The sequence below is a fragment of the Pleurodeles waltl genome, chromosome 3_1 (genome assembly GCF_031143425.1).
Source record: "Pleurodeles waltl isolate 20211129_DDA chromosome 3_1, aPleWal1.hap1.20221129, whole genome shotgun sequence".
NCBI classification, from domain to species: Eukaryota; Metazoa; Chordata; class Amphibia; order Caudata; family Salamandridae; genus Pleurodeles; species Pleurodeles waltl.
Genome location: NC_090440.1, coordinates 1,443,019,930 through 1,443,308,287, shown reverse-complemented (window position 1 = coordinate 1,443,308,287; position 288,358 = coordinate 1,443,019,930). Strand labels below are relative to the sequence as shown.

At 45.5% G+C, this 288,358-nt stretch overlaps 2 protein-coding genes across 3 annotated transcripts; one reads left to right on the top strand and one right to left on the bottom strand.

Moving 5' to 3' along the window:
* Positions 1-132,509: 132,509 nt before the first annotated feature.
* CFAP68 (cilia and flagella associated protein 68) lies at positions 132,510-189,102 on the bottom strand. The gene is made up of 4 exons (XM_069225010.1): positions 188,963-189,102; positions 171,616-171,841; positions 165,903-165,972; positions 132,510-132,816 (listed from the first exon to the last, which is right to left on the bottom strand). Exons 1-4 carry the CDS (start codon positions 189,085-189,087, stop codon positions 132,635-132,637), a joined length of 603 nt encoding a protein of 200 aa, XP_069081111.1. The 5' UTR covers positions 189,088-189,102; the 3' UTR covers positions 132,510-132,634.
* Positions 189,103-189,175: 73 nt separating this feature from the next.
* On the top strand, positions 189,176-281,868 carry FDXACB1 (ferredoxin-fold anticodon binding domain containing 1). Of its 2 annotated transcripts, XM_069225008.1 has the most exons (8): positions 189,176-189,423; positions 237,248-237,411; positions 244,627-244,880; positions 248,512-248,697; positions 258,105-258,261; positions 263,772-263,975; positions 279,118-279,276; positions 280,398-281,868. In XM_069225008.1, exons 4-8 carry the CDS (start codon positions 248,523-248,525, stop codon positions 281,605-281,607), a joined length of 1,905 nt encoding a protein of 634 aa, XP_069081109.1. In that variant the 5' UTR covers positions 189,176-189,423; positions 237,248-237,411; positions 244,627-244,880; positions 248,512-248,522; the 3' UTR covers positions 281,608-281,868. The 2 variants fall into 2 exon arrangements, with proteins under 2 accessions (XP_069081109.1, XP_069081110.1); XM_069225009.1 differs by lacking the exon at positions 237,248-237,411.
* Positions 281,869-288,358: the final 6,490 nt, after the last annotated feature.

The window sequence follows — 288,358 nt, the reverse complement described above, 5'->3', positions numbered from 1 at the left end:
TGATATAAGTCCAATTCTTTTTCAATAGGGTCCACATATTCCAGTAATATTTACGTGGAGGTCCACCGAAGTCAAAAGGTTATGAACCACTGATCCAGGACACTTACCTACATTCTTTCAGATCTCTGTCCAATGCTCTGTTCAATGATACTCTGAGTTAATCAAGTCCCAGTCTGTGCCATTGCACGTCTAATATCAACAGTCATTTTAACTTAATCATCACAAAATATATTCAAATCAACTGTTGTTACCATTTTAAAAATCTAACTTCAGTAAGGAAGGGTTCTAATTATACATACATAATGGGAGATATGGGACATCTATGTCTTGTGCCCCTATTAAGCATAAAATAAGAAAAGAGGTACTGTAAGTTAACTTTTGTGAAAACATATATTGAAGAGAAAAGTATATTTAAACATTTGGAGCACAAGCTATTCCAGTTCAACGACCTTTTCACAAAGTTCCAACCCAGTGATGAAGGTAGTTATCACATGTATAGGATCTCCACAAAACTTTCCAAAAGGTGTTAATTTCTGACTAGTTTGTGCATTGAAAGTTTTGGGGAGATCCGTCAACCAGACAGAAAAAAGGGGATTCTAAAGTGTGAAATCCCCATGCATTTTCCATAGACTTCTTTAGACAGGGCTACAAAAACTGCTGAACGGAATTACACTAAATCTGGAAGGAAGCTTGATCTTGATACGCAGATTGTGTTTTTCTGTGATTGAGTGTAAATCCATTCAGTAGTTTTGGCAAAATTAAGGTTAAAAAATATAGATATCTGGATGTTTGGGTCCGAAGGAGTTTCTTGCGGGGGCGCAAATTAAAAAATAGAGCGTTCTGATTGGCCCAAGGAGCTTTACTTCCCTTGGTCCATCGTACTTCCATGGGGGAGTCAAACTCCTGCGGGAGCAAGCTCTGATTGGCTGCCAGCAACCTGATAAAAATAATGCTGGCAGCCATTACAAGATTCGGGGACTTAGTCCCTGGTCCTGAATATGTAAAAAAAAATACCAATACAAGAGGGCAGGGTAAGGATACCCTGCCCCCATTGGTCCCAAGGGAGGACCCAGACGACCCCCATCACCCCAGGCCAAAATAATAAACAAATGCCAGTTTCTGCTATGATCCCCCAGGACTCCTATGAGATTGAAAAAAATAAAAACAAAATGGTGGCTGGATGAGCTTTCTTTTATGATGGGAGGGCGGCTCACAGTCCCACTACCCAAGCCATTATAGACCCCGTGGAGCCCACCTCAGGGCTGAAATTATTCAATATGGGAGGGGACTGCGTGGCTTCTATCCCCGAGCTATCACAGGCCCCTGGGAGGCCATCCCTGGTGCTGAAATTATTCAATATGGGGAGTGGGCTGTGGGATGTCCCTTCCACAAGCCATCACAGGCCTTGGGGAGCCTACTGCTGAGGCCAAACTTTTGCAAAAAGGGAAAGCGGCTTGTGGGATCCCCCTTCCCTGAGCTACCCTCTGAGCCACTTTACAGGGCTGCTAACTTTCTGAGAAGGGCCCTGAGGAGCCCATCGCTTGGGGCCAGCTCACTAGCTTTGTCCGTGGCAGCCGACCCCAGGACACAGCGGTTTCTCTGCCCACATCAGCGTGGGCAGCGAAACCTGTGTTTTCTCCTACCTGGTAGGAGCATTTTTAAATCTCCTGCGCAGTGGGAGCAAACACAAAGGCTCTTTTTAAGATTTTGGCGGGCGGCAGAGGCCACCCGCCAAACTCTTTAGGTCAGAAATCCACCACTCCGGCAGACTTTTGATCTGTTTCCCCACCCACACTGATACTGGCAGTGAAACAGATTAAGATATTGCTCCTGCACGGAGGGAGCAGTTTAAATAGCTGCTGTGCCCGGGTGGGAACCATACCAGGTTTGGGGTCCCTGGGGCCTATAATGGCGTGGGGAGGGGGGCTGTGTGGCCCACCTCCTCTTATTTGGTGAATTTCAGTCCCTGGGGCTGATTTGTCGAGGCCTATAATGGCTCGGGAAGTGAGGCCATGCATCCCCTCCTCATTGAATGCTTGCAGAGGGCGGTACACAGCCCCCTACCCTTATGCAGTGCGGCCCCAGGTGTGAGCTTCCTGGGGATTATTATAGCTCAGGGAGGTGGGCCATGTGGCCCTCTCCCATTTTCAGAAGGATTTCAGCCCCAGAGGTGTGCTATATAGCCCTGCAGGATGGGGTACTCAGGGCAATAATAGGCTCAGAGAGGGGGCCACATTGAACCCTTCCCCTTTAAAGTAACAAAATGGCCTTGGGGCAATGGGGCGATGGGGCCCCAAGGGCCATAATATGCTCAGTGATGGGGCTACGTGGACCCCACCCCATTAATTTAAAAAAAGGCCATGGGGGATGGGGCCTAATAATGCTAGTGGAGGTGCCCCCCTTTAAAATACATAAGGCCCTGGGGGATGGGGTCCCTAGGGCCTAATGAGGCTTGAGGAGAGGGGGGGCAACACAGTCCTCTCCTTTTGTTTATTGGTATTGCCCCAGAGTCTGAAACCCGCGGGGCCTAATAAGGATCGGGAAGGGGGCCACACAGCCCCCACCCCCTTTTTCTTTTCTTTGGCCCTGGATGGGGTTCTTAGGGCCCACACGGCAAAGGCCTTGCACAGCATGGGGTTGGCTGCCTGCTGGGGTTTTGGCCACAGAGCCTCGCTGCAGGCCAGGCAATGCAGCCACTCCCTGCCATGCATGGCTGATGGCAGGGGAGTTGGCTTTGCATGTGGTAATAAAGTATTGCTTCAAATGAAAAAAAAAACAAGAAATTCACTGAATAAATCAAAAGTTAAAATATTATTATAGTTAGACATGATAAAATGATCTGTTTTTGTTTTTAAAAAGCCTTAGAAATTCACTGAAGTAACGTTATAGGTAGGTGAATATGTCAGTGACAACATTAGCATTATGAACAAAATAAAAAAACTGAATTCAACAGGTATGGTATGAATTGCACCCCACCATGCATTGCTTATGACCTCATATATTACATCACTCATAACATGTTCTATGACATCATTTATAACATCATTGATGATATCTCAAATGACATCACTGGTGACATCATCTAGGCTTCTTTTACACACATTGCTCTATAAATTAGTATGGCATTAGAGGCCTGAAAGTAAGTTCAAAATAACTCAGAATAATATGAAGCATCACTAATGCCATCACAGATACAACTTTCGTGGGCAGGGTCTTCCAACTGGGGAGTGGTCCCCCTAGGGGTGCCTCAAGAGTGACAGGGCGCGCCAGGCTCTGGCCAAAAGAAGTATTTTGCAGATAACAGTGCTTTGTTTTAATCAGAAAAAACATTTATTACATTTTTAAAAAGGTAACAGAACTTAACTGCAATGTTTAAACAAGTCGAGACATATTTAAACACTGGCAACTTTAAAGAATAATTGTGAAAAATTCTGAGGGGGGGGCGATTATTGTTTTTGCCCAGTGGGGGGCTTTGGCATTAAAAAGTTTGAAAACCACTGCTCTTGGGTGTAGCAAACATGGGTTACGGGCATCATTTACCCTATACCATACACTTCATGAGTAGCCTGAACCACATATACATGGGAAACCCTTATTGTACACGGTGTTTAATCTGTATACAAATGTACAGAGAAAGACAAGTTTATCAGATTCTCAATATCTCTTACAAAATTAATCATCTACTACGGAAAGCCTTTATCTGTATCAAATGCCTCACAGTCACCAAACCTGCATTAAGAAATGAATTTGATATGAGTAGAAAAGTGGGTACTTTAAACAATGTTTACCCTTTACCACATTCTTTGCAAACAGTGAAATTCACATGGGAACTACACCAAAGAGTATTAAAAAATATCTACTTAGAGCAGTATACACCCTATGCAAAACCTGTCCAAAGAGACACTATTTGCTTAAAATAACCAAGGTCTGAAGGTGCTAAAGATTATACTACTTGCAGCCCTCATATTGTGCTGAAAACTTTACAGATATGCCATCTTCTAAAGCTAAACACTCACAGATAGTACTTGGTGCACACAGTCTTCTATGTTATATAGAAATTGTCATGCTGAGATGATTTTATCTAATAACTCAAGGCTGCTTACAATACTTAGTATTTACTACGTAGAATCTTTGCTGTGTTATAAACTATTTTCTGCAGAGCCAAAAAACTTGATTGGAACACACTGGACAGAACTCGTCAACTGTCATCTTCACACAGAGTTACTCTTCAATACTGACATTTAAAACGTGTTTAATGTCTCTACTCATCAATGATGCATTCAAAGCATATTGTTTTGTAAATACTTACTCCCAGTACCTGGATACAAGCTGTACAAAATTAGGTAGAAAAGTAATATGGTAGCTACACGCCACTATGTAAACTATAAAACAAACTATCACACTTATTGGATGATATATAAAGTTCCAACACAACAAAATCAAATTAGACCTTCCTAGATTAGATTGGATCTTACTTTGCTTAAAACATTGAAAAAAGTCCTGCTTTTGTACATAGACGGTGAATGGGATTCTCAAAGCATAGCCTATTCCTTTGCAGATAACCTTCAGAGTATAAAGAGAAAGTGGCCTATTATGTTACACATCTTAGGACTGTATGTACAAAAGCATTTTTACGGTCAGAAATGGCCCGATTTACAGAATCAGGCCGTTATTGTCCACAAAAATGCTTTTCCATACGTGCAGAGCAAAATTGCAATTTGGTAACATGCTATTGAATCACAGTTTGTGTTCAGTGATTCAGTATTTGGAAAGGGCATGTTTAAGGCATCCCATCCTAATACCGAATCGCAGTGGTATGTATGCATGTTTTGCAACCAAATAACAGTCACAAGACATTTATTTTTTTCCAGCACTTCAAAGGTGGTGGTAACCATTTGCAAATGGGAAGGAGGTCCCAGAGGACCCCGTCCCCTTTGTGAATGTCAAAATAAATATTTTTTAAGAGCAGACAAGGGTCCAAAGGACCACTGCCTGTTATTAAAAATAAAACTTATATTTTTTCTTTTTTAAAGGCATCCCCCTTTCTTTTAAGGGAAACGGGATGCATTTAAAAAAACAAAAAAGATTGATTTATTGAAAAGCAGACAAAGATACTGTGGATTTTCCTTTTTAAACTCATATACAGCTTTGGTAACTGAATCTAAATTGATATTGTATTTCAAATGAGACAACTCACACATTTGTGGATGATCCTTATTAAATGATGACAAATATTCATTTATATCTTCATGACAAGGAATATTATCCATTGAACATAAGTATTCATAACATTTTACAAAGATCTCAGTTTGTAAACATATTTATGACTTTATTATCCCGTAAGAATTCAGTTTGAGTGGATTCCTTCTTGACTTTCTGATCATTTAAAAGTAATTTAATTGTCCCATTCTTACATCCACAACAACTTGCATTTATTTTAAGAAGTGAATCACAAGAACATTTTTGTAATGTTACAAAACCGTGTCTCAGATTTCCCTATATCTTCTTATTACAGTTTAGGGTCAAGGCTGTAGTAAATTTGATTTTCTGGATTTTCTGTTTCCCTTGAAACAAAATTAATTATAAAATCCATAGCTGTTGGTTTGAGTGAAACCCAAATTTTTTGTAAAAATAGTAAATCTGGTAGTACTGAACATAAGAAATGATTCTGAACATTTTCCAAATGCAGCAAAAAAATCAGTATATTTCAATTGTAAATTATTATCTCTCCATATGCTGGAATCAACTTTAATAAAATTCCTATGACAGGTTATATATTCAACATATACAGTGAACTCATAACTACCATAACTGGTAGTAATATATTTACAAATATAGCTGCAGCATTTATAGCTCTTTACATTTAAACCTACCTCAGCAAATAGGACAAAACAACACAAAAATCAAGGAATGAACGTATTGCTTTACGAAGCTGCGGACTCATACAATGTTAATATGTATTTCTCCAAACTCTTATGTTGATGTACTTCACAACATTTGTGATAATTTTATATTTTATACTGTTCTGCTATTGTTGGTATTCTAAACGTGAAATCACATTTAGAACCCTATGCACTATGAATACATTTAGAAACAGTGGTAAACGTTTACTAATGCATTGGTATTTTGTGAACCGACCTATTTATTAATAGGTCGGTTCTCAAAACACCAAGGGCCAGATGTAGGAAAGGAATTGCAACTCGCAAACGGCAAAAACTGCCGTTTGCGAGTTGCAAATCACATTTTCCTATGCAGAAATGCATTCTGCGAGTCGGACCGACTCGCAAAATGCATTTCAGAATCGCAAATAGGAAGGGGTGTTCCCTTCCTATTTGCGATTCCTAGTGGTATGCAATACCATTTGCGACCGCATATGCGGTCGCAAATGGTGTCGCAGTTACCATCCACTTCAAGTGGATGGTAACCCACTCGCAAATTGGAAGGGGTCCCCATGGGACCCCTTCCAGTTTGTGACTGGACCCAAAAACATTTTTTCAGGGCAGGGAGTGGTCCAAGGGACCACTCCCTGCCCTGAAAAAATACCGAAACTAAAGGTTTCGGTTTTCTTTTTAAGTGCAGCTCGTTTTCCTTTAAGGAAAACGGGCTACACTTAAAAAAAAAAAAACTGCTTTATTTAAAGCAGTCACGAACACGGAGGTCTGCTGACTACAGCAGGCCTCCATGTTTGCGAGTGCCCATAGTCGGTATGGGGCCGCAATTTGCGACCCACCTCATGAATATTCATGAGGTGGGTCATTGCGACCCCATACCGACTTGCAGACGGTGTCTGAGACACCGTTCTGCATAACATTTTGCGACTTGCAAACAGCGAGTCGCAATGACTCGCTATTTGCAAGTCGCAAAATGTTATTTTGCTACATCTGGCCCCAAATTGCTATGGGTTGCAATTCGACCTATCTGATGCATGAAATCAAAGTAAAGCATTTTATAATTGTTAGGACTCTGCCTTGGTTAGCACATTTAAAACACACACAATTCACTGACAGTAAATACCTGTACTTTTTAAGAGTAATGGTTTGGAGTTAATAGTATAGTAAGGGTGAGGAATGTCGATGGGTCAAAGGCACATATGCATCTCAGTAGTAGCCTCTAGGCCTGCTAATCAGCCATTAAACACATTTATATGTTTTGTTCTTTCCCAGAAAGGCACCCTGTCAAAATTGCATCCAGACTAGGATGAATGGTTTTGGTGCTCCTTAGCTCCTGTTGCCACTTTGTAAATGCCTAGTTGTACCAGGTTGTGGTGCCAAAGGACAAATGTTAAGTGTGCAGACCTTTTTCTGCGCCTGTGGGTTGGACTTATCGGACCCATGAGGCCAGTGAAGGTTGAGAGAGATTACACAAGGGCTGGTTTAGGGCATGTGAGAGAAAAAGCTACCACCAGTTCTGTACATATGCCTGTGATGCAGCAGGAATTTGTTCTCACCCTTGCTAATGTCCCTGTAGAGTGCACGATCTGAGAATTGTACCATCCATAGTAACAATTTCCAGGAAATAGGTGAGACTCAAAGTTGTAGCGCAAATAAAGGTTTCTTTAATGATAAACATCTGGTAGTGGTATCCGAGACAAACAGGCTTCCTGAATGTTCCTGCCTCCTTGTATATATTTGCCATCAAATCATATCCCTCTAATTTTGACAAGAGATGAACTAATCATGCAGATGCTTTGCCCAAACCATTTCCACTCAAAAGATACACCAGAGGCTTATGGTCTGTGTAAATATCAGAAGTGGCACCCCAAATGTAGGTCTTGCATTTCTGCAGAGCTTAGAGAGAGGATGTGGTATAATGGCCAGACCTGCTGACATCAGAGCTGGGGATCCAGGTTCAAGTCTTGCTGTCGGCTCAACGTCCTGTGATTCTTGGCAAATCACTTAATCTCCCTGTGCCTATGGACAGCGCCTGGATACCCTCACGTGCCAGAGCCTCCCTTTCAATCATATTGTAATTGCTTTCAGCATAAGTAAGTGTTCTAGATACAAATTAAACCGTGTTTTCCCACCCATTACCCATTATCCAAAAACAGTTCTCAGACCTTTAAGACTGGCGTCAATTGTGATAACTGATTTTCCTCAGGGGATGAACGATTGCAACATTGTAGCAGTAAGTACTAAACCTTTGATATTCTCAAATACCGTATTAACTTGACTATTCCATTCAAACTTGTTACATTTCTTGAACAGTGTTCTCAAGGGTTGCACGGTCAAAGCATATACTGGTACAATTCTAGCAAAGTACACACAGCCCAAGAAACGAACACAAGGCATCTTTGTCAGAAGGCAGAGGAGCATTTTTAATAGCTTCCAAATTACACAGTTTTGATTTTATACCTTGCTTAGAAATTGTGTGGTCCAAGTACTCGCCTCTTGCACTAAATGTTTACACTTATTAGGTTACACTGTCATACTTCTGGATTATAAAACTTGCAACACCCTTTCCAATGTTTGCTTAAGTTCCTCCTTAGTTTCTTTGAAAACCAAAATTTCATTCTGGAAGGCTTGAACATGGAGCATATCACTGAATAGAGAATCCATTAATTTTTCAAAAACACTTGCCGCGGACGTTAGTCCAAACAGTAGGTGCAAATACTTGAATGCACCATATGGCATCACAAATGTGGTGAGAAATACAGAGGCCCTCATTCTGACCCTGGCGGTCTTTGACCGCCAGGGCGGAGGACCGCGGGAGCACCGCCGACAAGCCGGCGGTGCTCCAATGGGGATTCCGACCGCGGCGGTAAAGCCGCGGTCGGACCGGCACCACTGGCGGGGTCCCGCCAGTGTACCGCGGCCCCATTGAATCCTCCGCGGCGGCGCAGCTTGCTGCACCGCCGCGGGGATTCTGACCCCCCCTACCGCCATCCAGATCCCGGCGGTCGGACCGCCGAGATCCGGATGGCGGTAGGGGGGGTCGCGGGGCCCCTGGGGGCCCCTGCAGTGCCCATGCCACTGGCATGGGCATTGCAGGGGCCCCCGTAAGAGGGCCCCTACATGTATTTCACTGTCTGCTGCGCAGACAGTGAAATACGCGACGGGTGCAACTGCACCCGTCGCACAGCTTCCACTCCGCCGGCTCGATTCCGAGCCGGCTTCATCGTGGAAGCCTCTTTCCCGCTGGGCTGGCTGGCGGTCTGAAGGAGACCGCCCGCCAGCCCAGCGGGAAAGTCAGAATTACCGCCGCGGTCTTTCGACCGCGGAACGGTAACCTGACGGCGGGACTTTGGCGGGCGGCCTCCGCCGCCCGCCAAGGTCAGAATGAGGGCCAGAATCTTTTCCTAATGGAATTTGATAAGCTGTGTGCAAATCGATCATTGAGAAATATTTTGATCGCTCAACATTAGCAACCATCTCCTGTATGTGAGGAGGGGAATGGCAATCCACCAAAATATTTAGATTGGGTGACCTCAAATCTACACAAAGGGGGTTATTCTAACTTTGGAGGAGGTGTTAATCCGTCCCAAAAGTGACGGAAAAGTGACGGATTTACCACCAGCCGTATTACGAGTCCATTATATCCTATGGAACTCGTAATACGGCTGGTGGTATATCCGTCACTTTACCGTCACTTTTGGGACGGATTAACACTCCTCCAAAGTTAGAATAACCCCCAAAGTCTTAGATCTCTGGTCCTTCTTTTAGTAATAAGGACCAGAGAAACCCATTCCGAAGGAGCATTAATCCCTTCAGCCTCCAATTTGCCCAACAAATCCTTCAATCCCTGTCTTACACACAAAGGCACTAACCTGACGTTGTGCATCACTGGTAAAGCTTGTTTCTTTAATTTGATACAATGCTCAAACCCTTTTACTGTGCCTACTTTATATTTAAAAACAATGGGAAATTGTTTGATCATTTGATTAATCACTTCATTTTTTACAACCATGGACATGACTGGCTCACTAACATTCATATCAGGCAAATCACCTAATACTACAGGCACATCATGACCAGGACGCAAGATAATGCTTAATTTAGCCATGTCCTTTCAACCCACAATGTCTCTCCCATTTATTGCAACATATACCTTACTAACTGTGGATCCCCCCCGAGGACTCCAAGGAAGACCAGAAAAACCCAGCACAGGAGATCAATATCCTGGTCACCAAATGCCTTTGGACTGATGTCTGGGTGAATCAAGGTCAACAATTTGGGCCATAACTTGTGGTCTGTATAGTCAGCTAACATAGTAACAGGAGCCCCTGAATCAGCCATAATAGTAAGATGTTTACCATTTATAATTGCTTCACAAAACGTTTCCTTTATACACCTTGTATTATTTTGACACTTCGCTTTTGGCATATCCGCAGTTAGTAACACATTTGAAAATCTATTGCACATTCAGGACACCCAAATCACCAGCATATACATTGTTATCTTCACTTTTGTGTTACTACTACCAGAATTGAAAGCACTCTTACACACCCCTTGGAAATTTAATTTTTTTTTACAGCGATTCCACCTTTTACCAACGGCTGGGCAAGAAGGATTGTTCCCAATGTAGTTCTGAGAACCACAACGATAACAGCTTGTTACCCTTGCAGTCCTCTTTCCCTTTTAAAAGACTTCTTATTTACAGCACAAACAAGTTCCTCCTCAACTAGCCAACTCACAGGTGATTGACTCGCATGACTAGAGAAAACTTTAGATGTAACAATCGAACTTTCAATACTCTTAGCAACATCAATAGTTTCCACTAAGGTTGGATTTCGACAAGTTAACAATCGCTCTTGTATTTTCTTTGAAAAACAATAAAAGACAAATTGATCTTGAATATAAATGTGTACATTGTTCCCAAAATCACATTTAGAGGCTAACATGTAAATTGGCAATATATTCTTCGGCTGTCTCATCAGAAGTTTGTTTCCACATAGCAAAAGTGAATCCTTCTAAAAGAACACCCAAGTCATCTGAATTTTGTTTTTTAATTCTCCCCTTCCAAGTAGACATTCCTAGGTGTATCCTCATCCTGTGGCACGGGGATGGGAGGTAAATTGTCAAAGACACGTTGACCAGCAACTCCCAAACGATTAAACAGAAGCGCCAGTTTTCTAATTGGTTCAAATCTATTAGCATCTATTGCCCTTGATAGTTCTCAAAAATACGCATCCAGTCACATTACTTTATTTCAGGCTTTCCAGATTTCTGAAGTAAAGGTGGTGGTTGAACAATCCCTTGATTCATTGCGTGGCCAATATACAAATATAGGCAGAACAGAGTAACAAAATATTGTGTCTGCACTGTTTTCTTAAAACCTATCACAAGTGCAGTGGAATGTCATCACGACTAACAAAAAGGAAGAATAGTGCAGTTACCTTTAGATCAAATCTTTTCAAATGGTCTGATACACACAAATAAATCTTCCAATGAGGAGCGCTAGCTTAGTGCTCTCAAATGTTTCTCTGAAGCAAAGAATACAAATATACTCAAGCGAAGACTCAACAGGTTACCCAGAGTCAAATGCTTGAATCACGCTTGTAAATACTTCACTGATGTGCCGGACCCTGAATGTGCAACAGAATATCCAAAATGGCTGCCTTACATGCAACACAAATGATCTCACATGTCGGACGTACCAAACATTTTGACGATGCACCGGATCTTGAATGATCCTTAATACGGATTCCAAAATGTCTGCCTGAAACGTGAATATTACGTGTCGGATGTGGATGCGTTGAATGTAAAAGAAACATGGAGATCCTCGTCGAACCCACACCATTTCCTGACACTAAGCCTCATGTCGCAGAGCAGATTGAAAGCGGTGTCGTTACTGCCGCTGCTCAGGTAACATGCAACCTCTGCTCCTAAGAACTTTTAAATGAAGAGTAGTATTGTGAAGGTTCTCAAAAATAAAAATGAAATCCTTTGACTCGAATAGCCAGGCCAGATAAAAATCTCCAAACACCATCACACTCATTTTTTTTTAATAAAAGGATATCCGCCAAAATAAAATATCTCACAGCATTGTCGTGGGTCCTTGATGTGGAATACAAAACCCCTCTTCTGGTACCAGAATGTAGAATGCACTATCTGAGATTTGTACCATCCATTGGAATAATTTCCAGGAAATAGGCGAGAATCAAAGTTGTAGACCAAATAAAGATGTATTTTAATGGTAAGGTCCCACAACCGCATCAACCACCCATTTCCAAGAACAAGCAACTGACACCAGCCTGAAGTTCCAGAACCAACTCAGCACTTGATGTCTTTGTAGATTCAATAAAGAACACTCACGACATAACAGGCATGAACATAAAAGAAAACAATATAATATGTATAACTGAAGCAGAACAAATTATCATTATGCAAATGCTGCTGTGGTGTACTATTGATACAGTGGGCTGTAGAAGAAGCAAGGAATGAATAGAAGGCGGTGGGGGAGATGGAACATAGTTGTTCATCTGAGGGACAACAGAAAGGAGCAATGTTTCAAGTGTGTCTTTTTTAAATTTAGGGATTGCCAGCGAGAAGGGCGTAGTTAGAAAGAAGTCCCAGATACTCTGAAGTATTTGTCAGCGGTCAAAGAATAAATTTACAGGGAATTTCCTCAAATGTATCAAGAGTGAGTATTTATAAAGACACTATCTCCTGATTCCACATTTGGAGACCACATTTGTGTTTCAGGTTTCATCGTTAATAAGTAAAGCAATATTATTTTAAAGATTCAATGCAGTTGTGTGCTCTCTACCCCTTGGTGTAAACAGCATGCTGTGGTGTGGATAGCATTGCTGTCACACACATCAGTTTTTAAAGAGAATTGTTGAGCAACAAAAACATCTCTTTGTGACATATGGATTAAATAGAACAAAATGATGCACATCCCGTAATTTAACCCTAACCCACGTATGTAGGGACCCCAAAATAGTTAAGCCACAAAAGAGCTCGGATAATCTACTCAAAAGACTGTGGGGAGAAGAGGTATCTATTCTTTCGTGCTATGATCTTAAAGAGATACTTCAGTCTACAGGTGAGCTCTGTAGCACATATAAGCTATTATTAGAGCACACAGAACAGCCCAATAGTGTAAAATGATGAAAAGCATGAGAAACAAAGCTAAGCTTTAGTTAAAGAGTAACTCAAAGCATCTTCAGATTTTCTTTAATGCTAGGGTCAGTATTTGACAATGACTGTTGGCAAAAGGCAGCACCATATACAGAGGTGAGTCAGAGCCCGAAAGGTCGCGGGAGGGCAAGGCCAAAGGAAACAAGAAGTGTACTATTGGCATTCCTGGCCTCCTCAGGGGCACCATGTACCAACCACAGAGGCAGGCGCACAACTACCATTGGGCTAAGAGGACTTTATCCCCCCCCACCCAATCAGAGTTTGCACTTTTATCCTGCCTGCTGTCCCTGTATTGTTATTTTAGGGAATGTACCATAGCTAAGGTTGGGGGAGAATGAATCGACTCTTCAATTGAAGAATACGGTATGTATTTGGTTATGAATTAGCACAAATTTTATGTTAGCAAATTACAGTGACATCCAGTTTGTTAGGAAGGTGGGCTTGGTGGGGCCGATGATAAACATCTCTCAGGGGACAGCATAGTGATAAATTGCAGGTCCCCTAACTTGGCAAAATGATTGTTAGGTGACTTCAATACAGTGCACCCAAATAGAGTGGGCATTAGGATCTTGCCAGTTGGTTATTTCTGTCATTACCTGAAGCCCCACCCTAGTGCTGTAGAGATAGGGAAATCTGCTGCCCCAACTCAATTTGCAGTAGCCACCACCAATAGGCTTCCCCCTTGGGGGTTTAGATCAAAATGACTGACTTCAATCTTTTGGCCCAGCTGGGGTTGGGGGAATTGTTGAGCCCTGTAAGCTAAACTTTATTCTGAATGAACAGCAGGTGCTCCCACTGAATTATGGTTTTGGGATATCTTCTAGTATTAATGAGGGTGGTGTTGATGGTATTTCCCCTGTAGGATGCCTTTCTGTTGACAAACCATTTAGCCCCAAAGTTTAATCGCTTGGGAGTTGTGGTCATACTTGGGCAGCTACTTCTATTGATGCTAAAAGCACTGGGTTAAAGATTATAAATTGAAATGTCGCAAGATTAAGTTCCAAGATTATTTTCCCAGTTTGTCAAAAGTTCATATGATTGCACAATATTATTATGCTACAAGAAACAGGGAAATCAACTCGACTGAGTTTGACGGATATGCATTTTTCAGTCTTCCTGCTGTACCTTCTCGTGCCGGCAGGGCATCAGGTGGGTTATCAATTTGGGTTAATTTGCTTGCAGGGGTGCGGGTAGAGGAAGTAAAGGTCCTGAGTTCTGATTTTCAGGTTTTTACTTTCAGGGGTGTTTTACGTTAATTTGTAATCATTTTTTTAATAATGATTTCCTGAGTGTGCCAAATCTTAATTTTTCTAGTCTTTTCTCCTACATCTCCGCTCTGGTGGACAAAAAATCTCAGCTAGGGCAACAACTCTATCTCTGCCTGGGGGGTGATTTCAATGCTAGTCTCACAAATTTAGGAGCTGAGGGGGATGCATGTGATTCCAGCAGGCATTTTTAAAGTGGTAAGGAGCTACTAGCTCTGGTTTCCACTATAAATTTGTGTAATGTCATGGAGAAGGTGGGGCCGTACAGGCAGGTGTTGTCCACGTATAGAGGTAGGGATTGCTCCTCAATTATAGATTATATTCTTATTTCTCAAAACTTGAGAGGGCTTCGAAGTCGATTTCCTTGGATTTCCACCAGCTTTCCTTTCAAGGGCCCAGGAACTGGATAGTGTAGGAGGCTGGACTGGCTTGTAGTGAGTACCAAGGGGTACTTGCACCTTGCACCAGGCCCAGTTATCCCTTATTAGTGTATAGGGTGTCTAGCAGCTTAGGCTGATAGATAATGGTAGCTTTGCAGAGCATCTTAGGCTGAACTAGGAGACGTGTGAAGCTACTACAGTACCACTTAGTGTCATATGCACAATATCATAAAAAAACACAATACACAGTTATACTAAAAATAAAGGTACTTTATTTTTATGACAATATGCCAAAGTATCTCAGAGTGTACCCTCAGTGAGAGGATAGGAAATATACACAAGATATATATACACAATAGCAAAAATATGCAGTATAGTCTTAGAAAACAGTGCAAACAATGTATAGTTACAATAGGATGCAATGGAGACACATAGGGATAGGGGCAACACAAACCATATACTCCAGAAGTGGAATGGGAACCACGAATGGACCTCAAACCTATGTGACCTTGTAGAGGGTCGCTGGGACTATTAGAAAATAGTGAGAGTTAGAAAAATAGCCCACCCCAAGACCCTGAAAAGTGAGTGCAAAGTGCACTAAAGTTCCCCAAAGGACAAAGAAGTCGTGATAGGGGAATAAGGCAGGAAAGACACAAACCAACAATGCAACAACGCTGGATTTCCAATCTGGGGTACCTGTGGAACAAGGGGACCAAGTCCAAAAGTCACAAGCAAGTCGGAGATGGGCAGATGCCCAGGAAATGCCAGCTGCGGGTGCAAAGAAGCTTCTACTGGACAGAAGAAGCTGCGGTTTCTGCAGGAACGCAAAGGGCTAGAGACTTCCCCTTTGGAGGACGGATCCCTCTCGCCTTGAAGAGTCGTGCAGAAGTGTTTTCCCGCCGAAAGAACGCCAACAAGCCTTGCTAGCTGCAAATCGTGCGGTAAGCGTTTTTGGATGCTGCTGTGGCCCGGGAGGGACCAGGAGGTCGTAAATTGGACCAGGAGGTAGAGGGGACGTCGAGCAAGACAAGGAGCCCTGTTAGCAGCAGGTAGCACCCGGAGAAGTGCCAGAAACAGGCACTACAAGGATGCGTGAAACGGTGCTCACCCGAAGTTACACAAAGGAGTCCCACGTCGCCGGAGACCAACTTAGAAAGTCGTGCAATGCAGGTTAGAGTGCCGTGGACCCAGGCTTGGCTGTGCACAAAGGATTTCCGCCGGAAGTGCACAGGGGCCGGAGTAGCTGCAAAAGTCGCGGTTCCCAGCAATGCAGTCTAGCGAGGTGAGGCAAGGACTTACCTCCACCAAACTTGGACTGAAGAGTCACTGGACTGTGGGAGTCACTTGGACAGAGTTGCTGGATTCGAGGGACCTCGCTCGTCGTGCTGAGAGGAGACCCAAGGGACCGGTAATGCAGCTTTTTGGTGCCTGCGGTTGCAGGGGGAAGATTCCGTCGACCCACGGGAGATTTCTTCGGAGCTTCTAGTGCAGAGAGGAGGCAGACTACCCCCACAGCATGCACCACCAGGAAAACAGTCGAGAAGGCGGCAGGATCAGCGTTACAGAGTTGCAGTAGTCGTCTTTGCTACTTTGTTGCAGTGTTGCAGGCTTCCAGCGCGGTCAGCAGTCGATTCCTTGGCAGAAGGTGAAGAGAGAGATGCAGAGGAACTCTGATGAGCTCTTGCATTCGTTATCTGAGGAATCCCAAGAGACAGAGACCCTAAATAGCCAGAAAAGAGGGTTTGGCTACCTAGGAGAGAGGATAGGATAGCAACACCTGAAGGAGCCTATCACAAGGAGTCTCTGACGTCACCTGGTGGCACTGGCCACTCAGAGCAGTCCAGTGTGCCAGCAGCACCTCTGTTTCCAAGATGGCAGAGGTCTGGAGCACACTGGAGGAGCTCTGGGCACCTCCCAGGGGAGGTACAGGTCAGGGGAGTGGTCACTCCCCTTTCCTTTGTCCAGTTTCGCGCCAGAGCAGGGCTAAGGGGTCCCCTGAACCGGTGTAGACTGGCTTATGCAGAATTGGGCACATCTGTGCCCAAGAAAGCATTTCCAGAGGCTGGGGGAGGCTACTCCTCCCCTGCCTTCACACCATTTTCCAAAGGGAGAGGGTGTAACACCCTCTCTCAGAGGAAGTTCTTTGTTCTGCCTCCTGAGCCAGGCCTGGCTGGACCCCAGGAGGGCAGATGCCTGTCTGAGGGGTTGGCAGCAGCTGCAGTGAAACCCCGGGAAAGGCAGTTTGGCAGTACCAGGGTCTGTGCTACAGACCACTGGGATCATGGGATTGTGCCAACTATGCCAGGATGGTATAGAGGGGGCAATTCCATGATCATAGACATATTACATGGCCATATTCTGAGTTACCATTGTGAAGCTACATATAGGTAGTGACCTATATGTAGTGCACGCGTGTAATGGTGTCCCCGCACTCACAAAGTCCGGGGAATTGGCCCTGAACAATGTGGGGGTACCTTGGCTAGTGCCAGGGTGCCCTCACACTAAGTAACTTAGCACCCAACCTTTACCAGGTAAAGGTTAGACATATAGGTGACTTATAAGTTACTTAAGTGCAGTGTAAAATGGCTGTGAAATAACGTGGACGTTATTTCACTCAGGCTGCAGTGGCAGGCCTGTGTAAGAATTGTCAGAGCTCCCTATGGGTGGCAAAAGAAATGCTGGAACCCCAATACCCTGGGTACCTCAGTACCATATACTAGGGAATTATAAGGGTGTTCCAGTAAGCCAATGTAAATTGGTAAAATTGGTCACTAGCCTGTTAGTGACAATTTGAAAGAAATGAGAGAGCATAACCACTGAGGTTCTGATTAGCAGAGCCTCAGTGAGACAGTTAGTCACTACACAGGTAACACATTCAGGCACACTTATGAGCACTGGGGCCCTGGTGAACAGGGTCCCAGTGACACATACAACTAAAACAACATATATACAGTGAAAAATGGGGGTAACATGCCAGGCAAGATGGTACTTTCCTACACAACCCCCCCCCCCCAAACGAAGGACAATAAGACTAGCCATGACCTGATGAGTCTTCATTGTCTAAGTGGAAATATCTGGAGAGTCCATCTGCATTGGAGTGGCTACTCCCAGGTCTATGTTCCACTGTATAGTCCATTCCCTGTAGGGATATGGACCACCTCAATAATTTAGGATTTTCACCTTTCATTTGTTTTAGCCAAAGTAGAGGTTTGTGGTCTGTCTGAACAATGAAGTGAGTGCCAAACAGGTATGGCCTCAACTTCTTCAGAGCCCAGACCACAGCAAAGGCCTCCCTCTCAATGGCAGACCAACGCTTTTCTCTAGGGGTCAACCTACTACTAATAAAAGCAACAGGTTGATCCAGGCCCTCAGAATTAAGTTGTGATAGGACTGCCCCTACTCCTAATTCAGATGCATCAGTTTGGACATAGAATTTTTTAGAGTAACAAGGGCTTTTCAGGACAGGTGCAGAGCACATGGCCTGCTTCAGCTCCTCAAAAGCTTTCTGACAGCTAGCTGTCCACAATACCTTTTTAGGCATCTTTTTGGATGTGAGGTCATTAAGAGGGGCTGCAATGGAGCCATAGTTCTTAATGAACCTCCTGTAATACCCAGTGAGGCCTAGGAAGGCTCTCACCTGAGTCTGAGTGGTAGGGGGAACCCAATCTATAATAGTTTGGATTTTCCCCTGTAGTGGTGCAATCTGTTCCCCACCAACAAGGTGTCCCAGATAAACCACCTTCCCCTGCCCTATCTGGCACTTTGAAGCCTTGATAGTGAGGCCTGCCTTTTGCAGCACCTCCAAAACTTTCCATAGGTGGACCAGGTGATCATCCCAACTGGAGCTAAAAACAGCTATATCGTCCAAATATGCTGCACTAAAAGCTTCCAGCCCTTGCAGGACTGTGTTCACCAACCTCTGAAAAGTGGCAAGTGCATTTTTCAATCCAAAAGGCATTACAGTGAACTGGTAATGTCCTCCAATGGTTGAAAATGCAGTTTTAGGTTTAGCATCTTCTGATAATTTGATCTGCCAATACCCTGCAGTCAAATCAAAAGTGCTTAGATACTTGGCAGATGCAAGTGTATCTATGAGCTCATCTGCCCTGGGTATAGGGTGAGCATCAGTTTTGGTTACCAAGTTGAGACCTCTATAGTCTACACAAAACCGCATTTCCTTCTTTCCATCTTTGGAATGGGGTTTTGGTACAAGTACCACAGGAGAAGCCCATGGACTTTCAGAGTGCTCAACCACTCCTAGTTCTAACATTTTCTGTACTTCTTGCTTTATGCAGTCCCTGATATGGTCAGGCTGCCTATAGATCTTACTTTTGACAGGCAAGCTGTCTCCAGTATCTATAGTGTGCTCACACCAAGAAGTGGTACCTGGCACAGTAGAGAAGAGTTCAGAGAATTGATCTAGGAGATTTATGCAATGGTCTTTCTGCTCAGCAGTAAGACAATCAGCCAAAACTACACCTTCCACAAGAGCATCTTGTTCTGTGGAAGAGAAGAGATCAGGTAGAGGATCACTGTCTTCTTCCTGTCCCTCATCAGTTGCCATGAGCAGGGTGACATCAGCCCTGTCATAGTAGGGTTTTAGGCGGTTTACATGGAGTACCCTAAGGGGACTTCTTGCAGTGCCTAAGTCAACTAAATAGGTGACTTCACCCTTTTTCTCAACAATTGTGTGGGGTCCACTCCATTTATCTTGGAGTGCTCTTGGGGCCACAGGCTCCAAGACCCACACTTTCTGCCCTGGTTTGTACTGAACCAAAGCAGCCTTCTGATCATGCCATTGCTTCTGGAGCTCTTGGCTGGCCTGAAGGTTTTTACTGGCCTTTTTCATATACTCAGCCATCCTTGATCTGAGGCCAAGTACATAATCCACAATATCTTGCTTAGGAGCTTTTAAAGGTTGTTCCCAACCCTCCTTTACAAGTGTGAGTGGACCCCTAACAGGGTGTCCAAAAAGAAGTTCAAAGGGGCTGAAGCCCACTCCTTTCTGGGGTACCTCCCTGTAGGCAAAAAGGAGGCATGGTAACAGGATATCCCATCTCTTGCGGAGTTTTTCAGGGAGACCCATAATCATGCCTTTGAGAGTTTTATTAAATCTCTCCACCAGTCCATTTGTTTGTGGATGATAGGGTGTAGTGAACTTGTAAGTTACACCACACTCCTTCCACATGGCCTTTAAGTATGCAGACATGAAATTGCTTCCTCTGTCTGATACTACTTCCTTTGGGAAGCCCACCCTGGAAAATATTCCCAGGAGGGCCTTTGCCACTGCAGGTGCTGTAGTGGTCCTTAAAGGAATTGCTTCAGGATATCTTGTGGCATGGTCCACTACCACCAAGATAAACCTATTGCCTGAAGCAGTAGGAGGGTCAAGGGGGCCAACTATGTCAACCCCTACCCTTTCAAAGGGAACCACAACCACAGGCAGTGGAATAAGGGGTGCCTTTGGAGTGCCACCTGTTTTGCCACTGGCTTGACAGGTTTCACAGGACTTACAAAAATCTTTTGTGTCCTCAGACATTCTAGGCCAATGAAACAAGGGAACCAGTCTGTCCCAAGTTTTCATTTGTCCCAGATGCCCAGCTAGGGGAATGTCGTGTGCAAGAGTTAGGAGGAACTTTCTGTACTCCTGAGGAATCACTAATCTCCTGGCAGTTCCAGGTTTAGGATCCCTTGCCTCAGTGTACAAGAGGTTGTCCTCCCAGTAAACTCTGTGAGAGTCACTGACATCCCCATTAGCCTGTTTGACAGCTTGCTGTCTTAGACCCTCTAATGTGGGACAGGTTTGCTGTGCCACACTCAGCTCCTCCCTGGCAGGCCCCCCTTCACCCAAAAGCTCAACAGTGTCTGCTTGAAGCTCCTCTGGTGTAGGTTCTGCACAGGGAGGGAATTCTTCTTCCTCAGAAGTAGAATCCACTGTAGAGGGAGGGATAGTAGGAAGTGGTTTGCTTCTACTAGCCCTAGCTTTAGGGAGCACTTGGTCCATTGTTCCAGGATCCAAGCTTCCCTGTCCTTTTTGCTTTTTGGCCTGAGCCCTTGTCAAAGCAAAAATATGCCCTGGGATGGCCAGCATTGCTGCATGGGCCTCCAACTCCACATCTGACCAAGCTGATGTCTCCAAATCATTCCCTAATAGACAGTCTACAGGTAAATCTGAAGCTACCACAACTTTCTTTGGACCAGTAACCCCCCCCCAGTTGAGATTTACAACAGCCATGGGGTGGCTAAGTGTGTTGTTGTGAGCATCGGTTACTTGGTACTGGTGACCAAGTAGGTGTTGTTCAGGGTGGACCAGTTTCTCTATGACCATAGTCACACTGGCTCCAGTGTCCCTGTAGGCCTGAACCTCAACACCATTTATTAGGGGTAGCTGCTTGTACTTATCCATATTAAGGGGACAAGCAACTAAGGTGGCTAAATCAATAGCCCCCTCAGAGACTAACACAGCCTCTGTGGTCTCCCTAACAAGACCAACCCCAACTAAGTTACCAATAGTGAGCTCAGCTACTCCCTTGGATTGGCTATTAGTAGGTTTGCTCCCACCACCACTGCTATTAGTAGGGACACTAGGTGTAGCAGTAGGGGTTGTAGTGGTAGGAGGCTTGGTGCTTTTCTTTGGACAACTGGGATCTGTTGTCCAATGGCCTTTTATTTTACATAAATAGCACCATGGTTTCTTTTCCTTGTTTTGATTAGAAGAGGATTTGGGCCCACCACCCCCACCAGAGTGTTTTTGTGGGCCTGATGAAGACTCATTTTTAGATTTGTCCCCACCCTTGTCAGAAGACTTACCATCCTTCTTCTTGTTGCCATCTTTGTCACCCCCTGTATGAACTTTTCTGTTCACCCTTGTTCTGACCCATTTGTCTGCCTTCTTTCCCAATTCTTGGGGAGAGGTCAGATCAGAGTCCACCAAGTACTGGTGCAACAAATCAGACACACAATTATTAAGAATATGCTCTCTCAGGATCAAGTTATACAGGCTGTCATAATCAGTAACTTTACTGCCATGTAACCACCCCTCCAAGGCCTTCACTGAATGGTCAATGAAATCAACCCAGTCTTGTGAAGACTCCTTTTTGGTCTCTCTGAACTTTATCCTGTATTGTTCAGTGGTTAAGCCATAACCATCCAGGAGTGCATTCTTAAGAACTTTGTAATCATTAGCTTCATTTTCTTTTACAGTAAGGAGCCTATCCCTACATTTTCCACTAAATGATAGCCATAGGATAGCAGCCCACTGCCTTTGAGGGACATCCTGTACAACACAGGCCCTCTCAAGTGCAGCAAACCACTTGTTAATGTCATCCCCCTCCTTATAAGGGGGAACTATCTTATGCAGATTCCTGGAATCATGCTCTTTTGCAGGATGACTATGGGAAATACTGCTGCTGCCACCATGGGTTTCTAAACCCAGTTTCTGTCTCTCCTTCTCTACTTCTAAAGTCTGTCTATCCAAATCCAGCTGTTGCTTCTTGAGCTTCAGTCTGGTTTGTTCCACTCTCAATCTATTGAGCTCCCTTTCTAACAATCTGTCATCAGGGTGGGTGGGAGGGACATGCCTTGAAACAGAAGTATGGTGAGAATGGACAGAAGGAGACCTGTCCCTTACAGAGGGCACCCTAACAGCTTGGCTAACAGAAACATCAGTACCACTGTGGTGAGAATAAATGCTTTTGCTATGATGTGAGACAACACTATTTGTGTGGTGTGGCTCTCCATCATTACCAACTATGCTAGACTGTCTAGTAATGGGCAGGCTAGGAAGTTTCTTTCCTGAATCTTTTCCTGGGGGAGTCCCTGGATCAGATTGGGAACCATTAGCTACTTTTTCTACAGATGGGGCACTTCTAGCCTTATCCTGTTCTCTAAGCATGTTAAGTAACAGTTCCAAGGAAGGATTCTTCCCTACACTCAAACCTCTCTCTATGCAGAGACTCCTTGCTCCTTTCCAGCTAAGGTGATCATATGCAAGTTTGGACAGATCAACATTTTGGCCTGTGCCAGACATTTTTAGAGAGAGTTAAAGTGATAGAAAAAGAAAAAAGTTTGTCAGAGCTTTTAGAAAGACTGGAAAAAAAACTTTTAAAACTTTTTAGAACTTTTTAGAAAGTTTAGAAGTACTTTTCAGCACTTAGAAAAGAGTGAAAAGAGAAAATGCAAAACTTTTTGGCTATGTGTATATACACTGAACTTGTTTTGTATATTTTTCTCTTATGAAAAGTACAATGACAAGAGTGGTAAGTAGTCTCAAAGCACTTATCCCACCGCTGCACAACCAATGTAGGAGGCTGGACTGGCTTGTAGTGAGTACCAAGGGGTACTTGCACCTTGCACCAGGCCCAGTTATCCCTTATTAGTGTATAGGGTGTCTAGCAGCTTAGGCTGATAGATAATGGTAGCTTAGCAGAGCACCTTAGGCTGAACTAGGAGACGTGTGAAGCTACTACAGTACCACTTAGTGTCATATGCACAATATCATAAGAAAACACAATACACAGTTATACTAAAAATAAAGGTACTTTATTTTTATGAAAATATGCCAAAGTATCTCAGAGTGTACCCTCAGTGAGAGGATAGGAAATATACACAAGATATATATACACAATAGCAAAAATATGCAGTATAGTCTTAGAAAACAGTGTAAACAATGTATAGTTACAATAGGATGCAATGGAGACACATAGGGATAGGGGCAACAAAAACCATATACTCCAGAAGTGGAATGCGAGCCACGAATGGACCCCAAACCTATGTGACCTTGTAGAGGGTCGCTGGGACTATTAGAAAATAGTGAGGGTTAGAAAAATAGCCCTCCCCAAGACCCTGAAAAGTGAGTGCAAAGTGCACTAAAGTTCCCCAAAGGACAAAGAAGTCGTGATAGGGGAATAAGGCAGGAAAGACACAAACCAACAATGCAACAACGCTGGATTTCCAATCTGGGGTACCTGTGGAACAAGGGGACCAAGTCCAAAAGTCACAAGCAAGTCGGAGATGGGCAGATGCCCAGGAAATGCCAGCTGCGGGTGCAAAGAAGCTTCTACTGGACAGAAGAAGCTGTGGTTTCTGCAGGAATTCAAAGGGCTAGAGACTTCCCCTTTGGAGGACGGATCCCTCTCGCCTTGTAGAGTCGTGCAGAAGTGTTTTCCCGCCGAAAGAACGCCAACAAGCCTTGCTAGCTGCAAATCGTGCTGTAAGCGTTTTTGGATGCTGCTGTGGCCCGGGAGGGACCAGGAGGTCGCAAATTGGACCAGGAGGTAGAGGGGACGTCGAGCAAGACAAGGAGCCCTCTTAGCAGCAGGTAGCACCCGGAGAAGTGCCAGAAACAGGCACTACGAGGATGCATGAAACGGTGCTCACCCGAAGTTACACAAAGGAGTCCCACATCGCCGGAGACCAACTTAGAAAGTCGTGCAATGCAGGTTAGAGTGCCGTGGACCCAAGCTTGGCTGTGCACAAAGGATTTCCGCCGGAAGTGCACAGGGGCCGGAGTAGCTGCAAAAGTCGCGGTTCCCAGCAATGCAGTCTAGCGAGGTGAGGCAAGGACTTACCTCCACCAAACTTGGACTGAAGAGTCACTGGACTGTGGGAGTCACTTGGACAGAGTTGCTGGATTCGAGGGACCTCGCTCGTCGTGCTGAGAGGAGACCCAAGGGACCGGTTATGCAGCTTTTTGGTGCCTGCGGTTGCAGGGGGAAGATTCCGTCGACCCACGGGAGATTTCTTCGGAGCTTCTAGTGCAGAGAGGAGGCAGACTACCCCCACAGCATGCACCACCAGGAAAACAGTCGAGAAGGTGGCAGGATCAGCGTTACAGAGTTGCAGTAGTCGTCTTTGCTACTTTGTTGCAGTGTTGCAGGCTTCCAGCGCGGTCAGCAGTCGATTCCTTGGCAGAAGGTGAAGAGAGAGATGCAGAGGAACTCTGATGAGCTCTTGCATTCGTTATCTGAGGAATCCCAAGAGACAGAGACCCTAAATAGCCAGAAAAGAGGGTTTGGCTACCTAGGAGAGAGGATAGGCTAGCAACACCTGAAGGAGCCTATCACAAGGAGTCTCTGACGTCACCTGGTGGCACTGGCCACTCAGAGCAGTCCAGTGTGCCAGCAGCACCTCTGTTTCCAAGATGGCAGAGGTCTGGAGCACACTGGAGGAGCTCTGGGCACCTCCCAGGGGAGGTACAGGTCAGGGGAGTGGTCACTCCCCTTTCCTTTGTCCAGTGTCGCACCAGAGCAGGGCTAAGGGGTCCCCTGAACTGGTGTAGACTGGCTTATGCAGAATTGGGCACATCTGTGCCCAAGAAAGCATTTCCAGAGGCTGGCGGAGGCTACTCCTCCCCTGCCTTCACACCATTTTCCAAAGGGAGAGGGTGTAACACCCTCTCTCAGAGGAAGTTCTTTGTTCTGCCATCCTGGGCCAGGCCTGGCTGGACCCCAGGAGGGCAGATGCCTGTCTGAGGGGTTGGCAGCAGCAGCAGCTGCAGTGAAACCCAGGGAAAGGCTGTTTGGCAGTTCCAGGGTCTGTGCTACAGACCACTGGGATCATGGGATTGTGCCAACTATGCCAGGATGGTATAGAGGGGGCAATTCCATGATCATAGACATATTACATGGCCATATTCGGAGTTACCATTGTGAAGCTACATATAGGTAGTGACCTATATGTAGTGCACGCGTGTAATGGTGTCCCCGCACTCACAAAGTCCGGGGAATTGGCCCTGAACAATGTGGGGGTACCTTGGCTAGTGCCAGGGTGCCCTCACACTAAGTAACTTAGCACCCAACCTTTACCAGGTAAAGGTTAGACATATAGGTGACTTATAAGTTACTTAAGTGCAGTGTAAAATGGCTGTGAAATAACGTGGACGTTATTTCACTCAGGCTGCAGTGGCAGGCCTGTGTAAGAATTGTCAGAGCTCCCTATGGGTGGCAAAAGAAATGCTGCAACCCATAGGGATCTCCTGGAACCCCAATACCCTGGGTACCTCAGTACCATATACTAGGGAATTATAAGGGTGTTCCAGTAAGCCAATGTAAATTGGTAAAATTGGTCACTAGCCTGTTAGTGACAATTTGAAAGAAATGAGAGAGCATAACCACTGAGGTTCTGATTAGCAGAGCCTCAGTGAGACAGTAAGTCACTACACAGGTAACACATTCAGGCACACTTATGAGCACTGGGGCCCTGGTGAACAGGGTCCCAGTGACACATACAACTAAAACAACATATATACAGTGAAAAATGGGGGTAACATGCCAGGCAAGATGGTACTTTCCTACAGATAGGGCACCACTTGTCAGAGCAGGAGTCTCTCCAGAGACTCCAGGTGCTGGCAGAGAGAAGTCTTTGCTGTCCCTGAGACTTCAAACAACAGGAGGCAAGCTCTAAATCAAGCCCTTGGAGATTTCTTCACAAGATGGAAGGCACACAAAGTCCAATCCTTGCCCTCTTGCTGTGGCAGAAGCAGCAACTGCAGGATAGCTCCACAGAGCACAGTCACAGGCAGGACAGCTCTTCTTCCTCAGCTCTTCAGCTCTTGTCCAGGCAGAGGTTCCTCTTGTTTCCAGAAGTGTTCTAAAGTCTGTGGTTTTGGGTGCCCTTCTTATACCCAATTTCCCCTTTGAAGTAGGCCTACTTCAAAGTAAAGTCTCTTTTGAATGTGAAATCCTGCCTTGCCCAGGCCAGGCCCCAGACACTCACCAGGGGGTCGGAGACTGCATTGTGTGAGGACAGGCACAGTCCTTTCAGGTGTAAGCGACCACTCCTCCCCTCCCTCCTAGCACAGATGGCTCATCAGGGAATGCAGACTACACCCCAGCTCCTTTTGTGTCACTGTCTAGTGTGAGGTGCAACCAGCCCAACTATAAAACTGACCCAGACAAGGAATCCACAAACAGGCAGAGTCACAGAAATGGTATAAGCAAGAAAATGCTCACTTTCTAAAAGTGGCATTTTCAAACACACAATCTTAAAATCAACTTTACTAAAAGATGTATTTTTAAATTGTGAGCTCAGAGACCCCAAACTCCATGTCCATCCGCTCCCAAAAGGAATCTACACTTTAATCAGATTTAAAGGTAGCCCCCACGTTCACCTATGAGAGGGACAGGCCTTGCAACAGTGAAAAACGAATTTAGCAATATTTCACTGTCAGGACATATAAAACACATTACTATGGGGGTCATGCCTACCCTGGCGGTCCGAGACCGCCAGGGTAGGGGACGGAGGAAGCACCGCCAACAGGCTGGCGGTGCTTCCGGGGCTATTCTGACCGTGGCGGTAAAGCCGCGGTCAGAAAAGGGAAGCCGCCGGTTTCCCGCCGGTTTCCCGCTGCCCCTGTGAATCCTCCACGGCGGCGCTGCAAGCAGCGCCGCCATGGGGATTCCGACCCCCTTCCCGCCAGCCTGGTTCAGGCTGGCGGGAACGGGTGTCGTGGGGCCCCTGGGGGCCCCTGCAGTGCCCATGCCACTGGCACTGGCACATGGCATGGGCACTGCAGGGGCCCCCTAACAGGGCCCCACATTGATTTTCAGTGTCTGCTTGGCAGACACTGAAAATCGCGACGGTTGCAACTGCACCCGTCGCACACCAGCAACTCCGCCGGCTCCATTCGGAGCCGGCATCCTCGTTGCTGGTGCTTTCCCGCTGGGCGGGCGGGCGGCCTTTTGGCGGTCACCCGCCAGCCCAGCGGGAAAGCCAGAATGACCGCCGCAGTCTTTTGACCGCGGTGCGGTCTTCTGGCGGGGGAACTTTGGCGGGCGGCGGTTGGAATGACCCCCTATATGTCCTACCTTAACCATACACTGCACTCTGCCCTTGGGGCTACCTAGGGCCTACCTTAGGGGTGCCTTACATGTAAGAAAAGGGAAGGTTTAGGCCTGGCAAGTGGGTACACTTGCCATGTCGAATTTACAGTTACAACTGCACACACAGACACTGCAGTGGCAGGTCTAAGACATGATTACAGAGCTACTTATGTGGGTGGCACAACCAGTGCTGCAGGCCCACTAGTAACATTTGATTTACAGGCCCTGGCACCTCTAGTGCACCTTACTCGGGACTTACTAGTAAATCAAATATGCCAATCATGAATAAACCAATCAACATTACAATTTACACAGAGAGCATATGCACTTTACCACTGTTTAGCAGTGGTAAAGTGCTCAGAGTTCAAAAGCCAACAGCAACAGGTCAGAAAAAATAGGAGGCAGGAGGCAAAAAGATTGGGGATGACCCTGCATAAGCAAAAAAGTCCAACAGGATGTTATTGAATAGTGCCATTGTTGAGACTGATTATGGAGATCACAATCTAATTGTAATAATTCTGAAAATAATGAATGAAGAACCCCATCAAATAGTCGCAAACCTTGTTAATATGTCCACATCCACTGATAAACTTAGGTTATGCTGGAAATTATGTGACACCCTTAAGTTTATTACTGTTTTTTTCTCGGAAAATTTAAATTTGGTGAAGCAGTGTATATGTAGGGGTTTTTGGGGTTGTCTTCCATCTTACCACTTTATACTGGCATTGTCAAATGAGAAAACATGTGTTTTTATTTCTTCAGGCTGCTGTTCGCTCAAAGAAATCGATGTTTTAGAATAAGTTGCATGCTATATTAGCTGTCACTTGTGATTTTTATGCTATGGCATTTTACTGTATTTTAGTCATGCGGTTTTATCTGTTTCTTTGTGTGTGCTATTTGCTTTTATGGCTGTTTTCAGCTGAATAGAAATGCTTTGATGATGATGAAAACATTAAGTTAAATTCCACGGACTAAGATTTCATTTGTAGGATTTTTTCAGCATGGACTCTTGCTGTATATTTCTAGAAAGTATTATTATTATCTCATTTGTATGATTAAAGGCACCATTGATAATCATACTTTATGCTCAGATTCTGCACTCCATGTACTGCTAACACCAAATTATTTCCAAATAAAAGATGCATTTTCAGGCAATGGCACCTGTCAAGTGTATCAAAACAAACGACACTTGATGATAGATTGAAATCAAGATCAAAATGCACTACTACTGAATATAAATTCACTATTTTATAAGTTACAGTTCCTGGGCATGAAGCATCCTTCTAAGGGACAGCAAGAGAGTTGTAGCTTCTAATAGACTTGTGTTCTAACATAAACATTCTGTGTGCTGCGAAATACACCTAGAACAGAACAGTGACAAAACAAATGTGTTTAAACTGCGCAATTTGCCACAAAGTTTTAAAATCTTCTATGTGGAACTATGCCTAAATATTTTGTTTTTTTAAAGTCCCCGTAGTTAGGACCACTTCAACTGGTCCAGTGTATTTGGAATGCACTTTTTAATGTTTATTTTTCCTGAAATTACACATCCTACTTGGTCTACTGGACAAACATGCATTTAAATGTAGCTTTCGCTGTTCAGTCTGCTAAAATCACTTGACGAAGATCCCTTAAACCCCACTAAAGGATATTAAACTGAGACCAATGTCATTTGCCAAGTATGCTTTAAAATGCACCAATAGCTGCATATTGTCCAGAGAATGCTCCCCGTATCTATCAGCATTCAACAACAAAGAGAGCTCCTACAAGACTTGTTGATCCAGATTCTTAATATGGCCTCCTGCCCCATTGTTCACAGTGCTAGCCTTCCCCGAAGTTTGAGCCTAGTTGAGCCCCTACACAAAACCTACATCTACAGAGCACAAGGGACGAATTGAGGCAGTTTGGAACGTGGCGCAAGGTTCAAACTACAGGTCTTCAGAAGTGAGACTTGATTCAAATGTACTGGTTTAAATAATCACACTTTTTAAGATCTTTTATATCTATTGTTTCTAAAATCTGGACTTCATTTATATTTGCGCTTCTTGAAAAAGGTGAGAGGGAGAACGGGACATTACAAGAGGAAGAGCAAAAAGATGTGGACGTGGCCCAATTGACAATTGTTTAATATATAAATCGAAGCGTGCCGATAGGCTGCGAGGATTGGAATTGCATTGAATATTTCACTTATTTTGAACAACAAATGAGAAGAAACATAACACTCTAGAAATTCATATGAAAGCGTCTGTGGCTTGACGGTAGCACCCGAAGCAGAATGCTGGGACTGGAACATGAATGATATCACAGGCACTGCAGCGTGATGTCACGAGCTCTCGTGAACATGCAGAGGGGGGGGTCTCCACTGCAGCAGAGGGCGAAAAGAGCAACCGCTGTTGGGGAAGTATGTCGGGCAGTTTGGGGTCTCCTTTTTTAAGGTCAAGGCTGGTTCATTTTTAGTGACAATAGAGGAATTATGTCAAGTCACCTGTCTATGCCTTGCCCTGCCCCCACCCCCTTCACCCAATAAATGTGGTATCACCCACAATGGTGTTGTTTGATAACATGTAGAAAATGTGCCATTGTGACGTTGTCTTTGGTATAAAAGTCTGATAACCTGGGCGCTGCAGCATTGGACAAAAGGACACCGGACAACGAAAACAACCGCCAGTGACTGGAGCAGGGTTTACCGAGAAGACGAAAACTGCAGGGTCCGAGGAGGCTCTAAAACGGAAGGTTGGAGAGACTGATGGAGGTTGGGAACGAATAAACAAGGTGGGTTAATAAACCAAATTAAATATGAACTGAAAATCAAACTGAACTAGAAATCAAACTGAAAACGGACTTGCAACTGACTTGAATACACCATTTACCTTAATTCTTAACTTCCTCATCCCAACGCTTTCCACTCACAGCCTGTTCAATCCCTTTCTTTACCTACTCAACGTAATCATCCTCTTCCTCAATCCACTGTCTTCTTGTCTCTCCGTCACCCTTTTCCTACCCTTCCCCACGCCCCCAACTTTTTCCCTTCTTTCCCCACACCCTACCCACCTCCTTTCCACACCATACATTCCTTTAAGCCCCACTCTAATTCTTTCTCCCATTTATTTCGCTTTCCCTCCCTCTTTCCTTCATTTCAAATTCATTTCATTCACTTCACTGCTCGACCCATTCCATCACTTGAAGTTCCTTCACTTCTTAATCCGAATGTATGATATTACAACAAATACCTTTACCACGAGGTCTTTACATGCCTTTACCACGCAGCCTTTACTACAAATGCCTTTACCACTCATATATGTTAATTCACTACAAAATTATTTTTTTCCTTTACCACTACCCACCCTAAGCTTTTGATTAAACATTTAATTTATTTATTTTCTGTTTGGGAGGTGAACCCCCACAAACCCAAACTTTTGTTAATGTACTCCTAACTTTCCTCTGCCCAGCTCTAAATCTAAAATTACACCTACCTCAGTGTACCACTGCCCATGCCTAAACCCTACATGTACCACTACCTCCATCTACCCGACGCTAAACCCTAAAATTACCCATACCTTTTATTACCTCTACCCAACCATTAATTTACCCTTATCACCATCCTTTACCTCTACCCACCCTAAACACCAAAATACCCCTACTTGCCTTTAATACTGCCCTACCCTAAACACTAAATTACTCTTTCCTTGCTTTACCACTACCCACAATTAAACCCGAAATTTAGCCTCACTGTTATTTGAAATCTATACATACTTACTTTACCTACCATGTGTGGTAAAGGCACAAATATCTACCTTTGAGGTAAAGGGATGCACAGTAAAATGTTGTGACAAAGGCATTCTTGTAAAGGCTGTTTTTCCTCATTCCACTTCACCTTTCATTCCACTTCCTTCTTCTCCTCTCTGCTCCTCTCCTCTGTTCTCTTCTCCTTCCCTCTCCTCTCAAATTCGCCCTTCATTTCTATACCAAACCATGTCCACTCTTCTCCTCTTCCCTCCCGTCTCCTAATTTTTAATTTACTATGTGCTCCCTTCCCAACTCTTTTCCTTTCCTTTCCCTCCTTTTCTCTTCCCCTCATGTGCCATTCCGTCACCATCCCTCGTCCTCGCTCTCCTTCTCCCTCCTCCCATCCCCTCCTCACCTCCTCTTCTTTCCTCGCCTCTCCCCTCTACTCTCTCTAATGCACTCCACTTCTCAGCAAATCCCTTCCCAATCCCATCCCATTTCTTCCCTTCTTTTTTATACCACACGTTTTCCTCTCCTCTTCTCTCCTTTCCTCTCACTTCTCCCATCCTACTCCTTTCCTTCTCCCTTTCCCATTGTCTTTCCTTTTCATTTTTCCTTTCACTTTATTTTCTTTTTCCTTTATTTTCCTTCCCGTTCCTACCACACACATTCATTTGCACCTCACTCCAACTCATTCTCCAATTTCCTTTCCTTTCTTTTCCTTTCCTTTCCCCTTCTTCCCTTTCTCCTTTCCCTTCTGTTTTATGTTCACCTTCCATTCACTCCCCTTTCTCTTCACTTCTCCTCCTCATCTCGTTTTATTTTTCTTTCCATTTGTCTTCTTCTCCTCCTTTTCTCCCCTACTCCCTTGCCATTCCTATCCATATCCCTTCACTTGCCCTGCCTTTCCAAAACCATTCCTTCCCTTGCCTTCCATTGCCCTTCCTCCTCCCATTTACTTTCTATTCACTTCCCTTCCTCCTCCCCTTTACCTTCCATTCACCTCACTTCCCTTCCAAAGCTGTTCTCTCCCATTCTCGCCCTTCGTTTATATACCAAACCATATCTCCTCTTCTCCTCCCCTCTTCTCTCCTCTCCTCTCCTCTCCCCTACCCTCTCCTCGTACTCGCCCTTCATTTCTATACCAAACCATATCTCTCCCCTCCCCTTCTCTCCCTTCCCATTCCTTTCTATACCAAATCCTCTCCTCTCCCATCCAAATCCTTTCCTTCCCTTTCCACTTTCCCTTTTCCCCTTCACCTTCCTTTCCCTCTCCTATCCCCTCCCCTCTCAGCCCCACCCCTCATCTCCTCCCCCTCTCCTTTCCCTTCCTCTCCTCCCGTCCTCTCATCTTTTTTGCTCACCTCCCCCATTCCGCCACACGCTTTCCCTCACCCTTTCCTTTTACTTTGCTTTTCCTATTTTCCTCTTCTTCCCCCCACTCTTCCCCTCACCTTACCTCCTCTCCACTCTTCTGCCCTCCCTTTGCCTGTCCTACACTCCTCTCCTCTCCTCTCTCCACTCCACTCCTCAGCGTATCCCTTCCCATTCCCTCCCTTCTTTTTATGACAAACCTTTTTCTCGCCTCTTCAATACTATCATTTCACTTTCCTTCTCTTATTTCTTTCCAACCCCCTTCATTTCACCTGCCCTTCCTTTCTAACCTATTTCAATTCCCTTTATTTTCCATTATCCTTTTCATTCGCATTTTCCCATCCTTACTGTCACCTCTCCTCTACTCCCCCCTCCCCTATCCCATTCCTTTCCTATCCCTTTCCTTTCCTTTTCCTTTTTCAATTCTCTCTTCAGCCTGCTCCTTACCAATCCTTTACCATTCTCTTTCTTTCTTTCTACACCCAAGTTTCCCCTCTCATCTCTGCTCCTCTCTCATCCCACCCTTTCCTATCCTCTTCCTCTGTCAGAATCTCACCTTGTTTTTCACAGGAGCAAGAGGAGGACACGATGCTGGCTCCCAACTTCACCCTCGACCAGGGTAGCCCAACACAAGTAAAAGCCAACCAAAGTAGACAGGGAATAGAAGAGAAAAAGAACAAGAGTCCCACATAGTCTGTACTGTAGTGCAAGTATCTACTTCAGGCTATCCAAGACTCCGCCTAATAGAAAAATTGAGACAAAGAGGGAGTCAGTGATTTCGCCTTTTTGGTGAGTGTCAATGTACGTATATGTTTTTATGTGTAACTAAATACCTACACAATTCCCCTGTTCCGGTTATCAGTAGAAAACAAAAATGGTAGTTAAATGATGGTTTTTGTGTATCTAAGGGAAAAGAGAGAGAGTACATGTATATATGGTAAGGAGCTACAGGATTAGAACATGTACTTCCTATAGTAAAGCATACCTCAGGTTTTACTGTTCCTTTTTGTAAGAAGGCTCAGAAATACTGACTAGAAATTTAGACAAAAGAAAGAAATGAAGAAAATGAGAGAACAAACATTCCTACATGTATTTAATTTCCAGGCATAAATAAAAATAAAAATGAAGAGTTTTAAAAAAGTGCACAAATATGAAAACAATGTCTAACTTATTTCAGTCCTTAGAAACAATCATATTCTTAGTATCTTTGTCCTTTTAGGTAAGCCATCAGAGCCTAGAGTTCATGATACAGAATCCACAGACAAGATGCAAGTTCAGATAATTATTGTTCCGATATCACTTTTTAAACGTGTGAGTAGCACTTTTTCCCTTCCCCTTTCACTTTGCATTCCATTTACCTCCTCTCCTCTCCTCTCCTCTCCCTTCACTGCACTGTACCACACCAAACTACTCTCCACTCCTCAGCTTATCACTTCCCATTCCCTCCATTATGTGTTTTATACCAAACCTTATCCTCTCCTCTTCTCTCCTACCCTCTCCGTTCTCCCATGCCACTCCTTTCCTTTATTTCCCTTTTTGCTTTTCTTTTCCCTTTCTTTTCCTCTTCTCTTCGTTTTCCCTTTCCTTTATTTTACTTTCCTTTTCACTTTTACTTTACCTTTTTTCTTCCCTTCGCCACACATTCCTTACGCCCAACTCCAACTCATTCTCCCATTTCTGTTCTTTTCCTTTCCCCCACTTCCCTTTCCCCTTCACCTTCTGGTTCCTCTTTCCCTTCCTGTTTGTCTTCCATTTACTTCCTTTCCTTATCTCTTCTCTCCCTCTTTCTGTTTCTTTTCCTCCTCCCACTCCTGTCTTCTCCTTTGCTTGTCCTATCCATATCCTTTCCCCTGCCCCGCCTTCTCAAAACGTAACCTATCCATTGCATTCCACTGCACTCTTCCCTTTGCCCTTCCCCTACTCCTCCCCTTTACCTTCCATACCCCAATCCTCTCCACTACTCTGCTCTCCTCTTCTCTTTTTCTGCCTGCCCCTATCCCAATCCCTGTCCCTTCCGATCCCTTCCTTTTTATACAACACCCTTTCCAGATTTTAGGAAAGATAAATGCAGTAGTTCTGAAACTGGAATTATTCAATGCAATGAAGAGAAATTGCGAGTCTTTGAGTTCCATCTCTAAAGGCCTCTAGTTTGACACCTGTTACATGTTGATAGCTGCCTCAAGTCACCCCTTGTTCTTTTGGAGATGTAGCTGCTTTGTTTGGTATGTGGCAGTCCTGAAGAGGTCTGGCCAGTGGTGCTGGGACAATCTCTGGGGTGGTGGTGCTGCCATTAATGTTACATCGCTGAAATCATAAAGATTGTGCAAAAATCTCCATGCTTCACACAAAGAATAATTGTAGCAAATGAGCCACGAACATTCAACAGGAGAGTGGTGAGATATCTGGTGATCCAGTTCCGCTTGGCAGGTCTGGTTCAGGTATTCTTCACCATCAGGTTTCTTGTCCAGAAGTGTCTGTGAGACAGAATGTCTACCCCAACAAGTGTCTAAAATCTGTGGTTTTGGGTCCTCTTCTTATACCCATTTTGGCATTTGAAGTAGTCTTACTTCAAAGGAAAGTCTCGTTTGTGAAATCTTGCCTTGCCCAGGCAAGGCCTCAGATGCACACCAGGGGGTTGGAGACTGCATTGTGTGAGGGCAGTGTAGGAAGGTAGTCTCTTTCTAGCCTTGTTACCCCCACTTTTGGCCTGTTTGTGAGCATATGTCAGGGTGTTTTTACTGTCTCACTGGGATCCTGCTAGCCAGGGCCCAGTGCTCATAGCAAAAACCCTATGTTGTCAGTGTGTTTGATATGTGTCACTGGGATCCTACTAGCCAGGACCCCAGTGCTCATAAGTTTGTGGCCTATATGTGTTCCCTGGGTGGTGCCTAACTGTATCACTGAGGCTCTGCTAACCAGAACCTCAGTGTTTATGCTCCCTCTGCTTTTAAAATTGTCACTGCAGGCTAGTGACTAATTTTACCAATTCTGATTGGCACACTGGAACACCCTTATAATTCCCTTGTATATGGTACCTAGGTACCCAGGGTATTGGGGTTCCAGGAGATCCCTATGGGCTGCAGCATTTCTTTTGCCACCCGTAGGGAGCTCAGGCAATTCTTACACAGGACTGCCACTGTAGCCTGAGTGAAATAACGTCCACGTTATTTCACAGCCATTTTTCACTACACATAAGTAACTTATAAGTCACCTATATGTCTAACCCTCACTTGGTGAAGGTTAGGTGCAAAGTTACTTAGTGTGTGGGCACCCTGGCACTAGCAAAGGTGGCCCCACATTGTTCAGGGCAATTTCCCTGGACTTTGTGAGTGTGGGGACACCATTACACGCGTGTACTACATATAGGTCAATACCTATATGTAGGGTCACCATGGTAACTCCGAACATGGTCATGTAACATGTCTAGGATCATGGAATTGTCACCCCAATACCATTCTGGTATGGGGGGGCAATTCCATGCATCCCCGGGTCTCTAGCACAGAACCCGGGCACTGCCAAACTTGCTTTCTGGGGTCTCCACTGCAGCTTCTGCTGCTGCCAACCCCTCAGACAGGTGTATGCCCCCCTGGGGCCTGGGCAGCCTGGTCCCAGGAAGGCAGAACAAAGAATTTCCTCTGAGAGAGGGTGTTACACCCTCTCCCTTTGGAAATAGGTGTGAAGGGCTGGGGCGGAGTAGCCTCCCCCAGCCTCTGGAAATGCTTTGATGGGCACAGATGGTGCCCTCTCTGCATAAGCCAGTCTACACCGGTTCAGGGATCCCCCAGCCCTGCTCTGGCGCGAAACTGGACAAAGGAAAGGGGAGTGACCACTCCCCTGACAAGCACCTCCCAGGGGAGGTGCCCAGAGCTCCTCCAGTGTATCCCAGACCTCTGCCATCTTTGATGCAGAGGTATTGGGGCACAATGGACAGCTCTGAGTAGCCAGTGCCAACAACAGGTGACGTCAGAGACCCCTCCTGATAGATGCTTACTTTCCTCAGTAGCCAATCCTCCTCTGAGGGCTATTTAGGGTCTCTCCTCTGGGCTATTCCTCAGATAACGAATGCAAGAGCTCACCAGAGTTCCTCTGCACTTCCTTCTTCGACTTCTGCCAAGGATCGACCGCTGACTGCTCCAGGACGCCTGCAAAACCACAACAAAGTAGCAAGACGACTACCAGCAACATTGTAGCGCCTCATCCTGCCGGCTTTCTCAACTGTTTCCTCATGGTGCATACTCTGAGGGCTGTCTGCCTTCACCCTGCACTGGAAGCCAAGAAGAAATCTCCTGTGGGCTGACGGAATCTTCCCCCTGCTAATGCAGGCACCAAACTTCTGCATCACCGGTCCTCTGGGTCCCCTCTCATCCTGACGAGCATGGTCCCTGGAACACAGGAGCTGGGTCCAAGTGTCTCCCACAGTCCAGTGGCCCTTCTGTCCAAATTTGGTGGAGGTAAGTCCTTGCCTCCCCACGCCAGACAGCAAACCTGTGTTCTGCTGATCTGCAGTTACTCTGGCTTCTGTGCACTTTTCCAGGACTTCCTTTGTGCACAGCCTAGCCTGGGTCCCCAGCACTCCGTCCTGCATTGCCCATCTCGCTGAGTTGGACTCCGATGTCGTGGGACCCTCCTTTGTGACTCTGAGTCGACCGCTGTCCTCAGGTCTTCCAACTGCCTGTTCCGGTACTTCTGCGGGTGCTGCCTGCTTCTGCAGGGACACTGAGTTGCTGAGCGCCCCCTCTGTCTCCTCCAAGGGGCGACATCCTGGTCCTTCCTGGTCCCCAGCAGCACCCAAAATCCTCAACCGCGACTCTTGCAGCTAGCAAGGCTTGTTTGTGTTATTTCTGTGTGGAAACACTTCTTCACCCTCCAGCACGCCGTGGGACATCTTCTGACCAAAGGAGAAGTTCCTGGCACCTTCCGTTGTTGCAGAATCTTCGGCTTCTTCCAACCGGAGGGAGCCATTTTGCACCTTCATCTGGCGTTTAGTGGGCTCCTGCCCCCCCGGACACTTGTGTGACTCTTGGACTTGGTCCCCTTCTTTTACAGGTCCTCAGGTCCAGGAATCAGTCTTCAGTGCTTTGGTAGCAGTTGTGGTTCTTGCAGAGTCCCCTATCTCGACTATACTGTCTTTCTGGGGTAGTAGGGTAACTTTACTCCTACTTTTCAGGGTCTTGGGGTGGGGTATTATGGACACCCTTACTGTTTTCTCACAGTTCCAGCAACCCTCTACAACCTCCCATAGGCCTAGGGTCCATTCGTGATTCGCATTCCACTTTTGGAGTATATGGTTTGTGTTGCCCCTAGGCCTATGTCTACCTATTGCATTCTATTGTGATTCTACATTGTTTGCAATACTTTTCTTACTGTTACTTACCTGTTTTGGGTTTGTGTACATATAATTTGTGTATATTACTTACCTCCTAAGTGAGGGTATCCTCTGAGATACTTTTGGCATATTGTCACTAAAATAAAGTACCTTTATTTTTAGTAACTCTGAGTATTGTGTTTTCTTATAATATTGTGCTATGTGATATACGTGGTATAGTAGGAGCTTTGCATGTCTCCTAGTTCAGCCTAAGCTGCTTTGCCGTAGCTACCTCTATCAGCCAAAGCTGCTAGAAACACCTCTATTCTACTAATAAGGGATAACTGGACCTGGCACAATCTGTAAGTACCACAAGGTACCCACTATAAGCCAGGCCAGCCTCCTACAGGCAGGCACAGCCCTTTCAGGTGCGAGTGACCACTCCTCCCCTCCCTCCTAGCACAGATGGCTCATCAGAATATGCAGGCTACACCCCAGCCCCCTTTGTGTCACTGTCTGGCGAGAGGTGCAAACAACCCAACTGTCAAACTAACCCAGACAGGGAATCCACAAGCAGGCAGAGTCACAAAAATGGTTTAAGCAAGAAAATGCCCACTTTCTAAAAGTGGCATTTTCAAATACACATTCTCAAAATCCACTTTACTAAAAGATGTATTTCTAAATTGTGAGTTCAGAGGTCCCAAACTCCACATGTCTATCTGCTCCCAAAGGGAATTTACGCTTTAATCATGTTTAAAGGCAGCCCCTAGGTTAACCTATGAGAGGGATAGGCCTTGCAACAGTGAAAACTGAATTTGGCAGTATTTCACTGTCAGGACAAATAAAACACATTAGTATATGTCCTACCTTAACCATACACTGCACCCTGCCCATGGGGCTACCTAGGGCCTACCTTAGGGGTGTCTTATATGTAGGAAAGGGGAATGGTTAGGCCTGGTAAGTGGGGACACTTGCCAAGTCGAATTTACAGTTTAAAAACTGCACACACAGACACTGCAGTGGCAGGTCTGAGACATGATTACATGGCTACTTATGTGGGTGTCACAACCAGTGCTGCAGGCCCACTAGTAGCATTTGGTTTACAGGCCCTCAGCACCTCTAGTGCACTTTACTAGGGACTTACTAGTAAATCAAATATGCCAATCATGGATAAACCAATCAACAGTACAATTTACACAGAGAGCATATGCACTTTAGCACTGGTTAGCAGTGGTAAAGTGCTCAGAGTTCTAAAACCAACAAAAAGAGGTAAGGAAAAATAGGAGGAAGGAGGCAAACATTTTTTGGATGATCCTGCAAAAAGTGCCAGGTCCAACAATACCCAACTATTGCCCTTTCAAGTAGCTCTTATAGGTGTGTGTGTGTGTAACCCATTTATAGTAGAACCCCATCCCCTCATTAATTATTGAAAACTGTTTTTTAGGTCTTAGGAGATAAAGTTCTCACACATCTAGTAACTTCCCATAATTCCAACATATATCAAGTAGCAGAGGCAGTCTCCAACCTAGATATCTCATATAATATTATACAAGGATATTTGCATTTGTCAATGTTTACATAGACAAAGGAAAGATAGAAGACATCCATTCATGATATGGAAAGAATTAATTCTCTGCTCTTTAACTGATGTGAGAACAGCCAACACATGTTTTGCCCATTAGCCACGTGCAGGCCTGGGGCCTTCTCAAGGCTGAAAAATGTCATGGGCATAAAGGTACATCAGAATCAATATAATAGTATTCGTGAAATACCTCCAAGTAAACAAAAATTCTATCACCATTCTATACATACAGTAGCCCCGCTGTGCATCACGTGAGCAGAAATCTTAAGGTGAGCTTGATAGGTATGATAGTAAATGCCAAGATTCTGTGAAGAAAAATAAAATGTACTATTCACCAGGCAATAATAAATTGATAATGATAAACCAGAGGCAGAGTTATATAAAGCAGTCAGAAAAATATGGTTGTACTCATTACCTTGCCAGTAAATTAGTCAGGATCAATAGTCTAGTCCGTCTAACAGTCCCAATGGTAGGACTGTTAAAATAAATAAAAACAAATGCTAAGTAATCAACTCATAGTGTAAGAGGAGTAGTGGGAGATGTGTTGGGTGAGTAATAATTACCTGGCAAACCTGTCAATGGGAGCTTTTCGCGTCATGTACAGTTCCTAGGAATACAAAGCGAAGATAGGTTAAATAGCTGTGGTGACTGTAACTTAACAAGTTTGAAATGCCTGAATAAAAGATAAGTCACATAATTTTACCTTGAATGGTCTTGAAAAATATGTGGTATTGTCTCTACTCAGGTCTGTCTCGTGAAAAGTAAGTCTTGTCTCTTGCAGTCTGGGATGCTGTAGTCAAAGGACTACTTAAACTTAGAAGGGCTATATCTAAAAAAAAAAAAACGGAAGAAAAAACATCATAATTTACGCAGTCCATGGCCATCTTAAATAAGTTCTAATTTAACTAACAAAAAACTCAATCTTTCCAAAAAGCCACCAAATGTATTGAGAGTCATAGGTGTCAGTTCACCGTAAACAATATTGACTTGTGGGGAGCAGTCTTATTCTATTTAGATTCAGTATAAGGGGGCGATATACCTTCATAGCATATGGTCACCCAGTTCATAATTGTAAATACGATATAAGAACTGCTGCCATCTTGAAGTGGTGGATAAAGGCTAATGAGACAAGAGAAGTACAATTAACAGGTCATAAATGTTGTGGGCCTTGACAAGGTTAATGTAATTGACCTCCCATTACACTAAGGAAATCATGATTGATATTGACTTGAGTAAACCTGTCCATTCATTTGATTCAGTCCGTATAAGGAAAGAGTTCTGTTTTGCCTAGGAGGCAAAATTAACTCTTGGTTCTTGCATGTAAGTTTAATAAGACAAGCATGACCAAATTTGCAGGTAAAAGCCTAGGGCATTTGAAAAGTGCAGTTTGAGAGTCAAAATTCCATGTATCCAGAGTAAGGGCCTCATTATGACTTTGGCAGTCAGACCACCATAGTGGCGGGCGCTAAAAGACCACCATGTTGGCAGTCATACAGACCACTGTATTACGAGTTACACAGGCAGGACGGACAAAACCCAGTAAAAAAAAAACACACCGCCAGTATGTTGGAGGGCTGGAAATAGAGACTCCGACCACCAGCACCGACAGCCCGTCGACCAAACATATTACAAGTTCAAAATTCCAGTGGCGTTCATGCTGTGGCACTCCCCTAATGGTGATCCGAAGCACTACGGTTCACAGCCGCCACAGTAATCCACAACACCACATTGGATGATTTTAAAAACAAAACAGCTGATGCACATTCCCACCCCCAACACACCTACAAACCCCTCTGCAAAACACACCCCTTTACACTCCACAATCTTTTGTAACTCCCACGCAAAACACACCATCTAGAGCGCCCAAAGAAATAAAATTCCCAATTTATTTGACACTTCTCATCTCTCACTGAGCAAATATCCCACACCCTCAACACACCCACATCACACCCATTTGCATCCCTCCACTCCATCTACTACCCATCACCTTCTTGATTCCTAGCACCTATCTTTATAATTGATTATTGCATTTCACCACCATGTCATCCCAGAAAAATCTCTGATTCACCAAAGATTTGAGTCATGGTGGATGAAACCATTAGAGTACAGCCACATCTATTTGGAGCTCATGTCCAGCACACTACTATAGCAAGGAAAATGGAACTATGGCAAAGAATAGTCAACAGAGTGAATTCTGTAGGCCCTACCTCCTGCACAAGGAACTACATCAGGAAGAGATGGAATGACCTCAGAGGAATGGTCCATTCCATGGCATCCAGGCATCAGCTGCATGTCCAGAAGACTGGCGTGGGCCACCACCACCCTCCTTACAACTCACATCCTGGGAGGATAAGGTCTTGGCCATCGTACATCCTGAGGACTTGACAGGAATAGCTGGGGGAAGTGGAGTCGGGTAAGTCACAACAATAAAAATGGCCCCAAAATATAGTGCCATGCATTCTCACTGCTCTCCTTTTGTCATTCTTACTGTCACCCCACTCAACAGTCCAGTGTCCACCTGTCCACAGACCCCTGCTGGCCTCCAACATGTGAACTAGACTCACCTGGGGGAACTACACCTCTAAATAGTGGGTATAGTACAGGGATTGACAGCACTACAAATCCCAGCAGGCACTATTCCAACATTACTGAAACCAGACCAGTGTAGCCTACTCTGATTTAACATTTAATACAAACTCCACATTGGAGTGTACTCACCTGAGAGGATGGCATCTGTATAGTTTGTGTGTAGGACTGGCTCTGACAACACTGCTAAGGCTATGGGCACAGATACTCTCACTCTACTCAGCCACAACACTGTCCTCTGTCACTATGACCTCTCTCCCTGTACTCAACCATTAAACTGTACTCACCTGAGAGGATTGCATCTGTATAGTCTGTGTGTGGGACAGGCACTGACAGCAATACTAAGGCCAGAAGGCACAGGTACTCCACTCTACTCAGCCACAGCACTGTCCTCTGCCACTTTGACCCTTCTCCCTCTACTCAACCATTAAACTGTACTCACCTGAGAGGATGGCATGTGTATAGTCTGTATGTAGGACAGGCACTTACAGCAATGCTAAGGCCAGGAGGCCCTACTACTCTTACTCTACACAGCCACAACACTGTCCTCCGCCATTATGGCCCTACTCCTTCTACTCATCCATTAAGCTATACTCACCTGAGAGGATGGCATCTGTATGGACTGTGGGTAAGACAGACACTGACAGCAATGCTACTGCTACTCTCACTACCCAGCCACAACACTGTCCTCTGCCACTATGGCTCTTCTCCCTCTACTCAGCAATTAACCTGTACTCACCTGAGACAATGGCATCTGTATAGTCTGTGTAGGACAGGCTGTGACAGCAATGTTAAGACCAGGAGGCACTGTATACCCAATGCCAAACATCAGCCCACTGTGCATCTGTTCAAGTATCCCTGTACATGAACCTGCAGTGGAACTCTAGTCACCTGAGAGGATGACCCATGTATATTGTGTGTACATCTTGAAGTAACACTATAAGGAGGGCCTGTCCCTGTAACTTCAAAAACCTGGCCAGTATCCATATTACAATGTGCATCTGCCTGTGAACTCACAGACGAAGTTTACCCATCTAGGAGTGACCAAGATACAGATCATGGTACACTCTGTGATGTGGCTAATCACCTAGATCCATCTTGAGCAGTTATGCCAAGATGCCAAAAATGGGGACAGGAAGGACAGCTCAAACTGTGTGCCAAAAAACATTAAAGACAGATCAAATGCACCAAAATGTGCATCATCTGAATGGCATTGGCAGCAGACATATTCCCAAAGTACTGATCACATGATGACAACTATCACATATATGACAAGGTTCTGGATCTGCCTGCATGACACTTTTAAGTTGACCTAATTCACATCCTGCCCAGCCTCTGTTTTCACTGCACTGCTGGCAAGATATAAGTCTATGATCATCCCTCCAAGTGCTAAATAAATTCAGACATCCTGAAGCTAGTTGACTGAGATGTAATTGGTATGTTACCAAAATGTCAGGTCGACACAGTTGATAGCATGTGAGCCTGTCACATAAGTCAAATAGGCAAATCCAATGTGTACATGGCCTTAGTTAAATGTTACTATTAACTATTGGAGGTAGATGTTACAACAGAAACTGAAACATTCTGTCTCTCACATCAAAAGGTCTACTTGCCACTTGGAACAAAGATACCACTCAAGGGACTGCCACTACCCCCATGGATGAAGCCCTCAGTGAGGACAACACTCCTGGATGTGTGGACGTTGAGGAAGGATCTTGCCCATCTGGGCAACCTGGTCAGACGACACCTGTTAGCCTCATTGTAACCACATCAACTCCTCCCAGCCCGGTTACATCAACATCTCAGGCAATCAGTCACCCCAAACTTGTGTCCCAAGGACAGTGACAACAATCTTGTGCCCCCAGTCAAGGATCCTGAGTCACAGCAAGACACTTCTGACAATGATTGTCCTGGAACCAGTAGTAGGGAGCAAGCTGCACCAAGGGCACAGGCACGTGGGTGTAGAGTGCGTGGGAGGGATGATGTGGGCCAGTGGCATGTGGCTGCTGGGAATGGTTCTGGCCATCACATGATCACCCAAGTCTTGGGAGCATACCAACATCCCCAAGGCCTGATGGGCCAGGTACTTGCCGAACTCGGGGAGATCAAGAAGCTACAGAGGGTCTTCCGTCAGGAAATTTGTGAACAGTGGGAGGCCCACAATAGCAACATGGTCTCCCTAACAGGGGTGCTTAGGGACATCAACACCACCCTGAGCAGGGATCATGAACAACACCAGACCCCTTCTATTGGCCAGTCTTTTAAAGCCCCTTCTACATCTCTAGCAGCCACTGGAAGGAAGGTCCTGCCAGGGGAAGGACCTGCCTCAGACACCCCTGCCTCTGTAGCTGAAGAACACCCTGCCAGAGGGGAGGTCCACCCAAGCATCCAGGAGGTATGGATGGCAAGACACAACCCACTACCAGGAAGCAACCCCTTTCTGATGAAACTCCTTTGTGTGTCCCTGATTCACTCTGTTGAATGTTCTCCAACTCCTTTCCATTTTCCATGCTAGTAGGACACTGGACTTTGGGCTTCAAATCTTGTGGCATCTACCATATTGATTACATCCATCATGACTGATTCCTTCAGTGTCAATTTATTTTTTAGAGTTTTACCTTTATTTCATGTGCATATGTAAATAAACACACCTAACATTAAAACAATGCATACGAGTAATTTGTCATCATTGTGAGAATTTGAATGTTAAAGCCATGTGATGTCTATGATAAATACATAAGATGATAATGAAAGGAGGGATATGTCACACGTAGTGGGATGCAGAGGATTACTACTAACACAATGGCATAAGTGACTAGTCACACCAAAAATTTGATTGCACTGTGCAGCACATAGGCTGCCAAAATGCCTGGACTGTCATAGGCAGGAATGGCAGAACTATGTTGAGTCAGGCTAGATATCTCAAGGTACTGTCCCCCAGACCACAGAAGAAAGGGCTATGTCAGACCTTGTCCAGTAGAATAGGCTAGCATATTAGTGGGTGTTGTTACCAACCTGAGCCTTATCACATACCAAAACCAGGTCTAACTTGACATACGCCATAACACAGACAGAGAGCAGTACAACAGTCCCTAATCATAGGCCCATCCTATTACAATGAACAAGCATCTGATGCTGCGGTACACACCTATGTCAGTGTTGTGGCACAGGCACTGTGGCCTGCAATGAGGAAACACTGTGACAGCTACATACAGGTCATACAGGATCATTGTCAACATAATGTGAAGGGAAAATGCACAGATTCCACTGAATAACAAAATGTATCAGGGCCATACGATCACACACATGAGAAAATTGGATCAACACACCACATCAAACAAGTGCATTGTGCATTGTGCACTTCAGAATTCCACCCACCCACTGTCCTAGCTGCATTTGGTAAAGGACTTATACACCTCAAATCTGTGACAACATTACCTGGATCAATCCATGTCCACTTCATATGTCAGGACAGCAACAGTTACCTGCCAGTGTCACAATTCTGAAATGCCCACATGAGACCGGAATGAAACACAATGCATGGTGAAGATACCTGAATGAAACACAATGCAAGGAGTTTGAGGCAGGAAAAATACATAAATATGACCATAAACTCATAATAGACCAGTAGATCTAGTCACATTTTTATTAGACTGACACAAAGAAAGACGATAATGATGGTCTTAGCTTATTTTCAGTCTGAATTTGCAATCACACCTTGGCTGTAGACTTCCTGTCCTTTGTGAAAAATATGCCATAGTCAACACATCCGGTTTACCACACTTACACTCAAGTAAAGAATTGATTGATGAGATCTACCCGCAAGTGTTCACCTTCCTCCTCATCACTGTCATACTCACTTGGAATTTCAGGATTCTCACATAGTGGCACTGAGCAAGGATCATGAACAACACCAGACCCCTTCTGAAAAACCAGGTCTAACTTGACATACGCCATAACACAGACAGAGGGGCAGTCCAACAGTCCCTAATCATAGGCCCATCCTATTACAATGAACAAGCATCTGATGCTGCAGTACACACCTATGTCAGTGTTGTGGAACAGGCACTGTGGCCTGCAATGAGGAAACACTGTGACAGCTACATACAGGTCATACAGGATCATTGTCAACATAATGTGAAGGGAAAATGCACAGATTCCACTGAATAACAAAATGTATCAGGGCCATACGATCACACACATGAGAAAATTGGATCAACACACCACATCAAACAAGTGTATTGTGCATTGTGCACTTCAGAATTCCACCCACCCACTGTCCTAGCTGCATTTGGCAAAGGACTTATACACCCCAAATCTGTGACAACATTACCTGGATCAATCCATGTCCACTTCATATGTCAGGACAGCAACAGTTACCTACCAGTGTCAAAATTCTGAAATGCCCACATGAGACCGGAATGAAACACAATGCATGGTGAAGATACCTGAATAAAACACAATGCAAGCAGTTTGAGGCAGGAAAAATACATAAATATGACCATAAACTCATAATAGGCCAGTAGATCTAGTCACATTTTAATTAGACTGACACAAAGAAAGACGATAATGATGGTCTTAGCTTATTTTCAGTCTGAATTTGCAATCACACCTTGGCTGTACACTTCATGGCATGTGATCCCCTGTCCTTTGTGAAAAATATCCCATAGTCAACACATCCGGTTTACCACACTTACACTCAAGTAAAGAATTGATTGATGAGATCTGCCCGCAAGTGTTCACCTTCCTCCTCAACACTGTCATACTCACTTGGCATTTCAGGATTCTCACCTAGTGGCACTGCTAGCTCCCCCTAATCTGGTACATATGGGATGTTCCTCCTCAGGGCAATGTTGTGGAGCATGCAGCAGGCCACTTAGATCATACATACTTTTTTGGATGAGTAGAGGAGGGCTCCACCAGTCTTGTCTATGCTCCTAAATCTGGCTTTCAGGAGCCCAAAAGCCCACTCCACAACACACTGCGTTCTTCCATGGACATCGTTGAAGCGGACTTCCCCTGGCATAGTTGGGTTCCATGGATGGTTTGGGTATGCAGAGTACCCTGTAATGGGATGGCACATATGTGCAACAATTAGTCCCTCTCATCGTTTCTTCAGCAGCACGCATTTGATACAAACGCACATGACATATGACATGGCTGGTTGGACTTACCAACCAGCCAGGCCCTCTCTGGGTACAGGTGTGACATCAGCTGTGGTACTGCGCTGTTCCGCATGAAGAAGGCATCATGGACTGTGTCAGGGGGTAACAGGCGCCTACCTGGCCGATCGGGATTTTGTAGTCCTTAGGGACTACATATCCCATGACGCTTCGCGCGGGATGACCGCATAACACCGGCACTTCCCGGAAGCGGTTGCGCGTTATTCTTTCCTCATTCCCCGTCGGAGGCACAACGAGGGCAGGGTGGACGGCGTTCCCATGGGGGAAGTCACCACGTCCACAACGACGAACTGAAGGCATCCGGAACCCTCACGGAGATCAGCATTTCAAGGCAGCTGGAGATACGAGCTGCCTCCCTTCGAGAATTGGAACCGGTGGTAAGAGGCGAGCCGGTTTCTTGCCGGAGGCTTTCGCCTTCCGGTATGGTTTTGGATCTAGTGATCCGACATTTGGTGTACTTCAGAGATGGTGCACAAAAATTAGAGATCCTCGTGAAACATGAATGGTGGTAGTTCAGGACAGAACCTTTGTTTTCTTCGTGGCAACTCAGGATCAAGACGTACTGTTTGCAGAAGTCAAACAGCCGGGAACATTTGTCCGTTTATCTTATTCTATGAATTAGGAAGGGGTGACTTCTTCAAGTGCGTGACATTACTTAGAGGCTCAATGTTTTAATTGAATCAAAAGAAGAAGTGCGGGACAAGTTCTTTTCCTTATTATATATTTTTTTTTCTCTTTTTTGTTGCAACCTAGCTACAGGATTAATTTGCATAAACATCAGGTTTTGAAAAACCCTTAAAGTGACTAGTGGTGTTCGTAGTCGGCCTGGGCATCCATCGATGATTTAGGTGGAGAATAGACAGGCGTTGGACTAGTTCTGCCCACCTGAGTTATGGGCAGGGACGGTCGTGGGTATTTTAGTGAGACTTTATGAGAATAGATAGGCAATGTGATAATTAACACTGTGTATTTTTTCTTTACAGTTATCCCGTCCCTGCTGTTCCTTCCCCTTCCTTCCCTCACCTGATGACTCCAATACACCGTGGTTTTTATCGGTGACTTGGTGGTGTCGGGAGGTGGACCTTATTTGCATCACACCGAGTCTGAGGAGTACCTACAACGTGACAGAATAACGCGCCCACGAATAATACTCCTCCCGCTCGGTGTAATGCAAAATGGCATCTATGGATGACGTATTGCAGGCGTTGGTGGTGGTGCAACAAGAGTTAGCTAATTCTAGGGCCGAGACGGCGACCCTAAGGGAAAAAGTAGAAAGGCTTACTAGGAATCCCTTCGATGCCTCAACATCTACACCGCAGATAACCGTGAACGTCTCCCCTCCAATCCCTTTGGCCAGTCCGGAACGGTTTTCAGGGGACCCCAGGAGAGTTCAGGCCTTTTTAACCCAGTTGTCTCTTCAATTCTCTTGTAAGCCTGCGTCTTTTCCCTCTAACCTTTCCCGGGTAATGTTCGCTATTTCTTATCTCTCGGGAGACGCAGCTAACTGGGCAGTGCCGTTAGTCAGAAACGATGACCCCTTATTAGCGGATTGGAATGCCTTTCGGGCGGCCTTCGAGAGGGTGTTTGATCATAGAACAACCACCTTTAGCGCTGATAGGGAATTATTGGAGCTGAGACAGGGGAGATCTGACCTGGTCACTTATCTTACGACCTTCAATAGACTGGTGGCGGAATCAGGGTGGCCAGAGGAGAAGCGAATGTCTCTCTATTATCAAGGCTTACGAGACGACATGAAAGACATACTAGCTCAAATAGATCCGCAGCCTTCCACTTGTACGGATCTTGTGAATCTTACTCTAAGATTGAATCACAGAATAGCAGAACGAAGAGTTGAGCGTAGAGCAGGTGATCGGCGACCTGTCATTCCAGAAAAGGAGGGGCAACCAGTTCCTAATCCCAATGATTTGAGTGTGGAACCTATGGAAGTGGGAGCCGTTAGGGCACCCCTGTCAAAGACCGAGAAGGAGACCAGGAGGGTACAGGGGTTGTGCATGTACTGTGGCAGGAAGGGTCATTATGTGAGAGAGTGTCCCCAAAAACCAAAAAAAAGGTTATCCTACTTCCCCACTCAAAAGGCAGCGGTTACTTCAGGGAAGACTTCAGAGAAAGAGGATTTGTCTCTTATAGATTTCCAACCGGGGTTACGGTTAACTTCTTTAACCCTTGCTCCACAAGAGGAAAAGGCGTCACATCTCTTGTTAGCAGTAGAGCTGGGGTCCCGAGATCGAAACTATCCAGTAAGGGCAATGATAGACTCCGGAGCCACGGGAAATTTCATAGATGCAGGTTTGGTTAAGAGACTGGGACTTCCTAGCATTCCCAGGAAGGAACCCGAAATAGTACTGGCAGTTGATGGTACACCACTGAAATCTGGACCCCTTACAGAACAAACTGAGGACGTTGAATTGGTTTTTAAAGGGGTATCTCCTGCCCATAAAGAAAGGATCAGGCTAGATATAATAGAGGCTCCTCAGTATGAAATAATTTTGGGGATGCCTTGGTTAAGAATACACAATCCTGTTATCAATTGGCAAACCAAGACGGTTAGTTTTCAGTCCTTGAGGTGTGAGAGCGTCTGTTTCTTGTGCGACAATCCCCCCACGTTAGCATTGGCTCAAGGGCTACAGTTGGCCACAGTGGTGGAGAAAGCAGTGATATTACCCTCTGTGTATGCCGAGTTCAAGGATTTGTTTGACGAAGGTCAGGCTGAGACGTTGCCACCCCATCGTATATATGACTGCAAGATAGATCTGATTCCTGGAGCACTCCTTCCTTCTTGTAGGGTATATGCTCTATCCAACCCAGAAACCAAGCATTTGAGAAATTATTTGGACCACTTCCTGGAAATCGGGTTCATTAGACCCTCTTGTTCTCCGGCAGCCTCCCCACTCTTTTTCATAGCTAAGGCTAATAAAGAGTTGAGAACCTGCATCGATTATCGAATGTTGAACAAGAACACGATAAGGAATAGATACCCTCTTCCCCTCATTCCTGTGCTATTGGAACAGGTGAAAGAGGCAGTAATATATACAAGGTTGGACCTGAAGGGAGCTTACCATCTGGTCAGAATCCGCGAAGGGGATGAGTGGAAGACAGCGTTCAAAACTCGCTATGGCCTGTTTGAGTACTTGGTAATGCCGTTCGGGTTGTGTAACGCCCAGGCGGCTTTCCAGTATTTTCTGAACGATGTTCTCAAAGAATACATAGACCATTTCGTGATCGTTTATATAGATGACATTCTGGTGTATTCTACATCCTTGGAGCGCCACCTTGAACATGTTTCCTTAGTACTTCAAGCATTGCGACATCACAGTCTTTATTGCAAACTGAGCAAATGCGAGTTCCATGTCCAGAAGGTTGAGTTCTTGGGAGTGGATTTAAGCCCTGAAGGGTTCGGTATGTCGACAAGAAAAATACAGGCCGTTCAAGGGTGGCCAGTACCCACTAGTGTGAGAGACGTGCAGTGCTTCCTTGGGTTCTCCAATTATTACAGGAGATTCATTTGTCGTTTTTCCCACATTGTGTCACCTATAACAAGGTTGCTAAGAAAGGGGGTGTCTTTTGTTTGGTCAGAGGAGGCAGAGAAGGCCTTTTGCTTTTTAAAACAGGCCTTTTGCTCAGCACCTATACTTCAACATCCACAGCCAGACGTACCTTTTATAGTCGAAGCAGATGCCTCGGACATAGCGATTGGGGCTGTGTTATCCCAAAGAAACAAAACCACCGGACAGCTTCATCCTGTTGCATTTCTATCTAGGAAGCTATCCGCTGCGGAACTCAACTATACGGTAGCAGAAAAGGAACTGCTAGCCATAAAAAAGGCTTTTCAGGAATGGCGACACTATCTGTGGGGGGCCCAACACCCGGTCACGGTATATACTGATCACCGAAACCTTCAGTATATGAAGGAGGCTAGGCAGCTTACCCAGCGACAAATGAGGTGGATGCTGTTTTTTTCAGAATATGAGTTTGTAGTCACCTTCCGTCCTGGGGTTGATAATCGCAAGGCAGATTCACTGTCTCGACAAGAGGATGTGAAAGAAATCGCTTCAAGACCTGATGAAGCAATCATCCAACCTGAAAGAGTGATTTGTGCCCTTCATGTCTCCCATTTCCTAGAAAAGGTTTCGAAGCATAAGTCTGCTGCTCAATGGAAGAAATGGGCCGAAGTAAGTCAGGACCGTACCCTTAAGCATGGAATACCGTTGCAAGGTAATCGTTTATATTTACCAACACATGAACTCCGAGTACAAGCCCTCAAGTGGTGTCATGATGCAGTAACGGCTGGTCATCCAGGATACACCAAAACCGCGCAAATAGTTCAATGACATTTCCGGTGGGAAGGTTGGGCTAAAGACGTTGCGACATGGGTGGCTCGGTGTGAGATATGTGCTCGAGCCAAGGGAGAAAACGCAAAAAGCCAGGGCAAGTTGATGCCTTTGCCCACTCCGGAGAAACCCTGGCAAACCATCAGCGTGGATTTTGTGGTGGGATTACCAATGGATCAAGGGTACAACGCTATCATGGTGGTAATCGATAGTCTTACCAAGATGGGTCACTTTCTCCCTTGCAGAAACCTACCTACAGCAAGCCAAACCGCCCATCTAATTCTGTCGCAAGTGGTGCGGTTACATGGCCTACCAAGAACCATTATTTCGGACAGAGGCCCCCAGTTCGTCGCTAGGTTTTGGCGCATGTGGTGCAAGGTTCTGCGCATTGAATCCGCCCTATCCACCAGTTTCCACCCACAAACCGATGGCCAGACGGAGCGCCTCAACCAAACCCTGAAGAAATATCTGAGATGCTATGCAAAGGACGCCCAGGAATCTTGGGTAGCGTTGCTGTGGCTGGCCGAACTATCATACAACAATGCTTGGCATAGCTCGATAAAGGAGTCTCCTTTCCGTGCTAACACGGGATTCCACGCGGAGATGTTACCTTTAATCATACCTAGGAATGTCACGGATCAACCTACGGTCCATGCTATGATTAAGAACCTCCAATCCATGCACAAAAAGATACGATTCAATCTGGAGAAGGCCAAGGAACAGTATAAGAAATGGGGTGATGAGCACCGGCGTGAGGCGCCGGTGTATCAACCAGGGGATCGAGTGTGGCTTTCCACCAAGTATATACGCTTCAAGATACGTAGCGTCTTTCATCCTCGTTACATTGGTCCCTATGTGGTATCACGCCAGGTAAACCCTGTGGCTTACCGTCTTAACTTACCTGCTTCCTTAAGGATCCATCCGGTGTTTCACTGCAGCCTTTTGAAACCAGCTCTTTCAACGGCCCAACGGGCGGTACCTCCGGTGGTTAGAGATGGGCAGCTGGAGTATGAAGTGCGCAGTGTGTTAGATTCCAAGCGGAGAGGGGGTAAGTTATGGTACTTGGTTTCATGGAAAGGGTACACTGCCGAGGAGGATTCATGGGAGCCGGAGGGCAATATCCATGCCCCTAGGGCGGTGCAACGGTTTCATGCTCGCCATCCCACTAAACCTGGCCCTAGGAGGCGCGTTGGAGGGGGGCGTACTGTCAGGGGGTAACAGGCGCCTACCTGGCCGATCGGGATTTTGTAGTCCTTAGGGACTACATATCCCATGACGCTTCGCGCGGGATGACCGCATAACACCGGCACTTCCCGGAAGCGGTTGCGCGTTATTCTTTCCTCATTCCCCGTCGGAGGCACAACGAGGGCAGGGTGGACGGCGTTCCCATGGGGGAAGTCACCACGTCCACAACGACGAACTGAAGGCATCCGGAACCCTCACGGAGATCAGCATTTCAAGGCAGCTGGAGATACGAGCTGCCTCCCTTCGAGAATTGGAACCGGTGGTAAGAGGCGAGCCGGTTTCTTGCCGGAGGCTTTCGCCTTCCGGTATGGTTTTGGATCTAGTGATCCGACATTTGGTGTACTTCAGAGATGGTGCACAAAAATTAGAGATCCTCGTGAAACATGAATGGTGGTAGTTCAGGACAGAACCTTTGTTTTCTTCGTGGCAACTCAGGATCAAGACGTACTGTTTGCAGAAGTCAAACAGCCGGGAACATTTGTCCGTTTATCTTATTCTATGAATTAGGAAGGGGTGACTTCTTCAAGTGCGTGACATTACTTAGAGGCTCAATGTTTTAATTGAATCAAAAGAAGAAGTGCGGGACAAGTTCTTTTCCTTATTATATATTTTTTTTTCTCTTTTTTGTTGCAACCTAGCTACAGGATTAATTTGCATAAACATCAGGTTTTGAAAAACCCTTAAAGTGACTAGTGGTGTTCGTAGTCGGCCTGGGCATCCATCGATGATTTAGGTGGAGAATAGACAGGCGTTGGACTAGTTCTGCCCACCTGAGTTATGGGCAGGGACGGTTGTGGGTATTTTAGTGAGACTTTATGAGAATAGATAGGCAATGTGATAATTAACACTGTGTATTTTTTCTTTACAGTTATCCCGTCCCTGCTGTTCCTTCCCCTTCCTTCCCTCACCTGATGACTCCAATACACCGTGGTTTTTATCGGTGACTTGGTGGTGTCGGGAGGTGGACCTTATTTGCATCACACCGAGTCTGAGGAGTACCTACAACGTGACAGACTGAACCTGGATAACGGACACACACCTGTGAAATATAGAGGTCCTCCAAACAAACAACTTGTACATTGATGAAACAGACGTTCTTTCTGTTCCAGTAGACTTGTTCATTACCATGCGGTGGAACCAAGGCAACGTGTACCATCAATGGCTCCCACCATATGTGGGATGTGTGCCAAATCATAGAAGTCAACCTTCACATGTGCAAAATCCTCACGTTGAGGAAATCTGATATAGCTGTCCAGGTGTTTCACATTGCTGAGAGTACATCCTTCAATACAAGGCTGAACATAGGCTGAGACATCCCAGCACACAGGGCCACTGTATTTTGGAACAACCCTGTGGCCAGGAAGGGCAACACTGCCATTACATGTAAAATGGGTGGTGTGCTATTTGGATGAGAAGTGGCAGGCAGTAGATCTGGCTCCAACTGACGACAGAGTTCCACAATTGTTTGCCTATTCAGACAGTAAGTCTGGATGGTGTGTCTGTCTTCCATGGCCTAAAGGTTTGGTAGTGGACGGTAGACAGGAGCATGTCTGATCCTTCCCCTCCCTGGCTACGTATGTGGGACAAGAAATGAGTATTGCCTTCACCAAGCTTTTTTCTTGCAACATACACAATGCATGTTATTGACATACAGTGACAAGGCATGCCATGAATTGATGACACGATACTCCGTACATATTACCAATGTCAATTCCACAGAAGTAACATGTTTCCCCATTGCTTTACCACAAATGTCTATACATCATCTACCTGGACACCAACACATTTTTCCATGAAACATGCAACTCCGAATGTGACATAAGTTCTCAAATTTGAAATGACCGAAGGGAGGTGTCTGTTAATCTTTCCATATGTGTCTGGCAATGTAGAAAAATGCTGTTAAAGTAAAATAAAATACATTACAGAACAAGACTAGCCCTTATCAATTGTTTAGACCATTATTCGGAGTTGTGACGCATTTATTATTAGCCAAATACTACATAAAATACTTTTAAAATGGCGGGTGCCTGACCTACTCCACTGGACACTAGGAACCGCCCGCATTCGCCGGCGGAAGTCGTCATGGCAGTAGGCGGTTGCAACTGCAGCAGACATAGCCATAGGCTAACGTTGCCAGTGGCGGTCTTGGGCCAATGGATGTGTCCGCCAGCGGTGAAGGCCACATACGTGGTGAGCCTTACCACCATGTCCTGAATAATCCCTCACTTGACTCCTGACACTGCTGCCAGCAAGACCTCCACCACCTGAGCTGCTGTGTACCGCCTCTGGGATCAATCAAGCCACGTCCAACTGGTGGTAGGGCCCCTGCCATCTCCCCGGAAAAACTGGTTGCGGAGGTCCTACCTCTGTATGGACAGCTCTATGGTGCACCAGAGGAGCGGGTAGGTGCTTCATGTCCACTTTTTTCCCTGTACTTCAACAGGAAGCCACAGAGTTGTGCTGTGTCCCATACTTTTTGTAATCTCTGTCAGAATGCCAGGGCATATCCCACAAGATGTCAGTTGACCAACCTAGGTAGTGGAGGGTCTGAGCAGGATGGTGGTTTAGTCTGCAAATTGGGAAATGTTTGGAGTCTTGTCAATGTACTCAGTGGCTGGTATGTGCCCCACTAGGGCATTTAGGTTTAAACAGATTGTTCATTGCAATGTATACTGACATGTATGTGACTCTGCCATTTTGTATGTAATCCGGGGACATCATTTCCGATCTTGTGTTTGTGTATCCATGCAGGTCAACGCCCATCAAAAGAAAGGGATTTGTAGAGCGATCAACAAGAAGGTGTCCACAGCCAGCGGAGCGCTACTGCAGAAAAAAGTGGAAGGACCTGAAAGGCTGGGCCTGGAACATCACAGAGGAGCAGGTGGGGCTGTCCTCCCAACATGAACAGGGTACCCGTCAGACCATGACCCCCCTAATGGCCCGCATTCTGGCGGTGGCCTACTCAGAGCTGGATGGGGGTTTGAGGGCAGCACAGCAGTTGCAAGGGGGTGAATACACAGAGAATTCCTGCTTGTCCCATTGCTGGGTAATTTTGTGGGCTACTGACTGCTCCCCCTGACAATTAGGGATGAGCCATGTGTCACACAGTTTTTGGGAGATTGTTTCTATTGACCTGTCATGCATATCTAACTGGTATACCTTGCCTTCTGAACCTGGGACCTAGTACAAACCTTGGGGGAATTCACAGACCACTTACTCTGCAGGGTCCACAAATGACTTGGTCCACTAATCATTCATATGCTATTTGCTGTTGTAGTAGGTGTTATTGTTGACCCAATAATCACTTCCCCTGAATGTCATAGACGAAAGGTAATTGTATTATGGATCACTGTCCTCTGCCATGTGTCTGGGCATATGTGTATGTAGATGTCTAACACCCAAAAGCAAGTTATCCTCAGTATATGATGAGTACTGGTTCCTCACTGCAGTCCGTGCTGCGTTGGTACCTATCATATATGTAACATGGCTTATGTGAATAATTGTTTGCAGATGTAGCAAACCATTTTCCCTTTGTAAGTGGGAATGTCCACTGACATGAATCATGCCCCATGACTGTTGCCAACATTCAATGTGCCTACATGTCAGCATGTGTCCTTTTCCCTTTAGGAAACATTCATTATTTGAAATTTCAGGAATGTTCTAGCCATATTGATGGTATGATGTCTGTATCCCCTCACATACATATGCTAGGAAAACTGTTAGTCACACACAGGAGTCACAGACAGGAGTGTGTTGGTATTGTGTATTGTCTGACAGATACCTTCAAGCGTCGTAGTATTAATATGAAATGTAGAACTGCTGTTGCAAAGAGGGGATGTGACATGTGGCCCAGGATTGTGGGACCAATCTGTGTTTATCTATGCCCTTGATGTGGCATCAAAATGAAGAATTTACTGCACATGCGTGTTGATTAAGTATTGTCCCCTGACTGTTGTCATACATCATGAAGTGTCTTGCATTGATGTTGACATATGTTTGGATTCATGCATTCATACACAGATAGCTACCACGTTTGGCATGTCCAAGATGTGGGTAGTGATGTTGCTTCTCATTAGACATCAGGTTGGAGCTATTTGTGACTGTGAGTTCTGTGTCTCTACAACATTCAAGGGACAGATGTGTACTACTGACACATTCAGATGTTGTCATTGTCATGAGTGTCAGACATTAGTGGTGACCCTCCGGGGGCTTAGTGATTCTTTGTTGTGTGTATCCTTGAGACATTACTTTCTAACATTTTGCACCTGACATCAATGGTGCTCCTTTCATTGACACATGTAAGGGCCTCTCTGTGTTACTCTGACAGTACCTCCTCGACTCTATTGTGGCAGGTGTCACTTGTAGATCTGTACACTGTTGACATGTGTCTATTAGGACATAGGTATTTCCATTTCAAATGCTCTAGGAGATGGCACTTTTGTTTCAGAGCAAGCTGGGTGTCATTGTCTTCATACCAAATTGTTGGTACATCATGAAAGTGAAAAATAGATGTGTGCACAGACTTGCGTGTTACAAATGGGTGTGTACTTTACAATGGGATGGGATACTTTTGTTGGCTACAAGTTAACTGGAGTCTGCTGCATGTGGCACAACATTGGGGATATAGAGGTCACCTAGTTGTAGTATAGTTGTTGGATTTGACAGACTTCATCCATGCAATTGTAGTAATCCGTCATACTGATTTTCTTGTGGGTGATTTTGGGAAATCCAGATGGTATGCAAGCATATGTTATGGCACATGTGTGGGCCACTTAGGTGTATGTTTTTGCTGATGCCTACTTGACCTGATGGTACTTGCAGAGTTGTAGTTGAAGTGTTATCAGGTACATGTTGTGACCCTATTTCTCTTTATTTTTTCAGCATCAACACCGGCAAGCGAAGGAGACCAGGCACAGCCGAGTGGGAAGGCATCTGACCACAGTACCTCGGGTCAAGATACCACCGACTCAGAAGGGCCCAATGGCCTGGAATGCGAGAGGAGTGCCACGGGGAGACAGAACATTCTTCATCATCATCAGATTCCTCCTCAAGTGGCCACTCCCAAGTGGTGGCGGACCATCAGGGACCCCCCAATACATCCTTGCTCACCACCCTCCCTGTTCTATTACCGCCCTCCCTGTTGCTCCCCACCCAGTTGGCGTGCCCCCTCACCTAAGAGGTTGGGCATCTCCTTTGCCACAAGCACCTCTGCCCCAGCACCTATTATCCCTGCTGCCCTCGGTGACCGATTGAGAAGTATCTCTGTGGTTCAGTCCACCATTGTGAATGCCATCCAGGGATTGGCATGTCAACTCCAACAGACCAATGTATTCCTGGAATGCATTCATGGTGCAATGGCTGCCCTACAGAGATCTTTTCAGGATCTGGCCTCCACACTGATGGCAGCCAGTCACCCTCCACCTTCTGTCCCCCTCTCCATGAACATGTATATAGACAAATTTAGATATTGTTCAACAAAGTTCTTTATGGGAGGACAACGTCATGGTCAGCCCCTAAGTAGATGAGTTATATTATACAAATATTGTTGGCCCCGGCAATAAATACACAGGGGCACAATTGTTTCAAACAGTAATGTAATTCTGCATCCTTATTGAGATTATTACGACCTGTACCGAGTAGGTATATGTATCTACTCCCTTTTTGTCTCATTCTCAGCTCTCTGTTACTAGCCCTTGTAGATTTAAGCATATTTTCAATTCCAAAAATGTAAACTTGTGGTCATGTCAATGAAATTGAGGACATTTTATGTTAAGGGAAGTGTGGTATCAGTTTTATGTATGTTGCAATAGTGCTCCTTACGTCTTACCTTAAGTGTGTGGATTGTGCTCCCTAAATATATTGTAAAGCATGGACACACAAAGATATATACCAGAAAAATACTGTTATAATTCATCCACTGTTTGATTGTTATTCATATCGTTGTATCTGAAGAGAAGATTTCTCATTTGTTTCTGCAAACTTTGCACATTGAGCAGTCATGACATGTATAGAATCTTGGTTGCTGAGCCTCTGTGAGGCAGTGTTAATCTTTCGTCCATCTCTAAATTCAGAATGGCAGAGTATTTATTCGCGGTTTGTAGCCTGCCGAAAGCCCATTTGAAGGTGTTATGATATTGAATTTTTCAAAGAGGAATTGTTGGTCAGGAGATGTCAATGTTTTTTCAATATTCTCTGAATATGATAGTGAACACTGTGGAAATGTGTTATGAATATCGAAGTTTCTGTTTTGATTACGGTATTCTTTGGTGTCTTTTCAAGTAATAATGGGTTTCTGAAAGTTTACTAGATGGTCTTAACTGTTTGATCTAAGTGATGTTTTCGTAGCCACGTTATGATAGTCTTCTAATAAGTTCTTCACTTTTTAGCTTGAATTCGGCCTCCTGTGAACAATTTCTACAAACTCAGAGTAACTCCTTTGGGGATATTCCTTATGGTCGAAGGAAGGCGACAACTATCTGCTTTTAAGATGGAATTTGCATCTGTTTCCTTTTGGGATAGTGTAGTGTGTATTTGGTTCTTCTCAATATAGATAGTAATAACTAGAAAATTAATCCTGGGAGTTGCAAAATCTGATGTCTCCCTGATGTTCCATTTATTGTGATTAGTGGGCACATGGTTCAGGGAACAGAGGCCCAGGAAAACAGGGGAACTGGGAGGGCTGCTGTGCGACAGTGGGAGAACAGGCCCAGGGAACCCACTCTCCACGAGGCCCTCTCCAACATCATGGGAGCCTACCACCATTCCCAGGAGACGATGGCAGCGGTACTGGCCAGGTTTCAGGAGACCAGCGGCTGCAGGAGGAACAGTATTTGGGGTTCAGGGAGGAACTCAAATCCATCAGTTCCACCCTGGGCACCATTGTAGGGGTGCTGAAGGAACTCGTCAACACCAGGAGGGACACTGTGGCACAACAAGGGGCCCTTGACACTAGCCTGGACGATGAACTGCCCACCACCTCCGCCGGCACTAACTAGTGGACAGGAGGCACCGCCACAGGACCACAACACCAGCACCCCACGCCCTGCAGATGGAGAACCACCCCGCAAGCGGTCCCTGAGATCCAGGACAAAGACAGAGAACAATGCCAAGACCCCACCAAGAAATGAGACCACCCTGATTGTCATCCTTCTGTCCCACTTTGTCACCCTGTCCATACTTAAACTGCAATGGCTCCACTTCCTATGCCCCTTTGGACAATGCACCTGTGAGACTAATAGACTGGACTCTGCCATGGACATTCCTCCACCATCACCCCTGACAATTTTACAACCCCCCTTCACTATTTGGCACTTAAATAATCACCCTTAAACCACAAAACAATCTGGAGTCAGTCTGTGCTTTCAGAAATGTGTATTTGCAATAACTGTGGGAAAATGCTATATCCAATGTAATGTCAACATACCTATGTCACACAGCTCTAGTCCATGCGGAAACAAGGCAGAGGTCACACAGTGGGACCCACATCTGTGAAATCGAAAGGGAAAGTGACAACTCAGTGTCCATATACTGGGTGAAAATGACAGACAGATGAGAGGTAGAAGAATTAAATCAGATGTAGCAGGCAGTGTTGTCTTCTTACCTTTGTCTCACTGGAAGTATTGTTGGATCACCGTGTTCCTGTTGTCTATGTCCTCTTCTTCTGCTTCCTCGTCTTCACTGTCCAGAGGCTCCACAGCTGCCACAACACCTCCATCTGGACCATCCTCCTGCAGAAAAGGCACGTGTCGTACCAAAGCCAAGTTGTGAAGCATACAGCAGGCCACGATGATCTGGCACACCTTCTTTGGTGAGTAGAATAGGGAACCACCTGTCATATGAAGGCACCAGAACGTGGCCTTCAGGGGGCCGAAGGTCCTCTCTATAATCCTCCTAGATCGCCCATGGACCTCATTGTAGCGTTCCTCTGCCCTTGTCCTGGGATTCCTCACTGGGGTCAGTAGCCATGACAGGTTGGGGTAACCAGAGTCACCTGCAAATGTCGAGAGACAACTGTTAGACACACACTAACTCTTAGGGACATCCCCAGACACCTAGTCACACTGTACTGGGTCCATGTCCTCACCTAATAGCCACACACGTTGCCTCTGGAGTTGCCCCATCACATAAGGGATGCTGCTATTCCGCAGAATGTAAGCGTCATGCACTGAGCCAGAAAACTTGGCATTTACATGGGAGATGTACTGGTCGGCCAAACACACCATCTGCACATTTATAGAATGGTAACTCTTCCGGTTTCTGTACACCTGTTCACTCCTGCGTGGGGGGACCAAGGCCACATGTGTCCCATCAATGGCACCTATGATGTTGGGGATATGTCCCAGGGCATAGAAGTCACCTTTCACTGTAGGCAAATCCTCCACCTGAGGGAAAACGATGTAGCTGCGCATGTGTTTCAGCAGGGCAGACAACACTCTGGACAACACGTTGGAGAACATAGGCTGGGACATCCCTGATGCAATGGCCACTGTTGTCTGAAAACACCCACTTGCTAGGAAATGGAGTACTGACAGCACCAGCACTAGAGGGGGGATTCCTGTGGGATGGCGGATAGCTGACATCAGGTCTGGCTCCAACTGGGCATACAGTTCCAGGATTGTGGTATGATCAAGTCTGTAGGTGACAATTACATGTCGCTCCTCCATTGTTGACAGGTCCACCAGCGGTCTGTACACCGGAGGATGCCGCCATCTCCTCACCTGCCCCAGCGGACGTGCTCTATGGAGGAGAACAGCGATCAGAGGGTCAGCCAACACTGAGGTCCGTAAACACAACTTAATAGGAACATTTTTGAAAATCGACATATGGCTGTATTAGTGTTTAAGCAAGGCCTAGATATGTGGGACGCAGTCAAAATTAAAGCCATGTGGCCCCCTGAAATGGCGGCTGCCTGACCTGTAATGTGGGACAAGGGGATATGAGGTAACTGCGCTGGCGTTGTACTCCGTCGCGGTAGGCGGTCGAAGACCGCAGCGCAATCCTGCATTGGTTAACATTGGACCCTAAGGGTCCCAGGAGCCAATGACGATGTACGCCAGCGGTGACGGTACGCACCGCAGCGGACGTCACCGCCATTTTCTGTCTGTTCAATCACTTGATACCTGATCTTTGACAGGAGAGGACCTAGACTGCAAGTGCTGCTGTGACCTCAGTCTGGAAGAGACAATGGCTTGTGTGTTTAGCGAAAGGGCCCCTGCCTTCAGCAAGGAGGAGTTGGAGAAACTAGTGGATGGGGTCCTCTCCCCCAGTACACACTACTCTACGGTCCTCCAGACAAACAGGTGAGTACACTGTGAGCATGCTGTATGGGCAATGCCTGTTTGGAGTGGTGTTAATGAAAGATGGGGGGGGGAGAATGCTGCATGCATGATACGACGGTGAGTGCATGTGTGTCATAGCAAGGGTAGGGATGCGGGCCAATGACTGTGACGGTGCAACAGTTATATATTCTCCTATTCCCCTGTACTATTCCTGTAGGTCAACGCCGACCAGAAGATGGATATTTGGCGTGCCATCGCCAAGGAAGTCCGGACCCTGGGGGTCCACCACAGACGGAGCACCCACTGCCGGAAAAGATGGGAGGACATTCGCCGCTGGAGCAAGAAGATGGCGGTGGCCCAGCTGGAGATGGCCTCCCAAAGTGGGAGGGGTGCCCGTCGCACCATGACCCCCCTGATGTTCCGGATCCTGGTGGTGGCGTATCCGGAGTTGGATGGGCGCTCAAGGGCATCACAGCAGCCACAAGGGGGTGAGTACACTCTCATTCTGCTGATTCAGCACGCATTGTAGGTGTCTGGGTGGGGGAGGTGGGCTGTGGGTTCCCCTAGGCCATGGCGAGTTTAGTAGACAAGGTCCCTTCTTAAGGCAGGCCCTGTGGCACCCCACCTGTGTTCAGAGCCAACTACACCTAGTCAGGCTCCTGTGACTTCCATGTGTGCAGCAATCGGGCATAGGCCTTGTAACCCATGTCCCTGTGATTAATTAGGGAACTCTAAGTGCACGGCGTAGTGCAGGGGGCTTCTGTGTCTGTAGTGTCCACCAACGGCAGCGGTATTGGATGCACTCAACATGTCTTTCTTCTGTCTCCCCCCCCTTTTTGTGGTCTCCCTGTTCTTGTGTGCATTAGCATCATCAGGCGGAGGAGCAGTGCCACCGGAGCAGGAGGGAGCTGCATCCCACATGGCCCTGAAGGGCAACACAACGGAGTCAGAAGCCACCAGTGGGACAGAGGGCGAGGGGAGCTCCACAGCGGGGACAGGAGCTGAATCCAGCAAGACTGACTCCTCCTCTGATGGGAGCTCCCTTGCGGTGGTGGGCCCCTCTGTGCCCCCGCATCAACAGGTACAGCCACCACCCCCCCTCCCAGCAGCCCCTCAGCGTGTGCCCAGTGGCCGCTCACCCAGGAGGGTGGGCATCTCCTTCGACCCAGGCACCTCTGCCCCTGCCCCAGCCAGCCCTGCTGCCCTCAGTGAGGAGGCCATTGACCTCCTCAGGTCCCTCACTGTTGGGCAGTCTACCATTTTGAATGCCATCCGGGGTGTAGAGAGGCAGTTGCAACAGACCAATGCATACCTGGAGGGCATTCATTCTGGTCAGGCAGCCCAACAGCGAGCTTTTCAGACTCTAGCCTCAGCACTGATGGCCGCCATTGTCCCTGTTTCTAGCCTCCCCCCTCCAACTTCCTCCACCCAGACTCAAACCCCTGTAACTCAGCCTATCCCAAGCACACCATCAGACCAGCATGCACACATGTCAACACACAAGGGAAGCTCAGGCAAACATAAGCACCACACATCCCACAGGCACTCACAAAAGCATCATACACATGCAGACATACCAACAGCCACTGCCTCCACTGTGTCCCCCTCCTTCTCGTCTCCCTTCTCCCTCCCAGTCTTGTCTCCACTCACACCTGCATGCACTACCTCTTCAGCCACTACCCCCATCACCAGCACACCCACCACCACACCCCGCTCACGTGCAGTCACCACCCCCACTACCATTCACACATTCTCTGTGTCCTCTCCCAGTGTGTTTGTGAGCACACCTCCCAAGGAACACAAACGCAGCCACACACCCACCCAACAGCCATCCACCTCACGACAGCCTCCAGCCCATGCACCTTCACCCAAAGTCAGCAAACGTACACCTCCTACAACCACTACCTCTTCCTCTACTCCCAAACCCCCTCCATCTACCCGTCCCAGTGTGTCCCAAAAACTTTTCCTATCCAACCTTGACCTCTTCCCCTCACCTCCCCCACCCCTTCAGTCTCCTAGGGCCCGCCTTTCCAAGTCCCAACCCAGCACCTCAGCCACAACATCTGCGGGAACAGTGGTGCCAGTAGTAACCGGCTTCTGGAGTGCGCCAGGAAGCAGGGCAGCCAGTGTGCCAAGGAGCCAGACCACGGACAGTCCCCCACCTCAAAAGCACAAAAAGTTGGCCAGTGCCCGGCAGGAGAGAGGCAAAACATCTACCACCAAAGCCTCTCCCAGGGGTACAGTTGGGAGTGTGAAGTCAGCTGCGCCACTATCCAAGGTGGGGAAGGGGCACAGAAAAACAGGCAAGTCTGCGAAAACCTGCACAGCGGACAAGACCGCCACCAGCACTGCTGAACAGGACACCACCGCCACAAGTACCGCTGCCAAGGACACCGCCGCCATAAGCACCGCTGCCAAGGACACCGCCGCCACCAGCACCGCTGAACAGGACACCGCCGCCACAAGCACTGCTGCCAAGGACACCGCCGCCACAAGCACTGCTGCCAAGGGTACCGCCGCCACAAGCACCGCTGCCAAGGACACCGCCACCACCAGCACTGCTGAACAGGACACCGCCACCACAAGCACCGCTGAACAGGACACCGCTGCCACAAGCACAGCTGAACAGGACACCGCTGCCACAAGCACCGCTGCCAAGGATACCGCTGAACAGGACACCACTGCCACAAGCACTGCTGCCAAGGACACCGCCGCCACCAGCACCGCTGAACAGGACACCACCGCCACAAGCACCGCTGCCAAGGACACTGCCGCCACAAGCACCGCTGAACAGGACACCGCTGCCACCAGCACCGCTGAACAGGACACCGCCACCACCAGCACCGCAGGCCAATGAGCGCCAAAGCTTCCGACACTGCTGAGGCTGCCACAAGCAGGATGAATCACTCTGGGCACAAGGCCCCCTCCAGTACCAGTGGAGTAAGGCATCCAGTACCTCTGTCCTTGGCAGGATGAAGCACTCTGGGCACAAAGCCCCCTCTAGAACCAATGGAGTAAGGCATCCACTACCTCTGTCCTTGGCAGAATGAAGCACTCTGGGCATAAAGCCCCCTCCAGAACCAGTGGAGATTTACATCCACTACCTCTGTCCTTGGCAGGATGAAGCACTTTGGGCACAAAGCCCCCTCCAGAACCAGTGGAGTAAGGCATCCACTACCTCTGTCCTTGGCAGGATGAAGCACTCTGGGCACAAAGCCCCCTCCAGAACCAGTGGAGTAAGGCATCCACTACCTCTGTCCTTGGCAGGATGAAGCACTCCGGCCACAAAGCCCTCTCAAGAACCAGTGGAGACTGTTATCTACTTGAGAGACTGTGGCTTTGCACTCCCCAGGATGCAGCAGTGGGCAACCCACCCACTGGAAAGACTTGTGAGACTATGGCTTTGCACTCCCTAGGATGCAGCAGTGGGCAACCCACCCACTGGAAAGACTTGTGAGACTTTGGCTTTGCACTCCCCAGGATGCAGCAGTGGGCAACCCACCCACTGGAAAGACTTGTGAGACTGTGGCTTTGCACTCCCCAGGATACAGTAGTGGGCATGGAGTCCCCTCGTGGATCTGGTGTTGTGCACTCATCCGGCTGAGGTGCCCCCTCTTTCCTTCCCCCTGAGGTGCCTGTTGTATTTCTGTCTGATGCCCCAGCAGTGTTCTCTCCGTTTTGATCGGGTATTGAGTGTGGGCCTCACCCATGCATTTTGGGCCCAGTGGTCCACAGACTATGATGGTGGAATACCTTGGACTTGTATTGTTGGTGTATATATTTGTTTATACTGTAAATATATATATATATATTTTTTTTTTATTACTGTATTTGAATAGATTACAAACGTTCAACTCATTTCCTTTTGTCCTTGCATTCTTCCAGGGGGGGTTGGGGGTTGTAAATGTAATGTATCTACATGTACTTGTGTGTGTGTTGTAGTGGGTGGGGGTGGGGGTGGGAGTTTTGCGTGTTGCATGTGTGTGTCACTCAGTTTTCCCTCCCCCGTGTCGTAGGTGCAGTACTCACCGTGGTCTTCGCCGCCTTCTTTGTTGTTCCTGGTAGAGGAGCAGGAAGAGAAAGGATGGGAGTATCTGGAGCTCGGGTTCCATGGCGTCCTGGTTCCTCGTGGGGTGTGTAGAGGTGAGCGTTTTCCCTTCCAAGTCCTGTTTCCGCCGTGTTTTTGTTCGCAATGAATCCGCCCCGGAAAAGGTGGCGGATTGGACTGTTGTAATACAGTGGGCGGAACCTTATCTTCCGCCTGTCTGTTGACGGTTACCGCCGCAGTGTTTGTTTGTACCGCCGTGGCGGTCTGAGTGTTAAAGTGGCTGTCTATGTTGGCGGTTTCCGCCATGGTCGTGATTTCATTTTTTTTACCGCCGTCCTGTTGGTGGTTTTACCGCCGCTTTAACACCGACTGCCAGGGTTGTAATGACCCCCATAATTTGGTTGCCAGTCCATGTTATCCAGTTTACTCAGAATATTTTAGCTATCCCTTATATATGGAGGAGGGGGGGTTATGTAATAAAGGATTGTAGATGGAGTTAAGTCCGGCTATGATTGGTCATCTAGGTGGGGGAAATCCCTGTTTATGTATTTAAGGTAGTATCTAAAAAATAGCCATTATGGAGTATTCAATGTTCAATGTACAATGCATATTTTTCCTCAAACGTTGGCGGTTATGCTAGTATTCCAGTTTACTTCTGAGTTCCAAATTTATCTTCTTGATAAGAGTATATGGACGTTTAAGATAACAGCCAGTGTTCTTTAATTATCTGTTTGCTTCTTTGATATAATCATCTACTTGTAGAATCACCACATTGCCACCATTATTCTCCTCTTTGACAACAATGTTTGTCTTGTCTTTTAGGTCCCATAAGGCCTGTTGTTCTTTATTTGTGATGTTCTTAGGTAAGAATTTCTATTTCTTGGTATATTTTTGAAATGTCTTTTCCCAGTTGTATATGACTGCTGTGCGGAAGAGTTCGATAGAATTCCCTGCAGATAATTGTGAGGTAAAGCAAGATTTGATCCTAATGGTCATTGCCAATGTGTATGATGTATCGGTTTCTGAATCATTGGCTGTCTGGTTCACAGTAGGTTCCATCATGCTCATATTCGAAAGAGGAGTGAGTATGTCTTCAAGCTCCTTAATGGTAAATTGACTTCTTGATTGATTCGTAGGTAAGCCTGTAGAGTGGTGTGGCATTGATGGTTTATCAATGAAGGAAGACTTGAGCTTGAGGAGTTTCAGAAATTTGTAAATTTCTACCCGTATGTCAACAAAATTCTAATATAAAGTTGGATAGAATGTTAGACCTTGATTGAATATCCTATTCTATTTGGTAGTTAAGTATGTACTGGATTGGTTCCCCATTAACTGGTCATCTATTTTTGTTCTTTTTCTTGTTCCTTTTTCCGTGCTTGGGTTATTATCCCTGAAGTTGATGGCTGATTAGATGGGGTTGGTGTAGGTTCTGGTCTTGTTTTTGTATCTGGTGTATTGAAGTTCCTGAGTCTGTGATGATGGCTGATGAGTTCCCTTAAAAAATCAACACCCAATCAAGTGGTGTTTGTTCTCACCTTACTCCCCAGTAAGTCTGTTTCAGAACTAGATGCAAATTGTGAAGGAACAGATGATGTAGTTGTGAAATTGGTAGAGGGTCCTGCGGACACATTATCAAACATTTAAGCAAAAGTGTATACTGCTCCAATTGGTAATGAAGTTGGTTGCAATGAAATTTCCGATTCTTCAGCTCAATGAGGTCCTTCTCATTCATCTATGATTTTACTAATGATAGTGTAATTCTTTTGCGTCATATCTCCCCAATTTGGTTCCTCTATTCTCTTTGTAAATTCATCCACTTCATTTTTGTATTTCTCACACTCTTCTTCTGTGTCTCAATTAATAGCCTAATCATATTATTAGAAACCTCCTTTAGATTTGTTTCCCATTTCTGAATTTTAATAGGATCAGTAGTATCAACAGGAGGGAGAATCAGATTCCTCAAACCTCATGGTATCCAGTCCGCCTTTTTTAGTGAGGGAGTTTCACACCATTTTGCAGTGTCTTTTCAGAGCTTTTTGTAATGCTTGAAAAGTACTTTCCCCAGGAAAGGCTCGGGCTGCACCCCTGTGGGGGGAGATGACTGGCTGTGGGGGAGACCAAGAGTGCTGCTGGCTCCCTTATGGGAGCGTCGGTCGACGTGCGGAACGTGGAGGCGGCGCTGGGCCTGGCATCCGCCTCGCTGGTTTCACGCAAGAGTGGCCTTGGATCTTGGGGCTCCCACAGATGCTGGTGCAGAGCAATGCCCTCTACCCTCATCCCCTCGCCTGGCTCTTGGCTCTGCAGCTTTCTGGCAGTGCCGCGTAAGCCCTGGATGGTGGATGCCCCACGGGGCCTAGTCAGCGGGCCATTCGGCCCACGGGCCCCGCGGGTACTGGTGTTGGTGTGCCGGCGGCCTGGGCGGGCGGCAGGGCTTCCCTGGTGCTCCACTCCGCTGTGCTGCCTGGGCAGGCCGTGCCTAGCTTCCTATGGTGGGGGCGCTCGTTGGTGCCCCTAAGATGCGCTTGAGACCTGGTGATGGGGGGGTCGCGGTTGGATGGTGGTCTTGTTTGGTGCCTTGGTTGTGGGCTTCCCGCTGAGGCCTATTGGGGGTGAAGCTCGAGCCACATGTGGCCTCAGCAGCGGTGACTTCTGTGGGGGCCGGAAGACGACGCTCGACATTGGAGCGAACTAGAGCTGCAGGCTGGGGCCCATTTACTTTTGGCGGGTGTGCTGGTTCTGCCTGGAGGCTGCAGGTGAAGGTGCTTGGCCTTTGGTCGAGTTGGGAGGTAGGCGACGTCCCTGTTCTCCCTCTGGCCCGAGTGGTTGTCCACATTGGCGAGTTCCACGGCGTATACCTGTGTGGCGTGGTGAGAGCTGTCTGCCATGGGGAAGGCGGATCAGAAGCAGCCCAAACTTAAGTTTGAGGGCAAAAAAAAAAGTAGCCAGGCAGGCAGGTCGTCGGACGACCTACCGCAAGAGTAGGACACGCAATCGCACCCTGTGAAAGACATGTTCTTAGACCTTAAACATAGACTGGCTAGCATAGATGGGAAATTGGACCATCTGACTGAACAAATGGATCGTCTAAAGGAGAGGGTGGATGGCCATGCCACCCGTCTTGAGCATGTGGAGTCTTGCACATCGGATTTGGAAGAAAGCCACCACGATGATGGAGGGAAGCTACTCGGATGGAACCCGTGTTAGAGCTCATCTGTAATAAGAACGAGGATCTGAGGCCCGGTCCCGACGCAGTAACGTTCACATTTTAGGTCTGCCGGAGTCGACGGCCATGGGACGAATGGAGGACTATGTGGAGACAATGCTTACATCACTTTTCCCTGGCGAGCTCTCTCAGGTGCTGGTGGCAGAGCGGGCCCACCGGTCGATTGCCCCCGGACCCATTTGGGAGCGCTGGTGCGGTCAATCATTGTACATTTATTGAATTACCGGGACAGGGAAACAATACTTCGGCTGGCTCGGAGGGCTCCCAGTGATATATAACGAGCTCAGCATTTTTCTGGACTATACTCCTGGGGTGCAGGCAGTCCGTAGGGCGTTTCTTCTGTTCAAGCACACCTTGAGTCAGATGGACGACAAGTTCTCTCTCATTTATCCTGCCAAGCTGCGTGTACTACACAAGGGCAAGCAGCATTTCTTTACGGATCCAAAACAGGCAGCCAAATACGTCAAGACTATCCCAAAAAAAAGCGCCTCCGGTTTGCGTACAGGCGGATGGGGTGGGTGATGAACTCCCTGATGGTAGCTATAATGATTAAACTCTGTTCTGTTGCTGAGGATCGCGATGGCCCCTCTGCCTGTGGGTTGGAACAGGACCAGGTTTGACTTGGGCTGGTTTTGAAGTAGCCGGTCCTGGGCTACGGACGGTATCCTGGTGCTCCTGCCCATCCACCCCAATCGGAGCGGTTACGGGATGGCCTCGCTGATGCCCCACTGGATGAGTCCAATTAAAACGTTTGCTGTTTGCAATGGGTTATGAGTTTGGGTGCGGTGGGCTTACTAGGCTGGCCCGATTGGGGGGCCAGTGTGGGTGGGGACATGCACATCTGTTGTTGGGGTTGTTGGTGCTAATCTTCTCCTTCTCTCTCTTTCCCCTTTCTTAGCAGCTGTTGCTTTATGTAGGATCGCTGGGGATGGCATGCGATTGGGTGGCTGTTGCGATAGTGAATACAAGCACGGCGGCTGTTAGGTGCCTCACTTGGAATGTCGGGGGCTGAATAATGAACGCAAGATGAGTTTGCTGTTGGCCTATATTCACCGCCATGTAATTGATATATGTATGCTGCAGGACACTCACTTGGTCGAGGAAACAAAAGCGAGGGTGAAGGCTGGCTGGATTGGCAAGAGTTACATGGCGATGTACTCGGGCTATGTGCGAGGTGTGGTGATTTTGATTAGGAAGGGACTGCCATGGCGCACAGGTAGGATGCTAGTGGACCTGCGAGGTTGATAATATCATGCTGAGGGGCACGTTGTATGATATGCCGTTCAGCTTGCTATCCATCTATGGCCCCAATGTTGACAACCCTGAGTTCTTTGGGGAAGTTTTGGGAAGTTTGGCATTTGATTGGCTCACTGGGCCCTGGTTCCATATTATGGAAATTTCAATGTGGTCTTGGACCCGGAGGTGGATCGCGAGAGCCGGGCCAGACCTCAACATGTAGCGGCTGCGAGGGCACTGGCGCACATCATGGCTGAGGTCACTTTGGTGGACCTGTGGAGGGCCAGGCACGGTGGGGATAGGCAGGGCACGTGTGTTAATTATGCGCATGGCAGCTGGTCTAGAATAAATAGATGGCTGGACACCAGAAATGTGGAACTCTGGCGGAAGTCAATTGAGCACACACTTTATCGGATCATTCGCCGGTCTTGCTGGAGATACATGTGCCCAGGGGTCGAGGCCGCGTGTTTTTGTGCTGGTTGCCTTATGGGGCGCTGGGAGATTGTGTAGTCTGGGAGAAAATCCGTACTGCTATCTTGGACTACTTTGAGATCAACCAGGGTTCGGTGTCCTCTGCGGGCACCCTCTGGGAAGCCTTTAAGGTTGTGATCCGCGGAATCTGTCTTGCTAAGCAACATGGGGTGCTGAGGGCTCTTAAATGGGAGTTAGCGGACCTGGAGGCATGACTTGCTGACTTGAAGAGGCGTTCGGCTTCTGGCTGGTCTGCAGGCCTTTTGGCTGAATTTAGGGAAGTGCTGACCCGCTATGAGGAGGCAGCGCTTTGTGAGGTGTGCCTCCTGGGCAAAGAGGCACAGGCGCGGCGCTGTGGAGAAGGTGAGCAGGCGGAAAAGACATTAGCGGCCGTGCTTCATAAGCCGTGGACTGGAAATTATATCGTAGAACTCACTGACTCGCCATGGATGCTTCGGATGGGTACGGCAGAGGTTCAGCGGGTCATGTCTGACTTTTACTCGGACCTGTATGCTGAGGAGCCAGGAGTGCGTGTTTTGGATGCTGTTAATTACTTTGAGGAGATTAGCTTGCTTTGGCTTGAGAACTCCCACAGACAGTATCTTGACGCTCCTTTCTCTGTGGAGGATGTGGTTCAGGCTATACGTAGTTTACCAAGTGATAAGGCCCCGGGACTGGATGGCTTGACGCCTGCCTTCTATAAGGAGTATGCAGATATCCTAGTGCTGCACCTTCTTGAAGTTTATGTTGAAGCGCTCGAGGGTAGAATCCTTCCGGCTTTGTTGCGGGGGGCTCTCATTGTGACAATCTTAAAACCTGGGAAGGACCCCAGTAGTTGCGACTCGTAGTAGCCACTTTTGCTTATAAATATAGACAATAAGATCTTAGCAAAACTCATTGCGGTCTGTCTGCAGCCCCTGCTTCCATCCTCGGTACTACTGGACCAATCTGGCTTTGTGCCATGCAGTGTCACTCTGGCTACCCCCTGTGTTGGGCAGACAGGCCGGTGCATTATCTGGGTATTTGGCTGAGTCTAAAGGTGGATGAGCCGTGGTCGGCTAATTATGGCGCAGCAATTGCCTGGCAGGAGGATAAGGTGGCGGTCTGGCGCACGCTACCACTCTCACTGACCAGACGCATTGCGATAGCAAAGATGGTGGTTCTGCCTAAATTCTTGTATCTCTTTGTTAACTTACCTCTTGTTCTTACAACTGGTTTATTGAAGCGGCTTAGATCTTCGCTTGTGGTCCTTGCGTGGGTGGGGGACAGCCCAGAATTTCATGGGAGACTCTGACTTTACTGTTCGAGCAGGGCAGGGAGGTCTTGCGACCCAGGATCTGAAACTTTATTATTACTGTGTGCAGGCCCACTTTGTGTATTTTTGGCTGCATCCCATACGTTATTTGCCGCATCTAGCTCCTGAACTTGGCTCGGTAGGGCCAGACAGATTGGATGGGGTGGTTGGTGGGCAGGCCAGGCCCTGCTGGCGAGGTGTGGACACCATAGCGTGTCCGGCATGGGCTTGGGCGAGCTGAACTTGCTAAGGCGGGCTGTGGTGCGTGAGGCGTTTGCGCCTTCGATGCCGGTGCGAGATGTGGTGGGCCTTCCCCCATTGGAGGATGGCCAGATATCTGAATGCCTCCGGGCGTTAAATATGACCACTTTGGAGTCTTGGTTCCCGGCGGGAAAGTTAGTTTCCTTGGAGACTGCGCTGGGAGCCCTCCGCGATACTGCAATTTATCGATTGTTTTTTTTTTAGGATCCGGGCCTTGTTGCGGGTGCAGTACTCCTGCTTTCCCACGGAGCTCCCGCTGTGTTGAGCGCTGGAATTGATGTACAAGGCGCCGTCCGCCCGCCGACTCATTAAGAGTCTGTATGTTTGTCTGCAGACTACGGAGCCTTTTGCTGAGTCCAAGGCTAGGTTTCACTGAGAGGCGGATTTGGGCACGCGCATTCTGTAGAAGTGGTGCTACTGCTGTGCTCAGATGCAGGAGCTTTCCCTTAATTACAGACTGCGCCTTATACATTTTAAATTTCTGCATCGTCTGTATTATACGCCTAGTCGACTGAAGAGAATGGGCCTTAGGGCAGATGCTAGATGTGAACATTGTTCTGCCTTGGAGGCGGACTTTCTGCATTTGGCGTGGGACTGTGGGGCGCTGCGAGGTTACTGGTCTGAGGTTCTGCATCCACTTGAATAGAGGACTGGGCTTGGTGGCACTTCTGGGATACGTGGAGGAGATCCCCTCTACATCCAGACAGTTGGTGGGATTGATGTTGCTACTGGCTAAACGCAGGGTGGCGATGTGTTGGGGTGCGTGAGCAGATACCCTGATGTGATGAATGGCTGAAAGACACTGCATACTGCCAGGAGCAGCTGGCGATCTACTGGGAATTGATGCTGGAGGGCTCCCACCTGCAGGATATATGGGCTCCCTTGACAGCATTACCTGCGGCCCCCACACAAGGAGAAGACTAGCTTTTCATGCCTCCCCTTGAGTATCCAGCTGTGGATGTTTTCCTTTCTGAGGCACTAGGATGTGGGCCCCTCTTCTATGGGTGTTATGATGGCAGCGCTGCTTCCTTCCCCTCCCTTCCTCTCTGTCCTCTTCTCTTTCCCCTCCCCTTTCAGATTCTGTTTCTAACGTTCACTTGTGCCAGGGGATGGAAGCACTCATGTAGGGTAGCACTCTATCCTGTTGATTATTTTGATGCCTGGTCGTGGTTGTTATTCATATGAGACCTCCTAGTAGGCTATGTTAGATGAACACTGTATGTGAACGGTACTTTGCTCTGTTTGATGGTTCTTTTTTTCTAAATGCAAAAATAAATAAATACAAAAATTTAAAAAAAACCTTTAGGGTAGAACACCATCCCCTCACTATATATTTAAAACTTTTTTTTATGTTTTAGGATATAAAGCATTACACATCTAGTAATTTCACATACTTGTGGCATGTATCAAGTAGCAGTGATAGTGTTCAACATAGATATTTGCATTTGTCAATTTTTACATAGACAAAGAATAAATAGAAGAGATCAATTCATGATATGGAAGGAATTTATTCAAATGTTGTGATAGCAGCCAACAACTGTTTTGCCCACTAGCCGCACGCAGGCCTGTGGGCTTTTCAAAGCTGAAAAAATATCATGTTCATGAAGGTACATCCGAATCGATATAATAAGTATTACTAAAATATCTCCAAGTAAACAAAAATTGCTAAGTGTGAAATGTTCTATTTACAATCCATACAAACAGCAGCCCCGCTGTCCACCATGTGAGCAGAAGTCTCAAGGTGAGATTGATAGATATGATAATAAATGCCAAGATTCTGTTAAGAACAATTCACAGTTTTTTACTATTCACTAGGTGATGTGCCAAACAAGAGGACCAGTAAGTATAAAGGTAAATCAAGCATGTTATAAGGGGTCCTCTGACAAATAGCACATCAAGCAGTCAGAAAGATAATGTCAAACTCATTACCTTGCTGCTAAACTAGTCAAGATCAATAGTCTAGTATGTCTAACAATCGCAGTGGTAAAGCTGTTAACATAAAAACCAATACCAGACCTGACAACTTCACCAAAAACCTCATAGTGTGAGAAGGGGGTGGGGCCTTGGAGGGGGTGAGAAATTGTGCGAGAAGCACCTAAGAGGCACTTTTGGCCCCACCCTGGCCCCATACCCCCTTCACAAATAAAAAGAACGCTTGCTGAGGCTGCTGCCAATGTCCTGGGGTGTTTTCACAAATTTTAATGGACATTGGGAGTTAAAATCCTCCAACAAAATGTCGTGGACCCTGACAAGCTTAATGTAAGGGACCTCCCATTACACCCAGAAAATCAAGAGTGAAATTGAGTTTGAGGAAACCTGTCTAATATTTTGATTCAGTCCATATAAGGAAAGAGTTCGTAATGGCCTCAATAAGGATGTGGAATCACTACTGGTTGAAATTACTGTGCACCCATGTATTTAACCTATTCCTAGGCTCATCTGTATTTGTGTAATATGACTACTTGATAGGGATGGCTATAGTCTAAATAAGGAAGTGGTATTACTTTACGGTTTGAAATAATTGTGCACCTATGTATTCAACGGTAGGGTCAAAGATATTTGTGTAATAAAACGTATTTATTGAGGGGTTGACCATGATGTTGTTTTATAAAAAAAAACGTAGAAGGGGTCTTTGTGCTTGCCTGTTTTGTTGACAGCAGATCTAGGAATCACAGGGGAGTAATTGCCTCTTTGTGTTTCTGAACTCTGCTGTCAGAAAAACATGTACCAACTCAGAGATATTTCAAGGTAATGAATGCGCTCCCAGTGCCAAAAAGAACCACACAGACCTCTTCTGAGCCACAAAGACCGTACCATGTTTAGCCACAGTCCTCCAGAAACGTGGGGTGGCCTTCAGGTTCAGACTTCTCCTCCGTTTGCTCCCCAGCCCACCTCAAGTTGCCGTCCCCCTTCATCCTCATGTTCCGCCTTGTTGGGCTCTTCCTCTTTTCAGCTCGGGTCCCGCGTCTTCTCTCCTGCGCGTCCCTGGCTCCACTCGCTCGGGTCCCACATCTTCTCACCTGCCTGTCCCTGGGTCCACTCGCTCGGGTCCTGCGTCTTCTTCTCCTTTTCCAAACTCGCCGCCGTCTCTCTTCTCCTCTTCCTGCCCTTGTTCACCCTGTTGATCGAGCCGCCGATGGAAGCAGTTCTTGCTTTGGGAGAATCTGCTCTCTGATGTACCCCCTGGGCACCTATCAGGGTTATCCCAATAACCGGAGCCAGTGAACCATGCCAGAGTAGCCGCTGGAGGCCCATCACACCAATATTTCTCCAAGTTAGTGCATTATTTTAGACAGCACAGCCCAGAAACAGAAAGAGGCAAACCTTGCTCATTATTTCAGAGCTGTGCTAGATGAAAATGAAGCTCTAATTCAGATAAATGTTGGATTAAATTAATTGATTTTACCCACTGCATGTGCAGAAAAGCAGGCTCTTGGCTCTACGTTGAGGAAGTGGGGCCCATCGTGATGTAGCCCAGGCCTTTACTCTGCTGTGCTGCACTTTGCTATTGTTCACCTGGGCCCACATATAACTGGGGAGCGGCAGGGCTGGACTCACAGGGTCTGAAGGGATGGCGTGACAGGTCAGAGTGTGGGCCTTTTGTGGCTGTTTTTGGGCCTGTTTTATGGTCCGGTGGACCAGTTTTTACTATTGATTTTCCTGATATTATCATAGGCATTGACTGCAGCAAGCATAAATACATACTAAATCGCACATATTGCAAATTCCTATGCAGTGTGTCTTTATAAGTTCAAAACTTCCCTGATTTTAAATGTGGGCCACTTTTTTCTAGCTATCTGATTCACTAGTGGGGACTGCTTTTGGTGTCCTGACCCATCTCCTGTCTCAGTCCGACCCTAGGGAGCGGTGTTACCTCACAAATCCCTTCTCAATAGATATTTGTACATATTGATCAGAAAGAGCTGTGATTGAGCAGCCAACTTTATACTAGGCATAGCTTGTACTCAGCGCAGTGACACCAAAACAGTAAAGTGCATAGGGTGGTATTCTGTTAACCAGAAAAGTCTGAACAGAGGTAACTCATGAAATGCTTCACGTGTACGGTATACTGGACAGTATGCGACAAACCATGTTTATTATTATTTCAAGTGCACAGTGGACCTGTACTGTAAATAGACAAGTTAAGACTGTAGTAACGACCACTGTGATCTAGGCCTGCACACTAACAAAAGGTACCACTTGCTTTATAATTGTCTTGGGACAGAGGCCAATAAAAGAAATGTAGTATATGAATAGTATTGAAACAACAGTACTAATAATAAACACTGACTGGACAGCACTGTCAGCCCCAAAAAAGTGAGGCAGACTTATCAGCTTTACCAACGCTGAGGCAGTAGCATAGACAGTCTTTTTTTTTTTTTTAGTTTGAAAAGACTTTATTGAATTCATAGACTATAAAAAACACTTTCTTATAATAGTAAGCAGTACATTTCATAAAAAAGATATAATAAACAGCAACAAATTAGTAATACTTAGATATAACAAAACTTGTAAATCCAAATTATCTTGAACTGTATAAATGAGAAATAGAAGACTGTTTCATTATGCTAGCTTGAGAATCATAAATAAAGGGAAAAAGGAAAAACCACAACACTGTACAATACTGTTATACATTTCTACAAGTGATTGTGGAGTGAAAAGTGAACAATTATATATAAAATACAATGTTTGTGTTATATTTGCAGCTATTGAAACTTCATGAAGTCTGACCCAAATCTTGGGGGGCGTGGCCAAGGACCCGGAGATGGCGCACGCCTGAATTTCTCGCTCCGGAGGGGCCGGCGAGAGAGAGTTCGAAAGCGCGCCTTCTCCGGGCCGATCGGGGTCCAGGCTGTGGCGCGAAGCCGGCGGAAGGGGTCGAGCGTGAGTGGGCCCCCGCGGCGGCCCCGGAGAGTGCCGGAGTCGGCCAGTAGGAGAGATTGGTGACCGGAGGCCTGAGCACGCGACCGAAGCCGCGGCCTTGCGTGGCGCCGCGATCCGAAGCGGCGTGAGGGCAGACGGCTCGGAGCGACGGGGGACTCCGAGCGAGTCCTCCAACAGCGATGGAGGTGCCGGAGGGGGCCTGGGAGCCCAGGTGAGGTCGCGCCCAGTCGGGGTGCGGCGAGGCGGCGCTCCTGGAGGCGGGCGGCCCCTGGAGAATACGGGGGCCGGCCCGCGATCGAAGCTGTGGCCTCGCGCTGGGCTGCGGGCCTGAGAATAGCAGGGGACGCCGGGGGAGTCTTCCTGCTGCGGTGGAGATGCCGATTGGGGCCCGGTGGCCCAACTGAAGATGCGCTCTGTTTGGCGGCGAAGTGGCGTTACTCTAGGACTCGGGCGAGGCCCCAGAAAGTATCGGGGACGGAGCAAGGCCATGAGAGAGAGAGTGACGGAGCAAAGCGACGCCGAGGTGACGGGGTGACCCGGGGGCAAGCCGCGAGGCCGCTTAACTTGAGGTGGGGCTCTGGGCCCTGACACACACCTAAGAAGCGGAGTGAACAGGGGACAGCGGGCCCTGGCGTGAACCCCGGTAGACACTGGCGAGATTGCAGCGGGACAGGTGGTCCGCTTGAGTTGGGTGCCGGAGAGGGGAGGCCCCGGACTGCGCCGACCCGAGACCCCTGGGTGCTGACTTGGAGTCCGGGGCAGGAGGATCCAGCTGACAGGATCAAGCCAGCGAGGCAAGAGGATCAATTGGTGGAGCTGGTGAGTGGCGGATCGCGCCCTGGGGGTGAGCGGTGGGTGGAATGCCCAGTAGATGGAATTGCGGACTCTCCCGGGCGTCCTGGAGCACCGGAGACCCCTAAACGAGCAGGACTGAGCATTGAAGTGTCTTTGGTGCAACTTGGGAAGCAAGTGGGAGGCAAATCGGAGCCTCGTAGAAGAGTGACAGTTGTGAGCCTACGACGGACTAAAGGGCCCGGAGCTTGAGAGGCTAGCGGCTAAACAGAGAGTGTCAGCGCGGAGCCCCTGGCGCCACGGCCCGAAAACATTGGGTCCTGATGGAGTGCTGGGATCCCGCGGAGGACCAACCGGGAACGGGGGTGAGGCCTATGGTGAATGGAGAGTGACGCCTCGGTGAGGAACTATAGAAACTGCTGGGGCCGCTGCCGGGGCCCCTGGGGCAAGGCCCGCCGCTGGTCTGATGTCCCCCAAGTACCGCCACAAGAACAGAACCATGGACACTGCGGCTCTGGCTGAGAGCGGGGAACCGGACCCGCAGGGCCACACGCAGGTCAAAGTCCAGGATACTTTAGATAAAATACTCGGGGCGATTGAGGACACAAAAACAACGTTGCAGCGGGAGATCAGCCAGGTCGCGGTTGAGGTGAGCCTACTGAGAGCGGACCACCATAAACTGGTAGACAGAGTCAAAGAGACAGAAACCGCATTGGCGGACATTGCACCAAAACAGAAAGACCTGGCGGCTGAAGTGACCTCCCTGGTCGACAGAGTGACGCGCCTCAAAAAGAGAGCTGAAGATGCGGAGGGAAGGAACAGAAGGAACAATGTACGAGTGGTGGGCCTCCCGGAGGGGGCCGAGGGGGCGAACATTGTTGAATTTCTGGAGAAGTGGTTCAGTACGACAGTGGCGCCCGGATGCCTGACTCCTTTCTACACGCTGGAGCGGGCGCACCGGTTACCGGCGAGACCCCTTGCTCCGGGTAGGCCCCCCCGGGCCGTGATAGCTAAACTCTTACACTACAGAGACAGGGACACCCTCCTGCAGAGGGCCAGGGAATCGGGCCCATTTAAAGTCGCAAACGGGGAGTTGACACTATTCCCGGACTTCACCCTGGAGGTACAAAATAAGCAAACTTCGTTTCTGACAGTCAAGAGAGCCCTAAGGGAGGAAGGAATCCAGTACTTGCTACTCTACCCAGCCAGATTAAGAGTGATGCTTGAAGGGAAGACAACGTTCCTCCAATCCCCTGAGGAGGCGTGGGAATGGCTGGAGTCACATAGCTCCCAGGCGGGAGGTTCCACAGGAGAGGGCCCGACAGGGATAGGGCTCGCTGAGCTCTGAAGGGAAGGAAGTCCAGAGACCGTAGACGACTGGCGCCTACACAAACACAGAAAGAAAAAGGCAGGAAGGAAGCACTGGAAGCAGCGGCACGCATGGGTGGTGAGGCATCCCCCCAGGAAGGTTCTGGGGATGAAACGGACGACACGCTGGTGTCCTCTGCGGAAGACCTGGAACATTCAGCCCGAGCCCCAAAGGTGACCCCACAAACGGCTGACGAACTTGGCTAGCCTGGGCCTGCAGAAGGCACCGGAGACAGGGCATGTCATGTGAAATAGCGGCCCCCTCCGGACTTGGCCACCCCCCGGACCAGAACCTCGCCTATCTAACAAAATGGCGAGTACTGCTGATAAGAAGTTGAACAAGTTGCAATGTTGCGCAGTTTTCTGGGCAGCCAACAAGTTAAGAGGTGCCCTGGGGAACGGGAGTTGGGATACACAGTTACAAGTTAATATGGCAAAGTGGGTGGCGGAATTAGATTGTGGCAAAGGCATTAAAATGTGGAAAAACACCAGACTGATATTATGAAATGGCGGATTACAATATCTTGACCTGGAACGTTAGGGGGATGGGCACACCAGCTAAAAGGCACAAAATACTCTCCTATTTAAAGAGAAGGGGTGTACAGGTGGCATTACTGCAGGAAACTCACTTGGCGCCTGGGGAGGGTGAGAAGCTAAGACGCAGGTGGAGGGGGCAGGTGTTTGCATCGGAATACTCAGCCTACGCAAGAGGTGCATTAGTATGGATCAGAGCGGGGGTCCCCTTCACAATGACCTCTTCCAACATAGACCGAGAGGGAAGATTCGTGATATTAGAAGGGAGGCTACATGGTATACCGATAGTCTTAAGCTGCATTTATGCCCCCAACCAAGACCAGGTACCCTTCATGTCGAGCCTGTCGAGACACCTCACACGCCAATGCGCCGGAGAACTGTTAGTGGGGGGGGATTTTAACGCAGTGCTAGACACAAATATGGACAGGTCCACCCCGCCTCTACAGGGGGCAGCGACAATTAAAACAGCCAAAAGGTTGAGCGAGTGGTTGAACACGTGGGGGTTGTCGGACGTCTGGCGAGTGCATCACCCAACTGCTAGAGATTACTCTTACTACTCTGGTCTCCACCGAGTGCACACCAGAATTGACAGGGTAGTCTGCACTGCAGGCCTGATAAATAATATGACACGCTCGGAATATTTAGCCCGCACCTTGTCTGACCACAATCTTTTGCTAATAATGATGAGGGTGTCAGAGGATAGACCCCCCATACCGTCATGGAGACTGTCTCCCTCAGCACTTGAGGACCAGGCGTACAGAGAGGCCCTACACGGTCACCTGGCAGAATATATTGAGACGAACAATGGGTCCACCCCCTCCAGGGCCTTGGAGTGGGAGGCACTCAAAGTGGTGACGAGGGGCTTCTGTTTGGGGCAGTCGGTGGGGGTGAGGCGCACACTTGAGAAGGAACTGAACGCCCTGGAGAAGGATATGCATGAAGGGGAGTTGGGACAGGGGAAGACAGCTCAGGAGAATGAAGAATATAACCGTGCCCGCAGGGAGCACTCCCGTATTGAAGAGCAGCTCCGGTGCCATGATAGGCAAAAATACTTAGCATCCCTGCAGGCGGAAGAGGGCAGATCGGGGAGACTGCTGGCATGGCTGGTCCGCCCAGGGGGACAGGGTGAGCCTATCACATGTGTGATAGATGGGGAGGGATCTCGCAGGCTCAGGCCAGGCCCCATAAATGATGCATTCAGGGAATACTATACGCAGTTGTACGGGAAACCCAACGAACTGCAGATGGAGTCCTTTGATAGGTACTTACAGCAAACTCCACTACCAACACTCAGTGCAGAGAAAGAGACAGCCTGGGGGGACCAGTATCGGTGGAGGAAGTAAACGAAGCAATAGCACAGTTAGCACCTGGAAAGACCCCAGGAACAGACGGTCTCCCCATGGATTTTTATAAAAAATACAAGTCGCTGCTGGCTCCCCATCTGACAGGGATGTACGCGGAGGCACTGCAATATGGAGAGCTGCCGCGCACACTGCGGGAGGCTTTGGTGGTGCCGCTCCCCCAAGACAAAAGACAGGGAAGCTTCGGTGACGGACTTTAGGCCCTTATCAATGCTAAACAGCGACTTAAAAATTCTTAGCAAGATCATGGCTGCGCGGCTGCTCCCCCTTATGATCAAGTTGGTGCACGCTGACCAGAACGGCTTTGTCCCCGGCCGTAGTACCTCCCAGAACCTGAGACGGGTCTTTACGATTTTGCACATGCCCAGGGACCTGAGGCCGTCAGCGGGGGTCTTACTCGCTGTGGACTTCGAGAAGGCCTTCGACTCTATCAGGTGGGACTATTTAAGGACTGTGATGCTCAAAATGGGGTTGGGGGAGGAGTGGGTGAAATGGGTGGACTTGTTGTACTCATCCCCACTTGCAAGAGTTAAGACCGGAAGGACGATTTCCAGTGCATACCCAGTATACAGGGGAACTAGGCAGGGTTGCCCCTTATCCCCACTACTGTTTGCCCTGGCAATTGAGCCCCTGGCGTCGCAGCTGCGGTGTGAAGGCATGGGCAAGGGAATCGTTTGGGGTCCGACTGAGCATATTGTTTCTCTGTATGCAGATGATATACTTCTCTACCTGAGGGACGGGACAAGAGGACTCACGTGGGCACTGGCATATTGGAAGACTTCGGGGGCCTATCTGGACTCCGACTTAATCGGAGGAAAACATATGTGTTCCCCGTGATGTTAGACAGCGCGCGCCCCGATGCGTGCCCAGCTGATGTAAACTGGGCCCCGCGGACCTTCAGATACCTGGGCATACAAATATTTCACGAATTGAGCGACCTTAGGGACGGTAATCTTGGTAGGACACTCAGGTCCCTGCGCTCCTCAGTGGGGTTCTGGAGATCATTGAAACTAACAATCATGGCCAGAGTGGCGCTCTCAAAAATGATCATGCTTCCACGCCTCCTCTACTACTTTGCTAACTTACCACTACAGGTCCCCTCTGCATGGTTCTGAGAGTTGAACGCCCTGCTCAGAGAGCTGATATGGGATGAGGGTCGCAGGAGAACGGCGCTCTCGACCATCTGCAGACCAACACATCTGGGGGGTCTGGGTGCCCCTGACTTCGAGGCTTATTACCTGGCATCCCAGTTACAATGGGTGGCCGGCTGGCTAGCGGGTAGGGGACGGCTGGACCTGGCTACCGCACACAGTGAAATAGACACAGCTCGGATAGCAGCAAATATGGCGGGCAGGAAGATTGCCCCCATAAGAGACAACATAATGTGCAATGTGGCGATGAAATGCTGGAAACAGTGCGAGAGGAGGACTGGGTGGGGCCACCGTACTCTCCCGCTCTGCCACTGGCAGCCGTCGCTCTGGACCCGGGTGCGGGGGAGCGAGGGGGGCTGGGATTGGGACCATGGACGAGAGCAGGGATAGTGACTGTGGGGGGGCTATTCACGGAGGGGGTGCTAAGGAGCTTCGCTGATGTAGCAGGGGGGGAGTGCCGCAAGGACAATTTTTACTCTTCAGGAGGCTGGTGCACACCCTGAAGGATCATTGGGTCACGATCAACGCGGAACCCACTATTCACGGGGTGTTGCACCTCTTGTTGACAGCAGGAGAGGAACCTCACTTGATTGCAAAAATATACCGGGCCCAAATAGAGGCAGCTGTGGACCCCCTGCAATCCCTAAGAGAAAAATGGGTGAAGACAATTGGGCGGGATCTGTCCGAGTCAGAGTGGACCAGGGCACTAGCTTATCCTAGGATGATCTCACGCAACACGAGGCTGAGATATATCCAATACAACTACCTACACAGAACATACCTTAGTCCTCAACGGCTGCACCGCATATATGGGGGGGTGCCCAGGACATGCCCCAGATGTGGGGATGGAGAGACCGACTTTGATCATATGATGTGGGGATGCACGACACTCCAGAGGGGTTGGAACGCGATGATGGCAACCCTCACGGAGCTGTTCGGGACGGAGCTCCGGCCAACCCCCGCCATGTGTCTACTGGGCCTTAGAGCCGGCGTCAAATGGAGCAGGGTTGGGGGTCGTTTTCTTGACTTGTCCCTAGCTCTCTATAAAAGACTGATTACGAAGGGATGGAAGTCTCCCGCGCCCCCCTCTCTGACAGAGTGGAGAGGCGATGTCACAAGATGGTCCAGAGCTGAGCTGCAGGTCCTTAAGGCCGAGGAGGCCAGGGGAGTTCGCCAGACCCCCATCGCTTCGAAGTGGGAAAACCTAGTGACAAACTGGGATGACCTAACGAAGAGACCGATAGCACCTGAGGGGGTGGTATGAACTATCTGGAAAGGCCAACAGATATGCTGGTAGGGAAAGGTTCCTGAAACCATGATGGGAGGAACACCAGACGCCCCGCCAGCCTAGACGTGGGGAGGGAGAGTGCGGGGGGACAGGACACAATAACTTATTTATTTATTTTTTTAAATAGAGGAGGGAGGGGAACGGAATATAGGCCACTCATATATAACATGAAACGCCCTGACAGCCCTCCCTTTTGGAAATTAAGCAGATCCACCCACATAAGCCAATAAGTTTATTTACAGTTTGTAGAGGAGTTAAGTCTGTTATTAGGTCACAAATATAAAAAGTAACAAGGGGCACTGAAAGAACTGACACCATAAAAACGGATTGATTAAGAGCTGGAAACAATGATGTATAAATATTATAATATTACTGAAATGAACAGGTAATTGTGAAACACATTGCAAGCAAAGCAAAACAAAGATGCGTCTCAATTAGTAGAAATGTATAATAAGGACAAAATGTTACTGTAAATAGACCTACATATGTAAAACAGCAAACAGTTAATAAAAATATATTTGAAAAAAAAAAGTCTGACCCAAATCTTGTCCCAGGAAAACACAGACCAGAAGATGTTCAGATCTCGATCCCAGAGTAATTAAATTTCAGTTTTAGGCTTAAGAAAGGGTAAGGAGATAAGAAATTTATATAAAATTGATGCTTCGGGATTTGCTTTCCATAGAGGTAAAAGGTTTTTATTAGAGGGTGATTTTGAGGAGGGAAAAGGAATAGTGGCGAAGTCATCTACAATCGTTTTAGAAAAAGAGATACATTTAGTTTTGAAAGACGAAGGACAATTAGTGTGAAATTTAAAATCAGTAAATAATAAAGGAGCGGAGTTCTGTGAAAATCAGTGGATCCAGTAAATATAATGGCCCTCATTATGACATTGGCAGTAAATTCTGAATTCCGCTGCGGTGTCTGCCACCAACATACCGCCACAGAGGCGAACATCCGTCCCCCAGATCATGACACTCACCCACACACACAAAACCGACAGAAAACAGCCACAACCACAAATCCGCCAGACCCACTGAATGTGATAAACTGACAGAACTACCACCCATACCGTTACGCCACCAAAAGTACGCCCTCCAAATAATGACCCACGAATCACCAAAGTGGACATTCAATGACAGTAAACCATTGGCGGTGAACACCGCTGCAGCAGATATGGCCACACAAATACAAAACAAGACAACAGTGGCCAGAACAAAAACCCCGCACCTGACACAAATACACAGACCCACACACCCACCAACAGCACCATAAAACACACACACATCACCCACAAACCTCTGCAAACACGACAAGACGGCTACACTTTGTGAGGACAATCCAAAAGAGAACTGCACACACATCACAACTAACAATTCAGCCGACACGCACCACGCACCACGCACCACACACCCCACCACATCACACATCACCCCTGCACAACCTACACACACACACAACACCTGTGTGCCCACAAAGGCACCCCCGTTCCACCTAAGAGGAGTTGTAGGTCATGGTTGAGGAAATAGTCAAGGTAGAGCCACAGCTGTCTGGAGCACAGGTACAGTAGATATCCATTGCTAGGAAGATGGAGCTAGAGCGGAGGATCGTGGGCAGGGTGAATGCCGTGGGACTACATCCACGCACAAGGGATGACATAAGGAAGAGGTGGAACGACCTGCAGGGGAAGGTGCGTTCCACTGCAGCAAGGTACCGGCTCACCATCCGGAGGACTGGCGGTGGACCTATTCCTCCCCCACAGCTGACAGCATGGGAGGAGCAAGTATTGGCAATTCTGCATCCTGAGGGACTCACTGGCATTGACGGAGGACTGGACACTGGTGAGTCAACATTTACTACCTACCACCCCCCCATACCTGCATGACATCTCGATCCCCACCCTGATTCCCATCATCCCACTCCATCCCACACAGTGCACCACCACAATCAACAAACCTAAATGCCAAGCCCTGCATGCCAATCCCACTGCATGCATATCCCTTCCAGCCCTATATGTACACCCACCGCCAGTGCATGTGCAGCATGGAAAACTAACAATCCCACAGTCCATCCCCATACACAAACAAAGGTGGCAGGGCAACAGCAATAATATAGGGGAAGCTAGGGCTGCGGAATATGTCACAGACATGTAGCATAATACACCACTTACATCCCCACAGGTGCCCCAGCCAATCTCAGTGGCGAGGAGGTGCCACGGCCACCCAGGCCTCCAACAGAAGATGCCCCCAGTGATGATAGCAACTCTGGAGTTCTGGATCTGGATGACCTCCCTGGCCCATCAGGTACCACTGGTCAGTCAGCTACCCCAGCCCACACCCAGTCCACCACAGAGCCTCCCCCCTCAGTATCCAACACCACAGCAGCCACCCAATGTCCCCAGGCCTCAGTCCCCAGGAGACATTAGTCAGCAGTGTACCCACCTGTACAGGGACCCCAGTCCACACCTCACAGGCAAGACAATGAGGGTCCAAGGGTCAGTGGCAGTGGGCACACTATTTAGGGGACACAGGAAGCCAGGGACATTCGGAGGACAGCTGTGGCCAGGAGGAGGACAGGCTCACGGTACCGACGGCCCAGGAGGCACTCACTAATGTCCTGTGGGCATATCAACAATCCCAGGACAAGATGGGTCAGGTGTTAAACATCATGCAGGAGAACCAGCGGCTGCAGAGGGACCACTACCAGGAGATCAAGCAAGAATTGCAGGCCTTGAACACCACCACGGTCTCCATTGCAGGGGTGCTGGGTGACATGGCCACAATCATGAGGGACCACAAAGCACACCAGCGGGCCCCTTCCACTAGCCAGTGTACTGACCACCCTTCCATATCTGCTGCAGCTAGTGGCCACAGGACCCACAGGCCACCAGCACTCCTCCCCCTGCAGAAGGTGAACCACCCTGCAAACAGTCCCTGTGACCCAAACAGACACCAGAGATACTTGCCAAGACAAAGACCACCGCCAGGAAATGAGGCCCTCCTGAATGTCCCCCTTGTGTTCCACTGTGTCATCTTGTCCACTTTGAACTGCCATTGCTCCCCTTCCTACGCCCCTTGGACACTGGACTGGTGCTACAAACAGACTGGCCCATTACACTAGACTATTCCCAACCATCACCCCACTCTATTGCACTTCCCATTGTATACCAATTTCAATAAACGCCTCGGACACAACTTGAGCAATAGTGCTTTATCTACAGGTAATGTACAATGTATTGAACTGTAATGAACTGCATGATCTTGTGTAAATGTCCAGTAGCATGTTGATCCATCCTACAAATGTGTCTGAGCAGTCTGTATACATCACAGCAGTACACTGTTGGAACAAAACCAACATCTGCAACAAGGGAAGGCATAGGTGACAGTCAGGTGGGATGCATAGGTAATGACTTGCAATATGCTACAGTCACACAGCACAACATTAAAATGTAGAAATGGTTAGTTCAACAGTCTTACCTGAGTGTCATTGGAAGTACTGCAGGAACATCTGTGACCTGTTGTCCACATCCTCCTCCTCCTATTTTCTCCTCCTCACTGTCCTCCGTGTCCACTGCTGCCACACCTGCGTTGTCACCACCTCCTCCTGCAGATAGGGCACATGCCACCTGAGGGCCAAATTCTGCAATATGCAGCACACAACAACAATTCTGCAGACCTTCTCAGGGGAGTAGCATAGGGATCCACCTATCAGATGGAGGCATGTGAACCTAGCCTTCAGGACCCCTAAGGTCCTTTCAACAATCCTAGTACGCCCATGAGCATCACTGTACTTATTTTCAGCCCCTGTTCTCGGAATTCTATTAGCCACACTCTGTGCCTCTGTAGTTGTGCCATCATCTGTGAGACACTGCTGTTCCTCAGGACAAAGGCATCACGCACTGACTCTGGATACTTGGCAGTGACGTGGGAGATGTACTGGTCAGCAAGACACACCATTTGAACATTGAGTGAGTGGAAACTCTTCCGATTCCTGTGCACTTGTTCATTGGCCCTGGGGGGGACTTAGGCAATATGGGTACCCAATTACATGTGGTATGTCTCATTGCATAGAATCCAGCCTTCACAGCAGGTAAATCATCTACCTGGGGGAATGCGATGTAGCTGCACATGTGTTTGAGCAAGGCTGCCAAAACCCTTGCAAGCACAATAGAGAACATTGGCTTTAACATTCCTGCAGCCAAGCCCACTGTCACCTGGAAAGAGCCAGTTGCCAGGAAATTGTCACTGAGAGTACCTGCACAAGAGGGGTATTAATGTGGTGCAACGGATAGCAGGTAGCAGGTAGCAGATCAGGCTCCAATTGTGCGCACAGCTCTGTGATTGTGGGCCTGTCCAGACGATTGGTGAGTATGATGTGCCTATCCTCCAGTGTAGCCAAGTCCACAAGTGGTCTGTAAACGGGTGCTTGCCTCCTCCTCCTATTCCTACCTAAGAGGCCCAAAAGTAAGAAGGGAGTGACAACATGAACCATGAACACACTACAGCAGTGTACACAGAGCATGCTTGTATGTTGAACACTGGAATTGTATAGGTGAGTACCTTCGTGGATACTGGAAATGTATAGGTGAGTACCTTCAACTACAATGACACACTTATCAATCTGTACATGTGTACCTGCATTAGAAAATGGCACCTGCCTGTCCTGTATTCAGGGACAGTTGAAAGTGACCTCACTCCGCCGACGTTCACGTCATGGTTACAGGCTGTCTGCACCGCTGTGCAATTCCTCTTGGGCCAACATAGCCCTCTATGGAGTATGGGAACTAATGATGATCAACGCCAGGGGTGATGGTGTTCACTGCCGCGGACGTAACCCCCATTTTATTTCTACCACTTCACTTGATTCCTGACTTTCTACAGGACGACATCTCCACTGTGTGTGCTGCTGTGACCTTTGTCTGGAACCTGCCATGGCTCGTGCAACAGGGGAAAGTGCCCCTGTCTTCACATTGGAGGAGTTGGAGAGGCTCGTGGATGGGGTCCTACCCCTGTATGGGCAGTTGAATGGGCCTCCAGACCAAAAGGTGACTACACCATGGGTACGTTGCATGCGATGTGTCTGTATGGAGATGTGTGTGCTGGCAGTGTGTCATATGGGGGTACTATGACTGGTGGCAGCACTAATGCAGGGGTATGGGTCATGTGTGTGCCTGATGAGGGGATAATGCATTTTGTAGGCTTTATGTGTGACAGGCTGGATTGTTTGTGTTTCCTCTGCAGGTCAGCGCCCATCAGAAGAAGGGGTTGTGGCGTGCCATCGCCAAGGACGTGCAGACCCTGGGGTGGTCTATAGCAGGCGGAGCACCCATTGCAGGAAATGGTGGGAGGACCTGAGACCCTGGGTCCAGAAGACCACAGAGCCCCAGCTGAGGATGGCCTACCAACGAGGGAGGGGTGCCCATCGGAACCTGACCCCACTGATGGCCTGCATACTGGCGGTAGCCTACCCAGAACTGGAAGGGTGCTTGAGAGCATCACAGCAGCCACAAGGGGGTAACTACAGTGTGTTTGGCAACCATTTCTGTTGCCTGGCATGGGATTTGGGTGCAGGGTACTAGTCAGTTGATGCCCCAATATGCCAGTTTAGACATTGCTGCGTGGTCCAGCTCAGGTTAATAGGGTGACATTCATGTTTTTGCCAGCTAGGTAGCTGTCTTCCCATGTCAGACAGGGCTTATCTGGTCCCAGTTGGTATGTAGCTGGCAGTGTTTGGCTCCTATCTGCTGTGGTACTCAGCCAATGGTATGCCAGTGTGGTCCATACTGCACATTCTCAGTCTCAGTGTGTGACAGTGATGTGTATGCCATTTGTGCTCTTGGTGCTGCAATTGACCCTGTGCTCACTTTCTTTGTCCCCATCCCCCTCTCTCCTTTTGTCATCCTGTCCTTGTGTGCATTAGCATCATCTGGAGAAGGAGCAAGGGGCAAGTGAGGGAGCTGCAGCCCACGGGACCCAGGAGGCAGAGACCACCGACGCCAAGGAGACCAATAGGGCAGAGGGTGAGGGGAGCACCACAGTGGGGACAGGAGGTGATACCACCAACTCTGATTCCTTCTCCGATGGGAGATCCCTGGTGGTGGTGGACCGCTCTGGGACCACCCCAGCTGTAGGTTCTACCACCACCCCCGTACCAGCACCACCCTCCCAGTAGCACCCCACCGAGTTGCCCATGTCCGCTCACCCATGAAGGTGGGCATCTCCTTCGCCCCAGGCCCTTCCCCTCTCAGCGAGGAGGCTATTGACCTCCCGAGATCCATCTCTGTAGGGTAGTCAACCATAGTGAATGCCATAAAGAAGGTTCGAGGTGGACAGCCAAGATTTTCAAAAAAGCCTTGTAGTCAATGATAACTAGTAATATAAGTCTGTAGTTTACAAGCTTTAGGGTCTTTCTTTCGGTATAAGACTGATAGTGGGTTCCTGAAACATTTGCATCACAAGAGGAGATTAAATAATTAAACAAATGAGGCAATTTAGGGAATCGTGTGAGTAAAATTCAATAGTGAACCTGGTGTTTGGGCAAAATATAGAATAAAAATAGTGTGATACAAGATGATCCTGTCAAGGATATTGGGATGTCAGAAACAACATCGACAGGAACATCAAAAGTTAGAATATTGTTTTAATCATTGTTTTTAATATTGTTGTAAAAACTATAGCATTACAGAATATTATTGAATATAATATTGTTTGTATTATTTTGTATGTATTTTATTGTGTTTGATTTTATAAGTTTAATCATTTTTCTTCTTTGTGTGATTGGTAAGAATGTATTAATTGTGATTTAAAAAAAAAAAGTATTTTAGTTGTATATATATATATATATATATATATGTATGTATGTATATATATATATATATATATATATATATATATATAAACTCCAATTTCTCCACACACAGAGAAGCGCCAAGCCTTCGTTCACAGTCATAGGAGGCACATTATTCACTACCATCAAATTGCGTGAGCAAATAATATGAAGGAGATCGTAAATTCAGTGTACTTTGATATAAGATAAACAATGTCACTACGCAAGTTAATTAATTCATCTGCACTCAATTAAAGCTTTAGGATAAAAGGGTAACGTTTCCATCACGTGGTTATTTTCAAATTGTGAGTCATGCACCTATGATTAAGGCTGGCGTGAACAGCCGAAACGCATCAGGAAACATCACATGCTCACGCAATTTGATGGCAGTGAATAATGTGCCTCCTATGACTGTGAACGAAGGCTTGGCGCTTCTCTGTGTGTGGAGAAATTGGAGTTTATTTAATGCGAGGGTTCTCCGACCCCGCACGTTGTGGCCGCCCTGCTGAGATGAAGCTTGGAGCGGAGAAATATCGTCGGTGAAAAAAAAAAGAAAAATATATATATATATATATATATATATATATATATATATATATATATATATACAGCGGGATGTTGGGTTTTAAGGGGATCAGGGTGAATATATTTTACTATAAAATTAATGTTAGGTATTTTAATGGTATGCAAATTAATATGGTGAAATATACAATTGTTTTGTTACTTTAATACTTATTCTAAATAATAGTTTATAATTACTTTGAATGTATATACTAATTATATTAAATTATAGAAATATTGTATTGTAAATAATAATTATTTAAATTATAATTAATTTGGTAAAACCCAAAATATATCAAAATACATTTACAATATAAAATATTTTAATTGTTAATAAATAATGTCTAATTACATTTTTAAAACATTTTTTTAATTTTATAGATTTTTTAATGTTGGAAATTATAATGCCATTGTAAAAAATGTTTAAAAGATGTAATTTTTATATTTACATGTATTTGAAAAGTTTTTGATATATTTAATTAAATTATGAATTATGAATGATTTAATAAAGCGACTGCATCTTAGATAGCAAAGCATGGACTGCAATAACCAGGACGATACAGCATGTCAAGATTAAAAGTGTGACAAGGAGAGTAAAGCATAGAAATAACACTACCATATTGTCACTAGAGTCAATGGACTAATTCCTACTAATTCCTAATTCCTACCTACACTAAAATAGAGCACAGCGTGTTAAGATCTAATTCTGCCCTTCAGGTTCCCCTGGGAAGACATCATCCCCCATAGCTGAGCAAAGGCCTGAAGTCTGCATAAGCAGCTGTAGCGAAGCATACAGCAATCAGCATACAGTTGTGGTTCTCTGGCTGGAATCTCCCTCTAACGTGTAAGGTACAGGGAAGTGTTTTTATAATAAAACAGCTGATGTTCTGAGAAATGTCCCTACGTAAGGATGTGTGTTTTTATGTGAATGTCAGAGACAATACTTATACCATGCTCATCGGCAACCTATCTTATTAAACCCTTGAAAGAAGCACAGATTGAGCAAGAATGTCTTGTTTGAGAACGCAGTTCTGGCCTAGGCAAAAACAGCTAGATAGAGAGAAATAAAACAAGACCACAAAAGTGGCTATTGTAAGAATAATACAATGAAGCTGAATAAAATATATCTAGGTTAAGTGCACAACGGTAGGCCTAGTATGCTAAAATAACGTGCATGGAGATATGACTAAAATGGCTACACAACACCCTCCCCATGTCGATTGAAGGTGGTTCAAAGCCTAAGTATATATAAAAACTACTAAAACGCAACCTAAGACATATATGTAAATAAAGTCAATAATGACAAGTTAAAATGACACAGTGCTTGCCTCCCTTATATCTTGCAAACCCTCCCAATAATATTAGTAAATTGTTGTAGTTACCTTCCTCTGTGATAGGGACATATGTTGACGCTATATTGTTTTGCTTGGAGATGCAAGCTCTTACCTCCACCAAAGTTGGACGTTTTATTTCAAAGGCTTGACTAATTGTAGCACATTCTACACACTGCGGATTGTTAGAGGTGTCTCTATAGCTTTGATTGAAATGGTAGTAACAGCAAGTTACCTGCTGTAGAAAATGTTAGGATTCATTGATCATTGTATAGGTTGTCATATAACTGGAAGGGTTCCTCATTATTTGCAATCTTTAAGTGTTCAGGCATTTCTATATCTTGATATCTTCTAGGGGCAAGAGGAGTATGTAGTTTGTGCAATTATATGTTTTTAAATGGGTAAAGGTGGTAGTTGACCAGTAATGTGTTCAGTCACTTTAGGGAGTATGGGCCTCATTTCGAATTCAGTGGATGGGATAACCTGTCCACCGAACTTCCGACAGGGAGGTTGCCGTCATGCTGGCTACCTCCACGCCGGGTCCATTACAAACTTTCGCGCTTGGCTGACAGATGGAAACCAAGATTTCCATTGGTCATTCCATCGGGAAAGTGGCGCAGCATTGTCGCCGACTCGTAACTGACCCAGCGGCAATGGTGGTGCCTGCATGGTGCACCAGCACCCTCGCAATGCTCACTGTTTGCACTGCAGACAGGGAGCATTGCGAGGGTGCTGGGCAGGGGGACCCTTGCACTACCGATGTCAAGTGCATAGGCAGTGCAAGAGCCCCCCTGTGGCCCCCTGCACCTGTTCTTAGCTCGTCTTTTAATGGCAGTGAAACCGCCATGAAAAGGCTGGCAGAGAACCAGGTCATAATCAGCGCTGCCCTAGCTGATTGAGACCTGCACCCCCTGCCAACCTGTCGGTATCACCGTTCCCAGCAGAGACAGTGGTACCCTAGTGGTCAGACCGCCAGGGTTGTAATGTGGCAGTAAGACCACCATAGCAGTGGCAGTCCTGACCCCCACTGCGAGTTTGGTGGTCTAGTAACCACCAGACTCGTAATCAGGCCCTATATTATTTAGGATGTTGGTTGAGAGCTCTTGGGAGCTCTAGTGCTTGCCTCTCTTATATCTTGCAAAACCTCCCAAAATGTCACATTCGGGGGTGGTTTTGTAGCCTTACATTAATTAGAAGATCATCTTTTGTAGTGGCCCTCCCTTAGCAGGCATTAGAATTTTTTTTGGTACATTTCCAATTCACATTTTCTATCAATGTACGTTATTGGTTGTAAGCGCAGCCCACATAACTTAGTAAATGCTTTCCTTTCTAGAATATTATGAATCTTGCTCCTTCTGTCATTGTGTTTGCAAGTAGTACAATAGTATAAATAACTACAATTGTAAAATGTTTATAAGTTTGTTATTTACATATAAAAGTATGCAACTATTTATACTCACCTGTATGATCTTATTAGATGGTTCACTCTTTGTTGCAGCGTTTCCTTTGGGGGTGTTGTACTATAGAGCAGGTGCTTTTTTTGCTGTTGGAAGAAAAAAAAGAATGTCAGTTTAATCTTAAATGTTTATTTTTTGGCAGTTTGTAAAGGTTCAGGTCATTAGTTTTTTAAATCGTTTCTACTTTATAATAATTTATATATACACTTACTTTTTTATGTCATTTTCTGGTTTGTAATTGATGTTTTTTAGCAGGTTTGCAGTTTTCAAAGTTTTAGTGTTTTCTTTTAGATAGTGCACATAAAGAGAACTTTGGAGAGTCTTTTGTTAATTATTTGCTATTTTCATTTATAATTTTAATTACAAGTAATGTTTACTTTAAATAAATGTTGTATTAATATTGCATGGTAGTTGTTGACATGTATATATTTCATTTTCAATCATTTGTAAGGGTTTGTTAAAAAAAATCCGGCAAAGTTTCCTCATCTTGCAGCTCTTGATGTCTTTAAAGTGTTCGGTTGATGAAACTTGTGTGCCATTCATATTGCTGATTTGATTGTTTGTGTGATTTTTTTGTATATGTTTGTTTATAGTGTGATTTTATCAGTTAGTTTAGTTTTAGTTTGATCTTCTCATCAGTTATGTCCTTCAATGGCAAACGCTAACTTAGATTTATTTATAATGTTTAAAATGTAAGTTGATAGTTTTGTAAAATATTTTATTGATAAATATTTATTACTATTTAGATTGTTGTATAAATGTTTGTAGTTGATGTAAATCATTATTTTTGCTTATATGGTTATATATAGTTATATATTGTATTGTGGTGAAGTAATAAAACATTTTTATTCAAACATGTATATATTGTTTATTATAATTACTTATTTAATGTAAAAATAAGTAGTTTTTTTATGTTAATTAATGCTAATGCAATTATTTTGTTGATATTAGTTTAGTTGATATCATGCAAGGTGATATTTTTTATATATGTTTATTTAAAGGTGACAATATTTTATATGCTGAGTCTCCTTTTTTGTAATAAGACAAGTGCTACAATGAGTCACACACTTTCTGATTTTAGAACCTGACATTGCACACACAAAGTCAGGACAGATCTTGCTTACCAACAAGCCAGGCCCTCTCAGTTTGTAGTTGTGACATCAGCTGGGGTATGGTGCTGTGCTACATTACAAAGGAATGATGGGCCAAACCTGGGAACCAGGCACAGACGTTTGAAATATACAAATCTGGCAAGCAGACAACTTGCACATTGATAGAATGGAAGTGCTTCCTGCTTTGATAGACTTGTTAACTGGCTTGCAGTGGTACTAATGCAATATGGGTGCCATCAATTGCTCCAGCCACATGTGGGAGGCAACCAAATCCATTATTCAATGCCATTAGTCATGTCCAATTGCTGAAGCAATGAAGAACCCGACAGGCAGACCTACAGTAATTTCTCACAATGTGAAATCCCATGCCATTGATATGGAACTATTCATCTATGTGATTTGAACATGTTTATTTGTTAAGGTTCATTAACTAACTGTTGACATGCATCAGGAAGTAAATGCAGAAATGTTGGAATCATATGTAAGGATATACACTAAGTAATGCAATTAAATTTGTGTGTGCATGAAAAAGGTATAGTGATGTGCCTTCCCTTTAGAAAACAAATTAAACCACCTCTTCAGGTAATGGAGATTCCCTGAGCCTCAACAGCATTCAATGGACTATTGGCTTTTAGTTATGCGATGTTAGAATGGTGTTCTAACCAGTACCATCCTAGGCATGGGATAAGCGTCAAAGGTTGAAATAGCGTTGAGTTGGCAAAAATCTATACAGAACCGAATGCTATTTTTATGTTTAGGTACTAATGCAATGGGAGAACACCATGGACATGTAGAAGGCTCTCTAATGTCTAGTTCCAGCATTTTTTTCACCTCCTCCTCTACGGCTCTTCTTCGTTCTTCGGGAATACGATATGGTTTTAGCCTAACGTATTTCTCCGGTTCGGTGCGGATGTGGTGTTGTGTAAGGACAGTTTTGCCCGGTTGAGCAGAAAAGACATCTTCGTACCGATGGACAAGGGCTGTTATTAAAGTGTAAATCAAAAACAGGAACAGAAACCTCCTTGTCATCATTTAAAGGCAGGAATTCTATTTGCAATGGTTGGGTGGTAGTGGTGAGTGAAACAGAGGTAGGGTTTTCTGGTTCCTTCCATTCTTTCAACATGGTAAACTTGTTCCCGTTTTTTCACGTGTGGCACTGCCACTCAATAAGTGATCGGGGTGACTTTACCAGTGATCTTAAAAGGTCCCTGCCGTTTTGCTAGCATTTTATTACCAGTGGAAGGGAGCAAAAGACGCACTTTGCTTCCTACTTGTAGATTCTTTAATCGACTATTCCTATCATAATACTGTTTTTGTGTTTGTTGACTGTTCTCCATCTGTTTATGTAGGGTGTCCCCTAATGTATGCAAAGTTTCTTTGAGCTGTTGGGCGTAATCTAAAAGATCTCTCTTCTTCCTCCTCCCACTGTTCTACAGCCATGTCTAATAGGTTTCGTGGCAACCTGCCAAAGACCAGTTCAAAAGGACAGTAGCTGGTGGAGGACTGTACATAACTTCGAATAGAAAAGAGGACCAGGGGCAGCTTCTTATCCTAATCTCTACCAGTGTCAGTAATATTTTTCTTAAGTAGAGACTTGATAGTGTGGTTATATCGTTCTACTAGGCCGTCTGTTTGAGGATGATAAACTGATGTTTTCAATTGAGTAATACTTAGTAAGGCGCATAGTTGTTTAATTAATTTAGACATAAAGGGAGTTCCTTGATCTGTCAAGATTTCTTTGGGAAATCCAACTCTTGAAAAGATTTCACTCATTGATTGGGCCACTGTTTTAGTGTTCATATTCCGTAAAGGCACAGCCTCAGGGTATCTAGTGGCATAGTCTGCCAATACTAAAATATATCGATAACCCCGAGTGGATGGGATAAGCGGTCCTACTAAGTGCATACCCACCGGGTATAAGGAATGTCTATAATTGGTAATGGAAATAAGGGGACTTTAGGCACTTGTGGGTTGTTAGTAAGTTGACACCTGGTACAGGTGGCACAATACTTTCGAATGTCAGAGAAAACGTGGCCAATAGAAAGGTGATAACAGGTAGGACTCGTTTTTTCCCCGGCCATAATGACCTCCCCCACATTGACCATGGGCCTGTCACGTAGGCTCTCATTATCCTAATGAGACTACTGGATTTTTGGGCGGCAAGATAGTTCACAGTGTGGGGGACTAAGTCTGACCCACGGCGAAGGACCCTTGTCACCCCAAATCCGGGTTAAGCTCCAGCTAACTAGCAGTGCCTTATCTTTCCCAAAGGGAAGAGACAATTGGGCAGCCGAGCGCATGACATCTTAGTTCTTTCCAGGGAAGTCGTGGTCACTCAGGTCACAACCAGTTCTCTCATACACAGTGCGGTCTCATATATAAATGACAACGGCAGTTTGAATTTTAAAGATTGGTTTAATAAAACGACTGCATTTTAGATAACAAGGCGTGAGCCACAATAACCAGAACCATACAACACAGTAGGATTGAAATAGTAACGAGGAGAGTGAAACATAAGAATAATGTTATCATAGTGCAACTAGGTTACCTTCTCTCTCTAAGTTATATTTTTAGCACAGCATGTTAACCTCTAAGCCTGCCTTTCAGGCTCCCCCGGTAGGACATCAACCCTCATACCTGAGCAAAAGCCTATGATCTGGATCAGTATCTGCAACAGGGAAGTCGGCATCTAGTTGTGGTTTCCTGGTCGGAATCTCCTTCTTACGTGTACCAGGACTAGAAAGTGTTTTTATAACTAACACACCGGTGTTCTAAGAAACGTCCCTACGTAAGAATGTGTACTTTCAACGAACCCTAAAGACTAAACTTCTACCACGTCTATCGGCAATGTACCAGACTGTATCCTTGACTGAAGCACAGAGCGAGCAAGAATGTATTGTTTAAGAACTTCAGTGCTGAAGTAAGCTAAACAGGGTGATAGAAGAAAATAAAACAAGACCGTGAAACTGGTTATTGTAAAATAACAGTGCGAGGCTTAATAAAATGCATCTAGGGCAAAGTGCACAGAGGCCTAATACTTTAAGCAAACGCGCAGAAAGCTACAATTAAAATGGCTACACTACACCCTCCCCTTGTCGGTAGAAAGTGGTTTCAGTCAAAGCTAAAAGTGCCCTAAGCTAAAACATGATTAAAAACCTACAGAATTTCAACAAGTCAAGAGGACATCAAAGCACACTAATCCTCAATTTAAAAATAAGCATGTGGCTGAATGCCGAATTCATATAACAGTGTCAATTTACACTAGATTCAATTCTAACATTGGTCATGGAAAGCAGGAGATTCTCCACTTCGGCAGATGACAAAACCGGAAAATCCACGCCAAAGACTATCAAGGAGCAGGTGTGTTCCAAAGCCCCAGTGTCAACCAGGGCGGCATCCCTTACAGAGCCTGTGAACTAGTTAATATCAACTTCCTCCAGGAAGGGTATCTCGTAATCAGCCTCACAAAGCAAACGCAGCCGCAGCGCGCATGTCTGGTAATGAGCCCTCATCGGGAACATCAACAGATCAGCATCAACCACTGGGGGGCATTGCTGTGAGAGACAGACGTCCAGTGCTTGTTCCAAATCGCACCAACGGCACCGAAACACGGGCTGCACACAATCCAAAACCGGTCTGAATGACAGAGACCAGTCACACTCCAAATGTCCCAGGAGTGTTGCTCCAAAGTGCTGCATCATGCGTTCACGACACAGCTGTGCTGATGGGAGCGCCCACATTCGTCCTTTTTGCGGCGGGACAGCCATTGCGGAAAAACAACAGCAACAGCAAAATGCCGGCTAATAAGGCCAAAGTTATCGAAAATCCCCCAAAAATGCTTCCGAAAATTGAATGAATAGCCGAAGGTATTAAACCGAATATTTAAGAGAAGGTGTGAACGAAACCAACACCAACGGCTTTGAAAAAATGTGCTAACCCAGCCGTGCTGGACGCATTAAATATACGTCCCACGAGTTCACCAAAGTGGCTCAGAAAGTTGGTATTTAACAGGGACTGTATTTCCGCTGATGACCTTGCCGCCTGAAGTGCGTAGGTCTTGCGTGCAGATGTAAGGGCCACATGCTTCTGAAACAATAAAGCCTTTAGTCTACATAACTTGTCGAAATTCACCTTGGAAGTAGCAATGTGAGGCCAGATATCTGCTACCTCCCTTAATTTAGTGGGGGGAAACAACACACTCCCGCAGCAAGTAACGACCTTAGTGACCGAAATAACATAAACTATTCCGGCCCGCATGCCACAACAGTCTTCACTATTGAGGAGGACGTAGCTGCCGTTTGAAAGCACCTGGAATGTGCGTTTAATCAAGGGGACCGGAACTCCCTTCAGATAGCAAGCCAAGTCGCAACCGAGGCATTGCATGCCCCATGCAAGGAAAGCTGCTTACAAATCATCGAATGGCTGACTGAAGTCTCGCATTCACTACCGCTAAGAAAGACCTCTTTCATGCCATTGAGGCATTTGTACAAGAAGGGAAGCTCCCACACCTCATGGATATAACTACCTCCCAACTTCTCATATCTGCCTACCGGAACATGTTTCAAACAGGAAGTGAACTGTAACGTAGAAATGGGTAGATTAATAACCCCGTGTATCAACCACTCTGCAGAGGGGATCTCGGCCACGGTAAAAGGCAATCCTTCTAATTTTTCAATGTTGAGCATGACATAAGTCGCCTCCTTCTCAGCCATTAGTTGTTGCGTTAAATTAAAGGAAAAAAGATCTCCCTGGCACTGATGTGCTGCCACGGAACGCGACCCGCCTTCAATGTCTGAAGTGTCCAACCCAACTGCATAATGGACCTGGTCTGACTTTGTCCATGATATAAAGAAGACATATCAGATTGTATTATGTCTATCGCAGAAGAAACAATGGGCCAGATGCAGGAAACTATTTGCGAGTCGCAAACGGCAAAAAATGCCTTTTGCGAGTCGCAAATTCCAGTTTCCAATGCAGAAATGCATTGCATTTCAGAATCGCAAATAGGAAGGGGTGTTCCCTTCCTATTTGCGATTCGTAGTGGTATGCAATACAATTTGCGACCGCATATGCGGTCGCAAATGGTGTCGCAGTTACCATCCACTTCAAGTGGATGGTAACCCACTCGCAAATTGGAAGGGGTCCCCATGGGACCCCTTCCCCTTTGTGAATGGACCACAAATTATTTTTTCAGGGTAGGTAGTGGTCCAAGGGACCACTACCTGCCGTGAAAAAATACCGAAACTAAAGGTTTTTTTTTTTTTTTTTTAAGTGCAGCTCGTTTTCCTTCAAGGAAAACGGGCTACACTTAAAAAAAAAAAAATGCTTTATTTAAAAGCAGTCACGAACATGGAGGTCTGCTGACTACAGCAGGCATCCATGTTTGCGAGTGCCCATAGTCGGTATGGGGCCGCAATTTGCGACCCACCTCATTAATATTAATGAAGTGGGTCTTTGCGACCCCATACCGACTCGCAGACGGTGTCTGAGACACCGTTCAGCATTGGAAATTGCGACTTGCAATTTGCAAGTCGATCCTACTCGCAAATTGCAAGTGGCAATTTCCAAATTTGCTACATCTGGCCCAATGTTGTTAATCGTATCTTTTCAGTCGGACAAGTTGTCAATTCCATTATCCACAACAGCTAATGCCTTTTTCAAATTTTCCTGATCTATCTGCCTTAACCGGGCTGCAGCCTCCTGCTGGGAAAGTTTCCATATTTCATTGTATACTTCATACAAGAAACGCTTCCTACGTGGTGTCTTTGGGCCTGACAAAAAATCTTGTAAGTCAGTGTTATTAGACATGAGAGTGAGATGTGTCTTAACTGCATCTAGCGAGGATGATTTTAACCATTGTTGGCACAATTTTCCCACACTATATGTAGTAATTATTTCAGCATGTTCTGGTGATATATAGTGAGGGTCTGAACTACTCGTCCGGAAACCCCCCGAGGAGGTGACAAAACGTTGATGACACCCGTTGGTGTCTATGGGCCACAATAACCACCCGCCCGGACGTGTCAATGAAGTGTTAAATGTACCATTCTGGACCCAGTCTGTAAGCTCACTAAAAGTGGCATTTATGTATTTCTGCCAGTTATTAATTTATGCAGGGACAGGTATACTAGACATATTGAATTCTCTGATTGTTGCTAAGCCTAAACAGCTAGTCTGTTGTATTGTTTCATTTAAAAAAATCATTTGGACGGGAATGAGACATGCTCTAAACAATGTTTCTTTACCCTTTGTCTGCCAATGTTTTGTTCCCCAAACACTTTTCAAATCAACATTATTTGACCAATATTCATAACCTTCAATTGACAGTCAGGAAACAAAAGAATCTGAGTATATGAATTTCGTATTAGTCAACAACATTTGTTTATCTTTAGACGGAGTTAACCTAAAATAATATGACTTAGCATTCATTTGATGATGCCCAGAAAAAGACGTAAATTTGTCAGAATAAGTTTTGGAACTCCCTTGCGGGGAAATTGGGCAATGATCCCATTGTGTATAGTCAAATATCGTTTTAGGACTACTTGCTTTATGTATAAAATGGTGCCCATAATAATTATAGCAAAACATGTCACCATAATTGTCTTTAAACTGGTAAACATCTTCATTTTCATAGACAGTAGGATATTGTAATTCAGTCATCATGGAATCAACTGTCTTCACATCCCAATCATCAGATACAATGCCTGGTATTACTATATCATTCATAGATAACTTTAGGACATATGGTATTTGAATTATCTCAGTGGGACCGTATATATCAAACATTACTTTATCCCACACAATCCCATCCGGAATCAGTACTGCAGAAATGTTCACAAAGGACAAGTCTCTTCGAACCCTATGTGATGAAAAATGTGGCTTCAACACCTCCTCCACCTGTTCAACCGCTGATCTCTCAGGAAGAAAATTACCATGTATCAACAGAAAAAAGGTAATGACAAACCCTAACCAAAGAAAAAATGCTAGCATAGTCAACAACAGCCACAGATAGTCCCATGGAAAAACAAAATACGTACCTTTAAGCCAACACATCAGCTTACGTGGACCTGATAGGTCAGAAGTCGAAGAGGCAAACGAGTCCGATATACCATCGTTGTTGTTGGCAAAGTAACCAGAGGCAATTCGTGCAAAAGGTGTTGCCGTATTCAATGGAGGAGTTGGTGTTTCTCGCGGTGGTACACTGTAGATAGCACCATCCGTCACTTCAGTAGTCATGGTGACTTGATCAAATGTTTCTAAGTTATTTGTTGTCAGTGGAACTAATGCAAGACCATCATCCACCCTCCCCAAGCTCGGAGAGGCAACAGTGTTGGTATAGATAACTTGAAGAGGAACATCTTCCCCAGTAGTGAGAGGGACTCAGGAACTACTGGACGTTCCTCTTGGTCTGCTGTGTAGAATCGGCCACATGTTGTAACTTGACATTGTCAATGGAAACAAAGCGATTTTCTTTGGCACCCGGCAACAGGGGTAGAATGACAGTTCTCGTTCCGTGTATCCCCAACACAGGGACTGGTGCTCGATAAGAAGGGCCAATTTTTTTTTCACTGCAACCTTTTCACGCACCAGATCCCCAACCCTGGGAATCCAGCCGGTAGGTGTTACTGGCACATCCTTAATTCCTGTGGAGGCAGCACTTTTAGAAGAGCTATCTTCACGGAACTGCTGTAATTCCTGCAAAACAGTGACACAATCATTTATGTCAAAAAGCGTTTCCGCCGCCTCCACACCAGGACCATCAAGATCCGGAACAAACATTTGTGTTCCGAACAGGCACTCATATGAAGTACGACGCCCCAGGGACCTTCTAGGCAGGTTATTTGGTGCTCTCTGAACTCCATACAGGTGGGTTAGCCAACTACGACCCGTACCTAATACTCTGGCTGTTAAGGATTGCTTTAAATCACGGTTTAATCGCTCCACGACAGAATTTCCCTTGGGATGAAATGGAGACGAGTACTGGAGCTGGACCCCCAACGAAGCCAGTGTCCCTGAATGCCCTTGAGGCAAAAGCAGGGCCCTGGTCCGAATGGAATGCCGCAACTGCATATGTACCGACAAAGACTCGCAAAACTTTAATAACAGTCCGAGCATCAGCCGAGCTCTGTGGCCACACCCACACAAATCTGGAGCAAAAATCAACAGCGACTAGTATATATTTGTATGCACTATCTGGTGTTAGTGGACCGCAATGATCCAAGTACACACATTGTAATGGTCTGTTGGATATTAAGGGGGGTCTCTGCGGCGGGCGCTTAGCTGTTGAAACTTTAATTTGTTGACAGATGTCACAACAAAAGACATACTGCTTAGTCTCTTTATAGAGATCAGGCCACCAGTAACAGGCCTGCAATAGCGAAATTGTAGCGGCCATGCCCGCATGTGCAGATGCCACTCCCTCATGCGCTGCTTTAATCAATTGTGGTCTTACATTATTATTGGGGATGTCGCGTACACCTGCGCTAGGGATTTGAACTTCAGCGTTCAGCATACTTCCCATGAAGTATTGATATTTATTAGGAAATCCTTTAGGATAAGGCGTGCCATCAACCGTAGCCTTTATGGCAGCCATAATCTCGGTGTCTGGTTTGGAACTCAAACGAGTCACTGTAGCTACAGTGGCAACCGCCACTGCCGACTTTGAGGCTACATCAGCCAAAGTATTCCCAGCAACGTGTATTACAACGCACTGGTGTCCAAGTGTATGTACAACATGGACTTTGGGTAGCATCTCTTTCAGGTCTGCTACCTTCCCCCACAGTAGTCTGTGTTTTATGGTGTTGCCTTTTGAGTCTCTGAACCCATTCAAGCGCCAGTAATGTAGGTATTCATTAAAAGACTGGACCCAATAATACGAATCACAAACAATCAGTGTAAACTGCGTCGGATCTGTATGTTCTAATGCCATCAGTAGAGCTTTTAGCTCAGCCAATTGTGCCGTACAATCCCCTAAGATCTGTGTATAAGTATGTTGGGGGCAGAATTTCTCCCCTTCCATATGGCCGCTCACTACTGCACATGCAGCCGAATATTGGTGTTTTGTTCCAACCACCGCTTGCGCAGAGCCATCGGTGTACATGACTACTTGATATTGATCAATAGGCAACGTGTCAGCGGGAACTAGATATTCAACTTCATATTGCAGAAATTCCTGCGTTTGTAACTTTGGGTCAAAAATGTAATCTACATCAGTGGCTGTTAAAGACGTAGCCCATTGTATCCATCGCGGGTGCAGTGCTTTTGCGTTCGGAACACTAGCTTTTGTAACAGCCTCGAGGGCCGGAATAGGGGAAACGACAAGAATGCATTTTCCCTGGGCAAGAGGTCTTTCTTTAATAACAGCCATCTGCACAGCAGTGAGATCTTCTTTGTGGGTGCAAATCGTTGTTCAGTAGCCGAATAAAAGTGGGACTTGTATCCAATCGGGACTGTCTCACCTTCATTAAATGTGACATATGTAAACCCAATGGCCCCAGCTATCACCCTGATGACCCAATGCGTCTTATTGTCCCGTGTATGTAAATGTTTTGCGGCTAGTAGATCTGCTTGCAACTCCCGAAGAGTATGTGTATGTTCAATTGTCCCGAATTTGCTTGAAAAATCAGGACGGATTAATTCATATAAAGGTTTAATGCGTGTAACATAATCAGGAATGTATGTTCTGCCAAAATTTAGAAAGCCCAACAATGATTGGAGTTTCTTGATCGTATTAGGTGGTTGCAATTGTGCACACTTTTCTAAGAATTGGGACGCTAGGCTCTTACCTTCATTCGACAGCTCGTATCCCAGGAATATGACACTGAGGAAGGCAATTTTAGATTTTTTTAAGTTAAATTTGTAGCCAATTTTGGCAAACCCTACAACAATGCGGGTTACTCATCTTAAATGTTGTAGTAACTCGTCATCCGTGAGATATATATCATCTACATATGACAATGCTTCAGGGTCTAACTCGTGTAAAATTGCAGTCACACGAGCCGCAAACAGTCCCGGGCTGTTCTTATACCCCTGAGGAAAACAACAGAATTTTCTGGGAGCCTAACGCGCTAAAGCTTGTCAAATCCCTGCTTTCGGATGCTATATTCTGGCAGAAGAATCCATTCGAGATGTCTAAAGTCGTTTTATATTTTTTCTGCACAATGTTGTGCGGCGCTATGTGAATTTTGTATATCATATGTACGTGCATGTCCGTTCAAATGTCTGTAGTCTAAGACTATTCTATATGAATGGTCTGGTTTAGCTACAGGGAATAAGGGATTATTCATCGGTGAGACACAGGGTTCAATCACCCCCTGGTATTCCAGTTGTGTAAGTATTTCCCTCACCGGTGACCTTGCTTCATGTTTTATGGGATATTGCGGTTGTGGCTGAGGTTCACCTTTAATCGGAATTACATGATATGGAGAATCCCTATCCCACCCTACGTGATTTATATATCAGGCAGGTGCTTGGGCTCTAACAATTAAAGCATTGAGCTTGGTTATTTATTTCTCTGCCTATGGGTCGAGAAAACCTAGGAGTCTCGACTGGTTCCCGTACTGTTTTTTTTTCAACTATTGGCTTCCCCACCGGGGTTAAGACCCTGTTATTTCGTGATGGGTATCCCTTAGGCTCCATGTTTCTGTGGTAGGCATTAGCTAGGTCTATAGCTTCGGTATTCGAGACATTTGGATGTTGCTTTATTCAGTGCCTAGTTGGGCTAGGTAAGGCATCTAAATACTGTTCGAGTAGCATTTTCTGGATTATTTCTTCTTTAGTAGACTCCTCAGGTTTTAACCTTCGTAGTCCCAAATCCTGAATCCTGAATATAACGCTCTAGCATTATCCTGGGCACTCCACTTCTGTTGCCTGAATTTTACTCTGTAGTATTCACTGTTGTATCCTAATCTTTCTAATATAGCTTTCTTAATGTTGTCATATTGAGTAGTGATGAGCACTCTGTAAATCGCCTGTCAATAACAGGGCAACATATTGTCCCCACTGTTCTCTGGGCCATGAGGCTGAAAGAGCGACCCTCTTGAAGTTGGTAAAAGAGGAGTCAGGGTCCTCCCCTGGTACAAATTTTTGTAGGACCGAACTAGGGACGTTCGGATGTACCCTGGCATTGGCTATAGTCTCTGTTAGCTTCTGTATAGTGGTTTTGTGCACTAGTTGATTGTTTGCGGTTATGGTAGCTTGGCCTTTTAAAGCCGCCTGTAGTTGCTCCTGGTCTTTCTCAGCGTTCTTCACTTGTTCCTCAAATATTATCTGTAAATGTCTTTGACCTTCAGCTAATTGACGTAACATATCAGTTAGACTTGTGTTGGTATCTATTGTCTTCCTGGGTGGGGATGGGTGGGTTAGCATTAATAAAGCTTCTAATCCCACTTCTGACACCACTGTAAGCAAAAAACGCTGTTTTTTCCTTTAAAGCATACGAATTACAGGTTAGAGTGCAATATACTTAGTAGATTTTATTTCTTAGTTGTCTTATAGATATGGTAGATATTACAAGTTTTGTTCAGTTATTCTCTTGATCTTCTTTTCCCTTTTCTCTAGGGGCATCTCGCTTCCCTTGCCAGTCACTTCCTGTTGACCTCAGAGTACCTCGGTGGAAAGGAAAAAAAAAAAAAAGAATCCTGGTTTCAGGTAAGTGGGTTACTGTAATTTTGGGACAGGGTTACTAGGGAAGGGAGTGGGTGGTGTAGTGAGTGTCACCAAGATTGCACATGCATAGGTGCCCATGACATGCATAGGTGCCCGTGATAGTGTTTTCAATTTTCTCTATACGGGTGAGCCCTTTAGTTGCTAACTCCCCCTCTCACTTTTCCCCTTGTTCCGCAAAAGGAAATTCTAACCCGAAAACCACCTATACCTTGTGCAGCCACTTCCCACCAGGAGCGTGGCTGGGCTGTTGGCAGGTGGGGTCCTTGATTTTTCCTTCCTCTTTCCTCTCGTCCCCTCACTCCTCCATCTCCTTCCTCCTCGCGTTGTCTTGCACCTCCGTCTCCTCCTTCCTCACGTTGTCTCGCTCCTCAGCCTCCTCCCTCCTCGCGTTGTCTTGCTCCTCCGTCTCATCCCCTCTCTGGTCCTCTCACTCCTCCGTCTTCTTCCTCCTTGCCTCGTTTTGCTCCTCCATCTCCTCCCCTCTTTGGTCCTCTTGCTCCTCCCACTCCTCCGTCTTCTTCCTCCTTGCCTCGTTTTGCTCCTCCATCTCCTCCCCTCTTTGGTCCTCTTGCTCCTCCATCTCCTTCCTTCTTTGGTCCTCTCGCTCCTCCATCACCTTCCATCTTTGGTCCTCTCGCTCCTCCGTCTCCTTCCTCCTTGTGTCCTCCGTGTCCCGGAAGTCCCCTCTCGTTTCTGCCTCCCTTCCCTTGAAGGCGCCCCTGGGGCATCGTCCTGTGTCGTCACGGGTGGTTGTCCCGACAACGGTTGTTGCTGGAAACGTACAGGTAACGGTATCTCCGTTACAACTACTTATTAATGATATCCCCTTAACGGTTTTAATATTTATGAACCCACGAAAATAGATTATTCCTTATGGCCAACTATTTCCAAAAAATATTTGCAATATGATGATGATTTCTTTATTTTGTGGGGTGATTGTAATCAAATTATGGACACTTTTTTGATCTCAAGTCAAATTTATACCACATAAAATGCACAAGCATTTCACTCTTCTCTTTCACAGCATCTAATAGGGAACTCATGGAGACTCAGTAGTCCTTCTAATAGGGAATTCTCTTTCTCCTCTCCCTCACATGGCTCTCTTTTTAGGATTGATCATGTTTTTGTAAGTAAATCGTCATCCAAAAATCTTATCAATTCTAATGTTGAACCTATCGTTATTTCTGACCATGGGCCAATTGTTACAGATTTTGACCTACTCCCTGTGCATTCCAAGTTCAGTAGTTAGAGATTTGATAATCCGCTTTTACTCCATTCCAACTTTTTACACTTATTTTACTGATGCTAAGGAGGTCTTTACAATCCATGAAGCTGCAGATATTTCGCCTCAGCTTCTTTGGGCTACCTTTAAAGCTGCTGCTCATGGAAGAATATAGACTTTGTTTCAAAAATGAAGAAAAGTTTCTTAAACGACATCAGTCCTTATTTTCAAATATTAAACATTTACTCTTTATCAATATTAATCTTCGTCTTCCAATCTAGTTTACAAGAACTCATCTGAGCAAAATTGTATTTTAATAAAATTACTAATTACAAAGCTTCTTAAATTTTACTTCGCAGTAGTGCTCATTACTACAGCAGATGCAATAAAATGAGTAAACTCTAGCTATTTGAATATCCGTGAACAACATCATACGTTTGACTCTATAACATCCTCTACTGGAAATTCTATATTCAAAGATAGTGAGATTTGCGCTGAATTTGGTAAGTTTAACCAAACTCTCTATGCTCCTGACTCTCCTGCCTTTCCATCCCAGATTGATACCTATTTAAAAGACGTTGTAAATCCTAACCGTAAACTTCTGGACTTTTCTCCTCTAGAAAAAGATATTTCTATCTCAGAAAGTTTCCAAGCTCTTCACTCTTTTAAGAAGGGTAAAACTCCAGGACTGGATGGTTTACTGTTTAATTTTCTCTTCATTTTTATAACATTTCAATTCTCAGATTGCTTTGATTTGTTCCAATTCTTCTCAAGCTCTGGATCCGCAGGGGGCCCCTGCCAGGATGCCACGATTTGACTCAGTCATAAAGACGGTAAGGACCCCTAATTCTGCAAGAATTACAGACCAATTTCTTTGGTTAATGTAGACTATAAACGTTTTGTCAAATTGTTAGCCTTACGCCTTGAACCTTTCCTTCCTTCCATTATAGGTAAGGAGCAATCCAGATTTATCAAGGGCAGACTAGCATCTGACAACTCTAGAATTTTCTTTAATGTATTGAATAAAGCTTCCTCTCTCTCATATTCCCTTGCGGCAATATCTATTGATGCAGAAAAAGCATTTGATCGCATTGATTGGACCGTTTATTGAAATCCCTGACCTGGCATGGGTTGGGTCCCCACTTCATCTCACTTTTTTATTTACTTTATAAATCCCCCATGGCACCTGTTCTTGTTATTGGGAAACTTTCCAACGGCTTCTCTTTAAAACGCAGAGTCCGCAAGGTCTATCCATTATCTCCTCTTTTATGTATCTTAGCCCTTTTTATCCCAAATTCAGAATAATACAGCAATAGTTGGGTTTCGTTATGGCGATAGACAGCTGAAACTTTCTGCCTATGCAGATGATATACTTCTTTTCCTTTCTAATCTGGACTAATCTGTTCCAGCTCTGCTCTAAGAGATTGCCAAATTTTCCTCAGTCTCAGTTTATAAGGTAAATTCCGATAAAACTGAAATTCTTCCTCACATCAAGTGTTCTTTTAAACATTCTTTTACAACCACAGTATTTCATTGGAACCCTTTTAAAATCAAATACCTAGGTGTTCAGTTCGCTTCTGCAATTAAGGATTCTATTGCTTTGAATACTATTGTTTGGAGAGAGTTGACAAATATCTTTTATCATGAAATCCTCTGCTTCTTTACAAAATGATGATTTTACTCATCATCTTATTTCTTTTATGCATGATTCCGTTATTCATACCTATCACATATTTTGAAAGACTGGATTCAAAATTTCTATATTTTGTTGGAGTAATAAAAAACCTAGAATTTCGTTCCTCCATCTTCTGAAAAATAAACCTTTTTGTTTGAGACAAGCCTCTAGATGGATTTCTTCTTTGAAGTCTCAGTTTTCTCCCTTATGGTTGGACATTGAATATTTGTTCCTAACTCCTTTCTCACAGAAAGAAGTTCTGTCTTTCTTTTCTAATCCTTACATCACTGCTTCTCTGCTTTTTAAGCATACTTGTACCCGCAATTGTAGCCACAATTTATGACTTGTAATCTCTTCTGGCAATCCGCTCTCGGTATAATAGTCTTATCACTATAAACAATAGAACATTATTTTGGAACTCCTGGAGAAAAGGATGTATATTATGGGTTGGTAATTTGCTTTTAGATGATGCTCCTCTTTCTTTTTCAACCTTCCAACTCGTATTTAATTGTCATTGCTCCTTTTTGCCTAAGTATCTTTTGCTTGTTAATATCATTCTGGATCTTCTCTGCACGTTACCGACATCTTTGCCATCTTCTACAGTGCAATCTTCTCTTTGTTCTATTCTAACCTCTATTCCTAAAGCCTCTTCCATTTACAAATATCTTTGTTCTCCAAATATGACTAGACCTAAAACTAAAGTGGAACTTCAATGGGAATCTGATTTGAAATGTACCTGGACTATTTTTTGGGAAACAAATATGTGACAGATTGCATAAAATATCTAGAACAGCTTCTACTTCTGAATCACAATTTTTCTTTATCACAGACTTTATCTTCCTCCCAGCAATATTGCTACATTTCCCAAGAATACTCACACGAACTGTTGGTCATGTGAATACCTTAACGGATATATCTCATGCACCTTCAATTTCAATGCCCCCCCAACAGCATCTTCTTGGAAAAAAGTTTGGTCCCAACTCACTTCAATTTTTCACTTGAACTCCTCATTTTCTTTATCAACCCTTTTCCTAGGTAGTTTATCGGAAGATATTAACTCAGACTTTGACCATTTAAAATTGCTGGATCTCATGTTAGCTCTGGCATTTCAACAGATCACGCTTAATTGGAAATGTTCTTCTAACATATTATACAAAGCATGATGGTATAATGTCTGCCATTATCATAAGTTGGATACTGCCTTTGCTTCACTGTATTGTCCTTTTGTTAATGGAGATTTATATCGGTTAACATTAACTTCTTTTTAGATACTGCTACTCATAATTATACCAACTGTCTTTATACGGAAAATGTTAAACCACCTTATGAAGTTTCATTTCTCTGCATTTGTTTTTATAATATTGACTTTCTCCTTCTTATATTACAGTTTATATTTGATATTATATGATGTTACTATGATTTGGTCTTCAGTTTTGATATTATTCTCCTTCGCCTTTATACCCAAAACATATAAAAGTGTTAAACAGCTTATCTTCTTACTAACAATTTGTCAAGTTTGTTGTATCTTCTATACATATTTTTCTTATTGTTACTCTATTTTGACATTGCATCTACTCAATAAAGCTGATTTACCTGAAAAAAAGAACAGCTAGAGGTAGGTTCATCTAAAGGCACTCAGAAAGGAAGAATAATGTCCTGTCACCGCTTTTCCAGAACACGTCATCAACCTGGAATGTGGTGGGATTTAGGTGGCAAGCGTATACCTCTACTGTGAAGCATCCCGCTGCACAGGTTGCAGCTGCTGCCCTGCAAGGGCCATCCGTGCATAGCACATCATACATATGAAATAATCACGATTGCATGGTATTGATTAGTAATAGATACAAGGCAGTTCTTATTCGATATATTGGCTCTAGGAAGACATGTCTGTGGCTACGAGCTCCAGGTTTAAATTGCTACTCACTCCTACCTTACATTGTCTCAAGCACAGCTTGGGCTACATGAGCTGTTTCTGCATGTTCTCTCAATCTCACTTCCATCACCCCTACTTACCTTGCCACTTCACATCCTAGACTGATGGGGTGAGGGATGATCTCCCCTTCTTGGTCATATGTGTGACCCAGGGTCTTGCTACTGATAGACTGACCATTGCTTTTACGGCATCCTCTGGTGCCTGCCACAAATGCCTACTGTTAGAAACTGGGTTACTGCTTGTCAGAGGTATGAACCCTGTCCAAACACGAACCACAGTACTAGTCAGGGTAAGTCACAAACACATCCTAAATTAACCTGTGCTCACCCCTGGTAGCTTGGCATAGAGCAGTCAGGCTTAACCTAAGAGGTAATGTGTTAAGTGTCTGTGCAACACTTCAAACAGTATAACAGTGAAAACACCACAAAAAAAGATACCATTCCTGGTTAGAAAAATAGAACTTAAGTTAATAAATAAAACATGACCAAATGACAAAAATCCAATAATTAGAACTGGAGATATGAATTTTTAAAGAATAAACTGTGAAGTACCGCTTAGAAACAAGGAGACAAACTGGGATATCTGCTGGTGCCAGACCGGGACAAAGTCGAAAGTTCAGGCCAACCATGATGGAGCCCTGGACGCTACAGGGAACCAATGAGGCCTGCTGAACTAAAGTACCTTAACCCTGGTTCTATCGACATTGAGGATGCAGAGAGCAGGCTGAAGCAATGCACCTGTGTTGACCCCCCCCAACTAAGGCAATGTGTCAAGTTTTTTGCATGCAGTTTCAAAGTTGCATTGATTTTCTCCATGCAGCAGCAGTGATGTGTCGTATCTGAGATGCGGTGGTTCTGACTCTGATCCTTGCAATGAGGCCGATGCACTGGTTCCAATCCATGCAACAGGGGCGATGCACCGGTTCAGATCTGCGCAGTGGCGATGATTTATTGGTTCTGAATGGAGCAACACTTTATACCCACTTCGAAGGGCCAAAGACTGAATTGACACCACATGACTGCACAAAACCCACAGATGGCAGATTCCAGGTGCTGTAGCAGGTGAGTTGGAAGTCTTTTGTGTCCCTGAGAGTTAGTTCCCTAGAAAACAGGAGGCAAGTTAGCAAGCCCTTGGAGTCACTTTGGTTCGGGGGTTAGAGAGATGCAAGTCCAGTCGTTCTCACTACCAGGCACGGAAGGAACAGGGCAGCACAGCAGAGGAGTCCAGCAGAGTAGCACTCCAGCAGAGGGGTATTCCTGGGAGCAGCACATCAGTCCTTCCTGGCAGAGTATCCACAAGTCCAGAAGTGTCCTGAGTTGGTGGTGTCTGAGGTCCAGGTTCGCCTTTTGAAGTAAGATGCTTTTGAAGAGGACAGTGTTCCTGCCCTTCCTGCTCTGTCGCCAGTTTCACTTACAGGTGGGTTGTGCAGCCCTTTGTGTGTGGACAGGACACAACCTATTCAGGTGTACGTGAGGCAGGGCTCAGCCTGGCTTCCCCCCATCAAACCAGTTAATGGCCCATGGAGGCCCATCAAGTCAAACCTAAGCTCCCATTGTGTGTGGCTGTCTAGCGGGAATACACAAAGTCCAGCTGTTACCCACCCCAGACGTTATCAGAGGCAGGCACCAAATGGCTAATGTGAGAAAATGCCAAGTTTCTAAAAGTGGCATTTTCAGAATAGCAATTTAAAATCTGACTTGGCCATAAGTTAGGATTTTAAATTGTGATTCCAGGGGCACCAAACATGAAATGTTTATATATTCTGGAGTGTGAATTATAAACGTATAAAATGTAATATGGTAAGTCCAATGTTAACATATGTTAGAGATAGGCCTTGCAGTATTTAAAACGCATTTAAGAGTTTTTCAGTACCAGGACATGTAAATCTTAACTTTCAAGTACATGTCCTTTTTTTAAGTAAACTGCACCCTGCCCTTGTGCTCCCCAGAGCCTACCTTAGGAGTGATTTATATGTAGTAAAAAAGGAGGTTTGGGCCTTGCAAGAGTGTTGACTTGCCAGGTCTACCTAACAGTTTAAAATTGTTTACACAGGCTCTGAAATTGCAGGCCAGAGAAATGTTTGAAGTGCTACTGAAGTGGGTGGCACAATCAGTGCTCCAAGCCCACTAGTAGCATTTACTTTTTATGCCCTGGGCACAGGTAGTGCACTTGACTAGAGACGTATAAGTAAACTAAATATGCCAATTGTGGTTAAGCAAAGAGCAAATGCACTTTAGCACTTGTTAGCACGTGTTAGCTGTGGTAAAGTACCCAGAGTCCTAAAGCCAGCAAAAACGAGGTCAGCAGGCAACATGTCAGGGGAGACCACCCCATGGGTGCCTAACTCAGCTTATTCTCCTGCTTTCAGGTATGGGTGAGCAGGTTAACTCAATAGCACCATGAAGACTTGCTCTGTGGCCCTGCGTTTACACCCCAGCACCTATGCCTCATAGGCTTGTTTGAAAGCTGCTGGTAGGCAATATTGGCTCAAATTCACACCCTCACTTTGATGCTTCTTTCGGCTCATTTTGTGGACTTCAACCCAGCACCAGACAGGTCTAGTTGGAGATTCTGCATGGCACTAATTCACCCCCATTTACTTTGTATCCGGAGTGTCCTCGGAAGCCTTCATGCAATGCCAAAAGAGGCTTCAATGTTTCTGCATGGCTGGTGACATACAGTAGGGTGTTGTCCGCATATTGGGATATTTTTTCCCTCTGCTAGTCCTAGACATGGGCAGTGTATTGAAAGGAATGCTTTTTCCGCTTCAGCAGGGATAGAGAGTATGACAAAGGGTATTTAGAGTCTTTTGTTGCATCCAGCCAATTGTGGAGGCAGCTGAGATTCTGGCAGGTGAAAAGAATAGGCATGAGCCCAGTCTGATCCAGATGAATCAGTGAGGTTATTTTTTTTAGCCTACAAGTCAACACAGTAGCCAACAATTTGGTCTCTTTGTTTAACAAAAATGTCAGGCAGTAAGTCCTGCAGTCCGATTTCTGTTTGTTATTTTTTTATAGTTATATTATAATTAATTGATTCAAATAAAGTTTACTTACTTATTTTTAATAATACAGTAATTAGGGCGCAAGGCAGGATAGGTGGCAGTGGTCCCTGGTTCCAGACTTCCTCAAACATCTTCAGCAAGTGTGGGCCCAACAGTGATGCAGGTCCATTATAAAGTTCCGATCAGAAACCGTTGTACCCTGGCATCCTCCCGCTTTGCATGTATTTTATGGTGTCCGTGAATTTTTCTAATGTGAAACCCTCCTAAAATGATTCAAAGTGTTCCCCACTAAGGTTTAGGATATTTAGGTCAACAGAAAAATGTTGTAGTGCCTCTTCCCCCTTCTGAGGTCTAGACTTGTGGAACACCTGGTAATACAAAGAAAACATCTGGACTATTCCTTTTTTTTCTTTTTTCCCATACCCATTATTGAGGATGAATTAGACTTAAATTGCGCACAGCTACTCAACAGATTGTCCCGCGCATAGCCTAAGGTCAGAAATTAAATAACCATTGTTCAATCCTGATTAAAAAGCCAAGTTTCAAGCCCTTTTTAAAAGGCTGTTGGATTGGAGACAGCACACAGTTTCAAAAGGAACTTATTCCATGCAGTGGCACCCAAAAAAAAAAAAAAAGATCTACCTCCATTTCTGGTCTTCTGCATTCTAGGTATCACTGCCAATAATTTATTGGCAGACTGCAGATTTCGTTCTGGAGCATAGAAGGTAAACCTGGCTCTAAGGTGCAACATCCCAGATCAATGTAAGGCCCAATGTGTTAGCACCAGAGCCTTGATCAAAATTACTTTTTGAGCAAACGCAGAACCCCTAAACATGTACCCACCATGGTTGTAATTTGTAGCTTAAATGGCAAATGATCATCAAATTTAACCCCCAAGTTCCTTACAATGCCATCCTGAGGACCTGGTGGAGGGGCATTTTTGGGCCAAAAAGCCTGCCAGTTTTCATAGAGATGTCGCCCAAAAAAGAGAATCTCTGTTTTTTCTGCATTACATTTAAACAGGTGTCTTGCCATTCAGTGAAAAACTGCCTCTAGACATGTTTTAGGCAGGTTCTGAGGGAGCTCTTCACTCTTGCCGCAAGAGAACAGTAGCTGGGTGTCATCAGTATAGGATATAACTTTGGTACCCAGGGATTCCGCTAACTGAGAATGAGGGGTGGGATATACATTAAATAATGAGGTTCAGGTGAAAAGGGAGGAATCCAGACCTGCTGGCTGCGTCCCTCCAAAAATGAGGAGAGACAGTTCACAGCCCGACCCACTATTCCAACCTACTGCAAAGGAGGGTGGAGTCGGGGACCGTGTCAAAGACTGCTGATAGGTCTAACGTTATCAGCCCAGCTTTTCCACCTACATCCAACATGTCTTTGATATACTCGCTAACCCACAAGAGACCAATCTCTGTACTGTAGTGGGGTCTTAACCCTGACTGGCTGAAGAGGAGCAAATTATTGGATTCCAGATAAATGACGAGTTGATGGTTAACATGCTTCTCCAGTACCTTGGAAAATGCGGGGAGCAGAGATATTGGCCTGTGATTGGACTGTGTCCCAGGATCTGCTGAGGGTTTCTTTAATAAAAGCAACATTTTAGCTTGCTTCCAAAAACCTGGAACCCTAGCTGACTCTAAAGAAGAGTTTAATACCCTATTTACTAGAGGGTTAATTACAGGCGCACCTAGTGCACACACAGTTGGCGGGCAAGGGTCAGATGGAGAGACAGATTTTAAAGTTCTTACCACCTTCAGGGACCCTTCCAACGAGATAGGCTCAAAGTTAAATAATGAAACCTTGGTAGGCGGGAGCCTAATGCTCTGTATCATGTCCAAAACTTCATCATTCGGCAGAGAGCCATAGGAGAGACTGGCCTGAATTCACAAAATCTTAAACTGACAGTGGGATGCAAACTGTTCAGTTGAAGTCTGGAGAGTTGATATCAGCTGTAGGTGCTAAAAAATGTTAAACTATGGGGAAAAAATCCTTGTTTTATTACTGCTCCAGTGACCTTGGCCTCAAAGATCCCAGGTTTTGCAGTTTTAATGTTGGCATGATACTTTTTTAGTGCCAATTTATAACTTTCCTTATCTTTCAGGTTATAACCTTTCCTCCATTGCCTCTCTAAAACTTTACATTTTTTCTTCTCAGCTATAAGGCTGCTCGAGGACCAGGGGCTAAAGGGCTTAGTTCTCTTCGATCTAGAGGTAAGGGATGGGGTTAATTTTTCCATTGCATTCCTGATTGAGTTTTATCTACCAGGAAAACTTCAGCTTCCACCTGACCAACTGGAGAAGGGGAACTATATTTCAAGATACAGTTAAATTCCTCCAGCTGGATTTTATGTAAAGCTCTCCTTATGGTTGAGTGGTATGAGCTAGGGGCTTTCATGGGGGCAGACCAGGAAAAGTTGATCAGAAAATGGTCTGACCAAACGTGAGGCAGTGGATCTTCTAACAACAAAGACATATTAGAAAATAACTGATCAATCTCATGCATGACCTGCTTGGTGAGTGGGACTAAATGTATGTTGAGTGAGATCTAATGACATCATCAGTTCCTTTAGTTCAACTACCTCACCATTATCCATCTTATCCATATGGAAATTAACGTCTCCTAGAAATAGGAATTGTGAGTATCTCAGTACTAGATCTGCTATTGTATTTCCAAGGGATTTCATATAAGGGCCTGTGTGCCCTCGAGATCTGTATAATAGCACTACTGCCATGGAGTGCTGGTGAGACAGGGCAATACAAACACCCATTGCCTCAACTCTGTTAGACTCTCAGTTTCGAATATCTGGCAGTCTAGGTCGTCCCTGAGAATTACTGCAATGCTGCCTCCCCTCTCTGTTAGTCAATGCTTCCTATGTACTTTATAACCACTTGGAATAGCCAATGCAATGACTGGGTTAGAGGACCTCGATAGTCAAGTCTCTGTCAGAAATAGTAAATCAAGTTTATTAGGCTTATCCTCACTTAAAATATCATAAATATTGTCAGCGTGTGTGTGCATAGATCAAGCGTTAATCAGGGCTGCTGAAAACTGCACCTTACCATTCGTCTGCCTCAGCGAGAGGGGGAGGGCACCACCTCAGAATGGTGGTGTAAACTGAAAGTTACAATGGGGACATGGATGGTTACTAGATAATAGGGCAAAAGGCTCTGCCCTTATACATTCTGTCTCTAGTGCAAGACTCAGAAGAAAATCCCTACAATACTGATTAGTTGGGTTACTTACTGAGTCGGGCAGAATAGCTGGTGCTGGCCGCTTCCAGAACGTTGGTAGGTGCAGACGGGCTTGCCTTTGGTGTGCCGGTGGTACAACCACTGTGTACAACCGCTGCACATCTGCGCAGCATGACTCATATACATGTGGCCCAAGCAACAACTAGAGCGTACGCTGCCTAAAATGGCATCTCTAGCTGTCCTAATACTCAATGGAAATGTTTTTAGCTGCTCCCTCCCCCCTTTCAATTTTAGAGTGCAATTCTTCTCTGTGACTAAGACAGGCAAGTAGGCCTTATCCTTGACCTCGTACTGTGTGCTGTGTTGTGAGGTAGCAGCGGCAATCCACGTTAGCTGTTTCATTTTGGTATAGTACCCAGGTGCTCTACAGCACCATGGCCAAGTCTGCTACAGGATGTGCACTGACTCGAATCTCTAGGGCTACGATGCGTCTCTCCAGGGAGAACATTTCAGCAGTTTTTTATGGTTTTTTTTTTTCAGGATTTGATTGTCTGTTTTTTATCCTGGAGAACAGCTTTATAGGCTTCCCCAATGGCAGTAGGGGAGTCAACATATTCCATGCTGTCATCAAAGTATAGCACAAGTCAATCGGAATCTCTGTTATAGTTTCTGTGTCCCTCAAATCTCTTACGATAACTCACTAGTGAGTCTCCTTTAGGTAGATCCTAGTGCCCAAGATAATTGCCAGCAGTGAGTAATCAGAAATCTCAGAGTATCTCAGAGTATTCTGCATCTATCAACGTGGAATTCTCTCCAGTGAGGACAAAATTATAGTCCAGCCTGGAGAACGTCCTTTGACCACCAGCGAAGTATGAGTAGTGTTTATCTGTGAGGTGTTTCAGTTGCCAAAGGTTTATAGTACCCATTGCCCTGGCAAACTGAGCCAGCAGTGTAAGCTGCATTTTTCTATTGGTCGCGGGTGGTGTTGTGATCAGCTCTGAGGTCATAATGTTGTTAAAGTCACCACCCAATATTGGTCGCATGCTGGTGAACTCTACAGAATTGGGCCAATTTTCTTCAATTTGTCCTTTTGCAGATGTGTGGGGGGCACTTATGTTAATGATGGTGTAGCCTTGGGTACCACAGGTCCTCTGTACCCTTATCACGGTACTGCACGGGTTGTACCATTTCTTGAGGGGGAGGGGCCTCCTTTTTGCTAATATTGCCATCCTTCAAGACCCCTGGAAGTAGTCTGCATGACTGTGAAAGACATGCTGTCCCTTTTCCAGGAATCTACAGTCAGTCTCCCATTAGGTGTGCCTCCTTTCTATTACTATACAATGGCCCTCATTATGAACATGGCGGGAAAGTAACTACCGCCAACAGTCAGGCGGTCTTGGCCACCAAATAATGAAGCACATGAAAAACAGGCAGCCTCAAAAACACCCACCGCCAGAAGAGGAGTGTCGACAACGACGAAAGAGGCCGCCCACAGTCTGACGGAAAGGCCCTACCCGCCCAACAAATTATTAAGCACTAGACCGCCGTCAGTGCTGGCGCGAGAACCACCACCATGCAAAGCCTGGCAGAAACGCACCAAATAAAAGAAAAAACACACCGGAGGCTCACACACCACGCCGAAGCAAACATGGAGAGAGAGTTGCAAATCATGCCAGCGCTGCTCCTTGACGTATACCTCCACGACCGTGACCGCTGACGATGATGGTAAGTACCGCAACCTACTAAAGAAGGGAAGAAAGGTCATAGTTACATACCCACCCACTCTACCCACCCCGCAACGCACCCACAACCCCTTACAACATCACAAGCCACACACACCTGAGCAAGAGGTACTTACCTGACACAAGCCTAAGACAACCAACCCAAAGTACCCACGTGTGCACAACACCCCCCCCCCCCACAATGAAACGAGGACTCACGGATCCAGAGTGTGCCAACACCAACACTGGGCACACAAACTTTATCAAAGCTCCAGGAGCAACAGATTGTCCAAATGAGGCCATTGGCCAGTCCATATGAAAAAGGCGGATGGGCCAAAATGGCCCGAACTTGACTCCCACATTTGCACATGATACTCCACCATAAAGGGGCATCACTGGGGCAGCCAGGCACCTCAGGGAACAGGGGCAGGGGGTGGCGGGTGGGGACTTACATGTGGGAGGGGGGTCTTGGGCTTACACTTGGGAGGTGGAGGGACTTTGGGTTTAGCCTTGGAAGGTGGGGGAGCGGGCTTGGACCGGGGAGCGGCAGATGGTCCTGGGCCAGCACGGGGCCTCTTGCTTACAGGGGAAGGTGCACGGGAATGGGAAGGGCGGACTGGGGCGGACTTGGACGTGGGAGGAGTGGACAGGGCAAGGAGGTGTGCACGGTTAGGGACGAGACAGGGTGGGCCTGTGGGTTCAAAAAGGTCTGTAACAATTATAAAGTGTTTGGTGGTTCTTAGCCTGAGATCTTTTACCAATGGTAGTCAGACCAATGATGAACACAAAATATAGGTGTATGCAGGAGAGAAAGAAAAATAAAATTGTTTCTAAACCATGCCCATCATATTTAATAATTCAGAAGTTGGTTTAGGCCAAGATTAAAAAATGAAAAAGGGGATCTCCGGCTAAGAACCACCACCTTTCTAAGGGGTGGCCCGTCAGACATTGCAGTGCCGGTCTGACGAGGAGCGTGCCCAGTGATGAAGCTTGACATCCTATTCGGTGTGTGAGGGCTCTCTAGCTCCTGGTTATCAGTTGTCTTGTGATCCTTTAGTATTTTGTCTTTGGAACAGTGTACTTTATAATTGTTACAGGTTATATTTGGGAGAGTGTACACTGGACCAGTAATCTCCCTGTTCCCTCCTCTATTGTATACATTGGGTCAAAAAGGTCTACACGGGACAGGAAAAGTTTCTTAGGGGAAGTCGGGGTGGACCTGGAGGAAGGTGTGGGAGTGGAGGTAGAGGGAGTGGCCGTAACAGGTGTAGGTGTGCGTGACGTGGATGCAGGTGATTGTACAGTATGCTGAGGTGTGGTGGATGTGTGTTGGGTGGGTGTCTGGGAACGTCTGAGTGTAATGGGAGGAGGGGTGGGGTGGACACAGTGGGACAAGACAGGCTGCCAGTGTAATTGGATGCTGTCTGGGTGTCTGCAAGTTTGGTGAGTGTGCTGCAAGTGGTACTGAGAGTTGTTGTGGTTAGTGCAGGTGTGGTGTCTGGGGTGCATGACTGGATGTCTGATGTTGTGGTGACTGCAAGAATGGGGTCAGAAACAGTGAATGAAGGTGCAGTGCCTGTGAGTGTGCATGTATAGGTGACAGACAGGGAGGTGGGAGAGGTGGACACACTGGGGGAAGTGGATGTTGTTGTGTGTGCCTTTGTATGTTGGCTGTGTGTATGCCTGTGGTGGGAAGTGTGGTGCTTGTGTTTCTCCGTGTGCTTCTTGTGTGTTGAGGTGTGAGCATGGCTGTCTGAACGTGTGCTTGGGATGGGTGAAGGGAGTGGGGTGCTGAAAGGGGTAGAGGTGGTTGGAGGGGGGGCGGAAAGACCAGGGACACTGACTGCCGTAAAAGAAGAGGCCAGAGCCTGAAAAGTTCTCTGTAAGCCAGACATGGCACCGTGAATGCCTTCCAGGGATGCATTGCACTGCTGCATCTGGGATGCTAGCCCCTGGATGGCATTCATGATGGTTGTCTGCCCTACAGAGATGGTCCTCAGGAGGTCAATAGCCTCCTCCGTGAGGGCAACATGGCTGACTGGGGCAGGGGATGAGGTGCCTGGGGCAAAGGAGACGCCCATCCTTCTGGGTGAGCGGGCACGGGCAACTGGGTGGGGTGCAAATGGGAGGGCGGTGATGGTATGGGGGGTGGCGGAAGATGTCAAAGAATGGGTGGGCCCACTATGGTCCGCCACCACCAGGGAGTTCCCATCGGAGGAGGTATCAGAGTCACTACCTGCAGTGGTAGTTGCCTCCCCCGTGGTACTCCCCTCGCCCTCCAACCCACTGGTCCCCTTGGCGTCACTTGACTCTGCCTCCTTGGAACCGTGGGCATCCCCTCTCGCCGTGCAACTGCTCCCTCGCCAGAAGATGCCAGATGATGCTGATGTACACAGACAATACAAGAGTACAGGGGTGGGGAGACAAAACAGGAGAGAAGTCTGTAAATAGCTGAATGGATGTACATATCTGGTTCACACATACTCCCACCCAGCAAATATATCAACATGCAGCACCTACAGCTATAATCATTGCTATGCCCCTGACTAGTGGCCACAACCCTGGCATACAGCCATCTCCAACATTACAGAAGGACCTGAAGAACTGCAGACCTGCCCCTTATCATCTAACTGCCCATGGGGGCCATTATGCTAAATGACATCAGTCAGAGTCCCTGCCACTAGACAGCATACATACTACAGCACCCTCAGACATCCATCAAGGAGACATACAATGGTCTTGGTACTCAGCCCCTTGTGCATGCTGTGCAGCCTTGAAGCGCCCATCCAAGTCTGGATATGCCACTGCCAGAATGCAGCGCATTGGGGGGGGGGAGTCAGGGCCCGACAGGCACCCCTTCCTCGTTGGGAGGACTTCCCAAGCTGGGCCTTGCAGGTCTTTCTCGCCCAGAGCCGCAGGTCCTCCCACCGCTTCCTGCAGTGGGTGCTCCTCCGGTTGTAGACCCCCAGGGTCCACACCTCCCTGGCGATGGTGTGCCAGAGACCCCTCTTTTGATGGGCGCTGACCTGTAGTAGACACACAGGAAAGAAACACTGAGGTCAGAAAAAGCACATGTGATACCGCTGGCCATACATCCCCTATGGGACAGACACTTAAAACAGCATTACAGCACCTCACTCACGCATATTGTCATGCATTAAAGGGCTGTGCAGTTACAAATCGTGCACACATGTTTACAGGCATCCACCACCATCACACACATCCATGCACCCCAATTTCCCTGGTGAGGGTGCTGTTGTGTGGTTGGGTGTGTGAGTTGTGTGCTGTTGCATTCAGCGTCTGCTTGTAGTGTTGTCAGTCTGGCTTCACCTATTGGCGGTGCAAAGAATTGTGGGCTGTGTCTGTGCGTGCTTTATAGTGTTGTGGATGTGTGTCAGGTGTGTAGGTTTCAAACTTGCCAATGTGTACATTTCTGATGGATACAACTACCTGTGGATTCCTCACCTCATGAATACTCCCATGGCGCCAGCATTCGACGGAAATCTTCTTACTAGTCTCTGCACGTCGACGAGGACGTCACTGTCGCCCACGCGACGCCGTCTGACGTCATACAGGCAATAAGAGGTCCTCGACGACGTGCGGACGTCCGTTCCCTTTTTTCCGTGCATTCGAAACGGTTATCTTCGAGGGAGCAACTGTTACTCTTGCGGTTACAGTGTATATCTTGCTGCGTAGTCTTTCGCTGTGGAAATAATGTCGCAGAGAAAGTCTGGATTTAAGCCTTGTCGTGAGTGTGGAGGCAAGATGTCGGTGACGGATCCTCATTCCGATTGCCTTTGGTGTTTGAGCTCCGACCACGACGTCTCGACTTGTGATTCATGTCAGCACATGAATCCAAAGGCTCTTAAAGAACGTGAGGCGAAACTGTTTATGGCCAAGTCAAAGGAGAAGCATCACAAGAAGTCTTCTCCAAGACATCGGCGTCATCGAGACTCCCGGCGCCGTAGAGAATCTCGGCGTCATTCAAGGGAGGCTCGTTCCAGGTCTCCGGATCGGCGCCGAAGAACATGGGAAGTCAGCCCCACGGTTACGCCGCATCCTTCGACGCCGTTGCCTTCTCCGGCGTCTCCAACTTCACCTGGACAGGCGTCGGTGATTGAGGTATTGGAGCCTCAAGTGTTTTCTCCGGCGCAGACGCCGAGGCCGTCGTCGGGGTCGCCTCCGAGACAGGCACCCCAGTATCCGGCTTTTCCCACCCCTGGAGCCGATAGTTCCGCATTCTTGAATGCGATGTATGCCATCTTCCAACAGATGGCTCCAGGGGGTGCTCCGGCTGGGCCTTTGGCCTTTTCTTTGGGTGATCCTGCGCCTCTTCGGCCGGCACCCTTTATGCCCTTTCTCCCGTTTGGGAACGTGGGCTCGGCGCCAGTGTCGGCGCCGGTGGCCGCTCCGGTGGCTTCGGAAGGATTGGCCCCAGGGATTTCCATCCCGTCGACGTCGAGATTTCGGCCTGTGACTCCGGTGGGCCCATCCGTTTCAACTGCTCTTCAGTCGGCGCCGCAGTTACCTGTGGCGCCGGATGCGGCGTCGGTGGCTTCGGAAGATCGGCGCCGATCTCCGACTTCGGCGGAGGCATTGTCGACTCTGCGGATTGAGCAACGACTGCATTCAAGGAGACGTGCTCTCCGGGTACTAGAAGAGCAGGAGTACCAACGAGCCCTAGAGGAAGGAGAGCTAGAGGACTCGGGTGATGGGCTGCGTGGACTGGAGTCGGCCAGTGGGCTGGACACTTCCCCTGAGTGGGACCTTTCGTCCCCGGGGGAATATACTGAGGAGGCTGCTTCCTTTCATGCAGTGGTACGGAAGGCAGCTAGTTTTTTGGACCTGCCTTTGCTGGTAGTGGAGGCGAAACAAAACCTTTTGACAGAGGTGTTACATCCGGCCTCAGCCGCGGCGGAGCCTCTGTTACCTTTTAATGACGCTCTGCTGGATCCGGTTTTAGAGGTGTGGAAGAGGCCGGCATCTTCCCCAGCAGTTCACAGAGCCGCGGCCAGGAGGTATCGGGCGGCTCCAACTGACCCTGGTTTTCTGTCCAGGCACCCTACGCCGGAGAGCTTGGTGGTGCAGGCCTCCTGTTCGTCCAAGTCAGCGCCTGGTTCTTTTCCGACGGTGCCTGGGGACAGAGATTCAAAGAAGCTAGAGGCGCAGTCGAAGAAGATTTTTTCGTCCTGCAGTCTGGCGTTAAAAGCCACCAATGCAACCTGTATCCTGGGGAGGTATATTCATGCTCTGATGGATGACATCTCCTCTTCGTTTACAGAGCTTCCCCAGGGTCTTTTGGATCTTGTCTCAAATGCCCAGGCTGCTGCGACCCAAATTATCCAGACGGGACTGGATACCACCGACTCGGTAGCCAGAGCAATGGGCACAACTGTGGTGGCAAGGAGACAGGCCTGGCTCCGTAACTCGGGCTTTTCGGCTGATGTACAGTCCACATTGTTGGATCTCCTGTTTGATGGGGACAAACTGTTTGGGGCTAAGGCTGATTCGGCCTTGGAACGTTTTAAGGAAAGCAGGGCCACGGCTAAGTCGTTAGGGCTCCAAGCTCCTTCTTCCACGGCCTCTTCCAGATTCTTCAGGAGGTTTCGTGGATTTGGGCGTGGCTCTTCCTCCTCTTCCTTTCGGGGAAGATATCAGCAACCTGCCTCTTCCCATCCCTATAGATCTTTCAGGGGGAGAGGTAGGGTCCGCACCAGAGGAGCCTCTCAGCAGCACTCTGCCTCTTCCTCATCCTCTGGCGGGGTGCAGCAGGGGAAGCAGCCTTAGGCTTCCACCATTTCCAACTCACGCCTCTCCTGTAGGGGGAAGATTACAGCATTTTCTCACCAAATGGGAAACTGTTACGTCGGACAATTGGGTTCTCAGTGTTGTGGGAAAAGGCTACACCCTTCCTTTTCGGGAGTTTCCGCCCCTCATCCAGCCCCGCCCTTCGTATTGTTCACAAGAACACCTCCTGTTGCTAGAACAGGCGGTAGAAGTCCTCCTTTTAAAGGGCGCGGTGGAGTTGGTCCCGGAGCAGGAAAGGGGTCAAGGAGTTTACTCAAGGTATTTCCTGATTCCCAAGAAGGATGGTCGTTTGAGACCAATTCTGGACCTGAGGATCTTGAATTGGTTCCTCAAGCAGGAAAAGTTCAAGATGCTGACCCTAGCACAGGTGCTTTTGGCGTTGAACATGGAAGACTGGATGGTGTATGTCGACTTGCAGGATGCTTACTTTCATATCCCGATACTCAAGTCACACAGGAAGTATCTCCGGTTTGTGGTGGGATCGCAACATTATCAGTTTGCGGTCCTTCCGTTTGGTCTTACTTCAGCACCTCGAGTCTTCACGAAGGTGATGTCGGTGGTTGCGGCAGAGCTCAGAAGGAAGGGGATAGCAGTATTCCCTTACTTGGACGACTGGTTGATCAAAGCCAAGTCCCCGGAGCTTGTGTTGCGTCATCTGCAGTCAACAACCCAGTTGTTGTTCGACCTGGGTTTTTCGGTGAACGAGCCCAAATCTCACCTAGAGCCCTCTCAGCGCCTCCTGTTCATAGGGGCAGTACTGGATACAACATTGGGTCGGGCCTTTCCTCCGCCTCAGCGGATTCAAGATATTCAGGATTTGGTTCCAATGTTTCGAAATGGAGCGGTAGTTCCAGTCCTCAAGGTCCTTCGTCTGCTCGGTCTTTTTGCCTCCTGCATTCTGTTGGTCACGCTTGCTCACTGGCACATGAGGGCTCTTCAGTGGTGCCTCCGAAGGCAGTGGTCTCAACACAGAGGGGATCTAGAGGGTACTGTCAAGATCACCAGAGATGCTGCTGTGGATTTGAAGTGGTGGATTGTAAGCAACAATCTTTCGCAAGGAAAGCCGTTCCAGCAGTCACCACCAGTGGCCACAGTCATAACGGATGCTTCCACTCTAGGGTGGGGAGCTCATCTGGGGGATCTGGAGATCAAAGGTCTTTGGTCTCCAGAGGAACAGATTTTTCACATCAATCTGTTAGAATTACGGGCTGTACGTCTGGCTCTCAAGGCCTTCCTCCCTTCCCTTCGTGGTCAGTCGGTACAGGTCCTAACGGACAATACTACCACGATGTGGTACATAAACAAGCAGGGAGGAGTGGGGTCGTACCTTCTCTGCAGAGAAGCTCTTCGACTATGGTCCTGGGCAAAGGACCATCGGATTTGCTTGATAGCAAACCATCTGGCCGGAGTTTTGAACGTGCGTGCGGACAGTCTCAGTCGCCACTTCTCGGCAGACCACGAGTGGCGTCTCCATCCAGATCAAGTCCGTTTGATCTTCCAGAGGTGGGGGTTTCCTCGGGTAGATCTGTTCGCCACTCGAGAGAACGCGCATTGTCCGTTGTTCTGCAGCCTTCAGTATCCGATGCAGGAAGCGTTGGGGGACGCGTTTCAAATGACCTGGTGCGGCCAGTTGCTTTACGCGTTTCCTCCCATACCCTTGATTCCTCGAGTATTGAGGAAGATTCGCCAAGACCGGGCTCTAGTAATCTTAATAGCTCCGGATTGGCCAAGGAGGGTGTGGTACTCCGACCTTCTCCAACTCTCAATGTGCCCGCCGCTCCGTCTCCCTTTCAGGGCAGACCTCCTCTCGCAGTCGCAGGGGCAGGTTCTACACCCCAACCTCCAGAGTCTGCACCTACATGCCTGGAGATTGAACGGGGCAACCTGAGTTCCTTCTCTCTCCCTCCTGAGGTAGTGGATGTTATATTAGCGGCCAGGCGACACTCCACTAAATCTATCTACGCTAATAGGTGGTCTAAATTTGTTGCGTGGTGTGGAGAGAGGCAGATTGATCCTTTGCATGCTCATCTATCGGACGTTTTGTCTTTTGCTCTATCTCTGGCGCAGAAAGGTTGTGCAGTGGCTACCATTAAAGGTTATTTATCGGCCTTGTCAGCCTTCTTATGTCTTCCAGACCAACCATCTTTATTTAAATCCCCTATTGTTATCAGATTCTTGAAAGGTCTTCTAAATTAATATCCTCCAAAGCCATTCGTTATGCCGCAATGGGATTTGTCCTTAGTCCTGACTTTCCTTATGGGGTCCCCTTTTGAACCTATGCATTCTTGCCCCTTGAGGTATTTGGTTTTAAAAACAGTCTTCCTGATAGCTATAACATCAGCAAGGAGAGTGAGTGAGTTGCAGGCCTTATCAGTAAAACCCCCTTATACAACTTTTTATGGGGATAAGGTGGTGTTGAGGACCAAGGCTGCTTTCCTCCCGAAGGTTGTTTCACCCTTCCATTTGGCTCAGGCAATTACTTTGTCCACGTTCTATCCTCCGCCTCATCCTTCCAAAGAGGAAGAAAGACTGCACCGTCTGGACCCAAAGAGAGCGTTGAGCTTCTTTATCGATAGAACAAAGGATTTCAGGCTGGAGGATCAGCTGTTTATTGGATACGTGGGCAAGAGGAGAGGAAAGGCAGTCCACAAGAGAACACTATCCAGGTGGGTTGTTCTTTGCATTAAAATATGTTACTCTTTGGCAAAGAAGGATCCTCCTGAGGGCATTAGAGCTCATTCCACCAGAGCTAAGTCGGCCACTTCGGCCTTGGCCAGAGGTGTTCCTGTGGTCGACATCTGCAAGGCCGCAACTTGGTCGTCCCTTCACACTTTTGCAAAACATTACTGTTTGGATTCTGAGGTTAGAAGGGACGGCCATTTTGCACGGTCAGTGCTGCAGGATTTCTTGGTTTGACCATTTAGGCACCCACCGCCGGGCGTGGTACTGCTTTGGGACTCTATTCATGAGGTGAGGAATCCACAGGTAGTTGTATCCATCAGAAGAACGAGTTACTTACCTTCGGTAACGACTTTTCTGGTGGATACATTAGCTACCTGTGGATTCCTCACGGTCCCACCCGCCTCCCCGTTGCCTTTCTGGTCTTACCAAGTAATCCTTGAGTGCGCTCCTCTTGGTCTTTGAGGGTGCAATAGATGTATATATAATATATTTATATATATATATATATGTATATATGTATATATCTTTGTGTATATACTTGGTGTGTGTATATATTTTAAAAGAGAGAGTTTTATATATATATATATATATATGTACATAAAAAGATTTACAGTTATTCATACAATGTGGTGTATTTTTACAATATAATGGATGTTGCCTTGCTCTTTCATTGCATTGCCTGGTTGTTCTCATGCACGTAAAAAATGATTGGTACTGACGTCCGCACGTCGTCGAGGACCTCTTATTGCCTGTATGACGTCAGACGGCGTCGCGTGGGCGACAGTGACGTCCTCGTCGACGTGCAGAGACTAGTAAGAAGATTTCCGTCGAATGCTGGCGCCATGGGAGTATTCATGAGGTGAGGAATCCACAGGTAGCTAATGTATCCACCAAAAAAGTCGTTACCGAAGGTAAGTAACTCGTTCTTCTTGCTGTTGGGTCCCATTGCTGGCCGTGGCGGTCTGTACTGCCATTGGTCGTTCGGCATCCACTGACCGCCGCGGTGATTTGTGCATCATTATTTGGAGGGCAGGGGATTTGTGTGCTCTGCAGTAGCGGGGTGGGATGTGTACCTTTTTTGCCGACAAGGCCCAGGTGGTGGCAAACAAAATTTGGGCGGTTTCAGTTTTTGGCATCTTTATATGGCGGGTTTCTGTTTACTGGCAATGGTGGTATTCTGTTCACTGTCGCCACGGCGGGCGTTGGTGTTTACCGCCATGTTCATAATGGCCCCCAATGCCTGGAATGGTACATCTGATATGCTGCCACACCACCCACCTCTTAATTTTGTTCCCATTACGGGAGAGGATTTTAAGGGTTCTTTCCAGCTCTGCAGCCATTATTACAGTTGGAGATTAGTCCTCACCAGATCAATCCCATCATCACCTCAAGAGCACCATGGCTGTCTTTCTACCATCTGTCCATTTTGTGCATCTGCTTTTAAACCTATCATCCCACCCCAATCCCACCTTTTACTTCATAAGCTTAAAACTGCGTACAGCCATCTATGGAAAAGTCTGTTACCCACCCTCTCTCAAGGTAACTAGTAGGCAGGGAACTACCACTTATCTAAGATCTGATTGGTTATAATCTCAGGGACAGTTCTTCCAAAGTGTGGGGATAAGGAAGTAAGCTCTGTATACTTACAAATGGAGTCGCCTCCGCCCCCCTCCCTAGCTTACGGCTGGTGCATTTGGAAATTTTGCCTCCCTCATCTCACTAACCAATTAGGTGCCAGCCAGCATCAGTTCAGTGTTGCAGGGGCAGTAGCACACAGTAGTCCACACGCCCTACTCATGCTATCTTTTCCCCTGTTACAGAGGTCATGTCTGTGGTCTGCTGGAGAAGAGTCCCCTTTGGATCATCCCGGGATGGGTTCAGGCTGCTCTGCAGAGTTGTCTTTTAAAAGTGTCTATAGCTCTCCATGTCTGCCACCACCTTGTCTCGTTCTGATTCTGCCTGCTTTCTAGATGGTCACTCAGCGAACCTGGCTTTTCAGCTCACTGCTAGATTCTGTGATCTCATTTTGGTGGCCATCCAGCCATCGTCCTCTGCTTTGGATGTTACATTATGTTCAAACCATTGTCAGCCCTCATCTGGGGTTGCAAAGACATATGAACATTTGTCTTTGATCACACAAAGTTTTGTACGATAGAGAAGTGCATATTGCAGTCCCAGCTGTCTCATTTTAGATTTCATTTTTAGAAAGGCATTTCTGTGTTCTTGGATCAGCAGCGTGAAGTCAGGAAAGAGATGGACTTTGTTCCCTTCAATACTCCAATGGCCGTGGGCTTGTGCCACCTGCAAAATGTGATCTCTGTCTCTGAAATGTAAAAGTGTAGCCACCAATGGCCTTGGTGGGGCCGAAGGGAGCCCTAGAACCTGATGAGCTTGTTTTGCGTTAAAGATGCTCCGGGAGTTCAATCATAGATATCCTGTATGAGCCAAAAATAACTCTGCACTTTGCCCCAAATTTTCTCAGGTAGTCCCACTATTCAGATGTTATTCTGGAGAGAACAGCCTGCCGTATCCTTGGCTAGCACAAAGAGTTTTTTTACATGTGTTTTCAAGTCTGGAACCACAGGAGTTAGCATTTCAATTGTTTTCTCAGTGTCCATCACCCATGGGACTAGTTTAATGCAATCCATTCTGAAGAGCCCCACATCAATTGCCACTGCATCTATCTTGGCCTTCACTGTTTCTTTAATCTCAGAGATGGCCCATAGGATTTTCCTGAGCTCTTCCTCTTGACCTTCCAGTGTGCCTTTCAGTGATTTCAGCAAGTGTTCTTCTTGACATGAGTCTCTCAATGGAGACAGAGGTGGTCCCCTCATTGGTGGGGCCCTATCTGCCCTGGGTTTCTCCATGCTGTAGTTGGTCCTCTCTAGCGTGATGCCCATGATATAATTTCGCACAATTGTTTACCACCTCTCCCACATTGAGTGGGTCTTCCTCCAGGGTCTGGCGTTCACTTCAGCAGAGTCTCCCGGAGGGGCGCCGCTGCTATCTGGACGAAGTCTCCATTTATTGTCAGGACTGTGTGCATTATGGACTGATTGTGAACCCACCTGAAGAAGCCCCCACCAGATGTCCTTTGTCTGGCAATTAGTTCTGCAAGAAGTTCAGGTCTCCCACCACTCACTCCCCACCACCTCTGGGTGGAGGAAGAGGGGCAATTACCATACATCGCAGCCAGGGCCTGCAGACCACCCCACCACCACTACCTCAAGGCTATCTAGATGTGTTGGCACCTTCCCACTGTGTGTACTGCCTCCGTTACCACCAGCCACATCTCTCTCCTCCTCCCCCCTACTAGCTCCATTGCATTTTAGAGCCATAGTGATTACCACCCCCCCTCAGTAGTTCGTCAAGGCAAGACCGCCACTGGAGAGGTCCACTTCAATGGCAGTGTGACCGTCCCTCCCCACCAGGCGGCCACTCAGTCTTCCCTGAGTCCTCTGCCTCACACACCCCAGACAGAGTGTTTAGTGCCCGAGCCAGAAAACAGCAAGGGGCCTCACCTGAACATGGGCGCATAGGGATGTGCACCCAGGGCCACTCCACCCCATCTCACACTCCATTAGTCTTCCTCCAGGGTCACTGCTAAGGCCCATCTTGGCAGGCCACCATCCTAAAAATGTTCACAGACCACTGTAGGTGTTGGGGTCCAGGTGCACAACACAATTCAAAGGCTGGGCTTTAGGGCTTCTCAGCGTCAGCACCAACCTTCCGGCAGTCTCACACACCAGAAAATGTCGGGCAGGGATGGGTGGGGGTCTGGGGAGGGGCACCACAGAATATGATGATTGCTGGGAGTCAGCAGACAGAACACCGGAGCTTGCAACCTACTTTATCTTGGCTCCACCTTTTCACGTGTTTTCACACAGATAACGTCTGAATTTAAAACCGTGACATTGGTTAAAAACTGGAAGAGATTTTCACAAAGAGTGAAACCAAAAGCAAGAAAATTCCTCCCAAGCAAGCTCTCACCTGGTGCTTCCCTTGTGTCCCAGGTAAGCACATACCTTCCACATCTTCCACTCAAGAAATGTGAGACCAAAGAACGTTGACTGGCACACTGGGCTGGAAAACAAGACTACTAGGCATCCTAAACCACCAGAATGGTCCTCTCTCCTCCTGCCCTTTATATTTTGCTCTATCCTCATTATATTACAATACATTATGATGTTCCAGATTAAATCTACCAGAAACAAAGTACACCCCGATATAAGGTCATGCATTTTTTTTTTATTGTCTTTACATTGATGTACATTTGAGGCACACTTCATCAGAGGCAGAAAGCTTGCTGGCAACGTTGAGCTGCACCTTGGGAAAACCTAAAATCAGTCCTTCTTATTTATGCAACTCGTGCATCACATCTTCTTTTGTTTTGGGTGCAATGGGAGGGCAGGGTCTGGAGACCCCCTCGAACTTGATGTAGTCAATCATGTAGCAAGAGCGCGGAATGGGCTTAAATTCAGCCTGTACCAGTTCTGGTTGATGAGAAGGGTAAGCGTGCGGCTCTCTTTTCATAACTGTATAGAAGCAAACAAAAACATGTGAGCATTAGAAAAAAAGCGTTCAACAATGCAAGGGGAGACTGAAGCTTAGATCCAGCAACTGGAGTTTCCAAGACAATATTATTGATTTAGCCATGGAAACTTCAGAAAATACACAATATGAATTTAAAAAAAGCAAGAATATAGGTAAGAAACAACAGAGATTACAGCTTGCAAAATGTACTTTTACTCTGGGAGTTTTTTAAGTATCTCCAGGTCTTTCAACGACCTTCCACGCAGTTGGCAAGAAACTGGATGAATGGGTGATCAGATGCTGTACGGTCCACTGTGCAGACCCTACAGGCACACTCATTATGTGATTCTACAGTTGCGCTGCTTTCAGCATAATTATTTAGGGATTTATCACAGTTGCCATATAATCCACCATCTCTGTTATAATTTAGAGACTTCAATAAAAAATTGTTTTTATCTTAAAGAGATCATAAACTACTGAAATGAAAGGACCACATGTGGTGCTGTGTAGCTGCACACACTTTCTAAAAGTTACCTGGCCACCGTTTAGTTGCTAGCTGCTGTACTCAGTAGTAAATCTGGTACTAGTGATGAGAAACTTTTTCCCTGGACAGTACTGTGTCTTAAAAATTACAAAAAATATTGCCATATAATGTGCCTTCTTATTGCATTTGTTTCCTGCTTAATTTAATCAAAGCTGCAGCATAATTTGGTCCTTAATTGCAGCACAATTCTAGTGGTCTTGGAAATAACCCCATAGCAAAGTGGCTTACAGACCTGCAGAAACAGACGGAACTATAAATACTGTGGATGAAACAATTAATCACACAATATTGTGTTTTAGGAAATACGATGTTGGTTTATTCTTTGGACACAGAGTGGTAAATTGACACTGGATAAAATTTACGCATTGAAATGGTCATGTATTAGAGAATTAGCCATAAAACGTTTTGATTGGGCAAGTCGGGCACAAGAGCTTTCTCAAGGCAAAAATAGACATATTAAACATTCTGGGTCTAGAACACAAAGATTTTGCTGTGATAAGGTGTGACTTGCTTTTGTAGAATTTCTGACTTACTCCTGAATTCCAAGAGCAAGCCAGGAGTTGTGTGTGTGCAGTTCACATCGTCAGTCCCTGTGTGTCTGTACATCAAAATATACATGTACCCAATACCTACTTCTCTGTCATACAAGAATTGCCCGCAGCCCCCAGAGCAATGATCTGTAACCCTGATTTCACTTTGCGCATTTATTTATTTTTCTTGAAAAAATAAAGCATTCTAAAACACACCACCTGGAACACCCTACCCATCAACATCAGACAAACCACCTCCCTCCCCAACTTCACGAAGGAACTGAAGACATAGCTTTTCTAATCCACCTCCGGTACACGCTGCAACCCCCTCCCTTGAGACCCTAACGGGTGAGTAGCTGCGCATTATAAACTCTGATTGATTGATTGATTGATTTGGACTGCATGTAAATTGTCTGTCTGGATGTATTTACTCATCTCGTGCCACGTGTGTTGCAAGTTGCAAGGTACTTTTGACTGTGTGAGGCAGATACAAATCTGAACGTATGTAAACTATCATGCATACACACCTGCAAATTCAATAAGCAAACCCAGGAAAATCAGAGACTGCAATGTACATGTCCATGGCTAAAACATGTTTACTAATAGAGTTTTTTGGGATTGCTTTAATATGACCTATAACATACAAATGCTTACTTATTCCACAAAAGCCCTGCAAAACATATTGAGATCACCATATCCCTCCAGAATAAATGATTAGGTGCAATGATTTACAATGCTGTAAGGCTAATATCCTGACCTAGACTGATATACAGAACAAGCTGATATCGCTGTGAACATCAATAATAAATGGAGTGCTGTGATTTAAGTGCTGTAATTTAAACGACTGTAAAGCCTTTCATGGTTCCTGTGACAGCATACAGGGAGTGCAGAATTATTAGGCAAATGAGTATTTTGACCACATCATCCTCTTTATGCATGTTGTCTGACTCCAAGCTGTATGGGCTCGAAAGCCTACTACCAATTAAGCATATTAGGTGATGTGCATCTCTGTAATGAGAAGGGGTGTGGTCTAATGACATCAATACCCTATATCAGGTGTGCATAATTATTAGGCAACTTCCTTTCCTTTGGCAAAATAGGTCAAAAGAAGGACTTGACAGGCTCAGAAAAGTCAAAAATAGTGAGATATCTTGCAGAGGGATGCAGCACTCTTAAAATTGCAAAGCTTCTGAAGCGTGATCATCGAACAATCAAGCGTTTCATTCAAAATAGTCAACAGGGTCGCAAGAAGCGTGTGGAAAAACCAAGGCGCAAAATAACTGCCCATGAACTGAGAAAAGTCAAGCGTGCAGCTGCCACGATGCCACTTGCCACCAGTTTGGCTATATTTCAGAGCTGCAACATCACTGGAGTGCCCAAAAGCACAAGGTGTGCAATACTCAGAGACATGGCCAAGGTAAGAAAGGCTGAAAGACGACCACCACTGAACAAGACACACAAGCTGAAACGTCAAGACTGGGCCAAGAAATATCTCAAGACTGATTTTTCTAAGGTTTTATGGACTGATGAAATGAGAGTGAGTCTTGATGGGCCAGATGGATGGGCCCGTGGCTGGATTGGTAAAGGGCAGAGAGCTCCAGTCCGACTCAGACGCCAGCAAGGTGGAGGTGGAGTACTGGTTTGGGCTGGTATCATCAAAGATGAGCTTGTGGGGCCTTTTCGGGTTGAGGATGGAGTCAAGCTCAACTCCCAGTCCTACTGCCAGTTCCTGGAAGACACCTTCTTCAAGCAGTGGTACAGGAAGAAGTCTGCATCCTTCAAGAAAAACATGATTTTCATGCAGGACAATGCTCCATCACACGCGTCCAAGTACTCCACAGCGTGGCTGGCAAGAAAGGGTATAAAAGAAGGAAATCTAATGACATGGCCTCCTTGTTCACCTGATCTGAACCCCATTGAGAACCTGTGGTCCATCATCAAATGTGAGATTTACAAGGAGGGAAAACAGTACACCTCTCCGACAGCTAGTCAACACGCCTACCCACATCGCCGGTCACACCCTTGACCCCCTCTTCACCTCTAGCAACCACATTTCCTTCAACCACACCTCCGAACTCCACTGGACTGACCATCACTGTGTCCATTTCACCTATAAGAAAACCACAGAGCAACACCGCATCCAGCTACCTCCCCACCGCCGCTGGGGCAAAGTCACCCAAGAACAACTGACCAGCACCCTCAGCAACAACCCTCCACCCGACGCAATCGACCCGAGCACAGCCGCCATCAACCTCCATCAATGGATCCTCGACTGCGCCAACACCCTTGCCCCTCTCAAGAAACCCACCACCATCCAAGGAAAGAAAAAACCAGCCTGGTTCACAGACGATCTCACCACCTCCAAAAGCAACTGCCAGAAGCTCAAAAAGAAATGGATCCAAGAACGCACACCCGACAACCTCGCCGCCCTCAAAAACGCCAACCGCGAACACCACCAACGGATCCGCACCGCCAAGCGCGCCCACTTCACCGAACGCATCAACAACAACGCCCACGACTGCAAAGAACTCTTCGGCATCGTGAAGGAACTCTCCAATCCGAAAGCCAACTACAACGACATCCCGCCCTCCCAGAAACTCTGCGACGATCTCTCCACCTTCTTCCACCAGAAAATCACCACCATCCACGACAGCTTCATCACCGGTTCACCGCCAGACCTCACCCCTGACGTCTCCTCCCGCGACTGCCGCCTCACCGCCTGGACCCACGTGGACGAGGCAGAAACCATAGCAACCATGAACACCATCCACTCAGGCTCCCCCACGGACCCCTGCCCCCACCATGTTTTCAACTCAGCCAACGCCACCATCGCCCCCGAACTCCGCAAGATCATCAACCTATCCTTCACTTCTGCCACCTTCCCGGACAGCTGGAAACACGCAGAAATCCAACCCCTCCTCAAAAAACCCAAGGCTGACCCCAACGACCTCAAAAACTTCCGTCCGATCTCTCTCCTCCCTTTTCCAGCGAAAGTCATCGAGAAGATCGTCAACACTCAGCTCACCCACTTCCTCGAAGACAATTCCATCCTGGACCCCTCACAATCCGGATTCAGACGAAACCACAGCACTGAGACTGCCCTCCTCGCCGCCACAGATGACATCAGACATCAAATGGACAATGGCGAAACCTCAGCCCTCATCCTCCTCGACCTATCAGCCGCTTTTGACACCGTCTGCCACCGCACCCTACTGACCCGCCTCCAAGATGCCGGCATCCAAGATAAAGCCCTCCACTGGATCTCATCCTTCCTCTCCGACAGAACGCAGAGAGTCCGTCTCTCCCCTTTCCGCTCCAAAGCCACCAACCTCATCTGCGGCGTCCCCCAAGGATCCTCCCTCAGTCCCACGTTGTTCAACGTCTACATGGCCCCCCTCGCTCAACTGGCCTGCCAACACCACCTCAGCATCATCTCCTACGCCGACGATACCCAGCTCGTCCTCTCCCTGACCAAAGACCCGCTCACCGCCAAAACAAACCTCCACGAGGGACTAAAATCCATCGCCGATTGGTTGAACAACAGTCGCCTGAAACTCAACTCCGACAAGACGGAAGTCCTCATCCTCGGACGCACCCCCTCGGCCTGGAACGACTCATGGTGGCCCTCCGTCCTCGGACTCCCACCCACCCCTGCCAGCCACGCAAGAAACCTCGGCTTCATCCTGGACTCCGCCCTCACCATGTCCAAACAGGTCAGCGCCGTCTCCTCCTCCTGTTTCAACACCCTTCGAATGCTCCGCAGAATCTTCAAGTGGATTCCAACAGAAACCAGAAAGACGGTGACCCAGGCCCTCGTCAGCAGCAGACTTGACTACGGCAACGCACTCTACACAGGCATACCAACCAAAGACATCAAACGCCTCCAACGTATCCAAAATGCCTCCGCCCGACTGATCCTCAACATACCTCGCCAAAGTCACATCTCCCCTCACCTAAAGGAATTCCACTGGCTCCCGGTAGACAAGAGGATAACCTTCAAACTCCTGACCCACGCTCACAAGGCACTTCACAACACCGGACCCTCCTACCTCAACACCAGACTCAACTTCTACACTCCAACACGTCAACTCCGATCCGCCAACCTCGCCCTCGCCATCGTACCCCGAATCCAGCGTAAGACATCCGGCGGCAGATCCTTCTCCTTCCTCGCCGCCAAGACCTGGAACTCTCTCCCCACATCTCTTCGCCAGACCCAGGACCTCCTCACATTCAGAAGGCTCCTCAAGACCTGGCTCTTCGACCGCTAATCCAGCAGCGCTCCCCCCCCCCTCAGCGCCTCGAAACCCTGACGGGTACATAGCGCGCTTTATAAATACCATGATTGATTGATTGATTGATTGACCTCTCTGAACAGTGTCTGGGAGGCTGTGGTTGCTGCTGCACGCAATGTTGATGGTGAACAGATCAAAACACTGACAGAATCCATGGATGGCAGGCTTTTGAGTGTCCTTGCAAAGAAAGGTGGCTATATTGGTCACTGATTTGTTTTTGTTTTGTTTTTGAATGTCAGAAATGTATATTTGTGAATGTTGAGATGTTATATTGGTTTCACTGGTAATAATAAATAATTGAAATGGGTATATATTTTTTTTTGTTAAGTTGCCTAATAATTATGCACAGTAATAGTCACCTGCACACACAGATATCCCCCTAACATAGCTAAAACTAAAAACAAACTAAAAACTACTTCCAAAAATATTCAGCTTTGATATTAATGAGTTTTTTGGGTTCATTGAGAACATGGTTGTTGTTCAATAATAAAATTAATCCTCAAAAATACAACTTGCCTAATAATTCTGCACTCCCTGTACATGCAGACATTAATGTTGGAGAACATTATGTTATGATAATCACAAGATGGCATTTTATTCACAAGAAATTGTATTTTATTATTTCACAAGCTTTCCTTTGGTTTGGGGTAGAAAGAACATTTCTGTTAAAAAAAATTGTAAATAGAAACATGCAGTTTGGTAAGTTAGAGAAAAAAAAAAAGGACATCATGTTGAACATACTTGACAGGTGCGGCTTTCAATAAACTTTTTTGTGTAATTTTTATTATTGTAAAGAAAGTTGTGAATGAAGGTATTTATTGCACAGATCAGGTTGAGTAATGACAAGCTTGCAAGCTACACTACAAAATGATTCTAACTCAATAGAACTGGAATGAAATGCTGAACAAAGGAGCTACACGAAAGGAAAGCATCCCTGTTTAATTTGTACACTTTCTTATTAACAGAATGCTGATGGATAAACTGAACACAATTGGTGGTGTTAATGAAAAAAACTTTCCCTTATCTGATCTTGGCTCATAAATCATAATGTGTGTAGTTTTACTGGCAACTCCAACCCATTAATAAGATTCACAAAACTATCAAGGATCTTCGGTACACTAAGGCCCTCATTCGAGCGGTGGCGATTGTACCACCGCAGACCCGGCGGTAAAGACCGCTGCATCACAAGTAGGCCAGTTTGGCTGAAGCCAAACTGCCAAAACACCACCCAGCCCACCGGTGCGGTCGCACCCACGCGACCGGGGGTAGGCCTCAGACTGCCGGCCATATTAGGAGGCAGCATACCACCAGGCTTTTCATGGCAGTCGCCCCGAAACGAAAAGCCTGGTGGTAATGCACCCTGCGACAGGAATCCCTATTCCTGTCGCCGACACACGCACCCCCACATGTCCACACACCTCCATGCACCCCCCCACCCATCCACGCACTTGCAAACACCCGCCAACCCAAACGCACATATCCACACAAACACCCCCACTTAATCACACCTATCCATACAAACATCCCCACTCGCACTCACACATACGCACCCACCCTCCACAATCATTCACACCCCCACCCCATCCGAATTAATGCTCACCCCCTACATGCACGCATACATTCATACACTCCCCTCTCAACCGCACACTTGCACATCCCCCGCCAACCGCACACTTCCACACAGCCCCCATCCGCACACTTGCACACACTCCCCATCTACACACTTGCACACACAGACTCTCAACCGCACACTTGCACACACAGCCTCTCAACCGCAGACATACAGACACCCCCCAACCGCATACATGCAAACACACCCCCCCAACCGCACGCATCCATCTAGCCCCCCAACTGCACGCATCCATTGAGACACCCCCAACTGCTCACATCCACCCAGACACCCCCAACCGCATGCATCCACCCCCAACCAAACCCATCCATCCATCCATCCATGCAGACACCCCCACTCGCTCGCTCACAAACATGCACTCAGACACCCCCACTTGCACACATACACGCACTCCGACACCCCCATTCTCACACATACACCCACTCACACACCACCATTCTCACACATACATGCACTCAGAAAGATACCTCCACCCCTTTGCATACAAACACACATGCACTCGCACCCCGACACACCACCCTCCCCTCCGCTTCCATTCGGAGACACATACCCTCCACGCACACATGCATACACACATGCACACCCATTCCGCTACACATACACTCACACACATGCACCCAACACCCCCCATTTAGACGGTCCACTTACCAGTTTCGGCGAGGTGGTCATCCGGGAGGGGATGGGTCCTGGCGTCTTCCACCGCCAGCACTGCACTACCGTACAGGACACCGCCAGAGTCCTGTTGGTGAAGCAGTGCTGGTTGTGGAACCGCCTCTCTTTCTCCGTCGGCGGGCGGAAATCCGAAGCAACTTCAAATATGTCAGTCTTTGGACCACCAACTCTGGCAATCTGTTGGCGGCAGCGGCTTTGGCGGTCTTGCAAAAAGACCACTAAAGTTGTAATGAGGGCCTAAGTTTCATTCTAGCAATTAAGACTGTGGGGGTCATTACAACATTGGCGGTAAAAGGCGCTTACTGCCGTGCAGAAGACCGCCAAGACACCACCGCGGCGGCAGTAGTCCGCCACAGCTATTATGACTCACATCTCGGAATCCGCCGAAATACAGACACCCACACAAGTCCGCCACACCAAAGGTCAGTGTTAAACTGGTGAAAACAAATCCTTTCACCTCCACGCCAACAGAAACACGCCCATGCTATTACGACCCACGAATCCACGCGGCGGTCTTTCAACTGCGGTATTCCATTGGCGGTACACACCGCCGCGCTCAAAATACACACACATCTCCAAAACACCGCCACATTGGACAATTACAAATACACACACCTGACACACATACAAACAACACTCCCACACACCCAACACAATATAAAACACACACCCACATCACCCACAAACCCCTATGACCAAAATTTACGGTTGAAGGCCAGAGAGACAGCACAGCCAAGACAACACCACCATACAGAGGCACACAACACCATCACCCACACCACATCCACGCACAAAACACCACACGCCACTACACATCACCACACATATCAACACTCACACCGCCCCACACATCACACACACCACCCCATATCACGCCAAAGATACCCCCGCTTCTCCGAGGAGGAGCTCAGGGTCATGGTGGAGGAAATCATCTGGGTAGAGCCACAGCTATTTGGCTCACAGGTACAGCACACCTCCATAGCCAGGAAGATGGAGCTATGGCGCAGAATCGTCGACAGGGTCAACGCTGTGGGACAACACCCAAGAAATAGGGAGGACATCAGGAAGAGGTGGAACGACCTACGGGGGAAGGTGTGTTCAACGGTCTCCAGGCACAACATCGCGGTGCAGCGGACTGGTGGCAGACCCCCACCTCCTCCTCCACAACTAACATCATGGGAGGAGCATGTCTTGACCATCATGCATCCAGAGGGCCTCGGAGGAGTCGGTGGAGGATGGGATACTGGTAAGTCAAATCTTAACTATCTAATCCCCCACCCTACCTGCATGCTATCACACACCCCCACCCTCACCCCCTCCCCTATCACTCCAACTCCTCACTAATGTACTAAGAACACAAACCACACATCCCAACACCAAGCCCTGTATGACACAACTAAGCATGGTCACCCCTCACTAAAGCATGCCCACTGCACATACCCAGAACACCCCCTAACCATCATCACACAAGCCCCCACACAGGAATGCTACCACTGGGGTACACAGACACCCACCCATTGCACAACATCACGCACACACATGCTATAATCATGCTCTTATGCCCCTGCAGGAACCCGAAGGACCGTCACCACACCAGAGGGTCCAGACAACACCACTCCACCCCCAGAAGAGGCCCACAGTGAGGACAGTAGCTCTGCCCTACTGGATCCTGATGACCAGCCCGGACCATCGTGGGCCTCGGGACAGTCGGTTCCCCTCGCACAGGCACAGCCCACCACAGACCTTCCACCCTCTGGTAACACCAGCACAGCACCCACCCAGCAGGCCCAAACCTCCGTACCCAGGACAGGTCAATCAGCTGTATGTCCACCACTACAGGGAACCCAGGATAACCCACCACCCCAACAACAACAGGGACCTGGGGGCAGTGGTAGTGGGCACACGGTCCAGGGGACGGAGGCACAGGAACACAGGGGAACTGGGAGGGCTGCTGTGCGACAGGGGGCGGACAGGCCAAGGGAACCCACTCTCCACGAGGCCCTATCCATCATGAGAGCATACCACCACTCCCAGGAGACGACGGCTACGGTCCTGGCCAAGTCTCAGGAGACCCAGCGACTGCAGGAGGACAAGTATTTGGGGTTCAGGGAGGAGCTCAGGACCATAAGCTCCACCCTGGGCACCATCGTAGGGGTGCTGAAGGACATACAAAAAACCATGAGAGACACCGTGGCACTCCAAGGGGCCCCTGACACCAGCCACGATGATGAACTGCCCACCACCTCCGCCGCCGCTAGTGGACAGGACGCCCCGCCACAGGACCACCACACCAGCACCCCAACCCCTGCAGACGGAGAACCACCACGCAAGCGGTCCCTGAGAGCCAGGAACAGGACAGAGCAAGATGGCAAGACCCCCGCCAGAAAATGAGACCACCCTGATTGTCCCCCCACTGACCCACTTTGATACCCTGTCCATACTTGAACTGCCCCAGCTCCACTTCCTATGCCCAGATGGGCAAAGCACCTGTGAGACTAATAGACTGGACTCTGCCATGGACATTCCTCCACCATTACCCATCCTCATATTACAACCCCCTCCCAATTCTGAGCACTTCAATAAACACCCTTGAAACAAAAAACAATCTTGAGTCAGTCTGTGAGATTGTAAATATGTATTATCAATGACAGAGTCATAATGCGTTCCCTATTGTAAAGCCAACATACCTATGTCACACATCACAAGTCCTTGAAGGATGCAAGCAGATAACACACGTTGGTAACCACACCTGTGAAACCGTAATGGAAAGGAACAACTCAGTTACCAAATACTGGTTGATATCGACAGACAGGATAGAGGTAGATGTGTGAAAGTTAATGTAATGGAAAAAATGAAAATGTTCTCACCTGTGTGTCACTGGAAATATTGCTGTATGACTGACTCCCTGTTGTCGTTGTCTTCTTCCTCAGCTTCCTCCTCATCACTGTCCACAGGCTCCACAGCTGCCACAACACCGTCATATGGACCATCCTCCTGCAGAAAGGGCACCCGGCGTCGCAAAGCCAAATTATGAAGCATGGAGCATGCGATGATGATCTCGCACACCTTCTTCGGTGAGTAGAATAGGGAACCACCTGTCATATGGAGGCACCTAAACTTGGCCTTCAGGAGGCCGAAGGTGCGTTCGATCACCCTCCTAGTCCGCGCATGTGCCTCATTGTAGCGTTCCTCTGCCCTGGTCCTGGGATTCCTCACTGGGGTCAGTAGCCATGACAGGTTGGGGTAACCAGAGTCCCCCAATAGCCACACACAGTGCCTCTGGAGTTGACCCATCATATCAGGGATGCTGCTATTCCGCAGGATGTAGGCGTCATGCACTGAGCCAGGGAACATAGCATTTACCTGCGAGATGTACTGGTCTGCCAAACAGACCATCTGAACATTCATGGAATGATAACTCTTCCTGTTCCTGTACACCTGTTCACTCCTGTGGGGGGGGACCAGAGCTACATGGGTGCCATCAATGGCACCGATGACGGTGGGGATATGTCCAAGGGCATAGAAGTCACCTTTCACTGTAGGCAAATCTTCCACCTCAGGGAAAATGATGTATCTCCTTACGTGTTTCAGCAGGGCAGACAACACTCTGGACAAAACGTTGCAAAACATAGGCTGGGACATCCCTGATGCCATGGCCACTGTCGTCTGGAATGACCCACTTGCAAGGAAATGGAGCACTGACAGCACCTGCACGTCAGGGGGGATTCCAGTGGGATGGCAGATTGGTGACATCAGGTCTGGCTCTAACTGGGTACATAGTTCCTGGATTGTGGCACGGTCAAACCTGTAGGTGATGATGATATGTCATCTTCCATTGTCAACAGGTCCACCAGCGGTCGGTACACCGAAGGATTCCGCCATCTTCTCACATGTCCCAGCTCACGGTGCCTATGAAGGACAACAGCGACGAATCAGTCATTTTTCATCCAGGTATGTACCCACAGTTACACACAAGACTACACCAATCAAAAAACCTTTCCTGTATGTGTGTTGAGTGTAGGCCTAGCTATGTGTGAGGCAGAGGTAAATGAAGCCATGTGGGCCCCTGAAATGGCGGCTGCCTGACCTCTAAACTAGGACAATGGGATTGTGGGGTAACAGAGCTGGCGTTGCACACCGTGGCGGTAGGCGGTCGTAGACCGTGGCGCAATGCAGCATTGGTTAACACTGGACCCTATGGGTCCCAGGAGCCAATGAACAGGTGCGCCGGTGGTGATGATGCGCACCGCCGCGGACGTCACCGCCATTTTCTATCTGTTCAATCACTAGATACCTGACCTTCGACAGGAGAGGACCTACACTGCAAGTGCTGCTGTGACCTCGGTCTGGAAGCGACGATGGCTGCTGCGTCTGGGGAAAGGGCCCCTGCCTTCACTGCTCAGGAGTTGGAGAAACTGGTAGACGGGGTCCTCCCCCAGTACACGCTACTCTACGGTCCTCCAGACCAACAGGTTAGTACACAGGGAGCACGTTGTATGGGCTAGGCCTGGGTGGAGAGGGCTGGTTGGAAGAGGGAAGGGGGCAGAGTTCAGGGAACAATAATGCATGTCAATGAATGGGCCACATGGCTAGAGTAGGGAGGGGGGCCACTCATATCGACGGTGCAGTTGGTAATGACTTCTCTGCTTCCCTTGTGCATGTCATGTAGGTCAGCGCCCACCAGAAGAGGGACATTTGGCGTGCATTGCCAAGGAGGTCCGGACCCTGGGGGCCCACCAGAGACGGGGCACCCACTGCCGGAAAAGATGGGAGGACATTCGCCGCTGCAGCAAGAAGACGGCGGAGGCTCAGCTGGGGATGGCCTCCCAACGTGGGAGGGGTGCCCGTCGCACCATGACCCCCCTGATGTTCCGGATCCTGGCGGTGGCCTACCCGGAGTTGGATGGGCGCTTGAGGGGATCACAGCAGACACAAGGGGGTGAGTACAACCTCATTCTGCGGACTCTGCGCGCAGTAGAGGGGTCTGGGTGGGGGAGGAGGCCTGTGGGTGTACCTAGGCCAGGCAGAAACACGAAGACTAGGCCCCTCTGTAATGCAGCCCATGTGTCACTGTACCCCACCTCAGTAGAGTGCCAAGTCGAGGTATAGTTGCCCCTGTGGCATTCACGTGTGCAGATGTCCACCATTGCCATGTAGGCCATATCCCAGAAATTGCATATGCAGAGGGCAGGAGCATGGCGTAATGCAGGGGGCTGCTGTGTCTGTCTTGTCCGCCAACGGTCGCGGTATGCCATGCACTCAACCTGTCTTTCTTCTGTCTTCCCCCTCCCCCCTTGTTCTGCTCTCCCTGTTCTTTTGTGCATCAGCATCATCAGGCGGAGGTACAGTGGCACCGGAGCACGAGGGAGCTGCATCCCACATGGCCATGGAGGGCCACACCACGGACTCAGAATGCACCAGTGGGACGGAGGGCGAGGGGAGCTTCACGTCGGCCACCGGATCACGAACCAGCGACACGGACTCGTCCGACGATGGGAGCTCCCTTATGGTGGTGGCACCATCTGTGCGCCCCACTTCTACAGGTACAGCCGCCACCTCCCCTACCAGCACCGCCCTCCCAGCAGCCCCTCAGCCATCACCCCGTGCCCGCTCACCCAGGAGGGTGGGCATCACCTTCGCCCCAGGCGCCTCAGGCCCTGCCCCAGTCACCCCTGCTGCCCTCAGTGAGGAGGCCATTGACCTCCTCAGGTCACTCACTGTTGGGCAGTCTACCATTGTGAATGCCATCCAGGGTGTAGAAAGAGAGTTGCAACACGGTAATGCATTTCTGGAGGGCATTCATTCTGGTCAGGCTGTCCTTCAGCGAACCCTGCAATCTCTGGCCTCAGCACTGATGGCAGCCATTGTCCCTGTGTCTAGCCTCCCCCCTCCAACCTCCTCCACCCAGACCCAATACCCTGTACCCCAGCCCATCCCAAGCACACCTACAGACCAGCATTCACACAAGTCAGCACACACAAGTAGCTCAAGCAAACATAGGCACCACACAACCCCTCACGCAAGCATCACACACATACAGACACAGCACCATCCACTGCCTCCACTGTGTCCCCCTCCTCCTCTTCTCCCTCCTCCCTCCCAGTCTCATCTACACACACATCTGCATGCACCACATCTACAGGCACCAGGAATCGCACCAGGACACCCAGCACCACAAGCCGCTCACCTGCACTCACCACCTCCACTGCCATTTACACGTCCCCTGTGTCCGTAACCAGTGTGTCTGTGACGCCCCCTCCCAAAGTACACAAACGCCGGCAATCACACACCCAACATCCATCCACCTCACAACAGCCTCCAGTACCTGCACCTAAATCACCTAAAGTGACACCTCCTACAACCACCTCCTCTTCCTCCAGACCCCCTCCAACTACCCATCCCAGTGTCCGTCAGAAACTGTCCCTCTGTAAAGTTGACCTTTTTGCCCCCCCCATCTGAAATTGGAGAGTGAACGACGGGAACCGTGTGAAGCCTCATGGTGGGAAACCAACTCACATGGGTTCCAAGGGGATTGGAGAGTCAGCTGTGACTCCACCAAAGGTGGGGAAGGCCCAGAGGAAGTCTGGCCAGCATGTTGAGAGTATCACGGCGGAGAAGGGCACCATCATTCCCGGCGGTCAAGACCCAACTGCCAGCACTGTCGTCACTGGTCAGGAGACCACCGCCATCGCTGGAGTCAGTGCCCAGGAGGGCCCAAGTATTGTCACTGGTCAGGAGACCACCACCAGAGTCATAGCCCAGGAGGGCCCAAGTATCGTCACTGGTCAGGAGACCACAGCCAGAGTCATAGCCCAGGAGGGCCCAAGTATCGTCACTGGTCAGGAGACCACCGCCGGAGTCATAGCCCAAGAGGGCCCAAGTATCGTCACTGGTCAGGAGACCACTGCCGGAGTCAGTACCCAGGAGGGCCCCGGCTGCCACAGCCTAGGTGGGCTATGAGGGAACGTCATGCCACACACCAATGCCCAGTCTAGGGAACGTCATGCCACACACCAATGTCCGGACCAGAACCGCCATGGCAAAGCACCGCTGAACAGGGCAAGCACCGCCATGGTGAAGACCGCTGAACAGGGCAAGCACCGCCATGGTGAAGACCGCTGAACAGTCCAGAACTGCCATGGCAAAGCACCGCTGAACAGTCCCAAACCACCATGGTGAAGACCGCTGAACAGTCCAGAACTGCCATGGCAAAGCACCGCTGAACAGTCCCGAACCGCCATGGTGAAGACCGCTTAACAGTCCAGAACTGCCATGGCAAAGCACCGCTGAACAGTCCCGAACCGCCATGGTGAAGACCGCTGAACAGTCCAGAACTGCCATGGCAAAGCACCGCTTAACAGTCCCGAACCGCCATGGTGAAGACCGCTGAACAGTCCAGAACTGCCATGGCAAAGCACCGCTGAACAGTCCCGAACCGCCATGGCAAAGCACCGCTGAACAGGGCAAGCACCGCCATGGTGAAGACCGCTGAACAGGGCAAGCACCGCCATGGTGAAGACCGCTGAACAGTCCAGAACTGCCATGGCAAAGCACCGCTGAACAGTCCTGAACCGCCATGGTGAAGACCGCTGAACAGGGCATGCACCGGGTAAGAATTAATAGACCGCCACATCAAGCATCCTTATCCCATGTGCAGCTGGGACAGTGACAGGACAGGCACTTTCACAGGGAGACTAATCCAGTCTGGGCACTAGTCCCCCTCACGAGCCACTGGCAGATGTTATCTACTTGCGAAATTGAGCCTTTGTACTCCCCAGGATGGCACAGTGGGCAAGCCACCCACTTGTGAGACTTGAGAGACTGTGGCTTTGCACTCCCCAGGATGGCACAGTGGGCAACCCACCCACTTGTGAGACTTGAGAGACTGTGGCTTTGCACTCCCCAGGATGGAACAGTGGGCAAGCCACCCACTGTAGAGACTTGAGAGACTGTGGCTTTGCACTACCCAGGATGGCACAGTGGGCAAGCCACCCACTGTAGAGACTTGAGAGACTGTGGCTTTGCACTCCCCAGGATGGCACAGTGGGCATGGATCCCCGTCGTGGATCTGGCTTTGCAGTCATCCGGCTGAGGTGCCCCCCTTCCCTTCCCCCTGAGGTGCCTATAGTATTTCTATCTGATGCCCCGGCAGTGCTCTCTCCCATTGTCGTCAGGTATCTTTTGTGGGCCTCGCCCATGCATTTTTGGACTAGTGGTGCACGGACATTGATATGTACATATCTGCACTACTTCTCGTACTGTATATATTTCTGAAAGATTTTCGTATATATATATCTGTATATTTTTGCTAAACTTGTTTATTGCAACATTACAATGTTTGAACGGATCTCGCTTTGTCTTTGCATTCTTCCGGGGGGATTGTGGGTTGTTACTGTGAGGGTTGGAAATGCATTGGTGTGTATGTTGTAATATGCGAGGGTGGGGGTGTTTCGTGGGTGTCCCCCTAACTTTTGCCTCCCCCATGTCGTAGGTGCAGTACTCACCGTTGCCTTCGGCGCCTACGTAGATGGTGGTCGTAGAGGAGCAGAAAGACAAGCGCTGGAAGTATTTGGAGTTCGGGCTCCATGGAGTCCTCCTTCCTTGTGGGATGTGTTCAGGTGAGCGTTTTCCCATTGCAAAAGCAGTTTCCGCCGTCTTTTTATCCACGGTGTATCCGGCCCGGAAAAGGTGGCGGATTGGCGGGTTGTAATACTATGGGCAGTACATTGACTTCCGCTTGCCTGTTGGCGGTGACCGCCGCGCTGCTTGTCTGTACCGCCGTGGCGGGCGGTGTGTTAAAGTGGCTGTCTTTGTTGGCGGTTTCCGCCAGGGTCATAATTCCCTTTTTTTGTCCGCCGGCCTGTTTGCGGTATTACCGCAGCTTTAACACCGTCCGCCAGGGTTGTAATTGTCACGGTGTAGGTACTCCTCAGACTCGGTGTGATGCAAACAAGGTCCACCTCCTGACACCACCAAGTCACTGATAAAAAAAACCACAGTGCATTGGAGTAATCAAGCGAGGGAAGGAAGGGGAAGGATCAGCGGGGACGGGATAACTGTAAAGAAAAATACACAGTGTTAATTATCACATTGTCTGTCTATTCTCATAAGGTCTCACTAAAACCAAAACGACCTGGACTGCCCATAACTCATAAGGGCAGAACTAGTCCAAAGCCTAACTATGTTCCATCAGCATCACCAATGGATGCCCCAAGCCACCTACGGCCACTAATAATCACCTAAGGGTCTCACCGCCCTTCCTCCTAAACAATACTACAGAACGTATAACGAAACGAACATGAGGAGAAAGAATAAGGAGAAGAAAATCTATTTTGTACTTCTTCCTATGATTCAGTTAACCCACTAAGCCTTTCGTTAATGTCACGTATATTTGAAGAAGTACTTCGTTCATATCTCAGTGAATGTTGACAAGAATTATTTGTCCCGGCTGTTTGGAATCCTGCAAACAGTAAATCTCATTCTGAATCGCCGCCAACAAAAAGCCAAAAGATTATGTCTCATAAGATCGCCGTTCCTTTATTATGGTACCTCAAAAGTAAAGTGCTCCAATTTATGACAGTCACCCCCAACCTGGCCGTAAGGAATGCAGGAATAAAGAAAGGCGATAGCCTCCGGCAAGTAGCAAGCTTGCCGCTTACCACCTTCTTAGTACTCGGAATTCGAAAGGAGGAGCAGCTCGGAACTCCTTCTACCGGTAAAAGGTCGGTTTCCAGGAGGGGGCCATGCTGAATCTCATTCCTCTTTTCGGGCCGCCGATGAATTCCCCCCTGGGGAACGCCGTCCGCTCCTACTTCGTTGAGGCTCCGACCTGCCTCATTAGCACAAATAACGCACACCCTTTCCAGGGTGCGCCGACTTTTACGCGATCTCTACCGCGCTGGGCTTCATGGGAAGTGTAGTCCTTAATGACTACAATCTCCCGATCGGCCCTGTAGGCGCCGGCTAGCACCTGACAGTACGCCCACCTCCAAAGCGCCTCCTAGGGCCAGGTTTAGTGGGATGACAAGCATGAAACCGTTGCACCGCCCTAGGGGCATGAACATTGCCTTCCGGCTCCCATGAATCCTCCTCGGCCTCATACCCTTTCCACGACACCAAGTACCATAACTTACCCCCCCGTAGTTTGGAATCCAACACTTTGCGCACCTCATACTCCAGCTGTCCGTCTCTAACCACCGGAGGCACCGCCCGCCGGGTCGCGGACAGAGCTGGCTTCAAAAGGCTGCAATGAAACACCGGATGGATTCTTAAGGAAGCAGGTAAGTTGAGACGGTAAGCCACAGGGTTTATCTTGCGTACCACCTCATAAGGACCAATGTAACGAGGATGAAAGATGCTACGCATCTTAAAACGTATATACTTGGTGGAAAGCCACACTCGGTCCCCTGGCTGGTACACCGGCCCCTCACGCCGATGTACATCACCCCATTTCTTATACTGTTCCTTGGCTTTATCCAAATTAAATCGTATTTTCTTTTGCATGGATTGTAGGTTCTTAACCATAGCATGGACAGTAGGTTGATCCGTGACTTCCCGAGGTATGATTATGGGCAACATCTCCGCGTGGAACCCTGTGTTAGCACGAAAAGGAGACTCCCTTATCGAGCTATGCCAAGCATTGTTGTACGATAGTTCGGCCAGCCATAGCAATGACACCCACGATTCCTGCGCGTCTTTTGCATAGCACCTCAGATATTTCTTCAGGGTTTGGTTGAGATGCTCCGTCTGGCCATCGGTTTGTGGGTGAAAACTGGTGGATAGGGCGGATTCAATGCGCAGAACCTTGCACCACATGCGCCAAAACCTAGCAACGAACTGGGGGCCTCTGTCTGAAATAATGGTTCTTGGTAAACCATGTAACCGCACCACTTGAGACAGAATTAGATGGGCTGTCTGACTTGCTGTAGGTAGGTTTCTACAAGGGAGAAAGTGACCCATCTTGGTAAGACTATCAATTACCACCATGATAGCATTGTACCCCTGATCCATTGGCAATCCTACCACAAAATCCACGCTGATGGTTTGCCATGGTTTTTCCGGAGTGGGCAAAGGCATCAGCTTGCCCTGGCTCTTCGCGTTTTCTCCCTTGGATCGAGCACATATCTCACACCGAGCTACCCATGTCGCAACGTCCTTAGCCCAACCTTTCCACCTGAAATGTCGTTGCACTATTTGCGCAGTTTTGGTGTACCCCGGATGACCAGCTGTTACCGCATCATGACACCAATTGAAGGCTTGCATTCGAAGTTCAGGTGTTGGTAAATACAAACGATTACCTTGCAACGGTATTCCGTGCTTAAGGGTACGGTCCTGACTTACTTCGGCCCACTCCTTCCACTGAGCAGCAGACTTATGCTTAGAGACCTTTTCTAGGAAGTGAGATATATGAAGGGCACAAAGCACTTTTTCCGGTTGGATGATTGCTTCATCAGGTCTTGAAGTGACGTTCCTCGCGTCCCTTTGTCTAGACAGTGAATCTGCCTTGCGATTGTCGACCCCAGGACGGAAGGTTACTACAAACTCATATTCTGAAAAGAACAGCATCCACCTCATTTGCCGCTGGGTAAGCTGTCTAGCCTCCTTCATATACTGCAGGTTTCGGTGATCAGTATATACCGTGACCGGGTGTTGGGCCCCCCAGAGATGGTGTCTCCATTCCTGAAATGCCTTCTTGATGGCTAGTAGTTCTTTTTCTGCCACCGTATAATTGAGTTCCGCAGCAGATAGCTTCTTAGATAAAAACGCCACCGGATGAAGCTGTCCTGAGGTCTTGTTTCTTTGGGATAACACAGCCCCAATGGCTATATCCGAGGCATCTGCTTCGACTATAAAAGGTACTTCTGGCTGTGGATGCTGGAGTATAGGCGCTGAGCAGAAGGCCTGTTTTAAGAAGCAGAAGGCCTCCTCTGCCTCTTCTGACCAAACAAAAGACACTCCCTTTCTTAGCAACCTTGTTATAGGTGACACAATGTGGGAAAAATGACAGATGAATCTTCTATAGTAATTAGAAAACCCCAGGAAGCATTGCACGTCTCTCACACTAGTGGGCACTGGCCACTCTTGAACCGCCTGTATTTTTCTTGTCGACATGCAGAACCCTTCCGGGCTTAAATCCACCCCCAAGAACTCAACCTTCTGTACATGGAACTCGCATTTGCTCAGTTTGCAATAAAGATGGTGCTGTTGCAATGCTTGGAGTACTAGGGAAACATGTTCCATGTGCCGCTCTAAGGAGGTAGAATACACCAATATGTCATCTATATAGACGATCACAAAGTGATCTACGTATTCTTTGAGAACATCGTTCAAAAAGTATTGGAAAGCCGCCGGGGCGTTACACAACCCGAACGGCATTACCAAGTATTCAAACAGGCCATAACGGGTCTTAAACGCCGTCTTCCATTCATCCCCTTCACGGATTCTGACCAGATGGTAAGCCCCCTTCAGATCTAACCTTGTATAGATAGTTGCCTCTTTCACCTGTTCCAATAACACCGGAATGAGGGGAAGAGGGTATCTATTCCTTATCGTGTTCTTGTTCAGCATTCTATAATCGATGCAGGTTCTCAACTCTTTATTCGCTTTAGCTATGAAAAAGAGTGGAGAAGCTGCCGGAGAACAAGATGGTCTAATGAACCCGATTTCCAGGAAACGGTCCAGATATCTTCGCAAATGTTTGGTTTCTGGGTCTGATAGAGCATATACCCTACAAGAAGGAAGGAGTGCTCCCGGAATCAAATCTATCTTGCAATCGTATATACGATGGGGTGGCAATGTCTCCGCCTGACCTTCGTCGAACAAATCCTTGAACTTGGCGTAAACAGAGGGCAATATCACCGCTTTCTCCACCACTGTGGCCAACTGTAACCCTTGAGCCAACGCTAACGCGGGGGGGTTATCACATAAGGAACCGACTTTCTCACTCCTCACGGACTGAAAACTAACCGTCTTGGCTTGCCAATCGATAACAGGATTGCTCTTTCTTAGCCAGGGCATTCCCAAAATTATTTCATACTGAGGAGCCTCTATTATATCTAGCCTGATTATTTCTCTGCGTGCCGGAGATACTCCACTGAAAACCAACCCCACATCCTCAGTTTGTTCAGTAAGGGGTCCAGACTTCAGTGGTGTACCGTCAACTGCCAACACAATTTCGGGGTTCTTTCTTGGAATTCTCAGAAGTCCCAGTCTCTTAACCACCCCTTCATCTATGAAATTTCCCGTGGCTCCTGAGTCTATCATTGCCCATACAGGATGGTTTCGATCTTGGGACACCAGCTCTACGGATAACAACAGGTGTGACGCCTTTTCTTCTGGTGGCAAGAGGGTTAAAGAAGTCAACCGGAACCCTGATAGGGGTTCTATAAAGGGCAAATCCTCTTTCTCTGATATCTTCCCTGACGTCACCGCGGCCTTTTGAGTGGGGGAGTAGGAGAACCTTTTTCTTGGTTTTTGGGGACATTCTCTCACATAATGACCCTTCCTGCCGCAATACATGCACAACCCCTGTACCCTCCTACTCTCTTTTTCGGCCTTTGACAGAGGTGCCCTAACGGCTCCCACTTCCATAGGTTCCCCGCATAAATCAGGGGAATTAGGAACTGGTCGCCCCTCTCTTTCTGGAATGACCGGCCGCCTATCACCCGCTCTACGCTCTCCCCTTCTCTCTGCTAGCCGATGATTCAATCTCAAGGTAAGATTCACAAGTTCAGTACACGTGGAAGGCTGTGGATCTATTTGGGCTAGGATATCCTTCATGTCGTCTCTTAATCCTTGATAATAGAGAGACATTCTCTTCTCCTCTGGCCACTCTGATTCCGCTACCAGTCTATTGAAGGTGGTAAGATAGGTAACCAGGTCAGACCTCCCCTGTCTCAGTTCCAGCAGTTCTCTATCAGCACTAAAGGTGGTTGTTCTGTGATCAAACACCTTCTCAAAGGCCGACCGAAAGGCATTCCAATCCGATAATAATGGGTCATCGTTTCTAACTAACGGCACTGCCCAGTTGGCTGCATCTCCCGAGAGATAAGAAATAGCGAACATTACCCTGGAAAGGTTAGAGGGAAAAGACGCCGGTCTACATGAGAATTGGAGAGACAACTGCGTTAAAAAGGCCTGAACTTTCCTGGGGTCCCCTGAAAACCGTTCCGGACTGGCCAAAGGAATTGGAGGGGAGACGTTCACGGTTATCTGCGGTGTAGATGCTGAGGCATCGAAGGGATTCCTAGTAAGCCTTTCTACCTTGTCCCTTAGTGCCGCTGCCTCCACCCTAGAATCTGCCAACTCTTGCTGCACTAACACTAACGCCTGTAAGACATCATCCATAGATGCCATCTTTGCATTACACCGAGCAGGAGGAGTATTATTCGTGGGTGCGTTATTCTGTCACGGTGTAGGTACTCCTCAGACTCGGTGTGATGCAAACAAGGTCCACCTCCTGACACCACCAAGTCACTGATAAAAAAAACCACAGTGCATTGGAGTAATCAAGCGAGGGAAGGAAGGGGAAGGATCAGCAGGGACGGGATAACTGTAAAGAAAAATACACAGTGTTAATTATCACATTGTCTGTCTATTCTCATAAGGTCTCACTAAAACCAAAACGACCTGGACTGCCCATAACTCATAAGGGCAGAACTAGTCCAAAGCCTGACTATGTTCCATCAGCATCACCAATGGATGCCCCAAGCCACCTACGGCCACTAATAATCACCTAAGGGTCTCACCGCCCTTCCTCCTAAACAATACTACAGAACGTATAACGAAACGAACATGAGGAGAAAGAATAAGGAGAAGAAAATCTATTTTGTACTTCTTCCTATGATTCAGTTAACCCACTAAGCCTTTCGTTAATGTCACGTATATTTGAAGAAGTACTTCGTTCATATCTCAGTGAATGTTGACAAGAATTATTTGTCCCGGCTGTTTGGAATCCTGCAAACAGTAAATCTCATTCTGAATCGCCGCCAACAAAAAGCCAAAAGATTATGTCTCATAAGATCGCCGTTCCTTTATTATGGTACCTCAAAAGTAAAGTGCTCCAATTTATGACAGTCACCCCCAACCTGGCCTCCGGCAAGTAGCAAGCTTGCCGCTTACCACCTTCTTAGTACTCGGAATTCGAAAGGAGGAGCAGCTCGGAACTCCTTCTACCGGTAAAAGGTCGGTTTCCAGGAGGGGGCCATGCTGAATCTCATTCCTCTTTTCGGGCCGCCGATGAATTCCCCCCTGGGGAACGCCGTCCGCTCCTACTTCGTTGAGGCTCCGACCTGCCTCATTAGCACAAATAACGCACACCCTTTCCAGGGTGCGCCGACTTTTACGCGATCTCTACCGCGCTGGGCTTCATGGGAAGTGTAGTCCTTAATGACTACAATCTCCCGATCGGCCCTGTAGGCGCCGGCTAGCACCTGACAGTAATGACCCCCTGTGTCATCTGCATAACGTAATAAAGGAACCTACATGCAGCACATCAGCATTTAAGTTGGCCAGGTGATGTTCTAGACCATTTGTGAATAAAAAATGTGCCAAGACACAACCCTTTTGGGACACCACGAGAATGAGGAAATCTTTCAGTGGTTTCCCCCATAGAGCCATACATTACACTGCTCAAAACTCATTATGGAGTCAACTGAGAAAATTGACAATATTTGCCTCCACTCCCATGTCCATCATGATACTCCATAGTTTAGCACGATTAACATAGTCAAGTGCAGACTTTAGGTCCATGAAGACTAAGGAAATCTGCCCTCACTAGGCCATGGTGTATCTATTAATTATTAGCTCTAAATTTAGGTATTATTCCACAGGGCCTAGTTCCACCCTAAAATCATATTGAAAGTCAGACATATTATTGTTTTCCTGAGCCCAGGCCTCTAATCGGTCTAAAATAACACTGCCCATAATTTTTGCTGTTGATCAACGAGGTGGGACGACAACATTTAGAGCTGCCTTTGTCTCCTTTCTTGACTATGGATACAATGAACGAGTGAGACCAGAACTTTGGCATCCAGTCATGGATATAACATTCAAAACGTTCTAAACATTAGCCAGAAGTAGTGTCCAAAAATCAACATTATCTTTTAATAAAGTGTCAGGAACCCCATCGGGGCCAGCGCCTTTCTGATAATGCATCTATTTATGGCCGCTATAGCTTCCTTTAATTCAATCACTATTTCTTTATCAGAAATCACGTATTCTCCTACCATAGAGCCCCCAAATGGCGAGTTGTATTTATCATAAACCTTTTTAAAATACTCAACCCAAATAGCAGGGCTAACAACAGAGGCAAATTCTACTACAGGACTGTGGAAAATGCTGGGAGACATTCACATTGCTGGCAACTATCAAGATCTCATAGACCTCGGATCTGATCACACTCTTTCTTGAGTCTAATGCTACCTTATAGGACCTACAACACAACGTAACAGTTCAGCATCCAGCGGCGGCTCCTCCGTTAGGGCGGAGGAGCATCGCCCTCTCCACCCCGCTGCCAACAACAGCTGTCGTTTGTTAAAGGGGCAGGGTACTGGGGATGACAAGGATATAAGGGGAGTGCACTGTGCACTACCATCAGTGTGCATGTATGTTTGACCGGCCGTTTCAGGCCAGCCAAACATGCATGCGCAGTAGGCTCTCTCCAGCCCAGCAACACAGTTGCCAGGCTGAAGAGAGCAGGCACAGGCTCCCAGTCTGCCAGGGAGTGCCCTGGCTGGGCTGCCCCAGCCAATCCTGACGCTGTTCTGAGGAGTGTCATGATTGGCCGCAGGGCAGGCTGGGAGCCTGTGGCTGTGAGGAGACACGGCGCGGTGCAGCGCAAAGGTACATTTTTATTTTTTTCATTACATTTTTCTCCCCTCAACCCCCGTGTGCCGCACTCACACTGCCACGCGTGAGAGCAGTGAGCCACGACTGTCAGCATCTCAAAGGACCATTTTTATAGCCTGTAATAGGGCTGTGTGTGCTTTAGAACAATTAGAATCAAACCACCTAACAGGTTTCTGTGGAGAGTTTGTAACCTCACTGGTAAGCATCTCCTTAACTGAGGTACAGTGAGAGTCAAAGCATGTAATGATTTCAGAGAGTATCCCATCAATATCTAAACATGTAAGCAATGCCTCCCTATTGTTCTTGACATGATTGTTAAACAGCCGAAGCTTGTCAGTCTTGTCCCATTTCTGTAGAACACCTTTGTTCTGAGTGATAGCTAAAGGGACAGATAAGTTGTGCTTATTCAAAGTGCATATGTCGCCTAAAAGGAACACAGCAAGTAAGTTGTGGTCACTAAACGCATTATCTTCAACATCATACCCTGTAAGAAATCCTGACAAATCATCTGAGAACAGCAAAAAGTCAATTATATTGTGGTTGTCCCTGCCAGTATACGTGGGTTTTAAAACAGGACACTTAACAGTTGATTCAAAAGTGAAATGCAATTGATACTTGGCTACAAGTTCATTAAAGGCATCCTGATAGGGGTTGTGAGTAAGGTGGTTCACCAGAAAAGCAGCTTTGAGATCCAGTTGATATCAACGTTAGCAAGCCACCCTGGGCCCGACCAAAAGTCCCAGGGATTGATGGGGTAAAATAGAACATGTAGTCTTGAATACGGCAAGGATTGACTGTCCATGGCTCTTGAAGTTCAATAAGGTCATAACTACGAGTAATGTTCATTTTGTAACCTAAACCAGCCACATTCCATGTTCCAATTCTCTCTCTAGGCTTTGATTCAGAATCCATGATGTTACCCAGAGGACACACTGACAGGTAAGGATGGAGGCCCAATTGAGAGGGCTAACTCTGAACGTAATTGGTGACAATATAAGCTAACATGACCATTCATGTGTTCAGCAAGATGCTTTATTAGTAATATGATATATGGGAAAATGGCCAATACTTCCTTGCTATGGAAAAGTTTTAAACTAGGTAATATTGAATAGATGAATTAATTTATCAGCTGACGTTTGAGGGCTAAAACTCAGATAAATTCTTCAATTTAATGTATATCTCACCCAACAATGCATGTCCAATGAATCCTTTCTGTAAAATTATTTTTTGCACCTATTTTGTCTATCTTATCTTTGCCTTGCTGACTGAACTAATTGTAAATGTATTCATTTATGTACAATATTTGCAAGCTAGATAGTTTATACTACTTTCCTAAATGAAATAATATATAAGACAAGTTTATAGGATGAGTCACACTTACTAGAACTTTAATCAGATAAATAAGCAGAGAAGCATTTTATTGAATTATGGTGAAAACCAAATTCAATCCAAACTAACGGCATCTCCGTAGATATCATATAGCAAAGAGGCAACACTATGGGTGTTTAGATTGGGATGGAAAAAAAGAAGTGAAGCCAAAATTATCAATCAAACATGGTAGTAAGAATTTTAATGAACTAAAAAAACAGACCTACAGTATAGTAGGCTCTGGAGCATATGGTAAATCTTGCACACAGTCCGTGGTTTTAAATCTTATTGAAGCAACATTAGGAGTGAATCTGTAGAGCATTATTATCATTATATTTGAGATTTAGAATTTCTTTATGAGAAAACACAAATTCCTTTGTACAATATAATGGTCAAAAATAAAGATCATAGGAAACGGTTTCTTAAGAAAAATCTAAAATGTGTCAAAATCCATACAACCCTCCTTTCAGTCCACATATAGATAGTGAAAATGAACTGCTGAAGATTGTTACCAGTGTGTGGTGATTGGTGATTTTGAAGTGATTATATGATAGGCTGCACTATCAACGTATGTGTGAGTGTAACCTGATGGTGGGACTAATGATATGTTGGAGGACCATACGTTCAGAGGCTACCCCAGGATTTGAAAGTGTCGGATAACTGTGGTAGAGGATGAACGACTGGCAAAATTGATTACCTTGAGCTCTCCCACACAACATGTTCTTAATGTGCTTGTTTACCTCGATATGTGTTATTGCCTCTGTGCTGCTACCATGGAAGACACTACATACATTTTGATGACAAGAACAACTGGCAAATTAACGTGCTTTTGGAGCAAGCTGCCTCAGAGACATCTGGACAGTGCTTTGTGGGCACCAATGTATAGATTTCAGGATGTGGTCTCAACAGCAGACAAACATGCTGGTGATCTTGGATGCCCCTCTCAAGAAAAGCAGTGGGAAGATGACATCCTTTGATGAAAAAAATGAGATGGGGCAGAAAACTGCTGACAGACATGGAGATAGATTAATGTGAAACCCGAAGTTGAGCTATGTGGTGCGGTCAGACTAAACTAAGGAGGCGCAACCCAGAATAGACAGAGGCATTCCCCATTCCTTTGAGGCAGTGGTTTGAGAGCAGGGATCTCATTGACATTCCTCCTAAGGGAAGACAGTCCAAGAAGCAGACTGCCTTATTGGAGCAAGCCTCATCAAGTCAGATAGTGTAATGTGATCATTCCCACCCTCCACTCCACTATTTAGAGGCATCAATAATTATGTTTGAGCAGATGCTCAGTGAAAATGCAGGCATATCTGCTGGCATGAAGGATCTCACTTGTGCTAGGTTACCACACCAATTTTCCGTGCCATGGTGGTCCACAAGTAAGATGTGAGTACTGTTTTTTGAAGAGGTGAGGCGTAGCTCAATGTGTTGGCACGTTATTTTGTGAGCATTCCTGATGAGGCAGAGTTTATTTTACTATTCAATGACTCCTGTACCTGACATCTTGCCTATATGTTTCTCTCTTGTTTGAATTACTCAGATAGATTTTGGCAGTTTGTCAATATGCCACACCCTACATTCAATTCACATGAGTACAGATGAGGTTTGTGAACAGCATTATGTGGAAGGCGGCTTTTTCGTTTTCTGTGTATTGTATCCTGTTGGCCCTCCAAGATGTATAAGGATTTCTACTGCTTTCCCCTAGCACATTCTGCTGGAGGATGTTACTTGGATAAGGAAAGAAAACTACTAACATGTTGGGAGTCATAGTGAAGTGAAATTTTAACATATCTGGGGATGTGTAGAAATTTACTAACGAAGGATTGTTGTATTGATTAGAAAGGATAATGCTTTACAATATGTATGACACATTATTAATACAAAAAATATTGTGCTGAGGTTTCAATGTGCAAGAATACAAAATGTTACAAAGATTTAGTAAAAAAATAATGAAGACGCAAGATGATTCAATTATTACATGAAAAGTTGCATCTTGTATTTTGAAAGTTGTCATATTCTGCATTTAAATATCAGCTGATATTTTTTTTACATATATTACTATTCCATATTACTATTCCATTGAAACTACTTTTCATATTCATTCTATGTAATTTCACTCGAATTAGTAAGAGGAAAGTTCCTATGCTGGGCAAGCCAGTTCAGGCATTTGTTGGTAAGCTCTTCCTGGTCCTACCTCTCGCCCTTATGCAAACAAGGCACTCCTGTTAGAATTATCACATAAGAACAGGACAAGCTGCAGGGGGAAGATCTATGACGGGTTGCTTCCGGAAGAGGGCAGGCGACTTTACCAATAGTTGGGATTTGCCCACCACCTCCCCCACGCAGCCTGCTGCACCCCCAGACCTGGCAACAACAGGGGCCGTTCTTTGAGGGCAATTAGCCTCTGCCTGTCCAGCGCTGTTAGAGCAGCTGAAGCATGCTGGGTATCTGGAGCCTCACACTGCAAAACAGTAGGTGCTTTGTTGGCTAATTTAGCCAAGCGGCATGAGATGTTGACCTTGGGGCCTCCCGAAACTGAAGTGGTTGGTTTTTGTATTTCACTCTGTGTTAGCTTGATGTCAGTAATCCCCTTCTCAGTGGCTGCCAATCGAGCCAGTATCTGAGAAAGTTCAGATGCCATAATGTCTCTGACCTGCGCTAGGCAAGCCTCCGTTAAATCATCAGCCCGTGGTGGATTGGGCCAGACCGTCTCTCGGGCTAGGGAATCAAAGTCTTAGGAAGCATAGGATTGTCATGGACTGTCCATACTAAGGTTTGATTTTGCCACAGGATGACCTCTAGTCAGTTTGACATACTTAAAGGGCCATGTACAATCCTTCAGGCATGCTCCAGAAGCTGAGGCATCTGTGTAGCAGCTAGGGATTTGGATTTGAGAGGCAGTATCATCATGTGGTTAAGCTGCTGTGGTAGCACTAGGAAGGCAGTGGAGAGAGAAGCCCCCTGGGGACAAATTCACAGCTGCACCCAGGGACAGCCTCCTCTCTGTTAGGGCAATTTCTGTTGAAATGATCCCCAACGCCTGCTACAGAATCTTGTCAATAATAGTTGTAGATAGGAAGGAGGGGTCTCAGCAACAAGGCCCACGGTGGCCTTTATTTTGCCCATGTCGCCTTGTATGTGCTTAACTGCGAGAGGCGCATTAAATGTCAAGAAGGAAAGCACTAGATAAGAAATACCATGGACTGCTTAAGCGGCACAATATAGCACAGTGAGGTCAAAGAAACGCCCAGTCGACATAGAAACAGTCTAGAAGGAAGTAATGGCCGAAGGAGCGCTCTCCCCTGGGGCACGATGTCAGAGGGCATTAGAGGGTGGATGTTCGCAGACTGGCATTCTCTTGGCCTGGTCTTTGCCTGGACGCAGCGGGAGCTCCTTGCAGAATTAAATATAGCGCCTCTGGGCATGGCAACGCTAAGGGCAGTCCTATGGGCTAGGCTTTCTGGGGCTTGTAGTCCTTTATCAGCACAGCCCCCACTCTGCCCGAAGCTGGTTCTTTCACATTTTCTGCCGCACAGTGGGAGCTCCTTGCAGAATTAACTATAGTGCCTCTGGGTGCTGCAACACTGTGGCTGTTCCTGCTGGCTAGGTATCATGGTGCCTGTTGTCCTTTATCAACCTGGCCCCCACTCTGCCGCAGCTGCTTCCTTTGCTTTTTCTCGCTTACAGCGGGTTGCTCCTTGCAGAATAAAATATAGCGCCTCCAGGTGCAGCAACACTGTGGGTAGTCCTGCGGGCTAGGCATTATGGTGCCTGTAAAAAATTTATCAGCGCGGACCCAACTCTTCCCCAAGCTGCTTCCTTCACATTTTCTCCTGCTATACTATTCACAAATGAACTTTATATTTCATTCAATCAACTACAAGCAAAACTTTTAGACAACATTTGGAAAGCTCTCACTAGATAAAGGTTTCCAGGAAAACTAGCTGTGACTATCTTTGGGTCATTTGGAGTTCACCACATTCTACCCCTAATGGCAAGCTGATTTACAACTGCATTAAAACAGAGTTGGGTAATACTTCCAACTGCCAAGTGCAGGACCAGATTAAAGTGTGACAAAATAGGCTCACTGTCTCAGTTCTAGACCAATCTCAATATTTGACAGAGAGTTGAGCTTATGAAGGAGAAGCAAATATGGAACAAAAGCTCCTCTTTTACCTCAAACTCTAACAATACTGGATATACATTTCTGATTCAACACTACAGATCCTCAGTCTGGAGATGTACATAAGCTTGAATATTACGTGGCACACTTGATGAGATCTCTCCTTTGTATAAAACTAGAACCAAACTCCTGGACAACCAGCTGTGTTTGCCAGGCAGAAGTTCACTACTAACATTAAAGAAAGCTTCTAACCCACCTACCATTATTCACTTATTGAACGCTGTCTACCTATCTCACAAACTAGAGTGGAACATCATGAAAAAACAGTGGTTTATATTCAGAGAAGTATTTCCAAACATTGCCTCCCATCAACTGAACACATTCAAATCCTGAAGAGATCAGATCATGCTAATTACTCATAGACTGATTTTAGAGCTTACCGTGTAATAACATGACCTACTTTTCTCAGTTGCCTTCTACTACATATACACCTTATACCCTCTCCTGCACCACAATTCTTTATTGTATTCCACCTTTCACTTACGCCTTTTCTTCCTCTTTCTTTAACTAGATGTTCTATATTTTCTGTAGCTGGAATTAATACCTAAATATCAATTAACACATTAAACTAAAAAAACATAGATTGTGGTAGAGGACAGTTTGATTCAGATACGTTTTGGAGGAGGGTAGATTTTCCTAGAAAATTTCACAACAAGAAGATTATAGGCCTGATTCAGATATTTACGGACAAGTAACTCTGTCACAATTTTGACGGATACCCCATCCCCTGAAATCTAAATCCCATAGGAAATAATAGTATTTAGATTTCGGCGGACAGAGGAACTCGTCCGCCAATACCTAAATCAGGCCCATAGATTCTTGTGATTGACTGTTTCTCCTGGAATAAAAGGTAAATAATCCATTTAATAAAATGTTCTTGAAGAGATTTGGTTTCAGAAGAAATCGTCTGGAAATGCCTTTTCCAGATTAGATACTCATGATGTGAATATGTTTCACTAGACTGTGCTTGAGATAAGAATCTCAAGCACAATAGCTGATTGAGGGACAGTTGATTTCAGACTAGCTATGCTATGCAGCATATACAGCATTAGAAAATATGCTTTTTAAAGTTTTTGAAGATGGGGAATCAGAGGAATTTCTTAAAAGGCAGAATTACTGGCTTTATCACTGTAAATTGTTCAGACACTCTCAAAGACTTCAAACACACAAATGATGATGAGAGGAATGTTTGCAATGTGTCTAACAACTGGCAGTCGCTTCAGGTAGCCTGCAAACCCATTGTTCTTGTGCTCACTATGCCATCTCAGTTTGAACCAAGCAAAATGCAAATCAGTTGTGACTCTGCTCCAATAGAAACAATCCAGCCCAAACTGCCAGGCAAGGTCCTCCCTGAACTGGAACACAAGCAGCCCAGACCAGTATCACCCTGATTAGAGGTCATCAGTCATGTATATCTTAGTTCCAATGGCAAAGTGAGCACAGGGCCCATTTCTGGGCATACCTTTGCCACTTAGGGTGCCACATCAAACACACAAAAATAACGCGAGAAACGCATGCAATTTGCCTACCCACTCGGAAAGGCTTGTGGTAGCATTCCATTCCATTGTTCTTTTGCTCACCATGCCACATCAGTTTGGACCAAGCCATATGAAAAGCAGTCTTGACTCTCTTCCAATAGGAACAGTACAGCATGAATGTCATGTCAGGTCATTCCGAACCAGAACACAGGCAAACCAGAGCTGGCTTTGCCTTAGTTAGGGATCACATTTAGACAAAATGCAAACATTCCTCCCATCTGCTTGTGTGTGGTTGATGTAACACTCTAAGTGGCAAGGGCATGTCTAGGCCCCAAAATGAGGTAGCCGTTTCCTGCCGGAGAATCCCCTGCAAGCAGGTAAGTCAGGTTGTCCGACAGGAGAGGGGGTGGGGGGGTGTTGTGTGCGTGTGTGGGGGTGTGTCTGACTGTGTTTGAATGCGTGCATTTGTGTGTAATGCGTGTGTGCATGAATGGGTGTGTGTGTACGTGCATGTTGTGTCGTGTGATTATGTGTGTGCCTGGATGTCGTTACCGCCGTGGTGGTCGGTGTGTTAACTTGGTGGTTTGGCTTTGGCCTAACCGCCAATGTCATAATAGTGGCGGTACGTACCGCCAGTCTGTTGGCGGTACTACCGCCACTATTAAACCAACCGCCGGGGTCGTAATGACCCCTTTTGTATACGCTGCTCTTCTAATTCCCTTTAGGCCACTGAAAGTCACTGTTCTTCAAAAAGTATCTTTTCCTTTTATACTTTAAAGAATATGTGTATAGGTTGCCATGTCACTTCAAGCGAAAAACATGTTTTCGATGAAATACCTATTGCATTTAAATAAACCAGAAACCTCTGCTTAGTTATGCAAAAATGAGCAAAAGTGGGAGGTGATAGGATCTGTCATAGGATGAGGAAACCTTGCATTATTTATTTATTTTAAATAAAGCTGCTTTAATTTTACTATTATTTAAAAATGCAGACATTTGCAAGTCTTTATTTTTGTAGCGTTATTTTAAGAATAAATTAAAATGTGTGATAGAGGTGGTGGTGGGTTGGACGCATAAGGGCTATTTGGTGGGGACATGGAGGATTATACACGTCGAAAATGAAGGGTAGACAGTTTTGCATACCGGTCCCTTGCATACTCATGTGACTACTACTTTCCTGATGGGAATAACAGATACAGGGATGAGCCGGCGTTTGTTTCGTAATTGCATCACTGTCCAAAGGGGAACGTCCCGTGAATTTTATTCTAAGCTAGATCATTAAGGTAGATGAAACATTCATTCTTCTATTTGCTTAATACACATGCTGTGTCCTGGGTACTTCCTCTGCCTGAGACAATGTTCTTCTGGATACCTATCTGTACTCTGTCATTGTTCTTATTGAATGTAGGAAATATGAATAAACTACACAAAAATACAATGTATTTAAAACCCTTTCTAATATCTTTTGAATGTATTTTAAACAGGCATCAGTCTGTAATTACCAAGCACAAAATTCTCTATTTTTACAAATGGCACTTACGTGTTGGCTTTTCTCTTTTTTCCTCTCTGTTGTATTCCGTCGAATACAGTGTCTCAAAATGGTGTGCATACTGAAAAACAAAAAACATTTCAAACATCTGCAAAACTTCACATGTTTTGATCCCTTTTTGGGATACTTTGCTAAAATAAATACTGAGTAGTAGGAAAGTAGGAAATCACACAATATTGCCAATACTGCTCAAGTTTTGGTAATATACTTTTTTGTCAAAATAACGCATATTTAAACTGAAAAAGCAGTTTTTCAAATGAGAAATATCTAAACATGTAATGAGCTACCATTGTAATCCACTGAAGCTTTTTTTTTAAACTATAGTACTTACAAAATGAAATTGTAATCTCAGTTGTATAGCACTTTATAGTGAAACACTAAAGGGCATTACTGGGCGGGTAGCACAGTGCACTGTATAGCAGGTGCGACTCCTCTGTTAGGGCAGAGGAGCATCACCCCCCCCACCAGCATCAGCCCCTGCAAATCACTTTTAATAAACAAAAAGATAATAATCCATGTTTATTATCTTTTTGTTTGTTAAAGGGGTGGGGCATTGGGGATAACGAGATGAGGAGAGTTCACTGTGCACTCCCCTCACTGCGCATGTATGTTTGGCCGGCCGTCTTGGGCCGACCAAACATACATCCGCAGTAGGCTCTCTCCAGCCCGGCAACACAGTTGCCAGGCTGGAGAGAGCCTGTACAGGCTCCCAGTCTGCCTCGGAGCGCCCTGGCTGAGCGCTTTCAGCCAATCCTGACGCTGCTCTGAGCAGCGTCAGGATTGGCCGCAGGCTGGGAGCCTGTGCCTGCCTGCAGCAACGGGAGAGGAGCAGAGCAGGTAAGCGATTAAAAAAAAAATAATAATATTATTTTGCCCCGTGCCCCCCCGTTCACCCCACCCACCCTGTCCCAGCAAAGCCCCGCGAGCCGTTCCTCCTGTATAGATGATTGGTTGGAGGCATGTTATGCTTTCAGCTATGACTATGTGGTAAGCATTATGGTTTCTTGCTTAAGTGGTTCTCTTATCCAGCCTTGGGTTGCAATATCTAACAGTGTGATGGGGAAGACAAATGAGCCCCAGCATATGCATGGTTTACATCTCTGCAATGGAGAATTTTTCTGTGACTAATAAGCCTTCATACAGAAGTCATGTGCTGGGTACAGCAGTCACAACAGCCATTCTATATATCCTGTGGGTCTACAGGCTACAGAGAGTATATAGATCTGCTTGGATGGTCTTTATTACAGTCATCCATTGTGCAGGAGGTTGTTGCACTAAATAATTAGTGATGCTTAGGGAGTGGAGGGGCCAGATCCTACAGGGATGGGCTATGTCAAAGTCCTCCAGGGTGCAAACATAATGTGTCAGACCTCTTTGTGCAATCTGTGCATGTCATCATTGGAGTGAAAAGGCTTTGTTTGGGTAAAAGAACAAGTGAGTGCTGTTGTTTCTCCTTTGCAGACTGCCTAGTATGATTGTTCTGTTGGTCTAAAACATGGGTCAGAGGTTTTCTCCGGTTTGTTCTAGTCAGATGCAACCAGGATGGAATGTTGTATTAGAAGCCAAGAAGATAAGAGTGTCATCTATGGCCGGAACTAATTGCAAACAGCCTTTTATGATTGTTCTACAGGTCCACAACCTAGGTTAGAAGGAGACTTTGGTCTGTTCTGGTTAAATGTAGCTAGGATATAGCGTTCTACCAGAAGCCAAGAGCATGTGAAAGTCGTTCATGGCTTGAACTAATTACAGCATATCATGGTAATGTTTAATCTTGGTAGTTCTGTCATTTTTAAGGAGCATCATTGTGCAAATATTCTAGTTTGATATTGAATGTTGTTCAGTTTAGCAAATGAAGGGTGCTAACTTGATGCGGGGTTCTTATTTTGCGGACAGACAGATCCTTATTCCCTTGCTGAACTCCAGGTGGACTTGTATATGTTGTATCTTGGATGCAAAGCATTCTAAAGTTTTGTCACCTGTTCTGACAATCTTATAATCCTTTTCTTATGCGAAGAAAGAATAAGGCAAGGTTCCTGTCTTGAGCATAGAATTTTGTTTTGGAGTATTGTTGGAATTGAATTAGTAGGACATGCTGGCCTTTACAGGGAATGACACTCTAGGTGATGCAAAGTACATTAAAGTCTGAGAGTTTAGCTGTTGCTAACCAGTATACAGCTTGACGCACAGGTTATGTGTTACCTTGGATGGAGATGCAGTATCAGATTTTGAACCTTTCGTAGTTTGCATAATAAAAAACTGTGGATTCCTATGCACAGGTTTTTTGTATAATCTACATGAGATATCACGAGTGTCAGAATAGCCTGAAGTTTCTGAGGCTACCCCAGGCGGTATAAGATGCACTGCAGTGTCTGCTTTATCTAGAATGCTATTCAAGTGACGTCAATAACACGTGAGATCGGGTGGTCTCTTGCTTCACTTGATGTTGCTAGTGGATATTCCAGTGTTTGGGCCCGACAGATACAAGTTGGCAGTAGTTCTAGTGTCAACGTGCAATGAGCTCAGTTTTTGGCCAATTTGAAATTTAGATTATTGGTCATTATCCATATTTTAGTGGGCTAAAGGCACTTGTCAAACCTATTTATATATAAAACGTTCAGGTTTTCCAGTTTTAAAATAACCTGTGTGTCCTCTGCATAGCTGTAACATGTTAATGTGAATGAGGTGATCAGGTCTGATAAAGGAGAGATGTAGAAAAGTAGAGGAGACATGATTGAACCTTGTGGAGTCAGCAAGGAGAATGAAAAGCTGTTGTGAATCGTGGTACTGATACCAAACTGTCTCGCTTTGAGGTAGGAGGAGATACACTTTATGATGATTCTTCTTATGCCAAGATTTTCTAGTCTTTATAAATATGTCTGAAGATGGACTGCGTCAAATACTGATAATATGTCCACTCCATTATTGGCCATTTCAGGTGACTGCAGACGGATATCAAGGCTATTTCCGAGCCTCTGCTCGAACTACACCCACATTGATTGTCAAAGGGCAGATTGTTTTCCTGAAAAACAACACATTCCTTTCCTGAAACTCTCTAGCTTTGGGTTTGCCACAGCCTCACATAAAATGTACAGTGCCATTAGCTTTGCTCCCATGTTGCACACCAGCATGCCCTATCAGATTGTGCTTGATCCAATGGGGTTGGAACCGTCAGCAATCTGAGCATCCCAGAGTAAAATATAGTCCAGTGATTATGGTCACGTCAGACACTGCCAGTCTCACAAAGGGTAGGCTGAGAAGATCGCAAATGTGTTTCCTGTGGGATTGCTCCTACGTTTGTAGCAAATGTCTGACACTTTTGAAATTATTAAAGAATTGCATCAGTACACCTGAAAACTCATAGTTTTAGGTATCCAGGAATATTCATGCGTTTAATATTTATACTTGGATAAATCTATCTAAGTCCAAATTTCCACATATCAAAAATAATGCAAATGTGCATTTGATTTTTTTTTCTCGTTTCTCAATAGGGAAATTATTTTCTTTCAGTGGAGAGACCCTTTCTACTTCAAATCCTTTAAATAAAGGGGTAGTCCATCCCCATTCTCACCCTGGAAATATACTTACTCTTGTCCTTGACAGGAGCAAATTTGAAAGCAGTTTCAAGTTCTAGTTCCCATTTCAACTATTTGCACATTGTTGGTGAATACCTTTCATCGTATATTTTTGTGAATGTTCCCTGACTTTATAGGTGGGTCCAACCTACAATGCCTACATACTGACTCCTACGATCAAAAATGTGTATGTGAAAAGTTTTGTCAGACTAGCCAATTTTCTATATTTACAAATGCACTATGCACATGGAAAATCAGTGCAATCCAGAATCATTGAATTAGGATTTAGAAACTGTGCTCACAAAGTGAAATTATCCATCACAATAATTTGTGAATTCGATCCCAAAGGAGCATTTGTGATTAGAATTAGAGAAATGTGAAATTTGACTGGAGTTCACTTTGCCACCAGAAAAGATGTACACTTGGCTTTCTTTAGACATGTTTCTGTTGCTATCCTCCGGCAACCTATTATTCAAAGAAAAAGGGGCGAACCCAGTAACCAGGGGACCTGGGTACGTAAGTATATGATAAAGAAGTCCACCCCATTTCCACAGCATTCTGAGTGATTGAGGGGGATGTTATTTTAAGATCTTTTATATGTACATATTTGTGTATATGGATTGTATATTAAACATCAAGCTACAAAGCAATGGAGAACTGTCCACACTGGAAGTTTTACAGTGATTACTGCAGAAGAAAGGAAGAGTAGAATACATGTTCAGTGGTGAGGTTTCAGAAGTGTTGTTATGCTTGAGCCCTCTTATGAACCACAATGAAAGCAATAAGGAGGTAATTGTTAAATGGCTCTATGATCAGCCTGCTTGCCAACCTAATACATGTTTCTCCTTCTTTTGCAAGATGAAAAAGTAAGAACAAAAAATGGCAGTTGACTTTTAAGAACCAGGTTTAAGCTAGTTTAATTGTCAAACCTTGAGCAACATGTCCTACATAGGCCAAACTACAAACAACACACTCTAAGCCATGCACGCCAAAGGGCACCCAGAAAACCACTGCAAATTGGAGAACTTAACGACCTCATCATAACTATTAAGTGTGTATGAGAAGGGTGGATAGGGGCCCCCTCTCCAAGCCGATTTTGACCCAGGGAGCCCATACCCTAAGGCATGGCTTTACACATAAGTGGGAAGGGGACACACGGACATCCTTCCCGAGGCCACCCGTAGGTGAAAAATGGAAGGGGACAAACAGTCATCCTCCTCAGGCCGATTTCAGCCCTGGGGACCCCATGTCCCAGGGCCTGGCTACAATTAGAAAGGGGAGTCAAGGACCTGCAGCACCCCTCACGGAGCCATTAATGGCCATGGTGATCCCATCCCCCATGGCCATCTCCTGCTATGTCCTGTGATGCCCACTCCCGCGAAATAGCAGTTTCCTTGCCTGCACTGGCAAGGAAACAAGTGTTTGCTTCTGTTTGGCAGGAGCAATTTCAAAGCTCCTGCAAGGTGAAAGCAAACACAAAGTCCGCAGATTGGAGATCTGTTTTTCTGCCCACAATGATGCAGGCAGGGAAACAGACCTGAATATTGCTCCCACTCACAGGGAGCAGCATTTTTAGCTGCTCCCTGCGAATGGGAGCAATGCTGGCTTCTGCTGGATGTGGGGAGCTGCTGGGGCCACGGGGGCCTTTGGGCTTCCACCGCGGCCCTCAACAAGGACAGGGTGGGTGCCGGTGGACTTAGCAGAGTCCCAAGAAAAAAAACACCAAAAAAAAACATAAAGGGGCAGGGCAGGAATACCTTTGACCACAGGCCCTCTGTGTGTATGAGAAGGGGGTGGAACCCTTTGTTGGACGGACCCCAGGGATCGGGTCTCCTGGGCCAGAAGTGGCCCAGGGAGGCGGGCTGCGTACCCACCTCCCCCTTTAGTAATTGGCCAGGCCCCAAGTGATTGAGTCTGCAGTGCTGAAATCGACCTGGGCAGAAGGGCCGACTATCCCTCTCCCCCTTAATAACTTTGGCCGGACTCCAGGTGATGGGGTCACCAGGGTCGAAATCTGCCCTGGAGGAGAGCTGTGTGCCTCACAAGAAGAGAAAAAGCCCTACACAAAATACAAATACAATAAATAAAATACAGGATCTTATGCTCTTGTAAAAAGTTAATTGGATTTTTACCTGAGATGGAAGGGGTTTTCGTTCTTGAATTTTCTGAATATCGAACCTCTCCTGGTACCAGTTCCCTAATAGCGTCTTGTTGGAATAACCATCCTCATTAGTTGTACACCTCCAGCCATATTGTTCGAATTTGGACTTGTCAAAGGAGTCGGTCCATACCTCTGCATGCCCATTAGCTTGAAGAGCTGTGCCATACTGTGGAGTTGCTAACAAAAAAGATGACATTCTGTGCAAAGAGAAAGCAAGAGGTTGGAAAGTGACAGAGACTATGACGAAAAATAGCATTTGGCAACTTTCAAGATGGTGGCATAGTGTGCTTGGCTTTAATCGATACATACTTAGATTTCAGTTGAAAAGCTTAAATTGTGAAGAAGTATAGCCTGCTGTAAATGTATCTGACTTACTAGCTGCACTACCCTTCCAAGTGCCCATACAGGACTGTCACAAAGCCCATGAAGATCCCTGCCAGATTTCCCAAATAGCTGTATGTGTAAATGATTCTCATTTAGGTTTATTTTATGTAAATGTATCCAATGTGGATTTCCAGAAAATCATTGATGGAGTTAGCAAGTGGGAACCAAGGTTAACACCAATCTCTGTCAAGAAAGGGGGCTTCTAACTGCGGGGTGCACCTCCTGGGTGGCTATTTGACCAGTCTGATGGTGCTAGTCTCCAAGCAAGAAGACAAGCAGGAAGATTGCAATATTGGGGTATTAGCAAAAAGGAGGCTGGCGCAATGCACCCTCTTGTGTATCCGGTTACAAAAACAATTTGCAAAACAAGATTAGTGAGGGGTGATAAAATAAGTGTAAATTCATGTTCTGAGTAAAAAGCCAAAGAAAGGTTTCATTGTATAATCAATGTATAGTCTAAGTTTGAAATGCATAATTACTGCTTTTAGTCCAACATGAGTGTTAATCAGTGTGTAAATGACGCTGGATATATTTCACTGGATCTAGTGTCCACATGAATCTATGGCATGATCAGATTATATGTCTCCAATTTGGATACTTACATAAAAGAACAATTCTTTCCTTTGTTTCGATATGAAACACATGAAAAAGCCCTGAGTAAGCGATTGATGCAATCGCGAAATGCATGTTGGCCAGTGAGTCCAATGCCCCTTTATGAGTGAAAGAACAGTTAAGACCACTAAGGGCCACATGTAGCAAAGTTCCGATTTGCGACTCACAAATTGCCAGTTAGAGCGACTCGCAATTTGCGAGTCGCAAATCCAAATGTAGGGTAGTGTCCCTGACACTAACTGCGACTCACAAGGGGGTCGCAAATGCCCACCTCATGAATATTCATGAGGTAGGTCGCAATTTGCGATCCCCTTTGGAATGGCGGCCCTCACAGGGATGGTGGCCTGCTGGAGACAGCAGACCACCATGTCTGTGACTGCTTTTCAATAAAGCAGTTTTTTTTTTTTTTTTTTTTTTTTAATGCAGCCCGTTTTCCTTAAAGGAAAACAAAATGCATTACAAAAGCAAAAAATGAAACGCTTTTGTTTCATTTTTTCAGAGCAGGCAGTGGTCCATAGGACCACTGCCTGCTCTGAAAAAATGTTTTCAGTGACATTCACAAAGGGGAAGGGGCCCCAAGGGGACCCCTTCCCGTTTGCGAATGTGTTACCACCAGTGTGACACTGGTGGTAACTGCAATTGCTTTACGACCACGTTCGCGGTCACAAAACAATCCTACATCGCACTGCTAGTCAAAATTAGGAAGGGAACACCCCTTCCTAATTGTGAGTCGCAAAACTAGGTTTGTGCATCGGGAAGTGCTTTTTGCACGTCGTAAACAGCCAGATTTGCTGTTTGCAAGGTGCAAAAAGCATCGTACATGTGGCCCTAAGTCTTATGAACACACATGATTAAATGACTGTCAAAGAAGCTATCAATGAATACATCACTGATTATACATTGAGATTTTTCATTAACAGGAAGGACCACACATATTGCCAATGTGGCATGAGCCTCGATAAGTGGAAGGCCTATGCTGCTTCAAAATAAATTCCGCTTTGAGCAAGCAGAGCTGGCTTTAGCGCTGATGGGGCCCGGTGCAACAGTCCTTTTTTTGCACCCCATGACCTCCTTCTCCACAAATTCCCTCAGCACCACTCTCCAAAAGTGCCCTTCATCTCACCAAAGCCCCTCTCTGGAATTCATTTCTTTTTTTTGTAGCGCTACTGATAGCTCACTCACAGTTTTGTGATCTGCATGGTACAAGTTCTTTCCAGCAGCCACATTAACGCTCAGTGCTACTTTATGATGGGTAAAAACAACCAGTAGACAAAACTCCCATCTCTCACCAGCAGGAACATTAATCATCAGAGTTATTTTGACATTTTTATTGTTGCCTGAAAATCGCTGGACGCTTAAGAAAGTTATGGTACTTTTAAAACAGTAATTTATTTTTAAACATAACCCTCCCTCCCACCAAATTCAGCTCCAGGTGCAGTTGCACCGGTCCCACCGCCCTACAGCCGGCCCGGGGAGCAACTCTACCTCAATGTGGAAGCTGCAGTACATAAAGTGGTGTATGGAACATCATGCTACCTTATTATCATAGCCAAAACTTGGAAGACAAAAATATACTTAGGTAAGTGCACAGAGTGAAGTACAGATTTCCTTTTCTTAAATTCTCGTCTATGTACCTTGAACATTCACAAATGTGGAGTTAGGTATAGAAAAACTTTGCTTACTTATCTGTCAATATTATTGTCCTCGCTATCTTGGCTAAAATGTTAAGGTTGCAAAATATTCAATATTCAGTATTCTGGATCCACACCAATGTGGAGATGTACCTCAAGGCCATATGACCAGCAATGGAAAGTAAGAAAAGCAGATGTCATCAATTGTTCAACCAACCATCACTGCTCTTAATCAACCCTGCACAATGGAACTACAAACAGAAAACCCTAATATCGAAATTTCCAGTGCTCCATGAATGTGTCACTACATAATTAGGCAAAGCTCAGGCACCTCTTCCGTGCCAACCACCCAAGGGGTAGGAGGCCGTCAACTCTGCATAGAAGTTTTTCTGACACAAAGAGTGCCACTAACTTATTCTTCAGTTATCTCGATATCATTTAATAAGTCCAGTTTTCCAATGAACAGTGTCATATGGAAAGGCTTGCAACTGTACAAATAGTTTTTGTTTTTTCTTTAATCATCAAACGTTTTTTATTATTTTTTAGCTGCACTTATGTCTGCTTCCACAACATCACAGAATTTACCATTGTGTTATACTTACCTCCTCAGCCACATTTCTTATTCCCGGATAACCATACAATTAGGGCCTCATTACGAGTTTGGCAGAGGGGACTACTCCATCACAAACGTGACGAATATCCCTTCCACCATATTACAAGTTCCATAGGATATAATGGAACTTGTACTACGGTGGACAGGATATCCGTCTCATTTGTGATGAAGTAGTTCCCTCTGTCAAAATTGTGATGAGGCCCATACCCTGCATTTGCATGTATTCCCCAAACTACAGCTGTACCCCTAACACTAGGGAAGTACTTCTTCCCTACCGAGTTCTAAGTATTTCCATCCTGAAGAAGGCTATGTACATTGTGATACAAAACATATGAAACACATGGCAAAGCCTTCACTTTTACATTGGGCTTCAAATCATTAAAGTCTTCTCTCAGACATACTATTGCCTCTTTTAAGTGACGCAGCTACAACAAATGCTGAACTATTTCACATTTTGACTTCATACAGCAGATTTCCCAATATTAAAACAAGTTTCATTTTTTTCTTTCAAACTTGGATTTACAGTTCTGCCTTTACTTAGGTACACACATGACTTTGAAACAACCTTAATTCAATAGCATTGTAGAGACAACTCGACAACTTAGTGACTTACGCAAACGCCCAAAATCTAGTGGAAGACAGAAATGGGTCATGGCTTTTTGAGATTTAGCTGTTGTGCAATACCCATATTTATAAGTAATATTTTCAAATAATTTGTCATGGTCTTCTCATATTATAAGACAGACTGCTAAAGATTGCTCTCTTATGTTGGGATTGTTGCAATTCTTTAAAGCCCTTCTCAAGAGACATGTTAACTCTACTAAAACTGTATATTTCTAGAGTCCCTTCCTTTGCTTTGTACGCAATTGAGGCTTGACATTTGTTTTTCCATCTATAATACGAATAAGGTATAATTTTGAATTTGGAAGTTTTACATTGGAGGAAGGCCGTCTATTTTGATAGGATATTTTAGACTGGAGCTTTTTCTGTACTCGATGAATTATCGAGCATTCTGCCAGGTGGTTCTGTATTTTTTGCACGTGGCCAAGTCTCCATCTCACGTGTAGAAAATGTTTTTGGCATGTACTTTTACATGATGTGGAATCAAAATATTATTTTACTGTACCTTACGGTCGAATGTTTTGGATAAACACTTTAAGATCTCACCCTATCTGTGGGAACGCAATCATATACTGACTGAGGTTTAGCATTACGATCCAATCAGCACCACCAGATTTCTGGAAGTTACATATATCCTTTTATATAACAACATACTTTCATGACTTTACGAGTTTAGGTACGGTAATCATTTGACTCTTGATAAGCCCTTATTGGGTGTTCGTGTCATTTTTTACATAAGTAGGAGCAGGAACATGTCTGCACTCTTGCAACTATATACATGACGTCAATCGTCCTTTGTTGTTAGCTTGTGGGTGGGATGATGCAGAATAAATATTAGATTACTCATCCGCACATCCTCTGACGTTTTAGAGTCTTTTGCAGGTGTATTGTGGTGAGGTGTAGTTTAGTGATTACAACTACACACCTACATCAACAAGACTGTTAGTGACAGATAAATAAGGAGATACGGCTCACTGTTGTACTATGCACACTCTTTTATTCTGATATTGTTCACCCATTCAAAGAACCTTACATCTCTCACACATGATGTGGATGCTGATTACCTCACAGGAGCGGGCCCCCTGCTGAGGCAGGCCACAAGCTGTGGGTGAGAATTCGAACTACTTGTAACTAATAATTAACTTCACAGTCCTATAACATGAGTATAAGCTTAGGGATACTGTAGGAACCAAGGGCATACTGGGGACAGAGTAAAATACAAAAATATATATTGCATATTACATCATAAGGAGGGTTCACTGCTTCCTTTTAGAACTGCCCCGCTGACTCCTCTGTTTGGTTTTGGATGCCATAAGGCCAACTGGAGACTTCAAATCATAGAAAACACTGATTTGTTAAATAAAATCCTGGGACTGAGACAATGGGTGATCGAGTAATCCTAATCATAGGCACATTTACTGCCCAAGCCACAATCAAGGCACAACTTCATGCAGAATGTTAGCTTTTTATTGCACAATACAGCTTTGGTTGGGTGGACTAAGGTAAAAGGTAGTGCTTAATGAGAGGGGAAGTGAGATGGGTGTAGGCAAGAAGAGTACGCTGATGGGGCCTCCTCTTCTGCCCCATAAAATCTTCCTGTTTCCTGTTTTCGCTTGATAAATATACCATACATGGTTTACGGCTTTCTTCCTTTTTCTGTTTTGGTCCTCTATCAGCTTTTCCAGATCCTATTAACATATCTTTATTCTTTGTTTCAATCAATATGAATCATATTCGTGTAATAACTATGCAAACCTTTAATGGTGTTACTTCTGAACTTCACCGAGTTTTATAGTGTCATATTTTATTTTATTATGCTTTTGCTCAAAGGAATTGTACCTTCCTGCCTTGTTTATTTACTTTGGCATATGAATGCCTCTTGTCATGGTCTCATGCTTTTTTGTTTTTAGTTGACGGTCTCTAATCTCTCTTTGTTATTCTGGAGATGCATTTCACTGGACTGGGCTTTATGCTGCAGGTGTGCCCTCCAGAACTGGACACGATTCTCCAGATGAGAACTGGAAGATGTGCTGGTGATTCTTTCTCAGAACTAGACATGATGTTCAGGCTTGCTCTCTGTATTTGGATGGTGTACGCCTTCAGCACTGCTTATATTTGTGCACAGGGATTCCTTTTAGTCAGGCCACATATCTCCAGCATATGCTAGTGTGACTCGCTGCACAGCGCCAGTACAATTGGGCATAACCGTGCGATGGGTGCTTGTGAACTTGGATTATAGGGGTATCCCAAAGTGCCATGCTCCTTGTGCTTTCCCCACCAGTGCATGAAGGTGCAAGCCTTAGGCGTGCCAGCATCACAGTAATCAGATAAACACATTATACCATATGAAATACCATAAAGGGACAGGCAGAGCTGTTCAAATCTATCAGCATGCTGATAACCATAACCCTGGGTGTCTGTGTCTTACACTCCATCATCCAACACACTACTACTCGCTGCATCCCATACCAAGATAACCGCACCTTGGTGATGATCAAGCACACCATGGAAACAGAAACACTTCCAACATAGGATCAAAACAAAAACAACATCCTTCCAACAACATACCTTACATGCTGTATTGTGCTACTCATGCAAGCAAGAGCTTCAGCGGCCCACATAAGGATAGTAAGTGCTATATAAATGCTACAGTACAATGCAATCCAATGATGTATTATCCTAAATTCACAACATTGCCTCCCTGGCATTTGTCCTAATATGATGTTAAAATATGACATTCAGTTACTTATTCAGCTGGATTATGTTCTATTCATACAGTTTGTATTATTCAATGTGCTTCTGTTAAGAAATATTTCTTGTTTCCCAGTAACTATGAGGTTCCTAAGGTTGAGGAACAATGTGGTTTATGATTCTTGTGTACTGGCTTATACCATATTGTTAGACCTATCAGCCTTAGGGTGCTCTTCCCTCAAACTTCTTTCCTCCCTCCTACATTTTTGCTGAGCTCGTTTTTGCTGGCCTTAGTACACTGTGCACTTTACCACTGCTAACCAGTGCTAAAGTGCATATGCTCATTCCTTAATACATGGTAACATTGGCTTATCCCCCAAACCTCTTTATGGGATGGTTCGAGGAGAAGCAAGTCTGGGGCCTAAAAGCGCAGAATGGGTACAGGATATCCAATATTGGGGCAGATACATAGATGGCTGTATTATGATCTGGAATAGCTACCACCGATCTGGAGAGCTTTATGTATCATCCTAATACCAACACTTTTAATATTTCATTTGTATATGAATACAGTAAGGACCGGATAGTTTTCCTAGATTTGAAGCTGCATTTTAAAGATGGCAAGATACATAGCAGTATGTATAGGAAGATGACTTCCTGTATAGCAGTGCTACATGCGTCAAGTGCACATCCAAGGTCCCAGATAACTCTGTTCCATATGGGGACCTGTTAAGAGCCAGGTGGAACTACGGTGAGGAGGATACATTCAGAGCAACTATCCTTGATATTGAACAAAGGTATCTGAATAGGGGCTGTGATTAAAAAAAAGTGGTTACGAATGTGAAGAATAAAGCTCTCAAGAGCGATGGTACTTGCACTTTAAGAGAGAATACACAGAGAACGAAAGGTAATGGTGATAAGGTCAGACTAATCATGAATTACAGTTCGATGTCTGGTAGAGTTTACAATAATTTACGTAAATACCGGCATCTATTGACTAAAGATAAGGATTTGCAGCCATTTTTGACACACTACCCAGGTATTAGATATCACAGGGGTATATCCATACGGATGTATTTTAAGTCCTGGTTATCCAGTTCATCGCACGGAAAAGGCTTCTCTGCTTACGTCAGACATGTCCAACGATGAGTAAACATCATAGCCATGATCCTGCATCACCGATGCGGCCATATTTGCTAAAACATCAGCAGAGGACAAAGGTCTTTTTAAGGCTCCCTGGGTTATACCCAGATCAGGCAGTGGGTTGGGCTGCGAACCAGCATCAAGTAAGGGGCGACCCCTCAATTCACGCTGCCCAAAACATCTCAAGGGCTGAGCAAAAGGTTTTAATGCATTAATAGGAGCCTGATTCACGGAATACTGGACATGGTAGCCCAGAGCTTCCACTAGTCTTTCCTCCATATGGTCATCCATAGTGTCAGGGTGTTCCTGATAAAAATCATCCTCTCCAGTGTAGTACGCCATAGGAACAGAGGATTTATGGAGGAGATCACGGGGGAATAATACTTCCCAGCATGGAATATCTAAATCGATATATTCATTCTTTTTGTTACCCAGTCCAAATTCAAATGTGGAGGGAGCCCCTGCACAATCCCCTCAGCAAAGGCTTTAATTGTAAAATCGCCCCGACGGGTGTTCTAGGGCTCAAATAGCAAAGTGGAGGAGAGACGAGCTAAAAATAGCTTTCTCTCTGAGCACCGCTCGCGCTGTGAACACCTTGTTCTCCAGAGAAAAGAGAAAGAGGAGGTGGACGCATGCGCAATGCTAAAAATAAAAAGAGGACCTGTCCTCTAACGCGCGACGTGGTCTAGAAGTTGGAAGGACTCCCAAGCTGGAATGCGCGACGTGGTCTAGAAGTTGGAAGGACTCCCAAGCTGGAATGCGGCCACGCCCACCGGCCGAATACCGGGCCCTTCGGAAGACGAAAAGGGGCAATAAAACGCTCTAAACAAGGGGTGCCCACAAAACAGGCACCGTGACGAGTGTAGAGCCCGCTCCCGCTCCACGCTGAGTAATTTACATAACCGCTATACAATTGTAATAAAGACAGTATAATCAAGAAAAAATGGACTTATCTCTGGCTGCAGCAGCAAAGAAAGAGGTAGGAGTATGCTGAGAGAGTCATATATATGGACAGGTTCCCTATGATTGGTAGACCTAAACTACTGGGTTTCATGGGAAATGTAGTTCTTTTGTTTTGTAAAAGTTCATTGGCTGCTGAGTTTTTGCAGTAAAGAGAGAGAAAGCATAATCCTCGCCTCCGTGTCCTTAATAGAATTGAAAATTCTTGACGCAATAGCTAGATTTTTTTTTATTGTCCTAAGATCTATAATAATTTAATGAGACTTAGCCATGATTTAGTGTAGTTTTGTAAAAATATATGGTATTGTGGTTTATGGCATGGTTATTGACCATAGATGATTTTATACAAATGAGAGTTCTTGTAGGAACTATGAGCTAGTAGTGGGAAGTGTAGTGTTGACGCAGGTGCGGGCCGACACATTCCTCTCTATCCCGCGGGGTGTAACGTCATCTCCCCCTTCGGGTCCCGTCCTAGTGGATGGGGCCCTGGTGACGTAGGGCAAAGGTTATATACGTGGGCGTCTGAGGCGGGAAAGGCAGACACGGAATAGTTACGAAATAATAAAGCGGTATATCAACCGCATTGGTAGTCCTGTGTATTATTTAGGGCCTACAACCCTACAGGGAGGTTGACAAATATTCAAATATTCGTAGTTAAGGCTCTGGTATACCTGATTTATGTTTTAGTCCGTGTAGTGGCAGCAATGAGGGAGGCGAAGTGGTTGTATTGTATTAATCTCTCTTTATTTGTGCAGTAAACAATATGGCCCACGAGGAGCCGCCGAGAGCACCACCGCCAGCCCGAGTCCCCCGCGCTCCGCTTTTCCGTCCTCCTCTCGCCGCCCCCCGACGTCACAACCATCCCCGATACCGGATTGGCCATGACGTCAGGAGGCGACCTAACATAGAGGAAGGACTACATTCTGTTCCCCGCGTCTCGTACGTTAACTCACGTACGACATCTCCCCTTTTTAACAGAACAAGAAACCTATGGAGCTTCATCACATAACAAAATCTTCGAACCTCTTGGGAGCTCGGACATGCCTCATTGGCCTGCTCGGAGTAATATACTGGGGTGAACCCACCCTGCCAGCGCCTGTACCATCTTGGCCTGAACTCATTACATTGTGACTGTCGCTCTTCGCAGTTTCGGGGCTGCTACCATTCCGTCCTTCGGCATCCACCAAGCCGCGCCATGCTTTCTCACACCGATCTGCACTTCCATGTCCGATCCGCCCTCGCATAGAGGGCGTATTCCCACACTCATCATCACCAGTGACTACATCCCTGGCCTCGTGACTTTGCCACTCATACATATCGTCCGTGCTCTCGGCCTCACACACACGACTACCTCTCATGATGATTTCCTCTTGACCAGCCTTGAGCCTGACGATGTCGTCCTTGCTTCGCCACCCCCCTCCTTCCAAACAGACTGCTCCTCTTGTCACTCCTTGCACACGTACAGGGGTTTGAAATACAGATTCTCCTTTCATCACCTTGTTAGGTTTCTTCACCAATACCCAATCCCCCTGCACTATATCTTTAGCTTTGGCTCTGTTCACGATGTCAGCATACCGCTTGTTGCTTTCCTGTTTAGCCAGGATTCTTTCTTTGACTCTCAAACTCTCATCAGGTACCACCTCAATTTCCTCCCTCATGTCATACCACTTATTAAATTTGGGGGTAAGCTCACTCATACATCTTCTCCCTCTCATCAAGTAGAACGGAGTGTGTCCCGTAACTTCATTGGGCGTGTTATGAAAAGTGTGCACCTTGTCCGCCAGAAACGCTTTCACATCCATGTTGGAGGCGACTGCCTGTTGCACGCCCTCTTTGAGGAACCTATTCATCCGCTCAACCTGCCCATTGCTCTTCGGGCAGTACAGCGGGGTCTTCTCCTGCTTTATCCCTAACCTGGACAGAAAATCCGTCATTTGCCTGGACACCAGCTGGGTGCCATTGTCAGACACCATGATCTTCGGCTGCCCCTCAATCGCGAAAATTTTCGTCAGCGCCTTGATCACTCGGTCAGTGGTAACCTCCCTGACGAACTTGTAGTGGATCCATTTGGAGAAGTAATCCGTGAGAACGATGAGATGTCTACAATCGTCTGGCAGCAGGGTAAATGGGCCCGCGAAATCAATGGCAATCTTGTTCCATGGGCCAGCAGGAATGTCCACCAGCTGCAGCTCCCCTTTCGCCGTCTTCCAGTGCTTGTCGGCCCTTAAACACGGTCCGCACCGGTCTATGAAGCTGCTGACGTCGCTGCACATCCCTGGCCACCAGTAGTACTGCTTGAGGAGATTTTTGGTAGCGGTACTGCCCGGATGGCCCTTATGGGCAATCCTGATTAGCTTGTCTCTCAAACCTTCCGGAGGCACAAACAGCTCGTGTCTCTTCACAAAGCCGCCCTCGATGGTGAGTTCGGAGCTAACCTGTTGGAAACTCCTGAGTGCTCCGTGCAAGTTCCGGACCGGGGGCCAATGAGCCGTCATGTGGTCCATCACCCTTCGAATAGTCGTGTCCTTCTCCTGAGCCGTCAACCATTCCTCCTCAGATATGGATCCCTCGCAAATGGCTGTTGCGTCAACCATTGCCACCACGCATTCCGTGTCATCTAGGGAACCGTCCTCCTCACCCGTGACCGGCATGCGCGATAGGCAATCCGCCCTGCAATTGAGGCCACCCTTGATGTGTCTGATGATGAAGTGATATTCTTGCAACTTGGATAGTAAACGTAGGAGCCTCGAGCTGGCTTTGCCATTGCCGCGTCCTTCACCGTCCATCATGTATATCAAGGGTTTGTGGTCAGTGACCAGTTCGAACTCCCTGCCCCACAGATAGTTCCTCAGTTTCTCCACGGCCCAGACGCACGCGAGCGTCTCCCGCTCGATGGTGCTGTAGTGCTTCTCTGCATCGCTCAATGACCGGGATATGAATGCGACTGTGTTCTCCTTCTTCCCTTGGAATTGGCAAAACACTGCGCCGATACCCTTGGCACTAGCGTCAACTGTGATCACGTTCCAGAGATCCTTGTTGTACGGCTGCAACACTGGAGCCGCCACGATGGCCTGCTTGACGGATTCAAAGGCAGCGCTTTGTTCCTGTGCCCACGTGTATTTTTCGTTCTTCCGCAGCAGTTTCCTTAGAGGCTCCACGGTGGTCGCGTATCCTTGCATGAATTTGGAATAGTATTCACTGAGTCCCAGGAACGATCGCAAGGCGTCTTTGTCTCCTGGACAGGAGGCATCTCGTATGGCCCTCACTAAGTCATCTTTAGGCGCAATGCCATTTGGGGTAAGCACATGCCCTAAGTATTCGATCTTCCCTTCCATGAACTTGCATTTGTCCTTGGAGACCGTCATCCCCCTTTTATCCAGCACCTCCAGCACTCTGCCTAGCAGCTCCAGGTGCCCCTCCTCATCTTCCGTGTGGATCAGAATGTCGTCCTGGAAGGCTTCAACTCCCTTCATATCGCAGAAGAGAAGGTCCATCAGCTTTTGGAAGACGCCCGAGGCCGATGCAAGGCCGAACGGAAGACGGACGTACCTGTATGCTCCGAACGGGGTAATAAAGGTGGTCAATTCCTTGGAATCCTCCGTGAGACATACCTGGTGGTATGCGGACTTCAGGTCTATCAGGGTGAAGAACCTCGATCCAGATGTGGAAAATAATATCTCCTGAATGTTGGGCAGTGGGTGGCAGTTCACCAGGATATTTCTGTTCAAGGATCGCAGGCCTACACACAGCCGAATGTCCCCTGTCCTCTTCTTTTTGGACACCACGATTGCGGACACCCACTCTGATGCACCTGCTTCCTCTATTACTCCTTCCATTTTCAGCCTATCCAGAACAGCCTTCAGCTCCCCCCTGACCGAAAGGGGAATCGTTCTGACCTTGTGCTTAATCGGCATGGCACCCTCTTTCAACCGTATGGCATGCACAAATCCTCTTACACATCCTACCTTGTTTTCAAAAACTGAATCAAATTTGTCGAGAACCTCAGCTAATCCTTCATGCAAATCCTCAGGCTGCACGTAGTTGACCCAATCATCCCTCAGAACTATGGGATCTTCAGCCCCAGGGACTAGCATCACACCCAGCTTCGCCAGGTCCTTCCACCCCACAAGGCTCCTCCCTTTTTCAGCCACATATATCTTCGTTCTCACCGTGCGCCCTCGAAAGGTGAGGGAGTCCCAGAAGTACCCCCTCATCATTATGTCGTGTTCCCCGAAGGCCTTTGGATTCACATCCGTCTCATGCAGTCGCACATCCTGCCATTTCAAATCAAATGTCCTATCAGAGATCAGGGTAAGGGGGGAACCAGAATCAGCCGTAAATGGCAATTCTACCGCACCAATCATGACGGAGCCAATAGACCCCTTCACTCTTCCGTCCTCATCATCAATGGACAGCACGATGTCCGCATCCGCATCCATGTCACTATCGCTCACCGAGCTCACTTTTATGCTCATACTAGATTTCTTGGCTTTACACACTGCCGCAAAGTGGCCCACCTTCCTGCATTTAGAGCAGCTTTTGTACAAGGCAGGGCAGGTCCTGTTGTCCGCCAAGTGGTCCCTTGACCCACATCTAAAACAAGCGAGCGGCCTCCTGCCTCTCCCTCTATCGCTCGCCGCCCTGTCTGGAGTCTTGGGCGCATTTTGTATGTCTGTCCTGCACATAGAACACATTTGAAGCCTGACTAGTGCTCGCCAGTTCCTTAGAGGACACCATGGAGCGTTCCACTGCCTTTGCAATGGCCACCACTTCCTTCAGTGAAGGGTTCCTGCAAGAAAGCAAACGTTCCTGCACTTTCTTAGAATGGCAGTAGAACACCACCTGGTCTCTGATGTAAGTATCAGTCATCTCTGCAAATTCACAGTCTTGGGCCAAAACTCGTAGACACGCAATATACTCTTCGATAGTCTCTCCTTCCTCCTGTTTCCGCAATGCGAATTTATGGCGCCCCACCATGATGTTACACTCCTCAGCATACTGCAGCTCAAGCCGCTTGACGGCCTCCTGGTATTCATTCAGAGGAGCTGTGGCCCCCGGGGGATTCATATAAACCGGCAAGCTATTGAAAACCTCCTGGCCAGCCTTCCCCAACAGTCCGAATAACAGCGACTTTTTCCGCTCGGGGCTATACCCCTTACCATCAATGGAGACGATATAGTTCTCAAATGCGCGCAGCCATCCCTTCCATTTCATGCACGGCTTACCAGGAGAGTCCAGGAAGAGAGGAGGCACGCAGATATTAACGGTCTGCGACATGACCGGAGAGCGGGCACCACACCCGGAGAGACCACGTGAAACAGGTGCAGCAGCAACTCTGGAGGCTCCTAGACAGCACAGAAGGATACCCCAGCACGCAGGATAGCCGGAGACCACCAGTACACCGGCCACTTTTCAATGAGGTGTACACGAGCTGACAGGAAACACGGCGCACGGGCCTACTGCCTGGTCCTCACGTGGCAGGGGTCGTCAAAGATCACTCACATAGAGCTCCCCCGCATCAGCTCACCAGAGGCAGTGCACGTGGTCATCGGCGAGGAGATATCGGCGCGCACCATCAGCAGCAGGGAACACCAGGCACGCTGGACTACACTCGTGGGCCATAGTAGAAGCTGTGACCCTCGTCGCCATTTGTAGTGGCAGCAATGAGGGAGGCGAAGCGGTTGTATTGTATTAATCTCTCTTTATTTGTGCAGTAAACAATATGGCCCACGAGGAGCCGCCGAGAGCACCACCGCCAGCCCGAGTCCCCCGCGCTCTGCTTTTCCGTCCTCCCCTCGCCGCCCCCGACGTCACAACCATCCCCGATACCGGATTGGCCATGACGTCAGGAGGCGACCTAACATAGAGGAAGGACTACATTCTGTTCCCCGCGTCTCGTACGTTAACTCACGTACGACAGTCCGTTTTCTGTTTTTATTCAGGACGTTGGTGTACATCTGAACCGGTGACTGTTATGTTGAGCATAAATACAGTTTTCAATATGACCCAGGTTTAACACGCCGCCTAACTACTTTGAAGAAGGAGTACTCTTCTTGTACAAACTTTATGGTATATTTGTAGATTTACGGCACTTACATTTATCAAACAGATATATTTGGTGGGATTACCTTTCAGGGATACTTTAGGAGTACGTAGGTATTTTTTAATATAGCTCTTAATAATTTTCTGGTTTTTCTTCAATCTTAGACTGCACTGTCTATACAATTTGGGATATACGGTCCCGACCATGACTTAAAGCGTCACATCTAATCGGTAGTTTAGGTACGATTTATTTATTATGTGTTTAATAAATAGGTCACGTTTGATGCCATTGTGATAATGCATGAATGTATACTTTTCATTTAGTCAAAAAATACCAGGCTTTTACGAACCAATGGTTTGGGAGTGAGATATGTGGATAATACATCTCTGAGTTATAAAGTTTTGGTAAGACTTTGTGGTCTTGTTTCAATCTGATTTAGGTACTTGGGTCATGTCACGCAGCTTTGCATGAAGCATGCGGATTTCCACACCAGAATTCATGGATCTTTCCTGTGTACTATACGTCCACTCTCCTAATTACATGCGAGTAGGTATGATTATGCTTTAGATTTCTCCTTCATTAAACACTTCTAGTCAAAAGCAAGCTAATTGGATATATGTATTTACCCCAATTTCCTTAGCAAAGCTATATCTTAGGTGTCCTGTAAGTTAGCAGGTTGAAAGTTATTTAATGTTAGGCTGTTGGGTTACAGCAACGGCAATAAGGTCCTTTCAGGGCTTCATCTTCTCATTAACTCTGTATCTCACGGCTTTAACTCCAAACAACACACCAACATTATTTTACATCACTCACACTCAACAGTCCAAACATCAGCTCATATATACAGGAAATGAGAACACTAAAGATACTGCACTTTTCCTTTTCTTACAAACAAATACAAGCCATTCCATTACAAATAAAGTACAGGAACACATTTCAAACAACCTGTTAAACTCTCCAATACCCACACAGAACACAAAGGCAGCTAATAGCATAACATAAACTCTGATGGGTCAAGAAATGTGGCACCCACGCCGCATACCAAACAAAGAAACAAAGACAACAACTAGGTTGTGACTACCACTGAATAATGGTCCAAGATGTGCATGATTTGCGATCCCTGACATGAGGCCCTACCACCACTTGTTTGCCTATCCACAAGGACACCATACAACATTTATGCACACAGGACATGTTGTCAACAGCAAAGGGTTTCCCCATCATTCCTAAGTCTACACATTTGAGGAACAAGTAAATACAGAACGTTTAGCATATATCACCTACTTAAAATTCTCTTGACCAGACTCCAACATAAAACCTGTCTTCACAACTCCATTCATACACAACATCGCAATATCCCCAGACATCCACCTTACATCACCAAACTACACAGCACAACAAACTCTCACACTTTTTCCATCTTCGCAAACAACATATACAACCCAACAAGGACAACACACTGCTTCATACACTCACACAAAGTGCAGCCCAACACTCCAGCACACTCCACACCCAGTCACACTAGCTGGACAAATCAACATGACCAAGTACAAGGTCGAAGAAAGTATTCAATCAGCACCTGGTACCACGCCCTCTGGAAACTGTACCAGAAAAACTTGGGACATCTTCCAAACACAATGATGACAGTCCCCAGTAAATGAGTGCTTAAAAATGTACAGACCCAGGACACATGTAGTCCTAATCTACTAGAGATTTACAAGTAAATGCAATATGCCCTTTGGGGATAAGCCAATGCTACCATATATTAAATAGTGACCACGTGCACTTTAGTTGTTTCTAATCCCCCGAGCTATTACCTAACAGCTTAAAGTAACAACCTCCGAACAGGTAATTTGTCAAAAACGTATAAAAAAAAAGGTGGTCCAACTGTCCATAGATTCACTTATTTATTTGGTGTCTTCAGGGTAGATCCAGACACATATCCATGTTGATCTGCTAGGCTTTATACAGTTCTTACAGGCAGTTTTCTTAAATTCCCCTAGATGGCGTAGCCAACATGTGTTTCATCGTAAGGGCAGTACGCCGATGACTTCATCAGGGCTACAATAGATACATAATATGAACTTCATTGAAACCGAGTCTAAAATAAATGTCCTAAATAAACCTAAATAAAGTGCCCAATCTCCTATTGAAACATGAAAGGGGAGGCAGTGAGACAAAAAGGATCAATAAGACAAGTAGTCATACCGGTAACAATTTGTAGCTACACAAATCATAGGTCTCCGATCTAATTCGGGAATTTTGGCATGACCGGATAAAGAGAACTATAAAATACCACAGGAAAACAAAACACTTGGGGCTGAGCTAAACGCGCGTGTATTTATTATTCTTCAAAATCGTATTTTGAACCATATCAAAATAAATATGAACTCGTTCCAGTAAAACATACAACTTCATAAAAGTTAGATCCTGACCAAAAGATTAGAAGAAAGAATGTGTCAAACAGCATTGTGGATTCTAATTTAGTGTAAAAAAAGTGTTTATCAAGTAATGACGCTTTGCAACCACTCTGTAGCAATAAAGTCATAGACACTCAACCTCACCACTGCGTCGTGACACAATTCAAGCCTGTGAATAGGGGAGGATGAGAGCTATTTACCTGCTCTTGTAGTTCGGTTCTGACGATGCAAGTACTGTCCGTTGCCACGGTAATAAGTACACTATGATGTCAGAGCAACTCGCAAGTGCAACGTGGAGCGTAAAGTATGATATTGTGGCGGCCATCTTTGAGTGGGGTGTTTCCTTTCAGAGACTCCTTGGCGCATACATTTCACATTCTGCCTATAAAAGAAATAGGTTTTCCCGTTTGTATTTTTTTTTTTAAATCATGAGCCAATTGGTTTGTTAGACTAACCCGTGTTTGCAGGGCACTGGGGTCGTTTGAAAGTGCGAGGAACGGTTGTGTAGGAATGGAGAATTTGCGACACATCTTCCAACCTTAGTGCACTACAGTTTTCCGGAATGCCGATTGGCTGCGGAGTACGCAAGTTCATCTATACGAAGTGTCCTTCCTCCCAACAGTTTTAGAGTGGTTTGTGTATGGGCGAAGGTTGGCATGAGGTGAGTTATTTAAGAACTTAGAGTGCTGCCGGTCGCGGTTCTAGTCTAGATGGTAATAGACCAGCAGCGCGGAGGTTTTATGACCGACTATTGGTCAGGGTGAGCGATAATAGTAGCCGGTTACAGGGCCACCGCGGTGGCTGGTGTTCACGCTTGACTGTCTCCAGCCCCAGTTGACTGCTGGTCACGTTTCTTGGCCCTCAGCTAGTGAGTGTCTTACACGGCCCGTTCGGCAAAGCTACATCTTAACAGGAAACTGGAGCCGAAGGTTTCCAGTGGCTTCAAAAGCCCCTGCGCGAGTCCAGTGTGTTTTTACTTTTTTTTTTTCAAATGTATTATTTCCTGCGATTTTATACAGCGCTGACATGTCTCGAATGTGTAGGATTGCACAAGCAGTGCAATCTAAACGGATCGAAGTAACACACACGCATCCTGGTTGGGGTCTCAAGGGGAACTGCATCAGTGCAGCCCCAACTTTACTACTAGACCTCGGTTCCCCAGGTGGCTCTCTACATCCCTCCCATGTTTTACTTCACACTGAAGGGAAAGAAAGAATGCAAGAAAACTAGAAACACAAGAATGAAACAGAACGGACTAATAACAGAACAGATGCAAAGAACTAAAGTCTCAGGGGCAACACCCCTCTGTCAAACAGGCAACGATGATCTGACGTCACTGCTCAGGGATCCAGGGTACACACAAAGTCTCAAAGCTGACTGTTCGGCACCGGGTTGGGGCGCAGATGATAGTGTCCACGTCGGGGAAGTGACTGTCCCCGACCGACGCTTTCAACCGGAGAGTGTTGTACATGGGGTGTCGCTACCTGAGCCCCCTCAGCCTGCACCTCCTCCGGCGGTGACTCAAGCAACAAGTCATCACTCTCTGCCTCCTCCTCGGATGGGATCGCAACCCCTGCCTTCCTGAAGTGTGATACATTCCTGGTTACCCTCTGCCGGCCTCGAGCAGCTGTTATCATGGTACCCCGGACACTGACAATCTGCCACAGTTCAGGCTCAAATGGAGTTTGGAATTTCCCACCTGGCCGGCGATTCTTCACTACAACCACATCTCCTTCCTGCAAACCCCTGTATCGACACTGTCTCCGTTCAGTGGGTTTCCGATTAGTGCGTTCTCTGCGCTGCTGAGTGGCTTCAACATCCAGCTCTGGTGGTGTCCACTGAGGACCAGACGGGATGTAACCCCGCAGCGGAACTTTAAACATCAGGGCAGCCGGGGCACACCCTGTAGTGCTATGAGGGCCTGGCGATAAGCACCCAAAAAATCTTGTAGACATTTCTCACTGTCTTCTCTTTGATCAACTCCTATTCTGAGGGCACGGTTTTGAGTTCGCATAAACCTTTCTACATCCCCATTAGCCTGTGGCCAATAGGGCATGACCCTGCGATGACGTATAGCCAAACTATCAAGGTAAGACCGAAACTCCTGTCCTTGGAAGGGCGGGCCATTGTCTGTTCTGACTTCATCCGGAAGGCCAAACATGGCAAAAGTTTTTTCTGAAGCACCGGCCTCACATTCTCAAATGCCGTGGAAGATACGACGTCAACAACGGGAAACTTGGTGTAAGAGTCAATGAGGACAACAGACAGCCGCCCATCCGGAAAACTCCCAAAGTCCATGCTCACTTTTGTCCATGGCTTCAGACTAGCTGGCTCAGTGATCACGGGACAGCAGGGTGGTTCCCCTGAGGTGATTACACAGGAATGGCGTTTTCCCACCAATTCATCCACTTCACTGTCCATGCCAGGGAACCACACCTTGGCCCGCAATCTTGCTTTAGTCTGTGCAGCGCCTTGATGGCCTTGATGTGCTAGCTCCACTATTTTGGCCCATAAACTCTGAGGCAGCACAATTCTCCTTCCTCGCAGGATCAGTCCTTGCCCATCTGTAGACTATTCATCTCGCACCCTCCACATCCCTTGCATTGCGGCTTTACATTCATGATTAGCCATGTTAGTCTTTTCCAGGAAGAGCTTCCATTTCCTGTGATCAAGTGCTTCTTTGATCTGGGTGAGCGTTGAATCCCCTTTGGTGGCGTCCACAATGTCTCCTACACTCAGGGCATTAGGGCATGCCGACTTCACCACCATGTTGACAAATATTTCCGTGTTCTCTTCATCTTTCTCTTGAGAGTCATCAGGTGTGGTTAGCGACGGGTGATGAGATAAATAATCTGCCGGGTTGTTCACTCCAGGGCGGTAGACAACAGTAAACCGGTACGGTTGCAGAAGAACAGTCCATCGTTCTATCCGCGGGGGTGCCAGGCGAGGACAACCTGCAAACAGTGCGACTAAAGGCTTGTGATTGGTCACCACCTGAAATTCTTGGCCATAGAGATACAGGTGAAAATGCTTGCACTCCCACCGAATCGCCAACGCCTCTTGTTCTATTTGGGCGTATCGTGTTTCGACCGACGACCGTGCTCTACTGGCATACGCAACCGGAACCCACTCCTGCGGGTTCTGCTCCTGGAGAAGAACAGCACCCAACCCCACTGGACTTGCATCTACCACCACCTCCGTTCGTCGGCGAGGGTTAAAATACGCCATCGTTGACTTGTCCAGTAAAGCAGTCTTGATGTCGGCAAACGCCTTGTCTGCCATTGGGCTCCACTCCCACCGATGCCCAGTTTTCGTGAGCTGCCTGAGAGGTTCTGCCATGGTTGCCAGCTGTGGGATAAATCTTCCACAATAGGTTGCCATACCCAGGAAGCTTCTAACTTCTGTGATGTTTTTCGGAATTGGGGCTTGACGGATAGCATCCACTTTTCGAGGCTCCACTTGTAGACCATCCTTTGAAAACACATAGCCAAAAAACTCTACTGACGTCTGATAAAACGCACACTTTTTCTTGTGGAGTGTTAGTTCAGCCTCCGATAACCTCTGCAGTGTAGCCCTTAAGTGTTGATGGTGTTCTTCTCGGGTTTTGGAGTAGATGAGAATGTCGTCACTCAAATTGATTACCCCCTGCAGTCCTGAGAGCGTCTCCCTAATCACATTTTGGAATACTTCAGCGGCTGAGGATACCCCGAAGCTTAGTCTCTTGTATCACCTAAGTCCCACATGCGTTGAAAAAGTAGTGATGTTTCTACTGTCAGGCTCCAGTTCCAGCTGATGATACCCAGCATTGAGATCTAATTTCGAGAACCACTGGGCACCATTCAGATCCGCTATGATATCATCCATCGTAGGCGTTATGTGCCGCTCTCTTTTAATAGCCTTATTGGGTAAGCGCATATCGACACACAAACGGATGGCGCCAGGTTGCTTAGGTTTCGGTGCTATCACCAACGGCGACACCCACGGTGTGGGCCCATCTCCCTTCTCAATCACTCCCTGATCTTCCAGCAACTGTAGTTCCTTCTCCACAGCTGGTCGTAGGTGAAATGGAACACGTCTGTGTCTGAGGGCCACATATGATCTATGTGTAGCTTGACCCTTTTACCTTTGAGTCGCCCCAGGCCTTAAAAGAGCTGTGGAAACTCGTTAATCAAACGTTCAGCGTGGGAGTCATACACTTGTCTAGCAAAGAATACCAATTCGAGCTCTTCCGCGGTGTGACAGCCTAACAGCGTACCTCGATCTCCAGCCACCACGTAGAATCTTGCCAGCGCTGATGCCTGCCCGCTGGACACCGACACCTCCACAGTGCCCCGCAGAGGCAGTGGCTTCCTGCCCCCATAGTTGTAAATTCTCGTGGTAGTTGGGGTAAGCGATAATGCTGGGGTCAGCTGCCTGAACAGAGTCACGTCCATCACATTCACTGATGCCCCATTATCTATGAATACTGTTGCCGACCTGCCGTTGATCTGGACATTGCTCATGGGTGGAGGTCGTTTATTTTGTTGCCTCCCACCGGTGAACGAGATCACAAAGATGTATTCATCTTCGTCCTCTTCAAAGACTGGGGTCTTCTGAGTGGTGGTGTCACCAGAATCATCAGTTTCTTTAGTCACACTTCTGATTTTTGTGTCCCTTGCCTTCTGGTTTCCTTGCCATCCTTGGCCAGACCGACATACTTTCGCAAAGTGGTTATCTTTGCCGCATTTGATACATGTTTTCCCTTTCGCTGGGCACACCATTGATGGTTTGTGATCATATCCACAGCTTCAGCAGGTGCGTGCGTTTTGTCTGCCGGAGTTCACCTTTCGTCCTGGTGGTTGACGAGTTTGGATGGCCTCTACCTGCTCTTCCTTCACCTGGACTGGATGCGCATTTGACGCAGCGGCCAGTGATTGTCCTCTTACTGCCGCCGTGGCATCCAAGCACACTGCTGATAGTTCATGTGACCGTGCCAAAACCAGGATGTCGTCAAGGGGCATGCCTTGCTGGCGTAGAATGAGTTCCCTTAGTGCGTTCGACCGACATCCTTGAATGATCTGTGCCCTAATCTCTTCCTGTTGATTAAGGCCTACGCACAAGCTTGCTGGCTTTCTCAGTCGTGCATAGAACATATACATTGACTCAGCATCCGTTTGCTGAGCCTGCTGAAGCTTGAAGCGTTCAAAGTCTGAGTTCAGCTGTGGGTCGAAATGCTTGTTCAGGGCTTCCACTGCTGCATTGAAATCCGCCTTATCACCTGTGTTTGGGAGTGCATCAAACAGCTCTTGCAGTTCGTCTCCCCCATGAGCAACATGAGAGATCTGCGCACGGCCCCATCTGTCTCACGAGTGGCGCAAAAGTAATTTTCTAATCGGTTTAGCCACAGGCGCCATCTTGGGGATGCTGTGGCCGGATCAACCAGTTGGCTGAACGGGGGCAGCGCAGTGACTGAGGAGTGGGCACTTGCTCCTGCTTGCACGGGCAATTGGGATTTTTCTTGTGGTGGGGCACTCATGATGCCCCTAGTTATGTAGGCGCTTTTGCTGTTATGATTACTGTTGAGTATTATCTTCCGTTCTTCTTATTTTTTATTTTTTTCCAGGGAGGGTCTTTTTTTTTTCTTTTGTGTTCCTACGTCTGTCTTCCCTCTTTGTTTTTCTTTGAGTTCACTTTCCCCTTCTTGTCTCTTTTCCCCCGTTTCTCTTTGTTTGGGGCTTTTCTTTTATTGGGGTCTCCGCCCTTCTTCTGGCCGTTTCTTTTTTTTTTTTTTTTCTCTGCCACACGAGAAAAACGTTATTTTTTCTTCTGTTTTTTTTTTCTTTTTCTCTCTTCTCTTTTATATATTTTTTTTCAGGGCACCCTGCCCTTTCTCCTTACTTCTACGGGGCTCCAGCCCCTCTGGCTCTTCAGCTGCGTTCCCCTCCCTGGGGAACACAGCCTCAGCGTCGCGTTGCTAAGCGACGGGGCGCACGCATGTGCAAACGCGCACAGCCCCCACTCAGCGTTGCCGGCCTCAACGAAAGCGCTGCTACGCAGCAAGCGCCGGAGGTAAGCTGCCTCCTTTCTCTTGATTGCTGCGGCAGGGCTTTCCTTGTCTTGTGTGGTTGCCGCGCGCCGTACAGGCCGCTGCAAGGCTCTGTGGGGCACTGGGGCTTTCCTTTCTCTGTGTGGTTGCCGCGCACCGTTCAGGACGCAGCAGGGCTCAGTGGGGCGCAGGGCACAGCCGGGGAAGTCAGGGTGGCTTACCTGTGAAGTTGGGCGCAGGGAGCCTCTTCCACCCTCAGTCGGGTTTCGCCGGGCCAAGCGTCCTTGTGCGCTCTTCTGGCACAGCACTAGCTCGTGGGATCGGTCACGGTTTCCGCCTTCTTTTTTTTTTCCTCTCCGTGCTCAAAGTTGTTTAAGTGCGACGCGGAGTATTAATCTCGTTCGTCGTCATTGTAGGATTGCACGAGCAGTGCAATCTAAACGGATTGAAGTAACACATACGCAGCCTGGTTGGGGTCTCAAGGGGAACTGCGTCAGCGCAGCCTCAACTTTATTACTAGACCTCGGTTCCGCCCTACGTCAGGACGCGCGGAACCTGGTCCCAACAAAAGGAGAGCCCGGGTGGCTCTCTACAGAAGGCATCAGAGTGCTCTACAAAAGTAGGCTGGTACAAGGGTTAAACAGGGTTCCAGTTACATTAGTTGAACTTGGAGGTTTTCATCGGAAGATGCGTGCAGGAGTTACCACGTGAGACTATTGTTAACACGTCCCTTTATGAAAATGTATTACACATCGTTTTAGGCCAATGAATCTTTTGACTCTGTTGAGAGACACCTTAGGACGAGATAGCTAATCAATATGTCAATCAATACATCAATAATGTCATCAATATTTATCACAACAATGCATTTCACTTTAGTCAAAGTCATTAATCAAATCAAGACGCTACCATGACCTTTCAGTCATGAATAATCACACCAGTTTAGTAGAATTTTATACGTTTTATTCCCTATTAATTACAATCTAATAGCAGGTGCGTCAATCTCAAAACCAAGAAACATAATAGCATAGTCACAATATGGCAACTTTGGTAAGATTTCATTAAAGCAAGAATCACAAACATCAGAACATAACATGGCGTGAACATAGATCAATTTAGCAGAGTGTCAACAATGCGTCAGTTCAACAAAGCATAGTCTCGGTCGTTTGTCTATTTGAGTCAGTTTTGGTGAACACCTGTCCTAACCACTGATTAGCATTAGCATGTTGGGCTTCATGCAAAATAATTTAGAACAACAATTTGGAAAACATCTAACTATGATCGCTGTCAAAAGTAAGCAGTTGGTACTTAGAAAGGAAAAGCAAACAGACAAATCACAAATGCATCGTCATAATTACCCTCCAAGCTTTAGGTCGGCGCACAGGTTCAGTCTTTGTCTTCAGGACATCAGTCAATTCGCCATCAGTCAGAACTCAGCTCTGGGGCAAAAAGTTCACTTCCCTCATAAGGAGGTAAAGTGTAAAATGGACAATGTAAGGGCGAGGATGGTTTAAAGTAAACCAACAAGTCACCAAACAGAGTGACAGAGTTTCTGGATAAAATCAATAGCATTCCCTAATCCACCTCAATGACTCCCCGTGACATGGGTTTTGTATCCCTTTTTCATTGTACATTCCCCCAAAATTTTACTGGACATTTGTTATACCCCACTATCTTTAACCTATCAGAAAACACATTAGGTAAACTAACTCTTCACCCCATATTACTTTACAAGTTTTTGATTGGTCTTCATAATTGACGTCTTCAGAGGTGGAACGTCCGGTATGATTTCATCTTTCTGTAATTCTTTGCACATCTTTTGGTCAGCAGTTCCATTGTCTTCACCGGTTTGAATGACCTTGTACATTTCATTAATCTACACTGTTTCAGTTTGCTTTTAACATTTATTCCATGAGCAAGGAAAAGTATGTATGAGAACGGATCTAACATGGTTACATTTGTTTTCTAATTTGAAGAAAAAGAACGGGCAGGGTTGTGTCCTTTTATGAGTCCGCACACTGCAAAATAGGAAAATACATTTAATATGAAAACCAAACAGCTAAACTTCGGCTCATGCTAACTTAAGGCCTATGGGGATTTCAGCACAGATTCAATAACGCAGTCATTAGCACAAACTTATTTAAACGTGATATACGACATTTTGGTCATTATTATTAGTCTACATATACATTGGCGGCCACTCCCCGTGGTCACATTTCAAGTGCACGTTTAAGCAAAAATCATTATTATAGTTTTCTATGCAGCATTATCATTAATTCATAAACATTTCATGTTAATATATATTATATAAGCTTCGCTCTCTCAGTCCCTCCTCTGATGATGTTCGTCATCACACAAACCTTTCCCTTTGACCTTTCTCTTTAATTTTTCACTCTACGCATTATGCGCATTTCGACATCTTGTCCCTTGTGTGAACTCTCCCAAATTTAATTAAACATTTTCTCCCTTTCATTTTCTTCATGCTTTTTACTCCTCTTTGTCCAATTTCTTTTAATTTTGTCATTTATTTTGCAAGCTCCCCATAATCATAATTGACAGGCCAGAACAATTAATAGACCACCTAATATTTTTGCAAGTACCCCATTTCAAATATTGCTAAACCAGCTCCCCACTCTAGCAATTCCCTTTCCAAATTTCTCCCATACTCCAGGTTCCTTCAAATCCTTCAGATCTGCACTATCTTTAGTTAAGTTAGTAAGCATACCTCTAATCTTTTTACTATTATCAGGTATATATGTGCAACAATGACGCTTGTTGAGCATCTTGCAGACTCCGCCGCTCTTTGCGAAAAGAATGTCTAAAGCAAGCTGATTTTGAAGAGTCATAGCTCTTTCCGCAGCAAGTTCAGTATCCATCAGGAGTATAGCCCCTGTAAAATTTGTCAGCATATTATCCACAATAGTAGACAACTTTTGAATCTTTATGGAGTTCAAGATAACCCCTACTGAAGGAATTATGGCTCCAAATATGTCACCAACGACAGCAGCCGCTGTCTCTCGCTTTTGTCTAGTATGTTGTAATTCAGACGTTTTAGGTATTTGCTTTAAGTCATCAATCTGGTAGATCTTTGGGAAGACTATTCCCAAATAACATGTCCCATACCACCTCTTAGGGAGACGGTAATAGGCATTAAGTCCACAGATATAATAGATCCCAGGGATCGCTGGATCCTGTCCATTTAACATGAATGTCCATTAACTCTGAACCAAAAACACATGTCTGCATTCACTCGTTCCCACAAATAAAGTGTCATGTTCAGATTTCGGCCTATATATACAAAGCCTTCCTACATGTAATGCATCTATAGCTAGTTTGCCTTGCGTCTTTATTGCAGTGTAAGCATAATCATTTGCATATGTGCGTTTTTCTAGCCCCTTTTCTAATCTTTCTTTCAGTGCTTTGCGTCTGTCATCGGTGTGATCTGAGAAGCTTTTCTCTACAGGTGTCAATAAGCAAGTCAGATTGTTGCGGTGTGCATACGCTGTCCCGAATGTAAGCGTTGGTTCAAAGAAACCTCTAACTAATTTTATACTATGCTCGTTAGCTAACTTGTTCAAAAACTCAGTCACAGGCACAAAAGAAAACACTACATCCAAATTTGAATAGTAGTATTGCACATGCTCTTGATTATAGAATCTTATTAGTAGCAAACTACAACTAATCCCGTAGGTTAGAGGAAGACTATGATAAGTGACCCCTTCTTGTACTGATGAAGGAATCTTTGTACACACATAACAGTTTTTCGCATCCATGGTCTCAACATACTCATTCAGCAAGCGATAAAAGACATTAGTGGATAGTTCCCCCTTTGAGTTAGTTCCCTCATGCAAGTGTCTTGCATCCTGCTCAAACTTTTCCCACGGTGTTAGTGTTGTGGTCTCAGGTTTTGAAGCATTGTTAGTTGCCTTCTTATCTAACCTCGGCATTCCCACAATCACTCCTACAATTATTATTGCACACACACAATACCTAATATAAGACTTAACCAACCACACACCTTACCCTTTTTATTACTACCTCTATTATAAGCCATGTCTGTGAAGAATCAGATAGCAGAACAATAATCAACTTGAGAACGATATAGATTCTCTTTTTTTTTTTTTTTCTTGATGCAAAAAGTCTCTTTCTCTCTGTGTGTATTTACAGCGTTTCACTCATTCCAGGACCCCTTTCGTCAATCAGGTTAGCAGCTTGTCATAATCGGGTTTTCAAAGTCAAATCAGGTTCTCAGTGTCACATCCGGTAATTTATAAGTCAGCGTTTCAGCTTTTAATTTCAAAAGTATTTTTCTTTGATGAATTTCAGGTACTTCTCGATCAAAACAGAACGCTAAGAATTCTTGTTGCCATTCAGATGTTGTTGCATATGCCCATTCAGGACCTGCGTTCCTTCTATTTGCAGTTCTTTTCCTTTTCATTCTGCGTTCGCCTTGCAATTCTCCATCACGTAGATGCTCTATTCGGGTTGTATTAGTTTCTTCTGTTATTGTTTCACCTGTTGCGACCCTTTCTTTCGCAACCTGCTTTTATGGCCAATTATCTCCCTTATGCGTCTTTTTCCTGCTTGTTCTTTCAGGACGCTGAACAGCACCCTCCTCTTGTGCTATGGTGTTTTCTCTTGATGGACCTGCATCTGGCTCAGGGGATGTCAGTGTGCTTTGGTCTCTCTCTACTATTTCCCCTTTTTCTTCTTCTTCTGGGTCTGTAACAGGTTCAAGCTCTAACCCGTATTCGTCTACTTCTGGGAGAACCTCTCCTTGATTTAGTTCTCCTGGTGCCTCTACTGAGATAGGCACATTGTCACCTCTCTTGTTCTCAGTGGGCTCTCCTGCAGTCTCAGTTCCCTCTTGGCTATTTTCAGTCCCTGAGACTTCCCTCTCTGGAACTGTTGAGTCGGGAACCTCAAGTTCCTCATCGGTTGGACACGTTACCTTCTTTGTGTGACTGGCATGTATCCAGTTTGGAACGCCTGCACATTTCACAGCAGTGGTTGTTGTCAATATTACTTGATATGGCCCCTTCCAGCGCGGCTCCAAACACAACTTCCTCACGTGCTTCTTGACAACCACCCAGTCACCGGCTTGCAGGGTGTCACCTGGATCACTGATCGGTGGCAATGTGTTGGCTTCCACCTGGTGAGAAAAAGAGCGAACCTTTGCAGTAGTCCAACACCATATAATCCGTGATATTCACAAGAGCATTTGCAGGTACTGCGGGTAGCCTCATGGCTCTACCCATAAGGATCTCCTGGGGGTGATAATCCTGTCTTCTTATCAGGGGTGTTCCTCATCGACATCAGCACTAAGGGTAATGCATCTGGCCATTTCATATTAGTAGCTGCACACATTTTTGCCATTCTCGACTTCAGGGTACCATTCATCTCCTCCACTAGTCCTGATGCTTCAGGGCGGTAGCTACAATGCAGTTTCTGTTTGATGTCTAACGCAGCACACAAAAGCTTAATCACCTCATTGTCGAAGTGTCTGCCCCTATCTGATTCTATAGAGACCGGAAAACCGAACCTTGGTATTAGTTCCCTAAGCAGCAGTTTTGCAACTGTGAGACTGTCGTTTCTACGTGTGGGGTAAGCTTCAATCCAGTGGCTGAAAACACACACAATCACCAACACGTATTTCAATCCTCCACAAACAGGCATTTCAATGAAATCCATTTGCATCTTGCTAAATGGACCGCCTGCTCTCCCTATGTGGCTCAAAGTTACCACAGTCCCTTTTCCGGCATTCACCTGTTAACAGATGATGCACCTGTGACAAGTAACCTCTGCGGCATGTCTGAATTTTGGGTTAAACCAGTCAATCTTGAATGACCTGATCATTGCATCTCTTCAAAGATGTGCCTGTCCATGGTAAAGCCTCGCAAATTGTGACAGAAGACTGTTTGGCAAAACCAGTTAACCTTCCTCTGAGACCTATAAGTCGTCAGCTCTTTGTACACATTGCATTCTCTGCCAAGAGCGTTTTTCTTCTTTGCTAGCACGACCCTGCAGGGTTTTTAGCTCATGTGTCATTTTCGGTTTGCGGTAACAATTCCCACTGATCCTTGAACGATATACAGTTCAATGCGCAAAATCTTGCGACTTGATCTGCATAGCCGTTTCCCATGGACACAAAGTCTTGTGACTTAACATGAGCATTGCATTTCACCACGGCAATTTCAAGAGGTAACTGAATGGCATGTAACAAATCCTTAATTTGTTCACCATTTTTCACAGGAGAACCAGAAGAGGTCATGAAACCTCTCTGTGACCACAATTGGCCAAAATCATGTACAATTCCATATCCGTATCTGCTGTCAGTATAGATAGTGACTCTCAGATTTTCAGCTGCGTGGCATGCCTTAGTAAGGGCAATTCTGCCACTTGTGCGGAATACACTCTCTCAAGCCAGGAAGCTTCAGTGATACCAGCTATGGTACATACAGCGTAACCAGCTCTCAGAATTCCGAGTGAGTCTCTCAAACAGGATCCATCAACAAACATAATGCAGTCATTTTCTTTTAACTGTGTATCTTGAATATCAGGTCGGGGCTTGGTACATAGTTCTGTTACCTCAAGACCGTCATGCTCCACTTCCTCCTCATTATTAATCTCGGTGCTTTCAACAGGAAGTAGAGTTGCCGGGTTGAATACAGTACATCGCTTCAGTGAGACATTAGGTGACCCCAAAATGATTGTCTCATATCGGGTAAGTCGGGCATTTGTCATGTGCTGGGTTTTGGTTCGAGTCAACAAAATTTCAACTGAATGTGGAACCATTACTGTCAAGGGATGTCCCATCACTATGCCTTCACACTGCGTGAGGCTTTGACCAACTGCTGCAACTGCGCGCAAACAACCAGGTAAAGCTGCTGCGACGGGGTCCAAGGTAGCTGAAAAATATGCTACAGGGCGATTTGCACCTCCATGGACCTGTGTTAAGACAGACAAAGAACAAGCATCACATTCATGACAAAACAGTAGAAAAGGTTTTGTGTAATCAGGCATACCCAAAGCTGGTGCCCTGCACATGCACTCTCTCAATTCCATGAATGACTCAAGCTCTTCTTTGGATAGGGTTATGGTGTACGGTTCATCTTTAATCTCTTTGCCTGTTAGCTTTATCAATGGTTTTGAGATAATTGAGAAGTTGGGTATCCACTGGCGACAGTAACCCACCATTCCCAAAAACATCCTGACATCTCTGTTGTCGGGGGGTTCATCTGCAAAATAGCGGTCACCCTTTCCTTTGATATTCTTCTGGACCCTCTCTCAATCAAGTGTCCTAAGTATTTCACCTCTTTCTGATAGTATTGCAGCTTCTTTGGCAACACTTTATGTCCGTTCTTTCCCAAATGATTCAGTAAGGCAATTGTGTCGTATTTACAGTCATCTTTTGTTCTGGACGCAATCAGCAAGTCATCAATGTACTGCACTAAAGTCGAGTTAAAAGGCAGTACTAAGGATTCTAAGTCCTTTTTCAATATCTGATTGAAGATGGACGGTGACTCAGAAAACCCTTGAGGAATTCTGCACCAACTGTACACCTTGTCCAGGAATTTGAAACTGAATAAAAACTGTCTGTCCTCGTGAAGAGGCACCGAAAAGAAGGCTTGTGACAAATCTACAATGGTGAACCATTCAGCATCGCACGGAACCTGAAACATAATCACTGCTGGATTTGGCACTATGGGGCAACACTTCACCACAATCTCATTTATTTTTCGCAAATCCTGCACAATTCGAACCTTCCCACAAGGCTTTTCAGACCCATTATCGGTGAATTACATGGACTGCCCAATACCTCCTTCAGGACTCTCTGTTTTACAAAGTCTGCAATTATTTTCGACACCTGAATAAGGACATCTTGTGCCATGTGGTACTGTGGTACCTGGGAAAACACTGCATTTGGTTTTACTTGTACTTTAACTGGTTCCACTCCTTTTATCAGTCCCACTTCCTTTCCTGTCAAATCCCACACCTTCTCTGTCACTGTTCCCTGTAATTCAGCCGGTAAGTCAGTCACTGTAAGCATCGGGAATAACGTTATCAAAGGGTAATCTTTATTCGCGGTTTCTGTCTCTGACTCTGAGAACTGACCATCATCCTCTTTATCATCACTGTTTGTCTGTACCTCAATTCCATCTTTGGAACAGGTAATCGAGCATTTTGTCTTGCACAGTAAGTCTCTTCCCAGTAGGGATACCGGACTTGAATCACAGACTACAAACTTATGCAGTCCCTGGAAGTTGCCAATCTCAACTTGCACTGGATCTGTAATTGAATTTGTCAAGTACTGGTTTGCTACTCCGACCACTCTTATGGTACGCCCTGAAAGTGGCAATTTCGGAACCTCTGCACTTCTGACTGTAGAGCGTGTGGCTCCGGTATCAACCAAGAATGAAAGCTTGTGACCCATTACCTTTCCCTCTACAAAGGGTCCCCTTTGATCTACCTCTAGGACGCTGCAAGCCTGCACTCTTCACTGTCTGAACTGTCGTCCGACCATTCCTCATTCATTCCATCTTCACCACGCAATGGGAATTGCTGTACTGTATTATTTTGGCTCATCACTTGACCTGTGACCTGCTGAGGAAACATCACCTGTTGCTGTCCCATTGGAGCCATTAGTAGTTGCATTTGCTGTCTAGGTACAATGGGAACCTGCTGTTGTACTTGCTGCATTTGCACTGGTTGAACATGCGGCATTTGCAATTGCTGCATGGGCTGTAACCCTTGCATCTGGACCATGTTATTTTGAAAGTTCGGGTTTTGATTTCTCAATTTTGGACCTCTCATATTTTGCAAAGTACCGACATTAGTGCTTTGTTGAACAACACCCTCCTGTACCACATTTAGGCATTCCCGCTTCCAATGCCCCACGCCCCCGCACGTGTGACATGGTGACATCTTTTTCATCCCTTGTGCGTCATTTTGAACCACAACAGTATTCAAGTCTGGACCGTGATTCACAAAACCTCGACCTCTTGGTTGTGCCTGAAACACACCATTCCCTTGCAGTTGCTGCTGTATCATCTGCTGAATTCCATTTCCCTGCATTCCTGCCTGTGCAGCCCTTATCTGCATCACCATCACTTTCTCCTTCAACTTTTTCTGCTTCAGTTCAATCTCATCACTACAGTATTTCGCATACTGCAGCACCTCATCAATCGGCTTCACTTGCCAACAAATCAAATGATTCTTAATCATCTGGCTAACCTCTGGTCTCAGCCCTTCAACAAATCTGAACACGAGATGGTTCATGTCTTTCGGCTCAATGGTCTCAGTACCACTGTAATGTTTGAATGCCTTCAACAACCTCTCATAGTAAGCATGTATTGATTCCTTAACCTCCTGTGAGGTCCGGTCAATTTTCTGCCAATCAGTCACTTTCGGCGACACTTTCTGCTTCAAAAACTCAATTACTTTGTGATAGTACTTCATTACCTCCTGAGAAGGTGCTCCGGTCACCTTATTCCTTGCTGGCTCCTGCGTCGGCCAGTCTACCCCTTGCTTGCCCTCAAGCCATAAGTCAGGCGGAACAATGATCTCAAACAAGGTATTCAAGTCTTCCCAGAGACACTTCGCAAGCTTCACAAACCTATCTGTTTGTTGGTACCACTCAATCGGTTTCTCCCACAATCTGGGATAATCATTAGTGAAGGATAAGATATCTCCCCTGGACCACGGTACATGAATTGGAACCCCACCAGCTGTTTCTCTCATGGGTAACATCTTTACTGATTCCGTATCTGGTGAAGCTTTAGCCTGACTTGACCCTGGACTGTCACTTTTCTCCTTATCTCTTTTCTTTGCCCATCTGCCTTCCCTCTTTTTTAAATCTCCCCAGATTTGCGCACTTTGCAATATTTCTTTTAAATGCGCTTTCATCCCGGCAGACCTCATATGCTTGAAGTCCTTTGAGTCAAAGTCTAACCTGTAACTTCTTTTCAAATGTTTAGTATTCTCAATATCAATATTGTATTTGTCTGCCAGGTTCGCCAACTTCTGATGTACCTTGCCTACTTCTTTAGTGATCTTAGGGCACAGGTATCTCAACTCTGCTTCTGTGTATGACTCTAATCTGTTCACCCCCATTGTTCCGACCACTAGTTCAGCAGCTTCCACACCCAGTCTCACAAAGTTGAGGTACTCATCTCCTTGCAACCTTTCCGGTTCCACTGCAGTTACTGTAGTCTTTTGTGAAGCATAAGTCTTCTCTAACCACTCATTTAACTGTTGTACCGTTAAACCTTGCAATGAAATGTTCCCTGCATGCATCATTGGCGACTGTGAAGCATTCGTACTTATTGTCTGTGGTGTTAGCACTCCTAGCCCTGCCTGTCTCATTGCTTCCAACGGTGCTTCGACCGGACTAAGGTCTAGCAAAGATCTCGGTTTCTCGACCGATTGGTCTCCTGGGGCCATTATCTGGGGAGTTCCTATGGACCCTCCTCTTATCACATCTTGGGTCATTACTCCCTGATCACATACACCAGGCTTACCTTGCGCATACAATGGCACTGGTGGACCGACAGTAATCGGCAATGATATGGCAGCTGGTGTCTGACCTGGTCCCAAACCTCGTGGAGCAGCAACTCCAAAGGTCTGATCCAGTGAAGCCGCAGCAGGCATTAATGGAGGTCCTGCTGCTGGGTTATATCCCGGTATCAGTTGTGGCTGCGGCTGGGGCAGCAATTGCGGAGTTGGCTCAATCTGCACTAACCTCGATTTTGTATATATCGGGTCTGGCAGCACTATCCGATTTGTAGTAGTCTCTAGTACTGGGACGTCTGGATAGATTCTCTGTATCTGGGGTGGAGGTTGCAACTGTATCTGCATGTTTGGCGCAGTGGGTACCATGACACCATTCTGTATCAAACCCGTATCACTAGTCTGTACTGTATCAGTAACTCCCTTCTCCTGCGTCTGGTTCCCAGGACCCGCGCTAGTGCTCGGGATATTGTCGCTTACCGCATAAAGTGGCGGGCGATCATGCAATAGCTGATTTTAAAATTCTTTGTTATCTGAATCATCTTCTTCTTCCCAAGACCTCTTAGTTTCTTTGTCTTTGTCTGTTTTACATGTGGCTTTCTTTCCCTGCGTCTCATCTCCCTGTGTTATTGCTGGGAACAATTTTAATCCGTCAACTATTCCCCGCCTCCACATTTTGCTCTCATTATCCCACCTAGCTTAGGCCTGAGTCTTATCTGCCCTTTTCAGTCTTCTTTGGAACTTTTCTTGTCTCTGTTTAAGAGCCATTAAATCCCAAATCGCTAAAGCCTCATACTGAGCTGGCCTCGGAGGTGGCTTTTGTACATTTAACATCCACCTTAAATTCTCTAGAACTCTCGTATTGAACGTCCCGTGTTCTGGGAACGCCAAACATCCCTCTTTTTCTGTTAATTTGCGCCACTGTTTCATCCATAAACAAGGCGCAACACCTTTTTCCTCCATGACAATGTAAGCCGGAGTTCCCTCAGGCGGTGTAGGCTCCCCTTCACTCGCCATAATGTATGTGTCTCCTTTCAGAGCACTCTTAAAAGCTTTGACAAAATTCATCTTTGCGTCTTTTCTTTTGTTTGTATTTAATCAAGAAGTGACTTTAATTCCCAGGACACTCTTCACCCACCTTTCTCAACCTATTGCCTCTCACGGACGGCAGACAATACGTGCGCGACCCCTCTCGACAACTGACCTAACTCAGCGCGGCACCACTGACGTCACACTCACACACTGCAGCTGACAAAGTCTTGCGGCTCGTCCGCCCCTCACTAAGTTCACACCAAACTAATGCAAAAATGACTGCGAGCACCTTAACAACAACAACACAAATTTGCCGGTTTACTACAGGAAGGGTACACATTCGCTTCAGAACTTCACAGAGATTTCACTTGAAGCCTCAGCCGCTACTTTCTCCTTCTCAGTTCCCGCACCTGCAAGCAGAATTCGACCCGCAAATCCTACTCTCGACTTGTCAATGGTTTGTTCTAGTGCACTTTAGAACTTGCCAAATCTCCATCGAAGGTTTCACACATACAATTTGACTCAAACTCTACTTGTCAACCACGTCCGATTGACCTAATTAATCCGCAAAAATTACAACATAAACCCAAGTGTCTCCTACACTTGTCAATATACTCCGGAGTCTTAGACCACGACGGGTCCGTACATGAACAACCAACCACGTGGATAATTTTGAGCACAAAGATCCACACTCATATGAAGTACACCGACTTCCCTACTCTCATACTGTGGAGTACGCCCACTCCTACTAAAACAACATTACCGGGCCTAAATACACACAAACTTCACAAATCACCTGCAAAATGCACAAGCTGAGCAAGCGCAAATTCTACACCATACATGCTATGACGCCGAGAACATTCCCAACTCATTTAGGCTAGCTCCGAGATCCCAGGAAAGTCATGGTGAATTTAGAAACACATCATACCTCCAATTTGCATTATCTCAGAAAAACAGTCTAAACAATAATTCTCTGTCCTACGGCCCCAAAGGGCCAAACCGTCGCTCTGCTACCAGAACTGTTAACTCGTCCATTTATGATAATTTATTACACATCAGGACTCGTTTTAGGCCAATGAATCTTTTGACCCAGTTGAGAGACACCTTAGGACGAGATAACTTAATCAATATGTCAATCAATACATCAATAATGTCATCAATATTTATCACAACAATGCATTTCACTTTAGTCAAAGTCATTAATCAAATCAAGACGCTACCATGACCTTTCAGTCATGAATAATCACACCAGTTTAGTAGAATTTTATAAGTTTTATTCCCTATTAATTACAATATAATAGCAGGTGCGTCAATCTCAAAACCAAGAAACATAATAGCATAGTCACAGTATGGCAACTTTGGTAAGATTTCATTAAAGCGAGAATCACAAACATCAGAACATAACACGGCGTGAACATAGATCAATTTAGCAGAGTGTCAACAATGCGTCAGTTCAACAAAGCATAGTCTCGGTCGTTTGTCTATTTGCGTCAGTTTTGGTGAACTCCTGTCCTAACCACTGATTAGCATTAGCATGTTGGGCTTCATGCAAAATAATTTAGAACAACAGTTTGGAAAACATCTAACTATGGTTGCTGTCAAAAGTAAGCAGTTGGTACCTAGAAAGGAAAAGCAAACAGACAAATCACAAATGCATCGTCATAATTACCCTCCAAGGTTTAGGTCAGCGTACAGGTTCAGTCTTTGTCTTCAGGACATCAGTCAATTCGCCATCAGTCAGAACTCCGCTCCGGGGCAAAAAGGTAACTTCCCTCATAAGGAGGTAAAGTGTAAAATGGACAATGTAAGGGCGAGGATGGTTTAAAGTAAACCAATAAGTCACCAGAGTGACAGAGTTTCTGGATAAAATCAATAGCATTCCCTAATCCACCTCAATGGCTCCCCGTGACATGGGTTTTTATCCCTTTTTCGTTGTACATCCCCCCAAAATTCTATTGGACATTTGTTATACCCCACTATCTTTAACCTATCAGAAAACACATTAGGTAAACTAACTCTTCACCCCATATTACTTTACAAGTTTTTGATTGGTCTTCATAATTGACGTCTTCAGAGGTGGCACGTCCGGTATGATTTCATCTTTCTGTATTTCTTTGCACATCTTTTGGTCAGCAGTTCCATTGTCTTCACCGGTTTGAATGACCTTGTACATTTCATTAATCTACACTGTTTCAGTTTGCTTTTAACATTTATTCCACGAGCATATATATGAGAACGGATCTTACATGGTTACATTTGTTTTCTAATTTGAAGAAAAAGAACAGGCAGGGTTGTGTCCTTTTATGAGTCAGCACACTGCAAAATAGGAAAATACATTTAATATGAAAACCAAACAGCTAAACTTCGGCTCATGCTAACTTAAGGCCTATGGGGATTTCAGCACAGATTAAAAAATGCAGTCATTAGCACAAACTTATTTAAACCTGGTATAAGACATTTTGGTCATTATTATTAGTCTACGTATACATTGGCGGCCACTCCCCATGGTCACATTTCAAATGCACGTTTAAGCAAAAATCATTATTACAGTTTTCTATACAGCATTATCATTAATTCATAAACATTTCATGTTAATATATATTATATATTCGCTCTCTCACTATCACAGCGGTTGGTTAAAGGGCTTAAACTGTTAAAGCATCTATTTAGATGGTGGGGTCACATAACGCAGGTATTTCAGATCCCAGTGGAGAGTATACTAGAGTATGGTCGGAGAAGATTAACCATGGTATCTGTCAAATAGGAGGCGCTTGATGTATTTTTTTTTTAAGGTTCTTAAAATAGATGCCGTCTAAATTATGTAGCAAACATCATGTGAAAACATGATAGTCTCTTTACAATTAGAAAATGCATTTCTTAAACATGCGGAAGCGTTTCACCTTTATACATCAGATTGTTTTTACACAGTGCCTACCCCGAAGTCACTAACTGAAAGGCGCTCTCATACGTGTTTGGGAAGAAAATTGAGGCTCTATAAAAATAAAATATTTGCTGAGGATCACAGTTTGGTCAAGCGAGAAAACCTGGAATGCCCCCCAAGTTTTCTGATTCCACAGTATGCGATTCACCCACTAGATGGCTACATCTTTCCTTTTTAACACCAAAGGTTTACGTGCTGTTTTTAATTCTTGGAGCATGGTGGTAGAGAGCCTGTGGCAGGCAGCAGGCAAATTAAAACTCGACTCGCTTGTGATCGAGAGTCCAGAAGGACCTGAAGCCGATTCCGAGCCAGGACTTTGGCTCGAGGCCTAATTGCCTCACCACCTGTGTTCTCGGCCTGCTGGGTATGCAGTGGCAGTTCTCTGAGAAATATGTGCCATTTCTAGCATTTCATTAATGTTTAACGTGCTTAAAGGTGGAATAACTTGTGTTCAGGACATGTGCAGTGCTAAAACATCTTGTGTTTGATATTATAGACCATAGCTTTGCTCCATCTAGAACAGGAATCTAGGCCACATATAGAGTACCCATGACAACTGACTTGCCTCGTTATTCACCAATAGCATTTTCATGAGGGCGGGGACAGGAATGTTTCTAAGTTCATGTTTACAAACTATCACTTTCAATAAATATTTCTCAAAGCAGGGATATAATCTAATGTACCCAATATGAAACACTGCTTTATGTTAAAGAAATACACTATTTTGAAGACAGCTAATTGTTTTCTAACATGATGTTTTATGCATGATTTACGTGGAAAAAATATTTACAAGGCTCGCTTGTGCACAAGCTCTAAGAGCCAGTGCAGACCTTTGGCTCAGCTCGTCCTGTTAACTAGTTGGCTCATCCACCTCTACCAATGCTATGTTGCACTTGTTCACTTCGTCTTCTGCAGCTACATCGAGCTCTCACAGGCAATTTAATTGTGGACTAACTGAAAGGACAGGTCCCTTTCTTCATTGTCCTGGTGCATGTGACTTACATATTGCATGATGTTTATACATAGTCTGCATTCTGCATCGCACCACTTCTGTCTGTGTTGCTAATGATCAGGAGTACGTCTACACTGGTACATTTTTATTCATGCCTTCTGTCTTTGCAATTTTTGTAATAAAAGAATAAACCAGTGGTTTTCTTTATGTGAAAGAGAATTACAGCGCTCTGTGATACCCAATTCCTTCACAATACATTTGCATTTTGGATCTGAAAATTGACTGACAGATGATACTATTTGATATTTCGAATATATTTTAAATATTCTATTTTTTAATTTTGCCGGACGGTGAACAGTAATTTTCTTGTTAATAAACAATAATCTCTTGAAGACCGCACATCATAAAGTAGACTGAACAATTCTGTACTGAGAGTAGGATCGGCAGGTGTGCACAGTGGTACAGGGTGTTAAAAATAGAGGAAGGACTATAAAAGGGAGATGGTGACCTAATTAGTAAAACATAGTTTATTAAAACCATGCTGCACATAGAATTAGCAACACATCTCATTATTCTGTGATATTGGTACCTCTGTATAAAAAAAGGCAGCTGTTTAGACCTGGTCAATTTTTGACCAATTAGGCTGTTGAATATGGCAGAGAAAATTCTGGGTCGGGTCTTACTGAATCATCTACAAACATGTGTAGATGCAAACACTTTCCCAACTAATTCCAAGCTTCGATTTAGAAAGTCGTTGAATACTATAAAACAGACATTTCATTTACATCTAGTATGCAACAAATATGCTACAATTAAGACATTTCCTGTAAGTCCCACCCTTATTGATCCCTGGTCAGCTTTTGACTTGGTATGCAGGTCTAAGCTTTGGGCATTGACCTCCCTCTGTTAACAGCCATCAGATGCCTCAACATCCAAAATACAGCAAGGATTTGTTATGGACCCAATGTGGAATGTAGTGGCCATTTTTTTAAATACCATTAGAAGAATGACAAGGCTGCACACTGGCTTGCCTCCTATATAACCTGTTTATTTATGCTGGGGCCTGCCTTGAGCTTAATAAGCCAGGCCAAGCTGCTTGGCGAAAAGATCTCCATGCTGTTGCATGCAGACAATGCTGTTCTATTACAGAGGCATGGAATTCCTATAGCCCAACGCCCAGGACATATTGTTTGGGGTCAAGGACAACACTTTTCATATTTTTTTGTCCTTGGGACAAGTAGGACCAACCCCATGTAGTACAAACCCTTTGGCTGCCAGTTTACAGGGAAGAAAACTGTGTGAGGTTCAGGTAATATTTGTGTCATTATGTTCAAACTTGTATTTATGGTTCGTTAATGCAAAGCCTTCATGAATAGGGCGAGCACTTTAAATAAACATAAGGTCATACTGCACTACTGACAATGATTCCAGTAAAAAAAATATGTACACACGTTTGAGCTGTTTAAAAACACAAGGCTATGTTTAATGCTCCCAGAATACTCCCTGATTAGATGCAAATGTTTGCAGAAGCTTGTAAGCCAGAATGATGATTCTTTGCTTTCAAAATAAAAAGTTCAGTAATAAAAAAAACTTTTTGCTAAATTGCTGTGAATATTTCTTTTAAGCATCAATTAATAAAATGTGTTGATGCATGTTAGTATTTCCCAAAAATAATTATATTGGAAAAATCAGTATAGCCGTTTTCAACAAGATTATGGGAAACATGAAAAGAAACATGCACTGGCACAGCTATCTGATGTGACATTGGTGGTCAGTCTTTTGGTTTTGTTAATGTGTGTCTTGTTATGACATGGCTTTTGTACCATTTAATTGTTGTGGGAGCTGCCAGGCCCTCACCATTGTAACAAATATTGGCAAAAAGCAAAAAACAAATTTTGGTCTCAGAAAGCACACATTTCCACAGTAGTTCCTGGCACTGGAAATAAAACCACTTTGTGTGCCACTATGCTCCATGTGGAAGAGCAGAACGCTGTCACTCACAGTAAAGCCAGCCGACAGATGGATAGAGAGAAAAATAATTTTAATAAAAACAAAATGCCTTCGTAAACAGAAGACCTAATTAGGAGCCCAACTCTTAAAGAAAGTCACAAAAGTGCACCCATGGTATATGTCTTTGCATTAGTGGCTTTCATGAATTCACAAGAATTTACATAAGTATACCCCAAAGTCATACTCCTATAAAATATTTGTGAAGTGTATTTTAGCATGAGCAAATGTGCATGTGTAGATTTGCTCAAGCTTGAGCGCTTACCCTTTCACTTTCCCTGAAATCACCGTTTTCCCCAACCCTGGAAGAACTTCTACCCTTGTCAGGAGTAAATTTCCAGCCTTTCTCAGTATGGTAAACAATTAGAGAAAAGCTGGTGAAAATCCTTAAAACGTGCAAGTTAGTAGGTCTACACAAGCTCAAAGGCATTCCAGCCCTGAAACTATTGCTTATTGCTTTCTCCAGCTCCAGTATGTAGATCTGCGGAAAGGTGGCAAAATAAGGAAATTGCTATAGTAGGGCTTGAAATTGCTGGCATTCAAGCCGTAGTATATTATTAGCCCTTGCATAACCACAGAGGCTATTATCAGAACTCTTTCATAATTACATTACTGCCATAACGTGTCATTGGGCTACATGGCACGAAAGGGACAAGCAGATTTGTTTTTACAGGACTAGTAGATTTATGAAGCAACCTATCCCATGGACTAGTAGATATTTTATTAAATTCCACACCACTGTATTATAATTAACTCAAAAATCCATGCATACTATGATAGAGAAATGATTCTCCAAAAACCCCTTTATGAATATAAAAAAACTAACGGTTTGCTGCTGGAAACTGCTACCCATAAAGTATTTTAAAATAAATGGAGAACTGCTGGATAAAGTCAACAGTTTTCAGCTATTTGGGCATGCACTTTCATCGTAATAACTGGCACTGTCATGCAGAAAAAGCTAAATTCAAGGTGTGTGTAAACGCTGTATTGAAATATTCCAGCAGAGTAGGCTCTCAACCAATTAGTGCTGTTTTGTAAGTCTACGCACAGAAAGCAGTTTCAACTGCACCTTGCCTTGGTGTAGCCAAGATCTGGTCTGGATTTTTTGTCTATACTGGATATAAAAGATAATAGTTGGCAAGGATATGTTAGAAAGGTGATCAGGGGGCCAAATCTGATACATCTATGGAATGACTCTTGTTAAGTCAACCCTAAGAGCATTTCAGCCATAAAGGATGCATACTGGCGAGTGAAGTTTTCTGCTGGTTTTAGTAGAGGAGTATCTGGAAGCGCTACACCTAAAAGTGAAGCATAACTTCTACTTGAAATTTAGACTAGGGACATATCAAGAGTCTGTCTTTCTAGATGGGACGCGTGGCTGCCCCAAGACTGTACATATACTCGAGGGGTAGAGATTCTGTGTTACACTTGATGATTTTTTGCACACATATTGTGAACCCTAGGCAGAATTGGCTGTGCCCCTTATTAAGGGTAAGGGCATAAGGTACTATCTTGAAGCAATGACACTTAGGTTGAGGTCCAATGACAATAGTATTGTCTGTTTGCTGCTTCCTATTTATGGTCCTCTTGTTATATTCTAAGGAAAAATGAGGAATGAATATAGCTCATATTTCTTAGAGCATATTCATCTTTTTTTCTTGTAATGGAATTTTGTATTTATACTAGTCCTTGTGTTTATTAGAGAATCAATAATACTTTCTTTACAATTTGCACAAGTAGCGGTTCATGTATGTACAGTAACAGCGAGCTGAATATAGAAACAGACTCCATTGCCCCCTAGGAGAATTGGCAAAATGTTATTCTATATTTTATGATCATGTTATATGTTGTATTGGACTTTATATATAGCCTGTATGTTGCCACAAGATATTAACTTGTGTGAACATTGACTCTGGCCCCAAGAATGTAAAACCAAACTTACCAGCGTCCATATTCATGTTTTATTTGTAGTGTCATTTTATTATGTTATGGTTAGGAGCCTAAATAATAAAAATAAATGGCCAAACTAGATGGATCTCACAAGTTGACTCTTGGCCACCACTACCCAGGACCAGTCTAGAACTATCATTTAGTTCCTCTGTAATTGTGTTATGGGTCCTCGAGTAGCTACCGTCTCTCCTTGCTCATCCTTCATAAAGTAGATGTGGGAAAACTATTGATAACTGCACCTAGGTAATGACTGGACAATTCCACTCATTTGTTTTAGACAATAGTCCTAGTGTAATGACCTCAGACTACTGATATCTTATTCTTTCAAGTAGAAGGTGACACTAATGTCAAGGTATTTTGTTATTATGATGTAGAAATGTAGAATGGTTCCCACAAAGTTGCAGCCTTAACCGGTGATCTTATTCATTATTTGCAACATTTTAAAACCTAGTATTAACCAGTAGTTTAATGCCATCAACCATCAAATGCTGCTCTCACGCTGACAACAATGTGCTTGCTGCCAGGGGAACTACAAAAGCGTTTACATTTTAGAGTACATTTTGGCAGTTGTGTTGCCTTCAGTCACTTCACCGGCAGTTTTATTGATAGGTGGATTTCCTTCTGGTTTTCCCGTTGTCTCATCTGTACATTATATTACTCCAGTTGCCAATGCCTCTCACCTTGTATTGGTTTTGCTATTACACCAGTGCAAGCAAGACATCCAAATTATGCTGCAGCTTATGAGCAACGGGGAGGAATCCACAAATACGATAGGGACGTGCTTGGGAAACCCCACGCTTCAATTGGTGGTTATAATAAGGCAGTCAGTCATCGTGCTGTATGCCACAAAGGGAAAACACTGTGTTAGCCTAAGCAGTGGGCTGCGGTAATGGCCATTAGGAAAAAGCAGCAAGAAAAAAAGGAAAACACTGTTTGCACCCATTCCTGTGGCATCCAAGAACTGATACCCTGTTCATTATACTGTGTTCCATCTTGTCAAACATAATCTCTTTCCCTTCCAACCATGTTTTTCATATAGCGAAACAGATGTTGTTGTCATTGGTTATTTGTAGAGGGCACTATCACCAAAGCTTCATTTATCAAAAAGAAACCATCACACAACATTTTAACCACATTTCTACACTGTAATATGAAAAGCCAAGTTTATCGTTGATTGTTAAAATTGAACAGCACTGACTAGGAGCAGGCAGGAAATGGAAGTTAGTTTCAAAGTCTGGTTACTGCTAAAGAAAGAGTTGTCTTTTGAAGTACATTACATATTCGAGGAATAAGTAGCAAACCTCCATTTGATGATCATCTGTTTTGTACAAATAAATGCCATTTAAATGTTTTAGCTAAAATGAGGTAAAGCTGTGTATGTGTCCTTTGTTGATTGCTACAGATTTAAACATAATTCTTTTGCATTGAGGTAGTTGGTGAAGTTGAGAGTCGAGGAAATAGGTCCTCACTTCTTCTGTCATTAGTTAGACTGGCTGGTGCATTTGAATTAACTTGAAGATAAATTACACCATTTCTTCTTTTTTGCTTAGAAAGATGGCTATTTTTTTTTGTCCCTTTGCACCTCACAAAGACTCCTATATCAGCCCCATAGTTGTTCTTTGCACCCTGTTAAGAGTGAAGCTGATCATGCCAAGGAGCCTCCATTTCCTCTCATATAGACGTCTGGTGGTATATAAAAATAACCATACCGACCAGTCTAACGAAAGAGGGGGAAGAGAAGAAATAATCATTGAACATTGATCTGCGAGACCCCAATTTATACCCTTTCTATTCCATTAAAACCTTGCTTGAGCTCTTCCCCAGTTAAAAAAAGGAGCCCACATTTCCTCTTACTTAAACCTCCCACCTCCAAATCCATTCTTGCAACAAAGAAGAGAGCCTGCAGCCAATCCCAAAGAAGAGGAGGGGCATTCACCATCCATTTTTGACACATTTCCCTCGTAGCCACCAAAATGGAATAGAAAATCAAGTTCTTATGAGCATTATGTCCGTTAAGCCTATCGCCACCTATCCCTTGTACCTGCCCGAAAATAATGAGAGGAAGAGTTACCAGAATTTCCCGTCCCAACATACTAGAGAGAAGGTTAAACAGTTCTTTCCAGAAGAGCTCCACCACTGAACACTCATAAAACATATGTATATCAGTGGCATACTGTAAATCACATTTGGGGCAATTGACTGCCTTGTTGTTATCTATTTTAGAGAGGCTTCCTGGGGATAAATAGGCTCTATGTATAGTGAACAGATGGTTCTTCCGCAGAGACGCCGGTTTTACTATCTTGAACAGAGATAACATAGATGATTCCCACCACTGCACTACCTTCCCTTGCGGCATATCCTTCCCCCAAAGGGAGGCGGGCAGTAAAAATTCACCATCCAATCCTTCTAATATCCCCCAATACCAACTTGAAACCTGCTTAAGTCTGGGGGACTCTGCTAACACACATTCCTCCAAAAAGCTAGCAGCCCCAAATGTTACTCGGGATTTTAGTTCCCAGCCTTTTATTTGGGTATATTTCAATCTAGAAAAGGCACCCCCCAGCTTAACCTCAAGATCTTCCAGGGAAATTAAAGCCTCTTCACTAAATAGATCCCTCCCAGGTCTCTATACCTGCCTTCTTCAATGGCAGCGCTAAGACGTCCTTTAAGCATTCAGGAGTACCTGAAGAATCCCAAACCGGGGCATAGGGGCTATAATAGCTAACTCCCGCGGCAGACCTCAAATGGTACCAACTTGCCGCAAGGTCACAAAGAGTTTTCAATTTTATTTTTTAGAAGAATTTTGGATCTCCAAATTTGTAAAGGAATCCCTTAGAGGCTCCATTGACAGTGTCCACCATAGCTTGAAACATCACTCCAATGGCCGAGGAGTCAGGAATAGAAAATAACATTTTTTGCGGAGTTCAGTTGAAATGCCCAGGCATAATATTTTAAATCCGGAAGTGATAACCCCCCTTTTTCTCTCCTTCTTCTCAATTTTTGCCATGAGATCCTAGGGCCTTTTGATGCCCAAAAGAAGGAAGTAATAGCCTGTTGAAGCTTCGCCAAATGATGCCTATGCATTAATAGAGGTATAGAGCTAAACAGAAAATTAACTTTGGGCAAGATCATCATTTTTACCAAATTAACCCTGCCAACTATTGTCAGAGGGAGATACATCCATCTTTGTAGAGATCTATACCCTTCCTCTACCACTGGCTTTAAATTCGTCATTTCAAGCTGATCGATTTCTTGTGTAAATGAGATCCCTAAATATCTAATTTCTCTCTTCAGTTGTACTTGTCCCACCGACTTATCATTCCAAGCCATAACCTCTGTTTTCTCAGTATTCACCCGATACCCTGACACTCTGCCAAAGTCTTCAGCTAAGGTCAGCAGCGTAGGCAAGGCTGATAGTAAATCCGCTGTATATACTAAAAGGTCATCAGCATACTGGGCCACCTTTTTCACCCAGCCGTTACAATTGAAAGGTACAATAACCGAGTTCCCCCTTATTTTCCTTGCCAATGGCTCTATATACAAATCGAATAATAAAGGGGAAAGAGGGCAGCCCTGTCTGGTGCCGCTCGTTATCTTCAAGGGCTCTGTAAGTTTGCCGTTTACTAGGACTCTTGCAATAGGGTCTTTATATATAAGACCTATTGTTCTACACAGATTTTCTCCTAAACCAACTGATCTCAAAATGTAAGCTAAATATTTCCAGTTCACTCTATCAAAGGCCTTCATTGCCTCAAGAGTAATTACAGCCAAAGGCATTTCAAAAGATGTGGCCATGTCTATGGCCCCCATCAGGTTATACGTCAATTCATGTAGAAATCTACCCTTGATAAACCCTTTCTGAATTAACCGACTCACCACTCTGCTGAGTCTATCAGCAAGTATTTTAGCGAATATGTTATAATCACAATTCTGCAAAGAGAAAGGCATATATGACTCACACTTAAGCAGACTCTTAACTGATTTCAGAATTAGTGCTATCGTAGTCTCATTTCATGAGCCCGGAATAGGGGCCCTGTCTTCAAAAATCGCCACAAATAATTCTACCAAGACTGGAATTATTAACTCGGCCATCGTCTTATAAAATTCCATAGGAATACCATCTGGCCCAGGTGCCTTACCGTCCTTACTACGAATCAACACCTTCCTAATTTCCCCAGCAGAGATCTGGCTATTCAAAAAAATCTGCTCCTCTTGTGAAATAGTTGGGTATATATCATCCACCAACCGTTTACTTATATCATCCTCTCTTACCTCGACCTCTTCTTTATATAAATCAGAAAAGAAAGACTGAAAAGCAACCTCCATTTCCTCACTACTTGATAATCTCTCGCCTAATTGATTTATCTCTACCTCCTTGATGTAATTGCTCACTAGATCCCGCTTACATTTCCAGGCTAGTAATTTTCCTGCATTCTCACCGTATTCAAAGTGAGCTAGCTTATTAGCCTCTACTCTTTTAACAACCCTAGCTTGTAACACCTCATCGGGCTGAGATCTCAACTCCTTCAACTTATTCTCCAAAGCCACAACCTCCTCCTTCTTAGTACTCACCAATAAATGACTCCTTACTTAAAGCATTTCCTGTTCCAACTGAGAAATACCGACCCTAAACTGCCTATTCTTATAACTGGCTATGCTCATAATTTTGCCTCTCATAACCCCTTTAAAGGTGTCCCATACCAGTGCTAGCGTAGCCGATCCCAGGTTGGCTTTAAAAAGACCTTCGTCTCTATTCGTAACAGATCCAAAAACCCCAGATCTTGTAGTAGCGTGCGATCAAATGTCCACCTACTACCATCCGAGCCGCAAACCAGCCTTAAATCTAGTGTCACCGCTGCATGATCTGAGAGGTGGGCGGGCAGATAAGTAATATTGCCTACCAGGCCCTCCAGCCTCATGTCAATGAGGAAATAATCTATACGAAAGGCATGCTTGTATTTTTTATTATAGAAGGAGAAATCCCTTAGATCCCTCTTCCTCTGCCGCCATAGGTCCCTTAACCCCCACTCTTTCATCATTCCTCTCAAAAAGCATTGAGATTTTGGAGTCCCTAACGATCTGCACTTCTCAGATCTATCTAGCTTATTATCTAGTACAACATTAAAGTCTCCAGCGATTATAATTGGATTGGGAAAATCTACTAGCTGTAAAAAACACTTTTCCAGAGGGCCTGATCATCGCAATTCAGGCCATAAAATCCAGTCACTGTAAATCTTCTATTATTAATTTGTATATTTAACTATAATCCATCTACCCGCCGGATCATACCGTATCTCCAATAATCCTGCCTTAATCCCATGCTTGACTAGAATAGCCCTTCCCCTAGTGTTAAAATTGTGCTCCGTACAAGCATAAGAATTAAGGCATTTTTGCTTTTTAAACAGTTCAATCCCCTCTTCTCTAGTTAAATGGGTCTCCTGTAGAATTAAAGTTTGAGCTGGGGAATCTTTTAAATATTGTAAAATTGTATCTCTCCTGTCCTTTGTTCTTAGACCATTAACATTCCAAGAGAGTATCTGGAAGGAATCTCCCTGGGGTCCCGGCATTTACTACTCTCACCAACCATTACCCACTGGGTGCCACATTAATTGAGGTGGAATTGGAACCTTTTTTTCTTTTTTTTCCCCCACATGCTCCCCACCCTGTGACCCATTCCCTCCCTTAGAGAACCCCCTTTGAATAGTGGACCGAGGTAGGTCCTCAGTTAAGAGCGCACGTGGCTCCCGGGCGAGGGCTACAGGTGTTACTTTCCAGTAGCGCTGACCCCAGACTTGAAAGCTGCCAGCAACTCATCCACAGCCTTCCCATCCCTTAAATTACACATCTTATTATTAAACATGACTTTAAGGGTAGCGGGAAGCTTAAGTTGTGCAGAAGGCCCCAACATTCTAAACTCCTCGAGCCAGTGCCCCAACTCTCACTGCCTATTGATGGTGATCCTAGATAGGGCTGATTTGATCTCAAAGGAAAAGTCCTGCGCTTTTATGGTTCTCAACTTAAGTGCCTTTAACAAGATTTTTTCCTTCAGACCATAAGTTAGAAAGTTGATTAGGATTTTCCGAGGCTTGCTATTGTTTTGATTTTTCCTGAAAGGGTCTCTATGTATCCTTGAAGGTCCCGCGTGATTTCTTCTTCACTCTCCTCTAACGAGAACACAGACTTCAAGAGTGATACTAAAAATGGCTTCAGATTGTCTACTTCCGGCACATGCAGGACTCTAAAGTTATTTCTCCTTGAACTATTCTCCAATTGTTCCAATTTACTCTGGAGAGCCTGTTCAAAGCCTGAATATCGACTTTCTGAACTTCTAATTCGTCTTTTATATCTCCCACGTATCTTCCAGAGCCTGAGTTCCTAATGACAGGAGATCAAGCTTCCTTTCCAAAGCCTCACAGGCCTCTCTTATTTCTGCCTGATTTTTTTCAGATATTGAAAATCCTTTCCCGATATCCTTAGAGATGGAAAGTAGCATTGTCTCTACTGAGGGGTTATCACCAGAGGCACATCGAGAGGAGTCCAACTGACCAACCGGCTCTTGACAAGAGGCACTACCCTCCAAAGACCTTTGTACTACACATCCGGCAGGAGAAGCCTCATCACTAACTGCCTGTGGAGAGGGGACCCCTTCACCCCCTTGGGATGGCTCCTCACTAACCCTTAAAGGAGTTTCCATTACTTGGAGGGAGCCCCTTAATCCAGGGACCCTTATGTCACCCTGCTCATGCATATCCGCAGTACCTTGAGAGCGCCTTTCCTGTAAAGCTTCCAATTTTTTGGATGGGAAGACTTTCACCCCAGGTTTAAGTTTAAAATAAGTTCTCACAGAGGGGGTGATTTTTAGAAGTAATACTACAGTTTTTTTTACTGCCCAAACCTCTAGTCTGTTTTTTAATTGCATGACCCAATGCACAAATAGGAACAGCTTCACCCCTGGGTCCCGATGCCCTTCACCCTCACTTAAACTGACAGGGTTACAAAAGTTACCAGCTGTATCCAAACATAAGGTGTCAGAGACCCTCCTACCTTGAAGTTGAACCCCCCCCCCCTCCACGAGTTCAACAACAAGGGCCCCCCTTCTTGACTACCTGGAAGGTTTCTGGGCCCTTCTGGTGGTTCGCTCTCCCGCCTCGCTGTCTTGGACCTTCTTGCCAAAGCCTTGAGCAGGTTAGAGCTTAACCAGCCTTTGCTTGTGCTGGCTCTGCCTCTGCCTGCATCACCACAGAGGGGGGCCTGTACTACAGCCCTCCGAGAGTGTTTAAGCTCCAGGGCTGCTCTGTTCCACCACAGAGCCCCGGGGTTGCTGGCTCCGTTGTTCGAGCCGGTTTGCGGCTCACATGACCTCCAAACTTCCTGGAATTTGTGCCGGCACATCAGCGCAGACAGGGAGCTCTCACCCCACCCTCGCCTGGGAGATGGGGTGCTCAGTTCGCAGCAGCGATGCTGCAGCCCGCCATGTTCTCCGCCGCACAATCAAAGTTTGACCCTTGGAAAAGCCTAGAAAGATGGCTATTACTGTAATCCTTTATCATTTAGTTAAGCACTAAGGGATTAACATATGCAAACTCCATAACCTGTAGCTCCAGCAGCCTAGAAGCTAAAAGTATCACATTCAGAGATTCCTGAAATTCGAGTGATCCAATATATATCTAAGTGAGTTAGGAAGAGTGTTCTACAGCTTTGCTACCTGAATTGACGTTCCTTCTCATAGTAGGGGTTGTCAGTTTCAGAAAGAGTGGATCTGAGGAGCCTGACTGAGGTATAATGAGTCAATTTTGCTTGAACATAGTTGGGTCCCAGCTGATGGAAAGTACCGATGACTGATGCAAAGTGACTTAAATGCTATTCTTTGCTCAATCGTGGAGCTGATCTTTGAAAGGAGAGTTAGGAAATAGTCTTTGTGGATTGAATATTGTGTGCACTGCCCAGTTTTACACCTGCTGCAATCCAGATAGCAATGCCTTTAGGGATCCTAAATAAAGGATATTCCAATAGTCTAATCTAGAGGGAATCATTGCATAATAGAGGCCTATTGGGCAATCATGAGGGAGCTGGGGGCAGATCTTTTTCTGCAGTCTCAGATAATGAAGAACTGTGTAGGTGACTTTGTTGACATCAACTCTGAGCATTATGGTGTTGTCTAAGAGATCTTCTAAATTCTTAACAACTGTAACCAGGGCAAAAGGGGGCAATCGTATTTGTTGGCCCCCAACAGTCTGACCAGCATTGATTAACATGTTTCAGGTTAGAGTATCTCCAACTTGTTGGTGTTTTTTGTGACAGTGTTAGCTCGCATCCAAGATGCTACTTCAGTCAGATGGCTTTTAAAACGCTTTTCATACCTGAAGAGGTCATCCAGGCAGTTGATGAGTTGTGAGCTATTTGCCTGTGTTATGAAAGAGACTACCAGAATATATTTCAAATTGAGAAGCGGTGCTGCATGGAGTAGAGCTTTGAGTTGGAAAAATCAGAACTTGAAACTATGACTAGCTGCGGCCCTGAGGAATGATGTTTGTCAGTAAGTATACCTAGTTTCCAGAATGTTTTAAAAGGTACTGGACATATATCCGTGAAGACAGAAAGGTTTTTCAGTATTGTTCCATGATGAAGAAGTGCAGTCTGTCAATAGTAATTTTGTCTTTGTGGGATTTAGCTTCCGAAAGATTATTGCCCACCGCCACCACACTGTTGCAAGGGTTGAGGTGACATGAACTTCCTAAATTACATAATTCTTCAGCCCTTAACAGTTTGAGAGAAAATAAGTGGTTAAAGTCAATTATAAGATGACTCGGGATTGTTGTTGTCCTATGTCTTTTTTTCTTTTTTCTCCTTTTCTTTTTTTTTTTTTCCAGTGCAATGGCCCGGCCCCTATCTTCTGGTACTTGAATTTGCCAAAATATATAAGATGAGGTTTTAGATAAAAATGATATTTTATCAATACTGGAGGCTTTAACCCCTTCGCTGCCAGGCCTTTTCCCCCTCCTGTGCCGAGCCTTTTTTTGGCTATTTGGAGCAGTTCGCGCTTAGGCCCTCATAACTTTTTGTTCACATAAGCTACCCATGCCAAATTTGCGTCCTTTTTTTCCAACATCCTAGGGATTCTAGAGGTACCCAGACTTTGTGGGTTCCCCAGAAGGAGGCCAAGAAATTAGCCAAAAAACAGTGAAAATTTCATTTTTTTAAAAAAATTTGGAAAAATGGGCTGCAGAAGAAGGCTTGTGGTTTTTTCCCTGAAAAGGGCATCAACAAAGGGTTTGCGGTGATAAAATCACCAGCTTCCCAGCTTTCAGGAACAGGCAGACTTGAATCAGAAAACCCAATTTTTCAACCCAATTTTGGCATTTTACTGGGACATACCCCATTTTTACGATTTTTTGTGCTTTCAGCCTCCTTCCAGTCAGTGACAGAAATGGGCATGAAACCAACGCTGGATCCCATAAACCGCAACATTTCTGAAAAGTAGACAAAATTCTGAATTCAGCAAGGGGTAATTTGTGTAGATCCTACAAGGGTTTCCTACAGAAAATAGCAACTGAAAAAGAAAAATATTGAAATTGAGGTGAAAAAACATCAATTTTTCTCTAAGTTTTACTCTGTAACTTTTTCCTGCAATGTCAGATTTTCGAAAGCAATATACCGTTACGTCTGCTGGACTCTTCTGGTTGCGGGGATATATAGGGCTTGTAGGTTCATCAAGAACTCTAGGTACCCAGAGCCAATAAATGACCTGCACCCTGCAGTGGGTTTTCATTCTATGCCGGGTATACAGCAATTCATTTGCTGAAATATAAAGAGTAAAAAATAGCTATCAAGAAAACCTTTGTATTTCCAAAATGGGCACAAGATAAGGTGTTGAGAAGCAGTGGTTATTTGCACATCTCTGAATTGCGGGGTGCCCATACTAGCATGTGAATTACAGGGCATTTCTCAAATAGACGTCTTTTTTACACACTGTCTTACATTTGGAAGGGGAAAATGTAGAGAAAGACAAGGGGCAATAACACTTGTTTTGCTATTCTATGTTCCCCCAAGTCTCCAGATAAAAATGATACCTCACTTGTGTGGGTAGGCCTAGCGCCCGCGACAGGAAACGCCCCAAAGCGCAACGTGGACACATCACAGAAAACAGACCTGTTTTTAGCAAAGTGCCTACCTGTAGATTTTGGCCTCTAGCTCAGCCGCCACCTAGGGAAACCTACCAAACCTGTGCATTTCTGAAAACTAGAGACCTAGGGGAATCCAAGATGGGGTGATTTGTGCGGCTCGGACCAGGTTCTGTTACCCAGAATCCTTTGCAAACCTCAAAATTTGGCTAAAAAAACACATGTTCCTCACATTTCTGTGGCAGAAAGTTCTGGAATCTGAGAGGAGCCACAAATTTCCTTCCACCCAGCGTTCCCCCACGTCTCCCGATAAAAATTATACCTCACTTGTGTGGGTAGGCCTAGCGCCCGCGACAGGAAACACCCCAAAGCGCAATGTGGACACATCAGAGAAAACAGACCTGTTTTTAGCAAAGTGCCTACCTGTAGATTTTGGCCTCTAGCTCAGCCGCCACCTAGGGAAACCTACCAAACCTGTGCATTTCTGAAAACTAGAGACCTAGGGGAATCCAAGATGGGGTGATTTGTGTGGCTCGGACCAGGTTCTGTTACCCAGAATCCTTTGCACAGCTCAAAAATTGGCTAAAAAAACACATGTTCCTCACATTTCTGTGGCAGAAAGTGCTGGAATCTGAGAGGAGCCACAAATGTCCTTCCACCCAGCGTTCCCCCACGTCTCCCGATAAAAATGATACCTCACTTGTGTGGGTAGGCCTAGCGCCCGCGACAGGAAACGCCCCAAAGCGCAACGTGGACACATCACAGAAAACAGACCTGTTTTTAGCAAAGTGCCTACCTGTAGATTTTGGCCTCTAGCTCAGCCGCCACCTAGGGAAACCTACCAAACCTGTGCATTTCTGAAAACTAGAGACCTAGGGGAATCCAAGATGGGGTGATTTGTGTGGCTCGGACCAGGTTCTGTTACCCAGAATCCTTTGCAAACCTCAAAATTTGGCTAAAAAAACACATGTTCCTCACATTTCTGTGGCAGAAAGTTCTGGAATCTGAGAGGAGCCACAAATTTCCTTCCACCCAGCGTTCCCCCACGTCTCCCGATAAAAATGATACCTCACTTGTGTGGGTAGGCCTAGCGCCCGTGACAGGAAACACCCCAAAGCGCAATGTGGACACATCACAGAAAACAGACCTGTTTTTAGCAAAGTGCCTACCTGTAGATTTTGGCATCTAGCTCAGCCGCCACCTAGGGAAACCTACCAAACCTGTGCATTTCTGAAAACTAGAGACCTAGGGGAATCCAAGATGGGGTGATTTGTGTGGCTCGGACCAGGTTCTGTTACCCAGAATCCTTTGCAAAGCTCAAAAATTGGCTAAAAAAACACATGTTCCTCACATTTCTGTGGCAGAAAGTTCTAGAATCTGAGAGGAGCCACAAATTTCCTTCCACCCAGCGTTCCCCCACGTCTCCCGATAAAAATGATACCTCACTTGTGTGGGTAGGCCTAGCGCCCGCGACAGGAAACGCCCCAAAGCGCAACGTGGACACCACCAAAATTTTGGAAGAAAACAGAGGTGTTTTTTGCGAAGTGACTACCTGTAGATTTTGGCCTCTAGCTCAGCCGGCACCTAGGGAAACCTACCAAACCTGTACATTTCTGAAAACTAGAGACCTAGGGGAATCCAAGGAGGGGTGACTGGCGGGGCTCGGACCAGGTTCTGTTACCCAGAATCCTTTGCAAAGCTCAAAAATTGGCTAAAAAAACACATGTTCCTCACATTTCTGTGGCAGAAAGTGCTGGAATCTGAGAGGAGCCACAAATGTCCTTCCACCCAGCGTTCCCCCACATCTCCCGATAAAAATGATACCTCACTTGTGTGGGTAGGCCTAGCGCCCGCGACAGGAAACGCCCCAAAGCGCAACGTGGACACATCACAGAAAACAGACCTGTTTTTAGCAAAGTGCCTACCTGTAGATTTTGGCCTCTAGCTCAGCCGCCACCTAGAGAAACCTACCAAACCTGTGCATTTCTGAAAACTAGAGACCTAGGGGAATCCAAGGAGGGGTGACTGGCGGGGCTCGGACCAGGTTCTGTTACCCAGAATCCTTTGCAAAGCTCAAAAATTGGCTAAAAAAACACATGTTCCTCACATTTCTGTGGCAGAAAGTTCTGGAATCTGGGAGGAGCCACAAATTTCCTTCCACCCAGCGTTCCCCCAAGTCTCCCGATAAAAATGATACCTCACTTGCGTGGGTAGGCCTAGCGCCCGCGACAGGAAACGCCCCAAAGCGCAACGTGGACACATCACAGAAAACAGACCTGTTTTTAGCAAAGTGCCTACCTGTAGATTTTGGCCTCTAGCTCAGCCGCCACCTAGGGAAACCTACCAAACCTGTGCATTTCTGAAAACTAGAGACCTAGGGGAATCCAAGGAGGGGTGACTGGCGGGGCTCGGACCAGGTTCTGTTACCCAGAATCCTTTGCAAAGCTCAAAAATTGGCTAAAAAAACACATGTTCCTCACATTTCTGTGGCAGAAAGTTCTGGAATCTGGGAGGAGCCACAAATTTCCTTCCACCCAGCGTTCCCCCAAGTCTCCCGATAAAAATGATACCTCACTTGCGTGGGTAGGCCTAGCGCCCGCGACAGGAAACGCCCCAAAGCGCAACGTGGACACCACCAAAATTTTGGAAGAAAACAGAGGTGTTTTTTGCGAAGTGACTACCTGTAGATTTTGGCCTCTAGCTCAGCCGGCACCTAGGGAAACCTACCAAACCTGTACATTTCTGAAAACTAGAGACCTAGGGGAATCCAAGGAGGGGTGACTGGCGGGGCTCGGACCAGGTTCTGTTACCCAGAATCCTTTGCAAAGCTCAAAAATTGGCTAAAAAAACACATGTTCCTCACATTTCTGTGGCAGAAAGTTCTGGAATCCGAGAGGAGCCACAAATTTCCTTCCACCCAGCGTTCCCCCACGTCTCCCGATAAAAATGATACCTCACTTGTGTGGGTAGGCCTAGCGCCCGCGACAGGAAATGCCCCAAAGCGCAACGTGGACACATCACAGAAAACAGACCTGTTTTTAGCAAAGTGCCTACCTGTAGATTTTGGCCTCTAGCTCAGCCGCCACCTAGGGAAACCTACCAAACCTGTGCATTTCTGAAAACTAGAGACCTAGGGGAATCCAAGGAGGGGTGACTGGCGGGGCTCGGACCAGGTTCTGTTACCCAGAATCCTTTGCAAAGCTCAAAAATTGGCTAAAAAAACACATGTTCCTCACATTTCTGTGGCAGAAAGTTCTGGAATCCGAGAGGAGCCACAAATTTCCTTCCACCCAGCGTTCCCCCACGTCTCCCGATAAAAATGATACCTCACTTGTGTGGGTAGGCCTAGCGCCCGCGACAGGAAACGCCCCAAAGCGCAACGTGGACACATCACAGAAAACAGACCTGTTTTTAGCAAAGTGCCTACCTGTAGATTTTGGCCTCTAGCTCAGCCGCCACCTAGGGAAACCTACCAAACCTGTGCATTTCTGAAAACTAGAGACCTAGGGGAATCCAAGGAGGGGTGACTGGCGGGGCTCGGACCAGGTTCTGTTACCCAGAATCCTTTGCAAAGCTCAAAAATTGGCTAAAAAAACACATGTTCCTCACATTTCTGTGGCAGAAAGTTCTGGAATCTGGGAGGAGCCACAAATTTCCTTCCACCCAGCGTTCCCCCAAGTCTCCCGATAAAAATGATACCTCACTTGCGTGGGTAGGCCTAGCGCCCGCGACAGGAAACGCCCCAAAGCGCAACGTGGACACCACCAAAATTTTGGAAGAAAACAGAGTTGTTTTTTGCGAAGTGACTACCTGTAGATTTTGGCCTCTAGCTCAGCCGGCACCTAGGGAAACCTACCAAACCTGTACATTTCTGAAAACTAGAGACCTAGGGGAATCCAAGGAGGGGTGACTGGCGGGGCTCGGACCAGGTTCTGTTACCCAGAATCCTTTGCAAAGCTCAAAAATTGGCTAAAAAAACACATGTTCCTCACATTTCTGTGGCAGAAAGTTCTGGAATCCGAGAGGAGCCACAAATTTCCTTCCACCCAGCGTTCCCCCACGTCTCCCGATAAAAATGATACCTCACTTGTGTGGGTAGGCCTAGCGCCCGCGACAGGAAACGCCCCAAAGCGCAACGTGGACACATCACAGAAAAAATACCTGTTTTTAGCAAAGTGCCTACCTGTAGATTTTGGCCTCTAGCTCAGCCGCCACCTAGGGTAACCTACCAAACCTGTGCATTTCTGAAAACTAGAGACCTAGGGGAATCCAAGGAGGGGTGACTGGCGGGGCTCGGACCAGGTTCTGTTACCCAGAATCCTTTGCAAAGCTCAAAAATTGGCTAAAAAAACACATGTTCCTCACATTTCTGTGGCAGAAAGTTCTGGAATCTGGGAGGAGCCACCAATTTCCTTCCACCCAGCGTTCCCCCAAGTCTCCCGATAAAAATGATACCTCACTTGCGTGGGTAGGCCTAGCGCCCGCGACAGGAAACGCCCCAAAGCGCAACGTGGACACCACCAAAATTTTGGAAGAAAACAGAGGTGTTTTTTGCGAAGTGACTACCTGTAGATTTTGGCCTCTAGCTCAGCCGGCACCTAGGGAAACCTACCAAACCTGTACATTTCTGAAAACTAGAGACCTAGGGGAATCCAAGGAGGGGTGACTGGGCGGGGCTCGGACCAGGTTCTGTTACCCAGAATCCTTTGCAAAGCTCAAAAATTGGCTAAAAAAACACATGTTCCTCACATTTCTGTGGCAGAAAGTTCTGGAATCTGAGAGGAGCCACAAATTTCCTTCCACCCAGCGTTCCCCCACGTCTCCCGATAAAAATGATACCTCACTTGTGTGGGTAGGCCTAGCGCCCGCGACAGGAAACGCCCCAAAGCGCAACGTGGACACATCACAGAAAACAGACCTGTTTTTAGCAAAGTGCCTACCTGTAGATTTTGGCCTGTAGCTCAGCCGCCACCTAGGGAAACCTACCAAACCTGTGCATTTCTGAAAACTAGAGACCTAGGGGAATCCAAGGAGGGGTGACTGGCGGGGCTCGGACCAGGTTCTGTTACCCAGAATCCTTTGCAAAGCTCAAAAATTGGCTAAAAAAACACATGTTCCTCACATTTCTGTGGCAGAAAGTTCTGGAATCTGAGAGGGGCCACAAATTTCCTTCCACCCAGCGTTCCCCCACGTCTCCCGATAAAAATGATACCTCACTTGTGTGGGTAGGCCTAGCGCCCGCGACAGGAAACGCCCCAAAGCGCAGCGTGGACACATCACATTTTTTCATTGAAAACAGTGCCTACCTGTAGTTTTTGGCCTGTAGCTCAGCCAGCACCTAGGCAAACCTACCAAACCTGTGCATTTCTGAAAACTAGAGACCTAGGGGAATCCAAGATGGGGTGACTTGAGGGGCTCTGACCAGGTTCTGTTACCCAGAATCCTTTCCAAACCTCAAATATTGGCTAAAAAAACGCATTTTTCACACATTTCGGTGACAGAAAGTTCTGGAATCTGAGTGGAGCCACAAATTTCCTTCCACCCAGCGTTCCCCCAAGTCTCCCGATAAAAATGATACCTCAGTTGTGTGGGTGGGCCAGGTGCCTCCAACAGAATAAGGCCCAAAACTTGTAGAGATACAGGGGATAGTACTGCGAGTTTATAAGGACATATTCTTTTATACATCTTTAGACTGACTCTGCTTTGGGGACCCACATACGTGAGGTGTCATTTTATTTGGGAGACTGAGGGGAACACTGGGGAGTAGGAATTTTGTGCTGGAGTGGTGATCGTACGAAGAAAAGTCAGGAAAATATGCTTTTTTTAAGCACATTTTGAGGTTTACAGAGGAGTCTGGGTAAGAAAATGTTGGGGGATCCACGCAAGCCACTCCTCCCTAGACTCCTTGGGGTGTCTAGTTTTAAAAAATGTCTGGGTTTGGTAGGTTTCCCTAGATGAAGGCCGCACACAGGACCAAAAACATAGGTGCCCTCTCCCCCCCCAAACACAGGTAGTTTTGTAATATATCGTTTTGATGTGCCCACATACGTCCGTGATGTGCCAAACACTAAAATTTTGAAAAGAAACACACTTAGGTTATGTGAAAAAGACCCCTCACCCACCAACCAAGTTGGTGGCATGCTTCATCATCGGGGTCCCACCTGAGGCACCTAGCGTGTCATAGGTGTGCTGCGACGCCTGATTACAGCGGAGCAGGTTTGGTCATTTTTACCACACATACTGGTTGGATTTGGCACGAGGGTGAGTGATGGTTCAGTGGATCAAATTTTACTAACAAGAGCTTTCACAAAAATGAAAAGCACTGTTAGTAACTGAAAGGCAAAAAACTGAACCAATGACTCACAGCTCGTGAGCTGTAAAGCCGCGACAAGGCACCAACCGCTTTACAGTCCATTCACACAACTTTCATACATGACACACACAAGGCCATTCACACCGCCAGCCACGGGCCCAGCACATTACAACACTCACATCGACAGACAGCGCCACTCAAGGGCCCATCACTTACATACGCCCACATGCCTGATACAACAATCACACCAGCTGATGGGAGTGTGTGGACTGGTGTTTGGCTGGCAGTGTGTTGCAGTAGCCAACATCAAGTCAATATGTACAGTCTCAGCCAAGCCCCACTCCACACACAATGGCATCATATATTTTTTTTTTTTTTTAAACAGAGGAACCCCTAACTAAGTAGAAAGAATTACAAAACAACAAACACAAAAGCTCTAACTAACAACATGACAGAAATGCTAACCATGAAACTAAACACATGAAAATACAAAACAGACATGAGTTTACACTCATGGTTGTTCCCAGAAATTCTTCTGGGTGTGGTAATTCTTAAAACAAGCACCGACACACAGCCCAGGCTTTGAAGGACAATCTGGGCAGTACATTCGAGACTCCCTCCGGATACCTCTTCGAAAACACACTCTACATTTCTTAGCTGGAAAGTCTTTTTTGGGTGTGGGAGGAATGTGCTCAGCAAAGTGGCGATCTTTCAATCTAGCCACATCCTCCACCACTGCTTCTCTAGGAACTCTGGCCTGTTCCACCACAATAAGGCTCTCTATCACTGACTCCTGAAATTTCACAAATGTCATCTTTGAGTCTGGAGACCTATCCCTAAACAAAATAAAAGCATTGAAGGTTGCTAAGTGGAAGAGGTGAAGTGCTAACTTCTTATACCAAACATAAGACTTACGAATAGCAGTATAAGGTTCCAACCTCTGGTCAACTCTATCTACACCTCCCATGTGCTTATTATAATCTAAAATGCACACAGGTTTGCGCACTTCAGAAACCTGGCCCCAAACAGTCACAGGGGAAGTACTCTCATCATGGATGGTACTTAGCATGTAGACATCCCTCTTGTCTGAAAATTTCAAAGCTAGCAGCTCCTCGTTCCGCAAGGCACAGCACTGTCCCCTCTCAAGTTTTTTACAGACAAGCTCCCTTGGATAGCCTTTCCGGTTAGAACGGATTGTGCCACAAGCAACTGTGTCCACTCTAAACAATTCCTTGAACAACTGCACACCAGTGTAGAAGTTATCTACATACAAATGGTGACCTTTGTTGAACAGTCGTCTACCAAGATCCCACACTATTTTCTCAGTAACTCCAAAAGTGGGAGGACAACCAGGGGGGTCAATATTGGAATCCCTACCAGTGTACACACGGAAACTATACACATATCCTGTCCTACTTTCAGACAGCATATACAATTTAATTCCATATCGTGCCCTTTTGCTAGGAATGTACTGCCTAAAAACCAAACGACCCTTGAAGAGGACCAAAGACTCGTCCACACTTATCTCTTTGCCTGGAACATAGACCTCCGAAAACCGATCTACAAAATGATCAAGGACAGGCCTAATCTTAAAAAGACGGTCAGAATCTGGGTGATCTCGTGGCAAGGCTAATGCATTGTCAACAAAATGCAGCATCCTAAGAAGAAGCAAATACCGATTACGACTCATGGTAGCTGGAAATATAGCTGTTGCCATCAAGGGACTAGTAGACCAATAAGAAGCCAGTGACGGCTTCCTTATCAACCCCATCAAAAAAGTCAAACCCAAAACCTTTTTTAGCTCCTCCAAATTTGTGGGAATCCACTGGGCAGCTCTAGAGTGTGGCCTAAGTCTAGCAGCGTTGTCCCTCAAATGCTGCTCCGCATACAAATTAGTCTGCTCAACAATCTCTTCCAAAAACACATCATCCATGAATAACTCAAAGAAATTGATAGGCATAAAGTTCTCTGTATTGGCGTTACACCCCGGGAGACCAGTAAAGGCAGGCAACTCTGGCTGCTCCATGTTTGGGGCAACCCAGACATCAGGTCTTCTAACGGGAAACCTTTCAGCCCCAGGTTGCTGCACTATTGGCACATCAATGTCCTCCTCTAAAACAGAACCTTCATCTGCACTGAGTGTGGCTTCATCATCAGAAGATTCCCCTCCAACAGAAACATCACTGCCAGAATCTCTGACTTCCTCCTCTGCCTCAGATGCAGAGTCCGTCTCATAGTCATGATCAGACTGTGACTCAAAAAGCATACCAACCACCTGCTGAGCGGTCATCCTGCGGCTAGCCATGATCTCTCCTGCTAAAATTAACTGGACAAATTCACCACCAACAACCAGCACTGTGTAAGACAAGTAACAAAGTGTAGCTTTGTTAGTAAGAGTTACAAACTCAAAAACTATACCGCTCACTTGCCTGAAAAAGCTTGATTCACCAGCAACTACACAGCAATCACCAATGATATCCCACTAAAAAGAAAGAAAGAAAGGCAAATTAGAAATAAGACAAAACAAATATCATTGTGCACAAACCTAAGGACAATTTCACACACAATCCTGCATTTAGTACACCCCCTACAAACATGTCATTCATGCATGGCAACAATACTCCTTTGGAGTAAATTGTTTTTACTTACCTAAAACATGCAACTGTGCAAACTGCAGGTCAACCACCGCCAAAACCGCAAGGAGCCACAGCAAATAAAGCAAAAGCTTTGAACTAGAACAAAAAGGAGGAAAACATTTTTTATCACAAATGCAAAGACTTCTTCAGTTGACAAACACCCCACCATCAAACATTTTAGAAATTGGTGCCTAAGTGGATTCTGCCATAGGGGCAGATGGGCCTACTAAAAAAATAGGCCTGTCTGCCCCAAGGAAGCCAAAAAATACCTTTAGTACTGTGTCCCCATGGAGAGCGACCCTTGCCAAAGGGGACAGCCCTCAAACAAAAAAAACACACACAACACTATCCCTGGTGCCTAAGTGGCTTCTGCCCCCTTGGGGGCAGGTGGTTCTAGAAAAATAGGCCCATCTGCCCCCAGGGGGGGCAGAAATGGCCAACAGGTCAATGCCCCCCTTGGGGGGGCGCCCGTGCCCAAGGGGACGCCCCCACACAAAAATAAACACATAAAAAAAAATCCCTGGCGTTCTAGTGGTTTCTGCCCCCCTTGGGGGCAGATCAGCCTAAAAATAATAGGCTGATCTGTCTCCAAGGGGTGCAGAAATGGCCTGGGTACATGTGCCCCCAAAGTGGGGGGCGACCCTTGCCCAAGCCCCCCCCCATCCACTAACACACACACACACACACACACACACACTATCCCTGGTGTCTACGTGGCTTCTGCCCCCCTTGGGGGCAGGTGGGTCTAGAAAAATAGGCCCATCTGCCCCCAGGGGGGGCAGAAATGGCCAACAGGTCAATGCCCCCCTTGGGGGGGCGCCCGTGCACAAGGGGACGCCCCCACACAAAAATAAACACATTAAAAAAAATCCCTGGCGTTCTAGTGGTTTCTGCCCCCCTTGGGGGCAGATCAGCCTAAAAATAATAGGCTGATCTGTCTCCAAGGGGTGCAGAAATGGCCTGGGTACATGTGCCCCCAAAGTGGGGGGCGACCCTTGCCCAAGCCCCCCCCCCATCCACTAACACACACACACACACACACTATCCCTGGTGTCTACGTGGCTTCTGCCCCCCTTGGGGGCAGGTGGGTCTAGAAAAATAGGCCCATCTGCCCCCAGGGGGGGCAGAAATGGCCAACAGGTCAATGCCCCCCTTGGGGGGGCGCCCCGTGCCCAAGGGGACGCCCCCCCACAAAAATAAACACATAAAAAAACATCCCTGGCGTTCTAGTGGTTTCTGCCCCCCTTGGGGCCAGATCAGCCTAAAAATAATAGGCTGATCTGTCTCCAAGGGGTGCAGAAATGGCCTGGGTACATGTGCCCCCAAAGTGGGGGGCGACCCTTGCCCAAGCCCCCCCCCCCATCCACTAACACACACACACTCACACACTATCCCTGGTGTCTACGTGGCTTCTGCCCCCCTTGGGGGCAGGTGGGTCTAGAAAAATAGGCCCATCTGCCCCCAGGGGGGGCAGAAATGGCCAACAGGTCAATGCCCCCCTTGGGGGGGCGCCCCGTGCCCAAGGGGACGCCCCCCACAAAAATAAACACATAAAAAAACATCCCTGGCGTTCTAGTGGTTTCTGCCCCCCTTGGGGGCAGATCAGCCTAAAAATAATAGGCTGATCTGTCTCCAAGGGGTGCAGAAATGGCCTGGGTACATGTGCCCCCAAAGTGGGGGGCGACCCTTGCCCAAGCCCCCCCCCATCCACTAACACACACACACACACACACTATCCCTGGTGTCTACGTGGCTTCTGCCCCCCTTGGGGGCAGGTGGGTCTAGAAAAATAGGCCCATCTGCCCCCAGGGGGGGCAGAAATGGCCAACAGGTCAATGCCCCCCTTGGGGGGGCGCCCCGTGCCCAAGGGGACGCCCCCCCACAAAAATAAACACATAAAAAAACATCCCTGGCGTTCTAGTGGTTTCTGCCCCCCTTGGGGGCAGATCAGCCTAAAAATAATAGGCTGATCTGCCCTCAAGGGGGGCAGAAATGGCCCTAAAAGACATGCCCCCCAAAGGGGAGCGACCCTTGCCCAAGGGGGCGCCCCCCCCATCCACTACACACACAATCCCTGGTGCCTAAGTGGCTTCTGCCCCCCTTGGGGGCAGATGGACCTAAAAAAAATAGGCCGATTTGCCCCCAAGGGGGGTAGAAAAGGCCAACAGTTCTCTGCCCCCTTGGGGGGGGCGCCCCTTGCCCAAGGGGGCACCCCCCCCCCACATAAATACACGTAAAAATAAAAAACCCTGGTGATCTAGTGTTTTCTGCCCCCCTTGGGGGCAGATCTGGCTAAAAAGTAGCCAATCTGCCCTCAAGGGGGGCAGAAATGGCCCTAAAGGACATGCCCCCAACAGGGGAGCGACCCTTGCCCAAGGGGGCGCCCCCCCATTCACTACACACACAATCCCTGGTGCCTAAGTGGCTTCTGCCCCCCTTGGGGGCAGATGGACCTAAAAAAAATAGGCCGATCTGCCCCCAAGAGGGGCAGAAAAGGCCAACAGTTCTCTGCCCCCTTGCCCAAGGGGGCACCCCCCCCCAACATAAATGCACAGAAAATAAAAATCCCTGGTGATCCAGTGGTTTCTGCCCCCCTTGGGGGCAGATCCGCCTAAAAAGTAGGCCAATCTGCCCCCAAGGGGGGCAGAAATGGCCGTAACAAATTGCCCCCACAAGGGGAGCGACCCTTGCCCAAGGGGCCGCTCCCCGCCAACAAGAAACAGGAAAGAACAACAAAAAAAAAAAATCCCTGGTGTCTAGTGGGCATTCCTGCTGCCCGATCGCAATGCGATCGGGCAGCAGGAATGCTCAAAGAGACACCGGGGGAAAGGAAAAGCCTTTCCTTTCCCCCGGTGCCTCTTTAGCCCAAACCCCCCACCCACCGGGAAGAGGAACTCACCTCTTCTCCGTTCGCCGCACAGGAAGCAAATGGCTTCCTGTGCGGCGAAATCCCCATAATGAAGTCAGCGCGCGATCGCGCGCTGACGTCATTATGGGGGGGTGGGGGGGTCGGGGGTGGAAGGGGAAGGGCTTCCCCTTCCATCCCTGACTTTGGGGGGGTGGGGGGAAGCACACAGAGAGAGCGAGAGCGCTCCCTCTGGGCTGTGTGCCAAGGACGTAGTGGTTACGTCCTCGGCACAGCAGCACTGTGCCGCGGGACGTAACCACTACGTCCGCGGCACAGAAGGGGTTAAGTTATCATACAATGAAGTATTACTCAGGTACTGAAGGCTCTCTTTGGGGTCTCAGCAGTCTGGTAACAGACACATTATCTCATTCAGCATTGTTGCTCCTCTCTCACACGCTCCTCTTCTGCCATGCTTTAGTTTCCTTCCTGTGCCCCAGAATCGACACCCGACGACTCAAGCTCCACGATAACTCCCCCTATTGGAGAAAGAGAGCATATGCGGGCCCTGACACTACCAGTATTTACACAGACGAAGCAGGCACACAATTGCCACCTCAAGTCAGAGAGTGCAAGCATGCCACTGAAATCATCAGTTTTTCTTTCATTCTCTACACTACAAGCTTGTGATAGCTGCTGCGAACTTTGGTAATTGTAGGTGCATTATGGGTCTTCCCGCTCAATTTGCCTATTATTCTGATATATATTGATGCTGTTCTTGGGTGGGATTTGTTTTTATTCGTGCAGTTTAGCTGTTGTTCTCATGCTTTATAGTTTACTCCTTTTAGTTGTAATCTGATGTAAGCATTTGCTGGATACTGTAATTCTCTGGTGCTGAGGTGCCACCTTGTTCCATCCACACATACCTTGTTTTTATATTTTGGCATGCTGTAACATCTTAAACGATGTTTAACTTTTAGGTCTGCGTATAAATATATATATATGTATATATCTATCTTGCGAAGTGTATAACATTAAGGCTGTCAGTCCACACTTACCTACGGACATGCTCTGCAAATTTTCTAACCGTTTTTTTCCTCCCAAAAAATTACCACAATGTTAATATTCATCACTTTTCTGAAACTTTTTTGTAGATGTTTTATTGACGAGGCTGTGGGTCTCTTTTGCGTGCAGAAAGTGAGCTGAGCTGCGAGGATACAGATTTTTTAACTACGTTACTGCTGGCATCACCATTTGAAGGTGATGCTGGTCATCGCAGAGGGCTGCAGATATTAGAGCATCATTGCAGCCGTTCGAGGTGAGAGTAAGACATTTTCCATAAGCTAAGCAAGAACTGCAGCTTCAGAAGCTATTCTTGAAATAAAATGCTGTTAGCACTTTGGGTCTGTCTCCTGTGCCCACCTAGCCACCTATCAAGGAATGTGCTACAAAGATTCTCTCTTCCCGTCCTTCCTTCCCCCTTGAGCTCCATCCTCTCGAGACAATCATGGCCCAAATATCCATAGTTGATGGCACATCTTGACCATGTACGCAAGAACATGGTGCCCTCTTTTACAAGTGAATGGTGGACAATACACAGCTTGACAAATGTTGGATGATTTTATTTTTAGACAGTATATTTTCAAAAGCCCCACTTTACAGTAACACATCTTTAACTCGATAATGTAATCTCCACATTTGCCTTTATGTCTCTAGAATGAATTTATAGCATTTAAACAACGTTCCTGAGTGCCTCATGCCAAGAGTCTCTCAGAACCTTACCTCATATCAAGAATAAATTAGAATACATCTCTTTTTACAAGTACCAGACAGTCCTGTACAAAAAGTTAATATAGGCAAGTATGTTTGTATAGCTGTGAGGCTAAATTCCAAGGTTTTAGGAAAGTAAAGCAAAAAGAAGAATATTAAAGTAAATGAAAATCTTGATTACAAAGCTGAAGTGAAATTCACCATGATACAAAATATTTCACCCAGAATGTTTTATTTTCCTCTCATACATCTCTCCCCATTACTCACCTGTGCCCCATTCTCACTTTTGTCAGCAAATCCAATGTTGCTAGTTTCTTCTGAGGCTTTATTACACCCTCTATACATGCTCTGAATTCCCCATTATCCAATACAGACACACCCATTCTCACTTCTACAATCCTTCTGGAACACGAGAATTATGATTGTCCATTCTTACCCAAGCTAGGTTTCTGTATGCATACTCGGTCTCAACAAAGCAAACTCATTTTTGGACAATTTTGTTTTGTCATGATTCCTAGTTCTATCTTTTCACTGGCGCCTCACATTCGTCCCACTCAACCACAACTCTGCTTTAGAGAAATCCTGTCTCCTCCCTTTCAACCACATATGGGATACTTTTGATCTTCCTGGTAAACACCTGAAAGTTGATTTGCATTTAACAGCATTTGCAACACTGTGATGAGTCTTGAGCATTCCATATCATACACCAGTCCATGTCAGGTTTCCAGACCTCCAACCCAGTGGGTTGCTCAGCTGCTCATGCTTTCACTATGTTCCATTTCGCCATTGCCAGACCCAGCATTGTCCAGGTTTTTTTGCGATCGGCTAGCATCTGTATTTCCCCAAATATTCAACACATATCATTTAGCAGAGATGGTAACACCCCCTCACACCACAACTCCATCATGCCATTAACTACTTCAGTCGAGAACTTTTTTATAGCTGGGCATTCCCATAGGACATGGATGTGTAATGCTATTTGTATTTAACCACCAGCTCCATCTTGACCACTGACTCCATTTTGTGTTTAGCTTAGCTTCACACACGCCAGGTATTTTTCTGCGCACAGCCTGTGCAACATGTTTTCGCTCTTTCTCACTGAAGGATGGGTACATAACTTGGAGGAGTGAAGAGCACTGATGATAAGATGTACCAGGCTAAGAATGTTTACGGTAAGGCAGGGAACAGCTCGGTCTTGGAAAAACATTGACCTGCTGCAGCCAACATTTGAACAACATCTTACATTATGGGAGGGGGGTGTTGTTAGAATTCTCATCTCCAGCTTGTTTATGGTACTGAAGAGGGGGGCTTGACGACTGGGGTAGACAGAACTTATTCCGCGAAGGGGGGACGCCTTTTGCCCGGATTCCCATTGAGGGTTGTTTCCTCTCTTTCTGCAGTCGTCTGGCTTCTCGACTTGTCAAAGAGATGATGTCACGGGCAAGCCCCATGGGGATGCATTTTTAATTCTTATTTTTAGCTTTGCGTTGTGAATGAATATATAATCACTATATATGTAGATATATTATCCATGATTGAAGTAGTGTATTTTCATTGTTTGTTTCTGTGATCATTATTATTTTACTGCTGGGATTATTTTCAGAAGTGTACTTGTGTTGCTGCATTTGACCTACACTCTTTCCCTGCACGAACCTTGAAGAGTGCCTTAATGTATTACTCAGACTAAGAGTGCTGCCTTGTTGGCATTCCTTTCATTTAGTCTTTTCTCAGTCTGAAGTATAGCAAACAGTATGAAAATACCTGTTTGTCCCCATCTGTGTAAGCAGTGAGCATCCCTTGCCCTCCCCATATTAGCCATTGTCATGTGGGCATAAGATGAGTGATGAAGAATTTTCAGTTGGACCAACCTGAACCCTGTACGTATAGCTACTTCCCTCGGGGTTGCTAGGCCTTCCTCCAATTCACTCTCCTCCAGTCCTCCCAGTTCTCATTGCCATTGTTCTCTGACCCTGCCCAAGACCCCTGGAGTGTGGTTTAGCAATTATTTACAGGTCAGTGTCGAGGCCTTTCTGGGTATGTGTTCATCTCAAAGCCACTCCTCTAGTGGGGAAGGTTACGGAAGGTCAGTCCTCTTAGTTAATATTGCCCTGAGTGCATGTCTAAGTTAGATGTATCCGTATATCTCTGAGGGCACCAGTTGATATTCTTGCTGCAGGTTGGGCCAAGGTATAACATTTCCCTGTGTCCACACTTCACTAATTCCTGTTTATCAAACCCTGGCAATTTTGACAGAGCGCCCAGAATTTCGGCATCCTATAGTGGGGTTGCCTGTGTAATCACATTTTTCCATCCTAAGACAGAGAGAGCAATCTACCATAGCTGCACCACAATCTGTGCAGGCCCCGGTTTGTTGCTACGTTTGGCCTTTTCATATAGCGCATGTAGGTATCCCCTGAGGAGCAGCACTATTCTATCCATGCAGAACGGCGGCTCGCAGGCAGTAGGTGGACCCGTCCCTCAGCAAAGTTCTGACTTCCTCCTCTATGGCCCTGAAGTATGACCTAGGCACTACAAGCAGGGTGTTTTGGAGGACATATAGAAAGCGGGGCATTGAAATCATTTTGTCTAGTGTCGCCATCCCTAGCAGCAAGAGCGGAAGTGATCTCCAAGGCCACAACTCGCTTCTCAGTCTTTCCAGCAATGGGGCCAAATTATTCTTGAAGAAGAGGTCTGCATCTGGTGTGGTCTAGATTCCCAAATATCAGAAGCACACAGTTGTGACTGCCACTGAGCAATCTGGGCATATCCGGGGTATCGGGCCCTTAAGGGGAAATAATATGGATTTGTGCGAGTTTATCACCACATTAATTCTAGGTCTAAATGCATTTCAATTGACGTTTCATAAACATTATGTAATTCTCCATCCCATTCTTCTACAGGTAACTCTGGGCTATTTTCATAGTTGTTTCATCTCTTCACCTCCAAGTTTTGTTTTAAATGTAAACGTTTTACTTCTTCGCCTTAAGGAGCAGCATTGCCTTAGGCTCTCTTGTGGGTCTATTAAGCATTAGGGGGTTGACAGCACATCTGTTCCCTACACAGGTAGGTGTAGATGTTCGGATGTCTGTCGGTTTGAGTGAATGATAGACACAAGCAGCTTGACAAAGGCTAGGATTTTGTGGTGTAAACAGTACCCCACCAAAACGGTTCCATCCTTCCAACAACACATCTCCTAACTGACATAAGTTGAATAATGCACTTGAGCTTGCAGTGCCCACATCTGTGACTTAAAGACCCCAGAACTAATGTATGACATTTGAACAGCTTACCTGTTGCCTAATGAAAAGTGTATATTTATATTTCAGAAACCCACCCCTATAACAGGAATAAGTGGTAAAAAGCACCTGAAATTATCTTCAATCCTACTGCTCAGAAAATAGACTCCCATCTACATTGCCTTCTTAATGCTTTTGTGCCACTTTCTCCTCCTCCGTTATGCTTTCCTGGCAGCCAGAACAGTCTGCTGCAACACATCTGTCTGTTACAAGCCCACCGAAGACAACTTGGGCCTCAAAAAGTGCAATGGAGCCCTTCGAAGATTTCCTTTCCCTTTACCAACCTCTTACTTATTGATTGTTTTAAAATCATATGTTTTCATTTTGATGCCTAAGTGGAATTAGATTGTATCTGATTGTACTTCTTATTGGTAGTGTGAACTTCTTTGGGGATGAACTTTTGAAATCGCTTTAAATAACTGTTTCCTGGGCCAGTTAAATCCATTCATCAACAATGTGGTGTTCAAATGTTTTGGTGTCTATTCCAATGACAGTCGTTTTAATTTGCTATCCATCACCCCACCCTCAGTCCTACACTTAGCCCCTCCCTTGGTCAAAGAAATGTAATTATTAGAATGTAAATTGGCCCTATGTGATGTTTTTAGTTTGTTAATGGGATTTTTTATGGTAGTTGTTGAAATACGAATTTGATATTCACCTCTCTTAATAGCTGTAGGCTAAGCACACATCTAGTAGTCTCTCCTAATTGTTTGTAAATAAGATAGAAACACTTTGGAGCAGTGTTGTGTGCAGTGCATCAGTTCCACCTAGTGAAATTGATGCTTTCTTTGCGAGTCTTGGACCAAGAAGCAGTCTCACTCACTGCATACACTTTGGCCGCTGATCTCGATCGTCTGTCAGTCTTGATAACAGATCACAATCTCATCCATTTAGCTTATGTGAACGTGTATAAGTAACTGGAAACATTCACTGTAATATGTGACTCTGCCTTACACCCATATTTATTCGAGGTTATGCCTTTTAGATGAGCTATCACCATTCATCTGTATTTGACTGATATTTGCACTTCAGCACGTCATTTATGGACAGACACCTCACAAATAATATTCTCTAATACATGTCTTTGGCAGCTTGGGTATGCAGACTTCACTAGACCAGGCTGTTTGCCGATTTTGTGTCAGGCTGATTGCAGTGCCATGAATACAAACTGTAAACCCCACCAAGAACAAAGTGGGCGTGGAGAAGTAAACTAGGCACCTGTGTACCTTTCGCCTGAAATTGTGCCTCACATTTAGTCACAAGTGCACCCACATGGCCAAGTTCCTGAAGTACAGTGATTTAACTATTCATAAAGTTCTGTCCTCTGGGAATAAAAGAACCTCAGTCACACGATGTCGGTTCAGTTGCTGGCCTATGGATAGGCTGGTGCATCAGAGCCAGCACTGCTCTGGGAATACACATGGGATTCGGCTGAAGTGCTTTCAATAACCTCTTGTCATTGTATGTTCAGAGTGCCTTAGGGCAAGGGCGTAGTGAATCCCCCACTTCAGCAGCTACAGCGGAGGTGGGGTTTTTCATGGGCCTCTTTTCTGTAACTTGGCAAATGGATTAGAACTAAAAGGAAGAAAGAAGGATGAGTCGTTAGAAAAGGGAGAGAATGATTGACAAGTGGATGCATTAAAGGGTGAAAAGATGGATGAGTGGGTGAAAGTATGGCATGAGTGAGTTAAGGGATGGATGGATGAGTGAGTGAAAGGATGGATGAATGGGAGAAAGAATGGATGGGTGTGTGAAAAGATAGATATGTGAAAAATGAATGGGTGAAAGGATGAATGGATACATGGCTGGTGACAGGATATGTAAATGGGTGGATGAAGGGATGGCAGAGTAAATTGAAATCTGGGATGGATGGAAAAAATGGCAGAATAAATGGGAATCTAAGAGGATCAATGGATGAATTAAAGGATGGCAGAGTAAATGAAAATCTAAGAGGATGCATGGATAGTTGGGTGAAAGGATGGCAGAGTAAATAGAAATCTGAAAGATTGGCAGAGTGGCAAAACTAATAGAAATTGGAGAGGATGGATGGGTGAATGGATGGACAAAATGAACAAGTGATGGCTTTACTGATGGATGTGTGGATATGATGTATGGATGTGTGAACGGATCGAAAGAAGGATTGAATGGCCAGTGGATGGATGGATGTAATGGTGAACGATTGAATGATATATAAAAGAAGGAATGTATGACTGCATGGTGGATATCAGCAGGTACATTAAGGGTGAAATGATGATGTATAGATGCCTGGATGGAAGTGACAAGGGAGCACTTCCGTGGAGGTTCGGGCACACTGTGCAGGGGCGGGAGGCCCCTGACTGGGTCCAGAGGGGAGGGGAGCCCCCTCCAGGGACTTTGCAGGGAGAGCCCTAAGTTTCGTTACGTCACTGCCCTAGCCTCTGTCTATCCATCCCTGCTCTGGGAGTAAATGGGCTCCTGGCCCAGACGTGCAGCCCTTCTTTAATGTGAAGGTGTGTGTTTGACTAGTCTGTTTTCTCCCTTTTTGTGCTAGGACTAGGAGGGTCAAGTTGTGCATCGACATGCTTGTCATAACTCAGCATTTGCTCGTCTCCACCAGCTAGGTAGAGCAGAGATCAGAGGTGCGGAGCGCCGCAGTGAAGGGCAGTGGGTGCAGGTTGGGAGCACAGCACGTGTAGATGAACACCCAGGAGCAGCAGGTCAGCATTCACTGGCCTATGCCATGCTCCCGCAGCCAGTGCTGGGTATAGAACCGAGAGCTCGGAGGCCTTGGCTCAGGTGCAACAGGTCTGTTCGCAGCACTGAGAGAGCACGGCACGCTGGGAAAATACCAGGATAACTGAAATGTCTTTTCCCATCCTCGTTCTTTTAGCCCAGGAGTTATGTGCATTTAAGTTTTATACACTGTGCTGGCTCTCCTTCCATCTGCCTTCTGTGCTCGCTGCGCCATATCCTTTCTTTTTGGCCCCTTATATATTTTTTGTAATTTTACCTTTAACCGTTCTCTTTCTAGGGGTGGACTGAAAAGTCGCCAGTAGCCTAGCCGGCGGCAATATGGATTGTTGTTCACCCCACGTCGCCATTTATATAATACTTTTTAGTTGACCCTCGTATAAAAAAATCACAAACATTGAGACTCCAGTCTGGGATTTGCTTATGCATAGGCACTGTGAAATGTGAAACCTGTGCTTTTGTTACATTTGAAGAATCCATCTACTGTTAATCACAGCTATGCTGCATCGTTGGAACTCCCTTTGATTCGGTCTTTATTTGCTGATCAGCACAAGTTTCTATCCCATATGTTTGCAATTTATATTCCCTCGAAGGTGGAATACAGTGTGTGGGGGAGAAAGTGGTTGCCTTTACTGCTTTTTTCCTTGTTGCCCTCTATTTTGGTATGTGAATGTTTGAGTCACAGAATTGGCAACAAGTGACAAAATATGTAGCATTAAGGATTTTTTTAATTTTAGGTGGATTCTAAAACTGCATCATATTCATCTACCAACAAACTCCAGCGGAACCATACTTTATATTGTTCACACTTCATGCAGAACTGCAGCAGCTCTTTCCAGTAGGTACAGCTGAGGATGGAAAATTTGGCAAAGTAATGCACTGGGTGACTGGCCATCCAGCAGATCGTTCTATATCGGCTACCAGTGCTTGCCTGACAGACAAGAGCACCAAACCTGAATTATGATGCAAGAGACCTGAATTTCTTTTTGAGGTAGGAGTCACTACTGCTTGCTGTTTTCTATGCGTGGAGTCTTCTTTCATGTGAACTGCTGCGTAGAATGCAGTGGCCTACATTGGAAACCTTACAGTGGTGCAGAAGCGGAAAGGTAGGCCATCTGAAAAGTAATTGCACAAACTCACTCCATTGCTCCCTAGTGTGCTCTACATTACTGTGGAAACTGAAGAAGCTCAGTAGTCCATCTGAAAAGATATGGGGCAAAGCTTGTAGAGAGGAGGTGGTGTCAGGAGGCTGGGCGGACGGGAGCAGTAGTGGGGCGGGTTTGGAATAACACAACCAGGAAGGAAAACTTTGGTCATCCTCCAAAATAATGTAAAACTATATTGACTGACTTAAATCTTAATACCTGCTACAAACACCTAGCTTCACCCTCCTTGGAGGCCACTTCCTGCAGTGGGATCACCCAGGCTACCACTAATAGTTGATGCCCCTTTCCTCGGACTCCATGGGTTGAGAGTAGGTTCTACTTGTTTATGACACAATACCATATTCACATTGACTTGAAACTGTAACTCAGCCTTTCTAACCTTACTAGTCCCTGAACTTTGGTGACACATTTTTTTCACCCTACCAGTTGGTTGTACTCCTTCAAAAAATGAGCACTGCTCCATACATCAGAAATGAAATAAGGGCGGAATTCTGTGAACATACTCACCATATTTTACTAGGCATGTCTCCCTTTAAAATTTGGCCTAGCGTATGTTTGCTAGACATTTTGTCTGAAATATCTATCCATAAATTAGTTGCTTTAGCCAGAATTCTTGACTTTAAATATGATCCTCTGTCCAAGTGTTTTCATTTTTTGTCCAGAATTTCACTCTATGCATGACACAGCCACACAGATAGGATAGTATAAAATCATGTGAGATAAAAAACCTGTAGCTGCAATGTATATTTTATAAGCCAAACATAGGTTTCCCCAGACAAAGTTTTGAATCCTGCTAAATGTCCAGTGCTCTCAGCAGTTCCCTGATAGTAAGTTGAAACCAGCCTCATTCAAAGGATGGGCTCTACTTTTCCTACCCATAGTAGTGCTCTGGAGTAAAAACACGATTTTAATCAGTGCGCTGTAAAACAGCCAAAAGTACATAAATGAAAACACGGTATTTCACCAGACTTTGTCATTTCTAATTTAACAGGGAAAAGGTGTGTTTCAATCCTTATACATTGATTTGAACGAAGAGTGTTTACATTGCAACAAAAGGGAAATACTGCTACTCCCTGTCGGGGGTTATCATTTAGCAGATACATGCATTAAGGAAAAGTATTCATTGTTTGATTCAGATAAAAATCTTACAATAAGATTAGAAAAATTCATATGTACCACCATCGAAACAAAAGATAGCGACACAGCTGAGCAAATTAGTGGGTTAGTTTAAAATGTTAATCTTCGGCCTATTAAAATTATATGGTTAAAAAAACGTGAGCAACTATAAAAAGCCTCGTCCTATTAACTTTGCATATTCAAAAGGCATATACGCAGCTATGAAAGTTAAGGTGGAAAGTACAAGTGCAGCACTATTCAGGTGAGTTCAAGTGTGGTATGTCCTCAAAGTGCAACAAGTTGGTAGAAAAATGGCATGCCCCGGTGAAGTGACGCCATGTGGAGGGCCCGTTTATTAAGGCCATATTTCAGCCTGCCGTTCCACATTGTTTTCCTCCTGAGGTAAGTGATTGCCTGAGTTCTGAAAACTTTCTGAGTGGTCGATGGCCATAAAGAATTTGATGAATCGACAGATCGGTTGGATGCTAGAGCACTCCATGATGACGATCATAGCCTGCCAACCAGACTTTATTTACGAGGTGTTAAAGGATGATTTTAGCAGGCAAACTCTCTCTTCCTTAAAACCCGAGTACAAACACAAAAAATGCACGCCCGACTCATGATAGTAATCGCTGTAAGTGCGAGTCTTTGCTGAAGAAATCTGCTCTCATGGTAGAGCGCAGTCCGCTGAAGACCGGACACCAAATCTATGAAGCAGAAGCCTCCAGCCTCCTTCGAAGCAGAAGCTTCGATACATAGAGGTAAGAATTATGTCACACAGCGTGAACTTCATACAACTTAATCAAGCGACCCTCTTCGAATGGTTCTGCTTCCTTTGAACAACACTGATAAGAAATCTTTGAAGAAGCAAATTAATTCATTACTTTTTCAAAGCATGCAATATATATCCAAAACTACAAAATGTCCTTTGCAATTCAATTTACAAAATTTTGCTTTAAACTATTTGTGAGCAGCGCACAATTATGTTGTGTTTAAGTACTTAAGGATAAATGAAGACAACATTTTTTTCTTGAAGATGTAAATATGAAAATTCCTATTCCAAGATGGCCATCCTGCTGCCACATTGACATTGGGGTTAAGTAACAAAAAGTGTGTATTCCATGCCCTTGGTAGAGCGAACAAAGATGTGTAGGAGTTTATCTGGGAACTCGCAAAAGGTAGCTGCACCCAGAAGTAGCTGTACCCTAAAGGATTTTGAGAAGTTTGGTAGGGTCTTGACTCCATTGGTATGATCTGGAAGAGTAGAGTTACACAGGGGTGGAGATGCAGGATATTAAATAATTATTATATGTGGAGCTTCCTCCCTATTTATTTTCGGTTTCCAGTTTTATTCCTTTTTTAATTTTTATATTTTCTCCATGCCTTTTACATCGTTGTTGCTTCTCCTTTTCTTATTCTCTTTCTTTATTTTTCCTTTTCCCCACATTATTCTTTTCCTTGTGTTAATTTCTTCTACATGTTTCCCATTCTTCCTCATGTCCTTTAATTCCAGTCTCGCGCTTTCTTACTTTGTTCCTTCTCTTTGTGTCATCAATCTTATTCGTAATGTTCCTTCATTCCTCTTTTTTTCTGGTCCACTTCTCTCTCTACCCGATTCCTTACTTGTTCCTCTGCTATGTTCTTTCTTACACTCATATACCATCCTCTCCGCTGAGTCCTACTTTTTCAGTTTCATTAATTCTTATTTCTTCCATTCCCTTTTCCCTAATTTCTTCTTTCTCCAGTTACATCTTTCTTACCTAATCCGTCTTTTATTACATATTTCTTCCTCTCATTTTTCTTTTACTTTGATTCGTTCCTTCTATTGATCCTTATTCCCTCTTTTTGCTCTCGTAACATCTTCTCCATATATCTTACATTAATTCCTTCTCCCTCCATCTCTTCCTCGCAATATTCTCGTTTCTTATTTTTTATACTCCTTTTTACTCTTTCCTTCATCTCCTCATTCTTATTTATTACTCTTGTTCTCTTTACTAAACATCTTCTTTCTTTCAATACCTCTTTATAACTCACTGCTTCTCCATTCTTTTTTTACCTGTGGTTCATTCGTTTCTTATTATTCCTTCTGTTTCTCATTCTTGTTTCCTTCTTTTATTGTTTCTTTGTTCCTGTCATCTCTTCTTCATGCCAATTCTTTTTCATTCCTTTCCCTTGTTAACATTTCTTCTTGTTCTCATTCCTTTTTACCCCATTGTTTCTCTTTTTCACTATTCTCACTGTTCATCTTGTACTTTATTTCACATCTTTTGATGTCTTTCCCATTGTAGGAAGGTGAATACGACTCTGTTAATGACAACTGACTTTGGCATATTTTAATAGGTATTGGTGCCATGAAGTTGGGACGCCACATCTTGCTGGTGGGAGAAGGAAACTTTTCCTTCTCAGCATCCCTCTCTGATGTTAGCACTCAGGAGACCTGCATAACTGCAACCTGCTTTGAAAGTGAAGAAGTCATAACTCAGCAAGCATGTGCAAGAGAAAATGTACAACATCTGCGAGAAAACGGTGAGAGTGGCTCAATACACAAGCTTGCCTATATATCTCAGCCCAGTGTTCATTGCCAGCACATTTCGGTAAAGTGGTAAAGCAAGGACCAGAACTCATGTTTCCTAGTTTTATGGCTAAAACGTACCCACTTAACAATATTGACTGGTGAGGACAGCGGGGTTTCCCTATTTGAGTTATTTGCCATCCGTGTTTAGGTCCTTTCATAGTTTTTTTTATTTTGTATTTTTATTTATTTTTATAGTATGCCCTACTTTAATTACGCATGTCTCTAAGGGCTCAAAGGTTTGCAAAAAGGGAGAGGGGGCTATCTATTGTGGATGCAGCTGTTCCTTCTAAGCGTCTCAGAGCCTAAGATACTATTTCATTCCTATTCAGTAACTAATTAGGGCTTTGTCATGTTAAAGATGGTCCTGGCACAATACTTTTTTTTAATTGTTTGAGTGCTATGATATTATGCCAGAATGTTGGTAACAAAAATATCTTCTAACATAAATATTGTGACCTAAATAGTGTTTAGAAAAATGTTTCTCCATTGGTGATTAATTTCTTTATTATAATCTCCAATGTAGTGTCTTTTTGTAAACCATATTTAAAAATCTGTTTTTGTCAGTTGATATGTAGGTAACCGAACTTGGGGTATGTATTTTTCTGTAAAGAATGCAAAACACAGTCTCCCAGCAGAAGTTTGGAGGCTGAAAATATGTAAACACAGATTTTCATAAGACGGAAAACATGAAAACTACCCACTGAAATTCACAAAAAACAAGCACGGAAAATAGGAAACCTTAACCATACAGGAATAAGGCAATCTTGCTCCCCATCATAGGGTTGGGTTGATCTGCTGTTCTAATGTAATTGCTAGCAATTTGGAAACAGTTGCTGGATGCTGTGGTTAATCATTTTTTTAGATACTTCTGTATGATCACAATTTAGATCCTGTATATTAAGTCTATATTTTCAGGCTTTGTTTTCTTTGTTTTTCACAAGATACTCAAATGTAATTGAAAAGTCGCAGGGTAGTTGTTTCTGGACTAACAGACCAAACTACCACTATAGTGAATTTAGAAGATAGGCCAATTCTTGGCAATGCCCAGTGGCACTTTAATGAAAACAAAGGGTATATATACTCAGAAATGACCCCGCCATTGTCACTTCGTTAGTCTGTAGAAATCTCCCCCTGTTTGTGTAACTGTGTCACATTGACAGCGAGCTTGCTGTATTTATCTTTGATTTTTGCCATGATTTGTATTTATTAAAACACATTATTGTGATTGTAAAATGTAGATCTTCCAAAATAAAAATGTGATGCCATTTTTGCAGCTAGAAAAAATAACCCATGCAAATATCGAGTAATAGTTTTATAATTTAACAGTAGTTTCCTTCAGACATATAATGTTAGTGTAATCAATACCACCTTTTTTATGTGTTAAGTACTTTGCCCGAAATTTTGTTATCTTTATAGCATATATTGGAAACGTTATACCACATTGCATGACGTTCACCCTTTTGGAACCAGTGTATCATCTGCAGCTTCCTTGGATGTTCAAAATGACAGGAACATGCTGAACATTTAGTTTCCTAAAAAATATAATTTTAAACTTGACACGAAATGCCAATGGGACTTGCAAATACAGGAGGGGGTGTTCTTCTCCCCAGTGGCACAGCAAAACTGTAAGTACCCCCTTCAACCACAGTCTGGTGGTAAGGCAGCCCATATTACACCGATGCTATCCTTGTGCCCCACCTCTCTAAGTCTTGGAGCCTAGTTATCCACAGGTTGCACTGACACACAGACTCTGGATTTCAACTACAGGGTATCCTTTAGGTGAAACTGAACATATAGGCTCAGAAATTAAACAGCACTGCCCACATGGCTGTCACACAGGCTGCACAAACTAAATTTAGGCTACAGAGTTATCCCTGGGGTGCAAAAAAGAAAAGACTAGCTCAGACCATTGAGAGTATGGCTCTCTTGGGTTACACAGATACCCCATTCTGAGGCCATAGGCAGCAGACCTATCACGCAGGTTACAAAGACCAACAGGTTTTAGCTATAGATCACTGAGTATCCCACAGGCGAAACCGAAGTACAGGCTACAAATTTACACAGCAGAGCTGTCTCTCTGAATACACTGTGACAGAACAAGGCCTTAGGCAGCACATATATTCCTCAAATTACACTGCTTCTTTTGCATGGTTGTTTAAACATTATATAGCAATGAATTGGCGAAGAGCTCTCAAAAGCTGCTAGGCACTACAACCGCTACATTTAAAGCCCCTCTCATGAGGTAAATGTCCCTTATTCTCTGATGGATGTTGAATGGGGAATTTTCAGTTATCTGATTTCACCTAAATTGTTTGCACTACTTGTATTAGTGACAGTTGTGCAGCAGATGTGGTCTGAGCATAGTGCAACCCCCCCTGTATAATTCCTTTTCTTCATCCTTTCTCTTTGTTCTTCTCATTCGTCATCCTTTCTCTCTTTTCACTAAAACAAGGTGACACGCAGTGCACTATATAATGCACTGATCACTGCCTATGTTTCGGCCCGGTAGACGCATAACTGCCTGGTGGATGCAGGTATGCTCACTATCAAGGGCAATAACTTACTACTTCGTGAGGAAAATGTTTGAGTATTCTCTGGAATCTGACAGGACGTCTACTACAACTGGTGAAGACGTCATTACCTCAAATTGAGATCATATTTGGCAACAACGTGGGCATTGGTGTTTTGGCATTTTTATCTCCAATTAAACAGTACAGGGTTTGTACCAGCATTTTGCCGGTACTAACACCATTGGACTTAATGAGCACAGAAGTCACATTACACCATTTCTTTATGTAATAATCTCACTTTTCCTTAATATAAAAATTGTGCAAAACTTAATACAGATGTACTGAACTTTTTCCCCATTGCTGATGAGAACTAGATGATGGCCCTGAGTCAAAGTGCACAGACATTATCCCTTTAATTTTTTTAATTTATTATTATTTTCAACTTTTCTGCGGCCATGCTTATTGATGACTAAATGATCATCTTCGTAAATATAAACACATATCTCTATTCCCTTGGTGCATATTATGGTCCAATAACATTTGGGGCCACAACAGAAATTATCTACATCATTCCAAGAACTCCTCATCACCTTTTCCCCACTCGACCCTGCCTCCCGCCAGATCAGAGCCAACCCTGTTTGTGTGGGGTCTGATTATATTGAAATGGTCTCACCAGGAGTCTCATACCTTCATGTTTTTTTGTTTCTTTTTCCCCAGACACCCCGCTTTTACACCGATCCTTCTGCAATGAAGCAGTAATCAGTCACTAAAAGCCATTCAGGAAAGCAGGGGGCATTACTGAACTCCACTTAAAAATGATGTCTCGCTTGGCCAGGATACTGCCAGTGCCAATCAATTGTTTCTGACCCTGATGACCATCCCACCCTGGAAACACCTCCAGTAAGGTCTTGCTCTATTGATGACCCTGCACATTTTCGAGTGCATTCAGAATTGTGGCCTACTATCTTTGGATACCTATGTAGTCTCATATAATACGCAGTGAAGTGCCTCTCACCGATCCACATCTAAAGAGTAAGATCTTCTCCCTTTCCTCATATTCCACAGTCCGTCAGGGGTGTAGTATATTCTTTGGAAGTATTTAAATTGAACAAGTCTAAGGCTAACCAGGATTACCAGCTGTCTGGCTACCATATTGCCTCAACCCATTCTTCTCCGTCCAGTTTATTTAGGTCTGACTCCCATCTGCCTCATTGTTCAGGAGTGAGTCGAGGCGCCCCTTATGGATCTCCAGTGCATGTCTCAGTTGCAAAAAGAGGAAAAATTGAGTCTTGAGGAGCTTATGTTCCTGGGTCAACTGTTTGAAGGATAACATATGACAATGCGCCCAGATGTCTCCAAATTTGGAGATTCCCAGCTTGTCCCCATCCTGTACCACAACGGTGTATCTTTAGTTAGTGGCTCAACCCATCCTATCCCTTTCAGTGTTCTATGCCTGCTTTCAACTTGTATTGCCATCACTGAAGTCGCTGCCGACACAGGGATCGCAGCCCAATACAGCCAGGAACAAATGGCTGCATACTCTAATGTTGCTATCGGTGGATTGTGTCTGTGCTCAAAATCCAGTCAATGATTGGCAGCATTTGGGCTGGCCAGTAGTACAACAACGTCTACTGACTGAGTCACCGTCATATGACATCTGAATACATTTTTTGTGAGAAATGCTTGGGATCAGTTTCACCACACGCAGTTGTTTACGCTAGCCTGTGTTTTTGTAAACCAAGATGGTGCAGTCCTGTATGGATAATTTAGAAACATGTAAAGCATATATCGTAGAGCCACCATCTTAAATAAAGCTGTAGGATCTAACATAATTGTCTTGTCTTTGACCATAGAGCCTGGGCTATTGAACACCCCCTTACCAGAAGGAGCGCTGCTTTTATGACCTGTTCTGGTATCCTGACACTTTCTTCTAAAACCAAAAAATGTCCTGGTTTTTAAGAGAGGGTCCGAGTGAACCTGCACATTCATCACATTGTTGTGCAGGCTCACATTTCAACCGGCCTTCTTTCAAAAACCGGGGACAGAAGTTCACTTGTGTAGACTGCCTGCTGTGCTGCCTCGCCTTATTCAAGCAGCACAACAGGATTTAATGAGGTGTTAATCAGGGCTGTAGAGCCCCTAAGTCAAGGTCTGACCCACTAGGAGCCAGACCCAGGAGCTTTTCCCAAACGGGGGGGGGGGGGGGGATTTATATTTTTGAGACTATATATGTGTATATATAGATATTTTATTCCACTGGAAAAAATAAAGATTACAGGGACGTTATAGTTAGGAAACAGAATTAAAAAAAAAACATAGAAGTTCACTTAAAAACCAAAGGTTACAAGACGTTATAGTTAAGTTCTGAATGTACATGCATAAAACCATAGAAATTCAGCAGTTATGGTTATCTCAAATAACTATAACTTGCACCCTAAGGTAACTATAACTTGATCTCTTGCCATGCACTGTTAATTACCCCAGATAGTACATCACTGATGACATCTGTGACATCATTGATAATGTAATTATAACATTGGCAGTAAAATTATTGAGGAGGAGAGAGGGAGTAGTGTGTGTGTGTGTGTGTGTGTATGTATGTATATGTATTTGTGGCGGCTTTAAATACAAATCAGTTCAATTTACAATTCTGTGAGTCAGTGAATAAGAAACAGATTCAGTTTCTTGATGTAGATGTGACAGTGCAAGACCATCATTTGACTACTAAGATAAACTATTCCCAGCTGTTATTTTTCTGTGTAAGTGCTAAGAGTGCACATCCACTCAAGCTTATACAAAGCATCCCATATGGAGAACTGTTGAGAGCTCATAGAGTATGTAGTACATGGGATGAGTACCAATAAGAAAGTCAGCGCATGTGTCTAAAATTTAGAGAAAGAGGATATAGCATGAAAACCATACAGCAAGCAAAATACAAGGTTGACAGTATGGAGAGAGAAGAAGTATTTACAATAGAGAGCAGAAACGTGAGTCAAAGGAAAGTTTGAGATTTATTACCACCTTTTCAAGTCAGGCATGTGCAGTAAGACAGATCCTATTGAGAAGTTGGCATATTTTGCAAACTGATTCCACTCTAGATAAATATATCTCAGAGAAACCATTAGTGACTTTTCGCAGGGGGAGGTCCTTAAAAGATGACTTGAGTTGAAATATGGCCCACGGAATCGGATGGAAGGCAAGTTGTTTGATAGTCCGTCAGGTTTTTACTGCTGTAAAAGATGTAAAGCGTGTAAATACAGCAGTACTTGTGAGAAAGTGGAGTGCGACAATGGAAAGTGGATTTATCAAATCAAAGGGCACTTTAGTTGCAATACAGATTTTTGTGTCTATGGCCTTCAATGCCCGTATGGGAAATGGTATGTTGGTGGTACCATACACAGGGCTAAAAAAAAAGTATTAGAACATTTAAGGGCGATTCGTAATGGGGATCGGAATTACCCTGTGGCAAGACATTTTCATACAAGTCATAATGGGGATGAAAAGTTGCTCAGTTTTGTGGTTCTAGATCAGGTTAAACAAAACATACGTGGTGGTAATAGGGAGAAACAATTGAGAATTTTGGAATCAAAACTAATCATTAAACTCAATACATTGAATCCAGTTGGGTTGAACTCCAGTGAAGAATTAAATGTACATCTGGGTTGAACTGAGTTAAGAGATACAGGTAACTGTAGTTTGTAACCTCTGGCATGCATGCAAAAGTGATAAAAAATAATGGGCCAGATGTAGCAAGATATGCTTTTGCGAGTCTGAAATTGCAAGTCAGTGCGACTCGCAATTTCAGACTCGCAAAAGCATATGCAGAATGGTGTCTCAGACACCTTCTGCGACTCCCTATGGGGTCACAAAGACCCACCTCATCAATATTCATGAGGTGGGTCGCATTTTGCGACCCCATAGCGAGTCCCTGCACTCACAGGGATGGTGGCCTGCTGAAGTCAGCAGACCTCCATGTCTGTGACTGCTTTATAAAGCAGTTTTTTTTTTTTTCATTTTGCAGCCCGTTTTCCTTAAAGGAAAACGAGTTGCAAAATGAAAAAACTTCCGAAACCATTTGGTTTCGTTTTTTCAGAGTAGGCAGTGGTCCATAGGACCCCTGCCTGCCCTAAAAAAATATTTTTTTCGTCATTCACAAAGGGGAAGGGGTCCCATGGGGACCCCTTCCCTTTTGCGAATGAGTTACCACCAGTGTGACACTGGTGGTAACTGCGAGTTGCTTTGCGACCGCATTCGCGGTCACAAAGCAAGTCTGAATTGCGATGCGAGTCGCAAATAGGAAGGGAACACCTCTTCCTATTTGCGAGTCGCATTCACAAATTGCGAGTCGGTACCGACTCGCAATTTGTGAATGTGCATCGCATTCGGACGTTTGCATGGCGCAAACTGCGATTTTCGCAGTTTGCGTCATGCAAACGGCTTGCTACATCTGGCCCAATATTTTTTATATATAGGGTGATCTGTATTTTGTGGGTTTGGTTTATTTTAGTGGTTAGTTTTAAGTTGGGTCACTTTTAAGTATTAGATGTATTGGGGATGGGTTGGCATATTATATCAATTATAATTGATGTTAAATGCCTGCTGTCATTGTTGCAATGTTACCTGCATATAAGGAGATGTGCGCTTGCATTAATTTGTAAATGATTTGTAAAGATGTGAAAATTTGATATAATGTTTAAATCAATTAATAGAGTGATTATATGTGAAGGTAATTTGATATTTGACAAATTGTGGCTTTCATCATGACAAAAATATGAATTAATGGTAAAAATTAAGATGGATTATGATTGAAATGCCTTAGTGAGTCCCATTCTCTAAAATGGCACTCTGGGAAGACAGAGAATGCATTGGTGGTATGTTAGACATTTGTAGTAGTAGTCCTTTATTTGTTTTGGTGACTGTGTTTATAATTGTTGGATGACTGAACAAACTATTTCACACGTGAACAAGGCTACGGCTGAAACACGTTGTGGTATTTGCTTTAAAGAAATATAGAATTTTGATTATACATTGTTGTCCGAGGACTTTTTGAATTACTTGTAGAAAAGTTTTGGATTATGTAGTGTGCTGGAACCACTCTCGGACCGCCCTGCTAGTGAGCCTTGGAATTCCGGCATCTCTTTTGGTGATATATATATATGTATGATATACGGTTGCCAGTAGGTATTTATAGTTAGGACCATGTATCCATAGAAAAAGCATTTTTCCACTTGCCTATATCTTTTGTATATCATCGCAAATTTGCGGAAAAAATAGCGGTCTCCCGCGCCTTGTTTACATGTATATGCATATATATTTGGACAAGCATTTTACTTTTACAAGTGCCTCCCTTTCAAATATTCTTACTATAATTCTGACTATACTTTTTCAGTAAATGAGAAGACGAGTTCGTTGAATGCACAAAACAAGCACTGCAGACAAATAACCAGAGCGCCTTGTTGGGCCTAACACCTACCTCTGATAAAGGCAATCCTTTGCATCTCTGGAAAGGCTTGACTACAGTCTATGATCCTTGGTGCAGCCAGAGCTTGGCTGCAGACCTTTCTCCCAGATTGGGGTTAGCAGGTGAAGTTTGCACATTTTTATTCCAATGCGCTGGAACTCAGTTATGTATTTCCACAAGGTTCGCAATTGCCTGCAGAAGCTTAGTAACGATAGTAACCTTGTTGTGATTAACTGATTACTGGACCAAAATTACCATAAGTTAAGACATTACTCCGAAAGGAGTGTCTTAGGCTTCCTTGATGTGGCCATAACCTATGTGGTTCTCTAAGCACAATCCATATTCTCAGGAGTACTTAAATGTAGTTGTTGTGTTCTGGGGTGCCCCTGCAACTCCAGCTGTAGTGTCTTGGACCACCCTCTTGAATAGTAATAATTTTTCTGTTAGTATCATGTTGGGTATCCCATTTGCTCAGTTTATTTCAAGCTACTGTTGTTGTCCATTGCCGCACCTAAATCAAAATTAAGCATATTACAAATAGTAACGATGGGGCTTGGGTTACATTTCTTTAAAGGTGCATCTGAGTCCTGTTGGCCAGTCGAACACCTTTTCCCGTCCCGCACTTTTAAACAAATTTCCAATAAAAGCTCTGATAGTACTCGCTGAAACCCAAAGAGCTAGCATAACTTTCAGCACAACTGTAATAATGAACGTTAGTGCATTGTAAAGGAGAAAACATTATTTATACATTCATAAATGAGGCCCGAACAATGAATATAAAGAAGAGCATACATGTTAGCTTAGTTAGTTAGTTGTTTTTGATAATGTGCAGCATTAAAAATAATTTTTAGAAAGATTAGTCTGAATATACGTTTTGCCTTATTCTGTGTATGTATGTTTTTGTATCTCCTTTGCTTTATTGCTTTAGGTGCACTGTTTGAAGAGTATTTGTCTAAATACGCATGGTGGGTTAGAGGGTGAAGGGCAGATCTCTTAAGGTACTCAAAGACTAGCTTGTCAGTAACTGTTCTGACCCGCAGAGTGTTGCAGCGTGGCAAATAACATCTGATATCCTTAAGTGCAGCATCATAAGACATCCTCCATAGTACATCTGGATTAGGACTTTGGTGATTATATACCGGTATTCGGAAGACTTTTGCAAGCTGTTTGAAAGGGCTTCTTATCTACTACCAAGGCTGTTTTGCATCATAATGTAGAATAATAGTTGGAACTGGCCTTTTACCCACATTCATTCATAACCAGTCCTTATTTCAGAAAACAAATACCACTAAAATTGTCTTTTGAATGCATTTTATAAACAGTTGGGAATAGTCCCATCTCTAAAAGCTGTATGCCAAATTATTTATGGTAGGATCGTCTTTTTCAGGTGCCCAAATTTACTTCCAGGTGGACTGCACCAAGCTTAAGGAATTTTTTGCCACAGCCAAGAATCGGTTTGATCAAATTGTTTTCAACTTTCCACACTGTGGGAAAAAAGCTGGTGTGAGGAAAAATAGGGAACTTCTTGAGAAGTTTTTTAGAAGGTGAGTATTGAAATGGATAAGTAAAGACAATGCCAATCTTGGGAAAAGTTGGTGAAAATGTTTTAATTTTTTGTGCACCAAAAATGTAACTGTACGGGGAAACGTCTTGAATCCTACATTTCTTATCAAAATATTTAGTACTAAATAAAATTGCACTCTTTATTTTACTTACTCGCATCGTTCCCCTGTTCTGGAAAGGAAGCTAATAAAAACGTAGTGACTTCTACATCTCTTATTAACCTACCGTTGAGTCTCCTGATGTCACTGTATCTGATAACCGTTAAGCAACCTTGATTTGTCCATCCACCAGGGTCTCTGCTCCTTGCCTTACCTTTCGGCAACTTCACTTGCCTGTTTGTGCCCCTAAGAACACATTTACTACATTCATTACATCGTGGATAAATGGAAAGTGGGCGCCAAATGAGTCGTGTGGGTGACTTCCTGACACACTTGCTGTTTGGATGATTCCTGACACTCTTCTCCCCTTAGTGCAGTCTGCGTCTCCTGTTTCCGCAACCTCACTTTACAGAACATTAGTGCCTTTGTTTTAGGAGTTTTGGTAGCCTATTTTGTTTGTGTAGTCATAGCTCTGCTGACTTGATTTTAACATCCCACCTTCCTGATGTTTTGGTTCACTTTCTGTCTGGAAAGTCATGTCTAACATGTTGAAAATTGTATTAATCTGTGAAAAATATGAATATTCGTAGTTCATTAGGATATATGTTTTTTTTTTTTGTGGATCCTTGCTGGTAAACAGGTCGTTTTTTTTTCTAAGCTGAAGGAAATGCTATTCTACTAGTTCAGCAACATTAAGTTCCCAAGCATTCATTAGATCAGCTTCTCATACTTGGTTGTTTCGACTGCAAGCCTGCTCTTGTTTTTAACAATCAACGTAATTGGATTAACCTACTAATCAAACACAATAAAGATGATGTAGCGAGCTTTTTACACACCTTTACACATTAACACTAACCCTTGCGTACTGGGCAGTTTCTTACCATAAATGAAATACTTCCATCTTTGACGCGCTTTTTTGTAATACAGGGAGATGTATTCTTCTGATGTTGATAATTTGCGAGTTCCTCTTCGAATAGAAAGGCAAAAGAAGCCCTGTTTCTAGTCTGTTTTTAATATATGTTGAATTCTGTTTTTATGTTGAATAATTGTACAATATCTGGATGTGTTTACATACATTTCCTATTTCTGAGTCGGAAAAAAGTAGGAATTAAAGCAAACCCTTTCATTGTGATATCTGTAAAAAAAAAAACCTTCTGCATTATTTCAAACTGTTCTGTAGAACACTGTTCAGTTAAGCTTTGGATTTGTGTTTTCTATTCGTGTTACATATCGATACAACTAGATTTCTTTCAATATTATTGTTTGATACTGCACCACCCATGCCTAGAGGTTTAGGTACCAGTGGATGTTCTGTGTTCTCTTAAGAGCATACATAATAAATAACACTGATTTCATAAAATATTGTTTCTGATAGATATTTCTACATGCGGATTCCTTACCTCCCCTTTGAATTCCCTCCAGGCTCCATAATGGATCCAGAAAACTGAAATGGCTCTCCTGTGGAAAGGTGGCACCTCGGAATGGAGTCAGTTCCAGTCACTGCAAAAGTTCATTTTTTTCCACTGCTTTGACGCAAACTAGGAGTTACTCGCTACCAAACGTTTGGCCACTCATTATTTTTCATCAGTGTTGACATTAATATATTCCCAAAAAATTCAGGCTTTAAGAGATTACATTTCTGCAGTTGAGCTCTGATCCGCACAATGTATGTCTCTGGAGCCTGTGACTCAAACACACCAAGGTGTATGAAAGATGTGAATACATGCATGACAATGAACATCAAGAAACTGAAGGCAAAACACTTCAAGATTGAGATGAATGGAATAGAGGCTCTCCTTTGACCAGTAAATGCTTGAAGCGGCCACTCCCCAAGGGAAAAGTTGTTCAAAAAGGAGGAGGAGTACACCACTGGAGGGACTCTTGAACCTCTCACTGTCGCTCCTACTCCAGAGATTGAGCTGCCAGTCAGTGGACTTCACCAACTCAAGCCTTGAATTCAGAAAGGAATTTGGTGGAGATTCCTTCTGTGCTGCATTCGGAGCTGGAACTTTAGGGAATTCCCAGCCCCTGACAGTGCAGATTGCAGCCTTCATCCAGTCAATGCGGGCACTATGCTGCTCCGCTGTACTGCATGTGCGTCCCAAGAACGCACATGGTGTGCATGTGAGTCCCAAGAAGCTCATGTGCTGATTGACCCAACCCTATTGCCACCTTCTGTCACCACACTTGACTGACACTCTTCCTCCACTGAAGGTGTTGTCTGTTGGCCTACATCTAGCTCTGCCCTTGATGCCACCAGCGCTGACTTGGTTTGACAAATTTCCCGAAGTGAAGGGCCCTTTTGATCAGATCTAGACATAAAGCTCTTCAATTGATCAAGAGAACAGGCCTTTGTCTTGTGATGAATATTATGGCTGGCTTGGATCTTTTTATCCGGGATTCAGACCCCATTCTGTCATTCACCAAGGCGATGAAGACGGCAATGAGGCTGGCTGTTTTTTCTTTCAACGGTATGGATATTTGTGACTGTCTGGTCCTCTATACCTCCCTTGAGGTGAATCTGGTTTGTCCGTCATGACCTCCCACTGAGAAGGAGCCTCACTCACTGTGTTTTACACAAGGTAGTGGAAGAACTTGAGCTTTCATTAACTTTGGAGGAAGAGAAAACCAACCCCTTAAACATGTTGTAGCCCGTGTCTTCAGACATTGCTCTTCTAAAACAAAGCATTGATTCTCCCCCTCCCCCCTTGGTCGAATGGAGCTAACCAACTGTTGCTCTCACAGTGAACTGCTAAGTCACTAATCCACATCCCATCGTCCAGCATGTCAGGACCCTAATTCTTGATGGCTCATCCCTCCTCTGAGAGCCTTCCTCTTCCTCCAAACAGAACCCTGACTTATTTCCCTCTACTCCTCCAGATAGGGAGTTGAAGAGAATTGAGGTAAAAGGGAAGGTGTTCTCTAAAGGGAGACTTGACATCGACAGATGCAAATGCCCTTCGTTTATTCCCACTCTTTGTGGGAGATTGTGCAAATGGTAATTCCAAGCCTTACTTAACCCCCTATTGTGACCATTTTGCAGATGTTGTTCTCAGTGTCCAGAGTGCAGCAAAGCAAATTGAGGTCCGTTGGCTCTTTGATTGTGATCTGCTGCCACGCTTTGATGCACTTGATCGTGTTTTGGGGAGATGCCCATGTGAATCTTATCAACATGCCTTTGATGACAGTCGCCTTTTCAGCAAGAATTCTGACTCACTCCTCAAACGCTTTGAGCAGGAGCAACCTTTGGGACTGGCTTCCCCAGCAAGCCAGTTCCATCAGCAATAAAGCAAGTTTGGGAGATATTGCTGAGGGCTGCACTACAGTGATGCTAGCTCTCACAAACTGTTCAGTAGTTAAAAAAGCTGTTTTGCAGTTACAGCAGGTGTGGCTGTTCAGGAGAACATTGTGGGCAACCTCAGTTGTCGTCATCCTCTTCCTACATATCTGTCTTCACATACCTTGACTGACTGCTGAAGGCTGGATTGACAAAGCTAGTGTCAGATCACCTACAAGCCACGATCGTCCTGCTCTTCAACTTAGGGTTTGGACAACCTCCTCAAGTCACACCTTCACCCCTCCCAGCTTCTCCTCTTTATCCAGGAAGAGCTAGATACAGTCTCTTTCAAGGCCTTCTCATCTGGTCAGTGAATTTGGGGCATTCATGCTACGATCTGATGTTTTGAGAGGGAGCTCTGCTTCTGTCCCTGACAGTCCTTTGCCTGTTGTACGTGCTCGCCTCTTGCTGGTTCCCCATGCTTGGTGGCACATGTGTGACGCCTTCCCTTCAGGTGGGCTCGACAGGGGGGAGTCCTCACAGACGATTTATACCTTTCCCCTAAACCAGCTTGAGATTTACAGTGGTGGCTTATGACAGGCTATCTCACATGTGAGAAGCCCTTCTGTTCTCCACAGGCAGTGGGAAAATTGGTGACCAATACTGCACCCTTTGAGGCGGTCATCCTGATATGGGAGGCTCCTGGTGTGCCTCAGAACAGAAGTCTCGTATCACCCTGCTCAAGCTTTGGGTGATCAGCCTGGCCCTCAAAGGTTTCCTACCCTCCATTCACAGTTGGCCAGTACAGGTGTTGATGGTCAACACGACCACAGTGTGGTATGCCAACAACAGGATGGTGTATCTGAGAGGCCAAAGTGTTTGGAGGCTCTGGAGCTGTAGTTTTGGATTCATATTCATGATGGTTGTGAGCCATCTGTTGTGCTCCATGAACGTGCAGTCCTACTACGTCGACACCATCTTGTCGATTACTAGTGGCTTTCAAGTCATCTCCCACGAGAGCACCCCTCTAGTAGACTTTTTTGCCATGCAGTAGAGCAAGCGCTATCTGCAGTTCTGCACAGCTGTTTCTGTTGCAAGAAGTATTGGGAGATGAATTTCATCTGAGGTGGGCACTTTCTTGCTAATATGTTCATCCCATCCCTCGAATTCCTGGGTTATGAATAAGCTGTGGCCGTACTCTGCACAGGTAAACTTAATTGCCTTAATACTGGAAGACCTTCCTTTTTAGGGATGTTTAATCTTGGATAGATGACTCCTACTAGCAGGAGGGGGGAAGGGGGAAGGGGGAAAAGGGATTTGGTGGTCGTCACACATCCTCTCAGATCATGAATCACAACAAAATAGAGTGCGACTTTCCGAGTTTTACTTGCTATTGTACACCTGGACAGTAACCATGTACTAGGGTAGTCCCAACTATGAGACTTTGGTGCAAATATGTGGTCAGCGAGAAATACTGCAGAGACAATTATTACAGGAAAAAATATTTCATGTCAACAGGTTAAAGACAAATGTCAAAATGGGTTTAGAGGCACAGTCAAAACAAAAATGAAGGATTACCATGAAGGAATGAGTCATAAACGTCTGTGTCTGACACTAGCATAAAGGTAACATTTTGACACAGATATGTTGCTTATCGTTTTTGGGTATGAAAAGATTGTCATAAAAAAATGGTTCCTGCACCCTTAATTTTGCACCGAGCAACATTAGCGGCTTTTATTCTAACACACAGATTTTGTTTCAGTCCTATTTATATATCATAAACTTGTTGTTTCTATAATTAATTTGCATTCATTACATACTAGCAGTAGAGTATGTACTAGTTTGAGTAGTACATTATTTTAGCAACCATTGTTGTTTGTTACATATACTTAACCAAGTACCTTTAGTATTGGGTTACCCTATTCTACTTGACACTTCACTGGGTAGAGTTATGTTTTGTGACATTTTGGCTTTGTTAGCACAGCAGAAGTGGACAACCGATCTAGTATCTGGCATACATGAGGTTTGTCAGTCGCACATCCTTAACACTCTTATATAGTTTGTTTCTTCCTGTGTGTCTGGGCCTTTACTCTTTTTCATCTTGTTTTCCTCATAGCTGTGCAGAGGTCCTGACAGATGATGGTGAAGTCCATGTCTCTTTGTGCACGGGACAGGGTGGGACGCCAGCAGACCATCCCATTAGAGAATGGCACAACAGTTGGCAGGTGACTGCCATGGCAGCCCGCTCTGGACTTATCCTAAGCAATGTGAAGCCCTTCAAAGCAGATTTGTACTCTGAATATAAATGCACTGGCTACAGGTATTTTGTAGTGGTCATAAAGTCACTCTTTTTTTTTTATATAATTCTCCGCTGGCACCTTTTACATTAGATTGCATGAGAAAATGATGTTTGTAAGCAGTACTTTTCAATTGCAGATGGTTTTAAACATGCAATAGTGAACAATACCTCAGTCTGAAATAAACAACACAGAAAAATAATTCCAGGTTTTATTTAGTCTCTAATTTTCAGATTAAAGATGTATTTAAATTGCAAAGGGTTTTGTTAATTGTGGCATCTATATAATCTTTTTCATGTAAATAAAACTCACCCGCACACATTTCACAAGAAAACTACCAAGATATAATCCATTTTGCGAAACCATTCACTATTTTGTAGAAGCAGGATTCAATGAGGATCACAATAAGGCTTATATAATGAATAGTATTATATCGCCTCCCGTCACTTGCTGCCTGCTATGGTGGCATTGTCTTGCACACAGCTAAAGATGTCCTTGGGCCTAAAACCAGGCAGATGGAGGGGTGGTGCTGCAGGATCCCCGATTGAGCCTTAATGTGGAAGGATGCATGTCAATTTCTCAGGCAGCACCTTGCGTTATCGGACCATAAGATGGCAGCCACTAGTGCCTGAGCCGTGAGAGTCTTGCAAGCCTGCTGAAAAGGTGGTGCCTTAAGGGACTGCTGTCACCTTAGGTTAAGAGCCCCACAGGACACTGCAAGTGGGTGCCTTCATTTACTCATCAACAGTCCTGAAGCCTGCTGCCTCTCTGGAAAGTAGAGCACCTCAAATGAGATTGCACATGTTGTGGGGATTTAAACTGCAAATCGGACACCCATAAGGATGAAGTGGTGAGACATAGTGTGTGGAGTGGCAGAGGAGATCAAGACCCCCATAGCGCCAAGCACTGTGGAATCCCACTAAATTAATCTTGGAGCCTCTAAGGTTGGAGGGGGAGCATAGGACTGACATATGCAATCAGGTGCAAGCCTAAAGATTACCAAGGTGCTCCATCTACAATAGATTCAAGGCCCCCACGTCTAGACTAACAAATACATCCATACAATTGTGGTGGCTATCACCTTGACTCTGGGCCACCCATCTGCAAATACAACCTGAAAATGAGCACACAAAAAGACCTAGTAGATTACATGTGCTGCTCTCATAAGCCAACGTAGACAAAGGGGTCTATGGAGAAAGAATCTTCCTTGCAGGTTTCAGTATTGCCTCAGGAAATGCAGTCTCTAGGGAAGATTTGCAGGCCTCAGACAAACTAAGGGGAAGGCTTAAAGAGATGATGAAAAGTCAGTTAAAGCGGACATCCACCCTGGGCTCAAAGCTTGATGAGCTTTCCAGCGATGTTGTCTTCATTGCAACTAGAATCCTGCAATTAGAGGTGAGAACTGATGTGCTGGAAGCATTTAAAAGACCAAAAAAGAAAACTGGATATTACCCAGCCACAGCTATACATTGTCCTTATACTAAAGACTTGGAAAACACCTTTTTTTAGGGCAAATTTGAGAGTGATGGGTCTTGCAGAGGGAGCCGATGTTCCTTCCCTCACATCAAGCCTCTTTGAATCCCTTTTGGGTCAAGAACTTGCAGAAATGTGCCTTGGTAGTGCACATAGAGTACGTCCAAAGTACTTCTGATCAACGTACTGTGCAAGAGACATTTGAATAAATTTTTAATATCTTAGAGACAAGGAAGAAATTCTCAAGGTCACATGAACAGCGAAAAGCTTATAGGAAAGCTACATATGCCAGTCAAGGATCAGCCAATTACACATACACTCTTAGGGGTCAGACCACATGCATTGAGCCCAGTGCACTTCAAAGTTACCCTCCACCCCCAAAAAAACAAAAACTGCAGCATCAGTCCAAAATATGTGGGAGGGAGGTAGTTTCTTAAAATGTGATATTTGGGAATCATGATAAAAACAACATACCCTCCAGTTTTATAAAGTTAACTTTCTTCTTCATTGGAATGATTTTTTACAGACTTTACCTGGTGGTCCAACTTATTCCTGTCTGAATGAGGAGTGAGTGCTCTCACAAGAATAAATGCTCCAGTAGCTTGAAAAGTACAAGCAGTGTACAAGGGCAGCACACCCCAACAAGATACACAAAATGTTCCCAAAGGTGTCTAGTCTATGTTGAAGGGAGTGGGGAGAAATTGGGACCACAGCACACGTGTGTGGGAGTCTAGAGTCACCATTCTGGATGGAAGTAATATCCTCTTATCCCAGTGTGATGGACTTCCCATTGCCTCTAACTCTACAAGTTGTAATATTGTCCGGTCTGGAAACTAACAATATTCCACAAATGTCTAGAGGAAAGTGGTATTTGTGCTTGAAACGTCTTGGAGCTGCAAAAATGGTCATTGGGTTCCATTGGCAGAAGATTAACTGCCCTTCCATCGCACAGCGGTGCCATACACTGTGGGAATTTTGACTATGGAAAGGTTAGCAAGTAAAATGGCAGGCACACACGCTGCTTTTGAAATACAGTGCAAACCCTTAGTGGAGTATATGTCTGAGGACCTCCCAGTTCTAGCACTCTCTCCTAGATGAAAGGTTCCTGTGCTCTGATTTAGAATTACTTTTAAGCTTTGTGTGAGCAGTGCTCAAGTGTGTGTGTGGCTGAGGGCAGGTTTTGTTGGATTGTTTTAAGGAGGGTGGGCACACTCTCATTATCTTTGCTTCATATTGTTTTATGCTGATCTGTGTGATTGCTTGCTGTCCTTTGGTTTGTATTCATTGAAAAACACAATTAAAATATTTTGGACAAAAAAACACAAGCCATCTGGATGGCCCTATTTCCCCTGGGAGTGCATATCTATTAATTTTAATTGTGGATCTGTCTCCAAATAGCTTCCTGTATCTGACGATTTAAAAAGCTTATGTGTTTACCAAAGCATTACTATTTTAAAATTTAGGGTATTAAGTGACATAAAAGACAGATATTCTGAGAAACCGATGTGGAAATAGGTTGCTGAGGTCATGTAGGAAACTCTCATTAATTTATTTTTTCAGTAGGCCAAAAATATATTATGCTTTTTAAATCACTGAAATCCATATATAGTCTCAGAAACAACACATTTCATATCTGCATTAACCTCAGTGCTCATTTACATCTTTCTGCTCCTTTGTAAAGGTTGTAAATTCTACAGTTGTTCTTTCAGCAACAATGAGCCCGAGAGTGCCTCATTTCGTCATGAGTATAGAATGTTAACTCACTATTTGTTCATTAGAGCTCTGGAGAGTCAACTGACAGACTGCTGCTTCTCTTGGAACTATGTTCCACTTGGCATGCCATCCTCTTTTTTTTTTTCTCACATGAATCGGGAAGATATTTGAAAATGTATAGAAAATATGTTCTCATTTTAGCTTTCTGGAGTGCTAGCCATACTTTTCATGACAAAATGTTTTGCCATCCATTTGTTTACTTACTGCTGTCTCCTCTATAGAGAATGGTTTCATTTCTGCACCTTCTGTTCCAGCAATTTGGCGTGCAGGAGTGCCTTGGTTGCCATGAATAAAGAATGTTAGCCCTTTAGTTGTTCATTAGAAATCTGTAGTGAAGCTGCAGTAGAACACACATGAATCAACCAGCAGACCGCTGCTGCCGAGGAAAGTTTGTTTCACTCAACATGTCTCACTTTGTTTTTACAATAACAATAGCATATAAGAGGAGGACACTCCCAGGTAATAATTGAGTTAGTGACCAGGATGTAGTAGGGCCTTTTACTTTGATTCAAGCCTTCTGACTTCCCCACCTCCTGCCAGTAACTACCTTAGAGTGCCTTCTCCTTTTGATTAAATTGCTCAGGTGTTCACCTACAAATGGAACTTCTTGGCAGTTCATAGAATAGGATGAGTGCTGATGGCTAATGCATAGTGCAGGACAAGTATGGTCTCAAGGAACAATTTGAATCTATAATTCTCTGGGTGATTATGTAATGATCCAGGCCATTTTTGTGTGAAATATGTAGAGAATTCCAGAGCTCAGGGACAACAGTAGGTGAAGGTTTGGCACCAGTTTCGTTTTTGCACTTTTATTTAGCAGTGATGTTTAAACAGGTTTTCTTGTTGACAAAGAGGAAAACAGAATTTCACAAAAGTTTATTTTTTATTTTTTTTAAGTGTTGATTTATTTGTTTCTCTTTCAGTTTCTACTGACCAGTGTTATGTAATGCTGTCTTAAATGCTTCTCTTCCAGGGGTATCCTCATCAAAGTCATAAACATTGAATATTCCCGCCCCTGTGCGGGGACCCCGGCGCATACATAAAATACACACATATTAACCATGTGTAAAACAGCAATGCAGGCTATACTCATAAACAGGCTAAAATGCTTTATTTCTATGAAGTTTTTTTTTTTTTTTCATTCTAAAATTACAATAGAGAATAAATATCTACCCAAGCCCCCAAAACTGGGCTTAGGGAAGTAAGCAGTAGTAATCACTAGGGAAAAAAGAGAAAAAACTACATTGAAAAACAATGGAGCATTCTTAGCCAATAGGCTGCATGCAGGTTAACACAGGAGAACCATAAAAACTTTGGCACCATGCCTTTAAGACCCTGAGCACCTCCAGTATCCCACCATGCCTCAGGGGTGAAGGAAAGGTGACAGTTGGTTCACAGTTAGGTCAGTTCTTTTTTCCGGCTTCTTCTGAGAGGATCCTGGAGCATTGCGCTCTCAGTTTTTCTGAGTTTTTCTCAGAAAAATCCTTTAAAAAGCGTTTTTTCCTGTTTCATTCGACAGATAACATCTTTGTCTGGGTTTGGCAGTTTTTACCTGACAGAAAAATGCCTTCACTTTTTGTCAAATGCCCTTCTTGTGGGAAGAAGAAGGCCCAGTCAGACCCACACTCTCTTTGTATTGTGTGCCTGCCTCAGAGTCACTGCCCTGACACTTGTAAGCACTGCAAGAATATGTCAAAGAGGACTCTGAAGGACAGAGAAAAGATCAGGCTACATGGGCTTCATGAGAGGCAGAAAACATCGTCCTCTTCACTTCCCAGGCAACCAGCAGGCCATTCTCAGGAGAGATTGGCTAGGTCGACGTCAGCAGGTAGGAAAGTACCTGTTTGTTCCCCGTCGACGTCGTCGCTGCCACCGTCTCACCGGCATAGATCGCCGTCGACGGCGAGACACCCGACGTCGAAGGATACGGCGTCGAGGGAACACCATCGCAGGGACATATCTTTGTCGACGGCAGCCCGCCGATCGACGTCGAGCCATCGCCGGCGTGCCCGGTCGCCGCCAAAGGCCGTACGTCCCCCGACGTCAAGAGACACAGCGTCAAAATCGCCACAACGGCATGAGCGACATCCGCCGTCGGCCTCCCACCGCTCCACGTCGAGGCACACGACGGCGAGTAGGTCGAGGTCCAAAGATCGTCGTTCGACGTCGAGACACTCAACGTCCAAACACTCAACGTCCAGACACACGACGTCGAGGCAAGAGCAACCGATGGGGCGCCCTTGTCTGTTGGAGGAGGGCGATGTTCAACGCCCTGCGGGACAGGTAAAACCTGTGCCGACGTCGACGGCTGTGTCGACGTCGGCACAGGTTTTACCTGTCCCGCAGGGCGTTGAACATCGCCCTCCTCCAACAGACAAGGCCGCGCCATCTCCAATGGTCTCCATACCGAGCGACTCATCTCGTTCAAGAGCGGCATCATCTGGGCATGTTTCGCCCATCAACTTATCTCCAAGATGGCTAGGGAGCCTTAATAGACCAGCGGCCTCCCCGGATTCACAGTATTTGCGAATGTACTCGCCTACTGCCTCTCTTCCAAGAACGCCATCACTGACATCCAGGGCAGGACGGGCTCGTTCAGTTCCTCGTCAACCGACCGCGAGGCCTGGGCGCTCTGCTACAGCGTCTCGCAGCAGGTCTCGTTCCCAACGGCGATCCAGGTCACGCTCACGAAGATCACCCTCTTGGTCGTCGTCAGGATCATCTGTCGGGCGTTCCTCCCCCACCCTAACAGATTATCCACCTGCTAGGGTCTCACCGGTGGATGACATTACCACTTTTAACGAGGTGCTGTTAAGGGGAGCGCAGAAATTAAACATAGAGGTTCCAGAGCCATCTACCTCCTCGTCAGTCATCTTTGAGACTCTGCAGCATAGATCAGCGTCAAAAAAGCTACTACCTCTAGTGCCTGGTTTGTTGCAACCAACCATGGACACTTTTCTGTCCCCAGCCACACTCAAATCTGCCCCGGCTAGAATTTTGAAAAAATATAAGGCTCCCGAACAGGACCCTTTATTCCTAAGAAAGGATCCGCCGCCGGACTCTGTAATATTGGCCGCAGCCCGAAAAACCCACTCGGTGGCATCATCCTCCACGGTCCCCCCGGATAAAGAGAGCAAGCATCTAGACTCTCTGGGGAGAAAGATGTGCGGTACGGCGGCTTCGGCAATGAAAGTCTCCAGTGCTTCTGCACTCCTGGGCAGGTATGACCGTTCTCTGTGGGACTCCCTCAATAGATTCACAGAAAAACTGCCCAGAGAAGACAGACAAGATTTTCAAGAGATCCTGCAAGAGGGATGCCTGGTATCCAACCAGGTTATCAGCGCGGCGGCAGATGGGGCGGATTTAGCTGCACATGGGTACGCACATGGAATCTGTGCAAGGCGGTCTTCCTGGCTGAGACTAACTGGTTTAAAGCAGCAAGCACAACAGCGCATCCTGAATCTCCTATTCGCCGGGAACTCGCTGTTCGGTACCCATGCAGACGAAGAAATGGCCCGCGTGAAGACCGAGGTGGACACCATGAGGGCGGTAGGCCTGGAAAGGAAGAAAGATTTCAGGCGGAGGTATAGGCCTTATGACAGGCGCCCTTTCCAGCAGAGGGTTCAATCCCCTCACTGGGCCCAAAGGCCACAACAACGGCAGGGACGCCCTCTTTTTCAGCGAAGGAACACAAGAGAGCGAGGGTCAAGTAGACCTCAGCAGTCCACACCAAAAGCGCCATCCAAGCAATGAGATCTCGCTTCCCTCGACACTGTACACCACTCCGGTGGGGGGAAGTATTACAGGCTATCTTCACGAGTGGCACTCTATCACAAGAGACAAATGGGTGCTCAATATTGTCGAAAATGGCTACTCTCTTCTTTTCAAACAGCCTCCACCACACTTGCCACCAGCCAAATGCAATCCATCTCATCTCAGTCTGCTGCGCAGAGAGGCTCTTGCCCTCTTACAAAATAATGCAATAGAAAAGGTTCCACCTGCGCACAGAGGAAAGGGGGTTTACTCCCGTTATTTTCTGGTGGCGAAAAAGGGCCGAGAGGGCGTTTTCAGGCCAATTCTGGACTTACGGCTGCTGAACAAATACATAAGAAAACAGAAGTTCAGGATGCTAGCGCTTCATCAGATTTTCCCTCAGCTACATCAGGGAGACTGGATGTGCTCCATCGACCAGCAGGATGCATATTTTCACATCCCAATAGCTCCCAAGCATCGGAAATTCTTGCGCTTCCAAGTAGCATCACAGCACTATCAGTTCAGAGTTCTACCATTTGGCCTGAAATCTGCCCCACGCGTCTTCTCGAAATGTGTGGCGGTGGTAGCGGCACATCTTCGAAAACAAAAGATATTCATCTACCCATACCTAGATGACTGGTTACTGAAGGCTTCTTCTCCGGAGCAGGCGAGAAGCCATCGGGACATTGTGCTCACGGTTTGCGAGTCTCTAGGTCTTCAGGTCAATTACCAAAAGTCAACCTTGATTCCAACACAGAACCTTCACTACCTGGGAGCTATAATAAACACAGAGCGCCAAAGAGTGTATCCTTCGGAGGAACGACTATCCTCAATAAACAGGAAGTGTCAGGACCTATTGAAAGCCAACGCACCTACGGCACGTCAGGTGACATCACTGCTGGGCTCCATGGCAGCATGCATTTTCATTGTCCCAAATGCCAGACTGCACATGAGGCTTCTCCAAGAGGCATTGGAGAGCAACTGGAGCCAAAGGACAGGTCGCTGAGAGGACAGAGTGCGACTACCGGCAGCGGCACTTCAGTCATTGAAATGGTGGATGCACAGACCTCACCTGTCAGTAGGTGCTCCTTTTCACCAGGTAGTGCCATCCGACACTCTGGTAACGGATGCGTCTCTTCAGGGATGGGGGGCTCATCTGGGTCTCCTTCAAGCTCAGGGCCTGTGGTCAGACAAAGAAAAGCAGTACCACATCAATCTGCTGGAACTCAGAGCGGTCCATCTGGCTCTCAAGTCTTTCACTCCATTGATTCAGGGGAAATCTCTCCTAATACAAACGGACAATACAACCACGATGTATTATTTGAACAAACAAGGGGGAACGAGATCCCTACCCCTATCTCAAGAGTCCCAAACGATATGGCATTGGCTCCTGGCCAGAGGAATGTCACTTACAGCGGTTCACCTGCCAGGTCAACAAAACGTGGAGGCAGATTTCCTGAGCAGACACCTAGAGGACGCACACGATTGGGTCCTACACGGCGAAGTCGTCGTATACATCTTCGCTCAATGGGGTCGACCTCAATTGGATCTCTTCGCAGACGAAGTAAACAAGAAATGCCCAGACTTCGCATCCAGGTTCTACCGTCCGGGATCTCAAGGGAATGCCCTGTTGATCGACTGGTCAGGGATATTTCTCTACGCCTTTCCACCGATTCCCCTCATACCGGCAGTGATCAACAAGCTTTACAGATCCAGAACCAGAATGATTCTGATAGCGCCACAATGGCCCGTCAATTCTGGTACACAGATCTCCTCAACCTATCAGAACAACCTCACAGGAGGCTGCTGTGCAGACCGGATCTTCTGAGCAGGATGGAGGGCAGGATTCTACATCCCAACCTAGCCTCTCTGAGCTTAACAGCATGGCTCCTGAATTCCTGCAGTATGGGCACCTAGGGCTCTCACAGGAGTGCATGAACATCTTGAAAGAGTCCAAACGACCTTCCACGAGGCGTTCTTACGCTTTTAAATGGAAGAGATTCTACATATGGTGCTGTCAACAAGGTCACAATCCCATACGGGCTCAGGAGGATGTCATACTGTCCTATTTACTTCATCTGGCAAAGTCCGGTCTGCAGGTATCATCTATTAAGGTACATTTGTCTGCCATTACAGCCTATCGTAAGTCACCTTCTCAGGAATCCTTCTTTACGAAACCTGTAGTCAAGGATTTCTTAGAAGGTTTGAAAAAAGTTTTTCCGCCCATTCGGAGACCATCTCCTCCATGGGAGCTGAACATAGTATTGTCAAAACTTATGGGCCCTCCTTTTGAACCTATACACAAGGCCTCTTTACAACACCTTACGTGGAAGACGGCTTTTTTGGTGGCCATTACTTCAGCGAGGAGGGTCAGCGAAATTCAGGCTTTGTCTTCCAAAGAACCGTACACGGTTTTTCACGACAATAGAGTGGTTCTGCGAACTCACCCATCTTTCCTTCCGAAGGTGGTGTCAGAATTCCACATCAATCAGACTATATCTTTAACGACTTTCTTTCCCAATCCGGAGACTCCGGCGGAGAAAGCATTGCACTCCTTAGACTTGAAAAGAGTGCTGAAATTTTATTTGGATAAAACAAAATCCATTAGACATTCCAACCGCTTGTTTGTAAACTATGGTCATTTGAGGACAGGAGAGTCAGCATCTAAACGAACGATATCAAGATTGATAGTTTCTTGTATTGTGAATACTTACCAGCTGGCTAATAAACAATTACTAGCTAGGCCTAAAGCGCATTCCACAAGGGGAAAAGCGGCTACTGCTGCCCTCCTTAACAATGTTCCAATATCTGAGATTTGTAAGGCTGCTACATGGAAGTCTGTACATACATTTACTAGACATTACTGTTTAGACTCAGATGCAAGAGCGGATGCCCAAGTGGGGCAGGCCTCTCTGAGAAATCTATTTGCATAATACGTATCTATTCCTGCACTTCTATTAGACAGTCCGCAGAGTTTAGGGATGGGCTTGCTAATCTATTCAATGTTTATGACTATTGATGAGGATCCCCTGGAAGAGAAGGATAAGTTACTTACCTGTAAATCCTAGTTCTCTTCCAGGGGTATCCTCATCAAAGTCATAAACAACCCACCCTCCTCCCCGGACGCACGTCTCCTAGAAGTGCAGAACAGACTGTCTTTGGAATCAGTTACACAGATTGTCACTGTAAAAAAGTACTGACCTAACTGTGAACCAACTGTCACCTTTCCTTCACCCCTGAGGCATGGTGGGATACTGGAGGTGCTCAGGGTCTTAAAGGCACGGTGCCAAAGTTTTTATGGTTCTCCTGTGTTAACCTGCATGCAGCCTATTGGCTAAGAATGCTCCATTGTTTTTCAATGTAGTTTGTTCTCTTTTTTCCCTAGTGATTACTACTGCTTACTTCCCTAAGCCCAGTTTTGGGGGCTTGGGTAGATATTTATTCTCTATTGTAATTTTATAATGAAAAAAAAAAAAAAAAAACTTCATAGAAATAAAGCATGTTAGCCTGTTTATGAGTATAGCCTGCATTGCTGTTTTACACATGTTTAATATGTGTGTATTTCATGTATGCTCCGGGGTCCCCGCACAAGGGAGGGAATATTCAATGTTTATGACTTTGATGAGGATACCCCTGGAAGAGAACTAGGATTTACAGGTAAGTAACTTATCCTTCCCCGCACCTCCAGATGTTCATTGGTAATTGGATCGATTGAGAAGACATATAAATAAAATTGGTGCAGGTAAAGCAGTGGGTTGAAGAGGAAGGTTTTATTTTTCTTGCCGAGTTGGAGATGGTTCTTAGTTTTCATTAGTTTCTCATCTAATAGAACTGTGTGGGCCAGAACTAAATGGCACTTTCACCCACTTGGAACTTTTGTAAGCTGTGGACTTCTATTAGTCAATCATTTTAAGTAAGAATAAACCTGCATTTATATTAACCCCAGGGAACTAACCATCAAGAGTGACAAGACAGTACTGTGTTGCCAAGTGAACAATGCAAGCAATTTGACATGGAGCATCTTGTTACGGTTACTTGAGAAAAGAAATGGAGACTTGTACTGTCTCCTCCCATCTGGGCAGCGGTGTTAAGTGTTTGAGCAGATTTTTCGGAAGGTGCAAGCAAAGACTAGAACATTGCTCTAGTTGTTTATATTTATATGGTGCTATCCTTGCTGGATAGTAACGGAGTGCAGTACATAAAGTGCTGATTTTACACATTTGCAATTCACATGATTGCATTTAACATATTTACAAATGCATTACTTTGTGTGCATTTGTACATTTTTAGGATCAGGGTGATTAAGTGATATGCCCAGGATCACAGAAATTACAGTTAAGTGCTGAAGGTGGGATTAGAACCCAGGCCTTAGGATCCAAATCTGCAGCTAAGCCAGTAGACTACATCTACTCACTTTGTTTTTCAGGGCTGTAACCTTGCAGCTCTTATGTATGGATGAAAGGGTTGTGTGCAACGAAACTACAATGGCATTCTAGGATTGAAAGTAGTGCACAAATCTCGATCATAATTTAAGAAAGTATTTTATACTACCCCAATCAGGCCAATAAATGTTATTTATTGAGCAAACTCGCAGGTTTAAGATCTTGTAAGCTCATGGGGGGAATGGGCCTAGTCAGTATTCAAAGGACAAGTATGTTATTACTTCCAAAAACCTCAATCTTTGTAGTGCACCCATGAGTGGTTATGAACAGAGAATTTCTCTATTCTTGAATGGAAACAACACTAAAATAAAGTGGGCAGCGTTTGCAGCGGTTGTTCCACTGATTTGAAACACTATTTGACTATCTTCGGAATCGCACAACAGTAGACACCTATTTCAGAGATAAGGTTTGTCAAATGGAATAGGATAGGCATCGAACAAAAGATTGGTACCAAGGAATAAATTCTGCGAAACAGTATATGCGACGTGTTGTAAGAAGATGAAAATGGGGAGATTTTGACTATTTGCCTGTGAAATGTATGGGAGAAAAACTAATATCTAACTTTGCCTTTTTGGCTCTTGTGTGATGAAGATACTTTGTCACTTAAATTCTTAGATGATTGAAGTTCCCTGCATATAAGTATGCTTTTCACTAGAGTAACACTTAAAAGGGAGCTATGTAACCCACAGAAATGAAAAGCAAATGGTTTGCAAGATTTTAGTCCCAAGGTTGGGTCAAATTTGGCAAAATATACTTGTGCAATGTACTTCTAATTGAATGTTTCAGATATCATATTAACAAAACATTGGTGTACGTTCCTTTAAGTACATCCTCAATCTCAAAACGGAAAAAAAACCTTTTTGCTCATACACCTCTTGAGAGATGGCCAACAAATAAGCAATTTTATTAGATTGATATATCCCATATGACGTTTTGTGTTAATCATTTTAACTTAAGCAAAGGGAATAAATGATAAAATGTTTGAAATCTGTAGAATGCATTTTTGTGTTTTTGGTCTGTGTTATACTAAATGTGCCAATAATGAAGCCAACATATAGTGCCTGATTACAACTTTGGAGGAGGTGTTAATCCGTCCCAAAAGTGACTGTAAAGTGACGGATATACCACCAGCCGTATTACGAGTTCCATAGGATATAATGGACTCGTAATACGGCTGGTGGTATATCCGTCACTTTACCGTCACTTTTGGGACGGATTAACACCTCCTACAAAGTTGTAATCAGGCCCATAGTCACTATTGGTAATAGTTTCATGTTTGTAGATTTCTGATGTCAGTAGGTTGAGTGGGTTTTGAGCAGTAATAAAATATATTCAGACAGTAGTGCTAGAAATCTATGAAAAGAGAGAATACTGCATAGAATTGTTTGTTTAAAATTTGAGAACATTAAATGATATTGACTTTTCATTGACTGCTGCCCTAAAACATGGAAATTTGCTTTTCAGTCTAAAATCACCAAAGATGGGTACTTTTCTCTCACGTTTAATTTACTGGAAACCCACTGTAGAATTATGTTGGCGATACCAGGGCTTTATCCTTAAGTCTGTAAATTAGTGTGATATTCAGTGTGCAGCAGGGGAGTGACTTTATAAAATATCTCTTCAGGGGTACGCCAGAGATGCTTTATCGCCCCATTAGATTCCTCTTATACTCTTGTTCACGAACGACGCTGTAATATTATTTTGTACAAAAAATTAACTGCCAGGAGGTTAGCCAGCTTTGAAAGTTACTGTTGTCCTAAAGATCTTCACATCAACACGCAAAAGACAAAAATAATGCCAATGAGACCATCCCCACCTTTGATAAAATCATCAAGAATCGATGGTCATGTTCTCAAATCTGTTAAGAAATCTGACTACCTGGGGATCTCTTTTAATAACAAACTGTCTTGGCAAGATCAAGTTAATAAGGCAGCTACAACTCTGCTGCGGTCCGTAAGCGCCATTTTGAGGATCAGCTTAAATTCCTTGAGCATCCTTCTCCAAATACGTAAACAACAAGCAGCGGCAGCAGCAATCTTCGGTGCTGAGTTATGGGTGTATGATAACTGAAAACACCATTAAAAATAGAAAACTCCTTTCAGAGAACGCCATTACATCTGGGCTGTGGTACACTGCTTCTTGCCTTTATACATCTCTAATTGGGCTTGGTTCCCATCTCTCAGACTATAGCCCTTGCCCCGGTCCTATATTTACTATGTTAAAATTGCAGTTGTCCCAGGGAATCATATCTGAGAGCAATACTTGAGGTATCAGCCACAGGAAAAAATCCACCCCGATCCTTGGTCAAACTATTTAAGAAACTGCTTGAAGAGACTTTGGGATCGATGTATCGAGCGTTTTTGCATTAGCAAACGGTGTGAATGGTCGTTTGTGAATGCAAAAATGCCTTTCAGTATGTATGAAAGGCATTTGCTGTGCAATTTTAAGGAATCGTTAAAATAGCGATTCCTTAAAATTGCGAGCCCGTTTAGAGAATCGCAAATTGCAATTCTCTAAATAAGAAATCGCAAATAAGGAATCCTCATTTGCGATTTCTAAACCACATGTATCAAGATTTTCCTTAATGCGAATTAGGAATTAAGGAATCACTATTACCACCAAGTTGAACTTGGTGGTAAGCAGGTGCATATTTAAAAAATGCATGAAAAATGCGTTTTTAAAATTGACATGTAACGCACACATGGCCCTTTGGCATGTGTGCGCCTTACATGTCCTTAAAAAAATTCTTGGGGTGCAGCACAGGGGGCCTTAGGCCCCCAGCACCCTGGGTTTTGCATTTCCCAAATTTGCAAATTCCAGTTAGGAATTCGCAATTTGGGAAATGCAAACAATTTGCAAATATGGGCCTACAGGCCCATAGGTGCGAATGGGGCCAGTATCGCAATTTGTGATTCGGTAATAGCATTTGCGATTTTTAAGAAATCGCTATTACCGAATCGCAAATATATGATAAATACCATTTTGCGATTCAGAAATAGCGATTTCTTAAAAATCGCTATTAGAGAATCGCAAAATGGTTTGTTGATACATCTGCCCTTAGTCACATACATCTTTGGGCTGTTCCAGCTCTTATCACTGGTGCTACTGCTGCTATGGTCAAATAAATATTTAAAATACAAAATATAAGGCACCCATTGATTTTTGCATGCATGTCCAGGCTGACTCCTAATTATTTGCCCTCAAACCAATAAATACTTCAACGACATCAGCCCTGGTGCACTCTGCACTTTAAATCCTACCTTGCCAAATTTGTCGCCAGTCATGTTGACTCTGATCTTTGTGATTGCGGAATGGGTAGTCAGGAGACAATAATGCATTGAATACTACTTTGCACAAAAACTAAACTTCCACGCGTTAAGTAGTGTGTACCGCTGTATAAGCAGTTTTCAATTACAAACTGCATAGAAGCACTAGCACTTTGTGCCAGAGCAGTGTGTTGAGCTGTTTACAAGCCTGTGGCAAGCTACATCATGGGAGCCTGGTTTGTGACAAGAAGATTTCATGGAGCTCCCTCCTCGGCCTCTTACCAGCTAAAGTTTTACTAAACTACTAATCAATATAAGGATTGTTCTTATCACTTTTTATCACTTCAAGTATTTTAAATTGCTGTATCAAATTCTTTTGACAAGTTTATTTTAACATGTTGTGGCATATAAATGCTAATAAAGATTGATTTTCCAAAATTGTGTCATTGTTTTTCCAGAAGCCAAGAGAAACCCTTCCACTTTGAAGATGCTTTAATTCACATTTTCACCCGGAGTTTGCCGCTTGAGAGCTCAGAACCCACAGATGTTGCTGGGAAACTAGTAAATAGGGACGTTCCCTTCCTCATGCCAGATGTTCTACTTGATAAAATTAGCAGGTGAGGCTCTTTAAACAGACACATGTTGTATCCGCCTTATTTGACAGGTGTGGTGACTGGTGAGCAAATATCTAGTAATCAAAGCTAGCATGAATACATCTGTGTATTCGTTTTCAAGTTATGTTTACTAATTTTATATAAAACTTAACATTCAGAACTTACATTTTTATGTGTATTGGCTTGATATATATATATATATATGTGTGTGTGTGTATATATATATATATATATGTGTGTGTGTGTGTATATATATATATATATATATATATATATATATATATATATATATATATATATATATATATATATATATATATATATACCCATTCACTACAAAACCCACATGTTACAGGGACGTTGTAGTTAGGTTCTGAAATTACCCGTACGAAACCATAGAAATTCAGCAGTTATAGTTAGAGTTCTTTCAAGTAACTATAACTCGTGCCCTAAGGTAACTATACCTCGCACCATCGCCATGCACTGCTAATTTTACAGCACTCATGACAACTGCTATAACATCATAAAAAATGTAAAAGAAACATTATTACTCAAATTTTTAAAGAATAAAAGTGCATGGTGGGGGCATGAACAAGTTTCTTTTGGAGTTGAAACGTGTTTGTTGCTGGCTTGGAATAAAATATTAGCTACTCAGTGAAATGGAGTGCAGTAGTTTCCCTTCTTTTGGATATATATATATATATATATATATATATATATATATATATCCAGAATATGAATTGTGCCTAACCTGTAATGGAATATAACTATAAAAACCTTTGGCGAGCAATACCGGTCTCAGTATTACAATGTCTAACATGCTACAAATTTAGTGGAAAAGACTATGTAGGGGAAGGAACCAAGTCCCATAAGTCTGTGTCATGTGTCCAATGCCTGTACACTTTAAGTTGAACTGAAGTTTTTTGCAGGCAGTAGCTCGGTGTATTGTTGCCATGGAAGTTACCTTGACGCCTTCTGTTTATTATCTTCATGTCCTGGCATCCTCTTTATGTTGGTGCAATCGTTTGCTGCTGAGTGATACATGTTTCACAAGCTTTTTTAGCAAACATGGTAATACATAAAAACTTGCTTAAACAATTCAGTGCTTTCTTTCATTTTTACAGGAACATTCTGGACATTAATCACCACCCAGTAAGGACATTCAATGAACAACTCATCACGGCAATCAGCAGTGCTTTCCCTTTGCAGAAGGTAGCTCTTTCCAATACTCGCATCGAATCAGACAAATTCAAGTCAGCCCTCTCCTGGAGAACAAGTGTCTCTGACTCTAGCTTGTTTTGGATTTCAGTTGCCAAAGAAGGGAGTGTATGCTTAGAACAAGCCAAGAATGAGATGGACAGAGGTCTTTCTGCTGCAGCCTTCCATTACAGCGATGTGGTCTGTGAAATTTGTAGCAGTGGTGATCCAGCATTCATTTCAGACCAAAACTGCTCTAAGGCTGACTTTTGCATGAGGCCTACTCTTACAGTTTGTGTTCAAGGTCTCTGTCAAAGACCAGACTTTGTACCAGAGAAGATTTATGTACTTAGCGGACCGGTTTTTAGGAGATGTCTGATTTCTCCATGGACAATGCCAGTTTTCCATGAAACCCTCTTCTTGTGTGGTTTGAGAAAGGAAACTGGGGGCTTGTTTGTTGAGCTTTTTATGGATGCCATTGCAGCCTCCATTAAATCTATTACGGACTCCCTCTTCAAAGAGACAAAAGACCATCAAGATGAGCAGGAAATAAATTATAGTCCTCAGTTGATATCTTTCAGTCAGCAGTCTAAGAAAGGTGATTATTCCATTTACCTGCAAAGCAGAGGTTTAGAGTCTGGTGAGAACGAAGGTGTGTGTGTAGGAGTTATTACAACCGTTCCGCTAGGAGAGCTGTCCTGTGACTATGAGATCTTGTTGGCTATGTTAAATCTGGATGCGTTGGTAATACAGATATTGGGAGTGCCTGACTGGCGCATGCTGTGGACGTATGATGGACGTTTTATAACTCAGTTTCTACATGGGAAGTTTAAACCTTTTTGCAACTTTTCCATGCATCCCCCTTCCTATGTTCATGATATCAGTTTCTGGGTGAAAGGTGGAGAGCAGTTTGATGAGGTAGAATTCCACAACCTTGTGAGACGGGTTTCAAAGGAATGTGTTACAGACATCCAGCTACTGGATCGCTTTCAGCATCTTGAAACAGGGATGGTGAGTCTCTGTTACAGATTAACATACCAGTCCTGTGACAAAGCCCTGTCTGATGTGCAGGCATCCACCATGCAGCTGCAGCTCAGACAGGAGCTGCAGATGTTCCTGCAAGTAATTGTAAGGTAAATATCTGTATATCTTGCTACAAACTAATACTATCTTTATGATTGTAGAAACGTCTATGGTGATAAGTTTCACAAAGCCCATTTCAAACCTCACTGTCTCTTATACTGTTGTAGTATCTTCCCCATACACATGTACTGAAGACTGCTTTGTGTACTTTCACAAAAAATGTGTCCTCTGAAAATGGACAAGCAATTTGCAAGTGCCTTTGAAATGCATTTTATGTATGTCCCTATATTATAAAATGGAACCGTAAAGACGTTGCTGTGGTTTTTTTTCAAGATATTTACAATTGTGTTTTTGTTCTTCAGAAAAGGTGTTCTCTCATAGGGTATTTCCACGTATAGTCATAAGTGCTGAATAGTTCCACTCGCCTCCGGGGACCCCGGAGCACTTTTCTAAAAATGTCTTCTTAAGTGTTGATGTTCACCTTTCTTCAGGAAGGCCTGCAAAGTCACTTATGAATGTCATTATGCATCCTAAAGGAGAGGCTACAGAAGGCAAAATTATTTATCATGTTTGGTTCAAAAAGGGCATGCAAGGTAGATATGCATTCAAATGCATGAATACTTTGAAGATTTCACAGAAAAAATATTTCACAAACCTTTTTGTAATGTTAAATAAGGATGAAGGAATGCAGGGCAGTGTAGCCCCTAGCCTGCCATTATACAGAAAGAAAAGGAGACTTTGCTTTTAAAAGCAGTTGGTCCTCTCATCCCATAAGGCTTAGCAAGATGCAATTACCTCAGTTCTTTTTTCCGGCTCCTGCTGACAGGAACCTGAAGCATTGAGCTCCACATATTTATGGGCTTTTCACAAAAATTTCTAGTCAAATATTATTGACGACACTTTCATTCTACGATTTTCATCTTACCTGAATATTTTCTGTCATTTTCTGTAAAATTCTGACAAAGTTAAGGGTTTTTTACATCTAAATGCCTTCACTTTTTGACAAGTGTCCTCGCTGTGGAAGGAAGAAGACTAAAACAGAGCCACACGGGGTCTGTATTATCTGCCATCCATCATCACATGTACTTGATGCCTTTGACATGTAAAAACTTCTCCAGGTGCACTCTGCGTGACCGAGAGAAGATTTGCCTCTAGGCCGGACAGGAGGACAGCAAGAAAAAGAAAGGAGCCTACCAGTAGGACCTCAGAGGGAGGGGAAGGTCAGCTTTCCAACAGGGCTCTAACTTCATCAGCCAGTGGACGCGGAAGCTCTCAGAAGAGCGTTTCTGGCTAGAAACGATGCTGGTCCCGCTCGACGTCGAGACAAGCAACAACGCTGACATGTTTGCCATCGAGAACAAATTTGACAGGGAGGAAGCGACACCACTCAGCATTGCAACACCCTTCGGCGTTGAGAATTTACACAGTGTTGAGGTGACATGGGCGTCCGATGCCGAGAAGTACCTCTCTGTCAATGTTTCCATTGGCACATCGTGGTAGGTCGACTTCAGGGGACACCCAACATCATGAGAGATCGACGCCGAGAGTAACACGTCGACGTTGTACATCGAAGTCCAGGAGCTTGTCGAGGAGGTCCCCAAGAAAGAGGAGGAGGATTTACTCCACATCGGAATCTTCTTCTCTCGTTGTGTTGCCATCCGCTTCTCCTTAGCCATCTCCTCCTCCACATACGACAGTGCCTTTGCCACTCCCACCAGCTTCTCTGGCTCCTGTAGCGCCTCCTCCGGTACCAACATCTGAACCGGTTACTTCGACTCCCATCCACTCCAACTCAAGACATTCGCGCCATCATTCAACTAGGCTCTCTTCTAGTTCTAGGCATCACCACCATCATGGGTCTACCAATAGGTCAAGATCTCTCTCCCATTAGACGTCGTTCCTCATCGTCTACCAGAGACTATTCACCAACTCTATCTGACTCTCTTTCAGGAATTCCTTGTCCGAGGTGCTAAAAAACTTAATATCACTATGGCAGTACCTACACCAACAAAATCTGTAATTTTTTAGACCTTACATCACCAATCTTCATCAAGGCCCTTGCTTCCGCTGGTCCCAGGTCTCCTAGAACCGGTGATGGACTTATTCCTCGATCCAGCCACAGCCAAGCCCACACCTTCTAGGCTTCAAAAGAAATACCATGCTCCTGAGCAGGATCCTTTATTTCTAAGGGCAGACCCAGCACCAGATTCTGTTGTTATTGTAGCAGCTAAGAAATTACATTTTACCTTTCCTTCCAGACCAGGAGAGCAAAAAACTAGAGGGGGCAGTATGCAAAGTCTGCGCAACATCCACCATTTTGATGAAGACAGACAGAGCCACAGCCCTCTTGGGTAGATATGACGGTGTACTTTGAGACTCCATCCTCCAGTTTGCAGATCACCTTCCCAAAGATGGAAAAGAAGATTTCCTTGAAATCATTAATGAGGGGGCTATGGTTTCCAACCAAATTATAAGCGTAGCAGCAGATTCTTCTGTACTGGCTGCACACAGATATTGCCTATAATATCACTGAGAAGGCACTTGTGGCTCCGTCTTACTTCTCTGAAGCCAGAAGCAAAGCAAAGAATACAGAACCTACTATTTACAGGCTCTACTCTGTTTGGCTCTCACTCTGATAATGAGATGTCTAGAATGAAATCAGAACTAGACACTCTCAAAGCTGTAGGCATTGAAAAACCTAGAGAGCAGTGTAAGTCATTCCGTCCTTACCACTGCAGATTTTTCTCACAGAGAGGTCAAAGTCCACAATGGGTGCCACCTAGATCTCAACAACGGCACCAATACCAGAAATCATAATGAACTCAGCGCAAACAAATGCAAGGTTGTTCCACTCAACAAACCGCCCAAGGACGACGTCAACCATCTGTGTCTAAGCCCTGAGCCCTTCCTTCCCCCTCATCTGTTTCCCACTCCCGTAGGTGGAAGTATCTTGCATTACCTGACATAGTGGTAACGCATCATATCAAATGCGTGGGTTCTGAATATTGTGCAAACTGGATATTGTCTCAGGTTTACCAACCCACTGCCTTCTATTCTACCTAAGCCCTGAATGTTGCATCTCGATTCTCTCAGGGCAGAGGTCAACACCTTATTACAAAAGAAGGCGATAAAACCACCGATCAATGTGGAAAAGGGATTTACTCAAGGTTATTTCCTAGTACCAAATAAAGACAAGCACGAACTCAGATCCATTCTCGATCTAAGAATAGCCAACAAATCGATTTGAAAGGAGAAGTTCAGAATGCTGCCTTTACATCATCTATATCCCCAGCTTCATCAGGGAGATTGGCTCTCTTCCATCGACCTTCACGATGCATACCTCCACATTCCCATTGCCTGGAAGCATTGGAAATTCCCCAGGTTTCTCATGGGACAAGACCATTACCAATTAGCAGTGCTCCCATTCAGCCTCGAGTCAGTGCCCAAAACGTTCTCCAAATGCATGGCTGTGGTGGCAGACCATCTAAGAAAGCACTGAGTCTTTGTCTATCCCTATCTAGACAATTGGCTCATAAAGGCATCCACATCTCAAGAAGCCCAACTGCATTTCAGTTGGACTTACCAATTCCTTAAAAAATTGGGCCTCCAGGTCAACCTCACCAAGTCAACGTCATCTCCTGTCCAGACGTTGTGCTACTTAGGACCCGCCATCAACACCATTCAAGCAAAGGTGTCTCCTTTGCAGGAGTAACGTTTATCGATCCTTCTGAAATGTCAAGCTCTCGAGAAAGCGCCTCATTCAGTGACAAGAATAGTCTCATCGCTCCTAAGATTGATGGCTTCTTCCATCTGCCTCACTCCCAATGCTCTCCTTCACATGAGATGTTTCCAGGAGTGCTGGAGAATCAATGGAATCAGCACTACTGTCTTGATTCTGATGCTACAACAGATGCTCACGTAGGACAGGCTTCTCTTAGAAATCTCTTTGCATAAATAAATACCATACTATTGTTCTTTCTACTCCACCACTCTTAGGGGGATGGGCTTGATACTCTATTCAGCGCTTATGACTATAAATGGAAATCCCCTACGAGAGAAGGAATTGTTTCTTACCTGTAACTCCAGTTCTCTCATAGGGGTATTTCCATGATAGTCAAAGCGACCCACCCTCTTCCCCGGTGGAATAAACAAGATAATAATTCAAAGATACTGTTATCTCAGCTAGTAAACACTAAAGAAGACATTTTGAGAAAAGAGCTCCGGGGTCTCAGCAGGTGGGAGGAAATATTCAGCGCTTATGACTATCATGGAAATACCCCTATGAGAGAACTGGAGTTACAGGTAAGAAACTATTCCTTATGGAGGTCTTAGATACCAGGACAATAGAAAAACTTCCCTGCAAGTAGGCTTTTGCCTTTTATCCATATTTTGTGGACCCTCCTTGGATCCTCTTATACCTCTGGAGAGTGTTAAGAGTGGATTCCTATATGTCATCTTGTTAAAGTCTAGATTTAGAGCCTATGAAGTGAGTCAGTTGGCATATGAATTCTACGTGCAGGAAACAGGTGTTCTCTGGTTAAGATCAAATAGCAGTACCTACATAAATAATATGAAAATTCTGTTCACATCCATGTTCCTGTTACAGACTATAATACATCTTATGATCAATCCACTGAATTGTTTAACCCCTTCTGTGCCGCAGACGTAGTGGTTACGTCCTGCGGCACAGTGCTGCTGTGCCGAGGACGTAACCACTACGTCCTCGGCACACAGCCCAGAGGGAGCGCTCTCGCTCCCTCTGTGTGCTTCCCCCCACCCCCCCAAAGTCAGGGATGGAAGGGGAAGCCCTTCCCCTTCCACCCCCGACCCCCCCACCCCCCCATAATGACGTCAGCGCGCGATCGCGCGCTGACTTCATTATGGGGATTTCGCCGCACAGGAAGCCATTTGCTTCCTGTGCGGCGACGAGGAAAGAGGTGAGTTCCTCTTCCCGGTGGGTGGGGGGTTTGGGCTAAAGAGGCACCGGGGGAAAGGAAAGGCTTTTCCTTTCCCCCGGTGTCTCTTTGAGCATTCCTGCTGCCCGATCGCATTGCGATCGGGCAGCAGGAATGCCCACTAGACACCAGGGATTTGTTTTTTTTGTTGTTTGCTCGTGTTTCTTGCTGGCGGGGAGCGGCCCCTTGGGCAAGGGTCGCTCCCCTTGTGGGGGCAATTAGTTACGGCCATTTCTGCCCCCTTTGGGGGCAGATTGGCCTACTTTTTAGGCGGATCTGCCCCCAAGGGGGGCAGAAACCACTGGATCACCAGGGATTTATATTTTCTGTGCAGGTATGTTGGGAGGGGGTGCCCCCTTGGGCAAGGGGCGCCCCCCCCAAGGGGGCAGAGAACTGTTGGCCATTTCTGCCCCCCTTGGGGGCAGATCGGCCTATTTTTTTTAGGTCCATCTGCCCCCAAGGGGGGCAGAAGCCACTTAGGCACCAGGGATTGTGTGTGTAGTGGATGGGGGGGGCGCCCCCTTGGGCAAGGGTCGCTCCCCTTTGGGGGGCATGTCTTTTAGGGCCATTTCTGCCCCCCTTGAGGGCAGATCAGCCTATTATTTTTAGGTTGATCTGCCCCAAGGGGGGCAGAAACCACTAGAACGCCAGGGATGTTTTTTTATGTGTTTATTTTTGTGGGGGGGCGTCCCCTTGGGCACGGGGCGCCCCCCCAAGGGGGGCATTGACCTGTTGGCCATTTCTGCCCCCCCTGGGGGCAGATGGGCCTATTTTTCTAGACCCACCTGCCCCCAAGGGGGGCAGAAGCCACGTAGACACCAGGGATAGTGTGTGTGTGTGTGTGTGTGTTAGTGGATGGGGGGGGGCTTGGGCAAGGGTCGCCCCCCACTTTGGGGGCACATGTACCCAGGCCATTTCTGCACCCCTTGGAGACAGATCAGCCTATTATTTTTAGGCTGATCTGCCCCCAAGGGGGGCAGAAACCACTAGAACGCCAGGGATTTTTTTTTATGTGTTTATTTTTGTGGGGGGGTGTCCCCTTGGGCACGGGGCGCCCCCCCAAGGGGGGCATTGACCTGTTGGCCATTTCTGCCCCCCCTGGGGGCAGATGGGCCTATTTTTCTAGACCCACCTGCCCCCAAGGGGGGCAGAAGCCACGTAGACACCAGGGATAGTGTGTGTGTGTGTGTGTGTGTGTTAGTGGATGGGGGGGGGGCTTGGGCAAGGGTCGCCCCCCACTTTGGGGGCACATGTACCCAGGCCATTTCTGCACCCCTTGGAGACAGATCAGCCTATTATTTTTAGGCTGATCTGCCCCCAAGGGGGGCAGAAACCACTAGAACGCCAGGGTTTTTTTTTTGTGTGTTTATTTTTGTGGGGGGGCGTCCCCTTGGGCACGGGGCGCCCCCCCAAGGGGGGCATTGACCTGTTGGCCATTTCTGCCCCCCCTGGGGGCAGATGGGCCTATTTTTCTAGACCCACCTGCCCCCAAGGGGGGCAGAAGCCACGTAGACACCAGGGATAGTGTGTGTGTGTGTGTGTGTTAGTGGATGGGGGGGGGCTTGGGCAAGGGTCGCCCCCCACTTTGGGGGCACATGTACCCAGGCCATTTCTGCACCCCTTGGAGACAGATCAGCCTATTATTTGTAGGCTGATCTGCCCCCAAGGGGGGCAGAAACCACTAGAACGCCAGGGTTTTTTTTTTTATGTGTTTATTTTTGTGGGGGGGCGTCCCCTTGGGCACGGGGCGCCCCCCCAAGGGGGGCATTGACCTGTTGGCCATTTCTGCCCCCCCTGGGGGCAGATGGGCCTATTTTTCTAGACCCACCTGCCCCCAAGGGGGGCAGAAG

What these genes read in the sequence shown, in the direction of transcription:
- CFAP68 (XM_069225010.1), bottom strand. Translation starts at nt 189,087, where the DNA reads ATGGCCGCCACAATATCATACTTTACGCTCCACGTTGCACTTGCGAGT. An exon ending in GAACCGAACTACAAGAGCAG is followed by an intron (nt 171,842 to 188,962) that starts GTAAATAGCTCT and finishes CTCTTTGCACAG; the next exon opens with AATGTCATCTTTTTTGTTAG. An exon ending in AAAAAGAGAAAAGCCAACAC is followed by an intron (nt 132,817 to 165,902) that starts GTAAGTGCCATT and finishes GCTTCTATACAG; the next exon opens with TTATGAAAAGAGAGCCGCAC.
- FDXACB1 (XM_069225009.1), top strand. Translation starts at nt 248,523, where the DNA reads ATGAAGTTGGGACGCCACATCTTGCTGGTGGGAGAAGGAAACTTTTCC. An exon ending in CTTGAGAAGTTTTTTAGAAG is followed by an intron (nt 258,262 to 263,771) that starts GTGAGTATTGAA and finishes TTTTCCTCATAG; the next exon opens with CTGTGCAGAGGTCCTGACAG. An exon ending in CTACTTGATAAAATTAGCAG is followed by an intron (nt 279,277 to 280,397) that starts GTGAGGCTCTTT and finishes TCATTTTTACAG; the next exon opens with GAACATTCTGGACATTAATC.